At 45.6% G+C, this 239,015-nt stretch overlaps 7 protein-coding genes and 1 long non-coding RNA gene across 20 annotated transcripts; 6 read left to right on the top strand and 2 right to left on the bottom strand.

Moving 5' to 3' along the window:
• Positions 1–479: 479 nt before the first annotated feature.
• Positions 480–17,500, top strand: LOC308188578. Its single transcript, XR_013945605.1, has 3 exons — positions 480–989; positions 12,555–12,653; positions 16,446–17,500. It is a non-coding gene; the product is annotated as an uncharacterized lncRNA (long non-coding RNA).
• Positions 17,501–41,913: 24,413 nt separating this feature from the next.
• LOC308187556 (galactosylgalactosylxylosylprotein 3-beta-glucuronosyltransferase 1-like) lies at positions 41,914–68,960 on the top strand. Of its 2 annotated transcripts, none has more exons than XM_080575656.1 (6): positions 41,914–42,057; positions 59,351–59,499; positions 59,725–60,263; positions 61,543–61,839; positions 62,347–62,454; positions 65,638–68,960. In XM_080575656.1, the coding sequence occupies exons 2-5, from the start codon at positions 59,388–59,390 to the stop codon at positions 62,431–62,433; spliced, it is 1,035 nt and encodes a 344-aa protein (XP_080431782.1). In that variant the 5' UTR covers positions 41,914–42,057; positions 59,351–59,387; the 3' UTR covers positions 62,434–62,454; positions 65,638–68,960. The 2 variants fall into 2 exon arrangements, with proteins under 2 accessions (XP_080431782.1, XP_080431783.1); XM_080575657.1 differs by having other exon boundaries at positions 59,355–59,499.
• Positions 68,961–72,827: 3,867 nt separating this feature from the next.
• On the top strand, positions 72,828–87,413 carry LOC308187557 (beta-1,4-galactosyltransferase 3-like). Its single transcript, XM_080575658.1, has 6 exons — positions 72,828–73,291; positions 80,479–80,714; positions 81,607–81,797; positions 82,426–82,548; positions 85,235–85,333; positions 86,201–87,413. The coding sequence occupies exons 1-6, from the start codon at positions 73,054–73,056 to the stop codon at positions 86,340–86,342; spliced, it is 1,029 nt and encodes a 342-aa protein (XP_080431784.1). The 5' UTR covers positions 72,828–73,053; the 3' UTR covers positions 86,343–87,413.
• A 496-nt stretch (positions 87,414–87,909) lies between these two features.
• B4GALT4 (beta-1,4-galactosyltransferase 4) lies at positions 87,910–116,609 on the bottom strand. 5 transcript variants are annotated; one of them, XM_080575654.1, is made up of 7 exons: positions 116,471–116,609; positions 98,717–99,208; positions 97,250–97,482; positions 93,711–93,898; positions 91,259–91,381; positions 89,079–89,183; positions 87,910–88,596 (listed from the first exon to the last, which is right to left on the bottom strand). In XM_080575654.1, exons 2-7 carry the CDS (start codon positions 98,991–98,993, stop codon positions 88,449–88,451), a joined length of 1,074 nt encoding a protein of 357 aa, XP_080431780.1. In that variant the 5' UTR covers positions 98,994–99,208; positions 116,471–116,609; the 3' UTR covers positions 87,910–88,448. The 5 variants fall into 5 exon arrangements, with proteins under 5 accessions (XP_080431780.1, XP_080431777.1, XP_080431778.1 ...); XM_080575651.1 differs by having other exon boundaries at positions 116,376–116,513; XM_080575652.1 differs by lacking the exon at positions 116,471–116,609 and adding an exon at positions 116,132–116,209.
• Positions 116,451–142,691, top strand: TMEM39A (transmembrane protein 39A). 4 transcript variants are annotated; one of them, XM_080575646.1, is made up of 10 exons: positions 116,451–116,579; positions 117,159–117,279; positions 134,421–134,611; positions 135,943–136,165; positions 137,583–137,666; positions 139,077–139,219; positions 139,680–140,028; positions 140,833–141,020; positions 141,566–141,686; positions 142,187–142,691. In XM_080575646.1, the coding sequence occupies exons 2-10, from the start codon at positions 117,220–117,222 to the stop codon at positions 142,418–142,420; spliced, it is 1,593 nt and encodes a 530-aa protein (XP_080431772.1). In that variant the 5' UTR covers positions 116,451–116,579; positions 117,159–117,219; the 3' UTR covers positions 142,421–142,691. The 4 variants fall into 4 exon arrangements, with proteins under 4 accessions (XP_080431772.1, XP_080431771.1, XP_080431774.1 ...); XM_080575645.1 differs by having other exon boundaries at positions 116,458–116,587; XM_080575648.1 differs by lacking the exons at positions 116,451–116,579; positions 117,159–117,279 and adding exons at positions 123,334–123,656; positions 130,140–130,220.
• A 700-nt stretch (positions 142,692–143,391) lies between these two features.
• LOC308187550 (uncharacterized protein) lies at positions 143,392–160,262 on the bottom strand. The gene is made up of 20 exons (XM_080575644.1): positions 159,981–160,262; positions 159,838–159,894; positions 158,066–158,103; positions 156,667–156,807; positions 155,415–155,477; positions 154,137–154,257; positions 153,605–153,697; positions 152,405–152,565; positions 151,252–151,337; positions 150,964–151,047; positions 149,851–149,913; positions 149,634–149,711; positions 149,454–149,542; positions 148,695–148,731; positions 147,695–147,843; positions 147,171–147,233; positions 146,791–146,866; positions 146,100–146,184; positions 145,835–145,922; positions 143,392–145,292 (listed from the first exon to the last, which is right to left on the bottom strand). The coding sequence occupies exons 1-20, from the start codon at positions 160,245–160,247 to the stop codon at positions 145,182–145,184; spliced, it is 1,950 nt and encodes a 649-aa protein (XP_080431770.1). The 5' UTR covers positions 160,248–160,262; the 3' UTR covers positions 143,392–145,181.
• CHD1L (chromodomain helicase DNA binding protein 1 like) lies at positions 159,890–182,971 on the top strand. 5 transcript variants are annotated; one of them, XM_080575640.1, is made up of 23 exons: positions 159,890–159,914; positions 161,081–161,193; positions 161,994–162,100; positions 163,364–163,478; positions 164,952–164,983; positions 167,076–167,157; positions 168,670–168,832; positions 169,161–169,316; positions 170,414–170,506; positions 170,992–171,088; positions 172,529–172,602; positions 173,670–173,780; positions 175,249–175,363; positions 175,802–175,955; positions 177,046–177,211; positions 178,487–178,632; positions 178,995–179,158; positions 179,479–179,687; positions 180,288–180,386; positions 181,135–181,205; positions 181,463–181,577; positions 181,824–181,932; positions 182,604–182,971. In XM_080575640.1, the coding sequence occupies exons 2-23, from the start codon at positions 161,170–161,172 to the stop codon at positions 182,680–182,682; spliced, it is 2,481 nt and encodes an 826-aa protein (XP_080431766.1). In that variant the 5' UTR covers positions 159,890–159,914; positions 161,081–161,169; the 3' UTR covers positions 182,683–182,971. The 5 variants fall into 5 exon arrangements, with proteins under 5 accessions (XP_080431766.1, XP_080431768.1, XP_080431767.1 ...); XM_080575639.1 differs by lacking the exon at positions 159,890–159,914 and adding an exon at positions 160,212–160,342; XM_080575642.1 differs by lacking the exon at positions 161,994–162,100 and having other exon boundaries at positions 159,893–159,914.
• A 6,347-nt stretch (positions 182,972–189,318) lies between these two features.
• Positions 189,319–231,708, top strand: VANGL1 (VANGL planar cell polarity protein 1). Its single transcript, XM_080575649.1, has 8 exons — positions 189,319–189,466; positions 197,077–197,369; positions 198,915–199,041; positions 201,808–202,415; positions 219,782–219,915; positions 223,257–223,389; positions 225,429–225,663; positions 226,453–231,708. Exons 2-8 carry the CDS (start codon positions 197,287–197,289, stop codon positions 226,711–226,713), a joined length of 1,581 nt encoding a protein of 526 aa, XP_080431775.1. The 5' UTR covers positions 189,319–189,466; positions 197,077–197,286; the 3' UTR covers positions 226,714–231,708.
• The last annotated feature ends 7,307 nt before the right edge of the window (positions 231,709–239,015 follow it).

The raw sequence follows: 239,015 nt of genomic DNA on the forward strand, positions 1-239,015 counted from the left end.
GCTCTTGTGGTGCTTGGCTACCATTTTCTGCAACCTAAGCACTGTATGGTGAGGAAAAAAAAGCAGCCACAACCCCACTGGTGAGCAGAGCAAGAAACATGTTAAGATTTCTCCTGCTTGTTTTAAAGAAATGGAGCCAAAGTGGGGGGAAAGAATAGAAGAAGAATAAGAAGGAAAGGAAAGGAGAGGAGAGGAGAGGAGAGGAGAGGAGAGGAGAGGAGAGGAGAGGAGAGGAGAGGAGAGGAGAGGAGAGGAGAGGAGAGGAGAGGAGAGGAGAGGAGAGGAGAGGAGAGGAGAGGAGAGGAGAGGAGAGGAGAGGAGAGGAGAGGAGAGGAGAGGAGAGGAGAGGAGAGGAGAGGAGAGGAGAGGAGAGGAGAGGAGAGGAGAGGAGAGGAGAGGAGAGGAGAGGAGAGGAGAGGAGAGGAGAGGAGAGGAGAGGAGAGGAGAGGAGAGGAGAGGAGAGGAGAGGAGAGGAGAGGAGAGGAGAGGAGAGGAGAGGAGAGAGAGAGAATCAGCAGAGATTTCTTTAAACAAGGGGTCTGCCTGATCCCCAGCAGCCTAAAGGATGAGAGCCTGGAAATTGCAGATTTGCATCCAAAATGGATTTTGTTCCATTATCTTAGGTTCCAACTTTGTTGCTTCTTTTGGTCTCCTGAGCCAAACTCTCTAGCCAGAAAAGGATGTGTATCCCAAAGGGAGATTCCAGGAACATCCTTCAGTTGGATCTGTTCTGGGTTTTCCTTTAGGCTCATAAAGCCTCTGAGAGGTCAGAGCTTGCAAAAAATAGATGCCAACAAGAATCAACATTTCCAGAAGGAGAATAAAGATGCTGAGTACCAGAGCAAAATTTAGGGCAAGAGAATGATCAGCTGAAAAGGTATCTGCCCAAACCATGCCGGCATCTGGTGCTCCTGCCTGAGAAGAGGGATTGAGGGAGCACGTGTGTCCCCAGTGCCAGAATGTTGTACTATTGCTCCACCAGTCACCAGGTATGCACTCTTCTTTGGCAAATTTAAGAGATGTTGGGACTATTCCAATGGTTTGAGTTATGGTTACGTAGCATCTTTTTTTTTGCAATGATGCCAAGTGTTTGCAAGTTGAAAATAGAACCAATGTTAAGAACGACTCAGGAGAACACATGCTGGCAGCAAAAACACTGCAGGGGGAGAAATAAGTAGATAATAGTATTTTGACACCATGGGTACGCAGCACCAGCTGACAGGCATTGTAGGACAGCAGTCTTAGGCAGAAAATTTGTAGATTAGTGGAAAGTATAGGGAGTAATTTGAGCGTTACAGCAGGCAAATCAGGTAAGAGGGAGAAATTAATGCAGCAAGGAAAGGCTGAATTTCAGACTGACCCTTAGCAGATAGGGTTTATAGGATACAGTAAGCAGGATCTGGCAATGCTGCACTTCAACATATTGCAGAAGGCCACTTGAATAATTCAAACATAACTAATAAAACTGACTGATGGAATCTTCTGGGAATGGCCCTTGTCATAGGGAAATAAGGCAGTTTCATATACATCAGGTATTCTGAGTTGTAATTTTATTGTCACACATAGTGATTTTCTTAAAGGCCCAGCTCCTAGAGTCAAGGGACTTCTTGTAAGAATCTCAGCTTTCTATTAAAACCAGTACCAAAAGAAAAATCTACAGCCTTCACTAGTGCACAGGGAAATTTTAAAGATACAAACTCTAAAAGCTCGGAAAATTTTGGATGGTGAGCTAAAAAACAAAGGCCTGTCTCTATAGCAGCTCCTTATTTGGTACACAGAGTTTGGCTGAGAAATCTGGGATCCTCTTGGTTCATGTTGCAATAATAAAGGGGTTTATTTCATACTTGCTATTTATTGCAGAACACAGATCCACTGTGCTCAGTGACTAAAGATCATTTGTGGAGCCTTAATAGTCAACAGGAAATTATATTCTCATTTTGCCAAATCACTTTATCATGATGCCATTATGAAAAGACTGTTCATCTATTTTAGTGGTTGCTTAGGAGATGCGAGAAGGATTGGCCTGCAGCCACTTCCCTCTTCTGACTTCCCCAAGATAGCGCTGCAGCCCCTTACCTTCAAGCAAACCAGTGGACAATTGCTTGAAATCAAGGAGATTTCACACTCAGGCCCCTTTTGTGACCTTCTGTTCCTAAACTCCAACTGGACAGTAAACAGAGAAACTTACTGGCCAGGAGGATCGGGGGAAGAAGGTGTATTAATGAAACACTGAGAAGCTCAAGGATGGCAAGAAAAGGGCTGCTGAGGTGGTGCTAATTCTCTCGGGGACCCTTGGCAAAAACCTGCATTGAGTGGTTGTGTGGTGGACCCTGTCCTGGGAGGAGCCTCTGTTAGGAACCCTTCTTTAGATGTGAAATGGAGTAGGAGCAATAGGAGGACAGCTAGGGAGGAATCATAGCTGCCTAACTTTTCTTTTAATTGCAACTTTAGCCTTTAAATGACGTGGATATTCCTTTTAGAAAGTAAAGATGTTTGAAAAGTGAATGTAAAATTTTGACACGTTGTTTTAAGGTCTGATCTCACATCACTGAAGAGAAGCAAGTCATCAGTACAAAGTCTAGGAGATGTTTGCTGAAATCAAAAAACTGTTTTCTCTACAATTTGTAGCCTTTTCTTGAAGTTCTAGAGGAGACTTCCTTAAAATTTATATATATATATGTATATATTTGATTCAATCATTAATGTTCTGATCAGCACTAAGAAATACATAGCATGTTGGAAAAACAAGGAAGACTAGGTTTTCTTTTTTGGTCTCAGTACAAATGAGACGTGAGATGTTGAGATCTATTAGCTCTAAAACCTTGTGGGACATATTGACCAAAACGAAACAATTGAATTCACTACCTACTTATAACATGTTTTTCTCTAACTTAATCAGTTTTGATCAATTTGTCTTGCATATCCTGTTCAGTTACTGTACAGTTTTATTATCTAATAAAAGGCAAGAATTAAAATGCTGGCTTTCAGCATCTTAATTGAATTTCAATTCTCATCCAGAAATAGCTTGACACAAATCAAAGTAAAAAAATAATTATCATGTAAATAAGCAAGGCCATTCACTATTTTCTAACATAACTAAATGCAAATTATGTATCTGATAAATGTAAGCGATTAAATTGTTCTATTTAAATGTGCAGAGAGCTCAGGCTAGCAAAAAGTTACCAGATTTAGTGAAAGGCTATATTTAGTTTCAAATCAGGATGCTTTAATTATCAGCTAACAGGAAGCAACCTTTTTAGTTTAGTTTTGTTTTGTTTTCTGGTAATTTTTATGTGTTTTGGAAATAACTACAAATCTGAAACATAATTAAAACAGATTGCTCCAATCATCTTATTTTGCTATCTGATATTTTTACATCACACCATCTTGAACAGACATTATCACATATCAGTCTTGTGGAAATTTTACAAAGGTTTTTCCAAGTTCATGCCAACTTACTTTCATTACCCTTTTAAACTGTCTGGCTCTACCCACAAATGAGTGTGAGCTGTATCATCTCCTCTTTTCAAATTAACTTTTGCAATAAGTAACAGAGTGTCTCATGTGTTTGCTGTTTACCCTATCTCCTTGTGGCCAGAATCAAAGAACAGTGGAGACCCAGAACTTTCCGTATGTGTCCAGGAGCATGAAAGAGAAAGAGAGAAAGAGAAAGAGAGAGAGAGAGAGAGAGAGAAAGGAAGAAGGAGGAAGGAAGGAAGGAAGGAAGGAAGGAAGGAAGGAAGGAAGGAAGGAAGGAAGGAAGGAAGGAAGGAAGGAAGGAAGGAAGGAAGGAAGGAAGGAAGGAAGGAAGGAAGGAAGGAAGAAGGAAAGAAGGAAGGAAGGAAGGAAGGAAGGAAGGAAGGAAGGAAGGAAGGAAGGAAGGAAGGAAGGAAGGAAGGAAGGAAGGAAGGAAAAGAAAGAAAAAGAAAGAAAGAAAGAAAGAAAGAAAGAAAGAAAGAAAGAAAGAAAGAAAGAAAGAAAGAAAGAAAGAAAGAGAAAGAAAGAAAAAGAAAGAAAGAAAGAAAGAAAGAAAGAAAGAAAGAAAGAAAGAAAGAAAGAAAGAAAGAAAGAAAGAAAGAAAGAAAGAAAGAAAGAAAGAAAGAAAAAGAAAGAAAGAAAGAAAAAGGAAGGAAGGAAGGAAGGAAGGAAGGAACACCCTTTCTGTTCACTATAGTCAAACACTATCTGCTGCTTATTACAGACTTGTGAAACCACAGACACTCAATACCTAAAGGCTACAAATTTCTTTGAACTTGCTACCTAAGCTTTGAAGTGCCACTGCATTTGAGCACAGCTCTTTCACCAGACATGGTTAGGTGCCACATTTTCAGAAGACCTTGGAGTCCCTGTCACCCCTATCATTCCTCTAGCTCTGCCCTTTCCTGGTACAACGCTTCCTGTACTTCAGCTTTTCATGCTGTCCTTGGGTTCCCAGAGCTCGCGTGTAGGCTGCAGAACAATAGCAACTGCTGAAAATATGAAATGGAAGAAAAGAAAACATCTTGGTAAAACACTCACACGCTGGGAGTAGGATATAAAAATAAGAAGTGACAGCTCAGCTCTGGGGCCCCAGGATCTATGAGCTGTGGATAAAAACTACTTCTATTTTTCTTCTAGATTCTTACCTCTTGTTCTGCTTCTGAAAAATGCCAGTAAAGATCTAGCTCCTCTTTGTCATCATTCCTAGGAAGTGTATTCCTCCTGTGTCAGTAACACCATAACTTCTATTACCTTAACATCTTCTGGGTCCTTCTCCCTCCTTTTATTTGCCTCCTAGAGTTCAGTGAATAATTTTGCAATTATTTGTTTATTCAGCAAACCTAGCTTCTTTTTCCATTTGTAGACTATGCCAGAGGAGGCTGCAATTTCTTTAGGTTCTTTGTTATCTTATGTTACCTGGCAAGTCTTCTACAGCTTCTTCTTGTTGTCCATGGATTCTTTGTGGACTTTGAAGGGGCTATATGGCTGGTTGTGGTTTCAAGCACATTGGCCTGTAGTGATCAGCTAGACTGCCCGGCTTGAGAAAAATCAAGTGCATAGTCACATGCCACTGTTTGACCACAAAACGATCATCATCATTACTTTAAGTTACAATTGACTTTTACACTTAGGTCCTTCACAACTGAATGAGAAAGATGAACACTGAAGGGAGAATCTTTTACATATAAGGGTGTATATCATTGAAGGGGATAACTTTTCCATTATATTCAGAACAGGATAAAGCCCAACAGAATTCAGAGGAAGAAATAATGACTGAGAAATTATATTGCCAAGCTGCCAACAGGCTCTTTGTTACATGTTGCTGTATGCTCTATATAGGCTCTTTGCTATACATTGCTATCCTGAGGTGCCCTGGTGTTTTCTACATCCCCATCCCAGTCCCTGCGAATTTGTTGTTTGGCTGCAGGAGGTGGCTCTGAAGGCAAATAGAGCAGGTAGTGGCACAGGAAAAAGCAAATCCATCTTTGCTTTAATCACCATGTGAGTGTGGGTTGCCATACTAAGGAAATCCCATGAAAAGGGTGTCCCAGAGATGGTACAGTGTGAGGGAGGCACCTGGAAGGGATGTGCTTGGCTTAGCTCCCCTGCTCGGTTGTCTGCTGGCCCCACCTTGCTGTAATGAGAGGGTTGGTGGAAAGCACAGGTTTGCTGCTGGCTCCCATCATCTCTGAGATCCTTAATTTACCTTTCCAGTGATTAAAAAAGAGGCAGGGAGTGGAGAGGAATAGTGACAGTTTATTTGAACAGGCACTGACCAAGAGCCAGGGTACTTTGGGGATGGAAAAAAAAAAGAAAGAAAAAAAAAAAAGAGGAACTCCACCCTCTTACCACAGAAACGTCTCAACCACATCCCAAAGCCCAGCTAGCAGCTGAGTCCTTCCTCACAATGAGGAGCAGGCTGGAAAGGGAGCCAGGAGAAGTGGGATGTTCAGGGACCCAGATATATTTTTAAATGTGCTGAAGGTCCAGTTGCATAGTTTTGGGCTGGTTTTGTTGGCACAAGGCCCTTTCTTCCCCAATCGTGATAGAGCACACTTGCTGAGGAGTCTGCCCTCCTGTCAAGATGAAATTTTCTGGCTGACAGAATAACTCCAGGGACAAGTAACCAGCAGCATTTCTAACCATGCTCATTCTGCAGCCTGTCTGGCTAAGGAGACCCTCCTCTTATATGTGCTGCTCTGCGCACAAAAGCAGGACTGCCAAAGAGGCCCTGCCATGGGCCTTCAGGTAATGTCCCAGGTGTAAATGAAGGACTTCAAGACAGCCCTTCCTTCCCACACCGCTCTTAGGCTGTCGGGTGCCGCCAGAGCAGACCACCACCATCACACCATGCTCGATAGGCACTCTCTCCTTTCAGAGCTGTGCCTCAGGGCCTCTGCCTGGCTCGCTAGTCATAGAAACAGGCCACAGAAAGTACTGTGGAGAAACCACGGCCTCTGCTTGGCTTACTAGTCATGGAAACAGAGCACGGAAGGTATCATGGAGGCACCAAACCGATATGAGACATGAGCCATTGCCAGGCCTTGTGGAGGATGACAGTGTCTGTATGCAGGGTGGGAGCTGGGCAAGGCCCCAGATGTGGTTATTCACACTGGCCCTGTTAAGCCTACAACTTTCTATGATGTTTGCTCCCCTCTGACGACCATTCAGTGACCCAGATGAGATAAAGTCCCTGCTGTCAAGCTGGGGCTCTGCATCCTTGTTGCCCACAATTACTCAGGTTTCAGAAGTTTTGCTCTGGCCCTTTCAGAGGTGTAAGGCACAGTTGCTACACAAGAAGGCCAAAGTGAGGTGATGAAATCCTCCTCGTTACCCTGTGGAGGCTGCACATGCCCAGGCTGTCTCTGGCCACCCTTAATCCACAGGGAGGAGATGAGGAGGCACCGCGGGCACGAGGGGGCCTGGCCACTGCCTCGCAGGAGAGAGCTCTGGGGTGATCTCAGCCTGTGTCACACTGTGGAGGTGTGGTGCTTTGTGGTGATGTGGGACATCCTGTCACACAACTGGTGACAAAGCCAGGAGGGACTGAACTGCTAGAGAAGAAAAGCCTCGCTGTGTTTATTTTTGGCTGAAACAGGAAGGTTGCTGGTGAAGCTAAAAAGAGCCCAAGTAGTGTCCTTTCAGAAGCCTACTCCTAACAAACCACATATATTTTCCTCTATACAGTAAAAGCAAGATCTCATCCCTCACGTAATACGTTTTTGTGGAAGAAGTATTTAGTTAGATAGGAATTCCTTCACTTCCTGCTGAGAAGCAACCCCCTCTGGGAAGGAACAGAGCTGTCATTTAACAGCAAAAATAATGGAAAGAAGCACACATCTGAGAAATTAAACATGTGAAAGGTAGATTAAACACATCAAATCTGGCCAGAGTATCTGTGCAATAGACCTTTCCAGAAGAAGGAAAAACGGGACTTCTAAAAAACACTCTTCATTAGGTGCTTCAGTATTCAGCTCATCTGAAAGAGAGCATCTCCACCATTTCTAAATGAAGCCACTCGGCTGTTCTTGTGGGTTTTATTGTGTGCAGGGTAATCTTTGATCCACATGCTGATTAGGATTTTTTGTGCTTCGCATATGAGTGCTGCTAGAGCTGCAGACCTAAGATAAAGGCTCCCCAGCTTTTTGTCTTTACTGATTTTGGTTTCTGAGCAACTCAAACTGTCCAAGAGGGAACAAAGAAGCATGCAGCTTCTGTTGCTGATAAGTTAACATTTTCTCAATGGACCTATATTAATTGCTTTTTTTCATTAACAGTATGAGCAGGTAGATTTAATTTTTGAACAAAATCATGATTAGTAGCTGTTAGTAACACTGAGCCTGCTTCTCTGGGCAAAGTACCCCCCTTAGAAATCCCTGCGGCTGCAGTAGTTAAAGCCCTTTAAATACGTCAATCATTTTCCTCTGGGGAAAACTTAAAATCCACCCTGACACTGCTGCTGAGATGGCTGCAGCTGGAAGAGCACGTAGGGGCCTCCTCACTCGACACTGGAGGCATTTGTGGATCTGGGACGGAGTTGGACATCTAGTGGTAACGCCTGGGTATAATCCCAGAGCTCGCACTGGCAAGTGCAAGGGTCACATTTCACGGGTAAAGCAGGCTGGGAGAGGATCCACCACTTCTCAGCAGGGAACACACTTGTATGCTGCATGTATGGCCATGCACCTTGGTATTATGAGCCATCTGTCCTCCACTGACATTAGATTAAGGGAAAAAAACAGCTAGGAGGTAGGCCCAGGTCATGTTTCATCCAGAGAAGCAACATCTTTTAAGATTTGTGTTTTGATCTCTCTGCTTATGATCTCTTGTGTCATTATGCATGCTTTTTCCATGCTAATGAAGCAATTGGAGGAGGGTCTTAAACTAAGTAAAGCAACAGATATCGAAAGAGTTAATTTCGACGGCTGAGAAATTTAAAGAAATCTGAGATATTTCAGCTCCAGGTTTGATTGGTGCCAGTTATGACTGCAACCAGGAGAGTCTTGTGGAACTGATCTGCTGCTAGGAGCTGAATAATGAATGCACAGATAGAGCTGCCTTTATTAAAAGAAAATGTAGCAAAGAGCAAAATGATTCAGGTGACGTGAGCAGCAGCATAACCTGAGGGTTACAGACAGACTGAAATCTTTCTTATTTTTGTATTTCTCCACATTTCCTACAATCAGAATGGGAAAGTACCATTATCCCTTTAGAAGCACGATTCCAGCCCAACTCAAAATCTCACAGGGAAATTGCATGCTCTTAAAAAGGTTGGCTAGTTTCTACCTCAAAGAAACTCAGCTTAGGGTGCAAGTGTGAGCAGATCCTCTGAACCTGCAAGATCTGCTTCTTGCTACTAAAACCTACTTGTACAAAGAGATAGTGGTTTGGCAGTTTCTCCATCTGCCTGCAAACATTAGATTAGATAGGTGTACAGGGATTAGTAACATTTTACCAGGGATGAATTCGGTCCACTGTGTACCTGCCCACATTCTGAAAAAAAAGAACGAGTGTTAATTAGAAATTATATTAAGAGTTTTTGAGCACTTAGAGTAATTGTTTTCTTTCTATTTATTTTCAGACAGAGAAAATAAAAATAATGCTTAAATCAGAATAGCAGTTATGGTTTAGAGTTGTTGAAATCACATTCCCCATCCTCCAGATATATCAGAGTAGAGAGCCTCTATTTCCCTACCTTCTTTGGGAAGTAAACACATTTTCTGTGTACATTAATGCAGGGGCTAGTGCTCAGTCTCTGTAGCACCATTATGTGAACCCTATAAGGCTGCCGTGCAAACCACATTTGAAGTCCACTCTCTGGTGCAGTAAAATATTTGCTCCTTGGGGAGCGATTTCTCAGTCTCTAGATTATATTGAAGTGTGCAGTTTTAACTCTCCTCGGGATGTAGCTCAGCTGATCACCTGAAAATCACCTTGCCAGCCTTTTCCTGGCAGAAGCAAGCCCAAGATTTGTAACTGTCCAACAGGTACATATGGAGATGTTCAACTGAAAGGCCATAAGCTTAGGCCTGCTTTATCAGACTGCCTGCTTGGAAATACTCCTGTTATCTCGGCCAGGCAGAGGGCCTGGATGGCTGGAGCGGCAGGGTGGGTTGGTTTCCCCTGGAAGGTAGATGGGAACCAGGGCTTCCCCAACTAGTGGTCTCCAGATTGCAGAGGACTCCAAGTGCTAGGGGTGGAAAGGAGCAAGAAGTGCCAGTTGGCACCAGTTGGTCATAAGGGAAATCCCCTGTTGACCCCATTCTTGCTCTATCCTGTGGCCCTTTCACACACAACAAAGAGACACAAGATCTGAGTGTCAGGGTAACTCAGTCAAGGCTTCAGAGTCTGTCCGCAGCCCTGTTTATGCACTTCACAGCAGCTTGCTTACTTGGACATTCAAAAGAGATGGCACGGTTTCCTAATGACACCCTTAATTCTGAGGAGAGTTACAGAGCAACCCATCCCAGCGTCGATCAGAGAAAATCTGCACAAGAAATTCCATAAAAGCCTCACATTTCACTCTCTTGTCTCTGTCATTATGTCTTTTTAACCTAGCTGCAGTCAAGAGCTCCTCAGGGCAGGAACTATGTCTGCCTGTCTGCCTGGAAGGTGCCACAAACATTTGTGGCACAAGATGAACATAGTAGTGCTGCCTCTAGAAAGCAGGTACTTTCACAGGAGGAGGAGATAATCCAGCAGCAGCAAAAGATCCAGGGCAAAAGTATCAGTGTCCTGGCCAAAGGCAGCTCTATTGTGTTCTACCTGATGGAGAACTTGGAAAAAAAAAAAAAAAAGTAGTAGATTTGCTTATGCATATGTAATGTGATAGAGGTTTAAAGAAAGAATATTGGATGAGCAGTGAATTCACAATCAAGACATCGCTACATGAAGAGAGTATACACGGTTGTGGGTTTTTTGTTTTTTGTTTTGTTTTGTTTTGTTTGGGTGGAGGGGCGGGAAGGGATGAGAAAAAGCCCATTACCTTGAAAAAGACCCTGTAGCTTTCCTCTATATGTCTTGTCTTTGCAATCAGCCTAAGTTGCTGCATGCCCATCTCTGAGCCTGTCTCCATGCAATAAAATCCCCGTTGAGGACTGCTACACAGGAGTGCAAATGCAGAAGAACTCTAAAAGTTTATGCCTTATTACAAACTGTATTCTTCTATGGGAGCTCATTATAAGTACTTGTAACTAATTTCCTTGGATGTATTTTTAAAATAACATTTGAATATTTGTAGAGTACTACTCAGATGATCCCAAAAAGGCCTCTGAAGGAGAAAGTTGCAAAGGTTGGTCCTTTACTAAGTAATGGCTGTGTCTTCTAACATATAACAACAAAATGTTCTTGTCTTGTTAGTATTATCTTGATAATGATAACCAGTGCTGTTCTCGCTTTGTACAATATTGTTCCCTTAAACATCTGTTGCATTGTGCTGTGACTATACATCACCGTTAAAACAAGAAGGAAAGATTTTAGTGAAATTTATAAAACTCTGATGGAATTGGACACTTCTGTCCCCAAGGTAAAATCTGCCCTGGTCTTGGCCTCCAAAATGGGAGGAAGACATAGGATTTTCATCTCTGTTTATGGGTGTTACCCCTTCCCCTTTCTCCTCCCACCTTGAATAATCAGGTGAGTGCTGGTTTCTGCTGGTCCTACTGTTTTACTCTGTGAGTCTCCCAGCCATAGGGACGTACTGTATTTCCTGAACACTATCAGCTCTCTACGCTCCTGTTACCCAGCTGACCTCTTACATCCTAAAAAAGCACAATAAAACACTTTTTTTTTTTTTCTGTGGAGAATTGGCTGAAGGAAGCCATGTATCACAGTGCATCAGCAGCTCTGATGCCTTTTCCAAGGACAACAGAGTTGGGGCTTTTGCAATCCACTTCTGGATATTGTTGCCATTTGTCACTAAGGCCCCTCCAGCTCACTATGGTGCTGGCGTCATTTTACTGCCTCGGGCTCCCCGAGGCCACACAGGCAGTGTAGAGCACAGAGCTGGGATGGCAGCATGAGCAGCAGCTGGTGATCACTACCTCCTGTGCTTCCAGCATCCCCCCTGAAATCCCAGCCAGAGCCCCAGCATCACTGCAATTTAAGCAGCCTCTTTCTGGACAACAGCGTCCACCATGAGCTGAACCTCAGATGCTTATTCTCTGCAGCAGAGCAGTTCAGAGGCACAGCCCATGCTGAACTGCCGGAGGAACAGAGTTGTCCATGCCCTCTGGAGGTCCCATCTCGCTTCGGCTTTAAAGAACTGAACTGCAGCAACTCCAGGGTTGGAGCTGGAAATGTTTTTCCTGATGGATTTTCAAAGGAGTGGTCAGGGGAGGATTCTTCTCCCCCAGATGTGCCATGCCTACGTCAGAGCTTGTCATCTACAATATCTCTTTTTATGATCAACCAAAAGGAACAGGCAGTTGAAGGGCATGGTTCATTTCTTTCTGCTGACTATAAAGGGAGTCCATGATGATGAGCCTAGCTGCGAACGTCTGCATTCAATCAAGTTGAGGGAGATGAATTCCGTCCCAGCGCCCAAAATTTTTGGAGGCTCTAAACACTTAACCCCATTACTTAACATTCAGAAATTATTCCATGTTTTTTTTTAAGTTGGAAGCATTTCTCCTTTTTTCTGGCAAGTTCAGTCTCCCTTCTTGCATGCTTTGGAAAAAAAAAAAACAACATCATCTTGGCATCATCTCAGACTAAAATGGTGGATGGTAGTTAATTGTCTAACAAAATTGATTGATTAATTTTTTATCTATCTATTTATAACCTATGAAGTGCTATAGAAATGCCATGCTGTTGTCAATAATTAATGTGGTAACATCTGGTGGGCGCAAAGTTGGATCATCGTCCCACAAATTAAGGCATACTGTGTTAACTTGAGTACTATTTTTAGGTGAGTGCCACTCATTACGAGCCTTCACATACCAGTTTTGCTGAAAGAATGGTCTTGCCTCTAACAGCTTTTATTGTTGTTCTTGCCGCTGCTAAAATAAACGAGTAGCCCAATACTTTGCTTTCATCGGAGTTATTATGGATGTTCTCTGTGCCATTCTGCTCAGATTCTGGAGGCGCCCCAGCAAACTGGGATACCTGGTCTCCTGCCAATGTTCCACCGAGCATCTGTCCTGTGAGCCTCTGCCGTTTTCCCTCCCCAAGAGGTAACTCCTGCGCGTGTGTGTTTGTAATGAGAGGCATGTGGCTTTATTTGATAAGTCCAGAGAAATGTGTTGTGCATTTTGGGTTCGAACTGATCCCTCCTTTTCAAGGCTGCAGGAAGTAAATCAGTCATGTTTTAAATGATCCCACGCTCCAGCTGCTGCAGATTTGGAAATTGTTAATGAATGCTGCTCACAGCGTTATCTGCTAGTGGCCATATGGCTCTGTAGGGAGAAACTTTCATCCTGAAGTATTTTGCACACCTTCCTGCTATACTTGCAGCCATCACTGGGCTGGAGAGTGGCAAACAAATCATGTTCAGAAGTCAGTGTGGGGCAGCTAGGCATGAGGGAGAATTTTTTTCTGTTTTTACACAGCCTATCAGGGAAATTTTTTTTGTCTTCTGTGCCACTGCAGAGCAGACTTTACAGGCCGTGTTTCCTAATGACAAGTGGACAGCGTTCTGCTTGGCATGCTAATGCAGAAGACAAATATTGTCTGATTGCATATTCTAACCTGGATACCCTCTGATTCCCTTTTTAAAGTGCAGCATCTTTTGGAATGAATGTCCATTCCTTCTCCCCTTATTCCAGTGCCAAAATCCTATCTTCTGTGTGTGGCTAGTATGAGGCTTTATGATACTTGCTGTAGACTATTCAAAAATATGTGTTAAAAGGGACCTCAGGCATTCATTTCATCCATTGCTTTACCAAAGGAGAATTACCTATATCTGGATCATTCCTGGCAGGTATTTAGTATCTCCCTTTCTAAAGTTTATTGTGATGGAAATTCACCCTTCCCAAATGATCTACATCATTGCATTGCTAGACTTACCCATAAAACTTGAATGTCTGGCTTGAAATCCTCTCACTGCAGTTCACTACATGTCCTTTCCCCGGCATAGATCTTAAGAAAGAATTATTCTTGTCCTTTTTGCAGTGGTCCTTTTATGTGTCGGAGACTGTACTTCACTTCCTCCTCATCAGCCAATGTCGTCTTCTTTAGATTAAGCTAGCCCAGCTCTTTCTGTCTTTTCTCACAAACTGTGTTTTCTTGACCACTGACCTTCCTAGACTCTGCCCAGTTGATCCACAAAGGTTTTGAAGTGTGGTGCCAGCTGTAGAGCTGAGTTCATACCGATGATAGTGCTGAAGGATTACTTCCTAAATCTTACCAGGAGTCTAGCCGTATGGTCTTACAGGTTGTCACAACAATGTGATGTTGATGATTTACAATCTTATTTTGATCCAGTGGAAAACCTTCCCATCCACTCTTTTCTCAAGTCCATCTCTATAGATCTGTTAAATAGCTGGCAATGAGTGGTTACTTTTCAATATCTAAGGGACTTGCTTCACTTTGGATGTTACTAACTTTGCACATAGGATAGAAGAAAAAACCCCCTGTGGCTCCCAGATATACCTTATAAGAACAATCCATGATATCCTCGAAATGATGACATCAATTTGCATAGCTGTTCAAAAATAGGACTCTCCATGTGAGGTCCTTTTAACCCCTCTATGAAGCTTTCACCCCATCTTGGCTGACACCGTCCGGGTCCCTGGCAGCAGAACAGGGCTTGCTCCAGCAGCGTGCGGGTCAGGAAGGGGTCAGCTTGTGCTGCAGCATCCCATGGGTATGAAAGAGAGTTTTGTTGCCTGTCCTGCTGGGATGGAGGACTCAGCATAGTTTAGAGGGAGAACACTTATGAGAGCCCTTTGTTCAAAAATCTGTGGCACAGTTGGCGTATTATCTTCCGTCATTGCTTCACCGTGCAATGGAGAGCTGCAGCAATCCCTTTAACATTTCGCTGCAGCTCCAAGGAAAGGCCCCTTTGAGTGTTGTTCCAAGGGCTCCGGAGCAGGCCAACAAAAACAGGCAAAGATGATTAAACTACAGACCGGCTGAGGTGAGCTTGACACAACTGCTGATGTTGGGGTCAGCCAGTGCTTGTCTTCCTTCCAGAGGATTTCTCCTCTGGCAGAGGAGGGCCCTGCCTCTATTCACACAGCTCACCACCCTGAACTCTGCAGCGGCCCAGGGGAGGTAGATAACATCCAAAGGGACTGCCCTGCCACCTTCATGCCTAGTAGTGTGCATATGTGGCTGGAGGTGTTTGCTCAGGGGGAGGTCCTAGCAAATGCCCCTCTTCCCCTCTTCTTGTTCTCAGACAAGCTCTTTGTCCTCCTCATGCCCTGCTTGGAAGAAAAAGAGAAGACAGCCCTGCAGCAAGGCCCAAGACGAAGCAAAATTGCCAGCCAACACTCCTGATGTCAGGGCCAGGCCAGCTGGCAGACAAGGAATTGTTGGAGCTCACCTCTTTGGCAAGCTACATGAATAGTGTGAGATCCCTCACACACAGGCCTGTAGATGTTCATCATGGGTTAGATGCACATCCCCAGAGGACGGTGCTTCACACAAGGGACATCCCTGTCTCAGCCTGTTCAGTCACAGAGCTGGAGTTGGGGAGAAGACCTGAACTGTATGGAGAGGCTTTCAGGAATGTTAATGCCCTACTAAGTTTAAAATAAAATAAAAAAAATATATATATATATATATTTTTTTTTTTCACCAGAAAATCTCTAACTCCTTTAAAATGAAGCTAGTTGCTGATCTAATTCCAAATGCTCTCTGCTTAACTTGAAAATGATTTCTGCAATGCTTTGATCTACACCCAAAAGCCAATGGGAATAGCACCAACTGCTCAAACAGGCCAAGGCCAAGAAAGGAAAGGATCCCCACACCAAAAAAAAAAAAAAAATCCTAGTTCTAGGGCCGCCACCAGATCCAACCTACACCCAGGCAAATTCACAAGCTCTTAGGACTGCTTCTGTTCAAAAATAACAATAACCTCTAGAAGGTAGTGTGCTGTTGGGAATGTTTCCCTTCTCTTTCTAGATCACTCTATCCAGCCTTCTAATTACAGCTGGCTAGATTATTTTTACAAATAAATTATCTGACTAATTCAGCCCTTTATCCAGCTCATGAATCATTAGCAAACAGACTTTGCTTTTTGTTGCTCTTGGTAATTATTTCATGAATGGTTCATGCAAATAAACTTGTCTGTGGGATGTGTCTGCAGCTTGCTCCCCTCTTCTGTTCAGGGCGTCTAAGTGGCTCCCTAGGCGATGCGTGCTCTGCTTTCCTGCTCTTGCACTGTGCATCAGAATCCTTTTAATGACAAGATTTTGCCTTCCTCGTGCATGAAATCCCCCCGCCACAGCTGTGTCCCAAATACTACACGCCAGGCAGAACCCCATTCACACCAGTGCTCATGAATAAGAGACAAAAGGGAGTGGGGGAGGAGTGGAGCTGAGCAGCTGTGCAGAATCTGAATAAACATTCAGCAATTCCCTTTTCTGCAGCATCTGCTGTCTAAGTCCCCTTCTCAAGCGCAAACAGCACATGAAGTGTGTGCAGGGTGTGCTAGGAGATGGTGGTATACTGCGTTTCTCCAGGGGTTGGCCCACAGAAGTTAATATGGTCCTATAACATTTCCAGACAGAAATGAAGATCCTTCTGATTGTTATAGTGTGTATGTATAGGGACTATACCTTCACACCTTATGTCCCTAAAACGTTCTGATGGGATAAGGCTCTATCAAGTCTGTTCTCTGAGGTGAATGGAGCCTGGCAAATCTGAAGGAGCCAGAGGAATAGCAGAAGCTTGTGTGCTAGGGCAGCTCTGGTTATCGTCTTCCATGGAATCCTCTCCCTAATAATGACCAGCCAGATGCATTTTAAGATAACATAAAATTGCTGACTATTCATCTCATGCTTTCATGTCTACTTTGATAGGAAATGCCCTCCTGACCCCAGCTGGTGATCCACTTGGATCTTGACACATGACAACTGGTAGTCGTGGTTGTTTTCACCTGCAGGTAGCCCTACAAATTCTGTTCTTCTGCACATGTTAGCCTCCTCCTCTCCACCTGCCTTCAATTTTCTCCTAATATACCTTGCTCCTCTCTGCTGAATCCACAGCTTTTCTGCTGAGAGATGTGTATCCTTTGTGCCCGTGTATTGCAGCCTGTAGCCCAGTGCAAAGATAGAATGTTTTCTGCCCTTTGCAAAAAAAAAAAAAAAAAAAAGTGTGATTATCAATTCATGCTTAGCCCTGAGGCACTTGTTCACAAGATGTTTGGAGTGAGCTCCCTGTGATTCTGTGTTCACATTCTGTTTAACTGTTCTTCCCCTTATTTACGACCTTTATGGTATTTATCTGCCAGGCCCTGAAGGCACTGACAGACCTTAATTACCCCGGCCAGCTTACCTGGGCCCTCCACCCATGCACCCTCTGCCCAGCAGCCCAGACCTGAGCTTAAATAAAGCTCCTGGTCTATGTTGCCTGTGCACCTGTGCTCAGCTTTGTCCTGATTCAGTGAGTGGTATTTCTGCAGGGATGCTGGCCCTGCACTGCAGAAAGTCTTTTCTCTAGCTCTGTGTCGAGCTCTGTCTCTGGTGCTCCTGCTTGGGTTCCCTGGTGGGACACTGGACCTGACTGATCACCTCACGAGGTGTTTAGAGATCAGAAAAGATATAGAAACCTGCCTGTGCACCAAAACGTATGAAGCCTCTGAATTCAAAATAGTATGATTAACCTCAAATCTTTTCCACTGAGCAGTAGCCGTAAGTGTCTTCTGTCTAACAATGGCTATCTGTTGTGGGCAATCCTGTCTTACTGCTCTTGAGGAACTGTCTGCATCACAAAAACGTCACCACATTTGTCCCATTATACCCAGCCTCAGCAGAGCGGACGAAATGTTGCTGGAGCCTGTCCTACATTTGCAGTCATCTACCCTGTGGAAGACAAGGGTTTTCAGTCTCAACACTTGTCAGGCTGACATCTTTCAGCAGCAATAAACTCAACAAAGAGAATGAAGGGTGCATTATGGGCAATTAACCTGATTTCAGGCTATATATAGCCCCTGTGTGCACGGTAGCCATTCACAGAGGGATTCCCACCATGGTATTGTGACTTCTATTGCACCTCGAGGTGGGAGAGCATCTTGCAGAAGGATTACGTGAGCACGCTGTGCCGAGTTCATCAGTCCATAAAAAGCCAACAGAGGCAGCTATCTGTTTTAAGAGGCTATTTAGTTCTTTTTGCTTCCAGAGGGTTTCGTTTATTAATGTAGTTAGAGTGAGTTGCTAATACATTCATCAAACGCTTGCTTTTCCTTTTTTTTTTTTTTTTCTGGGCAAAAAACTAGTTTTCAAAGGAACGGATGCTCATGAGAAATGTTTGTTCCCTTAGAGATTTTAATTCTTCAGAATAAAAAAGCACCTGATTCATCTCCAATTTTTTGTTTTTTTAGGCTGAGGAAGGGGTATTAAAACAAACAAACATCTTTCTATTAGAACTGAAATGGAATGAAATTGTTTGATATGACAGAAAAAAAAGTCTACATGAAATGAAACAGAAAGTATGTTTTAGTGTTCATTCCTGTCCTGGTTTTAGCTAGGACAGAGTTAATTTTCCTCCTGGTAGCTGGTAGGGTGCTATGTTTTGGATTAGGATGAGAAGAGCGCTGATAACATGCTGATGTTTTAATTGTTGCAGAGCAGTGCTTACACCAGGCCAAGGACTTTCCAGCTTCTCGCTCTGTCCTGCCAGCGAGCAGGCTGGGGGTGCAGCAGGAGCTGGGAGGGGACAGACCCAGGACAGCTGACCCAAACTGGCCAAAGGGGTATTCCATACCATCTGGCGTCATGCTAAACAATATATAGGGGTGGCTGGCCGGGGTGGGGGGCCGGCTGCTCGGGGATAGGCTGGGCATCGGTCAGCAGGTGGTGAGTGATTGTGTTGTGCATCACTTGTTTTGTACATATTATTATTATTATTATTATTATTATATTTTCTGTCCTAATAAACTGTCTCTATCTCAACCCACAGGCTTCAGTTTTTCTCATTTCTCTCCCCCATCCCAGAGAGGGACGCGGGAGGGTGAGCGAACGGCTGTGTGGCATTTAGCTGCCGGCCGGGTTAAAACCACAACAGTTCCTAAAGGAAACAAAGTCGGTGGTGGGGAAAACTTTGGAAAAAAATGAAAGTTGTACATTTGTGGTGAAGGTCATGTGTGGAAAATAGCCACCATATTTTATTAGTCCTAATGAAAGGTAAATGGACTTGGGGAAAGTGATAGAAAGTTATAGCTACTGTCCATCATTTTAGTCTGCTCTCTGGATGTGAATTTCACAGCCAAGGATCCCCTGCTGATATTTTTTTTCTAGACCTGTGGCTTCACTGACTGAAGAATGCTTTCAAAGTATAGATTGCAAAAAGTGAAGCTAATAGCAAGACTGCTGTCAGCTAAGAAAGCATGCTGGACTTTGAAGATGTTCTGTCATCAGAGCAGTGATTTGGGACCCTGGCAACAGGAACTGTCAGATAGCTCTTACTGAGTTGCAGACTCTTATATAATGCAAATTACTGTTGTTCCCACCACCCCCCAAAAAAAATAAAAAATAAAAAGGATGATAGGGTAATTTAATTCAGGTTAAAAGGGACCTCAGGAAGTCCTCTGGTCCAATCTGCTGCTCAAAGCAGGGTCAACAGTGAGGTCACACCAGGTTGCTCAGGGCTCTGTTCTGCCTGATCTTGGAAACCTCCAAGGATGAAGCCTGCACATGTCCCATCAGCCTCATGGTTAATGGTCTGAACCAGATCCTCCAACCATTTTTTTCTGCATCTGATCATAGCAGGAGAATGTGACGCTCAACGAGCTATTCAAAGAGGAACTGTTCCTGTCAGATAACAACCCTGCTGACTGACCAGCACTTCCCTGCTGTCTCACTGCAAGATTTGCATGCAGTCACTGTTAAATGATCAGATTCTTTGGTGATAAACATGAGCAAGATCAAATAACAGGCATTTGCATGGAGTCCTAGCCTCCTAAGGTATCACTTTTGTAGATGCATGTCTGTTAAATCACCTCTGCTGTTTGCTGATAGGTAAACTGACATCAAATATGTGCTGTGAATAGTTTAAATTCAGAAGCACAACTGTTCTTATCCCTAAAGATACCCTCAGTGTTAAAGATTCATATTTCATATTTGCAAGTCTGTTGTGATAGCTAAATGCTTGTTATAAGCACCTGGGGAAGATTTCTGTGTGTAGGAGACCTGTCTAATACATGTGCTGTCACAAGTGAGCAGCAAATTTCTGCAGATCCCTAATGTTCCTTTTTCAGTCATGGCTGTGATTACTCTCAGGACTGGGTATGTTCTCCCATGACACCAATAACTTCAGGTGGCTTTGAGTAGTCAAAAAAAAAAAAAGGAAATTAGGAAATTAGGTGCAAGTGTCGTCATTTAAATAACTGTCTCTTTTTAGTATGATTAAATCCTGAGTCAATTAGTGGACCACACGGTGTGACTATACATTGAGAAAGAGCAATGGATGAAGGCAATGGATGGTAAGTTGGATGCAAAATCATCTTACTGCCTGTTTCACTCCGTGAGACTCATATCCTGTAGGTGAGGATGATCCTTGTTGTCTAGAAGACACTTAGTCTTAATTATGTCTACATTTTTCATTTATTTCTTGTCAATTGGCTCTAGCAGACAGCTTCAGCATATAACCATATACTCTTTTATCTACACTGGCATATGCCAAGATAAATAGAGTCTAAGGGCCTGTAAGTCCAGAAGCTTCATCCTTAAGTCCTTACCAGAGCAGAAAAATCTCAGAGTCAGCATGGAGGCTGCTAGCACTCAGTCCAAACCTGCCTCTGAGGGTATCTGCACTGCTGCTTTAGGGACAACAGGCATCTGCTCCTTATACCTAAACATATATGCTCCCCTACTTAAAGGCCAAGTGCAGCTTTTAGGGATCCAGGAGCTGGCAGAGAATGGCATGCCAGGAGGTGGCCAGAAGGAATCAGTTACTTTTGAATTCCTAAAAATTATTGCTTTTTGTTTTTCCGGAAGATACATCACTTTTTCTTTTTTTTTTTTTTTTCTTCCTTCCTTAAAATGTTTTTTTTAAGGCATAACAAACTTTTAGCCTGCAGAAGTGATTTATTCCAAGGGCTGGTATATGCACAGGAGAGAATCTTCCACAGGCAAACTTTTCAAAACAAAGTCCCAAAAGAAAAAGAAGTTTCTAATACCTAATCTAAGTGCTGCTGTACATATTCTGGGACTGATTTCAGGAATTCAGTTTTCATATATATATTTTATGCCATCATATTTATGTGATATTAGAAACAGAATCCTAGAAGGTTAGAAAAGACCTCCAAGATCGTCTGGTCCAACCACCAATGTCACCCACTAAACTATGTCACCAGGTCCAACCTTTCCTTGAACACCACCACTATACTACAGATGACCCATATATTTTATATGAAAAAAGAATCCTTTGTTAAAACAGTAGCAGATACTTAATGGTAAAATCCACCTACAGAAATGGTTATTGGCAAAGAAAAGTCCTTCAGCATTCCCTCCTTCAATGTATCTGAACCCAATATAAGATATTTGCATTTTCAGCTAACTGAATTCCACCTCTATAAATGAGATACAGCTACTTTGAAAATGTGCAGTAACACAATAAACACCAGCATTTTTGAAAGTCACACTGAAAGTCAAAAGTTCAGCTGCCTGAAAAGCCAAGATGGATGTGCACTTTTGGCAACATAGAAGTTGTCAGATGTGCTACTTCTCCAAGGGGAAGGAAGGGATTATACCTGAGATCTTGCATTTCAGTGTATTTGAAAGACATTGCTTTATCCATTTAGTCCTCTGGCATCAGCAGTAAGAAAGCATGCGTGAAAGAGATTACTGAAATTATAAAGACATTCAATAAATCAATAGTGTGCTTTCACTCAGAATGTTGTGTTCAGTCCTAGTCACCAGCCCTCAAAGTGATTGCAGAAGAAATGGAAGAAGTTCAGAGTCTGGTGACATGAATGATTGTCTGCCTGGGAGGTTACTGTTGAAGAAAGATTGAGAAGGATGTGATCCATTAGTTTGAAGAAGAGACATATAAGAATTGTTAGGTTAGGGGAATATAAAATAGCAAATGGAAGAAAAAAGTGGAGTTAGCACGTCCTGGGACTCTTTCCTTTAAGACAGACACTCTGAAAACTCCCAGCCTGGATCATTTCGGGGAGTGGTTTATTATATATAATAGTAATAATTGTCATTTAATACATCCACATTTAATGCTGTTTGTTTTACAGACAGGTGTAAAGGCGGGAAGCAGTGCTCAAGCTCAATGTCCTGCAGGACCGTTGTCACCACTCTCAGTCAGCACAAGCCATCACAGAATGAAAACTCTGCCATTGCAAACGTAGGTTTTTGTAAACATTTCTGCCAACACGTACAGAAGTCCAGTACCCTTCCTCCTTCCTCTGTCTGCTTGTTTTCATCTAACGCTGCAACAGAGCACAAGTTTTCAATGACCTGTTCATTAGGGAGAGCTGATTTAGGTCCTGTGACATGTAGGGCTCAGTGAGATGGTTCCTCTGAATATGTCAGACAGAATTCAACAGCTGAACTCTCTCTACCAGTGTGGTGGTTTTTGCCTGTCTTTGTTCAGATACTCCGAAGTCTTTCATAGTCTTTGGTCTTACATTATGTGGGGTCCAAGTGAGGGAGGGGTCAAGCCTTGTTGCTACGTGGCACTTGATCAGTTTAGAAGAAACGTTGTGGTATAGTTGCTTTTGTTAGCAGGGGCTGGACTCAGTCACCTTGGAGAGTTCTTGCAATCATATGTTCATAAATAATTGCACATCTATCTGTAGAGTTTTCCAGCTGGCTAATTAGCAAAGCCTGTGTGATATGAAACCCTGCAGCATTTTGCCCCATTGCAAGCTAAACTTCTGGTCATATTCCCAGTTTCCTCTGCTGTGGATGGAGCATCTGACCCATGGGACAGTTTACTCATCTTAGTTTCCTTAAGTGTTATCCGCTGGTTTTTCATTCACGATGACTAATATCTCATTCCTCAGCTGTCCTGCTGAAACAAAGGGAGCCACTCCTGATGGAGCAAAGCATGGCTACATGCGGCGGGAAGCAGTGAAATTTGCACAACCTAGCTGAAAATGCAAATTTGTCATATTATCTCAGAGTCTGGTAGAATAAATCCTGACACTTCAGTCCTGAAGGCATGGAGCACATTTGCACAAGGAGGCTCTGAGTGTCCATGCTTTGCCCAGAGCTTAGGCAGCATGAATGGTGGTGACCATGTCCTGAGGTGGCTCCCTGCAAGATTGCTCTTTAAGCACTACTGAGGCATGTTGCAATGCAATGCAATGTTTTTCCATCTGTTCTTAGTTGGGATATCAGCACCCCATCACTCTGAGGGCCATAAAAGGGAGCAGTCACCTGACAGCACCTCCCCATCAGCCCAGGGTTTCACTCCAGAAGCCCCTGCCACTATCAGGGGACCCCCAGGCTTTTGTGACAAATATGTTTCTCTTCAGCCACACTACAGTTAAATCTTTTTGCCTCTAGTACTGCTGACAATCCAGCCATGATTAATACTGTTCAGATGGAGCCGAGCTCCTCTTCCATGTTATCAAGCAGCCAGCAGTATGAAAGGCTGAGGAAGCAGCTGATGTGTCCCTTCCTGTGATGTGTTCTCTTTTAAATGCTTGACTCAGCTGAGAGGTGACCAAGCATCTCCTGAATGACTTGCATTGGAGCAGGCACCTGAGCTTTGCCTCAGTGGAGGGTGACACAAGTGCTGGTGCTTGACAGCCTGATGCAAACAAGAACAATGTCTGGTGTTGCACTTAGTGATAGTAGTGCCAGAGACTTGTGACTGAAAGCCTAAAATAATGATAAGCATGGATCAAGAGCACATTTCTGATAGAGGTACATGTGCTAGGGAGATATTTTTTTTTTCTTGCTTTGGTTTGTTCCCTGTTGGCCACTGCTGGAGGTGTACCAAGAAGTGTAACCAACAAGTCTTTCCGCTACAGAGAAGGTGGGCAGGTGCCTGTCTTGCTCCAGGATAGACAAACATTGTCTCTCTCCCCCTGGCCTCCTCCAGGAGGAGTCTGCTGTGGGTTGGGAACCATTCATCAATTGAGTCAACTTCCCTCTCCTGGTGACCCCAAAGATTTGATACTGAGGCATCAAACCCTAGAATCTGTGGGACTGGCTCTTTTTATAAGGACAAGATCTTATTTCAGGGGATTATACTGAAATTTTAATCTCATTTTGTGTTTCCAAACATCCTCCCCCATGTTATCGTTCTATCTATATGTGTACAACTATCAGCATCACAAGAACGCCTGTCTCAGATTTATTATCTGCTATTTGACGTCCCCTGCTGCAAAAATTTTTCTCCCTTCTAACAGTCTGTCCCCTGCTCAGCAAATAGCCCTGGCAATCTGTGCCCCAGGGAAACTATAGAGGAAGTATCCTATTATGATGGACAGTTGCTCATCTGCCTCAGAAGCTCCTGCTAGCACAACTTAATACACAACTTAATACGTTATCCCCTGAAAACCCTGGGAAGATGGAGAGATGTCACTGATTCCCAGTCTGCTGCTAACCAGCCTTGCATCTGACATGGCCAGCACAGCATGCCCAGTTTCAGTGAACTCTGCAAAATTTAACTGGATGGAGAGCAACTCGGGAAAAAAAAAAAAACAACAACAAAAAACAACAACAACAACAACAAAAAAAACATTTAGCTGGAATGTAGAGAGAAATATTCCAACTTTCCTTGTGGCTACCAGCTAAAGAGACTCCCTACACTCCAGAGCACGTGCACAGATTCTGCTGCACTCTGGACTCTATCTCATCATCTCCAGACTAAGTACAAGTGCTACCTCTCCCATTGACTCCCCACAAATCTCCCTGCAGCTGTAAATATCAGAATAAAGACATTTTTGCCCTGCTTATTTAGTATCTCTTGTCGTTAAATACTATATCATGAGTTTACTGAAGACAGAGGTACTTGACATGTGCCAACTTCCAATGCAGTTCTTGTAGGCAAAAGAGCAAGTCATCTCCAAAGCTAGTCTCAAGCACTATTACAAATCAAGGATGCTGGATATATATATCCTCATACTGGATCAAGTTCTCCACACCCTAAGACTCTAGCCACAGAGTGCAGGAGTGAAAAAAGTGATGTTAAACTCATCTCATCACAGATAAACTGCACTGACACGGCAGCATGTATGGGAAGAAATGTTTCAGCTGTTCATGTTGCAGTGCAAAGGGACTCTGTAACAAGCGGGAGAAATTAGAAGTTCTCATTGTTATAACTGGCATTGCCGAAACCTGGTGGGACAATTTGCATGACTAGAATGATAAAATCCACAGTTTTAATCAGTTTTGGTATAAGGGAGTAGATAAAAGAAGTGGTGGCAGTCTACACTAAAGACATCATTACTTGATTACAGTTATTCTAGAGTTACCCAGAACCAAAGGATGTTGAATGCATATGGATTAACGTGTCATCTAATAAACCCCCAGAGCCAAGCTGGTACAAGAATGTTTGAGACCAATAAATCAAACCAGAAAATGAGTTATTCTTTAAGCACTGCTCCCTCCTTCATACCTGCTGCAGAGGGAAAAAAATGAAAGCACTGTTTCATGGAGCTTTGATTTTTGTAAGGATGTATGCTGGAGCTGATAGAGTTTAAAGGTTTCTAAAACTCCAGATGATAATGAATCTGAGATGATTACATTAAATGTGGGCAAACAGAGGGCAGTTCCAAAGAGCTAATTTCTCAAGAGTAGAAGAGAAATTGATGGGGGAAAAATTAGGTATAAAAGATGACTGAAAATTGGCAGGTCTTACAGAAGAATTTGTAAGGGAAAAAAAAAAAGTATGGCTTTGCAATCAACAAAAGGCATACTTTGGCTGAGAGCTCATCATCCTTATTCAGCTGCAAAGTCAAAGCAGCAATCAGAAACTGAAAAGAAGTATGATAAATGAGTTAAATTCTATCAAGAAATAGGTGGCAGTCAATATAAATTAGAAGCTATGAATATAGAACATTTATAAAGGAAACTAAATACATGTTAAAAACAAGTGACTGGCAGATCTAAGGACAATAAGGAGAATTTCCAGAGTGTTAGGAACAAAATAATTTCTATCAGTTGCATGGGTCCATAACTAATGGAGGTAACATTTTTTTTTTATTGGAAGAAGGGAGACTAGCTTAAGTACTTCTTCTGGTCTGTATTAAAAAATAAAAGTAAAAAAATCATAAGAGGATGAAGTACTTTCCAGTCCATTAGTGTCTGATGATATTAAACATCACCTGCTAAGGTTAGATATTTTAATGTTTCCAGATCTGAATGACTTGTACCCGATTTGTAAAGAGTGTGCTGTGTTACCTATTGATTGCAGGCAGCAGCCTACAATAAACAAATCTTGGCATGGAGGGAAAATCTCAGGAGCCTGGGAGGACGCTAATGCTGTGTTAATGTAGAAAAAGATGCAAGCAGCCCGTTCCAAGTAATGGTAGGTCAAATAACCAGATGTCAGTTGCTGACAAAGTAATGAGCAGAAATATAATTAATGCCAATCAATGTGTTCTTACTGCAAGAGAACATGTCAAACCTGATATGATTTTCTTGGATTCACAAGTTTAGCTGATAAGGATAACCACAAAGATTTCTGTTCATTTAGTAGTGCATGATATTCTGATTAAAAATAGACCTGTGATGATTTACAGCAGCTGTAAAGCACATCATAAATGAGTTAAGAATAAACAGATGCAAGACCTCTGAAAAGAGTTGTCAGTAAGAACTTCTTCTCAAATGGGGGCTGTTGCTCATCCAGACCCACCACCAGAACTGGGCCTGATGCCTAATGATCTGGAAGTGAATAAAAAATCACAGCCAGTAATGTTTATTGAGACGTAAAGTTTGACAGACTGGTAAATATAACGAAAAAGGCAGTCATAGACCCTGAAATGCATTCAACAGCAAACATGCGCTTGCAGACAAAACGCATTTTTACATGGTTCAATGCGAAGCTAAGAGGAAAGCATGCAAGCCTTTTCTACCAAAAGTGCCTGAGTACATATTGTCTCTGAATAGGATGTAGTGGTTAAGGTAGACGAAGTTGATCATGTACTATAGTGTGATAAAAGGGGGCTAGTAAGAGCCTTGAATGTACAAGAAAAAAAAAATGCCTCTTACTTCCCTGGTTTAGAGAGGTTATTTTTTGTTTGTATAATAGCACTAGTGAGACGTAAGTCTGGAATAGTATGTTCAGTTCTGTTGTCCACTCCTAAAAGGATGCGGGAAAAGCAAAGAGGGAAGGAAATAGACACAAAAATTTGTAAAGGGCTGCCCGTGGGACTCTCAGAGATTAGTCTGTTTAGCTTGTCAAAAAGAAGACTGAGAAGTGACTTGACTGCAATGTACGAGTACCTTCATGGGAAGAAAATGTTAGCTATTAAAGGGCTTTCTAATCTAGAGGGGGAAAAAAAGAGGAGTTGGAATCACTGACTGGAAGCTGAAGCTGGACAAATTTATACTGGAGATGACGCATGAATTTCAAGAGAGAAGGTGGTTAACCAGGGAACAGTCACGGACATAAATTGTGGATGTCCCATCCCCTGCTGTCTTTAAATCAAGACTAAATACTCATCTGAAAAAAAAAGAAAAGAAAAAAAAAAAAAGATGCTTTCATCAAACACAAGTTCTCTCCTGTCATTACAGTGGCAGCTGAATAAAAATGTAAGAGACCTGCAGTGCACAAAAGGTCAGGCTGCTTGATCAAACTGTGATTCCTTTTAGCCAGAAACTCTGCAGACCCAGGAATTACATTTGCGTTTGCTCTGTCAAATGAGCCATGCTGTAAAAATCTGATCTCCAAGAAGTAAAGAGAGGGTCTGGTCCTGCCACCTGTGATCACATTAGTCCATACGGCTGCTGTGGAAGCAGATGGAGAGCTTGGAGAATCAAAACTAACACTGTGCTGCTGCTTGATCTGTCTTCCTTTTTGTTGACATTAGAGGTCTGAGGAGCAAATCCTAAAAATCAGCAAAACATGAACACGAGGCCGTCTGTGGCACAGCATTGTGAGGAGGGCTGAACTCACTCCTCTCATCTGGAAGACTGTCTTTAACCCAGACCTGTGGGTATTACTCTGTCATATTGTGTTATACTGTAGCGCAGCAGGGAAAGAACACGTATAAAGCAGGACCAGCAAAGGTAGCTGCAGAGTCCAGGCAGATCTTCCAGTTCCCAGGACAAAACAGCACTGCAATCCAAGATAACACTTCCACACCTATTCAGAAACAGTTAGTGGTTTTTTTCAGTCATTTAGTCAGACCAGGTGCATAGCACAGACCATAGAAGGACGGGAATTGCCTAAATTTAGGGGGATCTGCACCACCAACAGTCCATGTACTAATGTCTACTCGCAGGATGCTGCTGCAGCTTACCTCCTGCTGGAGGATGAAGACATGTACTGGGGCTAGGTCCAGCAGGTCATGCAGGTTAACTTCTTAACTACAGGTTTAGCAAAGGGAACAGGTAAAAGAATGGAAAAAGCCAAAGGGGAAAAAAACTAAACTCCATTTTGCAGCTAATTATTACTCATATGTGTTTCCCCTGCATTTCCAGCATAGCTCCTCAGTCCCTGCAGAAATATGCTTTAGCCTTATGAATCAGAAATAAGCTTTTCTCTTTCTCTCTCTCTTGCCACATTTTTTCCTGCTCTTTTGCCTCTTTTCCCCTTTCCATCACCACACACCTTCATTCCTTCCTCTGATCCTTCTTTCTCCAGCTCCTACTTTTCAGTTTTAGTTCCCTGCATCGCTTTCTCTTCCATTGTCTCTTTTGCTCTGTATTGTTTTCTCTCTTATTTCGTCTCTTGTAGCTCTACAACAGCAGCACCCTGACACAGAAAATGTGATTTGTTCCTGTATGAAGAATAATACAACTGCAGGCCCAGCCTGTTTAATAAAAGTCTTGAGTATACAGCAAGAATGGCTTGCGAGTCCCTGAGGTAGAGGTAATATTTTGTATTAATATTTGATACCTTATTTAGGATGCTAAATCAGATGCATGAAATCTCTGGGGAAGAACTGAATGCAGAGTTTCTCTTTAACTGATGGAGTGCTAAGCCAGCCTGCCGGACCATCCCCTCTTGTCTTGCAGCCAGACCTCTCGGTTTTAGGTGGAGCACAGCCTGCTGCCAGTCTGAGAACCAGGGGAACGGCGTTTACGAAGCCCTTGAATTGCTTTTGTTAAATTTCCCCACAACTGCACCGCCCTCCAGCATTCATGGCAAGTTATATCTTTCTTTGGTGGAGTGCCTAGCACCAGATGCTGAGTCAGATCCCTCCCCACGTACCTCAGAGCAAGCAAAGAAGATGACCGTGTGCTTTTCTCTCTCCCTGTCTCTCTCTCAGCCACATGTAGACACTCACACGTGCAGAGGGACATCTCCCCTTCCCTGCATCCACGTATAGTGGCAGGGAGGTTTAAAAAACCCTGTCGCTCACTCTCTCAATCAAAAGGCATAAAGCCAAAGTGGTTTGGTCTCTGTTGAAGAGGAAGAGTTCCCAGCTTTCCCCTCAAAGCTTCAGCCAGTTGGTGCTTGTATGCTCTCTCGTGTTACCCCCAAAACATGTGTGGTATCAGGAGGTCAGAACTATAAGAAACTATGATCTTCGCTGCTTCTTGAAGCTAAGGCTCTACCCTTGAGGAGCCCTGTTTCAGTGGCTCCTCACTGTGTGTCTTCCACCCTTCACCTAGGTACTTCCACCTGCCTGGGCTCCGTTCTGGACAACACAATATCTCAGCATGATGTATCAGCAGATATATCTCAGGGCAGCAGGAGAAAGGAGGTGAGCTGCCCCACAAACACCCAGAAGGGCAGTAAGAGAGGAGCAGTGAGGAAAAACAACAATTACAAAATATGTATATATTTTTTTTCTTTTTTTTCCTTTTGGGCTTGGGCAGACTGACAGGCACAATGAAATGTGTGGGTGTCACTTGGCAGGTGTGAATCGTTCAGGCAAGCTACAGTACACATATTTAGTTGTTTTAAACTGTCTTCATACATCAGACCTCGCCACCCCTTACGCCGATTTATTGCGGCAATCTTTCATTGAAAGGATTAATGTCATCCAGACCTGGCCATTTGCATCGAGGCTGCCAGCCCAATAGTCGACATTTCCTCCATGGCCATTTCTTCCCCGGGTCATTTAGAGGGAGATCAGTGCACAGAAGGGGAAATTTTGGAGCTTAACCCCCAGCATCCAGCACTGTCCTGTCAGTAAAATGACTTTCTGTGGCCCCTCTTTGCTAACACACAGAGCAATGCCTTGGCTGAGAGCAGAAATCCCACCCAGAGCCTGGGGACAGGTTTGGAAAGGTGGCACAGCCAGAGGCACACGAAGGGTAAGCCACACCTTCTCCAGCATCTAAAAAACCATTGCTGAGGCTGAACAATTAGGCATGCATGCGTGCGTAGTGGTTGGCAGAGTCCAGTATTAGATCTGGCTTCATAAAAGCAGAGGATTTATTTTCTCCGGAGGAATAGTGATCAGCCTTATCTCAAGCATAAATTGGAATAACTTTACAGTTGTTCTAATTTCCTCATGAATGCTACACAAATGTTTTCTCATCCCAGAACTAGCAGCTCCTTCCATCTTGTTCACTGCTGGCCCTGTGTTCGCCCACCTGGCCACACAGGAGCTGCTGGGCAATTAGCTTGTCTTCATCAGGCTGCCTGCCAGCATGCTTAACCCACCCAGTTCCCAGCAAAACCACTGCAGTTTGGGAAAGCCAAAAAACACTGCCACCACGGACAGGCAGGCTTGTCCCCCTGACCGTACAGTGCACATACACGAATGCTCCTCCCCATATACCTAGATTACATCCTCCACATTATTAAATGTTTTTGTTTCCTTGGCTTCCTATTTTTTTTCACCTCAGAGCACCTTGTTATATGTGCATCCTTATCTTTCTGTGCATTTAATCAAGCCAGAGGATGCTGGACTTTCACTGCAACAAGCAGAGACCTGAAGGCTCTGCAGAACAGTGCTACTGCCAGGCAGTCTGTCTACAGCACTGTACCCTGGCTCCCAAGGGCACATTTTCTTCCTGATGTAAAATACGCTGTTCTTCACGTCCTTCTCTTGAATACTGCTCCCAGTCCTATTTTGGTCATATACATTTGTGCTATAAATGGTCTCCTAAAACCAGAGTTTATCAATATTGGCCCTGGGCTCACGGCTTCTTTTATTGCATCAAAGGGGCATCGACATTATTCCATATAATTTACTTCTTTTTGGCTTTATTCAGCAAATTGGTCAGAGGGACACAGTAATAGGCAAAAACTTAGAAATAGATCTCAGATAATAACCTCCTGTCCCTAAAGCTGTCTTGCTTTTTGATCTAGGGATTGAGCACTTCCCTACAGCTCCAACTTTAGAGAGTACTTGGGTTTGATTTTCCCAGTGCCCATCAGATGCTCAAGGTATTGGATCTCTGAACAAGCCAGTGTATGTTTTGCAGAGGAGGTACAGAGGAAGAAGGCCAGCAGCTGGCCCCAATTTGACTGTTTTATTTAGAACTAATTTCGGATCATCTACGTGAAGCATGCGGTAAATGTGGTGCTTCAAAGCAGAAGTTAACTCTCGGGAAAAACTGAACAGACAACAAGGGCAGTGACTCTGTTTGCTTTGGACACCAACAGCTGTGCTGTTTCCTCTCTTCACCCAAAGTTTGGAAGACTGTGGGGAGAAGCATGTCTTTTTGACACCCTTCATTGCCCTGCATTGCCCTGCCTTTGCCTAGGTGCAAACACTTTGCCAAACTTGTTAAGGCTGTGTGCTGTTCCCACTAGCTATGCCTTCAGATGCATCCTCCCCTCCTCCCCCCCAAAAAAAACTTTGCTTCTACCTATGAAAAGAAAAAAATGGATGGTCTTTTTTATTTTTTTTATTTATTTTTTTTTTTTTAAATCATGAAGTACAGCTTCAAGCTTCCTGGGATTTTGTTCAGGCCACAGTCATAGTAAATCAATGCCAAAAATTCTCCTCTGACTGCTCCATCCTATAGTCTTCACATCCCACTTTTCCACTCAGCCTACAGTTTATCTTCAGTTGCAGGTAGTAACAACAAAGCTTTTCCTCACTGCCAGCCTCATTTTATCAGCCAGCCTGTCTTGCCTGCTTTTTTCTTTTTTTTTTTTCCTTTTTTTTTTTTCTTCTGAGATTCTCCCCTACAAGCTTCTCTTTCTTATCTCTAAACTGTGCTGAAGGTGTTTGGGGTTTAGCTTTGGACTGAAGTTCAGGAGGCTGTCAGCCATACAACGCATCAAATGGAAAAGGTCCTGCTGAATCGTCTGTGACCTCCCACTGGACAAAGCATGGGACAAAATCACCTGAGCTCCATTCACCTGCTTACATTTCTTCTTTGGGCCTGATTCATCCTCTCCAACTCATCCATCCAGTGGCGACCACAGGACATTCAAACAGCTGGAGGAGGAAAGCCTGGAAGCAGTCCTCTACTCCATCAAAATTTTTGCAGCCTACTCAGAAGCATTTAACCAAGCCTTGCAGAGCTCTTTTTGCTGTAGTGCTGCATAATGGAGCTCCCTCTGGCCATCAGGTCATATTATCACAGATAATCAGAGCGTATCAGTTTCACACAAAGCTCAGCCAGACAAGCAGGACAAGACAGTCTCCAATGCACCATGAATATCTCACTCACATCACACATCATTTGGCTTTTAGCAAGACCACCCTGTCAAAGCATATAATAAATAGTACCCGTCTGACAGGGCAGCAGTGAAAATCAGGTTATGGTTGTAAAATGTTTTGTTGGTAAGGCCTATTTATTCTTTTTATCCCTGTTCTGAATCTGAACATTTCAATATCCATGTTTCTCTGTTTATTTTAGGGTTTGTTTTTGTTTTTTCTTCTTGCCATCAGGCCTCAGAAAACACTTTATTCTGCTCAGTAGCACCAGACAATAAAAGCTTTTCAGACGGCAGGAGGGAGAGGAAGCAGTGTGCCGCAGTACCGATGATCACAGGGTAAGGAAACATGGCCAAAAACTAACACAGTGCACAAGAGGTTTCTTGACCAAAGGGAGGACTCGTGGAGGGGCAGGATGAACCTGCCTCCAGCTGCCTCTCCATCGTTCGGTCTGCAGTGAGCAAAGAAGGATCACAGAGACTTGGTGGGATGTTACTCGGAACTGCAGCCATGGTCATGGATGAGTACAGGTTGTCTGGGAAAGACAGCCAGTATGGAAAAACAACCCAGAGATGGGCGAGGAGTTTAGCCCTGTGTAAAGGAGCTCCTTGACTGCAGAGAGCTGCAATGAAAAGGTAGACGTGCCCATTGGAGAGTGTCTGAATCGAGGTCAGCAGAGAAAGAAACGTGGGGATGGTGTGTTGGGGGTCCAACATAAACCACCTGGCCAAGAGAAGGATGGGAATGAGACAACCCAAGGTCAAAGCTCTTCTTCCTGATCACAAACAGGGGGAAATGGTGGTGAGTGGGCCCACAGAGCAGTTTGGCCCACAGTAACCATGCAATAATTGGGTTTAGGATCCAGAGGGTGGCTGGGAAGGTAAATGGCAGAGTTAAGACCCTGAGCTTCAGACAGCAAACTTTGCCTCTATAAAAATACATTCTAGGCAGAATCACCTGAGGAGCTGCCATGAAGGGTTAAGGTAGCCAGGACAGCTGGTTAATTCTTAAAGCAAAATAGCTGAGAGCTTAGGAGCAAACCATCTTTTTGGGCAGGAAGACCGGGTATTGCAGCATAAGGCCCACTTGGATAAGCAAGGAATGTCTCAATGAATTAAAATGCAAAAAGAGAGCATACAGAAAGTGGAGACAAGGATAGACATCAAAGGAATAGTATAGAACCATTTCTTGGATCCTTGGGGATTAAATAATGAAGACCAAAGCAAACAAGGAACAGAGCAACAGAGACTGGAAACCTCAGCAAGAAATGTCCAGATGGGATTCATTTAAAAAAGGCAAGGCTAAAATATTATTAGCACATACTCAGCAAACAGAAGATATGTGAAATGTTTCTGGTAACAGCATAGGTCCTAGGGAGAGGAAGTACCAACTAAACAGAAGGTTTTAATACAAAAATGTGCTGAAAATGTTCCTTGTTGCTTTGGGCACCTAACAAAGATGGGGAACAATCTGACTCTGGCAAGAGTTTACATCAGCTGTTTGCTTGTAGCACTTCTGGCAATTTCTGGATCTGGAGATCAGAGAAAAATGATGAGACCAGTCAGAGGACTAGGAGGTCAAATTTACAGCAAATATTACACAAGTGAAATCTATATCTGTGGGATAATAGATGACCAAAAGGGAACACAGTTATTCATCAATAGCTAAAGGGCACGGCTGCTAAGGAAGCAGGGAGACAAGCTGGCATGAGTAGATGCAAGAAAAGATATTTCCAACTTGGTATCAGGAAAGTTACCTGGACAACTTGGTCATGGAAGAGTTTCCTGTGGGCAGAGATGGAAGAGCTCCTACCTCAGACCCTCTGGGTTTTGAGCACAAGGTATTTGTTTAGATAATGAGGTTGTTTGCTCTCTTTCCTTCTTTTCACTTGTTCCAGTGTCCTCAGAAGGCAACAGTGCCACTGCTTTTGGTTGCTCTGGGTTTCTGCCTGCTGTATGCTCTTCTACCTACCCCTCAACCAAAATGTCTGCCAGAGTTTGCTCCAAGATACTAAGGTTTGGTTCCTAATCCAGCCCTCATGTCTGGTGAGCTATCTTTTGGGCCTCGTTATACCAGAACTGACTTTCTCATCTCTGCCTTGAATGCCAGAGTTACAGTGGGAGCTACAAGCATCTCCCATGGACCCGCTCCCTCTCTCCAGGCATGCATGCTGGCCAAGCTACCTGTTTCTTTTGCAGTGAAGCCACATTCAGCTAGACGTAAAGGACACAAACAAGTCTTGGGCTAACAAGGAAAGGAGTGGGAGAAGGATGCTGTGTGTCTGTGTGGGTGAATCCTGCCCCACTGAAGGCCATTTGGGAGGGAGGAGCCCCTCACTCGCCAGTGACAGCTGCCGAGTCATTAGAGAGAAGAGCACTTGGTAATGATGTGCACGCTTTGCTCTGTCAACACCAGGGCTTGTCCCCTGCTGCCCTCCCCACCCTCGCCCCGCGGCTGGATTTCAGCCAGAGGAAGCCCTTTAGAGGATGGAAATGGATGCATCCTTCACAGTCATTAGCGGGGATCGTGCTAATGGGATGTCATGATAAATACTGACAGTTAGCTGAGGGCAGCAGTGCGCACCGTGAGGCTCCAAATGAGAGGGCAGCAGATGCTACAACGCACTCAAAGCGTGCCCGTGGAGCGGGGGGAGGCAGCGGGGAGCAAAGGCAAGCTGGCGGGCATGCGGGCTGGTGACAAGAGGAGAGAGCTCACTGCTTCAAGGTCACCAGCCCGAGAGCAGCCCTGGGTGCTGGCAGTGCTGCAAGCAGCGAGCAAGCAGCAGAAGGCCCTGGAAAGGCTGCATTTCGCTTATCAGAATGGAGAGGTGTTGCTGCAGCCTCAGGAGGGTCCCACATTGTGGTGCGTGTTAGCCAGCATGTGTGGGGAGGGACAATAAGGAGATGCAGGGCAGGAGAGGGCACAGGCAGGACCCTGTAAGTGCTACCAAAGCAAGGGTATCTTCAGGGAAGGGATGAGGTGCTGGCGTCTGGGGAGAGGATTACTTGGCTCACATTATCACATTGAGCTCACATGCACGCCGAATGAAAAAAAAAAAAAAAAAGGCAAGAAAAAAAAAACTTAGAGCTTTTGTACCTCAGGGAACTGACCAGCATAGCTGTAGTTAGATAATTATGCCATTAAATCTATGCTAATACTACTAAGGCTGGTCATGAATTTTTTAACAAACCAGCATTTCATTGGAAAATACCAACCGATTTTATCAAAGACGAAACTTCTCTCAAGGACAAGCGTGTTTCAACTCAGAGAAGACAATAAGAGTCGGAACACGCATTTATAACAGTGCAGTGCTTTCAGGACATTGCACTCTGAGCAGGATTTCTCGGTGAATATCCATCCGTGAATCAGGTTGTCAAGGCACCTCAAACTGTGGATCCTCTACCCAAAATGGACACTCTGATCACCAGGCGCTTAGGGAGTTCTTCCTGACCTCTCTGATTTATTCTCCCTGAAAAAAAAAAAAAAAAAAAAAAAAATTGATTTTCATTCTGGTGCAGATAAGAAAACAATTTTTTTTGCATCCCAAAGTTTGGTGGGACAGGAAAAATTAGTTCATTTTCTGCTTTTAGTATAATTCACCCTTGGGGAAATGCTGTTGTAGAATAAAAGCATCCTCTTCACTTTGGAGTAATTACTCTTATTCCAGAATAGATTATGCACATGAGGGAGTGAAAACAACATAGCTGGAGCAATAGCAGCTATTTGTTGCCATACCAGTCAACATCCCAGTATATTCAAGTGTTAAAGGCTACAAAGAAGAATGTGTACTCTTTCTCTTATTATTAGCTCTCCTTAGGTCAATGTCATTTACAGAGGTCCTGTTGACAAGATTAGTCCTGCCTGACAACATTATATCTGCAAAGACAGGTGAAGGATGAACCATGGCTCATCTGAGGAGTTAATGCCAGCTTTACTTGCTGAACAGCACTGGTGTGCATTATAGGTGTGCACACTCATCCCTGAATAGATACACACATGTGTGCACATGCGTGGAGACTTGGTGCATTCACACTTATCTCATGTCCCTGGCTTGATCCCGAGGAAGAGCAGGAATAACAAGGAAGCCTTTCATAATGGATGAGACTGAAATAAGGAGGGGATACGAGGTGCGTGTGGTGCAGGCACATCAGGTTACACCCACCCGTCATTTTTCTCCCAATTTTTCTCACTGGAAGCAGCTCTGAAGGCATCACAATAATGACTATTGGCAGGATTTGTGTGGGTGAGGTGCTGAGAGCCAAACGAGCCCGAGGACTGAATTGCCGTTTGAGTCGCCCACACAGAGTGGCCTCTTCGGAGCTGGGATGAGGTCATCAGATGGAGGAGGATGGAGAGGAAGGGAATTCCATATCTGTGCTCATGAGCTCATCCCAGTGCTTTGCTCAGGGGGTCTGTCCTCCCGTTTCAGGTCGGTTAGGGTCACTTCTTAATCTTAGAGGCAGTTCGTCAGTGTGAGTACAACGCATGGAGATCATCACACGGGGGTCTGAAAGCTTTCTGAGACCCTTTATGGCATTGCCACAACACATTGTCTCAGCACCGCTGTGCTCGATGTTCTGTTTCAGGCTGGAAAGAGAGTTTCACGGTGCAAAAATGACCTACCTGGCCCTGTATTATAAGCACTCAAAACTGACAGCTTAAAGGTTAAGAAGCCTTTAACAAAAAGCCCGGTGCAGTGACCCTTCTATTTGCTAGTGTAACACAATACAGCAATCACCAAGACTCCTTCAGACTTCTGCAGAACCTTTAATTTTCAGGCTTCTGTCCTGTTCAAGCCCGGGGTTTGCCCATGGCATGCACTTCTTCATTGCTGACTGACATGAGAATAATATGTCCTGGCACCCGGCTCTTTTATTATTATTATTATTATTTATTTATTTATTTATTTATTTTCAGTGCCACTCAGCGCAGCTGTAATCAGCTTGGCCTGAACTGTGCTCAGGAGATCTCCAGAAGTGGGGTATTAAATACATTGAAGCAGAAATGTCCAAGCTACCTCCTAAGCACGACTCCATTGCACTAGTGGAGGCTGCACATGTTGAGGGAGAGGTCATGGGCTTAGACAAACCATGCTGCAAATTTCATTGCAGACAAGCAAATGGCGTTCATTTACAAATTCTGCTCTTTCATCAATGGATTCAGACCTCCCATGAGAAAAGGCTCTGTCCAAACTCTGCTACCTAGCATGGGAATGCTGGCATCAGTAGATGACATACTTGGGGGGGACCCACATCATCACCAAGACTTGGTGAATGAAGATCTAGTGCATACCAGAGAAGAACAGCGTGTAGCTTTCTGTTGGGCCATAACCTGCAGCGGAAGGCTGATTCTGGGTGATCAAGAGCTTCTGTTGTGTTTTTGAGATCCCTTCACAGGCTCACACTGGAGGAAGCATGCGGCTGACTCGGACAATCCCTAGGTATTTAGGGCTGCCTCTCATTTAAAGACCAAAAATCAGAACCAAAGCCATTACCCAGATCAGGACACTGCCTAATCAAGAGATTTCCAGTCTGACCTCCTGGCGCAGGTCTCTCGTAAAGGACTTTCCAGCTGTGGCTCCAGCAGACTGCAGGCATGCCCAGCTCACACCCCAGCCCCAACCAGTGAGTTGGGGGCCAAGCCAAGACGAGCCCTGCTCCACCACTGGATGTCGTACGGGCACCTCACCCTGGTGCGTGCCTCCTTCCTTGCCTGGGTGCTTGGACTCTGCCCCCATGTGTCCAGTGCCAGGAAGGGAGCCTGCCTCCGGGGCACGTCCGAGGATGGCGATTGTGTGCCTGCAGGACAAGCCAATACTGTGCGAGGCAGGTCCCAGCCTTTGCCGGCAGTGCTATTTGACCCTGATGCGGACCATTCATTCCCGTCGTACAAAAGAAAGTCTTGTTTAATTTGATGTCGATGAAAGACGTGGAGCGGAGAGGAGCTCGGAAACAGAAGCCACTTTCTCATGTAGCTGAGGAGCTGGGTGACAACTGGCCTCTGTTCTCCACCCCCGGCCTCCCTCCGCCTCCCCACGGGGACAGACAAAGGACGTGTCATGATCCTCCGCTGGAAAAAGGAGGGCTTGACATCGCTGTCAGCGCAGCAGTTGCAGAAAGCAGGGCCCTCCGCGTCCTTCTGGACTTGAGATGAACATTCGAGTTAATCGAACGATGGCACACGCGGATCTGCCCCAGTCCCATGCGTGTCGAGGGGCAGAGGCTGCCCTGGCCCCCCCCTTCGTGGTGAGATGGGTTCTCTACGGCAGCGCCTTCAAAAGCTGCCTCACCCATGCTTTCAACAGATAGCTCGCTTCAGATGTAATTCTTTTATATATATAAAAGCAGTTACTTACCTTTATGGAAGAGCCTTATCGAATTTAACAGAGATGAGACTGGCAGAATGGCATAAAAACTATTCTTAAAGCTGACATTTTAATAGAGAGTGACTTTTTTTTTTTTTCCCAAAGCTATCCTATAGAAATCAACCGTCAGCACATAACTCTCTGCTCGATATTAGAGGATGGCATATAAATCGATTGAAAGCTAAATACATATTTTCCTTCTGCAAAACTTTTCCAGAGGGGTGGGATGCTGGAGCATCATCCCCCAGCAGCACATGGAGCTCCCACCCAACACTGAAGAGTTCAGGGAGAACAGAGAGGCTGGCTGCCTTCGGGTGACGACCATGTATCTTCAACTTTCTCACCTGCCCCAAGGGCTGGGGAAAATTGAGTCTGTTGTCACCTGAGCTTGCATTTTTTTAAAACTCCTCCATCAGTATTATGTTCATCCTCACCTCCCTGCTCCCTCCCTGCTCTCCCCCTGCCACCTGGGAATATTCCTTGCTGCTGGGGTGAGGCCAAAGCTTGAGAGTGCTTCCCCCGCTGCATTTCTTTGGCTGGCGGGCAGGAGCAATTTGGTTTTCTAGGACCTGTCGAGGGAAAGGCAGTCACTCAGACTAAATTTTTCAGGGATAGACCTCATCCCTAGGGTGCAAGGCATATGCAAATACAGACGAAGGTGCACGAAGTCTCTGGCATGCATGCAGCGACCCTTACAAAGATTCGCGCTATGTAGCTGAACATCAATTCCCAGGGGGTTTTGGCAAGCCTGGAGCCCCTCCGCAGTCACGGCACCTCACAACAGCAAAGAAGGAGGCAGAGAGCCCTGGCAGAGCAGAGCCAAAGCCTTGCCGGCAGCCGGGAGATGAGTCCTCGCCACAGCTCCTTGCTGCACCTTCGAAGCCGTGCCACCGACGGAGCCGCCTCCCGACTGAAGAATAACAGATGCGTTCAGCACACATCAATCTGTCTCTGTCTGGGTCCTTACGCGGCCCCCATCATCATCCTATTCAAGAGCCTGCAAAGTATTTAAAAATAGCAATAACACTAACAATCTCCCTTTCTTTCCTCCCCGGCTTGTAGCAGAAATAGCTTGATTAGTGTACAGCTCTGGTGCTTCAAGGGGGAGAGGAATGAAACTGCAGAGCTTGCAGAGCAGCTTTTCAGCTTTCTTCAAGGCAGCAATTGCTGGCTGCTTTGCTGGAGCACGGGCTCTTCAAAGGATGGCAGGCTTCAGATCAAGGACTGCTTGTTCTGTCACACACCTTCGGAGGCTGATTTCCAGCAGGGGGAGAGGCACTGCAGCGGCCTTGGGCCTGGGGAGACACACGCTGACCCCTCCCCACCTCCCGCCCTCGCTCCCACCAAGCCCAAAAGGCTGGGAAGAAAAGGGTTTTTGTGTGCATGGGATTTCTGTCCTGGGGAGGGAGGGATGGCTGAGTAAAGACAGCTTGACTGGCTCTGTGAAAGCAGGATCAGGCTGCAGGCTGACCAGGAGCTTGGCAGGCGAGACCACCGGGGTCCCAGCACATCCCTCAGAGGTGCATCTTCTACTTGTCTTCCCCAGGGCTAGCCCTCAGCAGAAAGGGGGAGCAGCTTCCTCAGCTCCAGGGGAAGGTGTCGCCTTAGTGCCTGCATGGTTTTGAGGCTCACCACACCAGACACTAACCCTGTGCTTGCTTCTCCCCTGCCCTAGGCACGGCAAAGGGGCAAGCTCCCAACAGGCTGGCGCTCGCAGTTGCACACCCATCTGCTTCAGAGGACACGCTCAAGGTCCCTATAGCTAAATCCCTTGGCAGAAGAACCTTCAAGGATCTTGGTCAAGCATTGGAAGGGGCTGCCTAGAGAAGTGGTGGAGTCCCTGTCCCTGGAGGTACTCAAAAGACATATGGACTTGGCACTGAGGGACACAGCCATGGTGGCAGTGGAAGGAGGAAGGATGTCCCCGCTGCCATGCGGCTGGGGACACTGCCACGGGCAGTGCTTTCAGGATGAGGGAGGTTATGGCACGCTGGATACCCCACTACCCCCTTCCAGTAAATCTCTGGCTTCTCCACTGGGAGAAATGTTCTGCACATCTCCCCAAGACTCCCAGACTCAGATCTAATCTCTTCCTCCTGCATTTGTACTTGGGGGGGACTCCCAGGGGTCACCATCCTTCTTGGCTGGCCTCTCCTAGACAGGCACAGGGCCAGGGTGTTCACCCAAATTTATGTGCCAGCCACTGACCACACAAAATGCCTGAGGCCAGTAACCCATCAGTCATCGCCTCCACAAGGCCCTTCCCTGGCCACCAAGGGGCCGTAATGTCCCTGTCACGTCTCGTGGGGATGCCGAGAGATGGCATGCATTGCAGGGGGGAGGTTAATTCAATTTCTGGAGGGTAGGCTTGCCAAAAACCATGGTGCTGCAGAGCTGGAGCACCTCAGCGATCCCGCTCTGGGAGCAGGGTGACACGTCTGCCCGTAGCGCCGGGTTAATTCAGACTCCTGCCGAGCCATCTGCAGGGAATCGCCTCGCCGTTTCCTGACACCCACACGCTGGCTTTCAGCCCTCTCCGGGCCTGCACCGTGCACCCCGGGGGCATCACGCCACTGGGGACGGAGGGGTTTGTGCCTCACAACCCCCCGATGAGGGCAGCCTGGGACAGCCAGGTGGGCAGGAGGGTGGCTGTGCGCCCCCTGCTCTGGCTGAGGGAGACGTGAGGGGGCACGGTGCCCGTGGGCATGTCTGGGGGTCTTGCGGTGTCCCTTTGGGCAGGGGAGAGGCCAGGCTGGATTTGCCTCATAAATGGCTTTTGGGGTGCAACGCCTCGCCCCGTGTCTCCCTTCCCAGGGTATTTTCGGCAGCGTCTGCTCCAGGAGCACGGCCGAGGAAGGAGTCAGAGTCCCCTTGCCCTTCTCCAAGCGCACCTCCCAGGCAAGGAGCTCAAAACCCCAAAAGCTCCCTCCCTGCTCAGCACACTCCCCAGCAGGAACCTCGGAACCGGGGACCAACCCCGACGACCCCTCCCCACCCCACCCTGGCTGTCTCCACCCGCTGCCCCTCCCCGAGCCGTGCCACCCCCATCCCCATCCCCTACAACCGGGGGGGGGGGGGCGAACCCATAAGGGACACCAAGACCCTCAGGACCCCGCCCGCGACCGCAGGGCGATCGGGGGGGTCCCGTAGCCCCCCGACCCGGTGCAGGGCTCTCCCTTCCCCCCCCCCCCCCTCCTCCCCTCTTAGGGCGGCGCTGCGGGATGCTGCCCACCCCCTCCCGCCCCGTCGGCGTGGCCTTAAATCGGCTCCGCCAAGCCCTCCCGGCTTGCTGCCGGTCGCGGTGGTGGCAGCGGCGGCGGTGTCGGGCGATGCCCCCCGGCAGCAGCACCCCCCCGGCGCCGCCGTGCCCCCCCGGCGACCCCCGGCCAGGCTGCGCGGCCGCCAGGTAAGCGCCGGCTGCGGAAGGGGGGGGGGAATGACCTTGGGGTCCCGTGTGTCCCCCCCAAAAAAAAAAAAACCCTGAGGGGGGGAGACCCCAATGGGGGAGGGTTCCGGGGGGGAGGGTTCCCAGCCCCGGGTGGGTCCCAGCCCCTTCCTGCTTCACCATGCCGATGGGGGTTGTTTGGGGAGGCTGAGTTTGGGGTGGATGCTCCCGGGTGAGTTGGAAAGTACTTTTTATTTTGTTTTATTTAATTCCCCCCTCCTCGTTCTCCTGCCGCTCACCCTGGGGCTGGCAGCTCCCCCCCCCCCCCCCGCCCCAGCTAGCGAGGCTGGGGAGAAGCAGCTGGTTCCTCAGCATCTCCCTTGGCAGGCCTGCCAGGGGGTGATTTCCATGCACGCTTGGGAGAACGGGTGCTCGGGGCAGCGCCGAGCATCCCTGTAGCAGAGCGGCGATGACTGGCAATAAATACCTAGCCGGCAACTTGAAGCTCACAGGGCTCCGCGAGTGAGCCGGGGAGCACAAGTGATGCAGCCTCTGCAGGTGCTTTCGGCGCCTTCCCTGTGCTCGGAGGAGGCCTCCTGGTGCAGAGCACGTATGCTGGGTACAGCAGGGTACGCACGCAGGTCTGCTCCCCTGATGCTGCTCGGGTTCAAATCTCCTCCGGTGCAAAAGGTGAGGTGCATGCCTCGCATCCCCGGTGCTGCCAAAGAGCTCTCCCTCCCTGCTGGAGAGCCCAAGGCTGGGAACAGGGACCAGGGAATGGGTGCACAGCAGGAGCAGGACGGGGTCCTGGCAGAAGGGAGGCCACCGCTGCTCCAGAATGAGATACTGAAGGGGATGCTGGGGAGATGAGCCTCAGGTAACAGGGAGGGGGGCACCTATAGGGCAGTGTATCACATCTGTCTGCCTGCCACCGAGCCCCCTCCCTCCATGCCTCAAAGCAGGGCAGCTCTTGCTCACCCCACAGTTTCCTGGAAGCTCCCTGCTGGCAGGGCACACGCTGTACGGGAGTGCTGGTGGCTGAGCACATGCTGTGTCCTGGCACGAGGCTGTGATTTATTTATTCTCCCCCCCCTTTCCCTCCCGGGAGCTCCTTCGGTATCGCTTGCAGGGCACTTGAGCCAGCGCTGAGTTTGGGCTCCGCAGGGCAGTCCATGCCAGAGGTGGCTGTGCTGAGCAGCTCACCTGTGGTGTAGGGTATTTCAGGAATTGGATGGTGTCAATGTAGAGCCTCTTGGCTTCTCTGACACTTTCGGTGCAATAGTAATAATAATAATAATTACAATAATTGATAAACCATTTAGGCAACCTCGCAATTCCAAAGTGATTACAGCGGCTGGCACAGGGGACAGCTGAGATGTGGCCACCTTCACAGGGAAGGGCCTCGGCCTGACTTGTGAGACATGGGCAGAAAGTAAGGCAGCTGGGCTGAGGGCACTTGTGACCACGGAAAGGTTTTTTAGTGAGCAAAGCTCCTGCACCTTTGGGTTTCCTTACAGTGCCATTTAGGAAGACTGTTGCCTAGGGAGCTGTACAGAGCTATAGAGCAGCCAAATGCATGCAGGAGAGAGTGTACTTCCGGGGTGTACAGCCCCACAGCCCTTAAATTCACATTGTTTTCCATCATTTGGGAATGTCTTTGTGACCAGCACTCAGCGTTGCTCAATGGCATCTTCCCTGCAGAGCAGCCAAGGCCGCGTTGGGCAGCTCAAGGCGGTGTCTCCCGTGTACCTCGCGCTATTTCTCCTTGCCCATGCAGCACTGGTGGAGGTGCTCCAAGGCAGGGCACGTCCCCCTGTTTCAACAGCAGTCCAGGATCCGTCCCCAGTACCCAAAAGCAAGAGCACTCCAGCCTTACCCTTGGGCTTCTTTCCTCCCCTCGTCCCCAGGGTGGTCCCTGGTAAAGGTCAACTCCTCGCAGCCCCCTGTTTCTCAGAGCTGGACCCCGCTGTCCCTCACCTCCTTGTTTCATCAGGACAACGTCTGGGAGGAGCAGAGAGCTCCCGACATACGCTGCAAGCCTTACTGCGATGGTGAGGGATGAGATACTTGATAGGCTCCAAAGATGCCCTTTACTGAGCATGCAGAATCGCCCTGGGAAAGCTCTGCAATTATTTTGCAGGATGTACACAGGAAAGATGATATCTGTCCCCTTCCTCCTTGTGTTTAATTGTTCCTAATAAAAGAAGAAGCCTAACAAGGTGGTAATAAGCCAGGCTGGAAAGCAGGTCCAACGCACCTGCAGGGCCCTGGAGAAGCCCAGGATCCTTCTGCCCTTTGTGCTCCCGGCCTTTCTGCTTAACAATAAGCATTATGCTCATCCGCGCAGCCTTCCATCCAGAGATCCCCAAGTACTCCGCATACGTGATGAAGAGCACTCCCTGCCCACATGCAGAGCTGTTTGTCAGTGTGACTACCCCCTCTTTACAAAAGGGAGACGCTGCAGCTGATAGCATCAGAGCTGAGACAGCCCCGGATCGGATCAGATCGGCATCTCCCTGCCTCTCTGAGAAGCACTGGCAAAGCTGGGGAGCAGCTCAGCCTAACGGGACTGCAGTTTAAAACCGTAAACAGACTGAGAAATACAGCATGCAGATGAGACCTGCAGCTAACATCGCCCTCCTCTTGGACCCAACCCATCCCTCCAGGCTGCAATATGCCACCAAACTGCGCCCCAACCTGCGGGCAGAGCCTTTGTGAAGAGCTTCATCCTTTATCCTGTTCTAAGCCATGCAGGCTCGTAATTAAGAGCTCCGAGAAGTCTCTTCTAGCTCCCTCTCAAATGACATTAGTGCTCCCGAAGGTCTTCCCTTAAGAGCTCGAATTTATCTGCTTTGCCCGTGTTCCCAAGTGTTCAATCAGCTGCCTTGTTGGCTTCCTCTGCCGCACAGTGCGGGGGGCTGAGAGCCTTCTCCCTGAGATAAAACCAGTGCACTCTGCATGTTCCTCACATTTATAAAATCTGAGCTAAGTTTCCCCAGGAGAGACTTTTTCTCAGGGCTATGATACAGAGCTGGGATCTGTAACTCCAGCACAGTGTCCTTTAGCTTGCGCTTGCCATTTGTCCCTCCTCAAGCAGGTGTTTCCAGAAAAGCCTCATGCACACAGCGATGTGCCTTAAGATGGGGCTAGTTAGCTCAGGGAGAAAAATGAGGAGGGACACTGGGGTGAAAAACAAAGCAGCCAGCGTCATAGAACAAGGAGAATAAATGCTTCTCTACATCACTTTTCTTAGAGCTGGATTGCACTCAGGAAAATGTGAAAGGTAGCAATTTGATGGTAAAAGTATTTTCCCGTGCAGTGCGTAGTGACATGGAACTCACTGCTACAAGGTGCTGCTGATGCTGGGTGAAGGATTTGAGGGAGGAGGAGGCATTTTGATGGATAATAGATCATTCATCACTGGACAGGATGGTCCACTTGAAATAGATCTAAATCTTCAGACCTCAACCTCTCACGGTTTTCTGGAGCAGGATTTCTTGTACCTTCTGAAACACACAACAGTGATCAATGTGAGACAAAGGACGAAAGGAGATGGATGTGCTTGAATGGAGAGCACTGGGGCAATTCCTATTTTCATTTCTATGCAGAAGCAAAAAAAATATGTGTTTTCCAGCCTGCATGCTGACACCTAGTTTGCACAGGTTTGTTTTTTGTCAGCTGGAGCTGATTCAGGTTAAGTTCTGATGAGATTTGAGCTGGTCCAGTGGTGCTCACACTGCTGCTTCCCCTACCTCTGCTGTTGATTTTAACAGGCAGCCAGCAGCCTGGGCAACTTCGTGTGCTGCTGCTTTATGAATAATGCTGCATTACAAAAGAAAATTGGATGCTACCCCTCAGCAATGAGAGCAAGGGCATTTATTCCCGGGTCAGCCTGCCTGTAGCTGAGCGAAGCACTGGGATTACTCGGAGCTGGACAGGGCGAGCAGTCAGACAGTCGCGGTCCTGGTTATGTGATTTTAGAGCAGCAGCGTTGTTTCCTTCTGCGAGTTCACGGTGGGTTTGTGTGTGGGAGTACAGGGCACATGGGAGCTGCATTTTGCTAACAAAGCGGGATCGCTCCTAGGCAGCCCTTGTGTGGGAGAACTTGGGGAAAAGCCGAGGACCGGGCAGGCAGCAGCTTGCAGCCGCTGCTTGCCCTGTGGTGATGCTCCCAGTGCAGTGCCACCGGGCAGCCCAGCTCCAGAAGATGCTACCTCTGAGGGCAGAGGTAGAAAAGCAGTCTTAGCCAGGTCCTCTGTGCGGGACAAAACTCTCCCAGTACCCCTTGCTAGAAGCAGGATGGTCCATCCTAGCTCAGCAGGAGTAGAGGTTGCTGGCTGCTTTCCCCATCCATGCCCCATAAAATAAGATGGTTAATATTTGTCTCACTGTAAGCCTTCCTCATTCTGAAAGCGTGCTATAAACTGTTGTAAGGGGATCTTTCTCCTCTGGCTGGCAGATTTAATTTATTGCTCTCTGGTGATGCCCGTATCTGTGGGTTCGGCAGCAGCGCTGGGCTCCCTTCAAGGACAGCCTCAGGGCTTCTCAAAAGCCCTGGCTGTGCCCACAGCAGCAGAGTGGTGCTCATCAGGGCAAGCCTATATGAAGGGCCACCTCTAAGGACAGTGCTGGGTGAGCCCTGGTGGCCACAAAGGATCCAGAGGCCTCCCTGAAGTGCGGGGATGCCTGCCTCGCTGGAGGCAGCCCAGCCTTGCACGTTCCTTGGATCCTTCCTCCCCTCCACTTTGCCCAGCTCATGAAGACCACCAGAGTCACCTTAGCTTTCTCCCTCCTGATACCCCGTGGACTGCTGCCTTCCACCTCCGTGCACCCTTCCCCCAGCCTGGATCCATACAAAGGTGAAAAGGAAGGAGGCGCCGACGACTTGCCTGTATCTGCCAGCTTCCCTCTCCACCTCTGACGTGAATGAGGCCCTTCATGTGCTCCTCTTGAGCAAACACAGATGCTTTTGTTTTATGGGCTGGTGGGATGGGATGGAATTAATAAATCAGAGCGCCAATGCTGTGCTGCCACATTCCTGCAATTTTAAGGAAGGATCACAAAAAAAAAAAGGCAATCTCCACAAAAAGAGCTCAGATGTTCTGACTCTGCCTCTTGCTGTCAGGTATAAAGTTCAGTGGCCCGAATGCAAGCCCAGGAACACCTCAGTTCCTATACTTTGAACCAAAATGACTCCTTTTATAGCTGCTTCCTCCTCCCTGCCTCAGTTTCTCTCTCCTCATATGTAGCATGGTGCTGCCTGAGAGGATTAATGAATGACTAGGGATAAAACGCACCAAGCGCTCCTCCCAGATAGGGCATTTATCAGTGTTCCTGTGAGCAAAATAACATCCTGCTGCTTATAACCCCTAGGGTAACCAGAAAAACCTTGCCAGGGTTTGCCAAAAATTATTTTTTTAATCCAGATAACAAGTTTTTAACATCTCTGCACGGCTACTATCAGGCATTGAGGAGCTCGGAGAGGGTCTTTGTTCTCCCCTATAATTAACTAACTGTACATCGGCCTTCAGGAGCGCAATGCATACTGTGTGGTTGGTACAAGCTACAGTCAAAGGGGCTAAGACACTTTATTCACTGCAAGGGTTTGGTTTTATAATTTTTTTGTTTTGTTTTGTTTGTAATGAGCTCTGGCACTCGAAAGTAATTTCTCCAGTGTGCTTATACATCGTTGTGCTTATCTTGCCTTTGGGGGAACTGAGGCACTGCGGCAGGTGAAGTGATTTGCCCAGATCTGCATACATACACATAGCTGAAGCTGCAAAAAGAACGGAGAAATCTTGTTTCACAGTTGAGTGCTTTATCCTCTGGCCTCAGAGGAGGCCAGCAAAGACCTTTATCTTGTTTAGATGAGTGGATAGTTGTTGCAAGAGGACACTGGGGCAAGGGTATCTTTCTGCACTAATACATGTCCTAATGAGTCCTGTTGCTAAGCGGCTTCAATGATAGATCATGCATCTTCTTCGCTAAGCATTGAAATAATTTTTTAATCATTAAAGCTAATACAGAATCCTCAGAAACATCCAAATCTCACAGCAGGGGCTCAAATTAGCAAGCAAACAGAAAGCAAATCCTGATTATCCCAGTGCACCTCTACAAAGCCCACAAGCAGCATCTGCTGAAGCCAAACACAAGCCCAGCCAAGCTGGATCGCAGGGTTGTGCAGGGCAGCGTCGCAGGCAAGCTGACAAGCCCTCCGGCTCCAAGGTACACAGCAAGTTTCCTTCTTCCCTCCCTCAGGCGCATGTGCCAGCTCTTTGGAGCAATAGAAAGGAGGCCAGGGGGGTTAACTACTGGCTCCTGCTAGCCCAGGTGTCCCCTGGCAGGTCTTTGGGAAGGAGAAGTTATTTGTGGCTTGGCAAGTGTTATCAAGTGGCAGACCTTGGCATGACCAGCTTTTCTGCCCTCACCTCATTTTTGCTCCCTGAAACATCTTCCTACTCCCAACAACCTCCCGCAGCCTCCATTTTGTCAGCAGCTGGATATGGCTTCCCCAAAGCATGTTATCAAGCGATATAGCAGGACCTCTCTTGACAGCAAAAGTGACATTTCTAACTTCTGTGTTAGAACAGGACTCCTGGAGCAGTGAGGAAAACAAAACAAATCTCTTTTTACTTGATACGCATCAGCAGCTCCATTACAAGGGAAGCACAGGACACTGCTAAGCACTTCATTAGCATCAGCTCATCACCGCTGACCTCTATAAGGAAAAGACTTCTGTGGGTGCGTATAGGCTACCCCCAAGGATTCTTTGGGAAAGGGTAATTAAAAGTTGCTCCTAAAATAACTACCTCCAAGAGCCTTGGGAGTTAGTGCTCCCTTCCCTTGTCCCGTGCTTTGATAACAAGTCCTGTACAGGCCCTGTATCGCGATCAGCCTCCCCTCTTGCACACCCAGTCATGACATTACCCTGCTAGATGAACCCTGTGTGCTTCATCCCACCAAACAGCCTCTTCTGGAGGTGCTGCAGAGGACACCCGTGGTGTCAACACCTACTCAGAGGATCCCATTCAGCGTTAGATATGCTGCCACCAGCTACTCATGTTCAGCAAACCAGGCCACGCCGGGACTGTTGCTCCCTCAAAGTCAAGCTGAGCCCCATAGCTGGTAAATGCTGGTGCAGAACAGTCTCCAGATGTGATTTTTGCCCTTTTGTGCTCCCTTCTGCACACCGCTGAGCAGACAGCTATGATCTGATGCTAGATATTTCTCTCCTGTGTGGGTCCTGACCTGGGCATCAGATGACAAACACACGTGGCCTAGAAATTAGTTACAGCACCAGAACCAGGAGGCCAGTTTCCTGGGCTAGCTCAATTTGGGTAACACACACCCAGCATCCCTCTGCTGGGACAGAATTAGGGAGCTGAAGAAGGAGACTTCACTGCAGGAAGAGAGAAAAGGCCATGCACCAGTCACATCTGGTGAAGGAAGACGACTATGGAAAGCAGCCAGAAGCGTGCCCTGGGAGCAGGAGTTTATAGTCCAGTAAGGACAAATTGTGCCCTTGTTTTAAGCCACTCCTGAGTTTCTAGAGATCCAGTTTCCCGTGGTGCAGTGCCACAGTTACCAGCACTGCCCTCTGTGGGGAGCCTGCACCCCAGCCCAGTGCTCTGAGAGCTTTTTGATAACCAGAGGGCATTGCGTCCCCCCAGCACGAGGAGAGGGACGGATTCACCCACAGAATTGGTAGAGATTCACATCCACCACTGAGACTTACAGCAGCAGCCCATTTCCTCTTTCAGCAAGAGACTGCTTTTTATCTGCCCTGATGTTTCAGGGCAGCCGCATCTGCCTTTGAAGTGAGCTCCCAGGGCTCCAAAAAAGCCCAGTTCACCTCTCCCCGCCAACCCCAAGTCTCTGCTCCTCAGTTATTCTGCCCTAGGGCAGCTGGCACCCTGTGCAAGTGGCAAGGAGCTGGCAAGGAGCTAGCAGGGAGGGCATCTTACCAGCACCTGTGAGTGCAGGGATGTGAGAGCTGGAGAGAGGCACCTCCCTGTGTTTTCTTGCTGTAATTTGTGCAGAGATCACACTGAAAGCTGAAGGGATAGGCAGAGCAGACAACTTACCATCTCGGAGGGTAACATCAAGCCCTTACTGCAACCACGTCTTGAGCAGCCTGAAGCACACAAATTCACAGGTAGGAGTACAGTACAGCACAGGCTGACCTCCCTCCAAGGGAAGAACCATAGATGCCATGTTCAAAGAGCACTTCCAGACCAGGTTACTTTCTTTTGCAATTAAAGGACACGACAGAGAAGGAGAACAAGCTCTGTATGCTCTAAGAGAGAGCAGTTTCTTTCTCATGCTGTGAGCTTTTTTCGGTTCCCTTACAGTCTTCCTTGCCTTCCCAGCAGACAAACCTCTTTCATTTCAATTGTGCAAGACATGGAGAAACAGAAAGCAAAAGCTGCACCTTTTCTTTCTGGAAGGATTGGATTGTTGTCAGGAAGGGGTACGTGGCTGTTGCTGTTCCTCAGCTCCATCTGTTCACCAAAATGTATCCACTGCTTAAGTGCTTTTCCACACGTTTTCTACAAAGAAAAACTCCTTAACATCGTGATGTGGGGCTACTTCCTGGCTGCTGCTGCTGCAGGTGCCTAATTTAGGTATTTTGACTGATGTGCTGGCATTCCCAGAACAGGGATGTATCAGTCACACATGGGTCTCTTGATCTCAGATGCCCTGGCATGTAGTTTGGATGTTGCCAGCATAGGGTCCAGTGGCAATAGCGCCTCTGTTAGGACAGGGAAGGACAGCAGGACAGCCATAGCAGTACCCTGGCCATCATCTTCCTGCCACTTCTTCCCTTCACTCCCTTCCTCCCTTTTCATTTCACCCACAGAAGGCAGAGGACAAACGCTGCAGCTTTCTGGCTCGCTGTTTTTCATCCCGGTCTTTCTTTTAATCGAACCGAAGCTGTACAGATCTGCTGTGACATTTAAGGTACAAATCAAGCAGTGGACCATAACGTATATATACTGCAAATGAAAATTCTCGAGGTGCCACTTTATTTCTCCATTCTCCATTTGTTTTTAAAGGCGTCTGCACAACACTTGGACGCCACACAGCAAGTGGCAGATCTAATGAGCGCTGAAGATTTGTTTGGAGGGAAAGATCAGAATTAGCATTTTGGACCATCTCAGCTAGTTACGGAGCTAGCATATTTCACGCCGCTCAGAGAGCCGCCGCAGCAAAAATGTCCATCAAGGAGACCAAGGCATTGTTCTCCTCTTTCCGCTCCCAACCTCAGCAATGCCCGCGTGCTCTGGTGGCAGCTCGTCAAAAAACATGCCGCCCAGGCTTGCTGTTCGTGTGATGCTTTCGCTGATCATGCAATCCAGCCAGCATTCCCAAATAAAAACTCAGGGGGGTTGTTGCCCCTACACTGCATGCAATCTCCGCCCTCGCTTGCTTCCATGCATGAAGGGCTCTGGGTTCTGCCAGCACACACGTGTAAGCATTGAAATGACAGTATTTCCACCAGTTTCAGGCAGGCAGCTGACATCTCTAGCTCTGCTTGTGTTGTAAGTGGCATAAAGGCTGTTCTCGCTGGCAGCGTGACTTCAGCCAGAGCAGCCTCTCCTTTGGTTTCCTTTGCCCTCCCTAGGAGCATCCGGGGAGTCCAGCAGGGAAGAGCATTTCAACACTGCCTTTGAAATTAGGGGGAAAACAAGCTATCTAAATCAATCAAGAGCATGCATTAGTGATAGCGTGTTTCTCTGGAGGTCCGCATTTGATGTCGTATTGACACACAGCTAAGATCAAAGCCCATCTCTGCATCCTGGCTGCTACCAGAGGACTTTGGGCACCATATCTTTACAAGGAGCTTGTGATCAAGGTGTTTTTTTTTTTTTTCCCCCAAACAAGCATCTGTGAAATGTAATTATCCTTCAAATAATACCTACTGCCTTTTTCTCCGAAAAAGTAATTCCACTCCATCTTTGAAAACGCTCTGGAAGGAAAAACTATGGGTTTTTCCTTTCTGCTTTTGTAAGAAACCTGTAAAATGACAGCTCCCACTCCCGCTGTACAGGCATCAGCTGTTAACTCAGTAGGGAAAGCTCTGGATGAAATGCACAGACACTTTGGAACAATTCAGCATTGTTTTTGCTTCCTTAGAATTATTTTGCCTCCTTGGAAAAAAAGAAAGCTTTTTCTTTTCCTTTCTTTTTTGACAATGTAGATACGGGGCTGATTGTCACCGATACCTTTGGGGTGGTTATTCTATAACAGTCATCGTTGCCTATAAAGGACCTCACTTCTGCCAGTGCTTGGCAGCAGGGGAGAGAAGTCATAGTTTAAATAAGCCCCCGAGCTCCTTTCGAGAAAGGATAACTCCAGGCAGATAGGTCTCTCCAGAGAGAGCTGGCTTTCTCAGGAGACATCTGGTCCTTTCTGCTTCTGTTTGGGCCCAGGCTGCCAATCTTTCCCTGGGTATTTCTGGCACCCCTGGATTACAGTTCTGGTTGGGAACAGGCGGTACGGATGCAGGGAAATAAGAACTGGGTCAAGGGCTGCGTCGCTGCGAGTCCCAGCCCATCCTCGCTGATGCTCAGGGAAGGCAGCTACAGGTCAGATGGGTCGGTCGTGAAGGACGTTTGGGTCCATGCTGATTAAAAATAACCTATTTTAGACCTCCTTTCTCAGGCTCTGCATAACTGGCCTTCGCAGACAAGCTCAAGGTCTAGTCTATATCTGAACTGGGTTATCTCCGTTCCCGCTGATAGCCCAGATAGTGCCTGCATACCCTTGATCTACCTGGGGACAGCAGGCTGAGCTGTCTCAAAAGTGTTGGCTCCTGTGGGACCTCTCCAGCAGATCTAATTAGCTTCTTCAACATTTTTTTTTTTTTTCGTTTTCTGCTTTTTTTAACTTTGGAACAAAACCCAGCATAAAGTGTGACCGTCCCTGGTTCTGCGCTGCTTAGGCACAACCTGGGATAAGGACGATTGTGCTCTGTGCTCTCAGGAACCGCAAAATGCCGACATGCCCACAGACCTGACAGGTCCAAGGTTGGAGGAAGATGCTTGACTTGGGTTCATGCAGGTGTAGGAGGGCTGGGGTGGCACACTGCAAGCTCCCCAAGGATGAAAAGCCTGCATTCTGGGCTTCCCCAAAGCCTGGCTTCTGGGCTGAAGGAACTGCAGTCCCATATGGCGAAGGGATTGGAGCTGGCAAGGACGGGATGAAGGCTTTGTGCTACATCCGAGGAAGAAGCGGGGGCTTGGGGAGCACGGCTGCCTCACTCGGAGTGACTCACTTCCCGGGGAAGTTGTCCCCGCGGGAGCCCACGTGCCGAGCGACAGCCTGTAGATGGGCTCAAGCCTTGAAACCCCACAGCTGCTGGTAGCCCCACTCTTCCTGCCTTGGGGAAGGACCGGGCCATCCTTCCCTGTATTGTTTTGTTATTTGTGGTTCTCTGGGTTTTGTCTCTCCCTTGTTTTTGTCTCTTTGCTTTTCAGTCCCCCAGTTCCCATTCTGTTCCCACAAGAAGTACTGCTGGGTGCGAGCCCTCGGGTGCTGTCCTTCACATCTAGTCTGCCCTTTCTGTCCGGCATCAGCACCATGCCTGCGGCCCTGTCTGAGGGCCAGGGGAGTCCCGCTGCTGAGCAATGTCCTCTGGTGGCTACGTTTGCACAGTAATTACCCCTGCTTATCCCAGAGCAATAACCCATTCCACCCACCTCAGTGCTTCCTCGGATCCGTCCTCCCACTTTATTGTGCACATCTGTAACAAGCAGGAGGCTGCCCGGTGAGAGGAAGCGCTGCAGCATCCTGGCTTGTCTCGATTTGAAACAGCATTGAAGTTTCGGCTGAAGGCTCTGGTGGGCCCGAGGGAGTGGGGGAGAGGGGACAGCGGCTTCCTGTGGATTTCAGCAAAGCAGAGACAGAGCCGCTGCTGATCACCACAAATACCGGTGCTGCCATGAATTATGCATTCCTTGTTTAAAGAGAGGTCGTTCTCATCAATAATTGAAAGCTCCCTGCTCTGCCTTCAGCATCGCATCTCCCACACCAGGAGTTAGGGAACTCATGAAATCTGCATGGACTTCCTCAAGGTGGCTAGGGGCTGATGGGGAGAGGCAGCAAAAGGCAGGCAAAACAAACCCCAAACCCTACTGATGGTTTTGGTGCATGAATTTAGGAGTCATCTGTACCCTGCTGGCAACACTGCTCTGGCTCTGCCCCTCTCCTTTCCCCACATCCCCTTTCTCCTCTCTCCTCTCCTCCCAAGGTACACAGGGAAGGCTGCAAACACTACTCAGACCAAGACCAGGGGCATTTCTTGGCTCCCTCAGCTGCAATTTGCTTGCTTTGGGCACTTGCCTAGAAAAGTCCCTGGAATGGATGGCGGGATGTCCCTGGGGGACGGTTTGAACTGTGAAACTTGTCCCTCTGGGAAAATAATGATCTTTAGAGCCTGTGTCTCGGACTGCAGACACACAGTCCTGGGGCTGGGGTTGGTCCAGCATTCGGGGTCTGTGTGCCTGGGTCAAACAGATCGGCTGCCCTGAACCAGAGGCTGCAAAGTTTCTCTTTCTTGCAGAGCAAACTCTTTGAAAGGTGTCGTTCTCGTGCTGAGTCAGGCAGGTGGAGAGCAGAACTGAAATCTCAAAACAGAAGTACCAAACTCCATGTGGTCCTAGCGTACAGAGGGATTGGTCACACGTGATGCTCCGAGCTGGGGCTGGGCTCTTCTTCTGTGTGCTTCTCCCATTCCCTTCTCTCAAATCCTTTCAGATTAATTCCACCAGCACACGGGCTTAAACGGAGGCTGGATGCTGTTGTGTCCCGGGAATTGAGAAGTCTGACAAAGCAGCATGAGCCGAGAGTAGCACAAGAAACATTTTGTCCCTATCGTGCTCGGCTTTGTACTCTGTGTGTGTGTGTTTATTTTTTAATAGAGAACAAAAGATTGATGGATGAAATTAAGAAGAGGGATGTGTAATTGGAAAACAGCTCAGGAAGGCTACAGGCAGCATATTGAAGGCATCCATCAAACATCCAGCTAATGTTGTTAAGGGTGCGTAACACAAACGAGGGCTGCAGGAGACACTAGTTAAAAAAGAAGAGGGAGGAGAAAGGGGAATAGGCAGGACAGGGGAAATAGCAAGGGAGGAGAAGAGCCCGCAAGAGAGAGTACAATCAATAATATTTGTATTGCAAGTGCATCCAAAGGCTCCTGTTGGGATCAGTGCAGGACTGTACAAGCACATTAAGAGACAGTCCCTGCCCTCTACAGCTTAAACCCAGGAATTACGCGATGATTGCTGGAGATTGGTTTAGATGATCACCAAAAATTTCTTGTGATCTTGGATCTCTTTTAATAGGATCTGCTCTGGATGGGTTTAAACGCAGAGGGAAAGTAGCTGCTTGTGCCAAGAACACGCGCAGTAATGCCTGCCAGCCAGGCATGCAATTAATCTGAGCCACTTAGGGGACTTTGTTTTTAATTATAAAATGTAGGTAAAAATATGTGCAATAAACCTCTGCAAGCCCCACTGGGGCCATCAGCAAGCTACCCAGAGGCATTGACACGTGACTTGGTTTTGATGCTGTGTTTTCAAGAGGCTGGGCTGATGCCTTAATGGACCACTTTGTGGGAAATATTTCATGTGGAGTGGACATTAAGAAAATGCTAAGGGTATTTGCGTGGGGAAGGAGGGAGGATGAAGGCTAAAACCATCATTAGGGCAGGGCATTCCTGTAGTCCTGGAAACAGGGAAGAAGAAAAACTCTTAAAGACTGAGAAAAGAAAGGTGAAAAAATATAAAGGAACGGAGAAGAGTACAAGCGTGATGGATGCAGGGGCAGCAGTGGGGGAGAGAAGGTAAGGTTTTAAAAAGAAAACATCATATCCCAAGGCAGATTTTCTGAAAACAGGATTAAAGTCAGACCCCTCTGTGAGGTTCGCAAGTGACCCGGTGCTTTATGCAAGGCTTAACTTCTTCAGCATTGCACGCTGCAGAAAAGCAATAGTGAGAAGGTACACACAGAAATAAATGAGCAAAGAGCACACACAGGGGAGTTGCACGCACAGGCAGCATCTCTGCTTGTTTGCAGCATTCAGGAAGCATGAAGAGGGCTGCCTGTGAGGAGGAGGAGAAAGAACTAGAAAGGGAATTCGTTCAAGCTCTGATCCCCGCTCCTCCGTGCTCTCTTGGTAACACAGCTGCCATCGCCGCCTCCTCGCCTTCCTTCCAGAAGCGACCCAAGTTTGCAGCAGTGACATGCCCGCTGTGGAGAAGCTGTGCCTGTATAATTAAGGCCTTTTATTAACGGGAAGAAACACTGGCTGCCTGACTCTAGCGCAGAGCCGTTTGTAATTGCAGGCATCTCAGGGGAAGCAAGGAGCTGCCATGACCTCGAGCCAGAGCCTGGGTGGACGGACCTAGGTGTCTGCTGCCGTTATGAGGTAGCGCAGGAGCTCTGCTTTAGGGCCTGGATTTCTCTGATGTCTCTGTCTGTCCTCGTGGCCCCAGGTGACAGGAAGCTTTGCTTTGTGCTGCTGCTCTGGTAAGAGAGGGGATTTCCTGGGGGGGCAGAGCAGCCCCGCTGTGGGTAACACCATGCTGTAGCTTACCAAGCACCCGCGCCTTTGGCACTGATGCTTCAAGGAGACTCTTGTACCTGCCCTGGGCCCAGCCATCAGAAAGCAGCAAAATTAAGCAGAGACAGCTGCACGAGGCTTCAACAAACCACTCCTGTGCACCCCCAGCCACACTGGTTCCTTGGCCCATTTCTTGGTCGGTTTTCCATAGCTTGAAAGTGGAGGAAGTGCCACCATGGTGTGCCCTGCGTGCGGGGTAAGGAGCATTCAGGACTGTCACCCTGAATGGTTAGTTTGAGGAGACAGGTTCTGTACTGTGATTGCTCCAGCTCAGTACCATTGGTGTCTAATAAGGAATAAGCTCACGTTGAGGCAGTTTCCTTACTGGGGCACGTGAGTATGGCTACCTGTATGTACTTGCCTGCCAGAAGACCTGCTGAGGCATACGAGGCTTCTGTCAGATTTAGCTGAAGTAGGTTTGATAGTTGTTGGTTGTAGAGCACCGATGAGCCCTGTGACTGCATGATCCTTGCTTTAGCAGGAGACCAAGGCAAAATGTCAGGAAAAAAAATAAAGAAAGGGCCCAAGAAAATCCCAGAGGGTGAATTTGGAATAGCTTCCACTGATGTCTTCTAGGACTGCCATGTGTCTGCTGTCACTCCCAAGCACAGCCCTTTCGGACCAGTAGCAATATTTCTTCACGTATGATTCTCTAAGGCTGAAGCAGGGCAATCCTTCCCCTTTGGACAGAAGAGGAGCTGCTGGGCCCAGATCCTGGGCAAGGAGAGTTTCCTTTGCATTCGGTGCGCCAGTGTCCCTTTGAAGAGCTTGGGTTTAGATGGCCAGCCCCCCAGTACACCTTGGAAAGACATTGCAGGGCAGGAATTTAGAGCCAACCAGCTTGAACCCCCTTTCCTTCCTTTATATCAGTGTGATGCTGTAGCCTCCTTCCCTCAAATTGCTTTCAGCCTAGGAGAGCGAGAGGGCCCGGAGGGGCTGTGCCATACAGTAGCTCTCCAGTTCCCAGGGGGTGTGACTGCAGTTTTCCAACAGAAATCTCTCTGCAGGTGGTTAATGGATGTTTTATGCTCCCTTTAGCCTCCCAGTGAGCATCTCTGTGGTAGGGAGGAAATCCACCAGGAGAAGTATTTGGCATCAAAAAGGAATCCCAGAGGAAGCAGATTGCAGATGTTACCAGGAGGGAGAGGGGAATAAAATCTAGCAATGGCACGTCTCTCAAACATCAGGCATCCTGCTGTAGAGAGAACAGAAAGTCCTTAGGTGGCAACAAGTAACTTTGCTCTGTGTTTTTCAGTGTTTCTGCAGTGTATCCCTCCTTCTGAAACACTGCTTTTGTTGTTGGTGTGTGGTAACAGTATTGGGAGATTTCATACGGATACAGGGACCAAAGCAGAAGTTGGAAGTTGGAGGAAAATGTTCCTGACTGTGCCAGAGCCATACAGAAGGCACCATATGCACTAGGCAAGCCCATTTAATGCTGGACTTCCCAAAGTCATCCCTGGGATCTCATGCCCATATGCCCATATGCCCATACACAGGCTATTAAGGGTCTTTCAAAGAGGTGAGCCAGGACTGGCATCTCGTCACACCCTGACTTTACACAGAGCTGAGTTATGTCCCCAAACAAGGAGTCTGCAGTAGACTTCCACGTCCTTCGGTCTGTGTTTTCCAAACTGATCATTAATGTTGGATGCTTTGTTGAAGGCATGTCTACCTCAAGCAGCCAAGGGTCTAATTTCCTGGCAGACTGACTGCTCTTAGTCATGTTGACTTAGTGGGTGCCCAACAACTGTGGACGATGAAGCATGAGACTAATGTAGCTTGGACCATCTGTAAATAAGCCATCCCTTGTTGGTTATTCCTGATAATTTTGTCCTTAATTTCTCTTTATTTTCCTTTAGTTCCTCTCACCTTTCAGAGGGAGTTTTAAAAATAAATGTTAGCTGTTATGATTTCTCAGATGTCTTAGTCACGTACATTAGAGAAATACTAAGAAAGAAATTATTCTGTGATTTAGACTAAACTCTGCAGTGGCCAAAAACAGCAAACCAGGGGTAAGAAGGGATGTGGAATAATTAAACTTGCAGCAAGCATCACCAGCACTGTGGAATGACCGAGGCAGGGACTTTATTGGAAAACTTAGTGGGTGATAATGTGCATCACTGATCACAACAATGAATCTGCATAAGGAGGATGAATTAAAACTGCAGGGCTGAAAGAGATGCTGGGCATCTTGACATTTTCTGTTTTTCCTGCTTATGCAGGAACCCAAATCTTGCATGTAGTTTTAAAAAAAAATCTTCAAAACAAGCTCAGGTCAGGAATGAATACTGCTTCTCTGAAAAGGGAGCAGGTAACAGTCCTCTCTGGGCTTGTATTCTGCAAGGTTTCTGACAAGATTCTGCCAACCCGAAGTCAAGGTCAGTGGGTTCATTGTGGGGCAGCGGGAAGTTCTTTACAGCAACAAAAATAGATAAAAGCTTCTGCTCAATAGCACAGGAATTGGCCAGGGCAGCTGGATAATGGTTCAGGCCTGCAACGTTAATGGGTCTCCTTGTAAACTTACACTTAGACAAACTCTTTGCTGGATCAGGGCCCGACATTTATCATGCCTCCTGCCAAGCAAACCAAACTTAACTCTGTTAGTTTGGCCTGTAGACTTAAGCATCCCAGTGTTTTTTGACGGATAATTCAAAGGTCTTACTCTTTTCTCTGTTCTGAAAGGTAGAGAGATGCCTGGGCATTGGGAGCTCTCTGCAGCATGCTGAGGAGACGTAACCTTCTTACCACGCTCCTGATCGCCTTGCCATGGGCTCTTCTCCTAACCTTGTGGCACCAATACCCAACCACCCGCTACCTCAGCCTGCTGAGAAGTAAGTGCAAAAGCTCTGCTGTGACCGTGCTTGTGGTTGTGATGAGTGTGATGACTTCTCCTAAGCGTGTTAAACATGCACCTTTGGCTGGCTTCAGGGAGAGGAGGCTGATATGCTGAGCATTGACTCCAGAAAGATAGGTCCCCAGCATCCCTTGGAGAGGAGGCAGCTCAGCAGTGGTTAATTCTCTAATTTCTTTCTTCTTCCTTCCTTTCTTTGTCCCAGAAGAGACAGATGAGAATGCGACCTCTAAAGCTCTCCTCAATGGTACCTCTGTGCTGAGAGAAGAAGGCCTCCCATCATGCATTCGGCAGCAGCAGAGCATAAGGGCAACGCCTAAAGTCATCCAGAATTATGTGTACTCCAGGCCCCCTCCATGGTCAGACACCCTGCCCACCATCTTCGTCATCACCCCTACCTACACACGGCCGGTGCAGAAAGCTGAGCTGACCCGACTGGCCAACACCTTCCTGCACGTGCAGAACCTGCACTGGGTGGTGGTGGAGGACTCGCCCCGGAGGACCAACCTGGTGTCCAACCTGCTGGAGAAGGCAGGCCTCAACTTCACCCACCTCAATGTGGAGACGCCCAAGAGTCTGAAGCTGGGGCTGTCCTGGATCCCATCCCACACCCCGCGGGGGACACTGCAGAGGAACCTGGGGCTGCACTGGCTGAGGGACAGCTTCAGCAACACCGCACCGCCAGAAGGGGTAGTGTATTTTGCCGACGATGATAACACTTACAGCCTGGAGCTGTTTGAAGAGGTAAGAGCTGTAAAATTACATGGGACAGAAATAAAAACGGATTTAGCTGGGTCTCCCGTGTGGACTGTAAGCATTAAATGGGAGAAGAGGGCTGCGGCACGCTGCCTGGAGCCCTCCTCTCCCTGCACTCAGTGGCAGCTGGGTATAGGGCAGACACAAGCCTACAGCTATGCAACCCAGAAGCCATTCTCTAAAGGGATGAAAAAGCAAAAAGCACATCTGCTGCGGTGTGGGCTGCAGATGTGAATAGCCATTCACACAGCATTACATCAACTACTGCCTCCTGGGTTTGTTTTCAGAGGGATCAGAGAATACGTACCCCAGAATATACACCTCTTCTCAAAGAGATCTGATGATTTAAATAAGCACTGATGATAAACTTCTGGTAAAGCATGAATCAGTTCTCTTGGAGGGGTGTGATGAGTAGGGGATATTAGAAAAGCTGACTGACTTTCTAATCCACTTTTTCTCCTTTCCTGCCCTTCTGTACTCTGAGTTGCAGCCACCACAGCAGATCTGGGCCCCTGGGATCACAGAAGCTTGCCCAGACTTTGGCTGGAAACCTGGCTTTTGTGAGATGCCAAGTCTATTGCAAACTCGCAAAAAATGATTATTCAGTAAACTCCCTTGTTACCAATTTAAGCCAAACTGTTACGCACCAGTCAGAATGCCATGTTACGCATCAGAACACATTTCCAGTTTTCAGAATTTTTTAGCTCTCTGTTAAGCTCATCCTTTCTTATTTCTTTCCAGGTCCTTTGTGGCAATTTCAGTAAAACCACACTCTTTTAGGAAGTAACCACAGATGGAAGAATGGGGGTGGGGGAAAGCTGCAGTAAGGGAGGACAGAGATCCATCAGTCAGGGAGGGAGATGACTTGAATGAGGGTAAAGTTGGAGTGAGTGGAGTTGATAATATATGGAGGTAGAGTCCTAGTAGAAGTTGTATTTGTCATTTACAAAAAAAAAAAAGATAAAAGTTCAGATGAGATCAGAAAGGTTTTCCCTTTTCTGAGGGACTGAACGTGGGCACTGAGAAGCAGTGAGTTCGGTGTATAACGAAGGAAGTGCTAGAGCAGAGCCTCGTGGCTTTGCAGGCTGTAGCTCTTCAAACAGCAGCACAGGAGAACAAGATCTTTTGCTGCCTGGAGCTATGCAATTGTGTAGGAAGTCAATGGGGGAGTACAGGTGCCAAAGAAAACAGAGGATGGTGTGCTAATGGGCCGGGACAGGCATCGCAGGGTTGCGTTCTCACAGCACTGTTTCCTTCTGGCACACAGATGCGCTACACAAGGAGGGTGTCAGTCTGGCCGGTGGCTTTCGTTGGGGGGCTACGGTACGAATCCCCAAAAGTGAGCCCAGCAGGGAAGGTGGTGGGGTGGAAAACCGTCTTTGACCCTAACCGGCCCTTTGCTATTGACATGGCTGGATTTGCCATCAGCATCAAGCTGATCTTGGAGAAGCCTCAAGCCAGTTTCAAGCTGGAGGGAGTTAAAGGAGGCTACCAGGAAACCAGTCTGCTGAAGGATTTAGTGACTATGGACGGGCTGGAGCCCAAAGCAGCCAACTGCACAAAGGTGAGCATCACAAGAGACCTGGAAGATACATCCCCTTTGCTAAATCCTGGCCGCTTTCATGGCCTTCTGCCATGCCCCATCCATCTTCTACTGTGCCTTTTCTGTGCCAGCACACCTCAGCTCTGAACGGTGCCAAGGCAGGCGGGCAGAGCCTGCCAAATGCTTTACAGATGAGAAGCTCAGCGAGCGCTGAGGAACAGTTAGTGCTGTGCACTCTAACTGTGTTAATAAAAAGCCTCAGCCATACAATTCGTGCCCAGATTACTTCTCTAAAACCCAGAACTGGCAGAGGGTTGAGTGGGGTGTCAGTCCAAAACGATCTCTCCTCCTCGTCACTCTTTCATGCTCCTGTAAATCCTACCCTGGCCCTGTCTTAAGTCCCTTAAACCACAAGCGTCCAACAGCTGTGAGCCCTGGGTTGCTCAGGATCCTCCCCCCTGATGGATGCATTGCTCTCAGCATTTGCAAGGCATCCAGAGCCCCTGAACTCTTTGTGATTCCCTCTAGGTGTTGGTCTGGCACACGAGAACGGAGAGGCCGACTCTGGTTAACGAAGGCAAGCGTGGATTTACAGACCCCAGAGTAGAGGTGTAGGCAGAGAGCCAGCTCCCCCATGTGAGTACCCTTCTCTTTATAGTTTTTGACAGAGCAAATAGTCTGTATGTCTTTCCTTATTTTTACTATTATTTCCTCAAAGACAGCATAGATGATAGTCCCAGTAACTCCCTTCTCATGTCACCGTTTGCACAAGATCCTCATCTTTACTCACTGTCTGCATGCTGTACTCATTCAAGCCTCCTTGCAGTCCCCACAGAAGCTTTGCCTGCATAGGAGCAGAGAGAAAAATGGCAGAAGAATCTCATGGTTTCACTCCGTAATGACAAGCCAAATTCTTTCCTCCCTGATTTCTGCCAGGTCCATACTCCCTTCAGTGGGGGATTTGTTCTACAGCACGTGAAATGAGATAACTGTTCTGCAGATGATTTTTTCCCCCAATGGCCCCGCCACCTCCACCTTCACTTTTATCTTGTGTGAACAATTGTGGTGTGGGTGCTGCAGGGGATTGCTGGGACACTCAGACTGTCTGAAAACAGGAACCAGCAAAGGGCAACCTATGCAGACTCTCACAAAGTCTGAGGGACTCAGTACCAACATTACCTGAGCTAGGAATATGTCTGCTGCTGAGGAGAAATGCTGAAGGCACTAGAAGCTCCTGCATGGTCCACAGAGCAAAGTTAAGCAGGGGGATGAGGGATTATGGCAACCACCATAGGTGAGGGCAGGAATGTATAAGAGTTCAATGATATCTTCTTAGAAATAGAGAATGATGAACAGGCTTCAGAGGAGCTGTGTCCTCCTCCATCAGCTGCTATGCCCTTTGATCTCATTGTCTGCCCTTGGCAGATTCCTAGCCCAAAAGTCACAAAAAAAAAAAAAAAAAGTAATAATAATAAAGGTATCCAACTCAGGAGTACCCAGCTCTTCCTGGAATGATTCATACTTGTGGCAGGATGCAGGATGCTGAATGATTTACTCCTACTTTGGAAGATATTCTACAGTTGCTTTCAGTCCTGACCCCAATATTCAGCTCAGCTCTACCAGGGGAAACAAAACTGACAGCTGTTATACAGGCAGTCATGAGCGTTTCAGCTTCTGCACTGATCTGGTATGAGCACTGCTTGTAGCTGCATACAGCGTTTCCACATCATCCCGTCATCTCTGAGTGACAGCCATACAAAGCGCAAAGCAATCCCAGCACCTGCACATCCAGCAGCAGATGCAGATGTGGGAGTCAGCTGCCTAAACGTAGACACCTGGTGCCACCACGGGGATCCTGCCTGGCCCTCCTGTAGGGCACAAACCCCATCGTATCTGCCAGCTTTTCATGAATATTTCAGATACCCTGGCAAATGTAAGATGATGCTAGACCTATGTGTAGGCAGCAGCACCTCTCTTAACCTGCACTTGTGTGCAATCTTCTAGTGGTAATGGGTTCATTTTACATACCCAGCCATGCTGGGTCTGCAGTAGACTAAAGCTACAGTTGCCTAAACTCAGCTCATACTCAGACTCCAGCTAACTGGTATGGGGTATCACTTCTCTGCCTTCAAGCCAGAGTCTCTGCTGGGCCAGCTTTGTAGATTTTGGAGGAGCTTTTCCACTTGCATTAGCAGGGAATTTGACCCAAATCCTTTCTGCACCATCATCTGCCCTTTGGGGCAGCAGCTTTGACCCAAGTGTGCAGGTAGCATCCACCCTAGGACACACCTGCAAAGGCTTTGGGTGTGAATGTGCTGCCTTGAGAAGCTTAGTGGATTGAGCTGAGTGGATTCAGCTCTAACAAAATCATCAGATTCCACACCCACACCCCCTGTAAAGTTTTAAATTGACGTGTCTGCTGACAGCTATGTTGAGTTTTGGAGGTTCTTACTATTGAGGCTGTTGAGCTTCAGAACCTTGACAGACATGATCTAGATGAGCCAGCTCTGAGGGGAAAAAAAAAAAAAAAAAAAAGAGGTAAAATTCATCCCCTGAGGATGTTCTGTTCTTAGACACAATAGGGAGAGTGTTTCTGTCTTCCCCTCCTGGGAACTTGTCCTTGTTAAGGATTAGATGAGGCCAGTCAAGTTCCAGACCTCCCAGAGACCTCTTTCCCCTTTAATGCCTGTGGACATGAGCCAGGCAGACGTTATTTGATGTGGGTTTTGGTGCTCTGCTAATCTCCAGTTAGCCCACTTACATGGCATGTGTGCCTGCTCTCTGGATTGCCACGGATGCAGTGTGATGGGACCTGCTGATCACATAAACTGCAAAGATCAGGCTTCAGTGGGTATTGCACGAATAACAGTTATTTTATCCCAGCTGGAGTCCACTTTCTTCCTTGCCTATGTTCCCACCACTCCTAGCTGTGTCTAGATGAACCATGGCAGCGTTTGTGAGTCTAGGGAAGAGAACTCCGTTAGGGCAGGTCTGTCAAGGGGGGACAATAAGGCATGTGGCACGGTTTGTCTTTTCATAAGGCAACAAAATGAAAAAGAAGAGTTCAACATTTATTTTTTAAAAGTGCTTTTCTGCACTAAAAATTCTGCTTTTTTTCTGCCCTGAGAACCATTAGGGAGGATCTGAAATGTGTTGGGACTGAGGATCATGGGTGAGATCCAAAAACTCTCACAGCATGCATCTCTGCAGACTGCGTATTGAAACCGAAGTCCCTAGAAATGCAGACTCTGGCTTCTGAGAGCAGGAGGTGGGAATTAATTTCTCTCAGTATTTTTTCTTTGTTAAAGCCCTGAAAACTATCACTCAAGACTGGTGTTATAAAACCTACTTATTCTTATTGCTAACATGCATTTACAGGCACCAGAACAAGAAGAGCTCAGTTTAGCATAGGACTCCTGCTGCCTTGTGGTATTTGAAAATAGGGAATTAAGGAAAGAAGTTCACCTGCATTTCAGAGCTTCCAGAGAGAGATCCTCAGATCTCATCCTCTTTCTCTTTCCTTTAAAAAAAAATACTGGGGGGAAAAATCCTTCAAAAACTTTTGCTAATTCATAAATAAAACATCCCCCCCCCACTAGGACTCTGCAGTGCAGATAGAACAAGCGGCACCCCCGCCATATCTGCAGCCTGAAGCTATAAGTAGCGTGGTTGAGAAAAAAAATGGTTGGTGATGCCTGCCTAGTGTTTACCTGTGCCAGGGGACCGCTCTCTTGGAAACGCCTCTCCTGCCCTGATCTACTGGATGTGGTGCTGAGACCTCTATCTTTTTCTAACCTCATCTTGTGTTTGTTTTGACAGAGGCAGCGGGCAGCGATCGCTCCTGAAGTTTGTCAGCAACCACAGCAGCGGCACACGCTGCCTGCTCTGCCCAGCGCTCAGCTCCACCACCAGAGGATGATAAACACCCCAAAAAAACGCAGCCACGTCAATCAGCTCCCACTGCCCAAAAGGTGGTAACGAGCAGGGACAGAGCTGATGTGGTGCCCTGTGATCCTGCAGCTCTTCACTTTTGACTTCATGCTCTGGCTCCCGTTCCCTGTCTGGGAGAGGAGTGCCTCCCTTCCCTCGTGGGCTTTGTGTTTTTAACCATTCATTAAACAGGAAATTTATTAGATGCGATCTCCATTCTCTGCTGTGCCAGCAAAGAGGCTGAAATCCAGGATGGGTGCAGGTGCCTTTGAAGATTTCTCGTGGCGTATTGTGAAACCTGAGCTTCGGTACAGCAGTTGTGAGCTGCGGTGTTTTAAGGACAGGAGTTGTTACAAAAGCACAAATGTGAATCTGTTGCCCTGAGGTATGCTTGAAGAACGGTTTAAAAGCAAAGCTAGCCTGAGAGAGGCCCTCCCTCTGAAGGATACACTCAGATATGTGCACAGATTAGCCATCAGTACTGGGGAGGGAGCTGTGCTGAAGCACCTTGTTTTGGGTTTGGGAATTCAGAAAGGATCTGGTGCCTACACCTCAGCTGATAACTTGAACTGCCCTAATGTAAGGTTGTTTCAGAAAATGCTGTCCCATTTCCCAGGCCTGGTGCCCTCTGGATAAAGTTCCTCTGGCAGGTACTGTACCTCAAAGGCCATCCACGTGGAGAGTCCCGCTGCAAAGACCAGAACGCAGGGGCAAAGATGGGTGGGCCTGAAAGTTTTGTTCCTAGCCTGCAACCCTGCTGCAGCACCCTCAGTCACTTTGGTAGCCTGAAATCACATATACGGAGCTGCTTCCTAAACCTTCGGAGAGGAAGACACCTTTCTGGGGCGGAGGCAGCTGAGAGATGTGCTTAGAGAAGAGGAACCCTGAGCCTGAGCTCATCTCCTGCGTGAATGTTGGGGAATGTGGGGAGACATCGTCAGGAAACGTATCTTGAGCATGTAGATGACAAGTGAAGTAGCAAATGTGACAAGTTTTCCAGCTGAACTCTGAAAGGCACGTTTGGCCCTGTGAACAGAGAAATTTCCCTTAATGAAACAGGAAGACAGCCTGCGTGGAGGCAACCTACAAAGGAGCAGGTGGCAAATGAGGACCGAAGGAAGGATGCACTGGATTAAAAGCACAAGTGTTTGTACTGTGTGTGCGTGGGGAGAAATGTGTCTCTGAGTTTTCTAGGAAGATTCCTTGAATTGACCCAGAAACCCCTCTGAGCACATCCTGAAAACCATCTCCACTCAGGCCATAAACAAGGCTTCAGGCATTCAAACTGCATCAAGGATCACGTAGCTGGGGGGGAAATTATGAGCAATCAAACCACCCCCTGCCCAAGAAATTCTGGGTTGGCAGGAGACATTTATTTGTTGATTTATTTATACTGCAGTTCTCTGCCTATTCCTTGTTCGGCTTTGTTTTTTAACTTAGATCATCTGACATGTTCATGAAGAAAGAACATTTCCCCTCTCGCCCCAGACTCTCACAGAAGAACAGTAGAGCTTGGCATTCACTTCTGAATGTCATATGTTTCTTGCTCTCCGGGGTTTCTTTACAATGGTGTCTTAAACTGGCAAAATAATCAGAAACACAGCAAGGAGGAGAGTACAGCAAAGGGAACTGTGGTTCCTTTATGCAAGAGACGTGGGTGGCACTAAGCTTCTGGCTCCCAAGCAATCATAGCGAGGTAAAAACATGTGCAAAGGAGTGCCTCACTCAGCGGATAGTCCCCATGGGATCTTGGGAAGCATCCATGAAGGGGCTCTTTGAAGGGTATCTGAGAGAGTTGGTCTGTGTTCCCTCACTGGGGAGCTAGCACCCAGGCATCTTGCTGTGGGACTGGGGTTAAAGTACAAGAAGGGCAAAGGGAGCAAGACGCATCCTAGTGGGGAGGAAGGCATGAGAAAGCAAAGAATAGGCAGCAAATAGAGGGAGAGGGGGGCTGCGTTTAGTGTGACAAGGCCACTCTACTAGCATCTCAGCACCAAAGGGATACCGAATGGGCTATGAACACTGTGTCATCTCGAGACCCTAGAAAGGTTCTTACAGAGCAAGGGTATGGCATATTGGAAGTGGACAGCATGAAGGAAGCCTGCTTTCTGCAGACACTTCATTATCCATTTGTCAGAGCTTTATGTCCCGGCCTCTGCATGAGGTAACCAGGCCTTGCACTCCAGCGGGCTTTGCTGACCCGTCCATGCCATCAGGCAGGCGGGCCCAGCGATTCCACACACAATTAAAACAAGATTACATCCCCTCCTTTGTGGTTTTAGTACATGAGCAGAGAGCAAGGGAATAAAGGAGATGATTTATGATCTTCCATTTTCCCCTCCAAGATGGGCAGGGTTTCTGCCCGTATGAAAAGGAGGGGATATGGTGATTAATTCCCTGGCCTTTATCTCATGCAGGGCCTACACAGGATTTTGGCACTGCCAGTGGATGTTTGGAGCGAGGGTCTGCTCCCATTGCAAAGCACGCATGCTCTTAGAAATGACTTCTCGCTACGTCCCCGTAAGAAAGCAAAATTATTACTCCTATTTTCCCCCCTGGGACCCTAGATTGCAGTGATATGGTACGCTCAGTGCCTGAGACTGTCCCTTTCATGCCATTTCCACTCTTGCCCCAGCCTGACCCCGTGGAGAAGGGATTCTGTGAACCAAGAAATTCTGCCAGACACTAAATTGTTCAGGGCCAAGACCTTGTGTGGATGTACACAACTGTTACCCCAGGCTAGCAGATGTTTCAACCGGTTCAGCACAAATATTCCTTTCCCTGTAGAGCAGACCAAGGACAGCACAGACTGCTGCCAGCCTGGGTGCATCGGCTACAGGTAGGTCAGCAAGAGACACCACCAGCTCAGATGCTTGTTTGTTAGCAGAGCTTGGTGGGAGAGCCCAGGCGTGGAGCAGCAGTGAGAGTTACAGGCTTCAGGGAAAGTGAACGAGGGGTACAATAAAGCTGCAGATCAAGCCCGAAGTGTTTCGAGGAGGCATCCCAGTGCCTGGTTTTTACTAGCATATTAGTATCTGATACTCATGTTCTCTGAAATTCATCCAGTTCACCAACCGATGAATATTACTAACATTTCCTGTTGCAGAAAATACTATTGACAGAGGAAAGAGAATGTCAAGGAAGTAATTTTTAATGGTTATTTATTTATATTGAATGGTACTAGCGCGTTATTAAATATGATGTGAATAGTACAATATTACACTGTTGTCTGTCTTGCAGCACGAGGGCTTACTTCTTTTCCAGGAAAACAGAGTGGACTCTCATGGAAAATATATTGGTTTTAGTTGTTCTCATTCCAAAGGTACTCCCTTCAGTCTTCATCTGACCCAGATGCTACACGAGAACTTAAAGCGAAAACATTTCAGGTCCCTGAGACTGATGTCTGCATTATGGAGGTGAAGGAAAGAGACAGAAGGGAACAGGGGTACATAGCGTAAGCTCCATAGTCCTACGGCATCTCTAGCAGCAAGCTGTCGGTCGGGTGACAACTCAGGTGTCAGCAAACATTGATCCAATGTCATGCACCCATTTGGCCTGTTTGCTCTCTGAAAAGCCTCTCCCAAATGGTTCCGGAGGCCATGAAACCTCCCAAGAGATGTTTTTCAACTTTTTCCTTCTTCCTGGAGGATGAAGCAGTTGCTTAGGACAGGAAGCAATGGGAAGCAGGCATGGGTAAGCAGGTTGCTCTCACTGATTTACTCTGTCATTTGGACAAGGCACCTCACATCAGCTATCTGTAACTTTGATGCTTTTTGTGTGTTTTTTGTTTTTATTACAACGAGGGACCTACCTCTCACAAACATGGAAACACTTTTAGGAATATTCTGAGGAAGCATCACAAAAAATTTAGCATACTGGAGTACAAGCAAAATCCGCAGCTGCTTATATAATAAAAAATCCTGTTCACAAAGGTTTTGCTTAAAGTGCAACGTGGCATGTACAAGCAAAATGTCCCGTGAAAGGCTGAGAAAGAACTGTGGTGGCCAAAGGCCTCTGAAATGTCCACCCTACTAGAAAAAACTGCCACTCCCCCAAAACAGAGGGACAGCCCTGCTTGTCAGTGGTGGCTGAAAGCCTCTGCAGTGCCTTCACAAGGATTAATGCTGCTTTCCTTGAAGAAAAAAAAAAAAAACTGGGGATCAGGGAAGGCAGTGGACAAGAACCACTGACCGACACTGTCAGAGCACCCTGCTTGGTATCGTTCTGTCACACCAGTACAAGTTCTTCCCCTTCTTGAGCCCTGCATTTTCAAGGCTAAGCTTCCTAGCCACACAGCTACATTTTCAGCCAGGAACTGGTGCAGATCCCTGGAGTTAAGGAAGGGAGAAAGAGGAGGAAAAGAAAGAGCAAGAAATGAATCGTGTTAAATGGTGAGGTACTTCTCTCAGTCCCTCATCACATTCAGGACTGATTGGAGGTGAAATTATACTTGGAGGGAGGGGAAGCCCCTTCCCCTGGGACATCTAGAGGCTCCTGCACAAACTTAATTTCAAGCTCTGTTGAAGATGGTGTTTGTCTTTTTTTATTTTCCTATGCATTCATTTAATTTCTCAAGCAGACGTGAAAATGAGAAAGGCAGACCTTTGACTGCCAAGACAGCCCCGTTCCTGCACCTTACAGATCCAGTCTCACATTGTTTTCCTCCATCACTGCCCTCAATACATCTGCGCACAGGGGTTGCTAAAATGCTTGCCATCTCCCTTTCATGCTTCAGTGGAGACAGGTTGGTTTGTTGGTGGTTTTTTTTTTGTTGGTGGTGGTGGTTTTTTTTTTCATTTAAGCAATCCAATTCATTTTTAATTCAAATCCCCCCCCCCCCCCCCGGCATTCTACGGCAGGGGAAAAAAATAGGAGTGCAGTGACCTTGAAAAAGCTTGGGCTTGCTGGCACCACCAAGTTCTGATCTACATGCAGCTCTCCAGTCCACACTTGCTCTTTTGTGGGAAAAAAAAAGGCTTGTGGTGGTTTCTGATCCACCCATTTTGGTGACAATGGGAGAAGGGGAATGAGAAGGATCATGATTCTTGCATTTGGTTTTGGAAGGATCTTGAAGGAAATGTTCCTGGAGCTTCAGCTCTCCCAGCCAGCACAGAAGCACATGCTGTTTGGCTCCCTCTGTGCACAGTTGATCTGGCTAGTTATATGTTAGTTTCCCATGAAACTAGCATATATATGCACATAGGCTGAACTGAGGTTTGGAGCAGGCTGTTGCCTTTCCAGCTGACCTTGTGCCCCAGAACAGGCACGAGGTGACAATTTTTACACCTGACTGCCAGAAAGTTAGCAGAGCTGCTGGTGCAGATCAGCTCCAGCATGTCTGGCTTCTCCATGCTTCAGAAATGGATGCAAGCAGACAAGCCTTGCCCAAATTCTTCCTACACCATTACTTCCCACTGTGACCCAAGGGAGGATTGCAAGCGAAGTGTAAATTCAGGCAGTACTAGCTCCTAAAACAATTACTGCCAGCAATCCCATGTCACAGCACTAAAATCTTGGTTCCTATGCGTGTTTTAGACACAGGGGTTCCCCTGTGATGGACGCAGAGATTAATTCTTTCCCGTCCATGGCTTTGTACTCACTGCAGCTTTCAGAAGAACAGAGATCATCACTTTGTTTTATGAACATGAAGACAAGCAGGGTGTGTTTGCCATGGTAATGGAGAGAATGCTGCAGGAAGAACGCAAAGGGTAGAGCTTCAAAGCAGTGTGCAAGAAAAGCAGACTTTGCTGCAGGATTGGGTAGGTTTCAATAAAAACAGACAGTCTCAGACTGTCTAAACACTCTCTAAACAACAAAACCGCAACAAATTATTTAAAATTAAATGTGAAATGGCAATAGTTTACATCCAGGTCTCATGTAGTAACAGGTTGTTCTGTCCAGCAGAATAAATGAGATCAAGTCTCTTTTAGATGTGTCCCCCTACATCCCTCCATTCAGCTCTGAAGCAGGAGTACTCCCAACATACACGGTACCACCCTCTAACCCCATCTTTTTCCCATGCCACCTCCTGTTAGCAGCTGCTTTGCCTGGTTTGGAGCCACGCGTGCTGACTGATGAGCCAGCACATGGGACAGCTTTGTCTTGGAATGGGACGGGAGGCCGAGCTGAGGGGGCCTGCCCCTTCTTGCAGGGGCAAATTTTGTTTTTTACTACTTTCCCCAGTGCAAATCCTGCCACTGCCTTTTCCTAGACAGCGTCTTACAGAAGACTTATTTTTCTCTGTCAAACTTAAGTGAAAATGGACAACACATTACAAATCCATTATCAGAGAAGGCAGAATGACTGACAGCACAATCACACATGCCCCATTTCATTAAGAAAACAAACAGAAAAGAGGGGGATGTAAAAGCCAAAGTTTCTATAGGCAGTGAGGCAATGAAAAGAGGTCCCTCACTGTGGAGTCTATGCAAGTAAAATGCTTCTGTAGTCTCCTGAGATGCAGGTAGAGAGCTGTGTTATTTATTTCAGTTGATCTAATCTTGCTCAATTCAGCCATTTAGTCAGGACAGTGACTGTGCGCTGGAAGTGCAGAAGAGCTTTCCCTGTCCCCACCTGTGAGGGAAACTCGGCCATGTCAGGCATGACTTCTGTCTCTTCCAAAAATCCTGAAAAACACCATGACCAGAAACAGCTACTTCAACTCCCCTTTTCCACACACTGCACACACCATCACCTTTCCCTAATAAATCAATATGATTAAAAAAAAAAAAAAAACACGTTTATTGTACCATCAGACTGTTTCATGTACCACCAGGCTAACTACTCCAAGGAAGTTTTAACTAATGAAAGCCAATATTACAGTATTTTCAGCATTTTCATGGAATTTTAATTTCTACCCAAAAGCTGCTCGACAGGAATCATGCACAAAGTACCTCGTAAATAAAAAATAAATAAATGACTTGTGACAGCCCGACACACTAGCGGGCTCCCCTCCGCCCCACAGCACCGTTACCCCTCAGGGCACCACGGCCGCGCTGGGGGGAGGGGCGGGGACTACATCTCCCAGCATTCCTCGCGGCGGCGAAGCACAGGCGGGCACGGCCCTTTCCCGCGTTGCATGCTGGGAGCTGTAGTTTCACGGGAAGGGCGGGGGCACGTTAAATGGCGGCCGCCCCCTCCTTCCCCTCCTCAGAGCGGTCGTTGGGGGCTCGGAGCGGGGCTGCGGTGGGCCGCGGGCGGCCGCTCCCCTCCTGGCGGTGTCGGCAGCGGGAAGGGGTGGGATCGGCCGTGAGGCAGAGCCAAGCGCCGCCTCGGGAGGTGCCGGTGTGAGGGGGTGCGAGAGCCATGTCCCTGCCTCGCGTCGAAAACTCCTGCTTTCTGCTCCTCCTCCTCGCCTTCCAGGCGCTCTTCATCCTCATCCTGTACCGAGGGGGCCCCGCCGGGGTGTTCCGCGGGCTGTCGGGCTCGCCTCAGGTGCCGGACTTCTCCAAGCCCCACGACGTGTACGCCAACCTCAGCCTGCTCGCCCGCCGCCCCGCCGAGGATGCTCTGCCCTACTGCTCGGCCCGGTCACCGCTGCTGGGTACGTACCGACTGCTGCCGCCCGGGTGCTTCGCAGCAGTGAGCGCTTCGTGAAGATAAAGTGCATGTTTTTCAAGCGTTTCTGCGTTAAAAGTGCTGTACTCGCACTGACAAAACTTTACAGTGTCAATTAGCTCATTTTCATCGGTTTCACTAGGTAAAGTATTTCAGTGATTGGCAAGCTTCCCATACTAAGGATTTGGTTAGAAGTTGTGTAGGGAAACGAGTGAAACCAAAGCACAACGTTAATACCAAGCTAATAAAGCTTTCCTCTTCTTCCCTTACCCCCCCCCCCAAGCTTGGTCATCCTATATGAAGCATGCCAACAGTTGTGCTTTGGGATTTTGATCTCTGTGCTCGCTGACTCACTCCTGGTTTCTTTATTTCAGCCTTATGTCAAACCTGTAATTCAATATACATTGGCGTTAGCTTTAAGTATTCTAAATATTTAAAGAGAATGTGTCTTGGCACCTTGCTCTTACTGGTGATTGTCTTGGCCCGTGATTATGTGCCATTTAGACCTAAAAACTCCTCCATTAGGCTTAAAAGTCTAAAGATTGTATCCAACTTGCAGCAGGTCAGAGCTGATCCTCGAGGCAGCATGAACTCAGCTGTTGCACTGCTGAAACAGCTCAGAAACTTTGAGTGGATGCAAAGTCAAAACCCTAAAGCAAGTCTGGTGGTGAAGTGGCACGTCTCTGGGATTAGTGGAGCACATCTACCCAGGCAGCTGAGCACGGCTGAGTTCTGTAAGCGTGCACATGCAGTTGGTTTGGCTATTTCTGCTTCTGAGTCTACAACACAGTAAGCTACTCTTGTCTGTTTATCTGTACTGTTCTGGTTTCTGTGATTTTAGGTCCTGCGTGTCAGTAGTTGTGAAGTGCTCCTAAGTTGTGCTGGTGTTCTAGGAAAGCAGCTGACTGCAAATGGAGCCCAGAGAGAGCAAAGTGGCTGGCCTTGGTTTTGGTTCACAGGTGCAAGTATTGTGGGAAACTGTGGCTCCGTTTCCTCCTGTGTCAAGTTGTTTACTTAGGTTAAAGAGCTTTGCTGGGGTGCTCCAGATGAGCCTTTTTAGACTCTTCAATCCTCATAAGGATGCATGTTCTTTCACAGAGTTTTCTTCCCTCCTCTCGCTGAAGTTCAATGAAATCCATGCAGTATGTATGATGAAGTTGTATAACTTTTGGGTATGTGCTTCAGTACTTCTCTTGGAAACAGCTCTGCTATGTTACTGAAATACTGAGAGTACAGAGCCTCTTTGCACAAGTGCTAGTTGTAATGGTGTCTTAGTGTAGTCTCAGTTCACCTCTAACCAGAACCCATCAGTTGTTTTGGGAAGCTACAATTCTGTGTTTCAGACTCATTTGTTTTACTTGAAAGCACAGCAGAAATGTACTTGGACCTTGCAAAAAAAAAAGTGTGATACTGTGCAGCTCGTCTGCAAACAATCAGATAAGCAAGAGTAGTGATGATGCACGTGGAAGAGGCACATGCAAAGTAAAACTACATTAAAGTAACTGTTGCTTTCAAAGCTATGAAATCTTAAGACCTCTTCTACCCATCTCTGGGAGGGTTAAGAAGAGGGTGGGTTGGCCTGCATGAGCTAAGATGAAAACAATGCTAGTTACAGATGGAAGCAAATGGTAAAGTTGACTAAGAGAAAAAATGAGGCAAAGTGACTGTGGAAGTTTTTACTAAGTTTTGCAGAAATTTTACTATCTCCAAAAGTTAGAATTCAGCATATGAAGACCATTGCTGTGAAATAAGCCTTTGGAGCACTGATACAGTTCCAGCTTAAGAAAACCAAACATTCTGCTACTACTAGGTGACATTACCTTTTAAATACAAGAAATAAGATATTCCTTCTGTTATTGGTATATGCCAGACTCTTCTGAGGTTGTTTGTTCTTTTTCCTTCTAAAAACATGTGCTGCTCTGCGAGGTGCTTGCCCTTTATTCATATGTGCCCATCACATACAAAACAGATGTATAAATACTTTACAACTGTCTTGATTGGCTGTTACCGTCACTCCTGGGACTGATCTCTCTTGGAAACATTACATCAGAGAAAACGATTAATATTAATTTCATAAACCCATTAAATGAGATTTCAAATCAATTCTTGTGGACTCCAGTCTGCAATTCAGAGCTGGTAATAATTCACCATGTCCACTCCAAAACATGTTAAAGTAACTGGAAGAATGCCAAATGGCATAAATGTTTCCTGGATCAGGGCTTTTATGAAGTGCAGTGCTTTCCCCACTTATGTATACAGTAGATCATTTAACTAATCGCTTGAACAGAAGATCAGATTGCAGCTCCATCTGTCTTTTTTCAGCTACCTGAATCCATTTCCAGGGCAGCGGAGTAAGAATTAACTGAAAATGTAATTGCTTAACATCTCTGCCTGGGAAGAAGATCTGGACTTAGCTTTTTAACGCTTAGTGGTGCCCATTGACCCTTTTGTGGTCCATAACTCGAAAAGCATTGTACTGGATACTCAATGTCTTCATTAATATTGTGACTATGTTACTTCAGTTCCTTTGAAGCTTCTGTACAAATAACCAGTTACCTGTTTCCACTTTTGTTTTTGGAAAAAGCAAGGTATTCTTATGCTCGAGTTGCTCTTACTCAAACTTAACTGAGTAGCATTTAAACTCAAAATTTGGTGTTCTCACACTGCGTGTGAGATGTGTTGTTTCTGTCAGTTCATCGTTTCCTCTTACCAGGAAAAAGCTTGATGGCAGATGGTTCTGATTTCGTTTTTTTGGAGGGGTACCATACTTCATGCATGGTGTGTGCTGAACGAGTTAACTTGGCTCTTGAAGCCTTAATAGTTCCATGTTCCATCTGTAACTCTGATTTTTTTTTAAATACTGTCATGCAGTGGAAGAACTTTTTCAGGCCCTTCCTGTAGCAGTTATTCCTTTTTACTCCTGTCATAACCTTTTCATGAGCATGACCATCTGTTGTGGCAATGAGCTGTTCCCGCTGCGTTTTGTAATGCGTGCTCTCCCACTAGAGCTTCTCTCTTCTTAAAAGGGAAGTGAAAAGGTAATAATGCTGAGATTTATCTTTAGCTGCTGTTGAGGCAGCCTCATGTTCTGTCATTGGAAATTGATGCTTAAATTAAGGCTGTCAGTCTGCTTTTTATTTTTTTTTTCCATCCAGGTAGTGGCAGAATTATACAATATGACTACAGTAATGTACTGTGTGCTGCTGCACTTCTTCACTGATATATTTATCCATGCTTCTGTTACAGCTTGTTTAGCTTGTGCAAGCTTTACTTCTTGAACTCAACTATTAAAGCTGCTTATTCTGAATTAAATGTATAGCAAGACGGTGTTTAGAAGTCATGTAGTACCTTTCTTAAGGTGGAATAGATCTGGTCACAATTAATGGGTCCCCTGATATTCAGATGTGTTGCCTAGGAAGTAAAACAAGCAGTGAGTATGCAGTCACAGGCACCAGCTAACAATATGGGCAGGGACTTGTATTTATTTTTCTGTGCACTGAGGTTTCATATCAATTAAACACTCTCCCTGTGGTGATGCAGACACAGAAGGAGCTAAGGAACCAGGCTGTGGGGAAAACTGACTGGACATATCAAGGGGTTGATCTTGTACCTTGTCTGAGTTGGGACGCTGTGCTTTCTAGCACAGCCAAGGTGTTTTTTGTCCTTTCCCTAAAACAAGCTTCAGCTGTTCTATTTTTCCCTACTTGGGCCAGCCTGCAACTGTTCTGTTCACGTGTGGGATTAATTGGATTACAGTGCAGTAGCTGTTTGTTAGTTGAAATTGGACAGGAAGGAGACCAGAGAGCCAGAACTTTGTTTACAGCCAAGGTGTAGGGCAGCCAGAGGTTTGGGGGATATGTCACAGGCTTTAACTTTTTGGTTGTTTTTTGCCTGACATATGCTGAGTTTCTGAGCTGAGTTTTTTAAGGTATAGAGCCAGGCAGCTCAGGAGAAGATGACATCTGGAAAAAAATGATAAATTCAGGTGTTATCCTCATGAATTATATGTTTGTGTATGGAAGGAGATGACAGGAGCGAAGATCATGCATGTTATCTTACGCCTCCCCTTGTGTCTAAATTCAGATTTAATTTTGGAATTTAAGGATTATTGCTACAGAATCTTACTCTGTAATGCAAATAGCCTGGATTGTATTAGGGAAAACAAAAACATGCCTTTGTGGGAGAACAAAAGGGATTAATTCCTTTTTTTATGTTTTCCTGGGAGCAATGATCTGTAGATGAAATCCAATCTGAAGATAACGTTTCTTCAGCAAGCTCCAGTTGTCATCAAATTGGTGGTTAACGGTGCTTTAGTTAAAAGAACTGATAATCAGGGAGTTCATAAATCTGAAAAGCAACATAAATTACAGGTTTAAAACTGTGTTGGACTGAAATGCGGTGGCCTTTAAAGGCAGCACAGGGAACTGTCTGCCTAAAAGTAATAATAAATGTGACCTAGACTCATGAACCCACAGCGTGATTCTCTGAAGAACTACTCTTCAGCTTCAGATGGGCAAGTACAGCAGCGTCCTCCAGTCTCCTGCGTAGGGTAACATAGCCAAAATGGAATTGCCTATGAGTTTTGGGGGAATTTAGGGAATCCTTCCTGAAGGAAGGATTTACAAGCGAAGTGTAAGAGTCAGTGCCTGCAAGATCTTGCTGACAAACAAAATGAAACAGCAAAAACTATAAAGTGGGATTCACAAAGGCTAATCCCCTAACCCTTTTTTGACTGTGCAAGGAATGGGATCAGTGGCTGTTCCTATTGATCTTCAGGAAATGCTCTTACACCTGCTCCTTTAGAAGGAAAAGGAGACTGATACTGACTATAGGTTTGCCTGTCAGAGATGTGAGGCATACCAACTTTGGGCTCTGCTTCAGCCCAAGTTACTCCCAAGTTACTCCCAAGTTACTCCCAAGTTACTCCCAAGTTACTCCCAAGTTACTCCCAAGTTACTCCCAAGTTACTCCCAAGTTACTCCCAAGTTACTCCCAAGTTACTCCCAAGTTACTCCCAAGTTACTCCCAAGTTACTCCCAAGTTACTCCCAAGTTACTCCCAAGTTACTCCCAAGTTACTCCCAAGTTACTCCCAAGTTACTCCCAAGTTACTCCCAAGTTACTCCCAAGTTACTCCCAAGTTACTCCCAAGTTACTCCCAAGTTACTCCCAAGTTACTCCCAAGTTACTCCCAAGTTACTCCCAAGTTACTCCCAAGTTACTCCCAAGTTACTCCCAAGTTACTCCCAAGTTACTCCCAAGTTACTCCCAAGTTACTCCCAAGTTACTCCCAAGTTACTCCCAAGTTACTCCCAAGTTACTCCCAAGTTACTCCCAAGTTACTCCCAAGTTACTCCCAAGTTACTCCCAAGTTACTCCCAAGTTACTCCCAAGTTACTCCCAAGTTACTCCCAAGTTACTCCCAAGTTACTCCCAGAGTCTTGCACAAAAAACAACCAGCCAGTGGAGGGGTGCTGCTTCCTCTCCATCAGTTAGACAGGATGTGGGTGAACGCAGGTTCAGTTCTTCTCTTTGTCAGATTTGTAGCAGAGGCTTGCACGTAGGATGGGCTGGAAGAAATGCCTTGTGGGCTCACCTGCTTAAATATGCATTAGACTTAAGACAAACCCGTACGTTTCCCTGCTGAAATGAAAGCTACTAAACACCAGGCCTAAATACTTACTCTTTCTCTCCCAGGCTTCATTATCAGACGTTTCAAGAGAGGATAATTTATTTCAGTGCTGAAGAGGGAGTCTGGCTTAGAAGATACCGAAAGCTCACTTCAAAACAGTCACAGGATTAACTATGAGCTTGGAAGAGAAAGAGAGTCTTATTTATAGCTGTAAAAATAAAAAAGTAACTTGTCTCACAGGCTTCTGGAGTAAAAAGTATTTTGTCTTTGAGTAGCATGACTTGCAGAGGATTGTTGGGCCTACTTAAAACCATAATCTTGTGATTGTCAGATTTTAATTGCGATCTAGGTAAAAGGTTTCTTCCTAGCTTATTTAAATAATAGATTTAATCTTGTTTTTTCTGCATTTGTGCTTTATTTTCTTAGAGAAGATGACAGTGGTTGGAAACCACTAAGATACGCTGATTTGTGTGCAAATGTAACCTTTTTTTTTTTCCTAATTCTGGAGCCTTTTCTCACTACCCAGAAGAACAAGTATTGGAATAACCATAATATTTGTTTTGTTTTTCATATTGCTATAGTGCAAGACTTGTGTTAAAAAAGTGACTGATACTTAATATTGTTTTTTCTTTGTTGTCAAGCTTTTTCATTCTGAAGAATTCAGATGGAAATGCAGAGAAATGTGTATTTTCTAATTAGGTAAAAACTGCTGAACACACTGGATGTTTTGCATTTAAAACTGAGGTACTGAGTAGAGGAGCTATCGTACGTAGCTTATATTGCTGCCCCATGCATATTCCTGTGAATATGAAACATCTCCCTTCTTTCTCAGCTCTGCTGTCTGTTTCTCCTAAAATTTTGATAGGAAAGCGTGAATACAGCCCTTGTGGCGTGTGATTATAACATCAAATTGAACTTAAAACTTTTTTTTTTTTTTGAGATAAAGCTAACATTGCCTAAATGCCATTTGTATCTCCTAAATACTTTATATTCATCCAGACTTTAAACTATTTCCTCCCAACCTGCTGATTATCTTTTTGGATGTCTTTGTCCTCAAATCTACTCCGAAAGAGCCTCAGAAACTTTTTCCATATGGGCAACCAAAAGAAAAAGCCTGTCAAGAGATTTGTTTTCAACTGTACTCTTACAGGGAATACATTTATTCAAGGAGACCATCTAAGTAACACAAGACAGCTTTGCTTGTGCAGCAGGGAGCCAGCAGCAGGGAGCCAACACCAGGAAAAAGAGAAGCACAGGAGCCCGGTGAGCCCTGCTGGCTGTGACAGGATTCTGGGTGCCCCTCTGACAAGTAGCCTGATGGCGCCATGCTCCTCTGCGCAGAGCCCTAGTGAGGTGACTGGCCCGTGGGTGGTGCTGGAACTGGTCGCACAGGCACGTCTGCATGGTGGTGTTAACTGTTCTCTGCCAGGGCAGGGCTGGCGTCTTCAGCAGTAACCATTTGCAACTCATCCAGTGTTTTTAAATGAAAGTTGAGAAGCATTTGTGAGCTTGCTTTTTTTTTTTTTCTGTCTCTCCTTACAGTTGGTCCGTTAATCATCTCCTTCAGGGTGCTCCCTAGTGAAAGAATGATCATCAAAAAAAATCCTTTCGTTCAGTCTGGAGGCCTCTACAGACCACCTCACTGCCTGGCCCGCTACAAATCAGCCATCCTTGTAGCATACAGCAACCAGGAGAAGTACCTTCACCATCTTCTTTACTATATTCATCCTTTCTTGCAGCGCCAGCAGCTCAGTTACAGAATCTACTTGATTCAGCAGGTAAACCTAAATCAGATCTGCCTGGTGGGGGGGCTGAGCTTTCCAGTTAAGGGTTAGGTTCTGAGCAAGAAATGTGAATCTTGTAACATGAAGTACCTTTTTATGCCTGGATCGAGCAGGTCAGTTATATGCCATCGTACCTCCATGGCTACTGCTGGTTGAAATACCTTACCACTTGTCAAGATCATTGTTCTGCTATTGATTTGTTGTGCTTTTTTTAGTTCCAGAGGGATACAGCTGTCATTAAGCGGTAACTTGTATTTTCAGCAGTTCAAGAGTTGAATGTGGGTTGTCTGTCAGTGACTTGTCAGTATAGCTACTGAATAAAACTGTTAAGACTAAATGCTAGACTCAAATCAGATATTTTTAGACTGCATTAAGTGAAAACATCTGGCTTGACCTTGCTGTGTGTCAGCCTATGCAGGGCAAACAGCCATGACTTAGCTGATGGGGGACTGGTGTTGCAAAAGATCAGTGGAGAGAGGGACAGTTCTGGGTTCATTAATTGAAACTGATAGCTGAGTAGGGGAGAAAGGAAGCTTTTTGTTTGTGACAGGGATCTGTTTTCTTATTCCTAAGCTTTAGGAAGCAGTAGTCAGGACAGAAGTGTTGATGTGCGTGCACAGACCTGAGGATTGACTTACCTGGTCTCTTAAAAGTCTGTCTTCTTCGTATGCCAGTGGTGTATGGCCCCTTACACATCACAATTCCTGAGAATATCTTGAAGAGAGGGAGTAAAACTTTCAGAGTCTAGGGATGAAATTTTCAGCCAGTGGTGGTACACTCCAGTGTTATTCAGTTGATAAGGCTTTTGCACTAACGTCAGTTTTAATCAAGCTATCCTCTTGTTGTCTTGGTGAAGCAACCTAGGGTGTGGTGTTTTTTTTTCCAGGTGGGGAATGGTACGTTTAACCGAGCAAAGTTACTTAATATTGGTGTCCGGGAAGCCCTGAAGGACGAAGACTGGGACTGCCTTCTTCTGCATGATGTGGACCTAGTACCTGAGAACGATTATAATCTCTACGTTTGTGACGAATACTATCCCAAACACATGGCTAGCGCCATCGATAAGTTTCATTACAAGTAAGTGCTTTGTTTTGCTTTGGGATGTTTGTATCCTAATGGGTTCTCTTTCCAGGTAGACAGCATGAATGTGGATAGAGAAAGATGCAACCTTTAAGAACTGGGAGGTTTATTTTTTGTTTTTGCAATAGTGGCTTCCCCAGGAAGGGGTATGGCTGACCTAAGCCATGTAACATGAACAGTTCTGTGCATGTATTTCCCTGTTCCACTGTCAGCTTAGCTTGGCAAATAAAGGCAATCAGAAATCTGCCAGTTCTTTCCAGGATAAAAGCGTGGGGTGCGAGTTACAGGAGTACATGGATGATGCATGATACAATGTAGGTATTTGGAACTAACTTGAAGTTAATTTTAAAACCAGCTTTACCTTGACCTACTCAGGGGGAGGGAGGGGCAGGAATTACGCTGATTTTGCTGCTTTAGGTTTCAGTAAATAACGAGTGTGTCTTAATTCTGGGCTTAAAACTTTCAGTGGGGGTACTTTTAAGCTAGCCACTCTGCATCCATCTGCTTCTACAAATAATCTGTAAGGGATGAGATTAATGTCTGTGACTTGCATTGTGCTATTTGCTTGTGAAGGACTGGTTATTAGCCTTCAATATTGATCCTTTTTTTCCCCTTCTCTTTTTAGTCTTCCATATAAGTCCTTTTTTGGGGGTGTATCTGCTTTGACTCCAGAGCACTACATGAAGATGAATGGGTTTCCAAACACATACTGGGGCAGTGGTGGTGAAAACGACGACATCGCTACAAGGTACTGATGCACAGGACAGGCTAAAAACAGAACCCAGATGTCGAGTGAAACATATAGCATTATTCTAAGAAAGAACTAAGATGTGGCTCCTTAGCATGCTTGCAGCATCATTGTAATCCGAATGCTATTGGCATTGGGCATGATGGCTGTCAGAAAATGCTCAGTATCTATGACTAATTATTGTGCAATGGGAAGACAAAGCTTTCCTCAGACACTGGGGGGGTAAAACATCCTAGTGCCTTCGCTTGCTCAGGATTGCTTCCAAGGGGTTGTAACTGCCTGTAGTTGACAAGTGATTTCATTGACATGAACAGCCCCAAGGAGAGGAGTCTATGAACCACCCTGATTTTTCTCTTTATTTATCAGTTCCCAAACAGTTGCCAACCTAGGTTGCTTTAAATACTATCTAGTCACCAGTACTTGGAATTAAGGAACACAAGGAATTCTGATTTCTGTGCTGAGCAATGGAGAAGTCTGTGTACCACTGAGTCAGTGACAGCAAGATCTGACAGGATTTTTTTTTCTTGTATGGTGGTTGCCATGGCAGCAGCATGCTATGGAAGTGAATACAATGAGTTTAGTTTCAAGTACTTTGCCTCATGCAAATTCGTCAAGTACAAAATCATCGCTTGTATCTTCTTTATTAACCGCTGTAGTTGCACTGTGCATCTTCATTGTTTTGCACTAAGGCAAGCTTATAGGGTGGTTTATAAGGCCATTATTGTCAGTTTAGTTTTACGCTTTGTTGGTCTTGAAAACTAACAAAATTACAGTTTTGGTGGAGTTTTCTGGTAGAAAACTGTAGGAGGCTTTACAAAGCATTTTTTTCTTCTGAGAATTGCAATCAGTTTGTTTAACACAGAAATCCTCGTTTTCCTTTCAGGGCAAGCTAGGTGAAATGGTGGATGATTGTTTAGAGATTCAGCACTTATTATGATAACAGAATGCCTAGAAAACAGATCTTTAAATTGACCATTACAGTGCTGGGTCTGTTCAGCTGTTCTCAGTACAGCTTCGGCCTCTAGTGTGATTTTCAAGTACCAGTGGTAAAGTCATCTCAATGCATGAGAGCACACTTCCCTGCAGAAGTGGCTCAAGGCAAGCAGGTTATGTAGATCCCAAAATAGCCCCCCTTCTTGAAGGGAAGTAAGCCTTGCATTGCTATTCTCACAAGTATAAGTTTTCAGAGAAACAGGGTTCTAGGTTTGTGGAATCCATAGACCGTGACTTAACTAATGCTTTATTTATCTGCTGAAGTCTCATCTTGGAAAAGCTAGAACTGAGATGGCTGGTTTTGGATAACCAGGTTGATAACCCTACTGGGACTGGATTTTAGGAGTGCTCAAGGACTTCTTAAGGTAGAGAAAAAATTAATCAGCATTTGGGCAGTGAAGTGTCCAGAAGTCCTGTATAAAGATTTCATGCTGGGATACTGCTCATTAAGACAACTAGCAAAAATAATAATAATTATGGCTGCTACTTACAGTTAGTGGACTCTGGTACTTAAATTAGTCCTAGTAAACATCAGGACTTTCATTAGAATAAAATGCTATTCTAACTGGAACTGCTGCTGTGTTAACATTATCAGCTACAGAGAAACCTGGGTTCCTAAAACAGTGAACGAATGCATTAAACTAAACCTCATGAAAGAGTTAATATTGCAACAAAGGTAGTTTAGTGTTTCTATTGTTTTGATTGAATGTGCAATAAGTCATGTTCAAAAAGCTGCCAAACTGAAATAAATGTCAGTCAATGAAATGTTGTAATCATTTGATATCTCCAGCCTAACAACTACTTTCAGTTCTGAAGCTTCTTCAGCTTTAGAACATTCCTGCTTCAGTGCAGCTTGCTGTTGTACTAGATCTCAACAGAAGGCAATCAAATGCTGCAAACATGCTGGTTAGATAACCTAAATTAGGCAAACATTCATTCTTACATTCACAGGAATTGTCTTTGCATAAGCAGTGCCCTATGATAACGAAGGCTCGCTAGGTCTAGCAGCATTACTGGCACTTTCTGTTGGTAAGCTAACAGATGCAGTCTGTAATGGATTGCTTAAAGTCACACAAAATGTAGTTTTTAGCAAGCTCTAATTTAGAATTCTGAAGCTTCAGATTGCCTTTTTTTCCCCTCAAACTGTCCTGCAGCTGACCAGGTCACAGTCGCTGTTCTGGTGTCTGTATGTAGCAATCTTTCTTGAAGACAGTGCTCTCATCAAGGCTATTTGCACCAGTGGCACTTCTTAAGAACAGACAACTTTATTCTGAAACTCAGGCCTGGGTTCTTTCAGAAAGGGCAAACTAGTTTCTTTTTTTCAAAGAAAAAAGTGATGGAGCTCTAGGCAGTAACAGCTCTGCTCTTACAAGGAAGTGAAAATAATGCTCACTTGTCAGATGCAGGGGAGTTGCTCTTGAATGCTCTGTATGCTGTTGTTTGTTCCTTACTTGCTAATCCTCTTTGTACCCTGTCAAAATACAGTGCAGCTGGGAGCATCCTAGCCTAAGCCTGGCCAGAACCTGCTGGAAAGGATGATTTGGCACTGTGTTAAACTCATTCCCTTCAGCTTTTGTATTTTACTTTGATTGCTTTAACATTGAACATCCTCTCTGCCTTGACCTTCCCCTATAGCTAAGCCTCAAAATTACATCCTTATACCTAAACAAACATTTCATTCTTCCTTTTAAAGGATCCAGTTAGCAGGCATGAAAGTTGTCCGGACCCCATCTCACCTTGGACGCTACAAAATGATGAACTACAACAAAGAGACAGAAGAGCCTTGGAGGAGGTAACTGTTTAGAGAGGGACAGGTGGGAAAGTGTTCCTTGCCTTGCAGCAGGCTGTTACCCTCATCTTCCTCAAAACATGAAGTAAGCCTCGTGTCACTGGTTATTTTCTGCTTTCATGCTGCTATTTAAAGAAAGCTCCCAGTCAGCTTCAACTGAACTGTACTGCTCACGTCTCTGCATTTGAAGGGTAAATGCATTTCTCCTACTTTCCTAATCAACATCAAATTATTCAGGGAATACCAGTTTCAAAAATGACACCGCAGTCCATCTTGTGAAGAGAGGTTTCTGTTTGAAGAGGCTCTTTGTTACAATTTCCAGAAAAACAAAACTTGCTTTACAGTCTGTGCAGACTCAGTGTGCCATTAAAATAAAAGAAAAAAATATTCCAGTTAGAGGAGGTGATTAGCATGGTAAAGGGTGTTGGGTCAAGTGTGGTGGAGGATTCTCACTGACAGTGCAGATTTCAGTCTGTCATCTTAAACTCAGGTTTCCATAACAACCCTGTCTTAAGTGTACTTACAGCAGCCTTTGTACACCGTTCCTGCAAGCCTCCTTGTTGCACTCGCAGGTCTCTGCTTGTTGCCAGGCTCTCATTTTTTTTGCAGAGCGTAGTTGCCACCCCACCAGTCTCCCTTTCTGATAAGGTTCCAGTCCAAATTGTCCTCATTTGTAACACTCAGCATGAAGTTCAGATCTGTTCAGCCTCCTCCTTCTCTAAGGAGAATTTCTGGGGGGCTTTGGCAGCTTTCATCTGCTAAACCCCTGCCCTCTGGAAGACTGTTTCTTCTGCTACCTCTATTTAAAGCATCAGCTGTAAACATCACCTTTGTTCTTTTATCTAACTGCAGCTATTCTTCCTTCTTCAGGCCTGCTTCCCGACACAACACTGGAAAAACATGGAAGGATGACGGAATGAATTCTTTAGAGTTCAAGCTTCTTTCTAGGACAAAGCATCCTCTTTATACCAACATCACCGTGGACATTGGATATGTTCCCCCATTTTCTTAAGAGAATGTGAACAAAAGTGGAGTTTGAGCTCACCACGGCAGCATGCTTATGGGCATTCAGCCTCTACCTCCTGTTCTAGTGCAGAGTCTGCAGTGCCTGAGACTAATCCTGTTGTCTTTCGTGCGTTTAACTTTTCTTCTGAGCATACAAGATTTAGAAGAAAAGGCTTCACAACTAGGGTGTGATAGCTACAAACAGGATCTGGCTTACTGTAGAAGTCCTTTAAAGCACTGTAAAACTACTGAGCCAAATCCACCTCTCATCCCTCAGCCTGTGGGGATTAAGGTCTCCTTGACAGTAAGCTGACCCAAGTTTTCTGGAACCTTTGTTCCATAGCTGGATAGCTCTGTCCTGCCGCTTACGCAAGTGGTAAGTGGGATTCAAGCCATTCTGTCAGCCAGTCCTCTGAAATGCTGTATTTTGAGAAAGAGAACTCAGTGTTGAAAGCTATTACAGTACTGTAAATACTTTTGTGAATTTGAGTAAAGTTGAGGTATATGTTTGGATCAAGATTTTCTAGCATATTTAGTAAGAGCTTAATAAAAGACAAAGTTGCCCTGAAATCAGATGAAAACAGAGCTTGAATTTGTGGTTGTCTGGCCAGATCAACAGTGTGCAAGTGTTTTTATTGTAGCTATAAGTAATTCACATTGAAAGAAACCTCAGGCTGTCACCTAGCCTAACTTCCTGCTCAGCACAGGGAAATTAATCTGGTATTTCAGCTGTTACTCAAACATTAATAATCTCTCAAGGTTTATCTGTCTCCAATATGAAAACAATTCTCAGAAATTAAATACTAGAGGAAAAAATTTAAGTAAAATCTGTCAACAGTGGAGCTGTGACCCTGGCAGGAATGCATTTGTACTTTCCTGACAGTAACACTGATAGTCTTCTCTACACCTTGCCCTTTTTGTAATCTTTATGTCAGTCAGTAAGTGTAAGATGGGATATTTTACCTTGTTATGTGTAGATATTACAGTCAAGTTCCTGTTCTCTGTTCACTGAAAAGCTCTATCTCGCTAACACCCAGGAATCTATTAAAGGCTCTGTTCTTCTCTACAGTTGGACTAATACATGTCAAACAGAAAGAATCCTTCTTCAGTACTATCAGAAGTTGCTTTTTGTCATGTAATTCTTACTATAGTTTCCTAAAAGCAGCTCTCCCAATGCTGGCTTTGCATCTGCCTGTAGGGGGCTGTCTGTACTTAAAACTAGCAGGCATAAACACAGATCTCATACAATAATGCAGTGCTCTAACCAGAGCATTAGCTGAAGTCCTACAGCATTCACACCAACCTTCTAGAAAAAAAAACCCAAATAGTAATGGCCTGGTAGCCATAGTAGTATGCATGCTGCTAACAGTGTGGCCTAAAGCATAGAAGAGGCAGGATGGACAGCAGTCTCTCTCCGTCTCTAATAGTTAACCAGTGCACTTCCTTCCAGATCTCTCCAGAATAATGCACAACCTGCAGGCTATTGCAGGATTAAATGAGACTTCATTCTGCCCCAGGATGCTTGAGCATTCCCACTGCATGGCAAAGTGAGCTTACGAAGGACAAGAGATGCCTTTTTAATTAAGTAGATTGCCTTTTATTGAGAGATTAACATCTCCCCACCTATTACCATTATTGCCATTCCTCCCCACACAAGCAGTTTTTCCTTAGACTGGAAAAATCTCAGCAAGTTGGTAAGTGGTGAAGAATTCTTGTGCTTTTAAGGGGCAAAGACTGGCCTGCTCCTTTTTAAGTTGTGGCAATGTTGCCTTCCTGCTATGACAAATTGGAAATTTAGGAATAGTTGCAAGAATTTTTTTTTCTCCAGGGGACTTAGTTCAAGTCCTTCCACTGGACCAGCCCAAACAAGAAAACGTTTACACACACCTCAGCAGAAAGTGCACACATGAACACCAGGACCTGTCCTCAGGTCAGTCCCCATCTCCAGTCCAGTCTCACAAAATGAGATTCTCAACTGACCGACGAGATGCTGTGAAGAGAAACTTTCTTCTGTGCTACTGAAGTACTCTTTCAAGCAGTGTGCTGCCCGTCAGTTGCTGCTGCAGCAACCACAAACAAGATGCGCTGCCATTTCCTATAACCTGCATGGTGTTCACCCTTTCGAGACCTTTGGCTGTATGCTGAAATCCACTGTGATGTTGATGTACAAAGGGTTGTGTTCCACTGACAGCAGTTCATATGAACAGGAGTTCAACCCATCTGTCTTCCACATTTTAGATACCTGGCGTAGAAGCTTCATCCTGAGGACAGAGCAGAGGAAGAAGTCTTCATAGCACAAAACTGAGATGCACAAGAGGAGTTTTGAGCTCTTTCCCATGTCTTGTAACCTTAGAGGCAGAGCTACAGCCATTCTGTATCTACTTGGAATGTAAAATCATGCTTTTCCTGTCCTCAGCATGGATAGTCAGACATGGGAAAATAGTCCTACAGTTTGGGGAGGAGAAGTTTAAGCCATTTAATCTCCTAAATCTATGTTCAAGTCATATCCATGTGACTATAGCTTCAGAAGGTTTTACAGAACATTACCCACTCAATTACAGGCAGGTCTCATGCACTGAAAAACAGCTGCCAGCTGCAACCAGTGGTTTCAAACCCATCTCCCAGAGAGTTTGGGTACCACAAAATGCCTGGTTGACCTAGTGGGAAGAACTGGGCCACCACTTGGCCTGGCTCTTAGCCACCCTCCACAGCAATGCAGAGTGGAACCCTGTTCTTAACTCACCTGTCTCTGTTCTCCTCATTGCCATGGTCTCGGTTGTGGAAGATCATCGTGTACCTGGCTACATCAGCGGATGGCCTCATCACTCGCATCTTCTGCATCTCAACCCTAGAAGAAACAATACTGCCATAAGTAAGACACCACTATAAGCCAGCTCTTAAGGAGAAATGACATTCTAGCACTTCAGTTTTGGTACATGCCATAGAAGCAGGCACTGAAGATGTTTTCTACAGTTCTCCATCTTTTCCACAACCCCTTTTGCTGGAGAAAGAACTTGCAGAGTTGGGTTTCTAGACAGCAGGGTGACATATACCCTATCGTCTGAAGAAAAAGATGTAGCTATTACAGCAGATATCACAGAGAGCTTGCTTTAAGGACATGTATAACTGAATACATTTAAGTTAGTATCGTCTGGTCCAGTTTTACTACTGCATGCTGATCTAGGATGTCTATAGGAAGACCACACATTTTCCAACAAGTTCATTTCAACTGACGTAGTGAAGCTTCTATACATGATAGTTCTCCACCAAAAATAGGAAAAGAGCTTGCTTTCTAATGGCTGGCAGACAGCCCTACAACTCCGAACTTTGTCCACATGAAGAAAAGTTTCTGAGAACAGTCAAAAACGTTAAGTCTCATGCACAGATTTTAATGCTTGACAACAGGCACTTGATTGGAACTGTTGGCCTTAAACATAGCTGTGGAACACAATTTCGCTGTCAGCAGCAGAAAGGGTTAATTTTATGGCAGTGGAATTAAGGAATACACCAGGTCTTTACTAGTCACGCAGCAGCAGATGAAAGAGCAACAGGAACCCAAGAACTGAAGAAACAAAGCAACAGCCCCTACAGCCTTCCAATGACTGTTTGTAGCATTAAATTATCAAATGAATACAACTGGACTGAAAAAATCTTTCTGATGCTCACTGGAGTAAAGGGGCCCATAAGAGAGCATCAGGTTTAGCACAGAGACAAATCAAATCGGATGCAGAAGCCAAGCAGGAGGTAGTAGCCCTCCAGCCCTGAGTTCTTGAAGATACTGAAGGGGCTGCTGCCATCTGCTGCCTTCACAGAGGAAGGCTACAAGGATCTCTACAGCGCCCTGTTGAGAAAGCAAGCTTCCTATTCCCTACCCGCCACAAATGCTGTAACCAGCCCAGCCCAAGATCTACCCAGGAGGAAAGGCATGAGATAAAGCCAATTGCAGTGTGCACTCTGGCTCATACAATTTGGTTTCCAGCCCCCAAGCTGGCACAGAGAAGTTGGTGTCTCTAGCTAGAGCTTTTGGGAATGGGAAAGGAGTTACTAAGAAGGGACAGAAATCCATGTCACCAAATAGACCTCTTAGATTTCTTGAGACACAGCTGACCAATCTGCTAAACAAAAGCTTTTACTTGGACGTTCCTAACATTAGCACACTTGATTTCTTCAATGTGATCATTTAAAGTCACCAGGGGTATGAATTTTATATCCCTGAAATATTTGCTTGCATATTTAAGCAACTGAAAGGGACAAACACTTAAGGATGACAGAGCATACCCAAGTTACAAATGGACAGGGTTCCCCCCCGCCTTCTTTTCACCGATAGCAATGCTGGTTTATAGAGGTTTCCTCCTAAGCAAAGGGGTCAGATCAACATGAAAGTTTTAGTCTTCTTAGTACCACCAAATATCTCAAACTAACAAGCTTCTCCTACTTTGACAGGCACATCTGCAAAACTAGTTTTAACAAGAGCAAAGGGCATATGGATATATGTGCAGCCTTTTTAAAATGTAAGTTATTCACCATCTTAACTACAATCAACACCACCCACGTGCAAACTAAGCCCTTCTCTGAGAAAGTCATGGTAGTCAATGAATGGAAAAAAAAGCCAAAACCCAAATACTCCCACACTCTTGCAAAAGTAGTGGAACTCAATACATGTGTCACTGGCAAAATCATAACAGATTTCAATTTTATTTCACTTAAAACCAATTTCCAAGCTAGAACAAAAATGTTCTGTGGCTGAGACAAAAAGCAAAACCAACAAAAAGAAACCCCACCAAACCAACAACTCTCATGAGGACCAGATTTTAAGCATGCCTCATCTTTTCAAAGAGGAAACTGTCCACAGAACCGCATCTTTGCACTCCAAATCCCCATGCATCAACACTCACACCCATGTCCCTCTAGCCTTCTTTTTACCTGATTCGAAGGTCATCATCTTCTCCACCCCAACCCCAGTAGTTGTTAGAGAATCCATTCACCTTGGAAAACTGTTCTCTTGTTAGAGCAGTTACACCTCCAAAATATCCCTGGTAACGTAACCTGGAAATACACAAGAAGAGGGGATAACGAATTAAAAGGTTGAGTTACGCCACCACCAAGAATACCACCCTGAAGCTCTGGAACTAGACCCATCTTTTGCTTCTTGAGATTCCTGTTGGCCAATTTCTCCATCAGGGCATAAACTTGCAGTGTATTGACCCCAACCCTCCCAGCTCTGTATCTTCTGCAAGCTTGCCGAGGGCAAGCACTCTGCCCCGCTGTCCAGGTCACTACTGAAGGCGTTTACCAGTCAGAACCCCCTCGGCCCAGCAGTTCAGCTGCTTTTCCGTTCACCTCACTGCCCAAACTTCATCCCTTTGTGAGTGACGTTCATGACAGGAGTAACATTTGTTTTCTTGCAGGCTTCAGGAACCTCCCCCAAACCTTTCAAAGGTAACAGTGATTTTGCAATGACAACAGCCAGGTCCCTCAGTGCTCATGGCTACATATCCCATCAGGTCCCACAGATATATGGTTTATACCCAGTGTTCAACCACCTCTTGCAAGGACAAGAAAACATTGGATCCTCTAGGATCTTTAAAATTGGACAAAAAACCCATACAATAAAAATGGTCACTTAGAAAAGGATGTTATGGCCTCAAGGAAATAGCTAAGCTCGAAAAGTTTTCCCACCCCCTTGCCTTCAAAGTTTGAATATACAAATCTTTTCATAAAGAATCTGAGTTTCAGTTTATATAACTAAACTAAACAATATATTTGCTCTCCAGAGGAGCACAGTTGCCAAGATTACCATGTCCAGCATCACCATAGAAGATATTCCCCGGGAAGAAAAAGAACAAGAACAACCCTACCCAAAAAAAAAAAAAACAACATTCCTGCCCAGGACATTTTGCATTCATACAGGACACATACAATTTCAGTTTTCGGAACCTCATCTGAGTGAGGCATCTTAGCACGCCCACCTCAGCCTAAGGACAACACCAAAGCCACCCAACTGAGATTTCAGATCCTGAGCCTAAGAGTGAGACCACAGGTGGAATTCTTTCAAAGAAATGGAGGAATTCCCCAGGGAGTAAAGTGCGATTATCCCCACTTCACTGATGTGTAAGCAGAGGCAGTGCCACAGAAGTGAAAGTATGAATCAAATCCAAACCATCAGTATCCTAGTGAATACTAGCACGGGGTATTCACAATAATAACAGTAATCCTTTTGTTAGTATAAGACTCTTCAAAGCCAAAACTTGAAGCTGACTTAAAACTAACAGATCCTTCCCACAAACAGAAGTCTGAGGAAATCAGTCATAAGAAGATCCCTTAGTAAAAGCAATAATCCATCTGCATGCTTAGCTCAACAAAGCACTTGCAGTAACTGAGGAGGTTAAACTAAACACCTCAAGGTTGGGCCATGTTACTAGTTCTGCATGTCTGTCAAATAACCAAAGCAATGTTTTCTGTTGTTTTAGTGTACTGACCATCTTGGAACCCTCGTCATTCTCTTTGCAAGGCACAGCCCTCCAAAAGTCTGTCAGGGACCTCATTTATTTAGTGAAAACTGGTATGACCACAAATAACTGGAACATATTATTCTGTATCAGAATTTGCACATTCCCCCTCTTTCTCATATATTTAGTAAAGGATACACTGAAGTGAAACAGGGCTTTACTTCAAAGTGCTTTGCAATCAGCTTTTGAAAAACTCACTTCTAATTGATAGTTAGACTGACATGACATAAAAAGTGAATCTTGAAAGACTGATGTTCAATGAAACCACTCTAGTCATTAAATTTACCAAGCTCAGGAGCCCTTTTTCCTCTAAGGTGGGCTGAAACCTGACTTCATTTTAAATTATTTACACAGGAGCACTTAATTGATCCATTTAAAAACAAAACAACCCTATATTGGACACCGTACAGCCAAATAATTAAAGGATAACCCTGTCCTTTGGCAAGTTTTCGCACTTGAGCAGATCTCAGTATCAGAAGTTACCTCTTCAACAGCAAAAGGTAAGTGGCAAATTATATTAGCACAATCCTAAGATCATACTGTCAAACCATCATACTGTCTAACCACAAGACCAGGAGACTGCAAATGTATTTCTAGCTTTGACATAAGGTCTCTGGCATGTTGCTTTCCTCTCAGAAACGAGAACAATGACAATGCCCATTCTTACAGCCGATTACAGAGCTAACTCCAAAGATGTCTGTAAGGATCTTGTCAGAAGGTGCTCCAGAGAGACAGAGCATTACCACCAGAAACCTGGTGTCAGACGGAAGGGAACACTCAAGTATACAGCTCCCTGAGAAGGGGAACATTATCAGTATGTTGGCATTTTCCAGTTGGTTTTCTTTTCCACGTTCATGGTTTCCTACCTGTATCCAGTACTGTTCCTGCCAACTACAAGGTGCTTTGGCTGTCTGTCACACATGTAAATGTTAAAGTCATTCTCTGGCACCAGATCCACATCATGGAAAATGAAACAGTCCCAGTTCTCTTCTTTTAGGGCCTCTAGGTATCCTACATTCAGCAGTTTAGCTCGATTAAATTTGGTGTTGCCAGCCTGTGGAAAAGAATGGAAAAAAACTCTGAAGAATGTGTCAAACCTTTTTAACTAGAACTGTTCACAGGCTTTTCTTCTAATCACATAGTTCACAACCTCATTTGCACCTCAAAGCCTTTCCAGCAATAACTACACAAAGAGCTACCCCATAACATTAGATACAGCATGAAAATAGCCACTGATGCAGCGTTTCGTGTTTCTGCGGCCTCTACTTGTCATGAGTGAACATAGGTAGGGGCAGGAAAGCCTAAGGCTGTGAGGCCACCAGAGAAGTATGCATGCTGCACAGCGCAATTCTACTACAGTTGCTGTTCCCGTCACTCCATCAAGCCACATTAACAAAAGAGGTACCAGTAAACAGTTTAGTAACTGGCAATCCATGTAACCATGTCAGCAAGGCTTATGAAAGCTTAAAAAATTAATCCCATAGTTACTAGTTTACAGATGTCAGAGCACTCGACACAGGTGATTTATGCTTGCCGCTCAGTTTAGAGGACAGCAGTGTTTAAGAAGTACGCTGTATTTCCTTAAGCCACACAGTAGGTGGCAGAGTGGGAAATAAAATGCAGGTCTCTTTAACTCAGTCCTATAACCAAATTATTATGCTGCACAGGGATTTCTCTTAGAATAGAGCTTCACTTTTTTTTTTTTAACTAATCTTCATTGTTTGCTTTTAAAAAGTGAAGATGCACTAACTTGATGTAAAAGTACCATTTTCCACCTTTTATATATATATTTATATATATACACACACACACACACCTGGCAGTTTGGTAAGCTTACCACGGCACCACTGATTCAGAAGCAACAAGGGTGCTTATCTTGCTATTTATTTTCTATCTGGACTGTACACACTAGCCAGCCTGTAGAACACCACCTGCTCCTGAGGACAAGGTGGTAAATTGCTTCAAATTCTAACCACAAGTCAAAAGGCCCAGCTTTGTGCTTCCAGAACCCAGAAGGCCATTCATTTTCTAGACCTGGCAACCTGATGTACTTGATAGAGTAAAAAAAAAAAAAAGTGATCTTCCAAGATAAAGGGCTCGTTTGCTAGAAGCTGTCTGGACAGAAAGAGGCTCCACAGAAAATCATAAAGAAGCTGGCCTCCCCAGACAGAGGGAAGGGAAGCTATAGGGAAAAGCAGTTGTATACATAGCATGTTTTATCCTTCCACTAAGTCACACTTTGCTTCAAAGAAGCAATTTGCTCACTGTTACCACTGGCCATCTTCTCCTACACAAAGGTGACTTACGAGCTTTACGGCTCACTATACATACCCTTTGGGAAATACAGCCTGTTCTGAGAAAAGAGAGAGAAGGATAATCAATTGCTTCCATTCTCGGTCAGGGAAGAAGCATATTTTCCAAGAAAAAAATAGATACCGTTCACCCAAAAATCTATCATTTTAAAGTCCTGATTGTTTTCATATACAGGACGTGAAAAAGAAATGTGTCGAAAACCTCCTCCTAACGATGAAAACATAGGTTACCGGGTGAACAACAGAACAATTCAGGTAACTGGTGAAGCGCATACAGAGAACTTCACTTGTGTATCAAACCCAGTAGCAGCATCTCCCACTGGTTGGCTGCGTCTCCCTCACCAGTAGTCAGCCAGCACAAAGGCAGCCAAACAGCAGTAAAATTGCCCTCCAGAAAGAGCCATTTCAGCGCTGAACAAATAGCACAGTCTACTCTCACCTGCTACAGAAGACAGAATTCTCCTCCTTACTTTCAACAGAACACTGACTACATGACAAACTTACGTTGGGAAAGAAGTTATTCACCCTTTAGAGATTACAAGTTTTTTTTCAGTACTGCACTCATGTACACACGTCTGTGCAGCAAAACATGATTTTGAAATGTTAAAAGTAGCCCATAAAGAGGAGAAAAATACAAAAGGCCCATTTATTAATCTTCCTCCAAAGCAAGCTCTGTGAATTTTTGTAGTTAAAGCATGTTTTTCTTGATTTCTTTCCCCAAATACACTTAAAGCAACTAATGATGTCACAAATGGAGAGTGAAGACAGATTTTCCAACAAAAAGTGTTTTAGTTAGTCTCACCTTGCAGTGTTTGGGTGTGCCTAGCCACAGTGAAAGGCTAAGCAAGAGTTCTCAACCTTCCGAGTAAAAACTTGGATAGAACAAGTCCAGACTCAGTGCTGCTGCTCACATCAGACACAACCTGCAGATTCTTCTATTACTTTCTGCTAACATGACAACTGCCTGTCTCCACATCACATATTTCAATAAATAAGGTATATGCCCATTCTCCCAATGATTTTTTGCTAACCACTGCTTGCGAGCTGAAGTGAGGCATTATTTGTCCAGTTACTGTATATACTAATGCAGAAAAAAGCCTCACTTTTCCACTCTACAGGCCACACGATGACTCAGAACAATGTAGGAACTGTATATTCCAACTGAATTCCAACTGCCATTGAGCAAAATTGTAAGCTTTCACCTAAGTTGTGCTGCCTCTGCTTGACTCCATCCTCTTCAAACAGAGGGGAAGAGAAACTATAATAATCACCTTATTTTTTCTTCCTGCTGTCTGAAGTATCTGTTTAGAATCAAAGCAGAATGCATACATAAATGATAGTAAAAGAAAAAAGAAAACAAATACAACAAGAGTTCAAGAAAAGGACAACATATTACACAAGAGAAATCTGCACGGCTTTTATCTCATGTTATCAGAATGTAAGCACACAAAAAAAGACAATGTAACACACGTCTGTATGCTCAGATGTTAGCCACTGACTCCATAGAGCTTAAAAGAATATAAAATAGTAAGTTACTAAACCTCTATGGAACCAAATGCTCTACCGCGGCTATTTCTTCCCACAGCCCTTGCTGTGCAAAGTAAATCACCTACAAGCTGTAGCTGATGTGGTTAGTTTTGAGACAGAAGTACGACCACATGATAAGCAGAGCTTACTAAGCATGACAGCAAGATGGGAGAGAAGACCTAGCTACAAACTGAAGCCTTTGATAAAAACAACCCCAAGGTTAAAGACAAAGCATGTCAGCCCAGTTGCATGCACGTATACTGCAAGAGAAGTGAGTTGTACACTTCTGATGTAAGTAATGCAGAAGATGCTTACCTTAAGCAGTAACTCAGAAATAGTATGCTATTTTCACTAGTGTCTGTTCCTCTGACTAAGACACCCTTTGTTAATTCTTCCCAGCTTTGCTACCAACAGCTGAGCTCCTGCAGCAATAGCTGCAAGCACCACTGCGTCCCCCAGGGAGCAGAAGTGTGCCAGGCAGGCTAAGGAGCAGCAGATGTTAGACAGCAGAGGTGGCAGCAGCGTCATCCTCTCCACCCAGAGAAACCTCTGCAGAGCTGCCTCACCTGGTGAATAACGTAGATGCCGTAGTCCAGCTGCTGCCTCTGCAGGAAGGGGTGGAGGTGCTCCAGGAGGTACAGCAGGTGCCTCTCCCGATTGCGGTGCGGGATGAGGATGGCTACGTGCTGCAGTGCTGAACACTCGGTGGGATGATACCGGCCCTTGGCCACCTGAGGGTTCTCCTTTTGCACTTCTTCTAGCGTGAGAGAGGGTTTGAAGGTCAGTTTGCTGGCACCTCCTGTAGGAAAAGCACATGAAATTTTCCTGATTTGTCTGTGGCTAGTCCCATCACCTAATGAGGTACTCTGTAACTGGCATAAGAAACCCAGATTCAAGCCCACAATTGGTTTCCCTGGCTTTCCAAGAGAAAAGCAGTGCTAGAAGGATATTACAGTGGCAGTGGAAGGACAGGGTACTGAGCTTTTACTTAAAAAGATTACAGAGCATTGATCATACAAATTCCAAGAGAAGTTCCACCCTGCTGCAGAAAGGTTGGCCAGAAACAGCTGCCAGGGCAAAGGAGAGTAAAATGGAGAGAGACAGGACTGTGTGAGAATTCATCTCCACATAAAGCATAAACAAAAGCATTGCAGGCTTAATGCTATAAATTGTTAGACAGCAAGTTTTGGGAGTACATGGAGTTTGGGAAGAATACAGCTTCCCAAACAAGTCCTTCGTCAGGTTCATGAAAAGGAAGAGGGCATTTTTCTTTATATTGTTTCTGTGGAGTTCATACCTTCAGGTAATGAGCTGTTCTCCAGCTCTGCAGATTACACGGCTGTAAGCAGTGAAGAGAACTTTCTGCATACTTTTAAATAGCTGCTCAGCAGGCCAGAGTAAGGCTTAATGCACAGATACTAGGTTGCTGTTCATCTTACCACAACAGCAGTGGAATAGGGGATTTTGCCAAGAACACGTGCCAGGTTATGATGGAGATAAATACAGGCGATGCACAAAAGGCCTGCAGCACTGAGTTAACAGCACTAGTATGGCTCACACTACTGGCTTTCCACCACATTCAGCCTGAAAACACAGACTTGGTCAAGCTTGCTTACGCTAAAAGCTATATTTGGAAGTTCACCCCCAGCAAAGAGCTATGCCCTGTACATCTCCACACCTCACAACCTCAGCTGCATGCCATATCCTTGCTGGATGTGTCCCCTCCCAGCCTCTTGGCCTTTGTAGAGGCAGGGAAGAGAGAGAAAGCCTTGATACTGTGCATGTCGGTTCAGTAGTCAAAACTGTTATCAGTGCCATTCTACCCAAAAATGCAATGCATGGCACCATTGGGGCTGCTATCCCAGCCCGACACAGCGCAGTCACTCAACCAGAAGCACGTACTGAACCTGGTTGCATGGTATTTGTTTCACAGGAAAAGTGTGTAACTGTAAAATAGCAAGGAGGATAAGCAAATCTACGGTACCAAAGCAGACGTAACTTGTTAGAAAGCAGATGAAAGCCACATCACTTACGCAGGTATGGAGACACAGCTGGACAGGGACCCTGAGGTAAAGTTGTTGCATGAACTGCTGCAGTTAATTTCATCTTCTCGTCCTTCCAACTGTTGCCTTCCTCCTGCAGTCTAGTAGCCTTTCTGAAATCCTCCACCACATTCTTAGGTTTAGGAATTGACTGTCCAGAGTCCACAAAGTAACTGAATGTGGCCCATAGCACCATCAGACCCAAGGTGACGAGCAGCAGCACTTTGAATTTATAGAAGACGTGAAAGACATACAAGTTCAAGGCCATGGCTCTCCCTGACCTGCAAACCGCTTCCTCCGCTCTGACCCTGGTGGCAGGCCACTCGCTGTGCACCCAGCGGGGATGAAACCAAAAGGTCCCAACAAGAATGTCACAGTAAAGAAGGGAAGCTGGAGGTAGGGAGGGTTGCCACACTTTGTGGTTTTGCAGTTCACGGAGTTGCAGTGGTGTTTGCTCTTCAACTGTCAGAAAATATGATGTACCTGGAAAAAAAAGGGAAGGGAAAAATTAGTTTCTATTGCCCTCCGCTGCTGCACCTTCAAACTTTATGAAAAGAGCTCATGGAAAGCCAAGGGAGATCAGAAATAGGAACCAAATATGAAACCACCAAAATATGAAAGGCACAGCAAGTATGAACTATTGATCAGAAACAGCTTTGGTGCTAGCTCAGCCGCAACCAGGTGCATGACTTTAGGCAAATCACTTTCCTGCTTTGTTCCCCACTCCCAGTCAGTCTGCCTTTTGTGGTTTTTTTTTGTTTTTTTTTTTTTTTTTAAAAGATCACAAAGTGCAACCTCTACCCCGTGCTATGTCTGTGTACACTTCTTGGCAATACACAGGTTTTATTACTTTTATTTCTATCAAAACTCACAACCGCTCTAAGACAAGCGATTCTGCTGGCCATGAATAAAGCCAGCTCTCCCCACCAAAATGAAAGACAAGATAACTCTTTCAGAAGAAAACAGTTAAATTCTTCATCTGTATCATCCATGCTGCACTGCCATGTAGAATGCAGTACAGTGTGAGTAACACAATCAGCATCAGAAATCTTTCCTCCATATCTGCTGCCTGACACTACCACCCTTCTGCATCTTCCACCCGTATTCCTCTCACACATCCTTCTACTATAATGAGAAATAAATGAGACCAACGCAAATCTACCTGCTTCTCAAGGGAAAGGTTTGGTTTTTCAGTGTTAGGTCTGTAAGGGTCCAATTCTTTATTCTGTTTCCTGACCTTTTTAAGAGCCCAGCTTTCACTGCCATCGCACTATAAAGTTACAGAGCGCTAGTTCTTCTGTCTGGCAGAGCACAGCAGAGAAAGAATGAAATTTTAATAAAAGAAAACTTTGATATGGAAAACACAAGAAAATTGCTATGTGTGAAAAGAACAAAGACCAAGGCTAAGTGAAACAAAGGCACTGATTAAAGACCATGCATATGAAAGAGGCTAGATCAAAAACAGCAGCAGCACAGAAACCACAGAGGGTTATTTTGCACTGGATTTCAAAATACAGAAGGGACCCTAGAGAGGCATCACAGACAGAAGGAATACAGTAACATTCCTGTTAGTTTAGCCCTGGTGTTTTCTGGAGAAGTTTGCTGATTCATGTGGATATATACGGGAGCCAAACCTAGGACTGAGGAGATTAATTCCTCTACACACTGCCCGAGCTCCTCAGGGTTTGCTGGGAATGAGCAGTCACGATGGTGCCCAGGAGGCACTCCACGGAGTGGCTAATGTGGACATGCATCACACATTGCTGCTTTAAGGAAGAGGCAGGAAAATTCAGTGACCTTACCACTAAGAGTGAGGGAACTCCATAGGTACTTCAACAACAGGCACATGACAGAGCAAAAAAGAAAGGCTATGTGGGAGAAAATGGCATCGGTTACAAGAAAAAAAGGAATGAAAGGAAGAAGTTATCAAGGAAAAAAAGTATATTCTTTTTGCTAATAACCTGGTTTAGACATGGCTGTTTTTTTCCTGGTCTTCAATACCACAAGGACACCAAGTACCACCAAAAAACAGAGACGAAAGCCTGAATCATTCTTCGTCCTTCCCTCCTTGTCTCCTGTCCCTTGAGGCCACATTTTCAGTGAATTCTTTGTATTCATTGATAAATGACACTGAGGACCACCTAGGTCTCTGCCTCATTGTTTTAAGATTTAGAAAGATTAGCTTAGTGCTCTCATTTACATCCTTTCCCCCAGTTTTCCTCATGGGAAATCATCAGAACAGCCTGTAAGGTATTGACAGCATGGGTCCCTACTACTCCCCAAGGAAATCTGAGAATGAACAGAAGCAGTTTTCCTTCTCTTGGTATCCGCTAGCTCCATCATCAGAACAGAAAACAGCAGCTTCAGAGTAACATCTCTCCTATACAACCAACACTGACAATGGAAAAGTCAACTCGAAACTTTCTTTTTTTCCCTTTCTACATTGTCAGAGCTGTTCAATGAATCCTTGCTACAGAATTACCTGGCATGCGCCTAGGAGAGCACTGCTCTCACTGCTGGCAGCTACCCACGCTCTGGCAAACGCTCCATGTTCCTTTCACCACAACTCTGGGACAAACAACATCCAGCCATAATACAGCCTCATATTAAAAACGCACAAAATAGCTTTGTTTCAGCATCACCTCAAACGCCCCAAAGGGAACCCATCACATTCTGCAACGTCCTCTCTGACAATCTGCTCCAGACTATGCTAACCCTGAGCACCATGCACATGAGCCAGTCTGCACCAACTCACCCTGCAGCCCAATTCTCCTTCTGGTACCTGTCCCAAAGCTTTTGCTATGCACAGCACAGGATATAACACATACCAACTGAATGCCTGAGGGGGTACCACGACTACTGCAAGCCCAAGTCTCCAACATTTCTGCAGTGGTCCTTAATACACAAAGCTTCTTTGGACCTGGTGATCTTCCTACTGGCTCCGAGTTTTGTGAACAACTGCTCAAATACAGCCGGCATAACACCCAGAACAGAAGTCATTAATCAAGAAAGAAAAGGGTGAGATCAGCGAGGCACAAGGATTCGCCAGCTTCTGTCCCTCAAGGGTGGCATCTGACATCAATTCTACAGAAGCTTCACCACCTTATTACAATGTGGTAGTTCTCCATATTTTAGAGACAAAAATAGACCCCTCACTCCATTATTTTCCCATGTTAAGATCACTATGCTCACTGGAGACCTGCAAATACACATTCCAAAAAAAAAACAGACCAAGGCTGTGGTATTTTCAGAAGTTCCACTGTTCTTTCTAACCCCTGCAAAGCTTAGATGTAGCATTTTGGTAACAACCCTGCTGCATCTTCCCAAAGACTGTGCCATCCTGACCACTCAGGTGGATGAGCTGCTCATCTTCCCTTGCTGTGTTCCTCCAAAGGCTGCCTAACCTGGCTCTGCTCCTTCATGCTGCCACCACCTGCCCTCCTTTCAGATGCTCCTCACATGTCCCGCCTGAACCTGAAGGTATTATTTTACAACAGGTAAGGTTTTCTAATTACTGTGTTACTTTGCAAGCACAGCATTCTTCCTTCACCTGTATGCAAAACAGAAAAGTGTTTGGTGGAATTCATTGTTATACAGGCGTGTAATGTGCAGGAAACTCAATATTCAAATCTGTACACCAGTTAAATGCATGGCAACAAAAATTAAAGATGAGAATCTCCATAAGCTCCAAACACCATTTTGTAATACCCTTAAGGTATTGCTGCAGTTGCTGTCAGTAACCAACACCATTTATTCTGACATTCTTTACTCTTTTCCTCAGACAAGTAGGCTACAGCTAAAATATCAAAATAATGTACAAACCACAATACTTGGAATGCATGAAGATGGGTGCAAGCAAACTATGCCTGTTGCTTTTTTCATATCAGAGGGGGAAGAGGAACATCTCAAGAAGAGAGAAAAAAACACAGGGGAAGAAGAAATTCACTTTCCAGCAAGCAGAATATTACAGTTTGCCCAGGAAATTTTGTAAGAAAGCAGTTGCTGCTTTACAAATTAAGAAAAATTAATCAAAGTTTGATACAGGCTTAAACAGTACATAGATTAAAATCAGTTAAAAAACTCCCTACACTTCTAGAACCTCAATTCAATCAATCTCTGTAACAGGAGTTGGGGGAAAAACACCCAAACTAGAACAAGCTGCAGATAAAACTACCATGTATCAAATACCAAAGGGAACGAGGTATAAGATGACAAAATAAGAGTGACTGGAATGAAATTAAATGGGAAAACTACAGGGAAACAATGGAAGACAAAAATGCTGAGATTTTCAATGTATGCATTTTATTTCAGTGATGAGTTTTACTTCCTACTTTTCTCTGAGCTTTGCTGGCAGACATGCCATAATAACAGAAATTAGCAGCCATGATGCCCTGGGAGGTAATAGCAGAAATACTGATACACTGAGTTAAATAATTCCACTTTCAAGCTTGACTAATGAGCATTAAACAGGATAATGTTTGTTTTTGAATACTGCTTGCTGAAACAGCACGTTCCTTTCAGCCCATCATCATTTCCTAATTAGCTGTCATACCAGGAAAAGGCTGCTGCATGACAGAAGTGATTTCAGCTTGGTCCCTCTGGACTCCAATTCACAGCTGTAGGTGGGTGACTGAAGAAGTAACAGCCCAAAACGCTTTACCCTGTTACCCCACTGTATATCAACGCCAAAACAATAGGGATGCAAATCAAAGTGAGGACGTGCACCCCTCCATCCCCTGCCAGCTTACACCCTGCAGCGGTCACATATAGGAAGGATATCAGTGATAACCTATGCAAATGACCTGAGAACAGAGAACACTGTGGACTCTGTGGACAATATTAGCCAGGAGTTATGAATCAAGGCCTTAGATTTTGCTTATGTAAACTCTACTTGCAAGCTCCTAGGGAGTGATCTAGATTACTGCCTTTTACAACCCCACTGTTACCATGCACCATTTTGCAGCTGAAGCACTTTCCCCAATGGTGGTAATCCCTTCTCAGTAAACCAAAGGTATCGGCACCTGTAAGGGGGATTTGCTTCTCCCCTACTCAACCCAAACACGTTCTAAACCCACCTCAGCTCAGACAGATGAGATCAAGTTAAGATACCAAACTTAAAATGCAGGAATGACTATCAGTAACTGTTTGATCAGAATCAATTTAATAAATTCTTAGTCTTTCACTTTCAGATTGGGACTGCATTCTTCTTTTACAAAAAGTTAAGATAGCCACTTAACTCTGATGCATGGCCTAGCAGAAATGGACCTTCCCTCGTAATTTTTTTTCCACATAAATAAACTAAAGAAGTAAAAATCAAAGGGAATAAAACACCTGGATGAAAGAAAAAACATTGGGAGGCATATCAGAAGTATCAGCCACAGGAACACATTGCTCGATTTTATTTTTTATATCATGAATAGCATTTAGATGTAAAATTGCTAAGATACAAGGATAAATTATGAAAAACTATGAACCTACCACACCAACCTTATTTCTACTCTCCTCCCCTACTATTCAGCTAGATGCAAGCTCACACATACCGATTTTTGTCAGTTTTATGAGTTTCCTTTGCAAGCAGATATTATTAAAAGTTCACAATAGTCACAGAGTCAGAATTATTTCATATGATAACCAAAACTACTACTTCAAGTTCTGTGGCAGTAACTGAATGCCAATCTTGCTTAAAACACACTTGAGCACTTCTACAGAGTGGCATAAATATGCATGCCCCATCTCAAACAATTAGTCATTTTCAACTCATCACAACACACACAGAAGCGCATTCACGTTTCATAAACTCGAAGGTTGTTATTTTGATGTTTTCTATGGAGAATATAATACATATTTCAAAATATGGAAAGTATGGGGATATTCTGAGTATTTTATATGGAAAGAGATATATGTTTACCTACAATAATTTACGTTAGTGCTTCACAGGTTAAAAGGCATTCTTTTTTGTTTGTTTTGTTTTTCCCTTGAGACACTGTTGCATTAAAGGGAAAAGAGGTTTGTCAGGACCTAAAGCCCCTTCTATTCCAGCTCACCCTGAAATATCAGAGGGGTTGGGGGCGGCCAGGCTTAGATTCCGAGTGAGACCCAGTTCAGCACTAAGTCCAGTTGCATTCAATATATTGAATTGCCACGCTCCCAGATGCACAAATAGCACAATACACCTTCATTCTAGTAAGTTAATGACTGGTGCAGTGTATTGGAGCAACAAGAGTACAGGTTCTTTTGGACGGCCGGTGACAAATACGCTGCCTGCAAAGCACACGCAGATACCAAGACTGATATAGCCAACCGCAAATGAGTTAACTTCTGAAACAGCTCTAAGATAATGTTAAGTTTCCCAGGGAAGGTATAACTGAGGGTTCGGATCTCACCTAATAGTTATCCCTACTGGGGGGAAGAGAGGTTCAGCCCGTCAACTGATCCCAGAAATCAGCAGCGCCCTCCTGACTTGTCTGCGATGGTATCTTCTGTAACAGTCTTCCTCTGAAGACATTTTATATTATTTTCTTGCTTTTAGGTGGAGCTTGAGTGATTTTAGTCATACATAACTTCACCATGATTGGTGTAAAACTTCCTTGCTTCTGCTTTAAAGGTACAGGCCCAGAGAAATTCAGAGCACACGCGCAGCGAGGGGTGGTCACGCCGTGGAGGCAGGCAGCCTTTGGGATGGAGGCGTGCTTCGGCATTATAAGGAGGAGAGTTGGCACTATAATGAGATTATAACGAGGAGAGTTCACCCAGAGGACAGGATTTGGTTATCAGTTTGGCTCAGGGCTGGCTATGCAGTTTATCAGTTCCATAGTACCGCCAAGTTCCCCATCCCTGAGGCGATAGCGCAGAGCCTGGCCGCGGTGTCTCTGCTCCACCTTCCGTGGTGTTTCTCTTAGAGTCAACACACCAAGCTCCTCCAGTGTCACCAGCATCTAAGGCTGTGTTGCCAAGGGGGCTGTCGTGGAACAGGTCCCTTGGATACCTGTCACATCTCAAACTGCACCCTCGTGAATGAAATCAATTGTGTAACACGGTGAAGAGATGGTGTTTTATGGCCTCCACTAAAGAGGGATAACTCCTGAACATAAGATGACAGTAATAGAAAATGAAAGGACAAGTAAGACAAGTTTTTATTAATACTTAACCTCCGTCAGAGGAACGAAAGAAAAATTTGACCGTTGCCTCTCTGGAGTATGTCATTTTACCATTTCAGGCTAAGGACTCTTCATGTTCTGTGCTACTTAATATAACAACTTTTTGGTTTGAAAAAGTGATCTTTCACCATTGAAAGACTGGTGTGCCTGGGATGCTAGGGCAGCTAACCCAGACTTGAGATCACTGAAGTGTTGGCCTTTAAGAAAAAAAAAAGTTAGTCCCAGGGCCTGGTGTTAAAGTCACACTTCAAGCAGCAGCATAAATACTAGAGCCATAACAAAACAGAACAGCCTTAATAAAACACCGACTAGAATAATTACATGGAATCCAGCCTTGAAGTCCAACAGTCACTTTACAATTCACATGGAACAACACAGCAGATGAATTGCACTTCATAACTTCCCAGAAGACAAAATTAAACCATCATCAAGTACAGGCCGAAGGTAAGCAAGTTATGGCAGATACAATGGGGCTGAGATTACCCAGACAGACATTAAATCATGTGCAAACAGAAACAAAATCTCAATACTAAAATTTATAGCAAGATTTTTTTAATCAATAATCTCCAAGATGCTGGAAAGTGGTTCTTCCCTCTTCCATACTCAATAACTCACGGTGACTATCCCTCAAATAAGGGTGGGAACACATAAGGGGCATAATTGCACTCTTCTCGTAGCCCTCAAACCTGCCTCTAGCTACATCAGACCTTCATCAAAGGTACCCAAGAAACTTTCACAGAAACCTGAAGTGCAACTCTTCCTGTGAAATAACGTATTTCAGTGAAGCATAACCAAACCAAACCTAGCCTATCCAGGAACCCCAGACTAAAAGCTGTTTTTTCATCTGGACAAAAATCCTGGGTGGACGAGAGTATCAGCAGGCGGATTAGTGGTAGCCCTAATCTCTATATTAGTGAGGGAAAACAAACTTATAAGCAAACTTTGATATGCAACTGGAGTTGATAAAAACCTTATTATTTTCAAACACTTGTTTTCTACCTATATGTTTTTAAAGATAAAGGTTTTCATTATGACAATTATACAAAGACCTAGATTCACATTGCAATTTTTACTGTTAAACTTGTTTGATAAGTTATCAGTGAGAAATCACTTGCCGCCTAAGTTCTTTCTCATGTGCTTGTATTTAAAACAATTCATCCTGTAGAGAACACCTGCAGAACAGCTCCAGAGAGAGGCTTCTGTTTGATGCATGGAAAATTCATTTAATGGGTGATTTTTGGAACGTATGCAATCTAACCTTCTGACTCTTCCTGTTTCACACTACCTGATGAGACGTTTCTTATCATGCAAATTTTCCAGAAGCCTCTGCAGCCTTCTCAAACTGGGCGAAATGCACAGATTCCAGACACGTCAGGTACAGCAGCGAAAAGGATTCACCTCAATCTAACTTGAAAGACCCTCTTAAAGTGAAAGCAGGAAATCAGTCACAAAAGAGTTCCTTGGAGCAGCGGTTATCAGCTCAGTACTACGCAGACTATTATTTAGTATTTTATCCAGGCAAAAATCAGAAGTGTCAATAGGGTAAGTATAGCAAGCTTCTTCCTTAAACCCTCCAAGAAATAATTAAATTATTTACAGGTGGTAAGATAGAAGGATCACTATACAGCATCAGCTTCCCTATGCTAAACAGTTTGAGCCGTTGAGTTTTGAGTTTAAAGCTGTTCCTTTTGCAGACATTTCTTCCTTTTTAGCTGTCAGGCATTACAGTAATGGATTTTAATACCTCTTAAACAACACTTTTATAATCCTGTCACATCTTCCTATTAAAGAAACACTGACTGCACTGAGTAACAGTGAAGTCACGGGCTATTTAACAAACTCCACAATCCTCAGACAAGCACCTTTTCCACCCCTCTTTCCGGACTTCAAGCCAAAGAAAACAAGCACATTAAACCACTCACTGTTGCTGCTGCTGCCACCTTCCTGCAAAGCAGTCACTGCAAAAAGCATAGAGAGCAAGCGGCAGGCGCTTTTCAGCCAGGAAACTCCACACCATAAAGAGCCCTCTGTTAGCTCCTCTCACATGCTACAGGAAAGAGTGAGCTCAAAACTCACAGAATGACTTTTAAAAAAAAAAAAAGCCAGCATATCCAGCTTTTCCCCAGCCCTAAAGAGGCTCTGTAGTGCCATCCCACACATCCCCCCCTCTGCTCCCATCCCAGCGAGGGAAGGCAGGCAGCCTCTCTGCTTGCCCCATGGCATGGCAGAACCAGGATGGGGGGTGGCACTCAAGTACATCTGGACAGAGTGGCTGGCCAGAAGTAGTACTGCAATATAAGTAATTATTATAATAAACCATCTGATTAACAAGTAAGTGGCTTAGCTATACTATTATGGTTAAAAGGTCACCTCTCACTGGTGCTTTTTCCACCGCATGAGCCTGTAATACGCCTCCAGCAACCCTGCAGAATCAACAGGATGAAAACTGCTGTGGTATCTTCACCATCTTGCTCACCAGGAGCTCTCCCAGTCTAGCAGAGTAGTGTTGTGGCAGCATTAGCTGTGCTGGCCAAGCTCCAGTTTGGAAGAGTTTTGTTGCCAGCCTTCCCTAGGCCTCCTCCCCAGCAGCCACATGTTAAGCTGGTAAACACCAGGAGAGCTGCACCTAAGCTAGGGTGATATTTTCCTCATACTTTGAGACAAGAACTGATGACAACGAAATACCTTAAGGATGAGAGAGGCCTGAGTATACCCTGGATACAGAACTAAGGTGGGTGGATTAGCGGCAGGGAGAGAGAGGACAAATGTAATTCAAGACTTGTTTGAATTCTTTGTGCAACTCTGCTCCGAGCAGGTAGACATACAAAGCCCTGCCAGGAAGCCTTCTCTGTGCCACAAAGACCTTATTTATTATTAGGACTGCACAAGAGTCTGTGGGAAAAACTCGTTACAGACACCTACTGTATTGGAAAATCCTTTTGGGATTACAGTCTGGTTTATCTGGCCAACCACATAAAATCAAACCAACCTGGATCTTGACTGTTACTGTCTCACCTTCCTCTCCACTCTGTGGAGCACATCCCCAAACTGCACCTGCTCTGCACCAGCACTAACTCTCAGGCAAACATGGGGTTAGACCAGGAAGCAAGCAGTATTTCTAACAGCCTTCTTCTGTGATCCTCTGACAGCTCTTCCCACGGAAGATGTCAGAAGACAAGCACAAGGAGAATAGAAACAGTAGCGCAGCTTGCTGTTAAAGAGGAACGGTTATTTTAGGAGGATGATGGTACAGAATTACATTTCCAGGCAATAACTGGCAACATTCTAGGAACTGTCTGGAACCAGACCCTTTCAAAGAGGAAACATACGAGTTAAAAAGAAATGGACGTAAGTGCAGTTGTGGGGTCTGATATGAGTAACAGCCATTACCAGAAAGAGAAAGAGAACTCGGTTGTGCCTAGCATAAAAGCAGATGTGCTCGCTGGCAGCACACCTTTCTTGCTATTTACTACTTGGTAACCACACTATATTCAGTGTAAAAGCAGAAGTACTGGCAGCCTCAACACCCTGATTTACAAAGTAAAAAAGACAAAGAATACTAACGCAGCAAGAAATAACCTAGTGGTTCAGTTTACATAAATTATTACCTGCACACATGCAAGCATCACAGAAGACACTGCAGCAGATATGAATGAGCAAAGGCTTGGCAGCTAAATACAATACAGACATTTCACATAGTAGAAACATCTTAGCAAAGAAGGACTTAAAGAGGACTCTCCACGCAGGACAAAAAGCCAGGAGCATTGTCAGTATCTCACCTATCCCTAAGAGGGATGCCACCACTTTTCTGCCCAACACTGCCCCAAATGAGGAACGCAATTCCTGCGTTCCACCGTGCTTTGGTTCATGATCGAAGATCTGAAAACAATTCTCCAAGGCAAATGCACTTGACAGAAGAAGCAGTCCTTAAGAGCTGGTATGCATGAAGTCCATTGTCCTTAGGATGTACATGTCACTGATTTTCCTTAGTGTCTAAAAGTTTTGTCCACAGTCTCTCTGGCTGTCAGGTTTCTCAATAGGGGGTTAAGTTCTTCCTTACATAAACCTTCCCTGTCTGGGGCTGCCTACTTCTGCAAGAGTAGGAACTTTTACCTGCAACTCTGGCTCCTGCACCAATTTTAGCCAAATTTGACCAGGAATAAACTCACTACAGCTATCGCAACTAGGAAAAAAACCAGGTAAAATAAAAACAAATGAAAACCGAAACAGAATGTAATGAATGGTAACTGATTATGAACTTCCTCATCCTAATATTACAATTTGAATTTAGACAGTAAAGGGGATGTTTTTAATACTAAGTCTAGCATATCCAAACACAGCTTCTAATCTCTGTGAGTCATTATACTTAGAGTATTAATCTTACTGTTTAAGAATCAGGGAAATGTATACAGAAAAAACAGAACATAGAAAATTAACAATTAACGTACACACTCCCATTCTAAAATGGCACTCAGATCACAAAGCATCATAAAACACCTGCTAGTTTAGCTTCCCATTACTGAAGTTGTCTGAATACAGTCAAGTGTTAAAAGTTAACTACGGAAGTTGATGTCAAATGCCATAATTGCTTTAGTAAACAAAAAGTAAACAAATAAAAGCAAGCTTTTGATCTCCAACATCCATGTAACTCGGTCTCAGTCACGAGGTTCCCTAAACACCAGCAGAGCTACAGCGCAAGCAGATGCAGCACGCAATTCCAGCTCACCAGGGCCTTAAATTATGAGAGTAGATGCCTGACAAAAAGAACAGAAAGACATCACAGAGACAAGGCTCACAAACAAATAATTCTAAAGCAGCATAAGATGACACAGAACAAGAAGCTAGCTGGAACTGTTCTGTGCAAATAAGCAGCCTTTCGAAGGAGGAGGTAAAAACATGCAGCAGGTGAACACACTAGAGCACTCAGTTGCAACAGAAAAAGAGAGGCTCATTAGCTGTATACTCCAAATGCATTGTAAACACTGTAAAATTTTTAAACAACTGCAGTTTTAAGTCCAGTCCAGAATTCCAGTATCTATTAATAAAAAAAAGTGTGGCCTCAAACTTGATACAGCCAACACAAATACAGGTTTTCAGTACTGTATCTGCACCTCACCACAAAGCATAGTCTACAGGTCTGCATAGAGCAATCCTTGAAAATGTGCCCCCACCTGCAGTTTCTACCTGCCCACCTACTTTTCTCCATATTCTAATTCCACTACTGCTGCAAAACTCTTTGATCAGTAATATAAGGAAACAAATTTTGTTTGTGTGATAACAACCAAAACGACCAGGTTGTAACCAAATGACATGCTACCAGTTGTGTTGTCTTCACAGTGTATGTCACTAAGGTGACTTTTAAGCAAAACAGTAGAACTCACTAAAGCAACACAGCAAAACTTCATGTAGGATCCTGTAACAGGTTCATAATTTACTTCTACTGATAGATACTCTATTTAAGAGATAAATATTTACTTCTAGTTTACAAGGGGGAGGCACAAACAAGCAGAGAGAAAAGACTCAGCTTATGTGGATTCCTCACCTCAACCGGCCTTTCTTTTTTTTCCCCTCATCTCACTAGTGCAATGGATAGATTACTCATTTCAGTGAGAAAATACGCCCTGAAACTAGTTGTCTGCTAGCTCAAAAACTTGAAATGCGTTTATTGTGGGTTGCTCATGGCTGCCTGCCCCATGCCCACCCAGGCACACCCTCAGTTCCCCTCCCCAGCAGGGCATTAGGAGAAAGTAAAAGGAAAAGCTCACGGGTCAAAATAAGGACAGGGAGATCACTTACGAATTGCCAACAAGCAAGATAAACTTCATTTAGAGAAAATTAATTTAATTTATTGCCAATTAAAACTAGAGCAGGATGGTGAGAAGCAGTGACAAAAACTAAAACACCTTCTCCCCCATGCCTTTCTTCCAGGGCTCAACTTCACTCCTTCGTTCCCAGCTCCTCCACCATCAGCAGCGCAGGGAACAGGGGCTGTGGTCAGTCCCTAACAGCTCCTCTGCTGCTCTTTCCTCCCATTTCTGTCCCACACCTCCACTCCTTCCTCTCGCAGCATTTTGCCGTTTCTTAAATGTTTTTCCCAGGATGCCACCGGCTTGGCTGACTCACCCCACTTTGCTCCAGCAAAAGATCTGTGTCAGAGCTGGCTGGCACCGGCTGTGTCCAACACGGGCACACAGCCCCTGGTTTCTTCTCGCAGGAGCCAGCTCTGCAGGTTCCCCACTGCCGACACTGTGACACCTGCACTCCATGCAGCATTTCTTTAGCTGAAGTGAAATATTAACTTGACAGCCGTTTAAAAGATCCAGCGCGTTGCTTGAGATACATGGCTTCTTAATGAACTCACACACATTTATTCGGAAAATACATCACTGTCAACTGGCTGTACCAGTAGCCAGAAAGAGTCCTCTCCATCCTGTACCTCCAGCCACAGCAGGCACCCAGCTATACTTGTGTAGCTTCATCAACCGAGTTAATCTATTGACTGATGCTTTTTGCCTGCTCATCTAGATCATTACTGCTACATGGCATACATATCCTGCCTTAGCTATGCACATTATCTTCATGCAGACAAGCCAGAAGCAACAATTTCAACAACACAGAAGAAATTTCACTTCACATTTTCACCTAATACAAAGCTCTATAGGTAGCTTGGCTTTAGCATCATTCCTGTTTCAGTGCTTTCTACCTATCTCAAACATTACACAGTGGATATACAGCTACTTCCAGCATTTCCAGACAATCTGGTGAGAAGCAAACATTTTTTAATATATTCATGGTTCACTTACAAAACAGAGGCCCAATTTGTGGCAAATATCCAGTGTCTACAACTTCACATTAAGATTTCTGAGATTGCCTAAGCCTTTGCTGCAAATGACCCAACATTATCATCAAGCACATGCCAACTGAGTGGGTGCTATTCCAATACTCCGGTACAGTTCTCACCTTCCTAAAATGTAATGAACTCTGGCTTTAGGCTAGAAAATGCAATCTGACTTCTCCAGGCCAAGAAACATCTATGAATGGCCTCCCTTGTTACACAATTACAGCTGAGCCACAACCTCACTGCAAAAGACACAGCACTGTTAGACTAAGGGCAAAGAGATCCAAGTGTACGAGGCATACAGAAATCAGAACTGGGCACTCCCTATAACTGCTTTCCATAGAAACATCTTTTAAAAAAATGCAGCACAGTTTAAAGCACCTTTTCTTCATGGTCAGTGGAATACTCTGAAAATACACATCGTAAAACTGATTTCTGCAAATACAGGGATCTCACACATGACGGAGAGCTGAAGTTAGGACTGAATTCAGCAGTACCCTACCTTCCAGCAGCTGCTGGCTTGCTGGAACAGCAGCTAGTCAGTACAGATGCCAGACACCATGCCACTTTACAGAAGAGCTGAACACATTTGTGGCCAAATCGTTCACCCACCTTTCTGCACAGAAAGCCAAGCAGTTCAACTACATCCAAGGCAGACATTGAATTAAATCATCACACATTCTTACTTCAGCTTTAAGTACTTCATGATAGTTTTTTTTTTTTTTTAAACCACAGACAGTACAGGATATAAGTTGCAGAAAGAAGTGCAGATCTGTGTCTATCTCATAAACTCAAAATTTTAAGTGTATCTTTTTATAGAAAGTCATGAAAAACACAAAGTTTAAAGTTGTATATCTTATTACAAGTGCGTAACTAGAAGCAGAATCCCATTCTCTCTCAACAAAGTACTTCGGCATGAGAACTGCAAAGTCATTTCAGCCGAAGCTTCCTCAGACACATAGGGGTTTATTTTTTTTCAGTCTTACCTCATTAAGGACTACAAATTGCCAGTGCCTAGTAACAAAGACAGCTATCAAGTTACAGCGTACTTGGTATGATTTTGATAAGCTCTTAAACATCCAGGATCTTTTTTTTTGTGTTAGAACACAATAAAGAGCAATACAGATTTTCAACCCATTTCCAGTTGGATTTTTATACGGGAGGAAAAAAAGTTCAGACGTACAAAGTAAGAGTTATAATTTGCACCATTCATAAGTGTTATGGTCTAGAACAGCATTTGAGAAGAACTTAAAACTGCTTCAGCAGTTCTAGTTCAAGCTACAAACAAGCAAATTTATTCAATCTGCTTGTGGCAGTTATTCTTATCACTTACCATGGTATGCCTGTGAATCAAGATTACCATCAAGCCTTCTGGACAAGCAGCTCAGTAAAACTTCAGGCAGTGGGGAATAGCGCATCACTATTGCTCCCACTCAGTTAGCAACCTCTGTCCTATCTAATCTGATCTTGCTGGGGAGTATGGAAAACTACAGGTGAGAGGCAGGGGACTCCTCCTCTCCTACTGCCCCTTCTTCAACCCTCCTTCTCACCCAAGCAGTAGCTGGGCCCTAGCTCTTTCAAGAAAGAAGGCAGGGGGGAAGGGAACAACACAACCCAGAAGCAGAGTAGGGAAACACAGCTCCTTTCCCTTTGCTTCCTCATTGTTGTGCAGGTCTTACCCCTCCCCATCTCACTGATGAATAGAATTAGCTGCAAGAGTCTGGAAGTCAATCACAGGACTGAAGACTGAGGTACAGGAGAGGAGAACAGAAGATTTGTACTGCACATGCCCCAGCAACATCAGATCCTAGAGTTTTGCTATTATTCAGAACTGCAAACATTTAGAATCCTCATCATGATTTCCATTTAAAAGGATTATCTGAATTACAATGCATGTTAACTTTATCCCTTTAATGCATAACTTCATTAATTCACTGCCCGGCAAATAAATATTACCCAGAAGTCGTTACTCTACACAGCAGCACTGCACATATGCAAAGAAAAAAAATAAGGACACAGAGATGAAACTATCATAGATGTAATTCGTGCTACACATAGGTACGCCAAAGTATTTCCAACAAAAGAAAATAAAAGAAAAAAAAGCATGAAGGCCTGATTCTTATAATCCCCCCTAAAAATACCAAAAACTAAAGAAAAGTGAGACAGAAGCTCTCTTTTATCATGCTACAAAGTTTTCAAGGTCCTGTTTACACACAGCAAAACAAATGCAGCTTCTGCAACAAAAAACGACTAGCCAAGTTGGCCAGTTACAAACCCTGCTAGGTGACTTTTGGCCTACATATTTGCCTACACAACAGGGTGGGTTTTTTGTGTTTGGAAAAAAAAAAGTGAACACTTGCATCAAGCAGGCAGTCATTCAACCAAACTTCCCTATCTCGAGCCAAGTTCAAACTCATTCATGCAATTTAGATTTAGGCTCACGTAATCAAAAACAGAAATCAAGCACCTCTCAACTTCAATTTTTTCTTCTGACACTTAAAAGAAGAATGGGGCAACTCAAACCAGAGAGACAAATGCAAACCTTTTAAAGTTGAAGCAACAGATTGCTTTCTCACTAAGTAGATAGGTATTTGTGAAACGAAATACAGCTGTTAAAACAACAACAAGGAAATACCCACATAAATCAAAAACATGACCCATCATACTTAAAGAAAATGCTTATCAAGAACAGTTATTTGCAGTATCTTGGATAAAAAAAGTGACAAACTTCAGCATTAAAAGAGGTTTTATAAAACAGTCTCACAAAGTTGAATAGTTGGAGAATAAAACAATTCACAAGCCATGCTTTCAGCATTCTAAATCTAATCAGAGTATTTGTAGATAACAGCAGACTTAAAGAACTGTGATTAGAGTTGCAGAGAAAAAAATCTTCAGAGAAAGAGTATCGCACATAACTACCAGTATTGCCAATAAAGGCTAAGCATACATATTTAACAAATGAAAACAGATACTAAAATTTATTTCCTTTAAAAAAAAAATGGTAGCCCTCTGTTATAGCAGAATTTCATCTTTCTTTTCTCTAATCCTCTCTATTGAAAGCTGAGAACTTCTAACCAGCCTCAGCCTGTCCCTTGGGAACTTCCTTAGCTGTTAAGTGAAAGGGTGGAAAGAAAGTTAAATCCACAAACGAGAGCTTTGCTGTTAACTCTTTAAGGCAAGCTGGTGCTCGCAAGAAACTAAATATGGAGATATTTTCTTTTCTAATAGAGTACCACAATCACGGTGCTGTAAAAGTCATACACCTACAAGGTTTCTAACCATACCAGAGTGATGCTGTAACAGAGTTCGTATGGACACAGAAGCCAACGCTTCCCAAACACTCCTTGCAGTTCCCCCACACCCGCTTTCCCCCAAGGCCAACAAACACCCCCTCCATCACCCCCAGCCCACCTGGACCTGGTTCCTCCCAGGAACCCACGCAAGCCTCCTCCGATCACTGTTTTAGAGCCTCCAAGATCACACCTGGAGCACAAAACACCACTAACCACGCACACCCCCTTTCGCTAAGGGCTTGGGGCCGATGGAAAGACCCACCTCGTCACCCCCACCCCGGCCAGCCCCAGCCCCGGCCAGCCCGGGCACCGCCGCCCCCTCCCCGCCGCCGGGCCGAGCCCGCCGCCTCTCCCCTTCTCACCGTGAGGTCGAAGCCGGCCCCGCCAGGCCGGGCTCCGCTCCGCGGGGCCGGCCGCAGCCCGGCGGGCGCCCCCCGCGCAGGCGCGCTGCCCTTACCCCCTCATGGCGGCCCGCGGCGGGTGGGAGTAGCGGGCCGCCGGGCCTTATCCGCTTGTTTGCATTACACCTCGGAGCAATCTCGGGAGGCGCAGCTTAATCAGCGCGGGTCAGATGGTGCGCTGGGTGTTTATGGCTGGGAGCCAGGAATTGTGACGGGTTTTGAGGGCTGTTTTTTTTTTTTTAGTACTGAGGGGCGCTGTGAAGCTGAAGGGGGGGGGGGGTTGGGGGCTGCGGGTATTGCTGCGCTGTTGGTGGTTCTCAAACGTTGGGAGATGCTCCTCCTCTGGAAATGTGGCACGTTTAGGGTTTACTTAAAGTGAAATTAAACGTGACGTGGCAGGAGTCATTAAAATCTCTGTAAATAGATCTTAAGATACATGCTTCCAACTCCAGTTTGCTCAATGTAGAGATATTAAGTGGAATCCCAAAAGCGCTTTCTGTCTCAAACTGTAACAGAACGAACAAAATGCCTTAAAATATGCATGCCCACATGGGAATTTGTGCATGGCTTAAATGTTTCTCAATTCAATATTTGTAAGTTTTGTTAATATTTCGGGAAAAACAACCCTCAAAGGTATTTTTGCCAGGAGTACATTGGAGGCTAGGTATGTTGAACAAAACTAGGTCACCACTTGGATTAAGCAAAATTCATATTGCTGTAATGTAATATTTGCTGTTTTTCTAGGAGTTGGAACGTTCTACACAGACTTTATAAGTTAGCACCTGAGGTGACACCTGAGAAGAATATGCTGTCAAGCACTAAAAAAGCCCTTCAAGGAAAAAAGCAAAATGCATCTTCTCTTGTGGTAAGAAATCACTTCTGTTAAAAGAACCAGAGAGGAGAAAATCTTCTGTTCAATAGTGCGAGAAATTAAACAAAGCAAAATGTTGCAAATGTCTTTGCAAGAAAAATATGCCTGTTTTGAAACTGGCAGAAATTAGATCTAAAGGAGAATAAAGGATAGTCTTAAAATTCTTTCAGTCTGTAAATAGTGAAGAATGTTGGTAATCCAAAATGAAAAGATAAGTAAGTAATTGTCCAGGGTCATGGACTTAAGGTGATGTGAGGAGGAATTCAGTAAAAAATGTATGAGGAGACCCTGCTTTAATTATTTGAGTCACACCCATTGATATTTTAGTCTGGTTTTATAATATTATGTAGTTGTCAAATCCAAATACTACTTTCTCATTACAGTAAAAAAAATGGTGTCAAAGATGATAAGTTATGGTTAGTGCCATGGGAATCAGAGCTGGATACAAAAGAGATCTGAAGTCATTTCTCAGCTGAGAGTGTGACAGAAAGCACTGGTTGTTTGACCTGGCCAAAAGTGTATTTACATTATACACCTTGTCAGTACACATGCATACTGCACGTTTAATCAGCACGTATCCGAAGTCCCGACACACAGCAAATCATGTTATTACCCATCCTAGTTGTCAATATAGTTATGGGAACAGTGAGACCTGAAACAAGTATGGTGGTGGTCTCACAAGGTAGAGAAGGGGAGAGAAGGCCAGTTATGTGGGAAGATGCTAGAAGTGAACGGGGAAATGCAGAGGATCTACAAGTGTTGAGTAGACATGGAGATAACAGGGATACTGTGTTACAGGGTTATGAGGGATGTGCAGGAAAGTTGGACTATTGCAGTGAGGGCGTTGTGGGAGATGTGGGAAACAAATACACTGAGAACGGCAATTAATTCAGTTTATGGCATATGGACCATTGTGTTAAATTGATACAAGCCCTTCTATGGGTACACTTTATAAAAGTTCTTCTGCATGTTTTCCCCCACAAGCACTATCTGGCAAATTTACTATTTGCCAAACTTTATTTAGTCAGGTTTCTTTCTTCTGACTAAATGTTATGCTTGTTCCGAAAAATAAAATCCTCTCATGAATCTCATGGCAACTGAGTCAGAGTCCCCTTCAGTGATCTAACTTTTATCTTCTTTTAAGCAAAACTTGACATTTTGCCCTATCTCAAAAAGTCATTTTGTCCCAGGTGAGATCTTCAGCTAGTAATTTGAATTCCACTTATAAAGTATGACAAGAACTGAATTTAAGCTACCCAAAATACTAGGCAAGCATCACTGGGCGCCACACCACATGCAAAGGTAGTATAGGCTATGAATTTGCAAATGTTCCAGTGACTCAGGGTTTTCAAAGTGTAAAATAATATTTTTGAAATATTTGGAAAAGATCAGAGATCATTAGTTGTGGAAATAATTCCATCCCATAAATAATTATCTGTAAATTTAGTAGTATTTTTTGTCAGTGGAATGCTACATCTACAGTTTGGAGAAGAACATATAGTATATGGCATGTTGTATAACTTTATTACGTTGAGGTGATGAATGAGCTTTTTCTTCTGTTCTGGGAAAAGGTAATGATATCAGACAGAAAACCTGATACTTCATCAGTTTCCTTAGCACAGCATAAACAGTTTCCCTCAGAAAACAAATCCATAACAGACGGTTCTTAATGCTACTAAAGAAATTACTGGTGAGGCAATCCTGGATGTAGTTTATCTTAATGCAGCATAATAGTATTGGAATTTCTGAGCAAACAGAATCAGAATATAGGTCATTTCGGTCTGTTCCCATTCGCGTTGCTATTTGCTGAGCACGAGGAGATTTTAAAGCCATGCAGGTTAGTTTCCCATTCACATAGCACCAATGATCTAGAGTAAAATTGTTCTATAGTACAACTTGCAGAAGATGTACAGAAGCACTGTTTTTTTTTTGCATGCAGATACAATGTCAACACCAGACTATTTCTCACAGAAAGTGTGAAAACAGCTGTTCTTTTTGTCTCTATTCTTGAACCTCACAGTTTAAAAACAAGCCTTTTTCCTGATAAGTCCTTTGGAGGAAAGCTATTTGCCTTGTACCTTGTGGCCTTGAAAGGGGAACAGCGGCAGTAAACTCTCTTTCATATGCAGCTTTTGCATGCAAAGGAAGGTTGGAAGGGAGATGTGACTTCCCAGGCAGTGTTTAGCTCACAAAATCCAATTAGTGCTTTTGTGGGTATCAGAAGTTTAATCTCAAGCGTTTTGACATCAGTGACTTGCAAACTCCATGACACTAGTGCTTTCTGTAACATTGTTCATGTTGTATTAAATTCAGAGTTCTGTGCTCCACTTTTCAGTCGCTTAATCAGCTACAACGTGTTTTAAAACTTGGAGTCCAATCCTAGTGCACACTAACTCTCTTCCAAACGTTTAGCAGCACAAAATAACATCAATGAAAATTTGTCCTGGCAGTGACTTTACTGTCACACAGTTGTACAAGTAGACAAAACGGAGCTAACTTTAAAGTGGGTCAGGTGCTGATAACAGTGTGTTGACAGTAGCAAGGAGTTTAGAATGGGCTTTGTAAGTCATCCCAGTAACAGGTGGACATTCAAATAACTAGTTCATGATAAATTTCGTGTTGCTACATCTACACTGTTAGTGGTATCCAACCTTGTCTGGATATGCCTACACAAGACAGCAGTTACATCGCTGAGGCTAGCCTTTGACGCACTGAATTAAATAATGGCTGTATCCCATTGTAAATTTATAAATGTGATCTCCCATTTGGGGTCACACCCATTTATGTCCCACAGATTGTGAGGCAGTAGCCCTGGAATTAAAGGGTAGGGGACATGTATGGTAAAATAAAAAAGGAAGGAGTTAGATCAGTGAAAATGGAAAGGGATTTGAAACAGGAGGGAGAGTGACTGATAGAAAGGATGTAGGTCTTCTAAGAGACGGCAAGAAAACAGAGACAAAGCATGGCAGAAGTGAGAAGGCGATGAAAAGGGCAGTAACCTGAAACATCAGAAGGCAAATGAGTGTTAGGAAAAAACAGAAACAGAGGTAAAAACAGGCTAAATCTTGTTGGATACTGATGGAGAGTGTACAAAGTCTGAATTTTATACCACTACTGTTTGCTGTTGTACTGGCCACTGGGGAAAGTGGTGGAATGGTCATTCTGTGTATTTTACAGAAATCCCTCTGGCATTTATAGAAGTCCCTCTAGCAAGAGGGGCTTCTTTTCTAATCAGAGAGGAATGGTCTTTTGGAGCATGGGCCTCTACTTTCATGGGCTCTTCACAGCTGTAATCTGGTGTTTTGCATGATAAAATCCCATACAAAGATCAGCTAAAACTGGTGAAGGAGATTTCACAAAATTTAACAGGGATAATCTCATCTCTCACACTCTGCCTGGCTGCAGCTGTTCCTTATTCCTCAGTGCTAGTTGCCTTAGCTAAGTCTGGGTAACAGTTTCCTTTCAAACGGGGAGAGCAAGGACCCAAATGTTGACAGTTCTCTCCGATGGATTCAGTGATGGACTAGCCACAAAGACCTTGACAGATAAATGCAAGGGTTATCTGAAAAGGAGTTACCAAAGATCGATGGGAATAAATCCTCATTCTGCAATTTTCCTGGGCTCCTACTTTTCATGAAAGAAAGATGAGGGACTCCAGTCTCCACACTGTTTAATTGAATTCTATATCCATGACCATTAATAAACAGTAAACTGGGGAGGGAGTGTATGTTAACCTTAATATATCCATTATATCTTTGAGTCAAATGGATAGTGGCTTTAAGATTCTTCTGAGTGTATCCAGACTTAAACTGATGTTCAGATTTGTAGCTGAGAAGAAATTCCCCCCTGTCAAATTAGCACAGACCCCTGTTTCTTGCATTACCATGCCATACTGTGTGGCTCCTTCAGCTAAGATCTCTCTGGACATATTTTACATAAATAGCAGCTTTCTGTTGCATCAGAGGCCTCAGGTCTTAGAGGACTGAGGCTAAGAACAGCTTATTTTGGGGGAGTTTGCACATTTTAGGTTCGATTTCTTTTTCAGCTATCGAGAACAGAACTCCTCTTTGGCAGATTTTCTAGTACAAGATGTGTATTTCAGAGGTACAGACACACAGACTATGGCCACAGTCTACTGGTAGAACTGGGATATTTCTGTGGTCATTTCTGTGGCTTCCTATGGCTAAGCACCCTCGAGGTGTGAGGGAGGCGAGGCAGGCATATGCAGCCTGTGGAGAATGCAGCACCTGTGGTCTAGTTCACGTACATGGAAATTATATGGAGATGTTGCTGAGGCTGATGGGAGGAAAATGAATGCTGATATGTTGGCAGGGAATAAGGAGGGAGAAATTTGTATCAGAAACAAGTCCAGGCACACTTACAAGCAAATGAGACTTAACCAGAGTCCCTTCCAGACCGCCATTGTAAAAATAGAACAGAAGGGAGGAAAAGGAGGTAGGGTGGGACGGCGAACTGTTGTTCAGGCCATCCATGTGCCATTTATGGTAGACAAACCTAGCCTGAATTACCAGGTTCTCAGGGTAAATCTTTTAGGTAGTGAATCCCCACGCAGATTTGTCAATGGCTCTTGTGTAGGGTAGACAACCAGACAAGAATTCTGGGCCAAATCCTGCTGTAGTGCAACTCTGCCTTTCAAAAGTGTGCCACAAATTACTGAACAGGAAAGAATGATGTTTATTTTGATAGTTAAAAGATAAAAAAATATATATATACCAAATGATTTTTTTTTTAAATACAAGCATCATTGGGTAGAGAGTGGGATAACATCTGTAAGCTGGCATAGAAGTCCCGTTCTGAATGCTGCTGAAGAAAGTGGTTGGTTTTGTCAACGAACCACCAACCTTTGAGTGTTTGCTGCCACTTGGTGGCTACTGCAAATACTGCCCGATGTTTCACCGCTTTGCTCTTCACTGGGTCTGTTGGTGCCCTGAGTTCTGCGGTATTCGGGCAGTCCAGGTCTTCCCCAGTTGGGCACCTGCAGCACACCTCCTCCCAGGGTGGCACTGGCAGCAGTCAGACTGTCGATGTTCAGTCATGGGATAAATAAATCTTGCTGTCTGTAATGAAGCAGTGAACTAACTTTTTCTTCCTTCCTTCCTTTCCTTCCTTTCCTTCCTTTCCTTCCGTTCCTTCCGTTCCTTCCGTTCCTTCCGTTCCTTCCGTTCCTTCTTCTGGCATCTCATGATGCAAAACATCGAGCTTTCTGGTTTTATCGTTACCTGTGATCCTGTAGCAACAAAAAGGTACTTGGCATGGCAAAAAGCAACTAGAGTCCCTCCCCTGAAGACTCTTCTGTGAGTCTGGTGAGGGTGCAGATGATGCACAGGTTTGGAAAAACCAGGGATGAGGTTGAAGTGGCAGCAGTGGTGAGCACTTGTTTTGAGTTGCACAGTTCACTCTGTTCAGTTGTATTTGACTTGTGTGATAATTGAACTGTTAAGGTGAATTGTGCCTGGCTGGGATGGAGTTAGCTTTCTTCATGAAGTCCATGTAGTGCCATTTTTGGGGTTTGTCACTGAAGCTGTTGGGAACGCCAATATTTTGGCCGTCGCCGAGCAGTGCTTACACAGCATCAAGACTTTCTCCTGCTCTGCCCTGCTGCAATTGCGAGCAAGCAGTTGTGAGGGGACACAGCCAGGACAAGGGGCATTCCCTACCCATTAATACCACGCTCAGCAATGAAAACTGAGGTACAGAAAGAAGGAACGGGTGGGTTGGGGGCTCCCAGTGCATCACTTGAGAGAGAGAGCTCTGGCTGAGGGGGCTGCTTTGCTTCTTGTGTTGCTCTGCTTCCAGTTTTACCTTTTCCTTACCCACCTCACCCCAACCCCCGACTTCTCCCTCAGTTGTGCTCCCCTTCCCAGCCCCCTGAGGGCACCGAGGGGCTGCCATGAGGGCTGCGGGCAGCGTCGGGCCGGGCTGCGGCCACCCCTAAGATGGCGGCGCGGCGCTGCCGCCCCGCCTCCGCGGCGCCATGCCCTCCATGGGCCGGCCGCCGCCGCCGGCCGCCGCGGTGCCTGCTGCCTGCCGCCGCCTGTCGCCGTGTGATGAGAGCATCAGCCCTCACTCCCTGCCACGTCTCCCGGGCAGCTGCGGCGCTGTGCGGAGCCGAGCCGGGCCGCCCGCCTCCCCTCCCTTCCCTCCTTCCCTTCCTTTCCCCGCGAGGTGGGGCCGCACGGCGGCAGGAGGGGCGAGCCCGCGGGGTGCCCCCCGCCGCCGCCTCCTCCTCCTCGTCGTCGTCCTCCTCCTCCTCTTCTTCGTCCCCCCTCGGCGGCCCGGGGCGCCGTGGGTGAGGGGGCAGCGCCGCCGGGCCGCCGCTGCCGGCCGATGTCCGAGCCGTGCTTGGATGTGTGAGTACCCCGCGGCTTCCCCGGCAGGTGAAGCCCCTCCAGGGTGTGGGTGTGTGGGGGGTGTGTGTGGGGTTTTATGTTTGTTCTGCCTTTATCTAATGAAAACTTGCCCGGGGTTTGCATTTTGTATGTTTCCCGAGGCCTAAGCGGTGTGCCTGGGCTCCAAACCGAGGTCTGGGGGTGTTGTGGGGAGGTGGGAGGGTGGGTGGAGGGTTAGGCGTACAGGGGTCTCCGGTGGGTTTGCTTTGGGCTTTTAAAGCATTGTCCTGAGGTGATCAGACCTGTGAGGGGTGTGTGACACAGCAGCGTCCCGTGGGAGGCGAAGCACCGAGGCGATCCCCTGTGAGGTCTAAGGAAGTGTAACCGGCCGCAGGAGACCCGTCGTGCCCAGGGTGACCATCTGTGCCTATTTCTGTTGCTGGTCCTTCTTGCACTATAAAGGAAAAGGTGCACCAGTCATCCTCCGCTATGTGGGGTGGGAGCTAGGCCTTATTACATGAGTTAGCTCTTTCACCATTCGTTTTAATACGTGAATGTTTAGCTGAAACGCAGGTAGCTGTGTTTGCAGTGTATGATCATTCTTGTGCATGCTTTTTGGAAGTGATTAAGAGGTACCCAGCATCACTGGCATCTGTCATGGCTGTAAGTGAAATACTAAGATGTCTGTACTCCACAGTGGTGAGTTGTAAAGCTTTTAGAGGCAAGGCATCTTCTCTGTAACCAGCTCGAGTCTGTTAACTAGCTGTGATCAGAAAGGATTTTCTGTGAGAGGAACGCAGTGGTACTGGGATGGGACTGGAATGGCTCGGGTCTGGTTTTGCCAGATGTTGAGGGCAGAGCAGGATACCAGCCCTCTAACCCATAGTCTGCCCCTTTGCTTACCTCTTGGCACTTTGCTTCTGGCATGACTTTGTTTCTGATGCTTGTTTCTCCTTCCAGCTGCCTCTCTGGAGCGCAAACTCCTTCAGCTGGGGCGCTTGGTATCACACTTGAGGATGTTCTGCTGGTAAAACCTGGGCCCAGTGACGCCAAAGTGGTTACCAGGCAGTACCAACCTCTCTGTGAGCTGTGCTGAAACTCCTTGTTACACCTTCTCAGACAGGGACTTCTTCAGGCGTGGATGCAGCCACTCTTTGTTTCTGTTCTCAACCATCTTTGACTCTGGTTTCGCAGTGCGAACCAGCACGTAGGGTAGGAATGCTATCCAGGTCTGAATTTTTTGGAGGGACAGAGGTACGCAGGTAATGTAACTTGGCCAGTTAGCTGCGTCCACTGTAATGTGTACTCCACGTTTTAAGACCACAGAGTGTCTGTGTACCTCCTGTACGGACTCATTCCTGGCTGTCTCTGGGCAGACCTGCTCGCAGTCATTTGAGACCTGATTATCAGAAGGTCTGGGAATTTAGGTGTTAGAGCTCCTGAAGATGGATATGGGGCAAGGCAACAAGATAGTACTGATTCTGAGACCATACGACTCCTCAATCTCAGTGCTTTCTGTGTGCCTCAGTATAATTAAATCCTGGGAAAGGAGTTTTTGTTTGTATGTTTTCTTTATTTTCTTTTCTCCTGACAGTTACATTACAAGTATGTGGTTCAGTTTTAGTTTTCAGTTTTTGTCAATGCAAAGAGGAATGTGTTTTTAGCACTTGTGAAAATCAATTCATCTCTGTTTAGAGGGTTATTTGAATTTGTTTACTATTAGAAAACTTAGTTTTAGAAATTTTACTGACTTCCAACCATTCTTTTGTTTGTTCATTATGAAATTTAGGTCCTGGTGTGTTTACGGACAGAGAAACACAGAGGAGGATTGAATCTGGTTTGCAGAACCTACTGAAATGCTTGGGATCTTTAGAATTCTTATTGCTCGATCTGTCATACTTAGCTCTACAACACAATATTCTGCTATTTAATACGTTTTCTTTTTTGAGGCCCAATTTTTGTTCTCCTGGCACTGTCATTCAGTTGGAGACCTGATACAGTTTAGCAACAACACTGTGGTGCTATTTTATGCAAAAGAAACTGTAAGTAAGATATGAAATTATGACAGTGAGCCTTCCTTTTCTTTCAGTGATCCCTTTTCTTTGCTGTCGCAGTATTCCACTGCACTGGAGTATTCCTGGCTGCAGAGTTTGGCTTTTCATGGTAAGGGGTGGTGTCATTAAGTTAGCACTCTCCTCTTCGTTGTTACCTAACCACACTGGGTCTCTTGTGGTGATGGAAACTTTATTCCATTTTTTCTAGCCATGTCGCAATTAGATAAGCAGTAGAATTTCTAGCAGGTGCTGTTTTAAAATTAGAGGTAAACCTCTAGTTGCTGTGTGACTTGGCCAAATCATTCATGAGCTGTCAAAAACTTGCCTGAAAGTTTTCCTGCCATTCTTCTTGGGGTGTGTTCATATGAGGGTCACTTCCAACAATTTTTTTTTGACTTTTTGGACTGAACATGTTGTAAGCGGAAAACAAGACTTCTGGTGGGAAGTGAATATTATGCAACCTGGTCAGAAAAGCTGTACTGGCTAACATGGTGCAGCAGCATCCGTGTGTGCTGACTGGCTTGAAATGTTTGGTTAAAGGCAAAATTATCGATAGACTTCTGTAGCCCAGAAATGCTTAGAAGGGAGCACACATGCAAATTCAGACTGCTATATTGGTCTTGGTGTAATTAATTATATCAGGGATTAATGTATCCTATTTTATTTTCCTGATTTGCTAGATTAGTTGCTCTGCAAATGGTCATATGATGTTCTGAGTGCTGCCTACCACAGTAATGGAAATTGAATTGAATATCTGAATATCCTTACTGTTCTGTGGGGAAATTGCATGACCAGGCCATCTGAAATGGATAAAATATTCCCTGTACTTGTTATTTCAGATGGAAACAGAGGGGATTTGGTGTATGTTCCCATGTGTCGTATGTTTTATTTGCAGAATTTCGATTTGTGCAAATTATGGTTTATGTAGAATTCCACTTCTCCGCAGTGTCAGGGACGTATTAAGTCGTTATTGCGCTGATACTTTCCAGTAAGAATTCCAGTCCGATGGCTTGGGGTAAGGCTCAAGAAATGCCCAGCTGATTTGAATGCAGAGAGGAGCCAGGCCCTCCGTGGTATCTGCTAGCTGAATTTTGATGGGGTATAGGGAGGCATGCCTATGTGTACATAGTACCAGTAAAAGTTACATTAGATGCTGTTAGGAAAAAAACGTGAAATGCATTTGCAAAGTGTTTCTTTCTTGTGTTCTACTCCATATCTTCAAACTCATTGCTACAGATGGCAGATGCCTGCCTTATTTTTAGCTGTGTGAGGACAAAATAGAAAAATCCTAGTGACTCCCCATGGTTCGTCATCGTGGCTGATCTCCATTAAATTAAACATAGGGGTTGGCAGAGAAGCAAAACCAGCAGGAAAGCTGCTTCTGTTTGTTTAAAAAAAAGCTTGTCTAAAGTTCTAAAATAATACTATAAAAATATATTCACTACTACATACAGAGACCCCCTGGGAGGAGGAATACTTGCCCAAGTGTTTATCCCTTTTGGGATAAGGAAATGAGGCCTGAATCAGTAAAAACAACTTCCCTGCAAGTCAGTTGAAGAGGAGAGATTAAAAAGCAGAGTTCCTGGCTTGAAATCCTGTGCTTGTGCCATTAGACCATGTGTATGCATTGAGGATTTGGAAGAAAATGTAGATTTTTTGATGGCTTGTTTGGCTGAACATTAAAAAGTGGGTTCTTAAGGCAAAAGTTGGTTCGTCCAGCCACCCTCCTCCCCCAGAGTTGTCTGTTTTGCTGTGTGTTTGTCCAGATAAGCTAGAAAAGAAAATCTCCATGCCCAAAGCCAAAATTGCCCTCCTTTTTCCAGTTGCTGTGTGTGGCATTGCATAACAGAGGGCAGCGTCTTGGTAATGCTGTGCCGGTGGGCGGTGCTTGGTGAAGGACTTCGGTGCAAGATGTGCCGAAGTGTGTGTGTTGATGGATTGTATTAACAGACAGCCTTCGTGGCGTTGCCTGTGGTGTCTCCAAAACCTCATCCTTGCCGTTTGGTAATTCCCAGGCTTTGAATAGCAACATCCCTTGTACTGCAGTGTTAGTTGGTCTCAAAGCTGGCCATGTATTACTCTGCCTCCCCATCAGTGACGCACTAGGAGTGCCAAAATACCTGGTAAGTCTGTTGACCTCCCAGTAGTTGGTTTGTTATGGAGAAAAAATATAGGGAATTGGTTTCTAAAGTGAATTTTTGTTTCTGTCTGTGATAGGCATGTGGAACTGGAGCTTAAACTTGTGGTGTTACATGCCCAAACCCTGTTTTGGATCTGAAGCTTAAACTCTCTGGAGCTTTCAGATGACAATGCAAGTTGCCTTTGAGAACCATATGTCTAGCTTAGTAATTCCTGCCAGCTCTGTATGAGATGGGAATTGCTGTCCTTTTCCCCATACAATTGAGAAGCATGGGAACTGTAAGACCGAAATAGACCATGATCCAACTAGTCAGGACTGCATTTCCAGCTGGTGCTGGAAAATATCGACTTTGAAATTCTGCCTTGCTTTCATATAAGAAGCAAATGCTTTCTTTATTCCAAAATCCAGTATTGGGCTGTGATTATTGCTGTATACATCAGTGGAGGCCAAAGAAAATATCTCGCTAACTGTGCGATACAGTTGTCTTGCTGAGAAGTGTATTATTTGCCACTTGTAGCTGATCAGCCCTGAGGACCGTGGTGTTTTTTTTTTTATTTTGTTGTTGTTGTTTGTTTTGAATATTATTTCACTTGTCTTCATTCATAAAATGATTGTAGTCTTTCATTAAAGTCTTAGTAAGCTGTTTGCTTTGACATCCTGTAGCACTTAATTGCACAGGGTAATTACATGGTTATGAGGTATTATTTTATTACTGCATGAATCGCAGCTTTGTTCTTGCACTCTTGTAGCCAGCGGTTCATTGAGAGCGCTTAGTGTGTGCATCTTCTTTCATCCAATTTGCAAGGACTTGAGTTCATCTGTATTCTGAATAGGACTCGTCTCCTGCATGCCTCTGGAAATCTCTTCCTCGCGCCCCCTGAAGTAAGGTATTTGAGGGGATTTCTAAGGAATGTAGGGTTTGGGTTGGAAATCCCTGTCTGTTTTTAAAAATTGCCTTTTCAGTCTCATGGATAATTCTCTTGGTCTAGACTACTAAGGACTTAAATCCACGTTCCGTTCTTGAAGAATAGGTCCACAAAGTGATCTAAACTGAGCTTACTGCACACACACTAACCTGGGTAGGCTTTTGCTGGAAAACTTTTTTCTTTTCTGCTCTTGTTTTTGTCAGTGGGTATTTGAAGTACTGTGACAGCTACAAGCGGCAAGTGCTACCTTCACCTTGTCTTTCTGTCTAGCTGTAGCCTGCGTCGCTGAGGATGCCTGAAGCTAGTACTACAGTATGTACGCAGGTTGTGAAATCATTCCTTTTTCTTGCTGCTTCTACCCGTCGTTTCTGGCATGTGTGTGGAGGACTGATGGATGGATCCTCTTCATCCTTTCCAGCCAGAGCTCTGCTGTATCAAAAAAGCCCACGCTAACTTGGTCGCACTGGTCGGTTTTGTTATTACAAGGGCGGTTCTTGGTTCTTAGTCACTGAGCAAAAATGAGCCTTGCTCGTGCATCACCTGACGGCGCTGATTCACAGCCCTGCTCTCGGCCGGCCGGCTCGCTGCTTCCGGAGCCTGACCCTTGCCTCTGCTTTAGGGGCTTTCTGTATCTGTCCATCCCGAGTCTCCTTCTTAATCTGCTGCTCCTGTGAGCTGGCTGCAGCGTGAGGGCATGGAAAATGTGCTGACTTGGGAGACCTTGCTCCTAACCGGTTTGGCCTCCCTGCTCCGGGCCAGCTGGCAGGTGTGTGCCTCCCCAGCCAGCCCCGGTTGAAAGGTTCTGTTTGCGTAGCGCTGGGGGGCCTCTGCACAAGCCAAATATTTGGCTTTCCATCTGATAACTTATCGGTTATTTCCTCCTGAAATCGTCACGACGACCAAATGCTTTTTCATGCCTGAACCTGGTTAGTGCTTCCACAGAAGTTTTGCAGCATCTCGACTTCGGTGTGGCAGATGTGACGCCGCTGACAAGGTGGCCTCGTGATTGAAGCGTGGGCTTGGGCATCACCGTTCCTAGGCTCAGTTCTTGATTTTTATTTATTTATTGGCTAATCGATTGCAGTGTGTTGGGTGAATAGGTTGCCAGCTCTGTGTCTAAGTTTTCCATCTGTCAAGATGTTTTTATTTAAAAACTAAAATGAAATAAAATTGTCACACTAAGAGGATGTAAAAATGATCCATAATAACTAGGACTCGTGGCAATTCCAAAGAAAACTTGAATGTAATGTGAATTCACGAATAATTCACGAAGGCATTAGGATTGTTGGACAAATGCAAGTTTGGGATTAGGTTAACCAGGCCCAGCTACTTGAAGAGGGGATCTCTGTAACCCAAGAGACCTTTTTTATGTGTGTTGTTTCAGCTTTGGAGACTGACTGGAGAGGCAGGGGGAAACGAGGAGAAAGAGCTATTTGTCTGCTAACTAAAAGTCGTGATTGTTACGGTATGTATTCAGTCCTAGTGGTTAGAGAATCCTGTCCTGGTTTCCTCCTCCCATCCTTTCAGAAATGGTTTCACCAGGGGCTAGCAACTGTCATTGCAGCCTTGCGAACAAGCTTTTATAAATAAGCCACTGTCCGGGACACAGAGAGTTGTTGTCACCTGTGGGTGGCTTATGGACACTGGTAGCCTCCAAAGTTTACAGTACTGGCCATGCTGCTCTGCAGCGGTGCAGGGACAAAGGCTTTCACACAGGCTCCGTTGAGCCAGGAGCCTAAATGGTCCTGTGCCTTTGCAGGCTAGAAGCAAGCCTCACGGCTCGTTCAGGCCGTCCTTTGGTTTCATTTTCAGGACAGGCGCCTCTGAAGAGGAACAACGCAGAAGTCGGCGCTCCCAGTGGCGGCAGCAGGCGTGCCGTAGGGCTGGCAGCATTGTCAGGCACCCATATTCAGGAGCACCCTGGAGATGTGCGGCGCCGTTTGCCACAGTGAGGGAGCTCCAGCAGTGATGCTGAAAGCCTTCCTCGTCCATAGCCGCAGGGATGATGGGGTGCTTCACCCCACGGTGTAACATGCTTCTTAGGCAGGGCGCAGGCCGCTTGGATCAAGGTGGAGAGTTGCAACGAGAGACCTGTGGTCTTCTCAGGCTGCATCGCTTTGAGCAAGGGTGGCCACGTTTCCCTTTCTGCTCTTGAGAGCATCTGGTTGTAGGACTTCTGGAGCCAAGGAAAGCTTCTTGAGTGTTTTTTTTGAAGCTCTGACAGTTCTCAGGCCTTAGTACAGCAAGCTTCCCAAGAGGATTGGAGGCTGGGAGTTTTCTCCAATTAAAAAGCATTAACACCATCAAAATAACTGGCTATGTGTTGCAGTGTTTCCAGCAAAGAGATGGGGAGCGAGGCAGATTTTTCATTCTGATGAGTCACTGGCTCTCTTCTGGTTTGTCCCTTGTAAGTACTGTTTAGACAGCTGCTGATTTAGGAATATGACCGAGTGATGGTCCCTGGGGAGCAGGGAGGGCTGCGTGCTCTTTCACCTCCCAACTGCTGGATAACTCGTCTGCCTTGCTCTTCGTTGGTATGGCTTGAAAGAAGCAGTACGTCTAGGACTCAAAGCTGTCCATACCCATTTTCTTTCCACGTATGTGGACAGGCCCGCTGGCCTGTGCCAGATTTTGCCCCAAATCTTTCATGTGCATTTTTGTGATGCCCGCATCTGCCCTAGAGGGGAGATCTCGGGAGCAGGGCAGTTCCTGTTCTGGGGATGTTGAGGATGAAGGCACTACAAATACATGACATCATTTGAAGGGAAATTAAGGTGAACTGGGAAGAACACTGCGGAATCAAATCGATGGACTAAAGAGTCTTGACAGGAAAAGCTTTTATCTACCGTCACTCGCTTTCTGCGCCTGAAACTGTATATAAAGTGAGTGCTGATGGGTAGCTACGGGGTGGGGACCCTACAAGCAGAGAAAGGAGTCTGGTAGGACTGCTGTCTCGCTGTGTGGGTCTTTATGAGAACTTGTAATGATTTGGATGCACACGGGAATCTTATCTATTGGAGTAGAAGGGCATGGACGCTTTATTATGCATAAATTTCACAGTAGAATCATGCTTTAATTTAATAATTGAAAACTATAAAAACTTCTTTTCCCTGTGTCTTCCCTCCTTGAAAAGGAGGGCTGTGGATTGGTTCAAAGCCAAAAACGCAGGCTTGGAGGCAAACTGATCTGTAATCTTAACACTTTGTTTAACTTGGTCTAGGGAGCTTTGGTTTTGTGTGCCTAGTTTTACAAAACAAAAACAAAAAAAAGGTTTACTGGGCAGATTTCGCTCTAACAGACACCCTGCTAAATTGATCAGACTCTAGGAAAGTCAAGCTATTTAAAGTGTGGCTTGAGTAACTGTGCTCATACATTAGCCCAGTCTATATGTTAATGGATCCATGTGAAAGAAGTTATTCAAGTGCATTTAAGATACGGTGCATTGACATTAAGGAGGGCTCTTTCCTACAGGCATTCATTTTTGCTGGTAGAAACTACTATTTTACTGGTTTGCAAAGCCAGCGGGTGGGAGTATGATTCCTCGGTGTCCAAGTGTTTACGTTGGTAAGCATGTGAAGCATACTAATGGGGATAGTATGAATGAGAGCTGTTGAATTATTTACGTGAATTGTTGAACGTGGCATAAAATACCTTCTGCTAACTCTAATACCTCTGGTTTGAACACCAACTTAGGGCTATTGCATCCGTTATCATAAATATCCTGTAGGTTGGATTAGATCAATTGTTTTAGCTTCCACAGTTCCTGTAATAGTTTAATTTGGCTTCACATGGCTTTGAAAGTTGCTCCTTTTATTTATTTATTTTTTTTCTCCTTAGCTACTTACATAAAGTATCTGGATGCCCTAAATGAGTTCTGCACTGTCTGTTGCTGCCCCTGCTCATCTTGTGCATGCAAGAGAATTTTCTTCTGTTTATATTTAATGCCTGAAATTAAAACTCTAGAACATCCTTGAAAAGGTTCTCTGTAAGCTTTAAATTATTGACTAGAAAGGTAAAGTAGTACTCAGTTCTCTGTTGTGTCTTCTTTGGAATTACAATGAGAGTTTCAAAGCCTGCCAAAATACATTATCTTCCTTCAAACCCAAACTGTCCAGTGTTTACTCTCTCCTTTCATGCAATTTCACAATGCCATTTTTTTCTCCAAAATCTGTTCTACTTTTTTTTTCTTTTTTTTTTTTTTTGCAAGTGACCTTCATGTGGGTACACGCAAAGCATTCATATTTAGTAACACCTTATCTGTTTTTTGTTGAAACTTTGAGAATTGGCTGTTGGAGTAGAGATGAAGCTTGGGAAACTTGAAAACAAAAGAAAATTCTTTGGGGGAGGTGGGATTTGTTTGTTTGATTGTTTTCTTGGTTTTTTTTTCCTTTTGGAATAGTTCTGCTGCACATGGTGTTCATGGTGACTGTGATATGACTCATTCAGCAAACTTCCTGGCATTTCTGCCAGCCATGATTTCTCAAGATTTTAAAGGAGGTGATAACTGAATTTTAAGCAGATGTTAGGTCCCACCTGTAAATTTCAAAGCCGGATCCAGAGTTTCCAAGAAGGTGGGAGTGGATCCTGGGTTGCGTATGGCTGTGATGTTTGGCCAAAAGGCCACCTGAATAGTCTTCAGAAATGCAGACACACTGACGTCCTTGTCATGAGGTGCCCTCTCTGTCTTGATTCTGTGTGTCCAGCATGCTCACTAGGAATGGCTTCCAGGATTTGTGCTCAAATTTAACCTGTCACTCCCTTATACAAGTCTGCTAGCCATCAGAAACTTAAGTGACTGCTGAAATCCTTGTAGTGCCATGTGTGAGATCAGTGAAATAAATGCAAATTCTATGGGAATTGGTAAAGTCTTTGCCAGACAATCCATCCTACTGATATTCTGAGTTTCCCAGTCTGTCTCATACAGTTCATTTTAAAGAACTGATGGATTTAAATGTGTCATTTAAAATAAATATTTACAAGCTTACTTTCTAATTAAAAAAAAACAAGGCTGGGATATGTGGTCGCCTATCCATGCGTTCTAAGTGCACACATACATGTGAGTTTTGCTGCACTACTGTTAGCTAGAACTGCTTTTAAATGGCCCTCCTACTATCACGTCAGTCAGGCTTTCTTAGCACAAAAGGGAACTGAACCATGCAGTTAAGTGCTTTGCTTCGTGGAGACCTATTAAGGCTGGCTGTTTTGCGCTCCAGCAGAGGGGGGTCCAAATTGCCTACTAGCATCACACCCTATCAAGTGATATGTTGGATGGTCAGAAAGACCTGCAAAGCTCCAGCAGCTACTTAGAGCAGAGCAGAGAGAGGGTTCTTCCCATACTTGGCTTGCTGCCGTGCCATCTCCTGCCCTGGAGGTGCTCGGTGGAGCTTCCCAGCCAACGGGAACTGCTACAGGTCATTGGTGGTTGATTTAAGCAGACACTGTTTAAAGACATGGTGTCGATGGAGCCTGTTCTGCGCATGCAGGCAGGCACTGATCTGGTGCTGTTGAAATGATACAGTGTTTTGGAGTGGTGATGGGTGTCCCAGCTTTACGACAAGGTCCTGCCTGTGTGCGTGGCTTCCTTTTTTGTGAACTCATTTGGCTGGGGTGTGAACCATGTCACCAGTAGTTTGCAGCTTAAGTGATGTTTCTGCTTCCTTTGCAGACCTGGGAAGGCATCAGGATTGTCTGGGTCACAGGGCACAGCCTGCTGGAGGCACTGGAAGCGGACTGGTTCCTGGTCATGCCCGGTGGAAGGAGGGGACCCAGCCGGCAGCAGCTAAGCCGTTCAGCTTTGCCTTCTCTCCAGACTCTGGTTGGTGGGAGCTGTGGAAACGGTACTGGTTTGAGAAACAGGTGAGGACAAAGGTAGGATTGTCGAGACACCTGTGGCTAGGATGTTAAAAGCTAGAACTATCCACTCTGAACTCTGCTCAGTGGTTAAAATCTGCCCCATGGGGAAGCTCGTGGAAGTGGGGCTGCGGTCTCACAGTACTCGTTTTGTCTTTCCCTGCAGCAGTTTGCAGAGCAGAGAATCCTAGCAGATTACGAGTCTTTGTCTCTATTACTCGGTTGTCTGCAATACCACAGGAAATTACTGCGACATGTCAGAGCTCAGCTGTGAGTCCTCCTCTGCATGATAGAAAGAAAGGGCAAGAGGATGTCTGTATTCTGTTTTAGCACTGTTGGATCCACATGAAACGGTTGACAAAACTAATCTCCATGTTCTGGGGAAGTTGGGGCTTGAAAAAGGAACACACGGAGACATTTATAGCATAGGGCTAAAAGGCCCAGTGTTACTTCCTCCCCTACAGAAGTCAGCAGGCTAGAGAAACCACTTGCTACGTGTTGAGGCCCTGATCTACATGAGACAGGGTGATCCTTACAGAGTAGAGATCGAAGCCATTTAGCTTTGGCATTTAGGAATTCTCAGGCATCAGTAGGTGGATGGATGGCAGTCTTCGATATTTGAGGAAGAGGTGACTGTTGAGACCATGGTGTCAGTGCTGCAAGGTCCTAGGGGAGTGTTGCTTATCTCAGTTTCAGTCAGACAGCATAGTTTACATTTGAATTTTCTCCACCAGTGTAGTCTGCAAGAGCTTTTAATTGTCCTAGCCTCCTTTGAAGGATAGGATAGAAGTGTGAAGGCACTTGAGAGGTCAGCCTCGAGGAAGTGGCTGAACTCCTCCATTCTGTTTTTAGTTACCTCTCTCTGAGAGGAGCTGTGCCCAGAAAGGTGACGGGCACTTTGCAGTACTGGAGAAAGAGGCCGTGTGCTTCTGTCCTGGGGTGAACTGGGTGCTACTGCAGCGTCTCAGTGGTGAGTGGAAGGAGCCAACGTTCAGTGCTCAGTCAGGCACAGAGTCCTTCATGGTTTTGCTTGAAGTTTTCTTCCTCTGGTCTTCCCTCTGCAACTCGCCTGAAATACAGCTGGGCACGTCACAGCACCTCTGGTAGACCAATCTATCAGTTGTATGTGGAAAACACTGGATAAGGGTTTTGTTTGTGTTAAGAGGAAGACAAAGCTCACCACCAGTCTTGCGCCAGTAGTATGAATGCAAGACTGATACCGTCTGTACTCCAGCAATGCCCAGTCCCAAAATCACAACCCTAAGCACTCCCTGTCCTGGAAAACAGTACAGACAATGTAGAATGTTTACTGAATGAGTGGTGTCTGTCTGCTTTAGGAATGGTAGTGCCATCAGCCTCTCCGCACCTCCGATCACAGCGCTGATTACTCCAGAGCCTGTACGTCACTGCCGGATCCCTGAACTACCTTTAGACGGGAGCCTGCTCTTTGAATTCCTGTTCTTCATCTACCTGCTGGTAGCCCTCTTCATTCAGTACATCAACATCTACAAGACTGTCTGGTGGTACCCGTACAATCACCCTGCTTCCTGCACCTCACTGGTGAGTTCCCCAGAAAATGCCATCACTTGTGCTTTGTCATTACACAGCTTCTTCTCATGCTTCTTCAGTTCAAGAGTCACCAAGCCTTTGATAGAAGGGGCTGAAGGGAACTTTGCATATGCCCCGATCAACCAGGCCCATGTCATCCCTCATTTTATAGGGGAAAAAATAGGTAGAAGATGAGAGAAAGAGAGAGAGGTGTCAGCAGGGCTTCTTCGGTGGAAATTTCTTGCAGACACTTGCATGGCCAAGCTAGCTGCTAGGTTTTGAAATGGAGTTGAACCTACAGAAGCCTACTTGCTTCTGTGGGTGCCTCCCCCCAGAGGAAACAACAGGGCTTAAGAGAAATGATGATGGAAGTTTGCATTAGTATCTCCCAACAGGTCAGCAGCAGAGGAGTTGGGGAGGGGGTCAAATCCTCACCTTCTGTAGGCCGTCCAGACTCCTTAGCTGCAGTCTTCCTGGCCCAATAAGCTGTGCAACCTGGCAGTGACCTGTACCTGAGTCAGCAAACCTTGTCTACGTGAAGATAGCTTCTGAAACCTGTATGATGTCCTTGAAGCATGAGGCAGTTCCTTAGGTAACTATACCAACAGGTGGTGCTAGTGTTCTAGTTATCCAGCTATTAGCTTCAAATGCAGCTACCCAATGCTGGACACAGCTTTCTTTGAAGAAAAAGCTTTCTGTTTTAGACTCCCTACCTGAAAACATACCATTGACTTATGTTTGTTCCTAGAAGTTGAGCGTTCTCATATATCCAAAATGTCCTTCAGGTTCCAGACAGCAGTATTCACTCTGCTGACCGTTCTAGCCAGAACACACAGCTTCACTGAAAAAAATTTAAGGGTTCCAGGAGCTGTATCTAACTTCATGCAGCCAGAACCAGCATTAACTTCCAGTACAGATCTATGGCCTATGAAGACAGCATTTCCCCCATCAACTTGATCATTAGGGAGCACTGATGGTCACTACAGCCCGTTTCTGAGACCAAAGGCTAAAGTGAGCTGGCATGCAGGACTCCAGACTCAGGTTTGGCTGCCTTGTTGTGGTGGTTGGTGCCTTTTCCCTCAAGAACCTGGAGACTGTTCTCCACAGTAGGATCCTGGTCCTAGAGTGCTCTTTGACCCCAGGAATACCTGCCTTGAAGGGTGGCTTTTTTTTTTCCCCAGTTACTTTTTTTTTTAGTAGAAATTCCTCCGTGGGAAGTGACCTACAACATGTGGGGAAGACCTTAATTGTGGAGACGTTTCTGTGTTACTCAGTTTTCTCCCTTGTCTCTCACCCCTGATAGAGAGATTTGGGGAAATGCCCATGTGCGATCCTAATGCTCTCAGCAGCCAGCTTTCCAGTCTCACCCCAGCTGGGTGGTTTTGGAGTCCGTTCCCCTGGTGAAGACCTTTTCTCTTTCCTCCTTCAGAATTTCCACCTCATTGACTACCACCTGGCGGCGTTCATCACAGTGATGCTGGCGCGGAGGCTGGTGTGGGCCCTCATCTCTGAGGTAACCTTTCAGTGTTCCCTCTCCTGCCCATAGGACTGATTGCAGAGCATCACCATCTACAGTCCTAGAAAGTTCTGAGAGTTGGGTAGCTGGAGCGTTTCTTCCTCCAGAACAAATCTGGGTGTGAAATACTAAGATTTTTGGGGACTGGGGTCTTTTTTTGGCCCATTCATGTCCTGCAGTAGTGGGTAGCTCTGCTGTCTTTGCAGCTAGAAGATGAAATGATCCCACTTGCATCTCTATCCCTGCAGGCACGATACTGTAGCTTACTGTCTCATGCCAGAGAAGCAGCTGAGAGAATTGCAAGTCAGGTAGTAGAAAGGCAAATAGGGAGGATAGCCAAGATGAGAAGAGAGAACAGGAGATTAGAAGGGAAATGTCAGAAGGAGGATATCTGCGTATACTAAAGTGAAATAGGAATAGCTGGTAGAACTGCTTTTCCTTGTCCTGGTCACTCAGTAACTGATGCTGTGGTTGTGTGAGCTTAGATTTTGAGACGCTCTCTATCTTTGTGGGAGCAGAACCACACCAAGTATGTGTTTGGGAAAAGTTCTTTGGTGGAAAATGGAAGCTCTCTCCACTGAAACAGTTAATACTACTCCAGATTAAGCAATAAGTTTTAAGAACAAAAACTCCTAACAGTTAAGTGCTGTTGAACAGGTGAATAGAGAAGATGGATTCCCAGTTCTTCCATCTCTGATTCCTGCCATTTTCATTTTTGTTACCATCCTCCATAAAACCTTCCACAGACTGAAACTTCTGCTTTGAAACCTTCCATGCAGGTTCTTGCACATCCCATCTGTTGGCTATAATCACTAAGAATCTTTCCATAGTTCAGTTTGCCTTCTCCCCTTTGAAGACTGGACCAAGCTTCTTTGCTGTCCTTTAGAAGGTAGTGCCTCCTCACTAGACTGTAGCCTGTACATGCAGTAGAGGAGAACGGTGGAAATCCTGGTTTGGGGATTGCCAAAGTGCACCATCTTCTCTTCCCTCAGCTGAGAACTGTGATAACCAGTTCTTTAGGAAAATGAATGCCGAGATCTGATCTTTGTAAAGGAAATAGCAGGAGGAAGTGTGTTGCAGGCTATCTTGGAATATCATCAGAGCATTAAAGAACCTGAGTAAAAATATCTTTTACTTTACAGTTCTGATTTTTAAAGGGCCCTATTTTAATTATGCCCTAGAACTTGTGCTTTTTTTGGATCTTGTGGATTCTCCCAAACATGACATCAAGCCGTTTCACCTTTGTAAGAGAGAGTTGGTCTTCTTCTTCTTGGAGGAAGAAGGCAGTCATCCCTCTTCCAGTGCCTCGTGGCACTTTCTTCCTGCTCCTCCTCCACAGGCACCCCGTGTGCTCACATCCTAGCACTCGTGCAATGTGACTTCTGAACGTTTCTTCTCTATGTGCAGGCCTCTCAGGTGGGCGCGACGTCAGTGATTCACTACATGGTGCGCTTGGTGCTGCTCACCCTCTGTGGATGGGTGCTCTGCTGGACTCTGGTCAACCTCTTCCGCAGCCATTCTGTTCTCAATCTTCTCTTCTTGGGCTACCCGTGAGTAACAATACCTCGTACCTGTAGGGCAGGGGGGAGCATAGCTGCTTAGGGGTGGCATGAGCTGCTGTGGGAACCCGAGCTGTTGGCTATAATCTGTCCCCAAGACACAGGCAGACAAAAAAAAAAAAAGCCACCTCATCTTACGAATAAAGGGGAAGTGGGAATGGCTAGGGGAGGTGGTGCCGACCCTATGAACCAAATTGCCTGCAGTGTGCTATTTGCTATTTCCACTGGGATGACAAGTTCCACAGATAGGATTTAAAGAAACATCTCCGTAGATTTCAAGGCTGCAGCATCGAGCCTCTTAGGGGAAGAAGAGTTGGCCACTGTCTTCTGGAGTGAGGGTTCCTATGTGGTGTCCCTCTCATAAGGGCCAACATTTGTAGAGAAGGTGGACACTGCTTCATGTTGGGTTGGCTGTCATTTCATCCCGTCTTTCATCCTTTTCTCCCTGCAGGTTTGGTGTCTACGTTCCTCTGTGCTGCTTCCACCAGGACAGCAGAACACAGCCCCTACCTGCGGACTGTGGTTACTTGGTACAGGATCAGATGGTGGATGATGGGGCTTCAGCTGTCAGCAGCCTGGTCAAACCCAAAGATTTCCTCTCGCTTCTGTGGGAATCCTTGAGAGAACAGTTCAATAATCCTACATCTATCCCTACCCACAGCTGCCCCCTTTCCCCAGATCTCATCCGCAATGAAGTGGAGTGCCTAAAAGCAGACTTCAACCGCAGGATCAAGGAAGTTCTCTTCAACTCTCTCTTCAGTGCCTACTATGTGGCCTTCCTGCCACTGTGTTTTGTCAAGGTAGCTCTTGTCTAGTTCTCTCTGTGCCCCTGCCCGCCGCCTCCTTCTGAATGTTGTGTGAATTGCTGCCAGGCCAGATTCCTGGTTAATTCCCCTTTTCTCTGTCTCCCCTTTGGCAGCCCGGATAGCGGAGCATGGCTGCATCCGGAGTGCACTAGTACTGCTCCTGGTTGGCGGATAGGTATTGCCATAAATGTGATGCACCTCTAGTCCCATCACCCCACTTACTAACTCCCCTTCTCCCACCCCCTGTCCTAGGCAGATGAATAGCTGTGTTCTTCCTAGAAGAGGGCACATGTTGTTACTTGTCTCAGATCCAACGTCCTGGGTTTCGAGTGCTTGGATCAGAGGCTTTGGTGTTTAGCCTGTTAGAAAACAGCCAACTAGGATGTCTGGGAACCTAAATCCAAGAACCCCTTGTCGATGTGGGGGTTGTATTTTTTGTCGTCTTCTAATGCAAACGAGCTCTAGTTGGTGTAATGAAACGGGTAGGGCTCCACAGTCCACGTAGCAGTCCTGGTGCTCCTGAGGCAGCTCTGTGGAAAGCAAACCCTCCTGTTACCTGCTGCTGGAGGAGGAGAGGCACCAAGCTGCAGCATCATACCCCTGCCCTTTCTCCTTCAGGTCAAGGAGAAGGGAGCCTTGAGCATTTCCTAAGCTGTAACCCTCTGAAATCACTGGTCCAAAAGCGCATGCCTGTAATGTGTGGTGTGGGTCTGCTGGATGCACACGCAGTATGTCCCTTGTCATTCCCTCCTCTGCTTAGCGACAGGGGTGCCAAGTACTTGTCCGGTCTCTTTGCAGAGCACCCAGTACTACGACATGCGATGGTCTTGTGAGCACCTCATCATGGTGTGGATCAATGCCTTTGTCATGCTCACCACTCAGCTGCTGCCTCCCAAGTATTGCGACCTGCTCCACAGATCAGCTGCCCACCTCGGCAAGTGGCAGAAACTAGAACATGGTTCCTACAGCAACGCTCCACAGCATATGTAAGTGTGGGGATGGGAAGGGGTCGGCATGCCCAGCAAGGGGCTAAGACGTTCCAGTAGATACAACACTGCTGTTATCTCCTTATCTGTTTAGCAAGCTTTTCCACTCCCCATAGTGCCATGGATCGCAGACACACCTCTGCTGGTCTTTCTGTTCCCAAGAAACAAATGTCTGCTCTAGAAAGCTGTCCATGCTCCTCTGGTCAAGTGCTGGTTCATTCCCAGAAACAAATTCTGTAGCAATTCCTCTGGGCCACTGGAGCAGTAGCTTGCACAGAGGCAGGGGTGGCCCCCTCCAAAGTGGTAGGCCAGGTTCTTGCATGGGGAGCCATTTATTTACTGCTCAGTCTGAGTCCTGGTGAGCTTCTGATACCCTCACCTCTGTGTTGTTCCGATGGAAGCTGAGAGACATCCCCGTAGCAGAAGCTTTGGTATTTTTCAAGATGCTAGCCCTTCCTGTGAACCTCTCTCTGTTCAGTGAGTTGAGTGTGTCCTCCTCCTTGCTGTCCCTCCGATGCTAACACTCTGGCATTCTTTCCCTGCAGCTGGTCAGAAAACACAATATGGCCACAAGGAGTACTGGTGCGACGTAGCCGATGCCTGTATAAAGCAGTTGGGCCTTACAATGTAGCAGTGCCTTCAGACGTGTCCCATGCCCGCTTTTATGCAAGTATCTCTTCTCTTGGCGTGTCGTGGTGGTGGGAGGGAGGGGAGGCTTAAACCTAGCTGCAGCAGAACAGAGTTTGAGGCCGGGCAGCAGTCTGTTGCTGCTAAACAGAGTGCCTGTTCTCAGCAGAAGAGTTTTCCCATTGCAGTATCAGAAGGGAGGTAATGGCTGCCTCATCAGTGCTTTTCTCATCGTGGTGATACAGCACTCTCATCAGGCATTAGCATATTCTTAAGAGGTTGTAGTTAACAGAACATCATCTAGGGAAACGGGAAAGCATGTTGGCTGGTTATTTCACCAGTCCTCCCCTTCTCAAGGAAAACAACACTTCTACATGCCTCATGTCTTATGCTGCTTTCCGTAAGTAGCATCTAGTGGTGGTTGGAGTACAAACCTTCCGTCTAGCTCAGTGGCACCAGACACTATTATGCACGCACCCCTCCCCACTAACGTTGCAAAAAATTACAGAAATTTGTGCTTTTTACCTCTTTCCCTGCAGTTCCTTTTTCACCGTCCATTACGGCTGCTCAACCTGCTGATTCTCATCGAAGGCAGCGTGGTCTGCTACCAGCTCTACTCACTGCTGCGCTCAGAGAAGTGGAACCATACCCTCTCCATGGCCCTCATCCTTTTCTGCAATTATTATGTCTTATTTAAGCTCCTCCGGGACCGGATAGTATTAGGCAGGGCATATTCCTATCCACTTAACAACTATGGACTGAAGGCACACTAGGCCTGCCAAACGTGTACCCCTTCCCGTGCCACTGGGCAGGGAGGGAACCTCAGAAAAAAATATTTTCGTACAGTTCTATTTTTTTCTTGCGGCGTTTATAAATATTTAAAATATTTTATATTTTGTATACTGTTGTTTTTGTGGGGTGGGAAGGGAACTGGTGGCAATTAAATGTCGCTTTATAAACAAGGTGTTATTTTATATATATATAAAAAAAATCAGTGTGTATATACCGTATATCTATACCCATACATATATCTATGTGAAGCAACAGGATTGTTTGTGTGTGTGGTCACTGTGTCTGCTTTGCTCACACGATTGCCTTGCTATTGCACACTGTGGGGATGGAACTGCTGTTAATTAGGAACTGGTCTTCTCTAAGACTTCAATAAGTGAATAGCTAGGGGAAAAAGGAAATGGAGGGGCCTTCCTTTCACCAGTATGAACAGTTTACCTAGAAACCTCACTACCAGGGAAGATTTGCACTAGTTAAACCAATTTAGAGAAAGGGAAGAAGCAACGTGCTGAAAAACAGATGAAATTATGGGCAGTCAGCAAAAGCTTTCGCTTCCCTTTTCTTCCCAGAACTAGCAGGATACACGTTTTTTGTTGTTTGTTTGTTTAAGATAAACCCTTTAGGTTTATCCCTCTTTAAAGCTGTTTAAAGCTTTAGCTTTTATCCCTCTACCTAGCAACTTAAGCTTCCTCATTCCTCCCAGAAAATGAACTAAATCTTGGAATTTTAATTTTAAGGTAGTATATCATTTAGAAAGGGATTTGAAATAGTTTAATTTAGCAGGATTGTAATTGATCACTTTTTACCACCATCTGCTTGCCCTTGAGTAACTGCGCTAAATTAGGGAAGATTCAGGCATTTCCTTCAATGTTCCTGGAAGAAATTTCTTCTTGTCAGACACTTATCAAATCCCCTATTGCCACACAATGCATTTCAGCAGTGTTTCACTCTCAGGTATTTTGAGCATTTTTAATAAGTTATTAATAGTAGAGGAAATATTTTTCTTTTAAACACTGTTCTTCATAAAGTTGAACTACAGTAGACTCTAATAACATTTGTAGTAGTATCACAAAGGAGTTGAAGACAAAATTATCAACCATATCATTAATTTAACTGTGGGTGCTGCTAACAGCTGATCTTGCTGCTTTGACTCAAGTACTTAAGGTTATGCAACATTCCTCCATTCAGGTGTTATCTGACTGGAACCTTTAGCCATTAGTAAAGTGCTAGCTCTGTTTAAAGAGTGGATATATATATATTAATTAAAAAACAACTGTACTGAGGTTGGGAGAAACTGCAACTACTTCTGGTTCCTTCTTTCCTTCCAAGCTAAGACTATACTGCTTTTCTGTTCCTGTCTGTAAGAGCTTCTCCCAGAACCTGATCGCAAGCATAGGCGTTTTTCTTCTCTGAGACTTGATGAGGTTGACAACAGGAGATGCTGCTGAGCATTAACCCTAAGGTATTCCAAAATTAACCTAAATGTTTAGCTTTAGTTACTCGTAGGTCTTCTCTTTGATGTGGCCACGGTGGTATAAGCAGGACACGGGTACTTGGGACTTTCAGTGCAACAGTACTGTGGCTTTTGAGACAAATCTTGGATAAGCAGAGCCTTCTCCAGCTTTTCCTGCTGTGATGTCATACATTCTCATCTTTTTTCTATCTCATTTCTGGAAGTACAGTTTGAGATAAGATGGGTTGGTTTCTTACCTAGAGCAGGCTCCGTGCTGCATGTGGCTTTGTGCAACACCTTTCCTGTGCCCAGAGTACTGAACAGTGATCTACTCTCACAGTAGCTCAGTAGCACCTCTGCTTTTAGTACCACTTACATTTCACCCTCTCAGCTCCTCTCTCAGATAGCTGTTTCACAGCATTCCTGGGTAGCTTTTTCCAGTGGGACACCTGTATGGTAGTAGGCTTACGCTTAAGTAACCAGTGGGAGAGAAGAGGCTCTCCAAGTCTTAGCTTGGGGAATAGATACGTTTGTCAACAGTGCAAGAGGATGGCAGAATCCTGAACCAGGGCTTCAGGGCAGATATAATGAGTTTTCATGCTCTGTTTTTTCCTCCCTTTGCACTTCAGGTTGAAGGTAGGTGGGATTGCTCATGCAGTGAGTGTACTCTGCAGAACAGACTGACCTTACGCTGTTCGCAGTGCCTTCTTTTCTGCTCTAAGGGGCTAGCTTAAATAAGGGGCTTAACCCACTCTTCCTAACTGCAGGTGTGTTAAGATCTTCCTCATTCCAAAGGAGCTTAGCGTTATGTCTTAAGGGAAGCTGCTTCTCCTTCTTAAAACACCGCTTTTGTTATATCCTGGAGCAGGAGGCGTTCAGTGAGGCCTAGAGGTTGTGGCTTTCCATACATAGCACCATCACCTGCTCACACGCACTCCTGTAGCTGCAGCTGTCCTCCATCTTTACGTAGGTCCCTGACATGAAAAGAAGTTGCAGAAGACATTTGTAACTTCCCCTGTTGGCAAAAACACAGGGAGGAACTAGCGAGCACAGTTTGTCTCCCCAGTATAAACTAGACCATCCAGTGCTGAACAGGGAGCAGAACTGTTGTCTACTCAGCTTCAGTGCCTGCTCCAATCAGTGTTTCTCCCCATTCCTCAGATGAGCCTGCCACTAAACCTCATTCAGATGAACGCTGAAAACAAGTCCACTCTAGTACTTGGCCAGGTCAAACTACAGGGGCAGGAAGGGGTGGGGGGGGTAAAGACTTATTCCCCATCTCGGTCACCCCATCATGCGAGGATGTCATAGTAAATGGATGGTTTCTTGGTCTGGTTACGAAACTGCTCTAGCTTCAGGCCGATCCTCAGAAGAACAGCTTCATCCCACCATTTTCCCATGACCTGGAAGAAGAGAGAGACAGAAGAGTAGCATCATCACACACAGTGATTGAAAGCCCAGGAAAACATGGCTAAAATTATTCCCAACAGCACCAAAAGGACACGTTTCTCACTTTTACCCCAGCAAATATGGCATCACTGTATTTGGGAAAAAGGCAGCTCAGTGACTTAATTAAGATGTATGGAACTTTTCATTTACACGAGACCCGTTTTAAAAGGGAGAAGAGCAAGAAAGGATTTAAATCACAGAACTGAGAGGAAAAGAGAGGAAAGCAGTGATAAATAATGGGTACGGATACAAGTGGACAGGGAAAAAGAGAAGTCTGTGTCCAGAACCCCAAAGAATCCATCTGGCATTCAGAAGTGAGTTACACTCTGAGGTGAGTGAGTTAACTCTTCCTCACCCAGAAGTTAAAAATTCCTTCCTAGTACCTGGCGACTCCTCGGTTGTGCTGTGTGGAACAGGATGAACCTGGTTGTAGTGGTTCAGGACAGAGCCACCTGGAGATTTTGTGTCACAGCATTCACAAAGAGCCAACACTTACCTGGAGACTGATAGGAAGCCCAGCAGTAGAATAACCAACGGGGACCACGAGGCCTGGAATCCCAGTCAAGTTAGCAAGCTGCATGAACCTGGGAGAGAAGCCGTCATCAACATTCCTGCCTTGGGACAGCAGCAAAGTTGCCCTTTGCGGGGGAGTGAGGATTGATCTGTCCTGCTCTACAGCCTGACCTCCGCAAGTTAGTGCGCCCAGTCTCCAGCTGTTCACAAATTTCCATTTTCATAGTGCAAACAGTAACTCTTCTTACCTCATGGACTGAACTATGAATGAAGTGTCATTGCTGCCAGTCAAGAGGTCAGATTCGTGGATTCTCGGGGCAGTGGAAGCAACAGCTGAGGAGGAATCACAGAATGGTTGAGGTTGGAAGGGATCTCTGGAGGGCCTCTTGTCCAACTCCAGCTCAGCTAGAGCAAGCTGCCCAGGATCACACCTGAGGATGGAGATTCCACAGCCTTTCTAGGCAGCCTGATCCAGTGCTCAAAGAGCAAAGGAAGAGTCACGCTGCGGGCAATAGCTGTGGGCACGCTGTGGGAATAGCTCAGTTCCTCAAAGCCATGTTTGATCTAGATTAGTAATGCAAACTCCCTCCCCCAGAACACAATCAAATCATTGGGATTTATGAACTGAGCAGTCAGTTTTCTATTTCTTCATAAATAAGTAGATGTCTAGTCCCTCCTGTGCAACTCTGCTGGTTCTGCACCTCATTTTCAACTACCAAAAGGGAGTTTTCTGACTGCCTTGGATACAGGCAGCAAGTATAGAAACGCACAGCAGTCATTCCAACCAGGCCCCGTGTTCTTGTGGAGGCCTGAGGCAGAGTTAAGCCTCTGCACAAAAGTCACACTCTTAAAACTGGGAAGGAAGAGTTAATGGAGCAACTGTTCTCAAAATGTACCACAACGGTCAGGGAGCAGCTCTTTGGTCAAGGTTGCCAATACCTGGTGTAACGATGCAGTTCACAGTGGTGAAGATCTCTCGCAAAAACCTCATGCTGCGAGTTCTCTGTCGATTTGCCTGCAAGCAGAGAGACTACTGTCTGACCAGGCCCTCTTGGTTCATGAGGCTGAAGTTTGATGATGACTGCCTCTGCCCATCAGAGCCCACGCCTTTGCAAAAGAGAACATCCTTCCTGCATTTTGGAATCAACATGCAGTATGCCAATCCAAGTGCCCCATCACTTTGCATGTTTTCACTGCAGAGGAGTACAGCTGGCTGGTATCTTTCCACTTGTATGGGGAGGTTAAGAAAACTATCTACCCCACCTTTGCAATTTCACTAGGTGCCTCCCCTTCAATCTGCACCACAGTATGTTCCTCACCGTAATATAATCCAGAGCTGTAAACTGGGAAGCCAAGGCTAGGGTAGCCCGCGTCTCCAAATTCTGAAAGAGAAAACATCAGTCATTGGCTCTCCTTGCAACAGGCTTGCTAATCACATTTTCTTGCCTTAGGCAAGTACAAAGAAAGATAGAACCTTCCAGACTCCCTCTTTTCTACCCACCTTTCCCACCCTAATCAGCCTGCCATCAAGCTTAAGTGTCTTCCTAGGAACTGCAGTTCAGATCTCTGCATGCTTTAATAGTCTTCCATGGTGACAGGAAGAGTTTTACTGTGGGCATAACAGCTTGAGGGGCCTCACACGTGTTTAGTCAACAACAGCAAGAAACTGCGTGTGATAGCCCAGGAGTTTTCTTCCAGGTCTACTCTTCTGTATCAGCAGTCATCTAACAGGTGGATTGTCGTAGAAAAAGCAGGAGAGCCCCATGTTTCTCACTGCCATAAGACCCTTGTTCTGCATCAGCCATAATAACTACTGCCATTGATCCAAGCTGCTGCTACTTACCATTTCCTGGAAATGTTTGTTGAAGTCAGGTTGCAGCATGTCCCTCATCTCACTCAGAATGCAGATCACATGTGCTATTTTCACTTCCTCCATCTCTGGAAGAGACACTTCAACCACGCTGGCTCCCAAACTCTGCAGGTACTCCACAGCTGAGTACAGAACAGGTGAAGCACAAACAACATTCTTTAGACTTCACAGAAGGGATGAGAATCTGCTCCCCCTTGAGAAGTCAGAGACCCCGCTGGCCATTACAAGGCAAGCATCTTCAGTGCATCATGCTGCACGCAGATTGCTGCGGCTGGTTCTCACAGGTAAGTCTTAGCCCTAATTAGGTCTCAGTGCTCCAAGGGAGCAGAGGTAGGGGTTTGTAGATAGGTTCCTAACTTACCAACTACATTTTTGGCAAGTTCCTCTCCTCCCTTTAGCCTGCAATTAACCCAGACAGTAAAGAGGGACTGATAACACTTCTGTGAACTATCTCAGCTCCAATGCACAGGAGGCTAGCTATTATGACAGACATTGTCATCTGTTTCCCCCACATCACCAAGTTCAATTTTGCTCAGTCTGCAATCTAACAAAGCCACCCTGAAGGCACCATTTGGCTGATTTCAAGGAAATACTAGAGGACTGGATACATCATAAAATCCTAGCCCTGTCTTTCCCACTGAATATAACTTTGTGAAACAAGTCCCTCCCTTAAAAGTCTTTTACCATGAAAGCTTGCAGAGTAACTATTACTGAGCAGAGGATCTGCCTTTATACAGAGACAGAGGCTTAGCACACTGAACTGCATTCTTCCATTGTAACCTGACAAGCCTACAACTGTTGAGCTTTTCAACCCTCGGCAGTCAGAGGGGCTTCCCTAATACAAAGCTTCCACTGTCTGCACAGTCAGACCTCTTAAAACATCTGCCTTTAAAAACTTCAGGACAGATCTCTTTAATGCCTCCACAGAGGGAACACACAACTTTATGCAGATTAAGAGACTTTTGCTCTTTACCTTTCTCACAGATGGTCAGGACTTCTGCATCACATGCCTAGAAAACAAGAGGAAAGAACTGAGCAGACTTGAGTAACCTCCCTCTTCTCGTTGGTGAGCACTCACAGGCATTTGGTCCTCATGGAGCTTTCCCTGCTCCTGCCTCTAACGGTAAGAGAAACACAGCCATCCAGAACTGCCTTAGGCTACCTGTTCCAAGAGGACAGCTTGCAAGGCGTACCCCTAAGGAAAAGGAAAGGTCTCCTTTTCTAGAGGAGAAGATGTTCCTCCTCCACACTGGGGCAAAGCCATCCTTGTTTTCCTCTAGGGAAGAAATCTTGGGCACATTCATGGAGCTGCATTACGATTGCCAAGTGGCATTAGCTTGCAAGCCCAGTTTCTACATTGGGATGACAAAATACAACAGCTACACCACTGTCACCAAATGGATATGGTAATTTTCCTCATTTGTTTTTAAATGAATTCCCTTTTGGAAACAATTCAGAAGCATCACTTTCAATAGAAACAGCAGCATGAGGAAGCATATGGCCATGAACTGTAGTCATTACCTTTCCTCATACCTCCAACAGACTTTTATTCGAAAGGTTGCCTTAGGAAAAAGTTATCCCAGAGGGTGTTTTCACCTAAGCCATATTCCCCTCCAATTATAGGGCTAAATACAAGAAGTTCACGAGGAAAGGTAAGAGAACACTGAATGCACTGAATTCCTTCAAAATTTCATTTTGCAAAGCATCAGGAAGAAAGAGACAGAATAGGTACCTTAAAAAATGTCCAGTCCACTCCCACTTTTAAGCCTTTCAGGTCAGGAGCACACATATCTGACAGGGTTGCTTTGGGTTGCTTTAGTCCTGCAGGGAGCAAGCAAGAGTTCCTCCTTTTATCTAGGATGCCTGCAGGACGGCAGAGCACCTGGGTTCAGGGAGGAGAATGCTCACCTACCGTATGGATAGAGTGGATCCGGTTCAGCAAGAATACTGTAAACAATGGCTGCATCTGCCACTGAGGTACAGATAGGGCCTTTAAAAGAGAAATCAGTTACAAAAACACGACGGGGAATAAATAGGACCCTCCTCCCAAGGTCTTACGTAGGCCCAGACTGCCTCCTCAGCAACAACAACACAGCGAGGTCCCTGAAGGGGGGCACAAGTCCTCTTACCTACGCTGACTGTGGAGTAGGAGAGTGGGTAGCTGCCATGACAGCTGATCCGCCCAAAGGTACCTGGAGAACAAGAAATGGGCAGTTAGCTAGACACGAGCAGTCACTGGGAATATCTGAATCTGAGAGCTCTGCCCCACCCGACTGAGACAGTAAGGAACACACCCCTGCCAACAACTTTCATGCCAGCTGTTTCACAGCCTAGTCACCAATCTTTCAATACCCTGTTCTTCAGGAGCAAGATTATCAAGAGAAGGAGATGCCACGCTCTGGAAGATCTCAATCACTTCACACCTAATACCAGCTGTCGTCTACAAGCGTTCTTGTCAACTTTCTGACCAGTTACACAGCCATCGTCATTTTCCTCAGCTGAACCAAGATTAAGTTGACTGTGTGTGAAGGACGGAAAACCGGGGTAACGGTTGAGTACCTGGTCAGATGAAGCAGCTGAGATCTTTCAGAATGCTAAACCCTTCCCAAAAGCTGGCATCTCTTCCAGGTGGCGATGGATTTGCCTGCCTCACCACCTTCCATACCGTAAGAAATGCACAGGGCGTTGTTTATGTCCTCTGCACATTCCCCTTGATTACATTAATTCTTACCTCAAAATCTGCATTCCTACTTCTTGTACCTCTGAGATAAGGGGAATGGCTACGTGCTGGTTTGATACAAGCCCATTACCAGGTCTAACTTACCAGATACAAATCGGAGCAGCATCAACCCTTCCATATAATCAAGGTAACGGGAATCCATCTTGGGTGAAGCTGCTTTCACTAGCTCACTACAGATACCCAGCTACATCACGAACACCTCCCAGCAGAGGAGGAAGACAGAAGAAGGATAAGTGGGTAGAAAGAAAAGCAGCATGCGAGTTTTGTTTAGCATTTGAATCACACACAGAAGCTATTTTTTTCTGAACATCTCTTCAATGGTCAGTACTGAGAATACTTCCACTCTGCCATTCCAACCTGTGTGACTCTCAGGGTGTTACGCTCCAGAGCTTCTCCGGTTGAGTTTTACATGGCAGGAATTAATGGATTGTGCCTGACTTGTTTGTGGCATCCTATCTGACGCAGTAAAGACGACATACACACACAGATTAAAGGGCACTACCTTTCAGCCCCACCACACCACAGAACGAAGCAGGAATCCTCACAGAGCCGCCTCCATCTGTGCCAATACCCACTGGGCAGAGACCTACAAAATACACACACAGGGCTCTGATCAGAGAGACATTGTGTTGCCCTGTCCATTCTACCAGCAGCTGTAGCCAAGACAGCACAGAGAGCTCTCTGTTCAGCCATGAATTCCCTCCAGCTCCTAAACCCTTCATGAACTCTGAGTGCCTGAGGCTCAGGACTTACCTCCCACCACCCCCAAGCTCAGTTTACGACCACCTACCTGCTGCTACAGCTGCTGCTGACCCACTGGAGCTCCCACCTGTGAAGTGGTTGGGCTTGTAGGGATTCCTAGGGATCTTGTGGTACCTGAGGTAGACAAACAGTGTTGAAACTTTTCCTAGGAAGGCCTGAGTGTGTTAAAGGGTAGGAAAAGATCTAGAAACAGCACAGGGATTCAAATCTCTTACTAAAGAGACACCAGTCCACCCCAGATAGTGCTACATCCCTGAAAAAAAAGACTGAAATAAGACTTTTTGCTCAGAGTCCAATCTCGTTATCATCAGCAGCCTATCCAAAAGAAAGAAACTCAAAGCAATAGGAAGGATGCTGTTCCAGTTCTTCTGGTTGTGATTGCACCGTGCCATTACCGCATACTGTAGTGCATTACACTTCCAAAAGAAAGATTCCAAAAGAAAGAGCAGTCACTGCCCATCAGTTCTTAAAGAACCACAAGCGAGTCAAAACCCCCAGCTTTGCCTTTTATTCCAAACTCTCCAGTCTGTCCCTGGTCCTCAAAGAGACCTGCCAGGTGGGAGGGCATCCAGCTGGTGTTGCAGCCCACACACAATGCCCGTGAATTTTGTTGTAGCTGTGGGGGAGCCCCAGTTCCATCCAGCTGCACATGTATCAAGTGTGGAGCTTATCAAGGCTATGAGAACCACTGCTCTGACACAGCAGTTCTCAGCTTGCTATAGCTGGAAAATTCACAAAAGTAAATTATAGTGAGCTTGTTTTAGCTAGGAAATAAAAAAGCTATGTTCTCCTGAGCTGATTGTACCTTTTCTCCTTATTCTTGGCCATTAGCCATTTTTGTGACTGCTCATTAGATTGCTATTTAGTTGTTTTATGTCACTGCTTTTGTCTACTGCTCATCCTGTAAACATTTACACCTCCACACATACAAGGCCTTGGAAAGAGCTCTTTACTCAGCAGACACGATTTGAATCCTCTCTTACCTTTGGTTTCCTCTTTCCTTTGGAAGCCTTCAGGCTTCCAACATCTACTGTTTTCATACCCACAGGGTTCTCCCTGCACTGGGTGTTTCAGTCAGTTTTATTCTTACACGTCTGCCCTGTTTTTGTACCCTTCCCTGTCAGTTCTGGGCAGACTTTTAGGTCTGAGGAGAGAGGTAGAGAGAGGGAAGGGAATTTTACCTATTAGGGTTGCATCCAGTCGTTCCAGTCCCTAGTTCATGCATGTTTGAAACCCCAATAATGACAGCTCCAGCCTCTCTCAGCTTCTTGGCCACAGTAGCATCTTCTGTTTCAGGCTCAGTCCCGAGAAACACTGTTCCTACTCGGTGATGGTAAGGTACCTTAGCAAGAAGACACCTTATTACTCATCCTAAAACCTTGGTATGGCAGGCAGGCATGCGTGCATGCTTCACATGCACACTTCACCCCCACAACAGTTCTCAGACATCAGGACCCACTGAAGTAAGAGCTAGGAAGTCTCGCTCTTCATCTTTTCCTGTGTTGTTCCTGTCAAGAGGGATACTTAACCCTTCACTATTGGCTTCCTCTCACATGCAAAGGAGTCTTGCTAATACCATGAGGAGCAGAAACACACAGATGTCCAGAAAGTCTGCCTCTCTATAGCAATGCAGTTGCTAGGCCCAGAGGCTGCAGAACCAAGTCACCTCGGCCCCAGAGCACACAGGAGCTCTTTTTCCTACATTCTATGCAAGGAGCTGCAGCATTTTAAATCTGCAGTGCTTTGAAGCAAGGAACCAACATTACATGGATGCCAAAATACCAGATGAATTCATTTTCAGGGTGTGCTAAGTACTCTTCACACTTACATAGTGATGTACGTAAACAGGACTCCCACCCTATGGGTAGGTCCTTCCAGAGTCCATGACAGCTTGATGGCACCTCCAGGCGTATTTAGTAGTAACTGCTGCTAAGCGGTAAGCACAACCCCACTGTGGGTGAGGACTTTCAGAGTAACTTTCATATTTCTGATACATGTATGTCCTTAAAGGTAAGGAGAGAGGGATCCTTTGCCAGCAGAGCAGAGGGAGTGACTGAGAAATCCAGGCAGTTACGCCCACTGCTACAGGTGTTTTTATATATTCTCATCTTGTCAGCAGAGGGACTGTTTCCCACCCCAACCCTCTGCTCCCTGTGGATTGAAGAGATCAGTACAAGATACGGAAAACATCTGTCATAACTGAGATCTATCATCAACTAGCAAAATTTGTTAATCCTACTCATTACAAACCCGTATACTGCCTCTTATTACAAAAGAATTCACAGGCTTATGCTGAGGAGTTGGCCTTAAAACCTCCTTGCAGCAAGTTGTCCCGGTTGACTACTTGCAGCATGAACTGACAGCTAGACAAGGAAACTCACCACTTTGAACTCTTCTTTCAGGCACACTGGGATGCCATCTAGATGAGACAGGGTACATTTATTCCTGTAACGAGCAGTGGAGGCCTCAGCCATCTACACAGCAGGGAAAAAAAATTTAAAAAGTTGTATGTTAGATAGGTAGGCAGAGAGAGTTGAACTGAAAGTCATTACCAGTATCAGAACAGATACTGCGAATGGCTTTGTCAGGCTGCTTGCAAGCCAAATGATAAAGGTTTCTTTTTTCTTCCACTGTTTGCTGATGGGGTAAGCATTTACTGCTTAGAAGCATCTATGCCACATAAGCACATGAATCCCGGTTTAAAAATAGTAGCCCAGTAGAAAACAGATTGCCTTAATGCTAACTCGCTTTGCAGGAAGGGAAGCAAACTTTTTTTAGTCCTCAACACAAGGAAGAAGCAAAAAACATATTTTTTCTGTGCAACATATCAGAAGAAGAGCCTCTGCCCTTTCTAATGGATGCTACCACTCTTGGGGTGGCAGAGGCCCCTTTGCTACCAGAGCGGCACATTACCAGCATTATTTGTTCCCGGTCCCATTGCACTATCGCTCTGAGTGGGGGCGTGGATTTGTCGCAGTCCTCCAGCGTGGCAATGATGTTCTTTGCCACCTGAGATGGCGTCAGCTTCCCACTCCTACAGGACAGAAGTTGGGATCTTCATTACAAGGCCCCCCACACCACACCCACACACAGAGTTTGTCTCTCAGGTAGCAAGGCGGCACCTGTCACAGCTGTAACCAGTAACTAGATAATAATCTGTGTGTGGTGATGATTTCAACACAGTTGACACCAACACAAGAGGAGACACCCTTCCCCAAGAGGAGAACTTCCTCCACAACACCCCTCCCACCCTCAGAGTAGGGGCAGGAGCTGGTAGACTTGCTCATATGTTCTTGAAACACCAGATAAGCAGGGAAGGACTTTATGGAGAGCCTTCAAGCTCTTCAAAGCCCAAGGTTACGAAACTGCCAGTACCATGAGCTTAAACAAGAGGACAGCCCATTTTATACAGGCTTCCCACTACAGAGAGGGGTCTCGGAGCAGCACCGTCATAACCCACCTTTAACAAAGAGGCCTTCCCTCCCTCCTGGCTATGTTAGCCCATGAACAGATCTGTCTCTGGCTGACACTGAAGCCTCACAGTCAGCATTCAGCTGTAACACCAGACTGCAGCGTCAGCCATTTGCTCCAAGGCCACAGCCCACTGGCAGGGGTGGCCCCTGAGGAACACGTGCCAGGAGTGCAGCAGGATTTATCTGAGCACTTCAGATCTGGCACACGTCCCAAAGGCAACCAGGAGTTACTGAGCAGCCAACAGCTCACGGAACCTCAGAGTCAAGGATGTGCTTCCAGCTGCTCCCAAGCTGGACACAAGGACTGGGAGAACACAGCCAAACTGCTCACAGGAACACAAGCAGTTGGGGAATCAAGGTGTTCTTCAGAGACCCACAGTATGTGCAGCTTGCATCATCCATACGAACCTTTCTCACCTTCTCACTCACTTGTTTGGGCAAACAAAGTATGTAGAAATCTCTCCCAGAGGAGACCAACGATAAGCCAAGACAAACAGTATTTAAATATCCTTGCAGAGCTGGTAAGAGTTGTGCCAGCTCTCCCAGTTGGCTTTCCTTTGTTATTCTATTAGAGGGAAAGGACCGGAAAGGATGATGCTAAACAGAAGTACCTCAAGGACAATTCTAACAGGGAGATGCCTGCGAGCTCGTGGTGCAGCAGCAGCCCATGGCAGAGGAACACGTGAGACAGTTGTTCCCAGACTGTAATTTCACCTACCTGTAGCAGTCCAGGTAGTCTTTGATCCCTTTGAAGCTAAACCCTTTGCTGGCAGAATCAGACCTGCAAAGAAAGGATCGAAAGGGCAACTGTGAACTGGCAAAGCCACCTCTGTTTTAAACTGCAGAATCCAGCATCAGTCCAACACAGGATGGGAATTGCCCACTTACAGGGCATCATCGGGACTGCTCGCCTAAGGATTTTAGCTCACACTCTGTCAGACTCCTTGCACATATGCAGGGCGGTAAGTCCATTAAGGGTGCCACAGAAATAAGGGGTCAGTTTTGCTGACGTGTTCTAGTTGTTTCATATTTCTACTGCAATAAAGCAGTCACTAAATTGTTCAAAATTTATTCCAGGTTTACATTTGCAGTGTAAGGATCCATAATGTGCTATGTAGGGAAGAGGCAAGGTTCAAATAATCTGCCCTGTAGCACTCAGTGTATCACTAGTAGAGCCTGGGACACAAGAACCAGAAGGCTGCACTCAGCCTGACCAATGCCTGCAGAAAATACTTTCCTCCCTCTAAAGTGAAGGCGCTGAATGTTATTCCATGCTATAGCTTAAGAACTCAAGTGGGAAGCAAGCTTAGTGTTGCTAAAAGCTCAAATATATAGAGAATCTACTCTCTGAGATGCTGGTGAAGCACAGCTCATGGACATCTTCAGTAACTTCTAGACAGGCCCACAGCTAAGAACAAAACCAGACAGGGAGAGCATTCATAGCCGTTCAGCTGCCCCCGTCTCAGCATCAGACTTCAGTGTGACATGTGAGCCTCAGTAACATTTCATCCCTAATCTGGTGAGATTTAATCAAGTACAGGCCACAGTGAAGAAGCTAAACAGGCCTTCTTGACGCAGCCTAAGTAACAAAGACTAATTTCTTGTGGGTTGTTTGCTTTGTACCCTGTGTTTCTTTTCTCCTCCCAGCAACTGCTGTTTTCTATTTGAGATTCCTTGCAGGCAAGAAACAGCACACCTGCAAACTTAAGGGATGTATACATTGACTGGCCAACCACTAAGTATATCTACTCTAATAGTGCAAGCAGGCTTCCTGAAGCTAGCAGAAACTTCACATTGCATGCAACTACTGGTGATTTGTAAGTTACAAACGAAGAGGTGGCTGGCAGCACTATTTGTTTTGTAAAGTACCGTGACATGGAAAGAATTTTTAATCCAGATTACTGACAGTTTCTGGCTAATATAATAACATGTGTGTTCTTCCACTCCACTCTTAAACATCACCTACTCACCTTGCATCTATCAGCTGTTTCATAATATCCGAAGTGCTTTTAGCCTCAGACTTGTCTTCTGTAACCTCCGCAGCAACCTCCGGGATAAACGTGGGATCTTCACAAATGTCAAGAGAACGCATTAGAGACAAGTTGTGCATCCTGAAAGAGAGAGAGAGCTACTGCTAGAGTTTGCAAGCTCCACCATGACTAATTTTTCCAGACTGTTCAAAGTGAACTTTACCCAAGAACATTTTGTTGTAGCAGTCTGCTCCCACAGCAGGAAGTTGCAACAGTTACAAGATAATCTTTCACACCTTTCTAAACCCTTGCTGAAGACAGCACCAAATCTATTCTGCTTGCTTAATAGAGCCTCCTACCTCTTGACGTAAGGCCAGCCAGCCTCCATAAACCCAGGCTGGGAAAGAAACAGTGGAAGTTTTCCCATTTGCTCTAATTAGATACATCACCCGCAGACCAAAAAAGACAGAAACAGAGAGAAAAAGAAAGAAAAGAAGGCAGTCTGCACCATACATTCAAGCACTATCCCTGGTAAAACCAGCACCTCTTCAGACTTTTCCGTGACCTGCCTCAACATAGCTTGTTTGCAACCAAATGTGACAGGGATTGAATCAGCATGAGTTCAGGGTTTGGAGTACATGTGAGTGAAGCATAGAAACCCAGACCATGTCACAGATATCAAGGAATGATCTACTGTATAACAGCAGTAAAGCTTGTCTGGGTTTGCTTTACTTAAAAAGTGCATACCCAAAGTAAAAATTCAGGTGCGTTTAACACATTTCTACATGTCCTGGGATCTGCACAGATGACCTAGCAAATTATAGATATAAGCCAAGGGAGAACGTGAGCTTCCTGACTACTGGCTTATAGTGCAATGTGCACTTGCAAGCACGGTTTCCAAATCAAAACATAAGTGAGAGGACAGAAGAAAAGGTTACTCAAAACTAATGAATGTCTTTAAAAAGAACATATTAAAAATGCTGAACTTCATGTTCGGCTTCATTTTCCTGCTATTATTATTTTCCCACTGCTGGTGGTACACACTTCAGATTTGCAAAACCACAAGCTTTGAAAGAAAGACTGCTCTTTAGCAAGAACTTAGGAAGGCAAAGAGACAATCTGGTGAATTCAGTTTCTGTGCACCTGCCTGAGTGTGAAAAAGGGATAATTTCTTCACGTAGAAGGTCACCCAAACTAGAGTAGTTAAAAAAAATAATCTGATAAACCACTTCTATGAGATAATCTTTCTCACTCTTCACTCAAATTATGCTACTTCTCTGTTTGAACAGGTAATCTTGGGTAACCTGTAATACATATGCAATGCAAGCACCTTAAGAAAAAAAAAAAAGAGAGAAAGAAAGAAAGAGAAGCATGGTAGGAGATAAAACTCCCCACTTACCTTACTAATAATGGCAGTAACAAGAACTGTCCAAAAGCCTGAAAGAACGTAAGCAGAAACATTGGTTGGGCACAACTTTGACCTGAGGATCTTCCCCACAAGACAACGAATGCTGAATGTGCTCACAATTGCTGCAGAACACCCTAGAGCATGCACTTGTATTTCGGGCCATAAACTTGTTCCAAAATGCTTTCCATCCTCCTCTCACACTCATAGAATCATAAGGACTGTATTTTCCTGCTCTCCTGCAGGGACATGCATTTGTCCTTCCCCAGCTCAGCCCCAGAAAGCCTGCACCTGCAGGCTGCAGCACTGTTGAGAGGCACCTATATAGCTCCCAACGGTTACTTTCTTCATGCTCTGGGCATACAAATAGTAGATAGGGCAGAAGCTTATTATTATTTCATTTATTCCCCTTGTCAGCATCTTTCCTGTCACCGTATGTACTCAGCTGCCCTGTAGAAGACACTCGGTCAGCTCCTGCAGTAAACAGGGTCAAATTGGAAAAGCATGAGAAATGTAGAGACTCCATGGTAGCAGGCAGCTGAAAACACTCTCTGAATACCTCACTTCCCAATATAGCAATGCCAACAGTCCCAGGGTTATCAGCCTTGTTCTAGCATGCCTTAATAGCTCAAGAATGGACTTCCAAAACACATGAAAGGAGCGTGGCTCCAGTACTCAGTGCAAGTCTGAAGCAAGGTTCACATTCCTATATCCATGAAGTGACATGTTGCTTCACAAATTGCATAAAAATTACAGTCTCTTTTTGGAAAGGCATCGCTCCTAACCTGCATCCACTGTAATCTGCGACAGTAAGCACCTGTATGATGAGATTGGGAATGTATGTCCCCCCCTCCAAGGGGTGTATGTCAGGAAAGGAAACGAGCCCAGGGTTGCACAGCAGATGCAGCCACAAAGCAAAAGATCAGAAGATATTCTGGTTAGCATATCCTGGAACAAACTGCTCATGAGATAAGCTCGCCATCCTCTCAGCAACTATGTCGCAGCCCCCTGCTATCTTTCACTCCAGGCCCAACCAGCTGCCAAGCTCTGGAACAAGTCACACTACTGAAACAGGACTTCTGCCTATAACCTCAATACTGCCTCAAAGCGAAAGGCTGAGCAGCGGCAGGGACAGCCAAACCCAGCCGTCCCAGAGAGGACAACTGGTCACTGGTCCCTGCAGAGGGAAGGAGATATTTCCCCTCGTGAATGTACTGCCTGGCGGCACTCGCACCTGCTCCAGAGCCCTCCTCCTCCTCCTCCTGCACAACTGCCAGGGCAGAAACAAACCCACAGGCTGGAGGGCATGCCAGCACCCGGGAAAATAGGAGCGCTGTTTACAACAGCTGTCCGCAGCCTCCTCGTGAAAGCCACGCTCAGAGAGGCTGAAGGACCTGAATTCCTTTATGTCTGAGGGAAATCTACACTGTGGCTGCTCTCTGTTTTGGGCACCTGAACGGAGGGCGTGAAGGCGGCGAAGAGCCTTCACTTCAGAGAGCAGCTCCGCGCCCGCAGCATCCCACCACAACTAAGGGACACACGGCACCCCAAAACACGCAGAGAAAACGTTCCTATAAGGAATCCCTTACAAAGCACGTCTCTGTCCTTACACCACGACCTCCTCGGGCTTCCCCGTGCTGTTACAGCCCTGCTACCCCACCCGGTGACAGACCCCCGGCTCCGGGGGCAGCCGCCGCCTCCTGACGGCTCCCCCGGCGGCGGCGGACATTTTGTGCCCCGCCGGCCGTGCCCGCGCCCCGACTCACCGTGTTGACCGCATGGCTGAAGAGGCGCAGCCAGAAGCCGCACAGCCGGGGGGCCCACTGCGGAGAGGAGGCGAGAGGTGAGCTCCGGGACCCGCTCCCCGCCGCCCACCCGCCCCGGCTCTCCCCACATCCCCGCTGCTCACGGTGTCCCGCGGAGGGCTGCGGGCTGCCGGCCGGCCCGGCTCCCGGCGCTGCACCACGGCGGCGGCGATGCCCGTGTGCCGCCGCACGCAGCACAGGTACACGGCGGCGGGCAGCGCCGTGAGGGGCAGCAAGAGCAACGGCAGCAGCGCCATCGCGGCCCTTCTCCGGCAGCCGGCTCCCCGGTAAGGCGGCGGGGCGGTGCTCGGGTCTCGTCCCGCCCGCAGCCGGCCCCCCGGGGGCTCGCCCCGCCTGCGGGGTGCCGCCATGTCGCGGTTCTGCCCGGCGCCTCGGCGCCCTGGCGGGGAGCGGGCGGCAGGGCCCGGCGTGGAGGAGGAGGAGGTTTATCGGTGGGGTCTCACAGGTCAGTGCGGGGGGCTCGGTGCCGGCATTCGTCTGCCGGTGGGGTTTTCTGTTCCCTGAGGGCTTGTGAGTTATTCCTGCCCCTGTGCACTCGCCCTACTCTCACATTACCCCCGGGGTAAAGCTGTGGTGCAGCATCATTAATCTCAGTACTTAAGTCCAGGTATAAAAAAAGATCTTGAAGATTCCAATTTGACTCGTTTTGTGTTTGTTTTGATACACCGTGCCCAGTAATAAGGCTTGCTCTGCAATGGTGCTAGCTGCAGCCATCTACACTTGGGATCTGTCGAGCTGGAAAGCATCTTGTTGAAATGCGATTATTATACTATAGTAGTTTGTTACAAATATTTCCAAACTAGTAGCTTAAAGAGGGTTTTGAATATGCATTTGCATATTTTAAAAAAGTGGCTGGAGGTGAAAGTGAAGCTATCCTTCAGGCATGCAGAGTGGCAGCTTAATTATCAGATCGCATTCCTTGTACAGGCCTTTGTAATGACTTTAGGGCATTTTTATGCATACAAGTTCCTGAATATGGTTGAAATGAATGAATTTGCTGTGACACCAGTGTCTCTGCTACTCTGCAGGGTAAAACAGCTCCTGATAAAAATTTGTGTGACTTTCCTATAAGGCAGTTGGTTGGCAGAAGGTCCGGTCTGTGCAGGACCTGTTTCTGGTGGCTTCAAGCTGTGACAGTGTATTGGATGGCTATGTAACTTTAACAAATTGCTTTTATTCCCAGGCATTAAGCTTCGTCCGTATCAAATAGAAGGTGTAAACTGGCTGGTGCAGTGTTACAAGGTCCAGCATGGCTGTATCCTTGGCGATGAGATGGGTCTCGGGAAGACTTGTCAGGTATGTCGCCTTCTTCTTCTGAAAAATTAGGTCTGCCCAACTTTTTAGCTCAGTGTTTCTGCATGATGAAGAGAAGCACCTAATGATTGGTCAGTTAAGCAGCCACATCCTAAAGTCCTTACACAAAAGACAGAGCTCTTTCTTTTGTTCTAGAATCACTTAAAACCCCTATTAGGACCTGAGTAACATTCCAAAAAAAAAATCTTTGGGGAGGGTTGTAGAAAGATGAGTGATCATTTTACACAGACATATGAATGCATAATTCATAGTGTATGTGGAATTAACAGGTAATACACAGTCAGTATGGAGGCAATGATGTAGTTTTGATGCACCTGCAGCAAGATGATTTTTGAATTTCTCAACGTGTGGATTAAAGTTGAGTACAGACAAATTTTTCAGAGTATTTTTGGTTTTTTTTTCTTATGCTTTTTTTTTTAAATAAGTTTTTTAATGGGATTCAGTTTTGTCAGAGAATGAATGTTTGTGCTTTGGTTCTGCTGATGGTGTTCAATGAGTTTTAAATAACAAACTGGTAGTTTTAGAAAGTGATGTATAGTAGATCTTCTCTGTGGCTGTGGGAGAAAGGTCTTTGGAAAAAGGGTTCCAGATATTGAGGTCATGTTTTAGGCCCTAAGCTTTTATGGCATTGATGCTGGGTCTCGCTTGGTATTCTCTTAGGCCTGCTTTGTGCTAGAGACCCTGTAGGAATCGGCTACAACGTTCAAGAAGGAGACAGTTTATGCACGTTCACACATTTTCTGTTTAGCAAAAAAAAAAAAATCATTTCCCTTGCCTTCTAGACTATTTCTCTACTTCTTTACTTGACCAAAAAAGTAACGAACAAAGAGAGATTTCTGATACTGTGTCCTTTGTCTGTTCTGAGCAACTGGAAGGAAGAACTGGAGAGGTAAGTTTCAGCAGTTGACCCACTCATATTCTTGCTTGAAAAGTTACAAAGACTCTTCAAATATGTTCAGTCTAAGAATTTCCTTCCTTTCAAAAGGAATAAAAGTTTTAAGGGAAGCTACCAAACCAATAAATCAATGCAAACACCACTTGTATTTGATGCATTGCCCTTATGGTGCTGTGATATACATGAATTCATCCATCTTAAAGCATTGGATGACTTTCAGTACAAATGCCCCCACTAGCTGCTTGTTTTTTGTTTTCTAACCCAATCCCCCATGCTCAGCCTCTCTTAGACAAAATCTGCTGAAGACAGCCAGGATTCTGTATGATGAAAGGTAAGACCCATGCTGAATAGTGTGTTTCTTGGCATGCTCACACATACATCTAAAATATATTACATCTGTGCATGTAACCCATCTTCACTGAGGTACAGTGTCTGGGCTGATAGCACATTTGCTATGCCCAGAATCTGTATATTTTAAGCTGGAGCCTTAACATTGCTTTTAAGAAGAGTTGCTGAAAGTTAAAGATTAGAACAGATGCATTTCTGCATGGTTGTTGAGAAATGCTGTGTCAGAATCTGAACTCATTGAGGTTAAATTTTGAAGTGAGCTGGCTTGATTTGGGTAGACTTGCAGTTGGAATAGTTGGGGAAAAGCTTAATGTGGTGTACGTCAACAGTGAACAGCTATCCAGGAGGAACACTAGGCTGGTATTAGTGGTGGGATTAAGTGAGGAAGAATTTTACAGTCCCAACTCATCTTCCATAGAATTGGTTTTATCTTCTATTTCTCTATGAGGGATAGATGTTTTGAGGCCCTAGCTTGGAAATAGTTGCCGCAGACATTTTTTACTTTTGTTTTAACTGCCTGTGGGTCAATTATTTGGTTCCAGCTGGAGAAACTGCATTCATTCACCTGCTTCTCACAAGTTTTTTGAGTTCAGAATAGCAGATGGACCATGATGGACTGGTTTTCCATCGTCTGTGCTGAACTTTGAGACCTAGGAGAAAGCAGTTTATATGGAACTTCTCCAAACCAGAACCAGCAGCTGAGGTTCCAAGCTGAGATTCAAGTTAATCAGGAAGGGGTTAGATTCAAGAGCTGAGATCCAGCCAAGTATCACAGGAGGGTAAGGTGTTTGGACAGGAGGTTCTCATTATCTCTGTGCTATCCAAGTTTGACAATGGGGTCCAGGATCTTAAACATGAAAGAATGATCTTGTCTCACTTTTTTTTTTGCTATCTTTTTCTTGACAACAGGTTTGCTCCAGGTCTCTCCTTTGTGACATATGTAGGCAACAAGGAAGAACGACCCAAGCTGCAGCAGAATCTGAAAGAGCAATCTCACTTCCATGCGCTCTTAACAACATACGAGGTACACAGTGCCTTTGTCGCTTGAAAGGAGGGCTCAGGTTTTTCCTTGCCTTTTTCATTCCGTTGTACAGCTCAGCTCTTGTTCTCTGTACTCATCTCTGATCTTCCTCAGTGATTCTCTACTCTGTAACCCACTTCCTCCACTTAGATAAGTTGCTGCAGTTTTCATGTCCCTAAGATAATCTAATTTAACCCTGGCTGTATCACAACTTGAGTAAAGAAAACAGAAACACCCTTAACTATTGCTATGTGGCAGCTGCATTGCCTTTCTATGTTTCCTTACAGACCTTCAGTATTTAATAGAAACGTACACGTGTGATATTTATTAAGATTCTATTAATCAGGCAACACAGGAACACTTTGAAAGAGCTTGTCTGTGTTTGTATCCTCTTCAACATGCCCTACTCAGATAAAACTCTCATTCTTGGACTGTAAAATGATGAGGTTTCTATTACAATTGACAGGACTTTGGGCTGAATCTGGTCAGGACTCTCTGGTGAAGGTCCTGTCCTGCTCTAGACTGACCCAGTAGGGTTGCTTCCTTGTTCGCTGCTTTAGACTCTGCATGGCCTGGTGCTCAGTTGTGTGAAGCGGGGTAAAAAGCTTAATTTTTCTCTGATGAATCAGTCCCACTCAGGTGTTACTTCATATCAGTACTTCAATTTTACTTTAACAGTCTCTTAACAAACACACCAACCAATTTGAAATTAAGTGAAAAAGCATCTTACAGATTCCTTTTCCCCTCTGATCTCCTTTTCCCTTTGCCTTCTCACTTTCCCTCTCCAAGTATTTTACCATTTTCTTCCTCTGGGAGCTGTGACCTGTGCTGATCTCTCTCAGCCTGCATCTGTTTTCACACTACACAAGCAGGAGTGCAGTGATAAACCTTGTCCTGAATGTGATAGGTGGAGGTGCATTTACTGAACCAAGCCTGACAAAGTGATCAACTGTATGGAGATATTCTTTTAGCTAGTGTTTTTCTCATCTCTGTTGTTCTAATGATAAAATTATGTGCTTTTAAAAGATCTCTCTTAAGTGACACGATTTCTCTTCCTCTTTGAATCTGAAGTTGGGCAAACGATGTGAGCATTTAAGGATATTAGCGGGTCAGATTAATCCTCTGAAGCATGTTTTTGCTTAGAAAGATTGTAATGCTGAAGGTGTGTGGTGTTTCTTACAGAGTGAGAAGGATATGAACAAACTTTACAGACTTGAAGAATGTTTATGACACCTGTAAATTTCCATTAATTCTCTGAGATTTTACTGCTGATGCTTTGCCAGAGAAGCATTAAAATGTAAGGTCACAACAGCTTGTGGTTACAATAGCTGTCATGTTACTTTCCTTAGGTAGTAACTGACTTCATTCCACTCTGCTGTATTTTGCCATAGTTTACAAGTAGACATAAAAGATGATCTGTTGTAACTGATGTGTTAACTTAAGCCATAAGTAACGATTCATTTCCTTTCATTGCAGATTTGTCTGAAAGATGCAGCATTTCTCAAACTGTGAGTCTGGTTTTAATTTTTTTCAAATTTAATTCTGCAAGTCTGTCAGACATTTCTGAAGCGTATGTTTATTTGTGTGCAAGATCCTACGCTTGTATCACAAGATCCAAAGATGCTCTTTAGTTATGATTAGAGCTTTGGCTGTACCACGTTTCAGTGAAGGATCCTTAATGTCAGTTAAGATGTATCTGAACTTCTGCCAAGGACAATTCTCAAGCCAGTTAACTCAGAATAACATGATATATAGCAGCTTATAGCAGGATATTAAATATCAGTCCAGAAGATAGGCATTTAGAACAGACGCGATCTTCAAAAGCTCCAGATTATAAAGGTATTAGATGAAAATTTACTTAAATTGACCTGCGTTATACCATGGTACTTGTGCTAATACCATATCCTGAAATTTATTGCCTCTTGCCACCAGTCAGAGCTGTGGAGGGCTTACGGAGCATTGTGCTTTCTAGCAAGACTCATTATACAGCTTAAATTCAGCCTGCAGGAAGTACTGTCACGGTCATGCAGGATTTTACAGACACATGAAATGGGGAGGAATCTTCATATTTTTTTAGTAATGGCACAAATGCCTTGTGATAGTGTTAAATGCTGTGACAAATGCTGGGGGCAGTCAGATACCATCAATAGCTCAGGATCTTTGTAGGAGCAGAAATCCAGCAGTCCCCACAACACCGTTTTGGATCTTAGCAGTAGCCAGGCCCACAGGGGGGCACCCTGTTGTTTTTCTGCAAAGCACCTGCCTTGGCCATTGCTGGAAACAGGAGGTTGTGTTGGGTGAACACATGGTAGAAGCCAGGCCATATGAAAGGTAGCCATGGGCATGGTGTCCTTATAGTTCCATGTCATGTCCTGTGCTGCTGCATATAATTCTATTTATTTTACATCGTAGCCCTAATGTGTAGTAGACAGGGAGAGCAAGGGACTAGCCCTAGTACCAGCTCCAGTGCAATTTACAGGTTCCAAGGCTAGCACATAATGTCAAAGCTGTGTCACTCAACAATTTTTCCCTTCTATTATTCCTTCTGAAAAAGGTAGCTGCTAATAAGTTGTGCCTTGTCCTGTGTAGGTCTTGGAACGCATTGTAAAGGTGGGTCAAAGTTACACCCCACGATCACCGCTCCTTACAAGCAGTGTAACGATAAAAATAAGTGGAGCAAAAGCCCTACTGTAATGTAATGGACGGAGGGATCAGACTCTGCACCTGAATTTCTGCCATGTTTCACACTGCAGCGTCCCCTCTGCACTTCAGTTGCTGAGCCTGCAGGGACATTTGACCATCCTAGCAGTGGAGATCCACTCTTAAATAGCAAAAAGAAGAATCAAGGGGAAAGAAGAGCTATGGGGAGAATATAGATCTATGTGATGCCAACCCTTGTATTCCATTGGGAAGAGAGGGGTGTGGGTAAGAAGAGCTGGATGGTCATGCTTTCCCTCCCCTGCATACCCATCAGCCAGATCTGACCGCGTGGAAGTTATTCTGTGATGTGGAAGTTGTAACTCTAGTGATAAGCAGGAATGAGCTGAAAAGATCTGGAGCTTGTATCAAGCCCAGTGGATCTACTAGGTTGCCAGTGATTCTGCAGCCTGGACAATGAGACTCTGCATGTGCCTGTATCAAGCCCAGATTAAACTGAAGTGCCTGGCTTGGGTGATTTGCAAAAGGTTTGTAATGCCTCTGCCATCACTAGCCTACCATTGCTGCTTTCTTTTGCACAGGTGCAGAGGCCTAGTTTTATGTCTTTCCACGTGATAAATCTTGAATGTTTGATGCACTTGTAGCGTATGTCATTTTTCCCACAGAAATGGAGGGTGGAGAGAGAAACAACGAATTCGAGTGAACTTACTCTAGTTATGATTTCAGAAAAACTCATCCAGGCTGTAGCTAAGAAGCTGTGTTGGCTCTTGAAAAGCTGTGAATTCCTTCCACCCTCCCACCCCTCTTGTGATTCTTGCACGTGGTTCATGGTGTGAGAGCATCTTGAGTTCAGCCAAGTAGAGGCACCACTTATTTCAGTCTTTTTGCACTGACAATGATTTGTCTGCACCTAACTGAAGATGCTGCTTTGTTTGTTCACAGTTTTAACTGGGCTGCCTTGGTTGTAGATGAAGCTCACAGACTGAAAAATCAGAGCTCTCTGCTTTACAAGACACTTTCTGAGGTAAAATAACTCATCCATCTTTTAGCATCTGAAGATTTTTCTCTTCACAATAGGATACATATTCTCCATTTGTTCCTCTGTGTATTTTATTAAGCTCTGGGCCACAACCATTTTCCATGAGAACTGGTGAAGAGATTCCCATATTTAGTGGCAGATAGACAAGAGCCTATCGCGTTGGCCTTGTGTGGACATGGGCAGTGTTTGGAGCTTGTCTCTTATTGTGGTTCGTGTCTGTGCTTGACAAGTTGGAGCAATCTGAGAGACCACAAAATGTAAAGAAACTACGTGTAGCACTGAACCACAGCTATGCTACTGAAGCAATAGAAGTCTGACTGATGTAGGACGTAGGACGGTATGAAGTGACAAAGAGGCTATCTCCAACCTTGTCTAGTTGGTAGGACCCTGAGTCATGAACTGTTGACTTCCATTGTCTCACTTAATAGAGCCACCATTGTTTATTGAAATTAGTAGAATTGCTCTAACTTCCCTTGGGCTGTCCCAGGTAAGAAAGCATCCCTGCTTTCTCATGAATGAAATGAATGTGTGTGTGAAGGATTCTTGTCATGGCAGTGAAGCATGGACGTTACGTCTGGACTGGCAGCAGCAACAACGAAATACAATACTTTTATGAATATTTTTTAAATTACATTCCTGAAAGTCTTATCTTCTGAATATATTTTCCAAGATGGCTGTATTTCAGGACAGTTGAAAAGAAATAGAAGTAATTCACTTTACCTCTCCTAATGTATTACTAAATACATTAGTATTTATAATATTACTAAATATAATATTAAATATAATAAATAGAATAGAAATATATTTAATATACATTACATATATTATATAATATATATTATGTATTGTATAATAATATATTATGTGTGTTTATATATAATAAACAAATATATAATAATATATAGTATTATAAATATAACTATATTAAATAATAAATATAATAAATATAGTATAGCTAAATATAATATTACTAGACTTGAGAAAAGACTTGCATTCTTTCAAAGGCAACCGTATTCCCCAAGTACCTTTACACAGGTTACCGTAAGCAGCATGGATCAGATAATGGCACTGATTGTCAGAGTTAGTCAGAAAATACAAATGGGTGTGATCTTTTGCAGTTTCATTTCACTGACCTATTCTGGCAGCATTTTCTAGTCATCTCTAATTACTTAACAGTGAGTATGCAGTATTTGACTGTAGGAAGCACGGATGTGGGAATTTTAATGATGTCGCTTTTGCACTTTGTTCTTGTTTTGCTATGCCATTTTCCTTGCATTGATGCTATCCTGCTCAGTTTGGTGGAGCTGTTTGATTCTCACACCATACCATATGTTGGATGGGTTTGGCAGAAGTTTGCAGCATTCTACAGGCATTTATGTGCCACCTCTCATCTTGAGGTTAAGCATAAAAGTGGTGTGGGTGGAGTTGTACATTAAGTAACTTTTCATTTTCAGATACCCTCTCCTAATCATTCTGTTTTGCTGTTCATTCTTTCAGTTCTCAGTAGGCTTCAGCGTGCTACTCACAGGCACACCAATCCAGAACAGCCTCCAAGAACTGTACTCCTTACTCAGCCTTATTGAACCTGACATTTTTCCTAGGGAACAAGTGAAAGCATTTGTGGAGTATTACCAGGCAATTGAAAAGGAGAGTGAGACAGGTAATTAATAAGCAATGCTGTATTTGAATCAGAACCAGCCATTATCTTGACTGGGAGGCAGGCATGTTGTGTTCCCTTTATTTGCATTTTTTAATGCTAGTTTTAAAATGAAGCCACTAAAAGTAATGATTACTTATCTTAATGTAGCTCTTAAGTACTTCAGGTGTGCAGCTGTCTTTTGTTTCGTCTGTGAAATTGGGCTTGAACCATTTCATTAATACATGTAAGGTTCCTTTGTACATTTATTTTGGAAGTATAATTGCTGAAGGTGCTGCATAAATTACTTATGCTTAGTTCAGTAATCTCTTTTTTCCCTGATTCTGAATAGCCAAAGAATTGCACAATCTTCTGCAGCCATTTTTGCTTCGAAGAGTCAAGTCTGAGGTGGCTGCAGAGCTTCCGAAAAAGGTCGAAGTGGTTCTGTACCATGGCATGTCAGCTCTGCAGAGGAAGTACTACAAAGCTATTTTGATGAAAGATCTAGGTAAGTGAGGGTTTTGTACCCTGTCAGTTGATTTGGGGGCTGTTTGATTCATCATAAGTTAAAACCATGAAATAAGAGACATATGGATCTAGAGATGGTTTTTGGCAGGACTAGGGAGGGTCAGCCTGTAACTAAAAATCTTATCTCCAGGTAATCCTGTTCCTGTCCCTTGTTTTTGTGTTCAAACAAAAAGGTTATGTAGGACATTTTAGATCTGTGGATCTCTACAAATTTTCCAGTAGTAATACAGATGCTGTATGGTGTACTGAAAACTACTGGATGTAGATTTGAGTGTCTTAGGAAACCACAGGACGATATAGATGCTGCAGCTACAGACCCTTACCATAACAGCTCTCTCCTTGGTACTTGGTATACAAACTAGCTGTAACAAAGTAATCTGAGGTATGAGAGCTAAAGTATTTGCTTCTCTCTGAAATCCTCATCTTCCATCAATGCATAATGCATCATATGGTTTGCTAGTGCCTTTGTGCTATATGGAAAATATAACTGGTAGGATGGAGAGCCTTTGTTCTTCTAGGGCTAATGCCTGGTGCTTCAAGGAGCCACCATGCTTTGCATAAACACCACCATGCAAGCTGAGTCTTCTTCTTCTAAAGTCAGCCTATGTGCATATCTCTTTGTTTTCCCCTCAAAAAATACATTCCCTATTAACTTCCTGGAAGTCTTTACTGTGCTGTATTACTTTTTTGTTGTTGTTGGAAAATTCAGATGAACTGCACCAAATTACTTTCACTATTTCTGATTATTTCTATATCTGTAATGTACGCTTTGAACAACATCACTGACACTTTCCAGGGAGTCCAGAAAGTTCCAGGGATTTTGACAAGGTGGAGTAGTTTTCATCAGGGTCTTATTTCTAAAGGCTTGCTCAAAAAAAAGAGAAAGTGAGGGAAATTTTATTTGGCTTATGAAAACAGGTATGTTAATCTTGAGATTGAAATCCAGATGCAAAAGTTATGCACAAAGTGTTACTCCAGTGCTGAAGCAGTGTAGAGCAGTGTTCAGGTGTTCTCAGTCGCACAATGGTGAAGGTGAGCTTTCCTGCTCTATTCTTTTTTCTGTGCTCTTTGTTCCAGATGCATTTGAAAGTGAAACAGGAAAGAAAGTAACACTTCAGAATGTCCTAAGTCAGCTTCGGAAGTGTGTTGCCCACCCATATCTTTTCAATGGTAAGAAAACACTCTTCTCTCTTTTGAAATAGAAAGAAATTCTTCTCTCTCTCTTTTTTTTTTTTTTTGTGTACACATTGATTTTCTATAATTGCTTGGCAATGTAATGCTGAGAAGAAGGAAGTAGTAAACAGCGTTGTACTTGGATCAGAACCAGCTGTGAGTTTGTGACCAGTTCCAACATACGACAGCTCATCAGTGATGAGGAATAAAGTAGAGGCCTGTGAAGCCTCAGTTTTTTACTTTAGTTCTCCACTTGATTTCTTGTGTCTTCTCTCACTTAAACTATGAAATCATATTTAACTTTATCAAGTACTTCCTAAAGTAACAAGGGCGTTCTTAATAGACAAAGACCACTCACTTTTCAAACAAACATCCTGGGGGTCTGCTCGGCAGTAGTTGGCAGTGCAGACACTTAGAGCTTGACCACTGAGTTGATACTCATAGGGTATTAGGTCTACCTCTGAAACTCCGTTCTGTTCCAGGTGTTGAGCCAGAGCCCTTTGAGATTGGAGACCATATTGTTGAAGCCAGCGGCAAGCTGTGTTTGTTGGATAAACTCCTTTCCTTCTTGTATGCTGGGTATGTCATGCTGGGGTGAGGAAGATAAGGTGGGATTGACATAGGGAGAAAAGGTAAATGAAGAAGAACTGCTTTAGGTAGCCATATATTGTGCAGACTATTCACCACATCACAAGCACTGCCCTATTTAATGCATGCTGCTGAGTACCACAAGGAAGTCATTTCTTTACAAGGAGCTGCATTACAGACTGTAGAGGAATCTCAAAGATTTTTGTATCTACCCTTTAAACATTTCTCGAAACATTTCACTGTCTCTCTCACATGTTCTCATGTAATGCCAAATTTATCCTGGGAACCTGAGAGAATATACATATGACGTGGTTTTCAGCATATCTGGTTTGATTGAGTTTCCTGAGAGTAGCTTCCGATGCATCATCAGTTCAGTTCCTTTGCACTACCATGCCTCTTTTAGCCCAGGAGGCAGAATACATAGTGAGCATGAAAAGAAAATTTGTCTGGACTAAAATCCAAGAATAAGCTGAAATTTCAGCTTTGAGAACAGTATTCAGAACTTCTGATCTTTAGCTCTGGTGACTTCAGAACCTGGAACCCAAAGACATTGGGTATTTCCCTCCAGCTCTCAGATGGGAGACAAATCAAACCACAGTTCGTGTTCTTGTGCAGTCTGCAAATTGGTGCCTCCTTCATGATACACAAATTCTACCTGCTCTCATATTTGGGCTGCAGTTCCCCTCTGACTACTTCCCAAAGCACAGAGCTTCAACAGACCTTAGGAAGTTCTGATGTGGTAGTGGAGGGCTTCATCCTCCTGCTGTACAGCGTGCTGTGAGTGGATGTGTCTCTCCTTTGGCCACACGGACAGCCCTGTGTGACTTCTGGACTTGATAATGTCTGTGTTCTCTTTGACTGAAGCCTGATTTAAACAGAGCACTCTTAACACTGTCTGAGGCTCGGAGCTGGAGGAGAGGAAAATTGATTTCCCACTTAAATGCTGTCTGCAGTTGTGTATAATCTTTGACGGTTGTTTGCTGTGCTGTCCCAGAGATGCTGATACTATATTTTCCCAGTGTGTAAGATAGTTTGTGGTATGTCATTTGAGAACTGTCTGGTGTGGCGGGTCATGTCGTGAGGAAGAGCTCATGTTGAAGCTGAGGATCCTTTTAGACAGGGTTCTTTGGGCCCTCACCAGGGTGTATTCAGCCAGCAGCAGTGCTATGCCAGAGCCTTGTTACCAGTCTGTGACTCCACACTCTACACATGGCAACTGATGATGGCAAGTGAGGCTGACTGGTTACATCTGGATGTGGGGCTGAAAATGTGGTGAGGGAGTTGGCAGTGACTCTGTGAGTCTTGGTGTGCAGTTGTGGCGAGCCCTTGCTGTGGAACAGTGGCTGATTAAGCTGTTTTAACTGCTCTGCTGCTCTGTGAAATGCTGTCACAGTGTGTTGAGGCCTGTGATGTCCCACATTTTTCTTCCAGTGGCCATCGTGTCTTGCTGTTTTCTCAGATGACTCAACTGCTTGACATTCTGCAAGACTACATGGATTATAGAGGTATGGTCTGTGCACTTCGGCAGCAGAGGGCTTATCTGAATGATCTCTGCCATATACTGTTCCTCTGTTTGGGCTGATCTGCCTGGGGTGGAGAAGGGACTGTGATGGGTATTTATTGCTTCTTAGTAGATACCCTAAGCTGTATCCGCACAGTTGTTTGTGAGTTGGAAGGAGCTGAGTTTCTCTCTTTGCTGTGCTGCCTGCCTGTAATGAACTTGCACTTCAGTGTTGTTCTTCAAAGTAGCTTCAGCTTTGGTTCCTTGATAAAATGGAGCTAACAGATGGCAGGGTATCAAAGTTTCATTACATACCTATCTTCAGTTATATACCTGAATCGTGAAGTATTTACACTAAAGGCAGTAACTCTCGGTTCAGTTTGTCCAGTACTGAACACAAATTGTGCCACATTCATACCAGGAAATTAGTTTTTGATTAAAACAGTTGTTGGCAGTGGGGCCCCAACACGCCTGCTTTGGCAAGGTTACCAAAGTGTTCTTGGGACCTTTTCTTTTGTTTCAATCCACATGGCTCCATGCCTACTTAGGATTTCCCATGAAAGAGCCTTTTGTTTGGTGTTTATGGTTTTGGACAACTAATAATGCAATAAAAAGCCAAGTCTAAGGCCATATCCCGTGCTGCTTGCTCACAGGAAAGCACACACTGAAGGCAGGAGGGAGTTTGTATAAGGAAGATCTGATGGTTGTTGGCCTGTATTGTGGGGCCAGCAGCCAGCACAGCATAGTCTGAAATGGGACTTTGTGATAATGTTCTTTTAGTTTGCCTTTCAATTTCCCCATCTAGTTTCCACACAGTAAATTAAATGCTAAGAGTTTCTGCTTCAGATTGACTGTTGACAAAGAGTAATTTAGCTGAATCTGGAAGTTAGGGTTACTACTTCAGTTTATACAAGGTTTAACTGGAAAAGAACAAAGGGGTTGAAGCGGATAAAATTCAAATCAAGGCAGGAGGATTTGGCGTAAGAAGTCAGTGAGCCTATGGAGAATGAGGTAAGCAAGTGGGAGCATAGACAGAATTTCAGAAACATAATTTTTTGTTTGTTTGGATAGGCTACAGCTACGAGCGGCTGGACGGGTCTGTCAGGGGTGAAGAGAGACACCTTGCCATTAAGAACTTCGGTCAGCAGCCCATCTTTGTCTTCCTGCTGAGCACCAGAGCAGGTAAGTAAGTAAGAAAGAGACAACCCCTGTCTTGTTCCTGCACTCTTCTTTTGTTCTCTCTGGCAAGAATTCAGGGTGTTCTGAGTCCTGCAGACGCTGTTCATATGGGGGATTTTTGAGGGAGACTTGACACATCCTGAACTTGGGTTTCTCACCTAGGACATCTGGTTTCTGTGTTTTCCTTTCAACAGCTGATGCCAAGATACTTTTCATGTTGCAGCCATTTGAGTTACTTTTTTATTCTAAGCCCTATGCCTGTCCCTGTGCCAGGTTAAGCTTAAGGAATCTCACCAGCATTTTATTTCTGCAAGCGCCAGACTTTAGGCAGGAATAGACTTCCTTTAGGTAAGCTGGTGGAATTGCTTCTTGGGTTTCCTGAACATGGATGTGCACTCTAGCTGTCAGACAGGCTCAAGTGAGAGCCTCTTACCATCCAGAGACTGCAGAGAACACCATGGGACTGCCATCTGTGCTTCTTCCCTTCTCAGTTCTTCCGGCAGATCTGGATCTTCTACGTCTACAGTTTCAGACTTCCCTGTATCTATTCAGACAAGCACTCTCATCCAGAGAGAGGATCAACACTGCTTGATCTCAAAAGTCAAACTCAGTCTAGGTTAAGTTGCTTTTTCCTGCACAGTGCTATGGGCAGGGCATCTTGTATCCAGCTGGAAACAGCTGTGCTAGCAGTATTTCCATCCTTGTTATGTTAAGGGCAGAGATTTTCAGGTGCACAACTCTCTCTACTTGCAGGGATATTCTGATTATTGTGAATCGCTTGGCATGAGCAGGAAGGAATGTACTTCAGCAGGTTTCCCCTCTTTAGCTATAGTATGCTGTCAGATATTAAAAAACAAACAAACAAACAAAAATGTATTTTTTTCCTTTCATTCCATGAGAGACCAAACTCTAACCTCAGAAACTTTTTAAGTCATGTAAACACCTAGGCTCTGGTTATTGTGTAGTTGGGCATGGTGTTTTTCACTGTTTCAGCTGTCAGTTTTGCCAGTTGCCTCTATGCTGCAGCCAAGTCATGACTTGGGCAGTCTTTTGTAGCCTCAGTGAAGGCAGTCCTTGCTTCATTAGTCTTCCTGCCAGCTGAATAATGTCTGTGATCATTAGTCTTAACAACCAATCCCCTTTGCATTGGTTCACTTGCATCCTCTCTTCTCCTCTTCTCCTCCTCCTCTCCTCCTCCTTTCTTCTTTTCCCCTTTACAATGCACAGTACAACTCCTTTTCTTCTACAACTCCTTTTTTTGTTGCAGAAAGCTGGAATCACAGGTAAGTATAGAAATACTATGTTTATCCATCTCTTTGGATCATTGTGAGACTCAGGCTTGGGGTTGAGAGATGGATCGAATTTGATGTAGTTGATCAGATCTGACAGAACCTTGCATAGCATAAATTCTCCAGCTGCACCTTTATTTTCTGCTGGTGACATATTTTATGATCTTCTTCTTTGTTCATAGGTGGAGTTGGCATGAACCTGACAGCAGCAGATACAGTTATTTTTACTGACAGTGATTTTAACCCACAAAACGACTTGCAAGCAATAGCAAGAGCTCACCGGATTGGGCAGCACAAGTGAGAAATGTTGCTACTTCTTGTTTGGTTGCTGAATCTCTCAGTCTTTCAGTAATTCTTTCCCTATCCATAAGCAACTGAGGGTTAAAGTACAATAGATTGAATGTCAAAGAAAGAGCAGAGAAGATATTTATGTCTTTGTTTTTTCATGCAGTCTTGTTCTTGTCATGTGTCTAGGGTGCGAGCTTTGTAGATTTGACATATTTGAGGGAATGTGGAGGATTTCCTGCACTGCTGCAGTGAGCATTGGTCTTGTGTCAAGAAGTAGTTGTTTCAGCGTTAAATTTCTTCTGACTGCCTTTGTTCATTTTGCTCTTGCCTTTTTGTTCCTACCAAAAGATTGGGTTAGGGGATAGTGTTCTGTGCAAGGAAAGAGCTTAACAGCTTTAGTGCACCCCAAAAAAAGAAAATAATAAGAATTTTCTTGAACTTTTGAAGGCCTGTAAAAATTATCCGCTTGATTGGGCGAGATACAATTGAAGAAATAATCTACCGAAAAGCTGCTTCCAAGCTTCGGCTGACAAATGCCATTGTAGAAGGAGGCCAGTTTGCTCTGGGAGTACCCAAGCCTCAGGGAGCAGCAGAGTTACAGGTAAAATAGAACTATAACCCTCAGTTTGACTCCAGTAACGTCTGGAAATGCCAGTGTTTCTTGATTTTTGTATGATATGAACCTATTAAAACATTTATATTTTGGGGGAGATTTGTGTTGACATGACAGATATGTCCTAGAAACCAAATTTATATTCTAGGTCCAGACGTGATTTGAAATTTGAAGACAGTTCTTAGAATTTTGAGGTGTATCCATTGTGTAAAAGGTGTGTGTTTTCTTGGTGAAGAGGGGAAGGCAGAACCTCTCTTGTACTACTTGTATATTTTTAATTATGACAGGTTTAAAGTGGAAGCTGACTCATTGTTTCTAGGAACGTATCCGTCTCTGTTGCTTTTCTCTCAAAAACAGAGCTGATGATAAGCACTTTGTCAGCTTTTGGTTGCTAGTCTGAAACTTGCTCGACCTTCTGTTGACCTCCTGGCAAATAAAATATCTCAGGAGTCAGGGTGTGATTTATATTTCTGACCTGAAAGCTGAGGTTTTGGCTGAGAATTTGGGTTGAAAACATCAAGCAAAGTGAAACTGGGGGGAATGTATTCCCCTATATGCAGCTTAACCTATAAAAGTTTTGGAATTAGTGTATCCTTTCCCCCTGCCACCCTTTACCCCTCCATCAACATGTATCTCAGCAATTACAGTTTCCACGGGAGAAGTGGAACTGAGCCCATAGGAAATTCCATGCTGATATTTTTCTCTCCATTAATTTTTGTAGGTTATAAACTTATTTTTTTCTTCCCCTCCCAACAGCCAATAGGCCTGGACCTTTTGGCTGTGAGAAAAGCTGCTTGAATGCCATCAGGATAACGCTGTTTTGTTATTTAGCCTGTGGAGAAAAATGACCTTTCGAGTCTGGATGAGAATGTTTGAGGGAGTTGTGCTACAGGGGCCTGTCTCATCAGGTGTTGGGAGAACTAAGCATGTTAAAGCAAAAGTATTTGGACAGGTAACACAAAGGATTAGATTTTTCCACTCTTACAGCTTTTGTATTTATGTCTAAGAAGCTCAAGACACTGGGATTGGCATGGAATTAGGATATTTTAATAATGGACTTCCCTTCTCTTTGTTAAAGCTGAGTGAAATCCTGAAATTTGGCTTGGATAAATTGCTGTCCTCTGAAGGGAGTACTGTTCAAGATGTGGAGCTAGAAAACATCCTTGGAGAGACAAAAGGAGGGAAGTGGATAATGGATGTTGTCCTGCCACGCAAGGAAGAGAATGAAGAGGAGGATACAGAAAGTAAGTTAAGAATCTAAATACCTATGTAATGAGTGACACTTGAGTGCTAGTAGAGAACACTTCCTAGGCTGGGGTTGCATTTTTGAGGTAACAAGGAAAGAAGTGGACTTGTAATTAAAAAAGTGACTTGGATTTTTTTTTTGTGGCCTATCCATGGTCTTTATTTCAGAGCCTTTGTCTTTTTCGTGTTGTGTTCTTGTTTGCCTATCTGTAAGATAATGGTTACAATACTTTACCCAGTTTGGTGGCAGGGCGGGCTGAATTCCTTAACATGCTTCAATTATTTTGAGACCTCAGAAAAGGGAAAGTATTCAAATTACAGCTGCTGTTGTTCCCCCAGAGAGCCATTATGACAGAATTACAGTTTTAGAGACAAAACAGTAACTTAAGGAAAGACCATATAGCAGGTGTTTCATAGTTGTCTCTGTACAAAAGATTACTGGCCATGAAAATCACAAGTTAAAATGACCTTAAAGAGTTCCAAAATACGAGATAAGAAACGCAGAGCCATGGAGTCTAAACAACTAGAACAAACCTATTTTGTCTTTAGTACTCTACCTTCCAATCCAAATGTCAGATAACTGTGATTACTTCTCCATAACCCCATGAGAATAAATTCTAAGGATACTTTCCTTCTTGTGTCATAATGAGACAGACTGACTTTGTTTTGAGTACACAGTAGCACAGATCTGTGACCAAAGCAGAAATAAGGGCCTGCAGGATAAGTATTGTCCATTCTGCAGCATTTGCCAGCAAAAAGCAATTCTTTGCTAAGAGTTAGCTAAGAGTGGTATTTTCTGTTGGTACATAAAGAAGAGCGGTGGTTCCACACTGTGTAATAGTTACTGGGAAAACAGCTCACCCAATGAGTAGTAACTAACTCTGGATTGGCAGTTCTGTGCTTTTATTTTGTTTGCAAACTCTAAAGAAAAAGTTTGCAGTCCATTTACAAGAGTTGCAAAGCTAAACAGATTCACTGCTGGTAGAGGTGGAATGACCAAAGAGAACAGTGATGGAGCAATGACTTTAAACAGTTAATTGGCTGAAATAGGAAAAAATGAGTTAACTGGAAAGCTTTTGTCTGAGGAAGCGAGTCTTGATTCAACATGATGCTGACACTGACTATACAAAAAAAGTAATGATGACAGTAAATGTCTTTTTCTGCTGAGGGTAGAATAGTGTCACAGAGAAGCCTGTTTTCTTTTGATCTCACTATATGTATTCAGATGTTAGTGGCTTTCAGTTCCTTTTTACGTTTTTTCATTATTTTTAAAGATCACATGTATGTATATGAAGGCAAAGATTATTCAAAAGAACCCAGCAGAGAAGACAAAAAAGCATTTGATCAGCTTTTGGATCTTCAGAAAGCCTTGACCGAAGAGACCACTATGGAGGGGAGAGCTCTCCGGAACAAAACAAACGTAAGGCAAAAGACATGACGAGGCATATGATGCTCCTGATTGTGGAAAATGAGGCTGGCGGTTTCAACTCCTTATCTACAGCTTGCAGAAAACATGTTAAAAGATTTGGATTCCAGTGTAGTAAAGTTCTTGAATTGGAAGGTTGGGCGATTCATCGATTAGGAAGACACATCCAAAATATAAGGTGCAGGGCACTAATATAAATTTAGGTCACAAAACCATATATTTACGTGACTGCTGGGATTTGACGGTTAAGACCTGTGGGCAGGTAGACAAGTGGGAAAGGAGTGTGTAGCCTAAGGTGGGTACCAGACATGAGTTTGAGATGAGCATTTTGTTTCTGTGATACTTCCTTTCTCCAGGCCCTTCTCTCAGGCCTCCGGGAACAGTCAACCAGAAGGAAACACTTGTTGAGCACGGAGGAGCTGGAGGCTAGGAGGAAGAAGCGCCAAGAAGCAGCAGCAAAGAGAGCAAGGCTTATGGAGGAAAGGAGGAAGGCAAAAGCAGAGGCAGAACACATGAAAAAGTATGGCTTGCACTGCATCAGCTACTTTTAAACTGGTGTCTATGCTCTGGAAAAGTGTGTCTGATTGACCAAAACAAAATCATGCTCTGCATCCACTCTGGCAGGTGGGGCTGAGAATAAGGGAAGGAGATGATGACAAAATGGATGCAGACCACCCTCATGAGAGGGTAATCTTGCTTCCTGTCTAAAATAGAGGAGGGCAGCAGAGGGAATACTCGTTGGTGTCTCCTGTGTTTGGTTGCAATCTTTTAAAACAAGGTGTTGGCCACCTGCCTTTGTTTTTTTTTCACTGAACATCATCTTCTCTTGTTTTGTTATAGGATGGCCTGGTGGGAGTCAAATCATTACACGTCTTCCTGTCTCCCTTCGGAGGAAAGTGATTCTGAAGAAGAGTCTGAAGAAGGAGAGTCTGGGCTGAATGTAGATTTAGATTACAAAGATGTGGACCTAAACTGTATCAAGTATGTCATGGGAGATGTCACCCACCCCAAAGCAGAAGAGGAGGATGCCATCATTGTCCACTGCCTAGGTGGGACTTATGACAATAGAAATGCACAGGACCTCTGTTAATACTAAAGCTGAGGAAAAAAATCAGGTTAGAGTTCCTCCTGAATCAGTATCGGAGCTGCTCTCTGACCAGGGCTATAGCAGAACAAGATAAGCTGCTTTGGCTTCTGTTGAAATTAGCACAAAAACTCCTGTTTAAAGTGGAAATGCCAAGTGAAAATAAAAGCCCACAAATGACAAACATCTATTTGTGGGAAGCCCAAGGCACCAGTCTGGGGACGTATCCAGGGAGAGCATGCATCTGTTATGAGGGTACTGACAGTTCTGTATGCCCGCTACCATGATCATTGCTTGGTTAAGCATCTGTAGCGGGCAGTAAGAGGGAATTACTCCTGCAAAGTTTTTCAGGGAACTGTGATAAGTTTGTTTTTCCTCAATGCTTAAGGTTTATTCTCTAGGATGGTCCTTTGTGCTCTATGCACGTGTGACTTCAGTTCACGTGTGGTTCCCATACCTGTTTTTGATGGTCATTCATTGTATTTGGCCAGAGTAGGTCCCTTTCCTGCAAGGGTGGTCTTAGCTTCAGTTTCTAAAAGGAGCCTAACTTGTCATTGCATTCTAGATGACTCCGGCCGCTGGGGAAGGGGTGGTTTGTTTACAGCTCTGGAGACTCGTTCTGATCAGCCAAGAAAAGTATATGAGATGGCAGGAAAGATGAAAGGTAAGAGATTAAAACATGACCTTAGGCCAAGATACTTATGAGTTTAAATCCCACTGATGTTGCAAGAGTGAGGAGACTGAATACCTTGACAGTCATATTTTTTCCTCTTTTTCTAGATATTTACATCCCTATCTCTGAAAGTAGTAACACAGAGGGTGTTTTGACTTGTCTTGGGAGCATGAGAACTCTGCACAGGAGTTGGTCATTCTGATCTATTCGGCAAATTATCAGAAAACCAGAATCACTAAACAACTTGTTCATTATCCAGAGGATGTTTTTTACAATATGAGGCAGAGCCTTATGTCTTCTGTCAAAATGCTTTTAAGTAGGATGAAAGCCATCTCAGTCAGTATCCAGTGGGGCCTTTTGTTCCCTCTGAACATTAATCTTCTCCTGAGCATGTATTAGCAGTTTTGAGCTACCTGCAGCTGGTAAAGAATGCACATCTTGCTGTAGGGGGATCTGTTGTTTTTTATAATTTCCTGGTAGATGCTTTATTCTTGTTCCAGTGTTTGTCTTTCCATTTGTGGTCTTCGAGTGGGGAGTGTGTCTGTGTGTGTCGGGGCAGGTAATATCTGTCTTGCTTCTGTGGGCACTTAAAGTGACTGACTGCTGAAACCATCATGAGGAGATAAAGGAAAGAAGAGTAATATAGGACATGACAGTGAAATGTCTGCTGCGTTCACTTACCATTGACTTTTCAGGGCTGATTTTTTTTCTTGTTGTTCTGTTCTTGTTTTCTGGACAGACCTGCAGTTAGGAGGAACCTTGTTATTCCCCATTGATGATAAAAAATCCAGGAAAAAAGGACAAGACTTGGTGAGAATGAGAAGCTCCTTTTTGTGTTGCTCTGCCTGTGTTTTTGAAGCTGTGTGTAATGAACTTGTGTCTTTTTCTCAATAATAGTGGCACTGAATACTGAACATGGCTTAGTGGCAGTTAAACATTAGAGAAGATGAGAATTTTTTTAGTTTATGAAAGCTAATAATTAATAATGCAGCTTCCCAGCAGCTATCACTTTATCCTGTACAACTGCATATAGACTCCATTTCAGTTTTTGTGTGTTTTCTCCTTAGTTGGCCTTGATTGTAGCTCAGCATCGAGATCGATCCAACAACTTGTCTGGCATTAAGCTGTCTGCTCTGGAAAAGGGCCTGAAGAAGATTTATTTTGCAGCTAAGAAAAGGAATGGTAAGTGTTTGTGTGGTAGAATAGTGAATCCTCATTTACACGTGTGATTGCACCTAGAGAAGATGACCAATTTCCACCTCTCCTGTGTTACTTTTTTGTGAAGTGAAGTAAAAGTGAGATTTCCATGTATATGTTGTATTCCAAAATATGCCTTCTATTCTTGTTGGGCAGCTTGAACTCTTTATCTAGACTGCTTTCTGTGAGTGTATCTTGTCCTAAAGAGTGTGCCCTCTCTTCACTCCTCAGCAACAGTACATCTTCCACGTATTGGGTATGCGACAAGAGGTTTCAACTGGTATGGTACCGAGCGCCTCATCCGGAAATATTTGGCAGCACGGGGTATCCCCACTCTCATGTATCCTTTTGGAGTGTGCTTTATTTGGTTCAAAATCTAATATTGGAATGACCCCCTAAATATCTTGGGGGGGCAAGGAATATGTGCCACAGTCCAGATAAAAACTTGTTTTATCTGACTTTGCTGTCATTCAGGTACTCACTACACAGTAAGGACTTACTATCTTAGGTGGTAGTGATCGATCAGTGTGATTCAGTATGTCTGACAGAACTTTCTGGAAACAGATGCTCATATTCTGTTGGCAGCCATCAATGTAACTCTATATGCCACATCCATGGAAGAGATGACTGAAACTTTAGAATAACAGAAGTGACTCAAAGTAGAAAAACTAAGGATGTGGGGGGAAAAAAAAACGTTACATGTTCCAAGCAAGTTATCACTTGCTTCCTTGGTGAAACTTGGGAGCTGGTGTGTGTTGGGACAAGCTCTCGTAACAAAATAGCTCACTGCTTTCACCTTCCAGCAAAGGAATCAGACAGTTACAAGGAGGTTCTGTTTTGTCACTTCTCTGGGAAGACATGCATTTCTATAGTGCCACTGTCAGCAATACTGTGAAATCGAAAATCTGACAGAAAAACAATAGTATACAGGGCATTCTGCCTTTTCGCTTGGTGAATCTCTTGGTGGACATGTCTGGCATTCCACAGCATTTCCTTGACGCTTTTTATTAGATACTACTTCCCTAGGAATAAAGGGTTTTCCTCTGCTTCACAACCATCTTCATCTTCAACAATAGTCTCAAAGCCATGACGAGGCAATAATTTTATTGAGAAATGTGCACAAAAAACAAGGATCTTTTTAACATCATGTATGCATCCACTTCAGAAACATGGCTTATGCAGTCGTTACTTGTCTCCGTCTCTCTCTTATTTTACTGGTCAGAACACTTACTGTCAGTCGCTCTGGAGTGGAATCAGACTAGTTCAGAGAGTGTTTGGATGAGGATGTTGGCTCAATCCTAAATCTGTTTTGGAGATGGAAAATTAAATTTTCATCAGTGGTCAGTCGTTATCCCTTACATTAAAGTTCTTGCTATGACTTGGAATAATATCCCTTAATCATTTCTTTTCTCCCTTTCAGATTTCATCTCCTATCGTACTATACCTTTGTTCAGTCAGCTTTTAATGATTTCCTGGGACAGTGTACATGCACACATAAATGTCTCAATGTAAAGAAGTTGTCTGTATTAACAACGCCACATGACACCTGCATAGTATAAACTGTTTATACCGTTCCAGTTCCCCAGAAGCCCAATTAATTTGCATTTAATTTTGCATTAATTTAGCCATATAATGATGTGCTTACAGTCTAGCAGAATCTTGACCAGAAATCTTGTCAAAGGCATGCAAGGCTGCCAAAACTTGAGAAGGGTTTTATAAATGACACCCTTCTTCCTCCCACAACTACTTTTTCATTATGCAGTTCTTTGACTGTTGCAGCTGTTGGGCAAAACCAGTTCCTTAACGCAGCCCAAAAAGCTGTTTGAAAGGTTCCATGACCCTTTGATTCAATTTAAAGAAATCTTAATGCAAAGTTTTTGACGTTGGCTTTATTCTATTGCAACAGAACTTTCCTGGGTTTTGTGTTGTTGGTACTATTGGCTTTAGCATATAGGGTACAGCCAGGCAACAGTAGCTCTCCTAGTGTTTTGACCAGGAGGAAAAAGAGAGATAGGGAGGTGCCAAACTTGATTCATCAGTAAGTTGAGCTTCCAAAAGGAAATAACCCCACAAGCGTTGGAAAGTATGTCTTTAAATAGCCAATTGCCAACACGCTTTCCATTTGCTGAATTTTCACTGCCTCTGTACCACTGTTGCGTCACTTTAATATTATCACGCCTGATTTTTGATACAGATCATCATGCTGACTGGCATGCTCCACACTAGAAGCCTTTCTGAATTGGATAATCTCTCATTCTCTCTTAGCTCTACTAGAAAACCCCAACTGATTCATTATCTCCTTTAACCCTGCTGAAGCTTTTGTAAGCTAGTGCTGCGTTGCCCCTTTGTGGGTAAGACCTTGCAGCTTCTCAGAGGAGTAACCCCTGTGGATTTGGCAAAGGGCTTGCAGCATCAGTCTGACTGTGAAGACTTTCTGGGGTGAAAGGTGATGAGTAGCTGTACATTACCTTGTTTTCCTCCTTAGGTGAACTGGCACTCTTCCAGCTGGCCGGCTGGTGGCACTGTTAATCAGCAGCAGCAGCACATGTTGCTCTTCATCATCTTTTCAGAGAGCAGGGCAGCGATCTCCAGCCTGGAAAAATATTACCTTTTTGCCAGAATTAAAGGATCAGTTATGCTTCTCTTTGTCAGCTTCACTGAACGCTTAACATGTACTTTCAGTCTGAAGACTCGAGGCTCTGATCCTTCACCTCTTCTTTTCCTTTATTGCCCTTCCATAAAAGGCTTAATTCCCAATTGTCCTGGTGTGAAGACTTGTTTCTCAGCCACACACACACACCTGTGGCCAAATCCCGGCCCATCTACAAATTCTCTGGCCACTATGCACTTGCAGTGGAGCAAATTCAGCTCATGGCTGAGGTCCCCAGAATATAATGAAGTTTCTTTGTAAGTGCTGAGTTTGCCACCGCTTTTTTTTTTTTTTTAGGTATTCCTATTTGAGGCCTTGGGCTTTCCTTTGTTTCTAGGAGAGGATAGAGCCCTGCCCCTGTCCTGTGTGCCGCACTGCCACATCAGACTAGAGTTGTAATGGACAGGGGGGATGGATTACTGGCCTGTTACTGTCCCTTACCCTCTAAGATAAGGTCCACAGAGGGCTGCAAGTTTCCTGGCACATGCAGAGGAAAGGTCATGGTACACAGTAGACTCTAGCTCTCTAAATTAGGGGCAAGTCAGGCAAAAGATGTTCTCTTTTTTTTGCTTCTACTCCTCTTTACCTGTACAGATGAAATCTACCTTATTTTTTTCCCTTTTAAATTTGCTTAGGTTATGCTTCTAGAGTGTGGTTTTTTTTTTCATTTTTGAACAATATTCTGTCAGTCTACTGAATCCAAAGGAAAGTCTTGCCACTATCTGCCTTGAAATAGAAGTGAGATGTCAACTGAATCCTGAACTGATTTTTGCAGGATCTCCGCCAAGTGAAGTTTTCGTAGTGTTTGCTACCCTCCACCATTTCTCTTTATTTGGGCAGAAATCGCATCTTTTGGATAATTAATTCCATAAAGGGCTCAGTAGCTTTTATGCAAGTTGCTATGCAAAATAATTGTGTCATGCTGTTTCTTCAGCTGTGCAGTACTACACATTTTCCCTTTTTAAATAGCAACTACCCCAAAAGGGAAGGAAGGTGTTCTTTTGTAGTCATGTCTTTCTGGCTTTCCTTTTCCTCTAAATAAGATTTTCTACAACACTGAGAGATGAAATGCGGCTCCTTGTACACATCTGTCATTGCACATTTACCTAAACTTCAGATGTATGCTGCTTGATTGAGGTCAGTGGCACAGAGCGAGATCATGCACAGTTCAAATTGGCTATATGAGAAGTTTCATCAGAAAGGACCTGTGAAAGGGCCATCCAGTCTCTCAGTGAAAAAACTTTCCATCCCATGCTGGAGGCTTCAGCTGATGCCATATAAAAGTGAGCAATAACTCATATATTAATGTTTGTGCTTGTGCTGTCTCAGCCCATGCTTGTTCTCTCAAACACATGATCTGCTTTGTTTGGTTGGTTTTTTTTGGGTGATCCTTTGGGGACCCAGGAATTGGACTCGATGATCCTTGTGGGTCCCTTCCAACTCGGATATTCTATGATTCTATGTTTCTTATTGGAGACAAAGCATTGCCTTTGAATCTCAAAGCATTGTGCAGACAAATTCTGGTTTAGGTGATGAAGCTAGGGCCTATAACTTAAGAATGATCTTTTCATCTTACTCAGTAAGCAGTAAGAAGCTGCAGAAACAAATCAGGTTTTATGCACAGGTGTAGATCTGTGATTTTGTCACTGAATACCTCTCTGTGTCCTGGGGAAAGTGGAGTTTGGATTTTGGGAAAAGAAAAAGAAAGGCTAGTTTCCAAGGTGACAGAAAATTGAGGCAGAAGCTGCTGTAGATATCTTAACAAAAGTATTGCATGTGTCTCCAAACAAGGCAGAATTTGGCTCACAGAAATGATTAGTAGAAAAGTAGTAGAATAAATAGTTGGACTTATTTAAAAATAAGTGAAACTGAAGGTTGTGAAAGAAAAAATGAAAGCAAACTTTGAGGAAAGATGTGACTTAAGAACATAACCTAATGCTTAAAGTTGTGTAAAAACTCCCACTGCTTTACAATAGATGCTTTTAGAAGAGAGCGTGGATGTTTATTAAGCTAATTTGATTGGATAGCTGGCTGGTCATGAACTATGCCCAGCAAATCAAAATGTAAGACAGAATGATTCAAAACACTAAGGGATTTGTTATTAAAAGGGGTAACGTCCACATTCCAGAAAGTGCCTCCTGTAGCAGATCCAAGATCGCTTGTGTTGCACATGAATGTGACCAAAAATACATCTCTCCCTGGTCTTCCGTTTGACACATGCTTTTCAGAGTGAAAAATACAAGCCTGAGGAATGCAGTAGCAGGATTAGTAGAATTACAAATGAGTATTTCCTCTAAACAAGCAGGTCTCTATACCATTTTGAGTTCCCTGCGTGATTAAGTCAATGTGTTTTACATGTTGGACTCTGTCATCCACCCATCTTAGCCTTGGTCAGATGATAACTGCATTTATGGAAAGAGATATAGAACAATCTGAAAACTTGATGAAGACAAAAATCATCTCGATCCTCATGTTTCAAACAGAATGTTCTTGCTTGTACTTCCTGGCATTTTTCTGAGTGTCTCTTCAAAGTTATGGATAGAAACAGTCCCCTCAAGGATCTACATGAAATGAGAACATTAGTCATGTTTCTGTTGGAAAAAGAATTGAAATGACTGTTAAGGAAGCCAGTAGCTGCTTCTTGAAGACCTGAAAAAGTGTCAGTTTTTCCTGAGCAATTATTTATTTACTGAAGTAAATAAAAGGCTACTATCCTTCCCCTACTTCAGTGAACTTTAGGTTGTAGCACTGGCTTTCATGTGATAAGGATTTTTTTTTTTTTTAATGGCGGAAGAGAGGCAAATTTGGAGCAAATCAAGAGGTGTTTGTGATCTCATGGAAGCCAGCTGCAGAAAGGGATGAAAAATCTGAGATCATATCCTTCATCTGTGTGCCACATCATGAAATAGGCCAAGTGTGGGCCTGGCTTCATGTGAGTGTCTTAACTCTGTATCTGCTTGTTCTGTGTATGCATCTATAAACATTCCTCAAAGCAGTGCGAGTCCATGCACTTGACCACATGCAGATCCTTCCTAAAACATTCTCTGGCCACTATGCCAGCAGGAATGTGAAAAGGTCAGAATAGATGGGAACTAAACAGTGCTGGTTTCTTGCATTGCATGCAGACAGTGTACGCCCTGGACCAAAGACCACATTTGTTTGATATGGATGTACTGGAGTGAGTCTGGCCTAGGTCCACTAAAATAATTAAAGGATCGGAGCATCTGACATACCAGGAGAGGCTGAGAGCTGGGATTTTCCAGCCTTGAAAAGAGAGGTTTCAGAGGGGAATCGATGCATATAAATGTGTATTGATGTGTATAAATATTTGATGCGAATAAAGAAGGTGGATCCAGTTTCTTCTCAGCAGAACCCAGTGAAAGGAAAAGAAGGAACAGTCACAGACTGAAATACATGGAATTCCATTTAAACATAAGAAAACGTTTTTACTAGTTCATTTCATTCGTTATACGTTTTACTGTTCAAACCCTGGAATACGTTGCACAGGGAGGCTGTGGACTCCTTGGAGATACTCAAAACATGGCTTAGTACAACCTGCTCCAGTTGACCTGTTCTGAATGAGGACACTGGACCAGATGGTCTCCAAAAGTCCATTCCAACTTAAATCATTCTCCTGTGAATCTACGATCTGCTCTGGGTATTCTTAAAACAAACAATCAAGAAAATAACAACAAACACCTCTAATCCTGCCTATTCAGTAGTGATATGCTACGCTGACATAGTTTAGCACTTTACAGATTTCTAAACTATGACCCTACCGCACAAGTAGGTTGACTCATGCCAAAAGTTTCCTCATGTCTGAGTGGTTTAAACAGATGATGAAAGATAAGCATGTAACAGCACCTCAGTATCTGCCTCTGAGCCTGTCTTCAGTGTATCCTTTCTTTGCCAGTGCTTTGTTTAACAGCTTGACACAGTCAGGTGGCAGAGGGCTTGCTGCTGGGTCTAACGCATATCTGTGCCACCTGGGTCTGGACAGGGCCTAGATGTATCCCCAGCTGAGATCTCATACGGATCTCCTTTCCTCCGTGTACTGCAATGAGTCCTGCTGCTCTGAACCACGAAACTAGTATTCAGGAATCTTTCAGTCTTTCCAGTCTCTTACTGGCTGTGCAGTACACAAGCCTTTTCTTGTCTGTGTCTACTGAGAAAATCTTGAGCAGCTGCTGGGGTAGCATAATAGGAGAAGAAGAAATAGGGACTGGACAGAGGAGGTTCTTGGTCCAAAGAAGTCCAGTTAAAGACTTCTGAAAAAGTCCCCTTCTCTGTTGAAGTTTTACTCCCCGAGTTCCCGTAGCCTGTTGGAGAGAGCAGCATCCCCCCCTTGTCCTCCCCACGCCACACCAGTAAAACCATGCCCCGAGTCTCTCCCCTGTCCCAGATGCATGGGTTGAATAAGCTGTAGCCTGTTGCCTTTTGTCATGTTCCCCTGCTCTGAGCAGGAAACCAAGCTGCCCCGTAGTGAAGGTTTGGCAGCTGGGAGCCACGAGCACCCGGTGATGCTCTCAGCTCGATGTCGAACACTTTCCAGGGCAGGGCGACTGTCTGGAATGCAGCGGAGTGCCAGGGCCGTGGGCAAGTTTAGGCACATGTTGGTGTACAACGTGAGATGGAGCCTATCACTTGAGACCGGCCTCTTCCAGCCAGGCACAGGGTGGGTAAGATGTACGCCGTGCGGAGCAGGAGGCAATGGAGCTGCCAAACTGGAGCGATATGGGAACGGTTCTTCTAACTCCTGCCTGACTGAAATGGTGAAATCACGTAATGTTGTGCAGATGGTGAGTAGGGGACGGGTACCACAAGCAAAGTTAGCGCATTATTTTGGAAAAAAGGGAAATTGGAAGGGAAAAATAAAAGATGTAAGCTACAGAGGCCACACGAAGGCAACGCAGGAGCTGTCTGACAGGAGGAATTCAGTGCCTGTGTTTGTCTGTGTTTGTCCGCTTTGTGGAGCGGGCTGTACCTCAGTAACTCAAAGCACAGAGCTGGGATCTGGGGGGTTCCCTCACGCCCCCCCCCACCAGCCAGCTGACAGAATTAATTGTTATTAAGGGATGAGGAGGGCTCGGGGCCGGCCCGGGGCGGGGCTGCGGGGCGGTGCCGGGCACAGGAAGCGGAAAGCGGCGGCGAACGGCGGCCGCCGCCGGGGGAAGGCGGCGGAGGGCCGGGGCTGGGTCCGGCCGAGCGGGCATGGGGGAGGCAGGTCGGTCTGTCCGTCCGTGTGTCCGTCCGTCCGTGTGTCCGTCTGTCGGGAAGGAGGCGGGGGGGCTCATAGCCCGGCAGGGTGGGCCCAAAAAATCGTGGGCGTGCAGGGCTGAGAGGTGGCTGCTGTGCTGCGGATGGGGACGAGGGCTGCAGGACCAGGGCTGGAGGAGGTGGGCGCATGGGGTGCAGGGGGTGCAGGAGGAGACGGCTGCGGGAGGTGGCTGCCGCCCCTCCCGGCGCTGCCCGGCTGCGGGTCTGAGCGCGCCCGGCAGAGGGCAAAGCCGCAGCCGCTGGTCCCGTAAGGGCACGCTCGGCACAGCCCCTGGAAGCCCGTCCTGTCCCGGTTTGGGCGCTTATCCGGGCTGTGAGCAGGGTTATCCGGGCTGGGAGCAGGCTTCCTTAGCGCAGAGGCTGAGTTCTCCGCTCGCAGAGCGCGGGTGGCTCTGTGGCAGCGCTTCCAGGCGGGGGAAGCAGACCTGGCAACCCTCCTGCTGCCACAGCGGGGCTTTCCTCAGCCCTGGGTCTGTCGTCGCGCCTCGCCCCGAAGTCTTTGCAGCTCTAGGGAGTTCATGCGTGAAGCGACACTGCCCAGAGGAGCAAATCGGGGTGTTGAGGAGCTCACGCTGTGTCACACGTAAGCCCGCTGCCGGGGTGTCCCAGCTCAGAGGAGAGGCACCGCAGGGAAGGGAGCTCCAGCAGCGCTGGGGCTGCGTAGCCTTCGGACAGCTCGGCTGTGAACGTGCTTGGCTCTCGTCCCCCTCCGGGGTTTGGCTTTGCAGCTGGCTGCAACTCCGAGACCGGCATTGGCTCTGCCAGCACCTCACTTGACCATTTATTTTTGAAAATTAACAAGTGAGTCTTGCAGAAAGCCTCCCCGAAGAGCTCTCCCTGTGAGCTGAGGTGTTGGAAGGGTTTCCAGCCTACCTGGGAGTCACCCAGGCAAAGAGCTAACGGCCCGTGGTCGCTGGCCGGCTGCCTGGGAGGAGAGCAGACGCCTGAGCTGTGCCTGGTGATGCTCACCCAAATACAGGATTCCCTGTGGCTGCTGATGTCCTCTTGGTTTTGGTGAGCGATAGCGGTATTCGTGGTGGCCTTTGATGCATTACGGACATATGCACCTAGGGAGGGCTTACCACCACGAGGAGGCCAGGGTACTATTCTGGGGAAACACTACCAACGTGTCTGCAGTTGTCCTAGCAAAACTACATGTCGTACTGTTCTGGTAGCCTGCCTTCCACCCATGCCTCTGACAACCAGAGCTGAGAATAGTGTCAGAAACATAGTTTTGCTGTTACTGAGGTGCTGAGAAGGGACTTGAGGGACAGGATTGAGCAGAGAACTGTGATGTCTGGCTCTGCCAGGGGGAAACTGTAATTGTAAAGGCACGAGGAGTGCCGTGCTCCTCCACGTCTGGTACTGACACCGGGGAATTTGGCAGCAGGAGGAAAACGAACTGTTTCGAAAACTGTCTTAGGACTTTTTAATTTATCATTAGCCTTTATCTCAGAACTACCTGATTTAGGTTGAATTCAAAACCTGGCGATTTCCCTGGGGATCATGCCCTTGCCCTTCCTTCTTGCCAAGTCAGATATCGAGGATTGGGCAGATGGAGGCATCAGAGACAGACTCTGTCATGTGGAGTCCAGCTGTGTAGCGTGCTGCGGGGTTGCTCAGGGTCTGTAGACTTATTTTTTTATTTTCAAATAGAAAACATAGGAAAGCATGCAGTCTCCTAAAGGAGAGCACTTTCACTAGGGAAACCTTTTGTGATTTGTAACCTTTAACGTTATCTCAATATCTAACTGCTATGGCTAAAAATAAACTTTGAAAATAAGGTATGGGTACTGTCAGCTTGGATAGGCAGAGTCTGAAGCAATAGCTCCAGGGCAGACCTTGCCCTCTTTGCTTCAGCAAGGCTGTAGGGCTTTGAACATTGGTATTGAAAACTGTTCCTACGCACAGTCTCGGGTGCTCTGGAGTAACGAGGGTGAGGCAACAATATTTTCTACCACGTTGCACGGCTGTGGGATTGAGAGGTGCGTTTGAAGGTCTAGCAGCATGGGAGATGTATGAGCGAGGAAGTGCAAGCTTTCACCACTCCGACAGATTGGCAACTAAGGTATAATTTGCATGATTGATGACGACTCGAGCGCCGGTTGAGCTTCACAAACTTGGACAGCGCAGATGTGGTTCTTGGAGCGGGCAAAGGACGTCCTCCTGGGAAGTGCTTGACTGATGGGTCCCGTGCAGAGACCTTCCCAAGTCACGGATCAGCTGCGTAGCAAGGAGGCTGGGGATTGCTGGTCAGAAGCACCGCTTGCTCGGGTGGCTTTTGTCGTCGGCCGAGACAGCCTCGCTCAATTTTCAGACCTGCGCTATGGCACGTCATGATTAAACGTGCAGGTGGATCGCTTCAGTAAGCGGTGACTGTTCTTTCTGAAGTATCCGTGTCGTGGACTGATGGTTTTCAGCCGAGGGGCTGGAAATTCCCGGGGGTCTGTGAACTGTTTCTAAGAAGCCTGTGAGAAACAGTGAAGAAAAGAGAGTGTATTGCTGGAGGGCTTGAATTTGCTGACTGCAAAACATTTCTTTTTAGGATGTGGGGCTTGCAAATCAAGAACCACTGCCATAGAGTAAAGGTCCTGGTTTACTTATTTCAAGGCCAAAATGAACCTGACTTAATGACATGCAAATATAAATAAAAAGCTTTTGGAAAAACACGTTTTCCAAAAAAAAACACTTTTTTGAGAGCTCGTTGGCAGTTAAAACTGAAAGCCTTGGCTCCGCAAGTAGATCACTGCAGGTGAACTCCTGTCCTTACAAATCAAGTTGCTGGATCTGGGCCCGCTCAGGAAATTCAAAAGCAAAATGTTCCTGTGGAATTGCTAATAGGTCTTTCTATGTATGCTGTTGAATGTAGCAAGTGACGTAATTTCTCATTTTTCTGAAGTGAATAATAAGAAAATGCCACAGCTGTGCCATGCGGGCGAGTCAACGCCACCATCGGAATGTTTCCTCAGTGTTTAGCAGTTTTTTTAAAAATTATTTTTATTCCTGAACCCTCACGCCACCCCTTAGCATAGTTCGTGGGGTTCAACGTGTTTAATTTGCGAAGCTTTTTGTTTCATTAGAAGTTTTAGATGTTTCATAGATGTTTAGATGCTTCATAGAAGAAGTTTTCGGTGGAATCGCTAGCGGGCATCCCTTGTACCCTGTGGACAGCTGGTGCCGCTTAAGGAGCGGGGCCAGCAGCGTGCTGAATCCAATGTGCACACACGCTCGTGGACACTTGTGGCTGCTTGTGCTCCAGATGGCACTTCCAGACACAAGTAACTTTGTGAATCCACTGCTAACCAGACCGTAATCGATTGCAAGTCCTACACTGGGTAGGAATGAAGCTGCGCGGGGAAGGTTTTCAAAGCGGAGCTGATGAGGAATTGTTTGCCTTGGCTTCACAGGGGGGAAACCCATTGGGAAAGCCTGGGATGTAAAAGAGCACTCTTGTTTGCGTTTGCCTTCTTTGATTTAAAGATGTAACTTGTTCTTTTTAAATTTCCCTTGGGCCGGGAGCCAAGCTGTGCTGCCTTGAAGATGATCACAAGGCAAACTTCATTGGAAGCGGGATGGGGCTCCCAGCGTGGAAAATAGCAATTCAAAGGAACTTTTGGGGGAGATTTATGAGCGTATGAAAAGAGGGAGTTACAATGAGTTGTGTAGCTGTGTAGGAACTGTAATTACAGTGATCTCTACAGTGCTCAGGGGTAACTACATTTCTTCGCTGCCGTGCAGGATGCAGCCATCCGTCTTGCAAGACTAGGGTCCCCGGATTTCCTCTGGGGCCTCTTTAGCATTGTTTCCCATTTAGTGGTTCACAGTAGGATGAGGTCCGCAGCATCTTTCCTTCGTCTATCAATGAGGGGAAGGCAAAGCGAGCGTCTCAGCCCTTCGGGGAGCGAAGGGCTCAGCGTGCGGTTGCACAGCGCGGTGGTTTGAGTGGAAGAGGACTTCTCTTCACCATGGTGTGGGTTTCGCAGTTTGGGGCTGTGATGTGAAACGGATCGTGGAAAGGATCCAGGACAAAAGTGCGGCAAGGGGGAGATGCAGATTATTTTTTTTCCCCTCTCCTCCAGTGGTGCTGTTTGCTCTCTGAAGGTTGTGTTGACACACGGAGAGGAATGCACCATGGTGTGAAGGTGGAAGCTACTCACAGTGGCTTCCCCCCCAAAACCCAAGTATATTGCAACCCTGCCCTCAAGGAGGAGCTCGCTTTCATGCAGGACCAGAAGCTCTGCAAACAAACAGACCATGCCTTCTGTGAGATGTAATGATCTTTTGTGAAGCTGTTTGCATTAACTAAATGGGGCTCTCAACTCACACTTGTTTGTGGAGGGATGAGGCCCCAAATGATGGGGCTGCCGCTTTAGGCAGTGCAGTTGTCCCTGCCCAGAGGGGTAGGGTAGGAAAGGTGATTATTTGTAGCTCAGCAGTGGAGGTGTTTACAGGCTGTGCTCGGTTTGGATATGGTCATGCTACCTCCAAGGCACGTGCCAGCTTGCCTTCTCTAGCTTTGCTCAGGCTTCAGCAGTGGGTGCTGCTGGGGTGGTGGCTAATCCAGGGCTGGTTTCTGGCTCTGGCATTGAGAGAGCTCCAACACCGAGATGCAATTTATCATGCTGTTCGTCTTCTGTCCCCTCCCTACCTCTTTCCCCCAGCAGTTTCAGAAGGCTTTCTGGGGTAAGGCTGTTTCCCTTCCTGCCATGACATAGACCCTGCTTGGTTTGGCTACAGGGAGCATGCCTGGACCATTCTCTCTGCAGACTGTGCTCCTCCTTCCTTGGTTCCTTTGCTTCATCCTGCTCAGATTGGGCAGATATGTTTTATTCCCAGCAACTCCATAACTGCCTTGGTGGGAAGATTTACTTAGCCACCAGCGCGTCCTGCAGCGGGGCCAGGAGGTGGTGCAGAGTTCCCGAGTTCATCACGTCGCTTTTGACCGCCGTCCAGGAGGCTTAACGTTTTTTTGGGGGCCTTGTTGTTGACTTTTCACAGAGCTATGTCAAAACCGTTGCTCGTGTTTATGCAGAAAATGAAAGTTGGCGTGATCCAGCCTGCCCCGACCTTCCTGTCTTGCTGTGAGTCTGCTTTCCGTGCCTGGTGCCCAGCGCTGCCTTGCTTCGCCTGCTGCCAAATGGGAGCTGCTTGCTTGTGGTTCCTGCCTGGGAAGCCTGTGCATTTTTTTTCCACAGCAGTTTGTGCCTGCTGAAGTATTCTCTGGTGTCTCCAGAGAAGAGTGCCCCTGTGCTGCTGGGGGTGGGAGAGGAGCAGTGCTCCTGATCTGTGTCTCAGCTCTGATCTTCTGTCTGGGAGCTGGGGGGAAAAAACGAAGTGATCAGAGGAAAAGGCTGGGAGTTGAAGCTTTCCGCACGAGTTTCCCTGTTGTTGCTGTGCAGCCCTGGGTGAGCAGTGTGCCCCTTCACGCCTCGGTTTCCTCAACCCACCTCTCCTGGAGGCTGTGGGAATCGTCTGAATGCAAAGCGCGTGGAAGTACTTGCAGGTAGACGGGCCACCCACACCAACATAAAGCCTGGGGAGAGTGAGTAACCCTTAACAATGTGCACCAACAGCTCTCCTTGTTTTTCCCATTCCTGTATCGCAGTGGTGCACGTTTGTGAAGGCAGTGGTTGCTCTTAAAGAGACTCTGGTAATGCCACGAGCAGTAAGTGGGTTAATCCCGTAATGCCTGTTAACACCTTGTGTATTTGGGAGGGCATTCCTGGTTTGTCATGCTTGCGAGCTGCTCTAGTGCCATCTCCTCTGTCAGTATCACAGTGCTTTTTGAAGGCTGGGCATGGTGGAGGAGGTTTGGCCTAGGCTGTCTAGCAGGATGGAGGTAAAAAATCAGCCTTTCTGAGTCCCAGCCTGTTGCTGGAGCCATGAGCTACAGGCTGTGTGCAAATCTGGGGAGTTAATGTGTTGCATCATGTGTCCCTGGCTCGGGGATTTTTGTTCCTGTTACAGTAATGATGTGATGTTTCAAACTGTGCCTTGGCTTTATGTTTCCTTTGCCTATAGAGTCTAAATTCGTCCTCGTTCCCCCCTTCCAAATCCAGGCCTTATGTTTCCATCCTTATTTGTCCTCCCTAGATTCTGTGCTGCCTTTAAGGAGTTTTATTGAGGCACAATATTCCCTTACATCCTGGGAATTCGTGTACATGAAAGGTCCCCCCACACCTTCTCCTCTCTGAGAGCCCTGGCAAGCCCAGGAGTTGGGCCAATACCTGCAGCCCCTGATGCAGAGGGGACGCTGCTTTGGGTCGTTCCCGATCCCAGCATGAGCCAAGGAACCCCGTGGGGATGAGACCTCATTCTTTGGCAGGGTTTGTGTGTGGTAGAGGGCTGCTCTCTGCTCGCTCGTGAGCTTTTCTGGAGGTGTTAGTGGAGGAATCCTAGGGCTGGACAGGATAGCTGGCCAAGTGCGAAGCCCAACTGCTGCTGTTGTCCCTCTCTGCTGGGGAAGGAAGAGGGTGGAAAGCAGTGGTTGACGGTTTTATTGCTAACAGCTTTGAAAAGTGCTGTGAGCAGAATATAGCGGAGGGATTTAATTTAATGTAAATCAGTCTTTTGCCTGCTCTGAGGCTACTGCGTGGCTGTAGCCCTCCGTTCCGCTGGCGTTGGCTGGAGGCAGCAGCGGGCTGGGCAGGAATGGGCAGGAATTTGAGAAACCATGTGCAAGGTATGGGGTTGGAAAGCAGGCGTGTGACTCCTGGGAGCTGTTCTGATGCCACCCTGTTCTTGACCCAAAAAGCACGACCGTTTCTTCAGCCTTTTGCAGGTGGGACTTAAGCTTTTGTTCCAGCTGCAAGCATGCTGCAAGAAATGTTGGCCCATATAAGCCAGACTGGATCTCTAATCAGTTTTCACCGGTGCTGTTAGTACGTGTGTATATATAGATCCAACTTCTAATAAAATTCAATTCTTCAAAGCCCAAATTAGCTCTTGGAGGCGGAGGTTGCAAAGAAAGGGAGGCGTTTGCAGTGCCATCGATTGTAGAGTAACTGATGCTTGTAAAACGGGCACACCTTGCAGTTATGAAAACAAAGCAGGTTCAGACACGGTGGTCTGGTCGTTTTCAGCGTTTCTGCTAGGGTAGTCACCCACCCCTTCCCCCAGGAAGAGCTGTCATTCTGGATCTGGTGGTGGTTGGGATCTGCATTAATGGGGTGAGAAGAAAGGAGGTGTGGAAGTTGAGCCCTTTTTTTTTTTTTCCTGGCAATTCACAAGGGGTGAATTTCTACATCTAGGCTGCTGAGCCTTCTCCGAGGCGCTGTCTTTATCAAGTGACTGATGGTGTTTCTTGCAGATTTTTGGATGAATGGGCTGGACTTTGCAAAACAGAGCTATGTTATCAGTTTGTTTAAAGATCTGCTAATGTGTGTGTTTCTCCAGACCAAAAAGAGAGAGATCGGCCAGGATGAGCTTGTGAACTGGGCACAGTGTGGAGAGCTGGGGACATGTGGCTGAGTGGAAGAGGGTGAGGGAATTAGCACAGCAGGAATACTGTTTTGCTTTGCTTAGCATGCATTTCCATGCCTGTTTGTCTTTCCGTAGGCCGACCGTGAGGAGCAGAGCACCCTCCCTCCTGCCCATCTGGATGGATTCCTTGTAAGGGAAGCGCACTCAAGTCCCCAGGGACCAGGCCTCACTGATGACTGGGAAGCAAAGAGTACCCAGGAAAGCACTTTTATCACGGACTCCACCTCAGGAGCACCAGGAACTCGTCTCTAAGTAAAATCTGTGCTGCCGTCCGTGCAGACCCCAATGTCTGCTGCAATGGATACAGAATCAACGTATTCGGGATACTCCCACTACTCAGGTCACTCCAAAAAAGCCCACAGACAAGGGTAAGGAAATGCTTATTTTTAATTACTTGCTGCTCTAAGCTAGGATGTGTACTGGGGGGGGGGGGTGGTGTTGGAAATATAAGTCAGGATGAAATCACTGAGGCTACAGCTCCAGAGGAGATGCATGTGGAGAGTCCTCAAGGGGAACCAGGTGACAGGATAAGAAGCAGTTATGCCACTAGCTTAATGACATTCAAACTATTGCCTGCACACTGGGGTCATGTATGGCCAGCAACGCTGGGGAAGCACTAGCAGAAGGAAAAGATCACTTAATTCTGCTCTTAAAGTGTGAGGGATAAGTAGAGTCTCTGGAGAGATGTCAGACTTCCTAGAGTGATATTGCCACTTGTTTTCTGTTTTAATGCTATTTCTTTACTGTGTAACAACAAGGCTGCCTTTCTCTTCCCACCATCCTCCTGGCTACTCTTTGGTGGCGGTGTTTTTTAATAGAATTTGAGTGGTACTTGAGTCTACAGCAAGTCCTCTATCAGCATTGATTGAATTAGAAGTCAGGCTTTTCTGAACTTGAATAGCAAGTCCTCTTTCTGTCCTGGTAGCTCAGTGGCATCAAAAACCATCTTGCTCTAAAACATCTGATTACTTGGAAACTGGTTTTTTCATCATCGTTAGTTTTAAATGCAAAGCTTGTGCTATTTACAGTCTTTATAATTTACAACTGAGCTGGTCCAAAATAACTTTGCATTTCAGAAGCAATTATCCTGTGTGGTTGGAAAAAGAATTCTTCCACGAAATAGTCTCTTTGCTTGCAGTCTGTTTCTTGAGTAAAACATTTCATTTGCCTTTCCTCCCTTCTCCTTCAACACCCCCAACCCCCCAGTGCGGATTGTCCTTTGAAGTTTAGAATACAATGTGGAAAGATGCCTTCGAAGTTCCCAAAAGAACATACAAAATCCCAGAGCCTCGTGCTGCAAACAGGAAAAAGTCTCATCCCATGCAACCTTTAGGCTCTGGTAATCCCAAAAGAGATGCAATGGCAAGAGCTGGGACCCTGGATGCTTCTGAGCTTTAAGCCAGCGCAGTGAGGGTCTCAGGTGCAAAGGCTGCTTTCCTCTCCAGGTAGGAAGGGAAGGGGAAATATTGGTGAGCAGATAGGTGGGGCTTATCTTGAGATATTCTTAAATGAGAAGCTGTGAGGTTTACAAGGGTATTCTGACAGTAAGCACTGCCATGCTACCCTTGATATTCTTTGTAAGAGGCTAGCTGGGGGCTGCTGACCAGTGGAAACAAACTTCACCAGTTGTCCTACAGTGTTAAGAAGGTCTTAGCTGACAAGACTCCACATTGCAGGAACTAAGGCTGTCTGAGAAGTTAAACTGTCCCAGCCTCCGGGCTGTAGGCTGCTCTGGGCGAGGTCACTTTCTGCCTCTTTGGAAGCTTGTTCTGTAACAAATGAAATCAATGTTGATCAAGAGATGAGCAAGCAGGAACTATAACCTAATGCTTAGGGCACCTGCTGCAAGTACAAGGTGTTGTAATTCCAGGCCGTGCTCTCTGGTAACTTTCTTCTCCTCTTGTTTGAAAAAGGAGTCGTGACAGGCACAAATCGCCACGAAGCAAAGACGGCAGTCGGTCCGAGAAGTCCGTCACTATCCAGGCACCTCCTGCAGAGCCGCTGCTGGGGAATGATGCCTCTCGGACAGAGGAGGGCCAGGTAAGGAGGGCGTGAAGGTACTCCTGGAGTCTGGTTTCTGGAACAGAGCAAATGAGTAGGGGGTAGAACGTGTTGCTCACGTGCTGTTAATATGCTGCCATGACCTGTGGCTAGCATTTATTCACATGTTAAGCTGAGGTCTTGATCTGTTTTGTCTTTCTGAGGGCATTGTTTTTGACAGCACCAGTGCTGACGTGACTTACCCCTGGGGCACTAATTTACCTCTGTCTCCAAAAAGTGTCATCTGCTAAGGTCTATAGAAACGTGTGTTTCCATCACCTCACTGTGCATTATTCAGGTCAATCCTTTCACCTATATGTACTCTTTTGTCCTTAGATGGGATTTGCTTGGGGTAATAGTGTAAAATGTTAGTGCCAGGATCCCACTGGGGAGGAGAGGCAAGAAATGTAAAGGTAACACGACATAGCTGGGAAGGGGAGAAAAAGCCCAAAACTCAGTGAAGCCGGTATATTAATGCTGGATTAAATAAAGAATGGAAAAATGCTGGGTGTAATTGCATCTAGGATGGATCCAGTAATCTCTGCTGTAGCAGTTCATGTGAAGGTGCATTCTCATTTTAAAATAAGCACTGATGCTGCAAAACAAAGAGTGCAGGATGTTTCATTGGCTCCTGGGTTGGACTTTTGGTATGTTAATTTTTGGCTGTGGGGCTTCACCTCTACTTAAAAAATAATAATAATAAGAAAAAGTAATATCGATGCCCAGTTTCCACCCCAATTATGTATGGTAGTACTTAAAACAGTATTTGTGTAGGTGCAAGTAGGCTTACTCCCTGTACATCCACTTAGTATTTTGTAACCAAGTGTTTGTTTTCAAGAGCTATTACTTTGAATACATATAAATGTACAGGTGAATTTTTATGCCCTTGTTTTCACGCAGACCTCCTCAGTGCGGTTAAAAGTCAAACAAAAATAAGTTGATACATGAACAAGAGTTTTCTCCTGCGTGTCCTGGGTTGCATTCAGCAACTTTGTACCACTTGAGATTTAGACTTGTAAATGCATGATTTTTCTGCTTGTGCCACTTAATATGGGAGGAGCTTTCTCAAGTGGTAGACTGGGACTGAGGTTGCCTGTTTTCTTTAGGGCTGTAGCCTTGAGCTGCTGTCATGTTTCAATCCATTCTCTATTGTGCAGTTTCTTGTCAATCAAATGGGGGAAATTACACAGAACTATTTCATACATAAGCATAAAATACTTGAAATGCTTAGATTGCTTTACTGGAGACACTGGCAAAAAGGAAGATGTGATATGATTATGCTCCCTTTCAAGACATCTTGAAATGCAGATATCCCTTTTTGTTTTGATGAGAAACAACTCAAAACTCGGATAAATTCAAGTTCCTGACTGTGGTTGGTCTGCCTCAAAGCCCTGCCGCAGTAGGCAGGGAGGTGTTGGTGTTACGAAGAGCATCAGGAGGTAAATCACTGGAGTTGTTCGTAGTAGTGTTGCTGCCTCTGTCCACTGCTCTCCCAAGGATTCTTGAAGACTCTCCTGCACCTCTTTTAAAGAGGTGAATAGTGGTTTAAAAGTGCTCTGATATGTAGGAAGCCCCGCAGTTGTGCACACCTACAGCACTCTTCTGTCTATAGGTATCATGTCTCATGCTTAAAACAATGCCTATTTCTTTAAAACAAAGTGCTTAGATCAGCATACGTAGCTGCCAAAGTCTGGGAGAAGGTGTAAATCCTATTAATGACACAGGCTGCAGAAAGACAGACTCAGGAGGGTGAAAGGAAAAGCAAAACGTGGATTTCTGAATGAGCCTTGCAGCTACAAAGGTGTCAGGTGCCAGGCAACAAAACACAGGCATTGCTGCTCTTTGGGTTTTGTATGAGGTAACAGGAGTCTTCTCCTGCCCGAGTCACTTCAGCAGCAACTGTGAATCAAATCCGTACATGTTAGCATAACTCCTTGGTCATGCCAGCAACAGGAAGGAGCAATTGGAGGCATGATGGTGTGGGTGGCAGTCCTAGCTCGCCAAAGTCCTCTGAAATAAGCTGGGGAAGAAATGAGGCTTTCGGAAGACAAGATGTAATCTGAAGCTTGACTATATTGGTAGTCTAGGATCCTCAAATTTAAAGCACTATACCTGCAAATATCCTTGTTGACCACCTATAATTTTTTTGGTTTAACTAAGCTTTTATTAGAATATGCCAGCTACTGAGAGCAGTGCTACTGTAGAGGAGGAAAAAAACAAAAAGAAAAAGGTAGAGGAACTTGCTGGAAATGCAGTTGCTCCTCTTACTGATGGAAAAACAATGCGTGAACATGCTTTTGATTGTGTAATGACTACAGCTGACCTGAAATGAAACTTTCCCTTCCAGGTGATTCTGTGATGCACATGAACCACAAAATTTGTGGGAAAAGTGCTAGTCCTTGTCTTGCACGTAGGACTTGATGGTTACTGCAGTTTCCAAGAGTTATGTCATATTGCTTGTTAAGTGTGCCGGAAGAACTGCCTCTGGGGTACACCGAGTGGTATAGGAAGTTGAGCTACCTGCTCTATATTTACAGGTCTTTAACGTTTAGCATTTATAGTCAGTGTTTTAGACAAACTGCTGTTGTTTCCAAAACTTTGCTAATTTTCAGGATTGGTTATTCAATATATCGAGGGTGTCGATTTTTCTTAGCAGACTGAAGTTTCTTGTAGCAATCCTTTTCCAGGCCAAATAATAAAAGAAAAGGACCTGGAAGAAATAACCTGATTGTTTCACTGATGTTTTTGTTTCTCTTTCTCCTTTAGGATGACAACTGGGGTGAGACCACAACAGCAATCACAGGCACCTCTGAGCACAGCATTTCCCAGGAGGACATAGCCAGGATCAGTAAGGATCTGGAGGACAGCGTTGGGTTGGACTGCAAACGTTACCTGGGTTTAACAGTGGCAGCTGTTCTCGGACTCCTCGTCTTCCTTACCCCCATCGCCTTCATTCTGTTACCCCAGGTCCTGTGGCGGGATGATCTGGAGCCATGTGGTACTGTCTGTGAGGGACTGTTCATCTCTGTGGCATTTAAACTCCTCATTCTTCTGATTGGGACCTGGGCTCTGTTCTTCCACCAGCCCAAGGCAGACCTACCGAGGGTGTTTGTGTTTCGGGCCCTCTTGTTGGTCCTCATCTTCCTGTTTGTGTTTTCCTACTGGCTTTTTTATGGCGTTCGCATCTTGGACTCAAAGGACACCAACTACCAAGGAATAGTGCAGTATGCGGTGTCCCTGGTGGATGCTCTGCTCTTCATTCACTACTTGGCCATCGTGCTGCTGGAGCTACGGCAGCTGCAGCCCATGTTCACTGTCAAGGTAGTTCGGTCAACAGATGGAGAGTCGCGATACTACAGCTTGGGGCACTTGAGGTAGGTACAAGCCGCTGAAGTACAGCGGTGCAGATAAATGTGGCTGTGCCACAGCACAAAGCGCCAATTGCTTTTGTTTGTGTGGTACCTCTGGTTTCTGAATCTTCCCCCAGAGGTTTCTGAACCTTCCACTGGAGGAAAGGGGAGAGGCTTCCTTGTGTGGCTGAGGCTGGTTTGTGCTTTTTGGTTGTGCGGGCTGAGGGTCGTTTTGAGAGCACCCTGCAGGACATTGCTCTTCAGAGCCTCCTGACTGGCAAACCAGTCCCTTGCGTTCACGTGGCAGGGGCTGAAGGGAAGTGGTCCTGTGTGAGAAGCATTCAGCAACTTAATGTGCTAAAATGCAGAAAACATCTGTGTCCTCATTGCCCTGTGCAGCCAAGAGCCTTGGAGGGAACCTGAATAAACATCCCTTGAGTCAAATTGAGCACTGTCACTCAAGCTCCTGTGTGAGCCATTGACAGCTGGTTGAAATGCTTGCATTCAGGTGTTTGAGCTCTGACACCTGATTTTGTGACAGGTGGGAGATGCCTTGAAGGGTGTAGACAGATAGCTGCACCGTGGGATGCTTTCAGTGACCAGGGACTCTTTTTTCCTTTTTTCTAAGATTGGGAGTTGACTGAATTTTTGTGTTGGCTCTGGGGAAACTCCTTCTGAAGCAGTTGCCTTAATGTGGCCAAACTCCCATGAGTTTGGGCTCATAAGAACAATATTTTTAATCAGTACTGGGGCACACGTAGGTGCAAGCTGTTTTTTTTCTTTTTGGTGGTGCTGTACTTCTTCTGGGTTGGTTCTATGTCATGATGGTACCTGTTCTTTTTGTCATTGGTGTTGATCAGTCTGCTGGGTCAGATGTTGGGATTGTTTGGGAGATGTGCAATATCTGTAGGTCTGATGCATGCCTGCCTCAGCCTTCCCACTGGGATTAATGCTTCCCTCAGCAGAGGTGCAAGAAAGGACAGGTGTCTCAGTCTCCTTGGTTCCGGTGTCCTGTGAGGATGTCTAAAAATCTCTCAGTTCCTGTGCCCTGTGAAGCCAGCAGCTGAGCTCTGAAGATGATTCCCCAGACTGTATGTGCACTCAAGCATCTGTTCCACTTATCCTGTCCAGACCCCTGCGGCATGCATATTTATTGCAGATGGAGAGATTAGTGTCTGCTTGTTTAAGTGGATGTAGGAACAGTCTCCTGCAGCCATTAGCTTAGCAATGGAATTGCTTTGAAGCAGATTTAGTGGTTGAAGCTCAAGTCTGGAAGTTGACTCCTGGATGCTGATCCTGGCTTAATGGGAGAACCCGTGATCTCGTGAATGAACCAGGTCTGGACTCTGCTGTATTTTAACCTATTTCCTTCTCAGCAAAATGTGAAGCAGAGCCCCTTTTCTGTAATGGAAGCTCTCCAGTTGACTTACAAAAAGGTCACCTTTGGAGGTTTAAAAAAACACAGTGGAGATTACTTTTTTTCTTTTTAAACTTAGAAATTCGTCTGTGGTAACTGACAGACCCAGGGGAGCCTTTCAGACTAGAGAGGTGTAGAGAGCTACCAAAGATCCCCTTTGTGCTACAGTTGTGTGCTTTGGGGTGTGCCAGGGCAGTTCTCACATGGGTGAATTCAGCCCAGAAAATTCAGTATTTGTATTTATGTACCCGTATATACACACAAGTGCATGCTTGGTTTGAGAGGGTTTGATGGTTGCTTGGTGGTAGGCTGTGGGTTCGTGTTCAGAGGAATTAAGATACTACTTGTTCCGAAGTCTACATGTCTGTCTTTAACCATGCAAGTAATCTTGCCATCGGAGACAAATCTGCTTGAGAATCAAGACCTAAATACTTAATAGCACGTGTGTTAGAAACAATGTTCTCTCAGGCTTTCTCTTTGCAGCAAGGCTTTGGAATGCCTTGGGTGATTGTGAGGGCAGCAAGGACTTGTAAAACCTAGGGTGAAATCTGAGATGCATGAAAAATTAATAACTGTTCATTTGTTGGCAAGCTGATTGCAATTTTGTTTGGCATATTGAATCCAAACCACGCAGAATGTAGATGCTTCAGCATCTTGTGTTACAGGAGAGTCTTGTCAAGCATGTCTAATAATGGTGAAGTAGTGTTGCTTTTTCCTTAGTTTCTGGCAGCTGTATAACATGTCTGTGTTGTCTTTACATCTTTGCTGAAGTAAAGGTAGACCCGTGCAGGTCTGACTGGAGGCCAAGCGTCTCCCAGTGAAGGAACATGTTCTTCTTCCGTCTCTCTGCCTTTTGCTGAAAGCAACAGAGTTATTTGTGTACAAGTGGCAGAGGCTGCTGGTCTTGATGCTGAATGTGATCCCAATCTGGTAATCACTATAAGAAATGAGTGTAGTTCATATCTCCATCTTCTAAAGGTTTGGGACTGCAAGGTGCAAAGTGTGAGAAATTTGGCATCTTGAATACCCTTGCCATGTAATCTTGCAAAGTGTCCGTGAAGGTACTGACATGATTGTACGTGAAATGTCACGGAGGGCTGCCTTCTGCCTCTGGCAGGGGCGCTGGGCTGGAACAGGAGGTCCGATGGAGGAATGTGGGGATGTGCAAAGACGGTGAGACTTCTTCAGGAAGACTGGAGAAGAAGAAGCCTTGTGAGCATGCTGGAGAGAGGGTCATAGCTATGACAGAGTATGTGTATAATGCTTGTTGCTGCCCGTGGGCTCTTTCCGTTTACCACCGTGCATGTTTGCCTCACCCCAGCCCTTTTTAAGGTGTCATAGATAGGTTGTGGGCTACCACCTGGAAGGAGGAAGCATGTTTCAACAGGTATAAAAATCTGGCTGCCTCCTGAAATCAAAACCTTGTTGCCTCAGCCTGACCTTTCATTGTCTTTGTGCTCCCAAAGGTCTGAAAGTTTTGGTCCCTGCTTCCCCATGGAGTCTGCCTGCCTTAACCATCCAAAAGAGGCTCCAAAGGGGCTGGTGTTGAGAAGGCTCTTGGGACATCTAACTTTGTGTGGTGTTCCTTCTTGAAGTAGCTCTGGATCTTTTCCATAGCAAAAGTGTCCATCTTTTTAATCGCAGGTGCAAGCTCAAATTCTGGGTCTTCTCTGATGAGACAGGGAGCTGCTATTTAAGTGTGAGGAAAAGAAACTCTATGGGGGAGAAGGGAAGAAATCAACATCTCAGCCACCCTTTCGGAAGACCATGTTTTTGCGAGGTAGGGTGGATGGGATTTTCCATTCTTCCTGGCTCCAAGTGGAGCCAAGAAGCTGAATATGCTGAGTTTGATATTCCACACCATCCTTGAGAGCCCTGGGCCCAGGAGAGTAAGCGTATTTGGGAGCAGTTCCCCAAATTCATATTATAATTAACCTATTAATAGCCTGGCTTGGTCCCACCCCCAGCACTTTCGTTCTAACTTTTCTTTTGGGAGGCTCGACTGCCAAAATGCGCGTTCCCTTTGGCAGTGACTCAGAGTTTGGCAGGGGGAGGTAAAAATTAAAGTGGAGTCCCCATGAATGTGGTGCCAAGTCTCGGCTTACTGACTGCTCTGCTGCTCCTGGCAGGAGGAGCTGCCCTGCCAGGCAGGGGAATGCTTTACGGGGGTACCTATGGGCAAAGAGCAGGGAGGAGAGCAGAGGCAGGGAAGTAAAGCCTGGGAAAAATGCAAGAGAGGTTGGGTGGGGATGCTGGCGAGACCTTTGAAAGCAAGAACAAAGGGGAACAAAGGTGGGGAAGAGTGACAGGAGATAACTTTTCCGATGAAAGGCTCATCACTTTGTAAGCTGAGGCTTGGATTTGCAGCCTGACAGATAGGGACATTGATGGCAGCTGTAAGCCAAAGTTCTGTTCCTTCTGGATGGCTCAGAAATAATCTAGGAAGGATGTTGCTGGAGAAAGCCCTCCTCTTCTGTAGTGAGGGTGCTGGACTTACTCCCTTCCTCTCCAGTGAGTATTCTTGCCCCAGCCTAGAGCTTTGCTAGTCTAGACAGCTCAGGAAAATGAATGGCTTCAAACACACATGGTAATTACTGATCTTACGCATTGATTGTGTGTTGGGCTATAGCGCAAGCATGGCTTTCTGAGGTTAGAAATGTCTATGAGTGGGTCTTTCTCCTCCCTTTTTCTCATCTCTGCAGTAGGAACATGAGAAGCACAGCTGTGGCAGTTCATGTGTCTGTAGGAACTACTGAGAGCTCCAGTCTGCTTTTTTTTTTGTCCTTCCTCGTGTAAGCTTGTCGTTAGGAACTGGTGGGTTGGGAAGCCAGCTGGGAGGCCACTGTACAGCTTTGGAGTCAGGATACAGCTTCTGCAGGCTGTTGTGAGATAGGTGTTCTTTGTCCATCTAATCAAGACAAGTTTGGTACTGAGAAATAGTAGCTCCATATGGAAAAAGTCTGTTAGTGTGTTGCCCTTCCCTGTGTTTTCCATCTGTATTTGGATAGGTGTTTTGCTGAACCGTGGTTTAAAATCCAGCAAGGCAGCGGCTGCTTCCTCAAAGCAGGTGTATGTCTCCGAAGAGCCTGTACCTTCCCTGCAGGAGTTAGCCATATCTTCTTGAGGAATCTTGTGGCTTGTACATGCTCACAAAACAAAGAAGATGCATGAAAGTGTTTTGGAAGGGGAGCCTGTCTCTTGGCTGACCTGGAGCAGCAGAGCATGTTTCTTAGGTGGTGCTTGAATCCTTACCTTTAACACAAAACAAAGCTGAAACAGAATGGTGTGGTGGAAGATGATGCCTCTTTTGATCCAACTGCTTTGGGTTGGCAGTCTTGTATATGTTGAACCTACTGCTTGTAAAACTGATCTCTAGGCTGCCAGTGTTTACTGATTTAATCTGATAAGCAGTCTCTTGCGCGTGCCCCTTGGTGCCACCAGGGTCATGCTCCCTAGTAAGAGAGTAATTAGAGGGCTAAGGACTGGGAAGAAGCTTCTCCATACTGCAGACTGCTTTTCTATGCCTTGCACATCTGATTTTGCAACAACTAGGTGTTGCTCAGATGTTGCACCCTTATTAAGGGTGAAATTTTTCCAATTAATAACACTTGGTCAAGATTTGAACTGTACGGAGAGCTCCTGCCTGGAGTTCTGTCAACAATTCTCTCTTGACTTTGCTGTCTTAAAATCTCCCTGCCCCCCCCCCCCCCCCCCCCCCCCCAAGGAAAGCTTCCATAGCATATGACGCCTTTTGTTTCTGTTTTCCAGCATGGTGAAATGTATCGGCTTAACCATGGGTTTAGGAAGCCGCACGTCTTGCCTAAGGCAAGAACTGCTGAAACCATGCTGCGTTCTGGTGAAGGAACTTCATAATGTGCATCTAATTAAATTGGTTATTCCCACTGTGACTGATGCCATGCACTTGCGGGCTATTTCTGTTTCCAATTGGGTGGTCAAGTGTGACTGCAGAACACTCATCTGTGTACATCGGTGCAGTGCTGTATCTGCCCTGATAAATCCTGCTGGATGCTGTCTGGGCTTGCACACTCCTCCCTTCTGCCCCGCTTGCAGGTCTGCCTTCCCAGGGACCAGAGGAATTACTCTGACTGACCCTCTTTTCTCCGTGGCATTTCTTCAGCCATCGCCATCTTTCACAGTGATAAACGCTAGTGATGAAAGAGATTGAGCTGATGGGTTTTTACCTTGTTCTGTAGTAAAACATCTTATTAACTGTCCTGCTGCCTTGATTACAGGAGCTTCCTACAACATCATGTTCCACAAACAAGCTGCTTTGCAGAGCAGTTCTGTCGCCAGAGCCTGTGTGAAATTAGCCTCCTTCCTGAATGCATTTTCTCAGCCCTGAAATCCATACAAAGCACCCTGATGAGCATTTGTTCGAGTTTCCCTCCCCATCCTTTCACCAAACTTGATGAGCACTGGCACTAAGTACTCTCTCCTCCCAAGAAGTTCTGTGATAGCTGGCTAAATGGGTGTTAATTGCATCTGCAAGTGCGAAGCTCCTGAAGAAACTGAGCTGTGTGCTCCAGAGCACCTTTTTTTTAGCGCTGAGAGGTGTCAGACTTGTAACCTCCAAGCTAATGTCTCTCCAGCAGCACTTCACGTAACTGGGTGTTTACAGCCACCTTTTTGCAACCCATCTTTTCTATGGCTGGGCTGCTTCTCCACGCTCACTTTGATGGGCTTGCAGAACTGTCTGCAGTTGTATGACGTGTAGTTGAGCATTAGCACCCTTCAGATGCCCCATCTGAGGGAGGGTAGCTCCAGCTTGGGGCTGGGCTGGTAATGACTTAATGGGAAAAGACCTCCAACTTTATTTTCAGTCATTCTTAGTCACAGGCCATACCTCTGCCTCCTGCCATCTGCTGCCTTGCCTCCAGGAGGATGGCGCCACAGAGAGCGGCTCGCCTGGTTGCTGTGAGGGTGCCAGTGGAATTGCAGAAGTGAGTTTTGCTGTGAAATTGCAGAACAGAGTTAATTTTCCAGCAGCCTCTGCAGAACCACATTCTGCTCCCTGCAGAGCAGGGAGAAGTCTCCTTTGATGCTTGAGATGAGTTATGGCAGTGGTGCCTTGCTCTGTTTTACGAGGGGGGCATGTTGTCAGCAAAGACCAGCTAGGACTTCTTACTTGGGTCAGAGCAACACCTCATTAAGAGGATGTTTATTTGTGACAGTAGTGAACAGCGGGCTCCGGGAGTGCCAGATGCTTCTCATTAGGAGGGGGGTGAAAGGCTAGGATGGACCATCAGTATCTGACTGCATACACAACATATCTGACTGGGTGTACCACGCATCTGGGAATGTCTGGTGTGGTGAAGCCTGGTAGGGCTCTGTTTTTCCTTGAAAGGAGCATGTTTTTTTTAGCTTCTTGTCTTTCTGCGTACAATTTCCAGAAGGCTTTAATGCGTGGCTTTACACACAGAACCGTTCTTCATTTTGATAAAGACGCCAGAGCTCGAGGGACTGAAGTGCCGACGGTCATCTTGCCTCCCCTCTCTCCTGCGTTGTTTGATCTGGGCTGCATTGCTCCCTTTTTTTTGTGCATCTCTCCTCCGTGCCAGCGGGGAACCTCCTGTGGGCTGCTGCGGTCCTACAGAATTACATTTCACGAGCCCCAGGCATGCCAATAAAATAACGATATAAACACGAACTCTCACAAACTCATGGGCTGTGCTTTTCAAGGCTGTATTTACACCCCCACGTGTGCTCACAACCCCTGCTGTGTTTTTCTGTCAGAGGAGCGTGGAGTCGGCCTGGTAGGCCGCGGCCCAGGTAGTGCTTGTGTTCCCCTGTGAAAGCACCAAGCCGCAGTGACTAGTAGTAGCACAGGGTGATTGTTATACCCCCGAGCGCTCTCACATTTTTGGAATGCTTAATACTTTAAAAGTTTACAGGCGTACTTGTACGTGAAGGGCCCGCGGTCAATTATTAATCCCCTTGGCTAGTACAGTATCGCTTGCTCTCTCACAGGGAGCTGCTCGGCAGCTTCTGAGGGAGATGGTGTGGAGGAAATGTCTTTGTTTTCATCTGCAGGGGTTTTTCTTCTTGTTGGTTTGTCTTTCGAAGTCAGCAGTGCCCAGAAGTACAGCAGGCACCCCAGCCTACCCTGTACTTAAAGGGTTTGCCGTGTAATTTCTCTTCCCTGCTGTCTGTGCCCTCCAACTCGCCTGCGTGTACCGCCCACGGAGACAGATGGTCTCCCTAAGCTGCTGAACAAATTTTGTGGCCGTGAAGATGCTTTTATCTTCAGATGCTGGAGAAAAGAAAAAAAAAAAAATCCACCCCCTCAACCTTTAACATCCATTTCTTGTGGTGAATGATGAAATAAAAATATTCTGCAAAGGAGTGAGCTGTGTGCCCTTTGGGGGAAAGGAGGAGGCTTAGTTTTTGTTAAAAGTGGAAGAAATTGAGAATTTACACTTCTCATACAGCACAGCCCAAATGATGTTTAAGAAAACTGGAAGCTACCTACCCTGAAGGAATAAGGAGGAGTTACTAGGGAGCTGGGTGGTAATAAAAGAAATTCTTTGACACAAAACTGAGGGCAGTATTTGCACTCATGAATTAATTTCTTCCTCCAGCATGCACCCACGTAAATGTACCTCTGTGCTTAAACTCCCCTTGTGCAGTTCAGCTCAAGTGGGGATTTCAGTTGAAGTTTTTGAGGGAGCTATTCTGGCAGACAGCAAAACAGGCTTCTGTCATAGAAGGAAGGACTTCTGAGGCATGAAGGCTGCTGACTCTGCTTTGTGTTCCCTAAGTCCCAATAAAGGGTAATCTGCATCCTTTTGGGACTGGATTGGAGAATTCACAGATTCACAGATTTCTCTAGGTTGGAAGAGACCTCAAGATCATCGAGTCCAACCTCCGACCTAACACTAAGTACTCCACTAAACCATATCCCTAAGCTCTACATCTAAACGTCTTTTAAAGACCTCCAGGGATGGTGACTCCACCACCTCCCTGGGCAGCCCGTTCCAATGCTTAATAACCCTTTCGGTAAAGAAGTACTTCCTAACATCCAACCTAAAACTCCCCTGTCGCAACTTTAGCCCATTCCCCCTCGTCCTGTCACTAGGCACGTGGGAGAATAGACCAACCCCCACCTCTCTACAGCCTCCTTTCAGGTAACTGTAGAGAGCGATGAGGTCGTCCCTGAGCCTCCTCTTCTCCAGGCTGAACAAGCCCAGCTCCCTCAGCCGCTCCTCGTAAGACTTGTTCTCCAGACCCCTCACCAGCTTGGTCGCCCTTCTCTGGACTCGCTCGAGCACGTCCATGTCCTTCCTGTAGCGAGGGGCCCAAAACTGAACACAGTACTCGAGGTGCGGCCTCACCAGAGCCGAGTACAGGGGCACAATCACTTCCCTCGACCTGCTGGCCACACTGCTTCTTATACAGGCCAAGAAGATTAGCTTGGAAGTGTGGATCATATCCACACAGCCTCAGCAGTGTTTGCAAGGTAGCTGGGCGCTGGCTTTAGACTGTGGTGCTTTGGCTTGGGAAAAGTCAGCAGCGGGTGGGATGCTGTGCAGGAGAGGGCTGGGCTGCAGTCTGGGTGAGCTGATGCTCCTCCATGTGCAAGGGTCTGGTAGTGCCTGTGCAGACCCACATGGAAATAATGCTGAGCCTCATCAGGACAGGTATCTGGATGGGTGCACCATGCGTGGACAAAGGGAGTGGTGACGTCTCAGTGCGGGTATAGCAGCTTCCTTCAGCAAACTGTCCCAAACGAGTTGGTTTCAGGAACCAGGTTAACTAAACCTGTATATATTTGTGTTTGTGCTAGGCTTAAAACGTAGCTTGAATTATCTTGCTTGTGTAATTCCACCTGGCTGCCCACTTCAGCCAGTAGTTTCTTGGAACAGCTCTGAGATTGTGTGAGAGAAATCCTAGAAGAAGTTAAAGCTGCTGTGTTGACACAAATAACAAACTTCACTCTGGCCATATTAATCCTGTCCCCTGCTGGGGGTGGAGTAAGAGGTGATCCTCTTTCCTAAGAGAGTACCCTGCCAAGCTGCCACTGGAGCAAGAGCTGAGTACTGCTTTTTTATTGCAGCATCGTCTGAATGTAAGGTCCCATTACCACATTGGAGTTTTGCTGCCAGCAAGAAGCTTTGAATGTTCCCTTTCTGTTGCTTCCTTGGAAGTAAAGTTGCATTGCTTAGCTTTCATTTAAAAAACAAAACAAAAAGCTTAGTTACTTTGCAACTATTAATGTAACTTGCAGAATTCCTCAGTAATATCCGCAAGATGTCTGAAGACGCTCCCCTTTTATGTCGCATGCTCAGGCTTTAAATTATCTTCTGAAAATGTGGGCTGTTACAAACTTCTTGCTGTGCCTGACAGTTCCAGCATATTTACTTTTTTTTAGAAGCTCAGGCTAATCAGAGGCATGGTTTACATGCGTGATAGGGAGAAGAAACACATTGCTGCCACAGATACACCAGTCCCAGGCACTGGAAGCAGTAATCAGGGTGCTGGGTGCCAGGTGCTGCAAGGTGTCTGGGTGCTTCAGGAGTGGGGCACTCTGCACACGGTGCCTGTGTCAGTCTTTGATGCAGGGTAAGTTCTTGGTATTGCTCTCAACTTCTGTGTTCAAAAGGTAACACTCCACTTGAGTTGATTTTTTTTAAAACAAACAAGAACAGCTGGGGGTCAGGATCATGTCCCTCCTGTATCTTAAGACCTGTTCAAAACTCTTTAAATGCTAAGTATAACTTCAGGTGTGTAGACACTTTTAAGAGGTCAAACCTCTCTCAAATACTTTATGTATGTTTTGCAAAGATGAGCTATCAGCTCAAGAGCTGATGCTATTTGTTATCTAGCATACCCTGATGGGTGTGAAGGGGAAGGAGGAGAAAGGAAGAGGACCAAATGTAAAAAAAAAAATAAATAAATAAAAATAAAAAAATTGTTCAAAAATTGCACATGAGCTAAGTATGGTTTAAAAATCTGAGGGTTGTTTTCAAATGTAGTTGGGTTTTTGTTTGTCTGTCTTTTGATAAATTTCTGCTAGTATTTTCTGAGATAAAAGCACAATCGAGAAGCTCATGCAAATGGAGTTAGGTACTGGTACCTCTGTGTTCTGTGCTTATGAACATCGAAGAACACACTTCACACTTCACCCCTCAGTTAGATAAACGCTTGATCATAGTTTCAAATCACTGCTTAAACTGATGCTGCTGGAAGAAACTGTCCTGTCAACTGTGTGACTCCCTCACCCTGCCCCTTGTTGCACCAGGATCTGAATGGCAGAACTGGTATTTATATTATTTATATAATTCTGTAGTTTGTGTCTGTGTGTGTATGTGTCTCCATTGATTTAGTCCAGCTCAATTTCTGTGGTCTTTTTAACTGTCCTTCTGGTGCTGCAGGTGCACCAAGGCTTGTGGTGGCAGAGGAAAGGTGTGTGACATGGGGCAGAGGGGAAGAGGCAGGATTGTATCTTCTAGTGGCGGTGACAGTTTTATAGAAACTGTTAGATCAACTTCAGTGTCCTGACATCAGTCACAAGCCTACGTAGAGTTGGGTATGGACAGGCAGAGCCTGCTGGGGCTGCAACACCGCAGGTTCCTGGGGAAACCAATTTGCCTATGGTCTTTCAGCACCTGTATCTATTCAATACCCTAACCCATCTCCGCGATGCTGTGCAGGTTTGTAGGGACAGCTCAGCAGCAGCTTTCTCCAGTCATCTTTTCGTTTAAGTTGTCCTCTCTGTGCTCCTTTCTCCCTGCCCTCCTTCCCAACCTGCCAAATTGCTCAATAGATAAAAGAAACCTTTCACGGCTTTGGTTTTGCTTCAGTTGTGAGCAGCCGGCAGTTGTTTTCCGTTTTCCCCTAAATAAGCAAGTTAGTATTCTCACTAGCTCCCTTGAGGACACCCCACCGCTCTGCAAAACCACGCGTGGAGGCAGCCTGCCTGCTACGCTGGCAGCGTGCTTGGAAAAAAAAGCAGTTCTCAGCTAGGGGGTTGATCCAGCTGCTGCTGCTCTTGGGATCTGATTCAGCTGCTGCCAGCTTCTGGGGGCATCGGGCTGGGCCTGAGATGTGAAGGCAGCACCTTCATCTGTTTGAATGTGCTGTATCTCATCAAAGGGGAAGGGATGCGTGTGGTTTGAGAGCTGTTTGGGCACTTCACGTGGCTGTCAGTGTCTAAGGAACCATTTGAAACCCAGCCTGAGCTCTGAGACCTCTGCGAGGAGGTTTCTGCTCTTCCTCCTCCTTGCTATGCCTTATCACTAGTAATTTGTTGTTTTTTTTCTAATTACACTAACTTCCCCCTTCAGCTGTCACTGGAAGCTAGGGCGATGCAGCTGTAGGGAAAGCATTGATCTAAATTTGAAGTTTACCTCTAAAGGTGACTGGGGAAAAATGGTTGTCCTGTGTGCTGGTTCTCTAAAGACCAGTTAACTTGCAAAGTATCAGGCTAGAAAGTCTCTGAGAAGGAGAATTTGCAATGGGAGCATGCCTGTGGGTTTACTGGGTTTTTATAGCTGCTCGCTAAAACTTAGCACTCTGTACTTCTGTAGCAGCATCTCCTTAGTGCCGGCCTGGGAATACTTTTATAGGGCTCTTTAGGGAGGTATTAAATAAGTAGCTTGTTTGGGTCATATCATTTAAAGGAGTGGACTCTTTTTTCTGATTTTTTTTTTGTCATTCCCTGCTGTAAAATCCTCTGCTTTAAAAACTCCCGTTTCCATGCTCACGGCTTCTCTTCCGAATAAAAAGATTAGAGCATCAAGGCAGTGTTTGTAGTAGACTTGCAGGTCCTTTTCTTTCAACCTTTGGAGGGTTTTGGCTACGCTGCTGCTAAAGGAAAAATAAAAAGAAATTACAAACAACCTGCTTTCCCCCCCTCTCATTAAGAAAATCTGTACATTAAGGTCCCTGCTTCACCAGCAACAAACTGCTGTGTTTCTGAGCTTGTGTCAACAACTCTGTTTTGCCTCAGGAAACGTGTGGCGTATTTGTGTTGAATGTGGGACATTCAGGGCCGAAAAGGGGAGACCTCCTGCCCTGGGGTTTCGTGCCCTGCCCTGCAGAGGCTTGATCTTGCAGGTTCTCCTCCCGGCCCGACCGCACGCCGGGTATCTAAAACAAACCCGCCGCGTCCTGGTAGCCCGGTGCCTGCTTTAGGGAGGGCAGGAACTGCGCCTGCCTGCCTGAGCCGAGTGGAGGCTTCAGTTGTGGTTGCCTGACAAGAAAATGTGGTTTTCCTTTTCCTAGGGGCTGTGGTCTTGTTCTCCTGACTGTACCGAGCCGAGATGCCATTTGTAGTTACGGTGATCAAAAGGCATTTTTCTGCCCAGCTTGTTCAACCACGGCTGCTTTAGGAGTTCCTTGTCTCTGCTGAGATCTCGCTCTGGCTCAGTCCCCGATTCCTGGAGAGGACAAAATGGAGCTCAAGCGCTGCTGCAGAGCCCCTTCTGCATGGCCTTGGTCCTCCGGGGAGCCTTGTTTCAAGGTTGGGCAAGGCAGCAAAAAATGCCAACCTCCACCCCCCCCCCCACCCCCCCCCCCCCCCGAGGATCTTGTGGGACAGAGGTGGGACTATCAGGTGGTTTTGGGATGGTGCAGAAGTTTTCTGAGCTTTCTGAGCCTGAGACCTGAGCATCTCCTGCAGTAGAGGAGCTCGGTGCAGCTGTAGGCTGGAGCCAGCCTGCAAGGCAAAGCTGGCGCTGCCTGGAGGATTGCCTTGTGCAATTCTTGCTCAGCTTCTCTTCGAGGTGCCAAAGCTTCCCAACTGGCTGCGGCAAGCATTCAGCATGCCCAGAGACTTCTGGCTTGTTTTGATGCTGTGTCTGTTTTGCAGCACTTAAAAAATGTTGTTTGGAGGAGATGAGTGTGTGTTGGGAACCAGTTGGTGAAATAACCCCGGGCTTGCTCTGCCCTCAGCCCTCTCTGACTCTCCCTGTGGGTTTTGGATGCTTGGCTCACCCTAAACCTTGGAGCTGTGGGATTTGCCTCCATAGCAAGGTAAGGAAGCAGGTGCCCTGGTAGCAAACATCGTAGCTCTTTCTGGGTGTGTGTTTGGGTCTGAATCTGTTGCAAGAGCACGAGGCGCTCCTCTGCCTTCCGTGTGGTAGCAGTGTCACGGCAGGCTGCGTTTCTAGCTCAGCAAGCGAAGCACGAAGCTGCTAAAACCATGTGAAAGACAGCTGCTGCAGCCTGCTGGGTTTGGCCTTAGCATGTCAGATGGCAGCTTTGGGTATAAGGTGTGATTTCAATCTGTTTTATTTTTCCTCCTCTCCACTTCTTAATGTCTTTTTCCCACCACTTCAGGAGACTCAAAGCTGTATTTGTGGAAAGCAGCAGGTCCCAAAGCCGGTGCTTTGATTATACAAACAGGCTGCTTTCCTTATGCTTTGCACCAGTGTGCCGGTGGCTTGTTTTCGTGGAAATCCTCTAAAAAAGCCAGTTTCGGTATCAGTGTAGCAATGTCACAGAAGGCAAATACAAAGCCAAAATGCCCCCTGAGCCACAGAGTATCGTGAGACCTCAAAAACTAAAATCACACGTAGCAACAAGTATGCAAGCAGAATTGTTCCTGACTTATCTTTTGACCTGGGAAAACACTGGCAGTTGTTGCTGCCTTTGTGTCCCAGTCCCCTCCTCCACTTCCTTGGAGACCCAGCAGAAGTGAATTCATTGCTGTTTGCTAAGGACTCTGCTGCCAAATGCCGCCGAGGTACGCTACGCTGCTGCTGGATCTGCTTGTTTGCTTTCCCTGCTGGCAGCATGCTGCGACATGGCCTTCTTCAGGAGAATAATAATAATAAACAACCTCCAACTGCACAAAATGCAAACCAACAAAATGTAGGACTTCACTGATAACTGCCTACAAGGAAAATTGTTCTGCTGCTGGCCTGTGCAAGAGGTCCTTTGTCACCTCACAGGTTTTCAGAGTCTGAATTGTTGCATGAAAATGCTTTTCAAGTCCTGATACGCTTGTGTGTGTTCTTGTATTTTGTAGCTATTCCTAAAATATACCGGGCTGCCTTTGCAGGACATAAGGAGGGCCCTTGCTCTGCCCGTCTCTGTACAGATGGTGCAGTATTGAAACTTTCTGTTCCTTTTCCTCCTGCCCCTCCCCATTCTTTTGAATCCGTGCGTGCACGGGAAGTCTGAATTTGCTGAAGCGCAGGGGGCATGGCTGCAGTGAACGGACGTGGTGCTGAGCTCCTCCCGAGGCACTTCTGCAGGGGAAAAAGCCTCCAAGTGCGGGCTGCGGGAGGGCTGCCAGTTTCCATCCCAGGCAGAGCTGGCGTGGGTGGGGAGGAGGCTCGCTGCAGCAGCTTCACCTTGTTTGCTAAGGCAGCGAGGGGTCTGCTCTGCTACAGAAAGTCCCAAAGAGATGAATTTGTCAGGAGGCAATGAGCTTCCTTACCCCTCTGTGCCCCCAGCATGCCCATTGTCACGTCACCCAAGCACCCTTGGTCCACCTCCACTGTGCTGGGGGCATCCCTGCCCCTTCTGGGGTCCTTGCTGCTTCGCAGCTCCCACGTGGAACGGGGCTCTGCAGGGTGAGGCTTCCCCTTCACGTGGGCGAAAAGGTTGAGCAACGCAGCCCAGAAGGCTCTGATTCAGCCCTGCCCTCGCTAATTATGGTCACCCTTCTAATTTTCTCGTCCGTGGCATCTTCTCTTTAATTCTTCTTTAAAAGAGAGCTTGAGGAGTCGCAGTCCAGCTGGCCTCCTAACCTGGTGTGCCAGTGATGGGCTGCATGGGAGCTGGAGACAGGCTGGTACAAATTTGGGAAACCAGGATGTTCAATTACATTTCTCTCTGGAGAGCAGCCCCTCCGTGTGGGTGGCATATCGTGTACGTGGGACTGAGCCTGCACTGGGTTTGCATGAGTATAAAATAACAGGGCTTTAATTTTCAGGGCAACAACAGCTGCTTTTTGCAACGTAAAAGCTTGATTGTGTTTGGGTGTTGGGTGCACACGTGTGTGCCACTGAAGCAGTGGGGTAGGTGAGGTAGGGAGGGAGGGGAAGCAGTGGTGAGGTGGGTGGGGAAGGCTGGCATCCTGGTGATAGCGTTCACCGTGGGGTCCAGGGAGAATGAGTACGGATTAAGGTACATCATTCTCTCCTGTGCTGCATTGTGCCGTGTCCCAGTAGAGCTAGTCGGCCAGAGCACCACCTCCCAAACACTTTCCACTGCTGTGACTGAAGTCCCAGTGCTGCCTGAAATGAGTGCAGTGTGCTAGCAGAGTTTAACCGTTTTCACGGTTTATCTTCTTGTTCCTAGTTGGTCATACTTTTCCAAATGTTTTATTTCCAGACAAATCTCCATTAAGTTTTACCTTTCTTCCTGGGAAGCGGGCATGGAAAAACTCAGTCATGTTTGGATGCGGTCAGAAGGGGGGATATATGCCGCTGACACATGACTTCTTTTATGAAACTTTGTTTTTGAGCTGCAACAAATCCACAGTAGAAATCAGAAGCTTGGCAGAGGGAAATAAACTGGCTGTGGGTGGGGGTTGTCAGTCTGTAGTTCTTTGTTAAAGGAAGATTATTTCCTTGATTAAACAGTGGCTTTTTACTACATATCAGTAGCCGAGCGCTTGAATGGAATAGCTTTTAACAAGCCTGATATGAGATGATATTTAGGACTGGCACCTGGAAAATAAAGCTCCTTTAAGGTGCTGTAGCTGGATGCAACAGACACACACACCCCAAAAAAAACTGTCCTAGAGATGGAATTTGCTTTAAAAGCTCAATTCATCATCTTAAAGGTACACAGCTAATGAAATAAATGACACTGTACCGTAACAGTGGATGATGAAGGTACACAGTGAACAAGTCTGGATTTGTTCTTCTTTCCCAGAATCTCGTAGTTGGGTTGGCATCTAGACTTCATTCACTGATCGATGGGAGAGGGGCACCTACAGAGTGAGGATGGCGGAGGGTGTGTGTGTGTTTAAATTACTGGGGTGTGATGCAGAAGTTAATATTAGCACAAGGCACGGGAAAATTAAATTGCTCCTCCGGGAGCATGCGTTGAATCAGTGGTAGCGCTGAGAATTGAATTTAGGTCTTAATTTGTTCGTGCCTATTTTCCCACGTTACCATCCTCCTCCTGTTTTTTTCCTATGTTGTAACATGTGTGAGAATACCGGGTTGCTTTCCTTATGACAGTCTTTGTTGGTAAGTGTGAACTTCACAATTAACTGGCAACAAATACGTTGGCAAGTTCCCTTATAGTTTCTGTGGGTTCAAAATGAAATTAAATGTGGGTGCTTGGCAAACTCCAGGTCCATGAGTAGGTGATCTCTGCGATTTTGCAAAGGAAAATACCTCTGGGTTAGGCCTTTGCTGCTGGTGGTGTGCCTTCTGTTTTGCTTCTTTCTGTCATCCTTTTATGCAGAGGTGTCCCTTCCAAGGGGGGGGAATCTGTTCCTGATGCTGAGCCTTGCCAGGGATTTAACAGGCAATAGTGGGATAATTCATTCTCGGGCAGCTGTACTCCTCAGGCAGCGATCTTATCTTGCTGCGAAAGCTGGAAAGATTGGGCTCTTGTCAGAGCTTGGATGGAGGAGATCTGAGGAGCTGCAAGGTGCGGCTGGAAATGACTCAAAGGGAAAAGCATCCATACGGAGCTGGCCCCTCCATCTGGGCCAGCCAGCTACAGTGCTCCTGCTCTGTGTTTTGCCATGCTGCAGGCAGCCTGATGCTTCCCTTTAAGCCCTGTCCTTGTTCAGGGCTATAATCCTCATATTTAGGGGAGGGGAGAGGCATTGCTTGCATCTCGGATGAAATTTTAGGTCCTAGAGAGAGCCTCAGTATCTAATACTCTGTGTGTTGCACAATTCCGTGGGTGTGACAACCTTGTTCCAAATAACGTGGCTATTTCTTCTTCCATAAAACTTTTTTTTCAAAAGGAAATAAAAGACCTTGTTACATTTGAGGAGTTTATTTCTTTTTTTTTTTTTTTTCTTTTTTCCCCCTAGCATCCAGCGAGCTGCACTGGTGGTTCTGGAAAATTACTACAGAGATTTCCCTGTCTACAACCCAGCGTTGTTAACAGCCTCCAAATCCCGTGCAGCCAAGCACATGGCTGGCCTGAAAGTCTACAATGTTGATGGTAGGTGAAGTGAAATGTAGTCTCTGAAAATGGGTGGGATGGGGAAGGGCTAGGCTGGCCATGCGCTTTGTTATGCACACATTCTCACCTTCCTGCTTTGCCAAATCCCTGTCTTTTGCTGGAAGCTCTCCTAACAGTGCTGAGCTTGCTGGTTCCAGATGACTTTACAGATGTGTTTAGCCCACAATAAGGCTTTTGTCTTTGCCAGGTGAAAAGAGCCAAGTTCTGGGTCAGGCTTAATTATTGTGTGGCTTGACAGCGCTTTTCAGCACCGCTGCTTGTTTTGGGCAGCCTCTGCTTCTTGTCACCCTTGGGTCATCTCCTTGGTTGTGCTAGTACAATAAACACAACTTTTAACCTAGATCAGTTCCCCAGTCGTTTACTGCACGGCTGCTACAGGCAGCATTCAGGAAAGTTAAGGAGGCTCATACCAAAGCGGGAAGAAGCAACTATGTAAGCAGCAGTTGACAGTGAAAGAAATGCTCGTCAGGCTTGCAGCCTTAGCAGTAAATTAGCTATGCTTGGCTTATGCTTGGCCGTGCTTCCGAGTCATCGTGATGCTGAGCAGTTCACAGGGAAATGCCGAGACTGATAACTATCCCCGTTGCTGTTCTGCAAACCTGGTGCAAGCTCTTGGGCTGTAGGGATGTGTGTGGGAGGATGGCTGAGTGGATCCATGCGGACACTCAAAGCAGTGAAAACTGGACTTAATTATTTGACAATCTGGAACTCTATCAGTAAAAGCTAGTCTTGATAAGCAGGGTGTGCCCGACCATCACAGCCTCCGTAGAAGTGCAGACTCCTTTGATGGAAGAGCTGAAGTTGCATAGGGCAGCTTTTGCAGTGAAGTGTGGCTGAAGCCCTGTGACAAGATGTGGTAAGACACATCTTGTGCAGCAGTTCTGCACAGAATAAATTAGTATTGAAAGGTTTTTAGAACGGGATGGACTGAAGGGACTTAGCTGGGCAAGGTGGCTCTGTATCTGGCATGTGGCGACTAAAATATGTAGAATATCTGTCACACAGAATCACATGTCTTGGGGTTTTTCCTTTGCCTCAACAAGGCTTCAGTGCGCTGTGCATTTTGTTTTTGATTTAGTATCTCTAGAATTTTCAAAAGCATTATTCTCAGTGTTTCCACAAGCCCGTTGCAGCACTCCAGAGTCCATAAAATGAATTGCAGGTTTAGATCCTTACAATGAGATCTCCCATTTCTGGCAGGTGAAGGGTGAAGGGAAGCAGTAGAGTGGGAGAGGGCTGGGCTTTCTGTGTCTCCTCTGATGCCTGGAGTGAAGAAGCTGGCAGGTGGGAAAGAACAAGTTGAGTTGGAAAGGGGAAGTAAACTGACTTGCTCTGCATTTTTCTAAAAATGAAACCTTGCATTCCAGTTGCTTGTTATTAGCGAGGCCCCATGTGAGGAAAGTGAGGGCTGCCAGATCCCAAGGTGTCTGCACACCATTCAAACCAGGCTGCAGGACATGCTGTTCTGGTTACCAGCTTGCTTCTCTTCTCCTGCATTGCAGCATCTCTTCGAGAGGTGGCAGGGTGTCTGTTCCTGCGGCAGCTTCTCTGGGACATCCCAAGCCTTGAGGAAAAACTGCCAGTCCAGTAGCGTCAGTAGTTTAGGAGATGTTAACTCACAGAATCTGTTGGAAGAGAAGGAACTAGCAGCAAGCTCCAGACATGGCTGGCCAGGCCTCTTCAGTGTCAAGCTCATGAGCCTGCCAGGACCTGAAAGCTTGTGCTTTTCATTCTGGTGCAGTACAGGATCCCTGGGCTGTTCCTTGTGCAACCTTTCTGCCTTTGCAGACGTGGAAATCTCAGGCTTAGAGGCATATTCTTTAAAGGATTCCCATCCGCTTTGCAAAGAAGAGTGTAGGGTAGTTCTGGCTGCAGCTTCGCTTGGCATCCTGACAGTCTTTTACACCTTCTGTGTGAAGACAGTAGCGCTATTAAAGGAGCTTAATTTGTTGGCAGCTTTTGTATTTGATGTTGTAGGAGCCAGGAAGGAAAATCATCTTGCTGTAATCTCTCTTATACAGAGTGGGGAGGCTCACCTTCAAAACCTGAATTTCCATCACCAGGCGTAGCCAATGAAACATATAATAATTCTAACCCAAATTTGGGAGCTGGTGTCTGCCTCGAGTTGTATCCTCCATTTCAAGGCTGTCAAGCAAAGTCTAAAGCGTTTAGATTCTTAAGAAGCCATCTGTTTGAATGCTTGTCCTTCCCACTACTGAAGTTCAGGCTTCTTTCTTGGAAAGTGGTTTGTGCTTTTTAGGGAAAAAAAAATGTAAAGCTGCACTTGCATGACCAGAATAATTTTAAGCGTGTCTGTGCAATTGATTGGCCTTAACCACTGCCAGGTAATAATGGGCTCTCAGAGCAGTTGAAAAAGCAGCTCTTGATAGTTTGGAGGCAGTCTTAGGCTTCCCTTTTTCCCCTCTGTTGCACAGAAGGGTTGCTAGACCCTTCAGAGGCATCATTTTCTCCCTTTCTATCTCCTCTCTGCCCAAACAGCCAGAGCTGAGAGCTTCTTAGGCCTTTACTGCATTTTAGGGTCACTAGTTAAGGTCCTGTAGAGACAGCTCTGTCATTTCTTGGGGTGTAGCAGAGCCCAGCTTGTAGCTTCTATGTTCCTGTAACTGTGCAAGATCTGTTAACAGCAACAGAAGCTCTGATGGCAGGTGCTGCTCTGAGCGCCTTGAGGAGCTGTTGTGCTCATAGACCTCAGCCTAACCTGTTGCAGGCCTGCTGCTCTGACATATCTGTCCTGAAAAACTCTGTGCTTTGTCTAAAGGTGATCCTGCTGCTTCTGCATCCTGTTTTTCTTCCCTATGTGTAACTACCTGGAGTTTGGTTTTCGTTCATTCATCTCCATGTCTCTTGACGTTCTTGTGTTTGTCTTTCTCCTCTTTCCAACTCCCTGCTTCTTGTGCTCTCACACTGTCTTGTTGCTGAAATGTGGTGTGTTCCAGCTGCCCTTGCTGTCAAACTGAAAACATATATAATGGATGGTAAGTGGCATCCTTGGCATGTGCATCTTACCTCTGCCCTTGTGTGAGACCCGTCATCCCAACTAACACCCCTCTCCATTGCCGTGCTTGGAGCAGGGAGGAAAGCTCCTCTCCAAGCCTATGCTGTCCGACGGGGTTTCTGCCAGGGCTCGTGAGGGCAGGGGAAGGGTTTATAGCCTTTGTCTGGGATGACAGTGTTGGGGCAGGCCGGAGCTCCAGACCACCTGTGACAGATGCTGTGGGGTGCTGGTCTTTCCCAGCTGCTTTCTGTGACAGTAATGCCCGCTTTCTTGTCTCTTTTTCGCTTGTCCTCCCCTGCGGAAGGCCCAGGTAACAACGCCTCGGGGCAGTCCCGTGCCATGATCGCAGCCGCTGCCCGTCGCAGAGACTCCAGCCACAACGAGCTCTACTACGAAGAGGCCGACCACGAGCGTCGAGTTAAAAAACGTCGGGCGAGGTAAAGCTGTTCCTTCCCCAGGATTGTTTGTGGGTGCTGCTCAGCCTGTGCCTGAACCGTTCATTAGAGGCCTGGTTGTGTTGGGCTGGCTGAGCCTGCTGAGAGGGAGGGAGTTTTTGATTAAGGGCTGGGGCTGGCTGTAAATCTGTTGCAGAACACAAGCATATGAAACCCAGATGCACAAGGGACAGTGACAGCTTGCAACTAGAGTTATCTGAAGAAAATACATAAGCAGAGCTCGTGTATATTATGCCAGATAAGCTAATGCAATGTCACGGATTAGGGAACAGTCCAGTGCTTGACAAATCCATAGTTACTTGCTGTAGGAAGTCCCATTATTTCCCCCATGCTTAGGCTTGTCATCTCAGCTCAAGTAATCCAGGGACAGACTTGGTTTTGCCTCTTCATAGGGGAAGAAAGAATATTTGTGCTTACAGGCAACGAAAAGAGGCGGTTTGGCTGCCCTTTTTAAATGAGCGGGGGGGGGGAGGGAAAGACATGACCAGAACTGGCTGTGTTTGATTTTGGAAATAATGTTTTCTGTCAGTCACACTTAGGCTGCAGAGTTAACGCTTTGGTGAGGTGACCGCAGATGGTTTGTGCCTCTGTTTTTTCAGGAGCTTGATGACAGTTTGTAGTTAACACACCTAATGGTTCGAGGGAAGTTGCTTACAGGCAGGCCCCCCTGAACTGAGCTGTGTTTGGAAGGAACGTGCAGGAACTGGAAGGAGCTGGCTTGTTTTGTGTTTTCTTTTGGCAGTTTGTTTATATTCTGTTGGGAAAGTGCTGGCACAGTGTGTCCCCATAGCCTGATTTGGTCTGACCTGTGCTCCTTAGCCGCTGTCTGTTAGGCTCTCTTCCAGTCTTGGAGTGGTAGGAACTTAAATTTTCCTTACCGTGCAGTGTAGTGACCTAACTTGGGCACATCCCTCTTGCTCGATGAGTTTGGTTTGAGCAGCTGCTTAGTCAGAGGAAAGCCATCAGTCACTAGAAGGCCAGATGTTTCAAAGAAGGAAGGTCAGAGCTGCAACAAAAGGACATAGGGAGATTAGAAACTGATTTCCAGTTTCCCCCAAATAAAATTGAAATTTGTAGGGGTCAGGGTTTCTCATGGTGTTCTTCACATGTGGTCCGAATGCATCATTCTGTACCTTTGCTTGTCATGAGGCAGCTTCTCCCATCTTTAAGATGCATTGGGTACTGGGGGCATTGTAGACAGTGATTGGTGACTTGAGTGGAAATCCAGTGTGAAACAAGTGCTGTCTAGAGAGGCAGAAGAGTTTTGTTGGGTGGCTTTTCCATTATTGTTCCTTTTTCCTCATTGACTGCAGTGTAGTCCCTCGCTTGTTAAATTCTATTGGGCTAACTTGCAAGCGTTGTTCGGCATGTTTGCCTTTTTCTGGTGCAGTCTTGGTGTTTGCTCACCTGTACCAAGACAGGAATGGCTTGTAGAAGATGTCTTTGGCTGCAGTGTTAGCAGTGAAATGGGGATCTCATTAGCGTTCAATGGAGAGTTGCAGGGCAGTCACCCAGAAGCACGAGGACTGTACCAGTTGGTGTAAATCAGAGCAGACCACAGCTTGTGAGCGCAGGGAGAGTCTTAGAGCACTCTGTGTCCTGGGTCATGCTAGTTTATGGCCAGCCTCTTCCTGACTTCAAGCTGCTGCACTGTATGCTGGAACTGCTGCTTTCAAAGATGCGCATTAAACGCGAGGGCAGCTGTGTCTTGTTCAGTTCGTGCAACTGATGTTTATGCTGTGTTGGCAGAACCAAGTACAACACTCAGGCTTTTAAGGTCTTAATCCTGGTTTATGACCCTCAGTTTCTGGATGGCTTGAGCAAGGAAAGGAAAGCTGCTGTCTACCTCACAGATTGTCAGCAGAGACAATTTTATGTAACTTGTCCGATGGCAGACAGTGAGTCAGTGGTAGACATGGGAATAGGAGCTTGTAAATCATGACTCCCAGGCTCTGCCTTAACCACAGACCCATCCTACCTCTCCTCTTGTGACTTTTGCTGTCCTGATTTTCTTTCTGCAGGCTTGTGGTTGCAGTAGAGGAGGCTTTCACTCATATCAAACGCCTCCAGGCAGAGGAACAGCAGAAGGCTCCAGGAGAGATGATGGACCCCCGAGAAGCAGCCCAGGCAATCTTCCCCTCCATGGCAAGAGCTCTGCAGAAGTACCTTCGCACCACCCGCCAGCAGCAGTACCACAGCATGGAGAGCATCTTGCAACACCTGTCCTTCTGCATCACCAATAACATGACACCAAAGGTAACGAGTTTTTTAATGCTGGTGCAGGACGGAGGGATAAAGGTACAGCTCGTTTGTGTGCACACAGAGCAGGGAGTTGTTGGGGAAAGTGAGTGGAGATTTTTATGGTTGCTGTCAGTGATACAATCAGCACGCTGTAGATTGCATCAGGTCTTAAAGGGAAGGGGTGTTTCCTATGAAGCACCTTCTGTCTCTTCTTAGCTGAAAGTGCCTGTGAGATAATTAGCTGTTTGTTCTGATATCCTGTTCAGCAGTGGAGTATCAAGGAAGTGTCCAAGACAGTGGCCCTGAGTCAGGGACAGTTTTCCCAGCTGGCTTATGGTGGCATTGTGATGGAGCTGGCGACATGAAAAGCACTTTTTGGGGCGGGGTCTCCTCCACAGTGCTGCATTATGGATTGCTTCTAATTATAGCCTAAATCTCTGTCTGACAATGCTTCTAACTCGTGGCCTGCCTGGTCAGATGTCCGTTTGTTGCTTCACGCCCTGACTGACTGTTGAACTGCAGATGCAGGAAGAGACTGAATGATGAGGAAAACGGGTCACGCGATCCCACAGTGTCCTGCCTCCCTCCCTCTGCCTCCCCCTCCTGAAAACAGCCACCATCCTGCAGAACGCACCCCAAGGGCAGAAAAGCAGGATGCTCCTGAAGCGCAGGAGCTGAAATAACTTCCAGCATTGCAAGCTGCAGCTCACAGAGCTGTATATAGCGACTGAAAGAGAGTGTCGAAGCAGACCGAGTCATGGGGCTGCTGTTCCCCTGGTGCTAATGTGTTCGTTTTCTTGCTAGGCATTCCTGGAGCGTTACCTCAGCCCTGGCCCAACCCTCCAGTACGACAGGGATCGCTGGTTCTCCAAGCAGTGGACGCTCGTTAGCGAGGAGGCGGTCACAAGCGGGTTGCAAGACGGGATTGTTTTTGTCCTCAAGTGCTTGGACTTCAGCCTTGTTGCTAATGTGAAGAAAATCCCCTTCATCAAACTCTCAGAAGAGTTCATAGACCCTAAGTCTCATAAATTTGTCCTTCGCTTACAGTCCGAGACTTCAGTCTAAGGGATTTCGAGGGTGGGTTGTTTGGGGATTTTTTTTTTCAATATTGTGCTTTTGGGTTTAATTTCCCCAATGCTGACTGAAACTGGCAGATGATGGACCAGTAATATTTGACCATCTGCACTTTATTTGGAAAGGGGTGGGGGGAGCTGGGATATCTTATCTAGAAAGAAATATCTTAAGAGGCAACAGGGTGACTTGGCTCGGTTAGCTCAGCCTTGGAGACAGAACAGATTTTTTTATTTTTTTCCCCCCTTTCCAGGCATGTTGTAAATCTCACGCTCTCTTTCTCTGCACAATTGCAACGTCTGTATTTTTGTTGGAATGCTGCCTTACACCGTGTGCGCGTGCGTGCTCCTGTGTCTCTGCTACCTGTAGCTATTTCTGAGAATACGCTGCTCGCCTCTCCACCATAGAGGTCTGCTTGTGCAGGTGGTATTTGCAGTTCCTTTTCACTTAGGAAGGAGAGGGTATCAAAGACTGGGTGTGAGAGGTTTTTATTCTGTCAGCCACATAACCTTAAGACAAACTTCTGTTTTTTTTCCTCCTATTCTCCATGTGCCCTCTTATCAGTGCTGGACCTGTGTGAGCATAGTGGGATGGTTTTGCTGCCTGTTTCTCAGTCTCTGTGAAGTTGCTTGTCTCGAACTGGATCAGCCTATCTTGCAGCTCTTCAAAAAAAAAATTTTAGCGGTGCTTGTTAGTGAAACTGGTCTGCATGACACAGCTCCCTTTTTCTCTCTCTCAGCTGCTCCATCCCTCCTGCTTACCCCCTCCTTTGTCAGGCCCTCCCAAGGCTCCCCATTTCTGTCCCTTTTTGCCTGCCTTTCCAAACGTGTTTCTCCAGTCACGGTCCCCTCGGGGTCTGCCTTACCGCTTTTTCCTCTCACACCTGCAGGGGTTGCGCGTTTGCACCGGGGCAGAGTAGGTAAGTAGCCAGCTCCTTCTCAGACACATCACAGACCCCCCTACGCCTGGCAGCCCCTTGGAGGGGAAGGAGAGCGTGCACAGTAATGTGTCCCTTGCTCTCCAGGGGCTTCAAGTGCGTCTGGAGGACAGACAGGCAAAAGCACTTCCCTCCTCGAGGAGGGGAGCCAGGGAAGGGCTGGCCTCTGCCGACTCCCCTTGCTCTGAAGAGCTGCTGCGATCTACAAACGCTGCAACATGTCCTTCTTTCCCCACCTTCAGCTGTAGCTGAAAAATACCAAACTCTGTCTGAATGTTGAAAACCTGCCTACCTTTCTTGGCCTTTCTCTGCCGTGGGGGTCTCTCCTTAGTAGCGGGACAGCCTGCTGTTTCTCTGCTTTTGTGAGACTTGTAGCTCCTAAAATTGCAGTTTTGTTTCGAAAGCCTTCTTTGCCCATCAGTGCAGCTTTTCTGTGTGACTTTTGTCATTTGAGTTTTATGGGGTTTTGAAAGTTTTCCTCTTAAAGATGAGCTTAAGCCAGCGTCTGATTGCTGGCATAAAGCATTGCCCTTCAGCCAGGTCCCTCCTAGAGCCTCCCAGCCCTGTGGTGATGGATTCACCTGTGTGAGTGCAAAACTGCTCAGTTCACCCTGCCCAGCCTTTTGCCATGCAAATATCTGTATCTAGTAGGAGCTGACCTACCTTCCATGTAGATGTCTTAATGCAAAGGGCCCCCATGTCAGCAAGGTACAAAACCAGTGCCTTTCACTGCGAGGGTGCATCACTTTCAAAAGGGGGAGGGGGCATATAGTATCTCACATATAGCTCTCCTAAAGATGTATGTATCTGGCTTTTAAGATGTGCATAACCAGGCAGGGTGGGAGAGACTGGGAGTAGCCTGGGAGACTGTGGTGCACTTCTGCTTGTGTTCAGGCTACTGCCTGTGGCTGAATTGGCTCGTCTGCACGCAGCAAGAACAAGAACCACTGTGCTGGGGGCTTGGGCGTGCCGTGAAAATGGGAGCACCTCGATTCAGGCAATTCTCTGTAAAACTTTCCTTTCCCAGGATTTCCTCCACCACCCCTTTTCCCTCCCCCGCGAGGGGGTTGTCTGACGGTATCTGCTCAGGAAACTCGTGTCTTAATCCTTAATTGCATTGAATCCTTAAGCGCACGGAGAACCAGACGGAAGCAGTGTGTGCTCGCTCTGCACGCTGCGGTTCGGTGCTGCCTTCTCTGTCTGTCACTGCAAAGGACTCTGTCAGCAGGGGCCAGCTCTTGCATTAAACATTCTTCCTGGTGTCGGTGTGAATGCTTTAGCTGATTAAAATCAGAAGGAGGGAACTTCACCTCTCAAACGGTCTGCTTGCTCTAGAATTGCAGCCTGTTAGGGGGTGAGGACGTGCTACAAGGAATCTGGACTCCTGGGTATTCCCAACATTTTTTAATATTTTATTTCTTTGGATTTCTGTCTGGGGGCTTATTTCCCTTCCCCATGCAAAATCAAGGGACCATGATCATACCTACCTCACTGGGATGTTGTGAGGCTAAACTCAACTCGTCGTGAAGTGCTTTGAGATCCACAGATGGATCTGTGAAGTCTGCAGGAACTCAGGCTCTGTATAAAAATACTGAGCGGTGAGAGCAGACTGGTTTGTTTAACTCTGTTTATAGCCAGCTAATGAGTAAGAATCGAGTCACAGGGAACGAAGCTCTGATCCAAATCCTGCAGTCCTTACTTCTGTAGAGCTTGCCAAGAGCTGAGCGTAAATAAGGCCTGTGGGGTTTGCCAGCCAAACGCAGGCTGTTTCCCTCTGAACGCCTCTCCTATCCTGCACCATCTCCTTGCACGTCCTTCTCCCTCCTCTGTCCCAGCCTGTATGCTTGTATCTGACTGGGAATTGATTTTTAGAAATCAGGTCGTTTGTGAGACCCCGTTTGTGGTGAAGTTGATGGAGAAGAACCTTAAGCTGGACATCTTTCACTGACGGGCACACCATTCAATAAGGTGCCGTGTTGCCTAGCCAGGAGAGGTGTTGCTCCGCTCCTCTCTTCCGTGTTGTTTTTCCTGTGACTCTTGAGAATGCTGCTCAGACAGTTTAAAGGCTCAGATTTGTTACAGCCTAAATCCAAAACCGTGCTGAGATCTTCCAAAAATCAGATGCAACTAAGACATTCCGCTGCCTCAGAGCAGATGGAAATGGCTGTAGGTTTCCACAAAGGCTGACTCTCTCTTTCATGGATAAAGAGTGAAAAATTAGGATTTCTTGCAGCTTCTAGGATTGTGGGGATGGATGTTAGACCCTTAATACCCTGTCCGTCCTGGGTGAAGGTTGTAGGCACATCTGTTCGCTCCTCGTTGCCTCGTGCCTGCACCTATCCTTGTGTAGGGTCTGTGGGGCTGCCCCAGGTCTCCAGCTCCATTCCTCTTTGAGAGGGGTCTTGGAGAGAGAGGCAGATGCAATTTCAGCCTCTGGCGTTCTGCTGCCTCTGAAGTCTTCCTGCCGGCAGCTTTGGTCACTCCGTCCTGCCAGCAGCGTTCTTCTGAGCTACCTGTTGAGGAAGAACAAATGCCAGGTGGGGTGGGAAGTGCTGGGCTATGGTTTGGAGCCTGGGGACATCTCATCAGTAGACACAAGTTTGGGGGAGTTCTGAACAAATCCCAACCCTCAAGGAGCCTTTCCCCTTTTCCTTTGGGATGCTCCACACAAAGCCTAGGGAATCGGCTGTTCCCAAGCGTGCCAAAAGCTGCGGAGAAGCAGTTTCTAAAACTGGCCATGCGTTAAGTACCTTGTAAAAGTCTTGCTTGAGATGTGCTTGTTCCAACATTCGTTACTGAGGGAAGTGGAAAGATCTATACTATGCTAAATGTGGAAACCTACTCAGGCCAATTTCATCTTGCTTACAAAAACTTGTAAATCTACCCTTTTCTAATGGTAAATCAAAAATCTTGCAGTCTTTTGGAAAAATGCTGTAGTCTGGTCCCAGGCTCTGCTGTTCAGTTGTGCTTAGCTCTGCCCTGCCATGTGAGAGGTTCATGAGACATTTGTACAGATGTCTGTTTTCTCATTCAGCTTGTGTGTCTATGTGGCTTTTTCCCTTATAGGTGTATGCATTATACATGTCTAAAGCCTCAAGCTAGGCTCGGTGGTTCAGTGTTTAAATTGTGTGAAGAAGGAAGCACTCTTGGGATCAAACTGTTTTTTTTAAAAAAAAAAAAAAAGGGATAAAAAAAATCCTGTTCTCCTAAAAGAAAGGGCTTTGAGCCTTGAAGTCTCCTACAGGAATATGCATCCTTCTGCGTTCAGGCTGCCGCCTCAGATAGATGGTGACCAAAAGTTGCTGCTTCTGACTACCCTGGGGCTGGCGTGGATCTCGGTGGGTTTCTCCTGCACCGGGTCCCTCCAGCACCAGCGCTTTTAGCTGCCTGTCTGCTTCCCTCCGAGAGGCTGTGGGTTCGTCCTCGTACCGCAATGCAGCCCTGCTGTGGGTGTGCTCTGCGAGAGGGGCAATCCTTCCCCACGGCTGCTTCCGTGGGCACCTTGCACCAGCGCCGAAGGGGCTTGGGAGCATCCCCTGCCTGCACACGGGGATGCTGGGGCTCAGCGCCCGCACAGACCCAACTGTGAAGGGATCTTACACTCTTCTGTGCCTGTTTCTTTGATTCAGCATTATCGTGTCTTGGGGAAGAGGGGGGTGAACCGACTCTCTTCCCGCGCCCTTTTTGGATCACTGTGTAATACTCTTTTTCTACACAAACTGTGTATAGTAAGATGGGTTTTGCCAAGGTTTTCTAATTAAGAGACACTAACCAGCATTTTTTTTTCTTTTTTTCCTCCTCTTTGCACATGTGACTTTAACTGCGTTGGTACATGGTCTTTCTGTTCTTTTCTAATTGTGAACTTAAGCAAATTCCTGGTGTCTGTGACATTAATGCACTGTGGGTCTAGCCTAGTAAGTCGTTCTGTTCCAAGCTGGGTTCTCTTAAGTTATAGCTGGATGGGTTTTTGTTGTTTTTAAACTGAAACATAAAACTGTTTTACACTTTGCATATTTTGTACAGTAAAATTCTGGAAATAAACTGAAACCAGATTTGATTGTCCCACTCCTTCCTCTCATCCTTTCAGACCAAAAGGAAAAAAAAAAAAAAGAGGTGGTAGTTCTGGCCTCCAAGCATTCCTTAGCTGCGCCCGGGAGGGGCCCCACAAACATGTGGTTTTACCTTTTTGAGGCTGTCTTTTGTCACCCTCCTCCTAGACCCTTCTGATCTGCCCTGCCGCAATAAAATGCAAACTCATTTATCACTCTCAAAATAGGACCAGTAGGTGACTGCTTTGAACACCTGAAATCTCAAATGATGGAGAGTAAATACAGCTGGTGAGGGTGTGTGTGGTGGGGGGGACTGGGGCTGGAACAGGTTTTTCTGCCTGCTGTATTCTTTGCTGGTTTGCACACAAATTACCAAGTGTGGGATTCGTGCCTGAACTCCTTATTTGGGCCCAGTGGGGTGGAGGAGTGGTGAAGCAGAGCCAGCAGCGCTCCTTGTTTCGGTGGATGTCAGCCTGTGCTCTGTTTAAAACGACTGTCGGGCTTCTCGCCCCAAAAGCACGCATGGGTGCGGCTGTCCCCACCTCCAGTTTCCATAACCCAAGTGCCAAGAGCTCTGAAAGACTGTGCCCGAGGAAGCTTGGCGTGGTAGCAGCCTTCCCTTGGAGGTCTTTGGTAACCTGCTCTTCAGGACAGCACATTTCCATGGGGGGTACCTGGTCTCAGTGCTGTGCACCGCAAAACAGGTCTTCTCCATGCCATGGTCTGCTGGAAAAATCCACAGGATGCTGCAGGGTGGTGAAAAACATCCCAGCAGTTGTTGAGATAAGCAGTATGTGTATAAACACTGCTGGAGAGAAACATCCAAATGGGTAATTTTCTGCTCGGAAGGGAGATGAGTGTATTTGGGCTACACAGCGGCAAACCAAAGCCCGGGAGGAAGCAGGAAGGGTGGGATGGGGGTGTGCTCAGTCCTGCCTCCTGCCCTCCTGTGATCTCTTCACTTTTGATCCCTGTCCCTTTATCCTGGCAGTGCCCAGCACTGGTGTCCTGTCCTGGGCCTCCTGTGGTGCAGCTCCCAGAGATGGGCAGAGAAAGGGGGGAATTACACCGCTACCACCCTCGGGTGCCTACAGTGGGTGTGCAGCCATGGCTGGTCCCCTCCTGCCCCTTGGAGGCAGACCTGGTCTGTCGGGCTGGAGCTGTGTTGGTAACGACACGATGGGATCCAGCAGTAGGTGCGTCTCAGGAAAGCGTAAGAACCAGGAATTTGGCACAAATGAGATAATCACCTCGCCAGCCTCATCCTCGACACTTAGCCTTGAAAATTTTGTCTTTGCATACGAGTTCAGCGGGCTCGGTTTAATTTGCGGCTCAGTGCTGATACCAAACCAACAGCCGGTTGCTGCTGTTGGTTGTGCTTTCTCTCCTACCGTGGCCTGTGGAAGCTGAAGGAAGGAACAGGCTTTGCTAGAGGGACCAGTTCCCTTGGCTTTCACCCAGAGCTCAGGAATCTGAATCATAAGGGGCTGTGGTGTGTAGCTCAGCAGAAATTAGAGCTGAGGGAGCTGTTTTGGTTTGGCCAAATCTCTTGCTGGAGTTGCAAGGGTCTTTGAGGTGTGAGGGAGTCTTGGGTGCAATAGTAGGGCAAGTATTTACCCACCCAAACCTCTGACAAGATGGGGAAGGAGGCACCGACTAGTAAACAATGCTTGAAAGAACGGGGTTTGCTGAACACAAGGTAAGCACCTTGCCCTTGAGGGAAATGCCAGACTGGGGTCACTTGGGAAGGAGAAGCCTCCTCTGCAGCCCTCTTCCTGGCCCTAAGAGCAGAAGGCTTTGCCTACCTGAGACAGCATGGCAACGACTACTGGGGTAAAGTCTTTGATGCTGAGCAGGGCTGGTATCCAAAGCTTGGCCTAGTACGTAATAAGGTCTACTGACCACGGTAGGCGATGGGACTGGGCCTCACATTTACAGATGGTGAAGGAACATCAGCTTTGGAGAATTTGGTGGAAAGGGACGGGGCAAAGGGGCTGTGTACAGTCTGGGTATAACAAATGGGTTAAGAAAGCGATTTGTCAATTACCTGGCTCCAGAGTCTTGCGTGAGGCACTAGCAATGCCTCAACATGCAATCGTATTAGCTAAGTAAATAGTTTGATGAAACATCTAGCTGCGGAGGTGAGCAGGACTTCAAACCTCAAAACAGCTTCTACCAGTGCTGTGCATCAGCTCTGCAGTCCCAGACCCAGATCTGAACTCCTGGGAGGCGAAGGGAAGGATTGAAAGTGAGGGCGACCAGGGCAAGAGCTTGCAGCAAGCCAGGGGCACCGGGGTGGTGGGAGGGGAAGGGGATCTCTGAGCAGGATGCCGTGTGTCACAACAGCGGGCAGGAGGGGAAGGCAAGCTGGGAGTTGTCCAAGCTGAACGCTTTGATTTGTCTTTCAACACTGCTCCTGCGTTTATGTTGGACCGGGAAGGTGATGGGCTAAGGTTACAGTCCTTTCCGGTACTGACAGTTAATCCACAGGGGCAGAGGTGTCCGTTCCCTTTTCATGTGAGCATCCATGCGCTGCTGAGCCAGTTGGTGCTGAGAGAAGAGGGAGCAGTGAACGCTGTGAACGTGTTTGCAGATGGAGGTAGGGATAGTTCAGTGTGGTGACTGCATATGCATAAATCATTATCAGCCAGGTTACCCTGGCTGCTTTGAAATGCTCCAACAAGTTTTACAGCCCTGCTGTCAGCTTGCGTGTTGTTAGTAAAATGGAGAGTACCTCAAGCAGAAAGAAAGCTGTTTCCCATTTTCTTCCCCATCTCCCTGTGCCCCTCCAAAATGCACTTGGAGGTTTCTTTTTTCACAGCAATTTATACAGTGGTCTGGGGTCAAGTTGGAGCCCACTCCAAGACTGCCATCCACCTCCAAAACATAGAGCTGATCTTCCTTCCCCCTCAAAATCTGGAGAGCTGAACAGGGTGAAGAAGATCACTTCTGTGTATGACTTGGCTTGCTCTGGTCCCAGCTCAGCTGATGCAAATAGCCTGGGGAAGCCATGCTGCCACCTGCCTGCCTCCCAGAGCCCATGAGTCCTGCCCACAGGAGGAGCAGAATGGCTCTTTGCCGGTGGGACCACGGCCAAGACAAAGGGAACAATCGTCTTCGGGCTCTGTGTGGGCAGCACTCTATATGCTTTAGCACAGCAAGAAGGGAGATAACTTGTTTAAGTGCATTTAGGATGGCTTAGCGTGGCCACCTTGTTTGTGGATCAAAATACGGAGGAAGGAGCAAAGCCTCAAGAGAAACAATGAGGCAAGCAGGAGGCAGTGCGAAGTTGGTAGAAGAGACCTTGGAGAACAGGGTGTGTTTCTTCCCTCCAGCATCCTTAGGAACATGAAGGTATGATTTTAAAAACAGAGACACCATAGATTGCTCTAGGCATAAAACTACTCTGTAAATTGCAACATTTTATGTCTGGTTTTCCAAAGGTGAAAATCAGGCTTCCAAATGCTTGGACTTCTACAGTCTTGGTTTTCCTTTTTATTTTTCCTTCTTCTTTTTAATACTCAAAACCATAATATGAATAATAGCTTCATACAAGCGGAGAGAAGGGAGTTCTTGATAAAATGCATTCGATTCAGCCTCTGTGGAAGTGTTAAGAAATGCTCAGAATTTCTTAGCTCTTTGGACCTCCCTTCAGCACAAGTCAGATGCTGTGGGCATGCTTTAAAAGAGGGAACAAGAAGGAGCTGATTATATCTGCGCCACAGATGTGAAACAGATCTGTAAATCTTTTAGCTTCTATTTTGTAAAAGCTCATTCTTGAGTACTCATAATACCAGATCCTACGCTTGATTATAGTTTTGCTTTGTAAGTGTTTGAGAGAAACTGGTTTAGTAATTCAGTAACTAGGCTGTGGGAAGCTTTGCAATTTCCTTCAGTGATTTCATTTTGTGGAGACTAAAACGTTCTTCAAACTTTTAGTTACTTTTGTCACTCAGTAACCTCTTTTCCTTTGTCACTAGCAGGAGTAGGACTTTGACACATTGGATTGAATTTGAGAGCAAAATCCAACACCAGGCCAATCTCACTGGTCAAGCATCATTTAATCTTTACCTGTGTTACTGATGGAGGGACCTGATTCAGGTAAGTTCTCCTCCGAGCACAAGTAGAGGAAGTTGCCTATGGCCATTCGAGTCATTTGCCACCCACAGCCGACAAAGGGCACAGTCAGGACAGCTGATGGTCTTCTCGGGCAGGTAGTTGTCTTTCCAGCTGCTGCTGCTGCTCCAGGATAATCCCTGGAGCGAAGTCCAATTTGTTTAACCCTTGAGGCTTATTTCTTGTGTGCAAAGCTTTGCTGCTCGCCTGGTTCTCAGCTGGAGTATCAGAGTAATTTTTTTTTCATTTGTTTTATTATTTTTTAAGATTTTAGCACTTTTTAGACCTGGCAGAGAACGTTTTCCTGGATCAGGGCTGGGCCAGGAGGGCTGGATGTCAGCGGTACCAAGGGTAGGGAATTGGATCATGGGCAGAGGAAGCTGCAGCGCAGTGGGTGCCACACAAGTCTTGGGTCTCAGATAGGACTCAGTCTTGCTCATGCAGCCTCATAATTGGGGTTAATTACCCTTCCTGCTGAGCTCGGTCACTTCCATTGTCTAGCAGGTGGCATTGTTCTGCACGGTGCAGATATGCGTGCCCGAGGTGTAGAAGTGGCTAGGCACTACACCAGGATGCAGCTTGCTTTGCGTCTGAGGGCCTTGGTGCTTTGTTGTCTGTTGTCCCTCTTCGGCCCCCCATATCCAGGCATCAGTGTCTGACTGGCTGTGTGGGGCTTCCTCAAAGCCAAAGCTTTGCTGGGGCAGAGAGAGATCCAGATGTAAACCTACCCCATTTTCACAGGACTGCAAGACTTTGGCAGCCAGGAAGTGATACGTTCCTGTCTAATTAATTGTATCCCTGGGAATAAAAGCCAGTGTTTTTTTGTTTGGCCGTGGTAATGAATCCCTGAATCATTTCTTAGACAGGGTGTGTGGATAGACACGGAGAAGCAGCTGGTACCCACCTGTTCAGGGACAGGAAACAGCCAAGAGGTCTGGTCTGACAGCACAGGAGACTCACCACCCCTATTCTCAGAAACACCAGCAAAACTGCTGACTTCTAGAATATGAAGCAGCCTGTGACTTCCAGTGTGCCTCCCTTGTCCTCTCCTTCTGGAGCTGTTTCCCCATGGGCTGACACCGGCACAGAGCAAGTTCTGGCTCACAGAGTCTCTCCAACAGTGTCCTCATGTCTGCTGCAAAGGCAGAAGCTTTCTCCTCTGTGCTTCTGCACCACAGCTCTAGTCTGTGTTTCTTGTTAGGCTGCCCTCTCCCTTGATTGTTAATAGCTCAGACCTTGTTTAGCAGAGGAGTGACAATGAAAGGACAAGAACTGAGCAGCTGAGGAGCGGAGGGACACCTTGAAGCTGTTCAGTGCTCACAGTTGTGTCACTGCAGCCAGCATGGCTCAGGGAGGGCTGGAGCAGGGCCTTGTCGTGTCCCCTCTTACCAGGCTTGGCCAGCAAGGCCCAGGGGGTCTGGTTGAGGAGCACCCTAGGCCTCCCCTGGGTAGCATGGGGTCATGATCACAGAATCATGGAATTACAGAATAGTTTGGTTTGTTGTAAGGGGCCTTAAAGATCATCTATGTCCCTCTGCCATGTGCAGGGACACATTCCACTACACCAGGTTGCTCAAAGCCCCATCCAACCTGGCCTTAAACACTTCCAGGGACAGGGCGTCCACAGCTTCTCTGGTCAACCTGTTCCAGTGCCTCACCACCCCCATTGTGAAGATTTTCTTCACTATAACTAATTTAAATCTACCCTTTTTTACTTTAAAGCCATTATTCCTTGATGGTTCACGGGTGGTGATGGTTCATGGTCCAGTGGTACAGCACACCCAGCACCCTCCCACGTCTGAGGAGGTAGCATACAAATTCACGTTCTTGCCATGTGTTTCTTGGGAAGGGTCCTCACCATCATGGGGGCTGGTAAGGCAAGGGTTTGGGTACTTGGAAGTGACTGATCAGCCTGAAGCAGTCTCAGTTGGATGCGGGTGTATTTCATTGTACATATTAAGATCCATTTAGTATAAATATCTAACTAAAGCTTAAGATTTTTTTAAGATTTTTTTTTTTTTTTAAATAACAATTAAGAACTGTTTGTTAAGACAGGGAAAGTCTTAACAGACTTGCCTGTGGAAACACTCAGTGCTGCCCACGTGCACAAACACACTTTTTTTTTAAATAAAGAAGGTGATTTTTTTGCTGGTTCCTCATCCAAATGTACTGGCCTTTGCTATTGACGTGCCAGTTGTGTGTGCTTTTGTCAGAACAGCCCAGGACCTCCCCACTCCTGAATTTGCCATGTGTTCAACAGCAAAGGAGCTTTTTCGCTGGGATGAGGGAGGGACTCTCGTTTCACGTGAGCCATCCTGCACATCCTAAGGACCAAGTCAGCCTGGTCTTCAGCTGTGAGCGAAAAAGCCATCACCCACCAGTACCTCCCAGTGCTCTGGGTGTAGCCATTGTAAGATGGAGGAGGCCGAGGTCTGCTGGTGCCAGTATGGACCAGCAAGCTGTTTTCACTGGTCATATATTGGGAAACTAAAATATTTTAGTGGTTTTGTGCAGAGCTGCCCCCACCTCATCAGACATAACCCACAACACTTGGGTATCTTACCTGTCCCTGCAAGGAAGGCACTCAAATTCAAGTTGCCATTTCCTTCGTGAGGGGCCTTGCCTTGTTCAGTGGTTCAGTCACTGCAAACGTGGGTGCTAGGGGCAAAGGGGAGAGACTTTGCTGCCTGCCGTTCTTCACTGCTGCAATCCTTCCTCTTCTGCAACACCTTTTAACTTTTTATGGGTTTATCCCAAAAGAAGGCGGTCAAGAGGACTGGGCACTTCTGGCTGTGTAAGTAGAAGATGAAGATAAAATGATCCTCTTTGTGGGCAAAGAGAACTAGAAGAAACTGTAACGGGACGAATGGAAGAGAGAAAGAGGGCCCCATCAAGAGTGGCAGCCATATGAGTGGCAGCCCTTTCTCTCATAACTCAAGGGAAATTTTCCATAAATCACCAACACCAGGCCATCAGCTGCAGTATGAGCTCAGACTTTCTAGCATCTTTATAAGCCTAAGCACAACTAATTTATTTTTTTCCCCAAAGCTCTGTTGCTTGATACACTGAAACATATGTGTGCCTGTGAAACACCTGTGCACCTGAACACATCTGCAGTGCTATTTGCAGGGTCTGTATCTTCTAAGTTATGTCCTCAGAGCATCAGATGCGCACAGGGCATATCAGACTAGAAG

This window comes from Anser brachyrhynchus (genome assembly GCF_964034855.1).
Source record: "Anser brachyrhynchus genome assembly, chromosome: 1".
NCBI lineage: Eukaryota > Metazoa > Chordata > Aves > Anseriformes > Anatidae > Anser > Anser brachyrhynchus.

Excerpts from the sequence above, each read along its gene's own strand:
- VANGL1 (XM_080575649.1), top strand. The coding sequence starts at position 197,287 with ATGTCTGCTGCAATGGATACAGAATCAACGTATTCGGGATACTCCCAC. Across the intron at positions 223,390-225,428 it reads GTTAAAAAACGTCGGGCGAG|GCTTGTGGTTGCAGTAGAGG; the intron begins GTAAAGCTGTTC and ends TTCTTTCTGCAG. Across the intron at positions 225,664-226,452 it reads CCAATAACATGACACCAAAG|GCATTCCTGGAGCGTTACCT; the intron begins GTAACGAGTTTT and ends TTTTCTTGCTAG.
- LOC308187557 (XM_080575658.1), top strand. The coding sequence starts at position 73,054 with ATGTCCCTGCCTCGCGTCGAAAACTCCTGCTTTCTGCTCCTCCTCCTC. Across the intron at positions 80,715-81,606 it reads GAATCTACTTGATTCAGCAG|GTGGGGAATGGTACGTTTAA; the intron begins GTAAACCTAAAT and ends TTTTTTTTCCAG. Across the intron at positions 82,549-85,234 it reads AACGACGACATCGCTACAAG|GATCCAGTTAGCAGGCATGA; the intron begins GTACTGATGCAC and ends TTCCTTTTAAAG.
- TMEM39A (XM_080575646.1), top strand. The coding sequence starts at position 117,220 with ATGCTGTCAAGCACTAAAAAAGCCCTTCAAGGAAAAAAGCAAAATGCA. Across the intron at positions 117,280-134,420 it reads AAAATGCATCTTCTCTTGTG|ACCTGGGAAGGCATCAGGAT; the intron begins GTAAGAAATCAC and ends CTTCCTTTGCAG. Across the intron at positions 141,687-142,186 it reads TGTCCCATGCCCGCTTTTAT|TTCCTTTTTCACCGTCCATT; the intron begins GCAAGTATCTCT and ends CTTTCCCTGCAG.
- LOC308187556 (XM_080575656.1), top strand. The coding sequence starts at position 59,388 with ATGCTGAGGAGACGTAACCTTCTTACCACGCTCCTGATCGCCTTGCCA. Across the intron at positions 59,500-59,724 it reads CTACCTCAGCCTGCTGAGAA|AAGAGACAGATGAGAATGCG; the intron begins GTAAGTGCAAAA and ends TCTTTGTCCCAG. Across the intron at positions 61,840-62,346 it reads AAGCAGCCAACTGCACAAAG|GTGTTGGTCTGGCACACGAG; the intron begins GTGAGCATCACA and ends GATTCCCTCTAG.
- CHD1L (XM_080575639.1), top strand. The coding sequence starts at position 160,246 with ATGTCGCGGTTCTGCCCGGCGCCTCGGCGCCCTGGCGGGGAGCGGGCG. Across the intron at positions 164,984-167,075 it reads GATGCAGCATTTCTCAAACT|TTTTAACTGGGCTGCCTTGG; the intron begins GTGAGTCTGGTT and ends GTTTGTTCACAG. Across the intron at positions 178,633-178,994 it reads CTCTCCGGAACAAAACAAAC|GCCCTTCTCTCAGGCCTCCG; the intron begins GTAAGGCAAAAG and ends TCCTTTCTCCAG.
- B4GALT4 (XM_080575650.1), bottom strand. The coding sequence starts at position 114,138 with ATGCGCTATTCCCCACTGCCTGAAGTTTTACTGAGCTGCTTGTCCAGA. Across the intron at positions 99,209-114,053 it reads TGATTCACAGGCATACCATG|GTACATCATATTTTCTGACA; the intron begins GTAAGTGATAAG and ends TTTTTTTTCCAG. Across the intron at positions 93,899-97,249 it reads GCATCTACGTTATTCACCAG|GCTGGCAACACCAAATTTAA; the intron begins GTGAGGCAGCTC and ends TCTTTTCCACAG.
- LOC308187550 (XM_080575644.1), bottom strand. The coding sequence starts at position 160,247 with ATGGCGGCACCCCGCAGGCGGGGCGAGCCCCCGGGGGGCCGGCTGCGG. Across the intron at positions 151,048-151,251 it reads AGCAGCAGCTGTAGCAGCAG|GTCTCTGCCCAGTGGGTATT; the intron begins GTAGGTGGTCGT and ends TGTATTTTGTAG. Across the intron at positions 145,293-145,834 it reads GGCTTCCTATCAGTCTCCAG|GTCATGGGAAAATGGTGGGA; the intron begins GTAAGTGTTGGC and ends CTCTTCTTCCAG.